This window comes from Saimiri boliviensis, chromosome 7 (genome assembly GCF_048565385.1).
Source record: "Saimiri boliviensis isolate mSaiBol1 chromosome 7, mSaiBol1.pri, whole genome shotgun sequence".
Lineage (NCBI taxonomy): Eukaryota > Metazoa > Chordata > Mammalia > Primates > Cebidae > Saimiri > Saimiri boliviensis.
In genome coordinates, this window is record NC_133455.1 from 1,383,065 (window position 1) to 1,669,791 (window position 286,727).

At 52.7% G+C, this 286,727-nt stretch overlaps 2 protein-coding genes and 1 pseudogene across 4 annotated transcripts; all 3 read right to left on the reverse strand.

Annotated features, from left to right (window-relative positions):
- Positions 1-5,711: 5,711 nt before the first annotated feature.
- LOC141585037 (large ribosomal subunit protein eL38 pseudogene) lies at positions 5,712-8,720 on the reverse strand (annotated as a pseudogene).
- Positions 8,721-18,196: 9,476 nt separating this feature from the next.
- On the reverse strand, positions 18,197-44,342 carry MMP17 (matrix metallopeptidase 17). Its single transcript, XM_039471878.2, has 10 exons — positions 44,160-44,342; positions 36,208-36,340; positions 35,771-35,900; positions 33,043-33,326; positions 32,162-32,338; positions 27,801-27,885; positions 26,722-26,804; positions 26,467-26,619; positions 21,682-21,939; positions 18,197-20,884 (listed from the first exon to the last, which is right to left on the reverse strand). The coding sequence occupies exons 1-10, from the start codon at positions 44,340-44,342 to the stop codon at positions 20,511-20,513; spliced, it is 1,860 nt and encodes a 619-aa protein (XP_039327812.2). The 3' UTR covers positions 18,197-20,510.
- A 21,603-nt stretch (positions 44,343-65,945) lies between these two features.
- On the reverse strand, positions 65,946-154,232 carry SFSWAP (splicing factor SWAP). 3 transcript variants are annotated; one of them, XM_003937090.3, is made up of 18 exons: positions 153,856-154,232; positions 151,064-151,233; positions 150,352-150,483; positions 145,179-145,264; positions 135,241-135,466; positions 133,839-133,951; positions 132,486-132,621; positions 108,158-108,401; positions 107,075-107,206; positions 106,067-106,160; positions 104,914-105,085; positions 96,917-97,147; positions 95,631-95,821; positions 86,154-86,419; positions 78,134-78,259; positions 68,006-68,179; positions 66,830-66,902; positions 65,946-66,261 (listed from the first exon to the last, which is right to left on the reverse strand). In XM_003937090.3, exons 1-18 carry the CDS (start codon positions 154,071-154,073, stop codon positions 66,196-66,198), a joined length of 2,850 nt encoding a protein of 949 aa, XP_003937139.1. In that variant the 5' UTR covers positions 154,074-154,232; the 3' UTR covers positions 65,946-66,195. The 3 variants fall into 3 exon arrangements, with proteins under 3 accessions (XP_003937139.1, XP_074258111.1, XP_010345921.1); XM_074402010.1 differs by lacking the exon at positions 96,917-97,147; XM_010347619.3 differs by lacking the exon at positions 153,856-154,232 and having other exon boundaries at positions 151,111-153,798.
- Positions 154,233-286,727: the final 132,495 nt, after the last annotated feature.

Consider the following 286,727-nt stretch of genomic DNA (forward strand, 5'->3'; position numbering starts at 1 on the left):
TGAGTCAATGAACGAGGTGCCAGTGCGGGCCTCGTCCAGCCACACCTCCCATCGCGCTCTTGAAACCTTTCTCCTCTCGGCTGTGGGGTCTCAGCCTGTGAGCTGTCGCCCCAAGTCCCCTTCCTGGTCTAGCGACCCCTGGGTCAGGCCCGGGCCTACAGACAGGGTTCTGGACCCGATATTGACAGAGTCTTCTTCTCACCTGGACCAGAATCAGAAGGCTGGGCCCCCATGCCACGGCCTTACTGCAGCCCAGGGGCTTGGGTGGGCTTTTCTGCCTCTGGGCCCACGTTTCCTGCTCTGCAAAACAGGTGAAGTCAAGGCCTCCTTCCCCAGGCTGTGCGGGTGAGCAGCCAGGGTCAGACCAAGGTCCGCGGGAAGGTGGCGGGTGCTCTTGGGTGTTCCCCAGGCCACATGGACATCAGCCTAGGGACGCAGCCTGGGAGCAGCTGCTGGGGGACATTTGTCCTGGCTTGACATTGCAGAGGGGCTGGTCTCAATTTTAGACTTTTGACATTTACTTCAAATGAAGTTTTTACCCACGGGAAGGCTGATCTGCTGATAGGAGGAGCCCTGAGTGCCACTGGGAGGGTCTAAATAGACCTCAAGTCTGCTTTTTTTTTTTTTTGAGGCAAGGTCTCACTTTGCCACCCGGGCTGGAGTGCAGTCGTGCATCACATCTCACTGGAGCCTCGACCTCCTGGGCTCAAGCAGTCCTCCCGCCTCAGCCCCCCAGGGAGCCGGGACCACCAGCACGTGCCACCATGCCCGGTTAATTTTCTGTATTTTTTTTGTAGAGTCAGGGTTTTGCCATGTTGCCCAGGCTGATCTCGTTTCTCTGCTTGTCTACATGCAGACAAGTCCGCTCCTAATACGGTGTGGCGGATAGCAATTTGGCTCGACCTCTATGAAGAGCAGTTTGGAGATGCAACCCAACACCCACGCACGCAGACCTCCACGCGTTCCGGGGCCTGTCCTGTGGTTATATATATACTTTTTTTCTCTTTTTTTCATCTTCTTCTTGAATTATATTTTTATTTATTTTTTTGAGACAGAGTCTTGCTCTGTTGCCCAGGCTGGAGTGCAGTGGTGTGATCTCGGCTCACTGCAACCTCCACCTCCCAGGTTCAAGCGATTCTCCTGCCTCAGCATCCCGAGTAGCTGGGATTGCAGGTGCCCACCACCACACCTGGCTAATTTTTTGTATTTTTAGTAGAGACGAGGTTTCACCATATTGGCCAGGCTGGTCTCTAACTCCTGACCTCGTGATCCATCTGCCTTGGCCTCCCAAAGTGCTGGGATTACAGGTACGAGCCACCGTACCTAGCCTATTTATTTATTTATTTATTTATTCATTCATTCATTTATTTATTTTTGAGACAGAGCCTTGCTCTGTCACCCAGGTTGGAGTGCAATGGTGCTATCTTGGCTCACTGCAACCTCTGCCTCTGGAGTTCGAGCGAGTCTTTTTTTTTGTTGTTGTTGTTGTTGTTTTTTTTGAGACGGAGTTTGGCTCTTGTTACCCAGGCTGGAGTGCAATGACGTGATCTCGGCTCACGGCAACCTCCGCCTCTTGGGTTCAGGCAATTCTCCTGCCTCAGCCTCCTGAGTAGCTGGGATTATAGGCACGCACCACCATGCCCAGCTAATTTTTTGTATTTTTAGCAGAGATGGGGTTTCACCATGTTGACCGGGATGGTCTCGATCTCTTGACCTCGTGATCCACCCGCCTCAGCCACCCAAAGTGCTGGGATTACAGGTGTGAGCCACTGCACCCGGCCTGGAAAACGTTTTTAATTAGCAATAATCGCCTGGCACGGTGGCTCACGCCTGTAATCCCAGCACTTTGGGAGGCCGAGGCGGGTGGATCACGAGGTCAAGAGATCGAGACCATCCCGGCCAACATGGTGAAACCCCATCTCTATTAAAAATACAAAAAATCAGCTGGGCGTGGTGGCGCATGCCTGTAGTCCCAGCTACTCAGGAGGCTGAGGCAGGAGAATCGCCTGAACCCAGGAGGCGGAGGTTGCGGTGAGCCAAGCTCGCGCCATTGCACTCCAGCCTGGGTAACAAGAGCGACATTCCGTCTCAAAATAAATAAATAAATAAAATTAGCAATAATTCCCGCCTCAGATAAACTTCATTGGCCACGATGCTGCTGCTGTGCAAAGCTTAACCAGTTATTCATTTATTTTTTATATTTTAATTTTAGTTATTTATTTTTTGCCCCCTAGGTTACACCCATTTCCTGACAGCGTAACCAGTTATTTTAGACACAGGGTCTCACCTGGTCCCTTAGGCTGGAGTGCAGGGTGAGATCACAGGTCACTGCAGCCTCTGGCTCCCGCACTCAAGAGATCCTGCCGCCTCAGCCTCCCGAGTAGCTGGAACTACACATGTGAACCAACATTAACCATGGCTAATGAAAAACCATTTTTTTTTGTAGAGATGGGGTCTTACTGTGTTGACCAGGCTGGTCTTGAACTCCTGGCTGCAAGTAATCTTTCCACCTTCGCTTCCGAAAGTGTGTGAATGTTTAGTTTTTTGATACAGGAGTTTTTGTAGTGAGAGAAGATTGGCAACAGCTTAATAAAAACCCATTTGGGGAAACTGACGAAATAAATTGTGATGTACCCATCCATGGAGTACTACACAGCTGTCAAAAAGGAGACAGCTTTTTATGTGTAGATCTGGAAAGAGCTTGAATAGACATTGCTAGACTTTAAAACTGTGTCCAGGCCTGGTGGCTCACATCTGTAACTCCAGCACTTTGGGAGGCCAGTACAGAAGGATCGCTTGAGCCCAGGAGTTCAAAATCATCTGGGCAGGACTCCATCTCTACAAATAATTAAACAAATTAGCCAGGTATGGTGGCCCCTGTGGACCCAGCTACTTGGGAGGTTGAGGCAGGAGGATCGCCTGAGCCTGGGAGGTTGAGGCTGCAATGAGCTGCGATCACACCACTGTATTCCAGTCTGGGTGACAGAGTAAGACCCTGTCTCAAAAAAAAGAAAAAAATGTCAACATGTTCATAGCAGCACTGTTCATAATAGTAAAAAGCTAGAAAGGAGGCTGGCATGGTGATGACCACCTTGACAGGCCGAGGTGGGAGGATTAGTTGAACGCAGCAGTTTGAGAACTGCTGCACTCCAGCCTGGGCAAGAGTGAGATCCTGTCTCAAAAAAAAAAAAAAAAGGGCAAAGATCCCAAACCTCAGTAATATTTTTCTGCAATGGAATATTATGCAGGAGCAAAAAAAAAAAAAAAATGCATGGGCCAGGTGTGGCAGCTCACGCCTGTAATCCCAGCCCTTTGGGAGGCTGAGGTGGGTGGATGACTTGAGGTTAGGAGTTTGAGACCAGCCTGGCCAACATGATGAAACCCCACCTCTACTAAAAATACAAAAAAAAATTAGCCGATGTGATGGTGCGTGCCTGTAGTCCCAGCTACTGGGGAGGCTGAGGCAGGAGAATCACTTGAACCTGGGAGGCAGAGGCTGCAGTGAGTCAAGATCACACCACAGCACTCCAGCCTGGTGACAGGGTGAGACTCCATTTAAAAAAAAAAAAAAAAAAAAAAAAAAAAGCATGGCTGACAGCTCCTGTAAGCACAGGTTGCTTCCTAGGTGACGCAGTGCCGAGCAGGGAAGTGAACCCAGGAGATGACATCAGGTGTGACATCCTCTTTACAAAGTTAAAAACAATTTAAAACTAAACACAGCACTATGATGCACCTGTGATGGATGCATGTGGCATGTGCCCAGGGCTGAAACTTCAGCACGGAAAGGCGAGGGTTGGCATCACAGAACTCGGGCCGTGGCTGCCTGGGGAGGGGCAGAGGGTGTGGACAGCACCGGGCAGCGCCTTGGTTAACGTGGACTGACTGCTGAACCCACGGATTTCTGCCATCCTACAAATCAAACAGGACCAGGCAGTGGGGCGGTGGCTCACGCCTGTACCCCCAGCACTTTGGGAGGCCGAGGCGGGCGGATCGCCTGAGGTCGGGAGTTTGAGACCAGCCTGACAAACATGGAGAAACTCTGTCTCTACTAAAACACAAAATTAACTGGGGTGGTGGCGCATGCTTGTAATCCCAGCTACTCGGGAGGCTGGGGCAGGAGCATCTCTTGAATCTGGGAGTCAGAGGTTGTGGTGAGCTGAGATTACACCCCTGCACTCCAGCCTGGGCCACAAGAGCGCACCTCTCTCAAACAAAACAAAACAAAAACACAAGGATTTGGAGGAGGGGCAGGGGATCTGACTGCGGGCTCTGAGCCGGGAGACCTCACTCACTCACTGCTGGGGGGCACACAGCATGCAGCAGAGCCCGCCTCACGCAGAAGCGGGGCTGCGGGGAGCTGGCAGTGGCCCTCACCTCTTTTGGCACAGCCCCTGCAGGGACCTGGGGTGTGGTGCAGCCTTGGGGAAGGGTGTGGTGACAGATTCCAGCCTTCTGAGGTGGGGAAGGGACGGCTCACTGGGGTCTGGGTGAGGCCAAGTCTGGGTGGCCACACCCCCAGCACACCTGCTCTTCACAGCTGTGGGCATCGCCAGCCCCTTCCCTGGGCTCCACTCACACCACAGTCCTCCTGATGGAGTGGGCCCATGGCACCAGGTGCATCCAGCCCTCCTGCCACTGGGCCCGCGGAATCTGCCTTTACCGCGGAAGCCAGCGTGCCCACAGCGCCTCGTGGTGGGCATGGGTGCCCCGGCCTGCAGCTGCTCAGCCCTGCTGTGGCCCTGCTGAGGGTCAGATGCCCGGACCTGGACCTGAGTGGGGAGCATTCTCGGCTGCTCCCCAGCCCATGCACACAGCCACCGGGCAGGGGACAGGCCTGTGGGGGCGGAGTGGCCTCAGCTCCTGCAGACACTGGAAGCCGTGCAGAGCCTGAGGTCAGTGCCCCACTGTCTGGTGGATGGAAGATCTGACACCACAAAGATTCAGAGCAGGGCCTGCAGCTGGACCAGCAGGTGACTAAGACGCAGCCCCAGCAGCTGCAGGCCCGGGCAGGCCCCTGTCCATGCCCTCGATCAGCACCCGTGATGGAGCTGCCTTTTTTTTTCAGAGACAGGTTCTTGCTATGTTGCCAGGCTGGAGTGCGGTGGCTATTCACAGGCGCGATCTCACTACTGCTCAGCACGGGAGTTTTGACCTGCTCCATTTCCAACCTGGGCCGGTTCATCCCTCCTTAGGCAACCTGGTGGTCCCCAGCTCCTGGGAGGTCACCATATTGATGCCGAACTTAGTGCGGACACCCGATCGGCATAGCGCACTGCAGCCCAGAACTCCTGGGCTCAAGCATCCTCCAGCCACAGCCTCCTGAGTAGCTGGGACTACAGGCACGCGCCACCGCACCCGGCTACACACCTGACACACCTGACGTGGCTTCTAACCACCCTTCCACGCCCGCCGCACCTCTCGCTAAGCTCAAGCCCGCGAGCTCCCGCCCCAGCCGTGCCAGGCTCACGCTCCGCTGGAACTGCACGAGGCTGGCACTCTGCGACCTTAGGATTCAGCTCGAGCTCCCCTCCCTGAGGGGCTGTCCCTGGTCACCTAAACCAAAGCCACGCCTCCCGGGCCCCTGTACGCCTCATCTACTCTGGCCCTCGTCACAGGACAGCGGCCCTGATGCTCACTCACAACGTGGGAGAAGATGGGAAGCCACAGCAGTGGAAGGGGGTCACACACTCACCCCCGGCCCCGGACGGGAACTCAGTCAAACAAAGCCATCGCAAAGACGTTCTGTGGGGACAGGCACAGGTCAATACGGACGGGTCTGCGTGACACTGTGAAATCATTGTGGTTTTGGTGTTTTTTAGAGAAGGGGTCTCACCGTGTTGCCCAAGCTGGTCTTGAACTCCTGGGCTCAAGTGACCCTGCAGCCTCAGCCTTGAAAAGTGCTGGGATTCCAGGCGTGACCCACCGCCAGCCCAGAATTATTGTTACTCTTTGTGACATGTGATTGTGATATTGTTATGTTGGAAAATACCCACCTTCTTACAGAGCTGGACAAAGAATTTAGGAGCGACGTGTTGTGATGCCTGCATCTCTACTTCAAAATTACTGCAGCAAACACAAAAATAAAGTGACATCCAAAGTCCTCACAGTGCTGGAATCCAGGGGTTGTGCTTACGGCCTGTTCCTTCAACTTCTTTTCTTTTCTTTTTTCCTTTCTTTCTTTTTTTTTTAGAGCAGGGTTTCACCATGTTGGTCAGGCTGGTCTCGAACTCCCGACCTCAGGTGATCCGCCTGCCTCAGCCTCCCAAAGTGCTGGGATTACAGGCATGAACCACCGCGCCCGGCTTTCTTTCTTTTTTTTTCTTTCTTTGTTCTTTTCTTTCTTGGATTTTTAGTATTTTAATACAGTTCAAATCAGTGTGTCTGGTTCATTTCAGCTCCCTCTCTGTGAATCCAGGGGTCAGGGCCTGCTTCGGGCTCCCTGCCTTCTCCTCGTCAGTGATGGTCTGGGTGTAAAGCTATCTGCTGCATCGAACTTTCCACTTCACATTGTCCTTATTTTTCCTGATCCTGACAAAGTTGGCATCCTTTAGTCGGGCTGTGGGCAGAAAGTCCTTGATTTCCTCAATTTTCTGAGGCACGGCAACAAGGCGCGCTGGGAGCAGGCGTGGTGTGGACGGGGCAGGGAGGAGCAACCGGGAAAGATGATGAAAAAGAACACTTCTTCCCAGCAGTTCAGCCTCCCAGTGGAGGAAACGCTCAGCTACTTTATTTCCTTCTTTTATTTTTTGGAGATGGAGTCTTCGCTCCGTCTCCCAGGCTTGCGTGCAGTGGCGTGATCTCGGCTTGCTGCAACCGCTGCCTCCTGGGTTCAGGTGATTCTCCTGCCTCAACCTCCTGAGTAGCTGAGATTACAGGCACCTGCCACCTGCCCTGCTAATTTCTGTATTTTAGTAGATAGGGGTTTCGCCGTGTTGGCCAAGCTAGTCTCAAACTCCTGACCTCAAGTGATCCACCGGCCTTGGGCTCCCAAAGTGCTGGGATTACAGGCGTGAGCCACCGCTTCCTGACCAGTCGACTATTTATTTTTTTTTGAGACTTGAGTCTTGCTCTGTTGCCCAGGCTGGAGTGCAATGGTGCGCTCTCAGCTCACCGCAATCTCTGCCTCCCAGGTTCAAGCAATTCTCTTGCCTCAGCCTTCTGAGTAGCTGAGATTACAAGCACGCACCACCATGCCCAGCTAATTTTTGTATTTTTAGTAGAGAGGGGTTTCACCATTTTGGTCAGGCTGGTCTCGAGCTACTGACCTTGTGATCTGTCCGCCTCAGCCTCCCAAAGTGCTGGAATTGCAGACGTGAGCCACTGTGCCTGGCCTAATTTTTGTGTTTTGAAGTAGAGACGGGGTTTCACCATGTTGGTCAGGCTGGTCTTGAACCCCTGACCTTGTAATCTGCCCACCTCAGCCTCCCAAAGTGCTGGGATTACAGGCATTACAGGCATGAGCTACCATGCCCTGCCAAGTCAACTACTTTCTTTTCTTTTTTTTTTTTTTCTTCAATTTTTCTTTTTAAAGACGGGGTTTCGCCGTGCTGGTCAGGCTCCTCTTGAACTCCAGACTTCAGGTGACCCGCCTGCCTTGACTTCCAAAGTGCTTGGATTACAGGCATAAGCCACCACGCCCGGCCCAAGTCAACTACTTTCTAAGCTTGAAACTTTGTGAAGAAGAAATACTACATATAAGAAATAAAAGAGCCAGGAGCGGTGGCTCAAGCCTGTAATCCCAGCACTTTGGGAGGCCGAGGCGGGTGGATCACGAGGTCAAGAGATCAAGACCATCCTGGTCAACATGGTGAAACCCCGTCTCTACTAAAAATACAAAAAAATCAGCTGGGCATGGTGGCGTGTGCCTGTAATCCCAGCTACTCAGGAGGCTGAGGCAGGAGAATTGCCTGAACCCAGGAGGCGGAGGTTGTGGTGAGCCGAGATCGCGCCATTGCACTCCAGCCTGGGTAACAAGAGCGAAACTCCGTCTCAAAAATAAATAAATAAATAAATAAATAAATAAATAAATAAATAAAAGAAAAAAAGAACATACTGGGAATTCCCATATGTTTACTTAAATAATCATCTGAGACCTTTTTCTTTACTGCTATGCGATACATACATAATATGCGTAGCACATATCAATGGCACAATTAAATAAGGAACACCCTGTAAATCACCACCTCACTCAGAACCAGGAACATCTCGGACAATTTCCTTTCTTTGCCCGTTTTGAGGCAGGGTCTCACTCCGTCTTGCAGGCTGGAGTGCAGTGGCACGATCTCGGCTCACTGCAGCCTTGACCTCCCTGGCTGAAGAATTCTTTCATCTCAGCTTCCTGAGAAGCTGGGACTACAGAGTGCACCACCACGCCCGGCTATTTTCCTTCTATTCTTACTTTTTGTAGAGATGGGTGGTCTCACCATGTTGCCCAGGCAGGTCTCGAACTCCTGCCTCCCGCCGTCTTGCTGCCTCAGCTTCTTCAAGTGCTGGGGTGACAGGTGGACCATCTCTCCCAGCCTGGTCATTTCCATTGCCATCTGTGTGCTCCCATCGCATCCTCCCAGCCTCCCCAGCCAGGCTCCTCACGGCTGAGCTGTGCGTTTCTCATCCCTTTGCTTTTGTTACTTCCTACTGCAGTGTAACTGCTTTGCTGTCATGTCCTCTCACACGAAAGGCACAGCCTGATTCATTTCGGCCCCCACGCGCACCTGTGTCATCGCAGCCCCTCGAGATGGAGCGCATCCCAGACCCTGGGAAGCTGGCAGGTGCCGGCCACCGCGCTGACCTCAGCCTCCGGACACTGGTGTGCCTGTCCCCGCGTGCTCCGTGAACGGAGTCGGACGGAACTCGCCCTGTGTCTGCCGCAACTCTCCCCGCTGCGACCGCATCATCCACTTGCCTGCCACGAAACAGTCCTAGCACGTGTGTGCGTGTGTATATCTACGTGTGATCTTTCTCAGCTTTGCTTGTTTTTAACCTTTTGAAAATGGCACCATCCACGCCCAGAGCTGTTACGAGAAAACTAAAAAAAAAAAAAAAAATAGCACCGCCGAACAGAAAACCTTGTGTCTCCGGGGAACTCTGCGTGTGGACTAGGCGCAGGCACTTCAGCGTTGTCAGAGTCTAGATGTCACTGTCTTCCGGCTGCTGCTCTGAGGCAGGGACAGGCGATTCTTTCCAATCCACACAGGTTCCATTGTCTTTCCTCCCACCCCTTAGGAAAAAAACCGTGTTTTCCTCCATGTCATATTCATTTCGAGATTCTGTTGGTTTTTTCCTTTCTTCCTTTTTGAGACAGGGTCTCGTTCTGTCACCGCGGATGGAGCCCAGTGGTGCGGTCACACCTCACTGCAGCCTTCAGCTCCCAAGACTCAGGCCACCTCCCGCTTCGACCTCCCAGAGTGCTGGGCTTACAGGCTCCTGGTGTGAATTGGCTGCTCCTGTTCCAGCAGGAAGCCGGGATGGAGGAGGAGCTGCCCCTGGGGTCAAGGTCGCTGCTGTGCCCTGCACCTGGAACAGAGTAGGCACGCCGCCAAAGCTGTGCGGCTCCGGCACATGCCCCGGGTGCCGTCGAAGGCTGGGACCCTGGGCGCTGAAGCCTCCCACGCAGGGTGGAGGACTGCTCATTCGCAGCGTCGCGGGGGTAGCTCCTCGCCGGGGCTGCCCGACAGCCGGGGGTGGATTTCTTCACCATTTCTTCTCAGACACGCTGGTGTTATTTCTGGTTCACGGATTCTGGAAAAGAGGTCTCCGGATTGTCCCTGCCCCCTATTTCATCTGTGGCAACGGATGGGGACATGGCATCTTTATGACCCTGTGAAATAAAACAGACATCTGTCCCGGCCAGCTGCCGTGGAAACGCTGTTTTCCAAATGCACAGAGCAGGCATGTCGGATGCTTGGACTGATGCCCTCTTGGTCCAGCTGACAGGTGCTGAGTCACCCACCTGAGACACCAGCCCTGGCAGGGTGGTCCCTCAGCCACAGAGCAGCGGGTGCTGAGTGCTCCTGTGTTCCCTTCTGTGCTCTTGGCCCACGTGTCTCCTCCTCAGACTCCAGCCACCCTGGGGACCTCCAGGGGCCAGGTCCAGCCTGACGTCAGTCCTGTGTCCCTCGCCCAGGCAACCTCTGGACCTACAGGACCACAGGGGTGCGGGTGGAACCCCTTCCACTCTCGGGCCTCCAGGCGGCCTCCAGGCCTGGCTTTCACACCCAAGTGCCTTCAGACACGAGGGGAGCTCGCAAACCCTCCAGCCCCAGGCAAAGGCAGTTCTGCGCATTTATGCTTTTGAGCCACACACCCGCCCCGTGGGTGGAAAGTCCCCTGCTGCAGCCCAGAGGCCTGGGGTCAGCTGGAGAGGCCCAGGCCCTTCACCCTCCCTCCCAGGCACAACTGCTGAGCCAGCAAAGCGGCTGGGTTTGTGGGCGCCCTGTTGGTCACCGCCCGAACACGGCAGCCTGCCCGCGGTGGGCGGGTGGGCCAGCGGGGAGCATCGGACGGCGAGACGCTATTCAACACCAAGAAGAAAAGAGCTTCCAAACTCCGAAGACGGAGGAAACGACCACGCGCACCGCTAAGGGAAAGAAGCCGCCTGCAAAGGACGCGGACCGCGATTCCAACTGCGGGGCGGGCTGGGACAGGCCAGACCCCGGGGGCAGGAAGAGCAGGGGCTACCGGCGGGTGGGTCAGGAGGGAGGGACCAGAGAAGGCGCGATGTGACACCATGGCGATCGTGTCCTCTGGCATTTCCCCAAACGCACAGCACGCGCAGCGCCAAGAGTGAGTCCGGACGTGAACTGCGGGCTCCGGGTGGTGATGACCGTGGAGCAGGGCTGATGGGGGGCGGGGCGCGTGTGCGCGGGACACAGGGGAACGCCCTCTGCCTTCTGCTCAACGTTGCCGTGAAACCAAACTGTTCTTTTAAAAAAATGTTTAAATTAAATATTTTTTTTTTTTTAAAGATGAGGTTTCACCGCATTAGTCAGGCTGGTCACGAACTCCTGACCTCAGGTGATCCGCCCACCTCAGCCTCCCAAAGTGCTGGGATTACAGGCGTGAGTCACCACACCCGGCTTAACTAATTATTTTTGAAACAGAGTCTCGCTGTGTCACCAGGCTGGAGTGCAGTGGCGTGATCTCAGCTCGCTGCAACCTCCGCCTCCCAGGTGCAAGTGATTCTCCCGCCTCAGCCTCCTGAGGAGCTGGGACTACAGGCGTGCGCCACCATACACGGCTCATTTTTGGACTTTTAGTAGAGTCGGGGTTTCACCATGTTGGCCAGGCCGGGCTCGAACATCTGACCTTATGATCTCCTTCCTCGGCCTCCCAAAGTGCTAGGATGACAGACGTGAGCCACCGCACCAGGCCTAATTTTGTTTTTATTTTATGTATTTTTTTTTTTTTTTGAGACGGAGTTTCGCTCTTGTTACCCAGGCTGGAGTGCAATGGCGCGATCTCGGCTCACCGCAACCTCCGCCTCCTGGGTTCAGGCAATTCTCCTGCCTCAGCCTCCTGAGTAGCTGGGATTACAGGCACGTGCCACCATGCCCAGCTAATTTTTTGTATTTTTAGTAGAGAGGGGGTTTCACCATGTTGACCAGGTTGGTCTCGATCTCTCGACCTTGTGATCCACCCGCCTCGGCCTCCCAGAGTGCTGGGATGACAGGTTTGAGCCACCGCGCCCGGCCATTTTATGTATTTTTTTGAGACTTCTCTCTGTCCCCCAGGCTGGAGCGCAGTGGTGTGACCTCGGCTCACTGCATTCTTTTCCTCCTGAGTTCAAGCAGTTCTCCTACCTCAGCCTCCTAAGTAGTTGATCCCCAGCTACAGATGGGCGCCACCACACCTGGCTAATTTTTTTGTACTTTTAGTAGAGGCAGGGTTTCACCATGTTGGCCAGGCTGGTCGCGAACTCCCAGCCTCAGGTGATTTGCCCACTTTGGCCTCCCAAAGTGGTGGGATGACAGGTGTGAGCCCCCACACCCAAAACCAAACTGTTCTAAAAAACACAGTCTTAGCTGGTCACAGAGGCACACGCCTGCCATCCCAGCACTCTGGGAGGTTGAGGCAGGAAGAACGCTGGAGCCCAGGGATTTAAGACCAGCCTGGCTCACACAGGGAGAGCCCATCTCCACCAAAATAAAAAGTAAAAAATGAGCCAGGTGCAGGGCACAGGCCTGTATAGTCTCAGCTACTTGGGAGACCAAGGCAGGAGGATTGCTTGAGCCCAGGGGGTCGAGGCTGCAGTGAGCTCTGATGCCGCCCTATGCTCCAGCCTGGGCAGCAGAGCCAGCCCAACCCCTGCCTCTAACGCCCTTGCTCACAGTCACGCTGGCCTCCCGCCCCACCATCCTCCTGCCAATAACTCGGTGAGGTGCAGGGGGTGTGCCCTGGCCCTGGGTACCGGTGGCCTGAGTTCGAATTGGAGCTTCAGACCCTGACCTTGGGCCCCATTTTCTTTTCTCAGCCTGAGGCCTTACACTAGCTGTTCCCTCTGCCCAAATGTTCACCGCATCATGCAAGTCCCAGCTCAAATGCCACCTCCTCCAGGAAGCCCTCACTGACCACCCATCTAAAGTGCCTTTGCATCCACCTTTACCCAATGATCTAAGTCTCCTGTCAGTTATACCAGCGTTGACTTCCTCACTTGCCCTCTTCTGCCTCCGACTGTCTGATGGCTTCTCAGAGTCCCTGAGACCGCAGGAAAGCCCGGTCCCCTGGCAGCCTCGGATGACGTATACAGAACCCCGGGCGCACCCCAGACCTGCTCTGGAGCACCCAACAGGATGGGAGACGGGTGTGCAGGGCCCACGAAAGCATCACTGCCTTCTGGCTCACAAAGCCCCTCCCAGCCCATGCCTGGAGGGTTCTGTGCCACTCTGCAGCTGAGCACCACAGCAGTGCCTCTGCTTTCCTTCCAACCTGGGGGTGCCGTCGACAACACCCCACCATCAACTTGTTTTTTCAGAGGCGTGTTGTCCAGGCTGGGTCACAGCTCACTGCAGCCTCAGTCTCCACGCTCGAGTGACCCTCCTGCCTCGGCCTCCTGAGTAGCTGGGACTACATACAGGTGCCCCCCACCACTCCTGGCTAATTTAAATTTTTTTAGGGACAGGGTCTCACCATATTGCCCAGGCTGGTCTTGAACTCCTGGGCTCTTAAACTACTTGGGGCGCTGAGGCAGGAGAGTTGTTTGAACCTGGGAGGCGGAAGATGCAGTGAGCTGTGATCGCGCCGCGGCGCTTCAGCCTGGGCAACAGAAGGAGACTCTGGCTCAAAAAAAAAAAGTTGCTGGTTGAACTTCTACTCTGTGTCAATTTTAAGACACATCCTGATTTCACATGAAGAGATACGCATCAGAGACATGGCGCAATAAGGGCAGAACAAGCAAACTCTCCTATTGCATCCACCGTGTGCCGGGCGTGGCTTCATCCTGCGCCCCTGCAGACGGGAACATGTCCCCCCTGCCCCCCTGTTTACAGACGGAGCAGTGCCACACAGAGAGAGGTTGCAGGGGTCAGATGCAGACAGGACGGCCTGGTGGGCGAGCACGCCTCCTGGTTTGCCAGACGGGGAGGAGGGCTCTCGGGGCCCCAGGGCCTGGGGCTCCACGTGCCTCTAAACAGACCCTGGGAGAAGAGGGAAGGCTGGAGGCTGTGGCGAGGGCCGCGCCCAGGCCGGGCAGAGTCCAGGCTGACCAGGGCAGGCCATGCTGCAAGACAGCGGCAGATTGCATCAGGGCCCGCTGCCGAGGTGGCCTGGAGGTCCCCGGGCGTCCTGGGTGATGCAACCCTGGCGAGGCTGGCCTCAGCCTGCCCGAGGGGTGCGGGAGCCCCATCCCAGCTCACGCGTCCCTGCTCCGGCCCCCTTCGCTCACATCCCGGGTTCTCCTGGCTCCAGACCACCCTTCCTCTGCATGCCCCTTGGTCTGTTTGTGCTTGGGAAAGGGGTGCTGTAATAAAAATGCTGCCGTGTCACCTCTCCCAGGGGCCGGCCACCGCTCCTGCCTGTTTGGTGTATTATTACCTAAACAAATGGGCTTGGCTGTGCTCCAGGGAAGGCTGACTGGTTCACGCCACAGGCTGCAGGGCCCCTCCGTGGCCCAGGACCCAGCTTGGCTGAGCCCGCTCGGACTTGGTCTGCGTGCTGCGCTCTCTCTCTCTCTCTCTCTCTTTCTTTCTTTCCTTCCTTCCTTTTTGTTTTTTGAGACAGAGTCTCGCTCTGCTCCCAGGCTGGAGTGCGGTGGCATGATCTCAGCTCACTGCAACCTCCGCCTCCCAGGTTCAAGCGACTCCCCTGCCTCAGCCCCTCCGGTAGCTGGGATTACAGGGCCGCACCACCACGCCCGGCTAGTTTTTACACTTTTAGTAGAGACGGCGTTTCACCATGTTGGTCAGGCTGGTCTCAAACTCCTGACCTCATGATCCGCCCACCTTGACCTCCCAAAGTGCTGGGATTGCAGGCATGAGCCACCACGCCCAGCCTCTTTTTTTTTTTAATGAGTGAATGTTTTGTTTATTTATTTTTTTTGAGACAGTCTCTTGCTGTCACTCAGGCTGGAGCGCAGTGGCGCTATCTCAGCTCACTGCGACCTCCACCAGCTGCGTTCAAGCGATTCTGGTGGCATAGCAAGTAGCCGGGACGACAGGCACCACCAGACCCAGCTAACTTGTTTTTGTTTTTTTGAGACGGAGTTTTGCTCTTGTTGCCCAGGCTGGAGTGCACTGGTACAGTCTCGGCTCACCGTAACCTCCGCCTCCCGGGTTCAAGTGATTCTCCTGCCTCAGCCTCCTGAATAGCTGGGATTACAGGTGTGTACCACCACGACTGGCTAATTTTTGTATTTTAGTAGATAGGGGGTTTCGCCATGTTGGCCAGGTTGGTCTCAAACCCCTGACCTCAAGTGATCACCTGCTTCAGCCTCCCAAAGTGCCAGGATTACAGGTGTGAGCCACTGTGACTGGCCTAAGTTTTGTATTTTCCTTTTTTGAGATGGAGTGTCCCTCTTGTTGCCCAGGCTAGAGCGCCATGGTGCAATCTTGGCTCACTGCAGCCTCTGCCTCCTAGGTTCAAGCAATTCTCCCAAGTAGCTGGGATTACAGGCCTGTGCCACCACACCCAGCTAATTTTGTGTTTTTGGTAGAGACGGGGTTTCTCCATGTTGGTCAGTCTGGTCTTGAACTCCTGACCTCAGGTAATCCGCCTGCCTCGGCCTCACAGAGTGCTGGGATTACAAGCGTGAGCCACTGTGCCTGGCTGAGAGTGTATATTTTTTTAAAAGATGTGGTTTGGCTCACACCTGTAATCCCAGCAGTTTGGGAGGCCGAGGTGGGTGGATCACGAGGTCAAGAGATCAAGACCATCCTGGTCAACATGGTGAAACCCTGTCTCTACTCAAAATATAAAAATTAGCTGGGCATGGTGGCGCGTGCCTGTAATCCCAGCTACTCAGGAGGCTGAGGCAGGAGAATTGCCTGAACCCAGGAGGCGGAGGTTGCAGTGAGCCGAGATCGCGCCATTGCACTCCAGCCTGGGTAACAAGAGCGAAACTCCGTATCAAAAAAAAAAAAAAAAAAAAAAAGATGTGGTTGATTTTTGCTGACAGATGATGATAGGTTAAAATAAAATAAAATAAAAGACGTGGCTGACGTCTTTTCCCACAGGCCCAAGCTTTGAGAATTTCTCTGGCCATCTAAAGGTTGTAAAAGTTTGTTCTTGGTGCTCACAACCAGCTGTTTAACAGAAGACTGCCTGCACGTGAAGTAGTGAATCACTGATTATGTGACTTGTCGTGCATTCTGTTAAATACTAAAGAACATGCCGGGCGCGGTGGCTCACACCTGCAATCCCAGCACTTTGGGAGGCCGAGACCGGCAGGTCACCTGAGGTCAGGAGTCTGAGACCCGCCTGGCCAACATGGTGAAACCCCGTCTCTACTAAAAACATACAGACTGGCCGGGTGTGGTGGCTCCCTCAGGCAGAGACTGCACACCCAGCTGCCCCGCGCTCGGTCGGGGGGGGGATCCACCGCCCTGCCACAAACCCCACAAATCTCCAAACACAACCAGGATGTGGCTCCCTCACGTCCCTCGTTGGTCACTGTCTCTCCCTGGAAAATCCCAACCCTGCACCATCACTGGCCCCCTGTTCACCCATTTCTCACGGCAGCAGCCAGATGAGGGGCCTGCGGAAAGCTCCGTCTCACCAGCCCCCCTCCACCCGAAACCCTCCCGTGGCTTCCCTGAGCCCGCACAGTAAACACAGAAACCCCTGCCACCCCAGTGCCTCCTCAGACTCCCCAGAGCACCCAGCATGTTCCTGAAGCACCCAGAACCTCCCCAGAGCACCCTCAATTTCCCAGAGCACCCAGCAGCACCCCAGAACACCCACCACTGCCCAGAGCACCCAGCACTCAGCAGCTCTCCAGAGCAGCCAACGGCACTGGCTGCAGGGCCTGTGTGCAGCCTCCTCCGGCTCCTGCAGGCTCGGCTTCCCTCCTTGACAAACACACACCGCCCTCTGCCTCATTTTTCCTACCAACCTGTGACTCAGTGCCTGGCCCACCCGTGGACCACAGATTCTCACAGGTGCAGCCCCATCTGCTTGGCTGCATTTTCCCTACCGGAATACAGGGAGGTTTATGGACGATTTCACAAGATTAAGGGTTTGGCCTGTTTGGTTCAAGGCTGTGGCCCCAGCATCTGGAACAGTGTCTGTGGCTCAACAGGTGTTTGCTGAGTGAATAAAGAGTGACAGAAGGCCGAGCACAGTGGCTCACGCCTGTAATCCCAGCACTTTGGGAGGCCCAGGTGGGAGGATTGCCTGAGCCCAGGAGTTCGAGACCAGCCTGGCCAACATGGCAAAACCATCTCTACTAAAAATACAAAAATTAGCAGGGCGTGGTGGCCCATGCCTGTAATCCTAGCTGAAGCAGGAAAATCGCTTGAACCCAGGAGGTGGAGGTTGCGGTGTGCTGAGCCCAGGCGATCCTCTCACCTTGGGATTACGGGCATAAGTCACCGTGCCCGGCCACCAAGGTCATATTCTGAAACCATGACCCTTGATGTGATGGTGTTAGGAGGGGCCTTTGGGAGGTGGTTTGGGTTAGATGAGGTCGTGAGGGTGGAGCCCCCACAATGAGATCAGTGCCCCAGCAGAGAGTGAAGAGACCAGCACTTTCTCCTGGGCTCGTGAGGACACAGCGAGAAGGCACTGGCTTTGAACCAGGAAGCGGCCCCCTAAGAACCTGACCCTGCCGCATCCTGACCTCACACTCCCAGCCCGCAGAGTGGTGAGAAAGCAAACGCCTATTCTGGAAGCCACCTGGTCTATGGCTGCCTGTTATGGCAAGCTGAGCTAAGACACCGTGCCTCAGTTTCCCTCCCTGTAACATGGGAGCTGGAGTGGGTGTGTCCTGGCCTTGGAGGTCACCTGTGCAGAGGTGTCGTAGGGCACTCACAGGGCTGTGTGTGTTTGGTCACAAGGCTGGGTCACACTGAGAGCAGCCAGTGCCTGGCCTGGTCGCATGGCTCAGAGGGACCCTGGGCCTCCAGGTTGACCTCCCGGGTGGAGGGAAGAGGTCATTGCCCCTCACTGGGGTGGTACGGGTCCTCTGACTTCTGTCTGGCTGCAGCCTGGGCATGGGGGCACACACAGCTTCTCCAATTTGTGCCAGCACAGCCTGGTTTACATGACGTGACTCTGAAAATCCAGAACGTCATGTGAAGACTCCAGGTGTTTGGATGGTGACTGACTCACACAAAGATGGGTGAGTGCCTAACAGGGCCCTGTGAGATCCCTGCCGAAGAACCCAGGTCCCTTCACGAGAAAGGTGGGCGCAGACGGCCGGGGGATGGACCACGGAGGGACGGGCCGGCAGTCCTCACAGGTGTGGAGGTCACGGGGGCTGGGTCGGCTGAAGGCTGCCCTGGGAGAGGTCTGTCCCTGCAGCATCCTCCGGGCCGAGATCCGCTGGTTGCGTCTTTCCCAACTCTGATCTGGGGAGAACACCCTGGGGTGCAGGAGACGCAGAAGCAGCCCCAGGGCGAGCAGCGTGTCCCGAAGGATGCAGAGGACTCTCACGCCACGTGCAGCCCTCATGAACGCGAGGTCCCCCCACACGACAGTACACACGGCCTGCGTGGTCCTCACCCAAGAGGCGCAGGGCCAGGAAAGCGTTTTGGAGCTCAGCTGGTTCTGGAGTTTGGAACACTATATTTGCATTATACTAACAGGTTGAGCAGTTTCTTCTGCTTTTCTTTTTTCAAATACTGCCTCTTGGCCAGGTGTACTGGCTCATGCCTGTGATCCCAGCACTTTGGGAGGCTGAGACGGATCACCGGAGGTCAGGAGTTCGAGACCAGCCTAGCCAACACGGTGAAACCCCCTCTCTACTAAAAATATAAAAAATTAGCCGGTTGTGGTGGCGGGTGCCTGTAATTGCAGTTAGTTGGGAGGCTGAGGCAGGAGAATCACTTGAACCTGGGTGGTGGAGGCTGCAGTGAGCTAGGATCAAGCCACTGCACTCCAGCCTGGGTGACAAAGTGAGACCCTGTCTCAGAAAAATTTTAAAAAAGTGAAATCCCAAGTGTGCACTCAGGCAGCCCATCTGTGCTCACAATCTTGGGTTTCAGAGCATTTCCGACTTTGATTGTGGGGTCAGGGCAGCTCCAGGTGCATGTGCATATGGAAAGGTGGGGCTCCCAGGCCCTGCCCCGGGGACCCAGCACAGCCACCCTGCCACCAGAGGGAGGTGGGCTGCAGCATGGGGGGCAAGTTCCGAGCAGCCCCCCTCTGCCTGTGATTCCCCCTTCACCAGAGACAGGACGGGCAGAGGAGGCTCTTGTCAGGGAGTGTTTGGGCTCTAAAACCACAGCCCCACAACCAGCCCCGCCGATGCCCGCAGACAAGACCCACAGCTGCTGTGCTCTGGGGCATGACTTGGGGGTGGGGCCCATGCGGTGGGCCATCTCCCCAGCTGCCCAGGGTGGGCTCTCCCCCGCAGCCTCCTGGGCAACAAAGCGTGATGAGGAAACACGGCTGGGTGCAGGACAGAGCCAGTGTCCCCACTGGACGGGAGGAAGGTCGTTTCTCCAGACTGGTCTGACAAGCAGGGACTCTTCCCGCCCCAGAGAACAGGCCATGAAGGGACAGGACAGAGGCCGCCGCCCAGTTCATGAGGCCTGGCCTGGAGCCTGCCTGCCCGGCCCTGGCAGCCTTGTCCTGGGACGGGCGCCATCCTGGGATCGGCCAAGGGGGCTGTGGCCTTGCGCCCCGAGCAGCCCTAGCAGCTCCCTGTGCTGGGCCTGCGGTGTGCCGAGCAGGAGTAATCCCCGGCCGCCCAGTGGCCTTCTCCTCATCCTCGCTCAGGAGGCACCCAGGCCCTCCCCAGCCCAGCGCGGATGCTGGTGAGCCAGAGCCCAGGCCCTCAGTCCGCGGCCTGGCGGCGGGGGGTCTGCGCCAGAGACCGGAGCACCCTGCACTGGCGGGATGGAGGACTGGGCCCCACAGAGCAGCATCGGCCGCAGCCTCTGAACAGCCAGAGAAAGTGGGGGCAGAGTGGGTGGACCATGAGGCTCGGAGCAAGTGACAGAGCCGGAGCTGGATAAGACCCTCGCAGGGAGCGCCTGTCCCACCTCTTGGGTGCACCCAGGTCCTGGTGCCGCTCGGGACAGGCTAGTGCTGCCAGGCAGACAGTGTCCTCAGTGGCTCCTCGGGCACCTCCCACACTGGGGATCTGCCCCACCCGATACACTGTGTCCACACCTCCTAAAATCAACCTGGCCCAGCACTGCTTGCAGCACGAAGGCTCACCCCATGCTGGGCCTCAACTCTCCCATCTGTGAGAGGGGCGTGGGGACCCATGGGGCGTGAGGACTGGGAGATACAGCACGCGAAGGGCTGAACCAGGCGACAGACTGCCCAGACCTCCTGGAAACATCCCACCTCAAGTGCAGGTGCATGGGCCTCTGATCTGGGCCAACCCCCTTGAGACCTGAGGGCACCCCCCCATGGCCCCGGAGCCCCCAGGTGAGCTGCTACAAAGCAGGGAGAGGTCGTGTTGGTCTGGAACGCGTCACAATGGGGACGTGCCACAGCACCACGCGGGGGGCTGTCTGTGGGGAGGGTTGCCCACCCGGGACCTAGGGATGGAGGCCCCGTGGGCGGGCAGGAGCATGGGGCAGCAGTGTAGGTGGGGTTGGCAGCGCCAGCGTGGAGACAGGTGGCCCCCCCAGCCAGGGATGCCCCCTCCAGGGCCGGGGGAGGCTGGCAGCAGCGAGGCCTGACGTCATGCAGTCATTCACTGGGGGACAGCTCAGTCCGACCACCTGAGTCTGCCCAGCCCCGGGAGGACAGTGCCCTCTGCTGGCCTTTCCGTGCTGGGTGGCCCGCTGTCTTCCCGCGTGGGGGTGGCCTGTCCTCCTCCCCCAGGGACTCCAGCGCGGTCCTTGTTCTCTGTGGCCAGGCTGTCCCCCCAAGTCTGTCCTCTCACAGGCCCGTGCTCCGTGTCACAGCGCCGGGGCCTGGGCCGCTGTCCACAGCAGGGCGCCTGGTGACAGTGGTGGCGGCAGCAGCAGCAGCAGCAGCAGCAGCAGCAGCGTGGCGGCGGCCACCAGCAGGCCCGGGGCCCCGGGGCGGGAGGAGGCCCGGGAGGTGCAGGAGCAGACTTCGTAGCCGTCCTCCGAGCGGCTCTGGTGGTGCTGTCCCGGAGGGGCACGGCCGCCGTCCGCCCCGTCCACGCCCGCGGCCTCAGAGCCGTCGGCCTGCGAGTCTCCACACACCAGCCAGTCCCGGGCCGTGGACTGCGGGTACCCGGGCGCCGCCTCCAGCTCGCCATCCAGCACTTTCCAGTACTCCTGGCCCCGGAAGAAGTAGGAGGCACCTGAGACGGAGAAAGGGCGGGGCTCAGGGGGCGGGGCGGGGCTCGCGCTGGACTCGGCCGGCTGGGGGCGGGGCTCGGGCTAGACTCGGCCGGCTGGGGGCGGGGCTCGCGCTGGACTCGGCCGGCTGGGGGCGGGGCTCTGGCTAGACTCGGCCGGCTGGGGGCGGGGCTCGCGCTGGACTCGGCCGGCTGGGGGCGGGGCTCGGGCTGGACTCGGCCGGCTGGGGGCGGGGCTCGCGCTGGACGGCGCGGCTCTCAGACTCTAGACGGTCAGCGTCTGCTCAGCTGCGCCGCAGTCTGGGCCACGGGCCGGGGAAGCTCGGGCGGCCCTGCAGGGGCGGGGATGGAGCGGGAGACGCTCAGTCTCCTTCCCTCCCTGGGTGCTGACGGAGGGCCGCTCCGTGCAGGGCTGTTCTGGGCGACAGGACACAGCGCTGAAGACAAAGCAGAGGCCGCAGCCCACCCCCCAGCCGACCCTGCGGGGATGTTTCTTCTACACTGCCGGACCCGTCAGGAAGCACGGGTGACGCCCAGGAGGGCGAGGGGGGCCGCGTGGGCATCTCGGGAGAGTGTGCCTAGCGGAGGGCGTGGCAAGCGCCAAGGCCCCGGGGCAGGGCGAGGCTGAGCAAGCCAGCTCCCGGGCCAGGCCTCGGGGAGTGACTCGGGGACCCTGCCGGGCCTGCGACCCCCGAGCCCACACCGAGCGGGGCCGTCCTCCTGGCAGGAGCCCTCCGGGGTCCTGCCGCGACCCCGGGGGGAGGCAGAGTCCGCGCGCCCCGCCCGCGGCCGGCGCTCACCGTCAGACCAGCGCATGGCGTCGTCCAGCGTGCTGGGGACGCCCCTCCACGGGGGGCTCTGGGCGGGGTAGCCGGGGTCCATGCGCCTCGTGTGGTCATCGTAGCGCCAGTACAGCTGGTCCTTAAAGAAATAAGTCCTGTCATTGTAGGCCCAGGAGAAGGCGGCGTCGATGCCGCCGGGCGGGAGGCTGAAGTCGGAGACGGGCCGCGGGTATCCTTCCTCTACGTTATTGTCCTTGAACACCCAGTACCTGTCTCCTGGGGGCGAGAGAAACAGCTGTGGGCCGGGGCTCGGCCCCACCCCGAAGGGCGGGGGGCTCCGGCCTTTCCTTCCGCCCTGCGTCGGCCGCCCTCGCCCGGGTCCCTCGCCTGGGCCTGAAGGGACGGTGGCCACAATGCAGTCACGTTGCCTCACAGCGGCCACACGGATACCTAGTGAGCACCTGCGTCCCATCCAGCCGGCAGCCCACGACACTCCATTCTATTTTTTTTTTTTTTTTTTTTTTTGAGAAGGGTTACCCAGGCTGGAGTGCCTTGGTTCGATCTCCACACACTGCAGCCTCCACTCTTGGGTTCAAGGGATTCTCATGCCTCAGCCTCCCGAGTAGCTGGGGTTACTGGCATGCGCCACCACGCCTGGCTAATTTTTGTATTTTTAGTAGAGGTGAGGTTTCATGTTGGCCACGCTGATGTAGAACTCCTGACCTCAGGTGATCATCCTGCCTCGGCTTCCCAAGTGCTGCGATTACAGGCGTGAGCCACCAGGCCCTTTGCCCAGCCTGGGCTCAAACAATTCTCCTGTCTCAGCCTCCCAAGCGCTGGGATCACAGGGGTGAGCCACCGCACCTGGCCGACCACTCTTTGTGCACAAAGGACTAGAATATCTTCCTGGCAAAGACAAGAAAGGGCCTCCCTCAAGGCCTAACTAACTGTGAGACTCTTTCTCTTGAGACAGTCTAATTCTGTAGCCCAGGCTGGAGTGCAATAGTGTGATCTTGGCTCACTGCAACCTCTGCCTCCTGGGTTCACGCGACTCTCCTGCCTCTGCCTCCTAAGCGGCTGGCGCCCACCACCACAGGTGCCCACCACCACAGCCAGCTAATTTTTGTATTTTCAGTAGAGACGGGGTTTAACCATATTGGCCAGGATGGTCCTGAATGCCTGACCTCAGGTGATCTGCCCGCCTCGGCCTCCCAAAGTGCTGCGATTACAGGCGTGAGCCACCATGCCTGGCATCTGTGAGACTCTTACACCTTTGAAAGAGTTCGCACAGCAGCAAAACATTTAAAGCTCCTTTGCTGGAGAAGTGGTTTGAATACACATTTCTCCCGAGAAATACAGATGGCAATAAGCACCTGAAGATGCCCAACATCACCAGAGAAATGATGAGAGGCCACCTCATCCCCACCAAGAACACGGAGAGTCACAAGTATTGGGGATGTGGGGGCCCTGCCGGGGGGTGTGAGACTGCAGCCATTGTGGGAAACAGAATGTAGCTTCCCAAACATCAAAAATAGAATGACTGGCCGGGCGCGGTGGCTCAAGCCTGTAATCCCAGCACTTTGGGAGGCCGAGGCGGGTGGATCACGAGGTCAAGAGATGGAGACCATCCTGGTCAATATGGTGAAACCCCGTCTCTACTAAAAATACAAAAAAGTAGCTGGGCATGGTGGCACATGCCTGTAATCCGAGCTACTCAGGAGGCTGAGGCAGGAGAATTGCCTGAACCCAGGAGGCGGAGGTTGCGGTGAGCCGAGATTGCGCCATTGCACTCCAGCCTGGGCAACAAGAGCGAAACTCCGTCTAAAAAAAAAAAAAAAATAGAATGACCACATGGTCCTGCATTCCCACTTCTGGGGATAAATCCAAAGGAAGGGAAAGCAAGGTCTTGGAGACAGCTTGACACACTCACGCGCGCTGCAGTGTCCTTCCCAGGAGCCCAGAGAAGAAACCCAAGTGGACAGGGAATGAAATGAGTTCGTCCGTGCCACGGAATGTGGCTCCGACTTGGCCAGGAAGGATACCTGCCACCTGCCACGGCATGTGTGAGCCCTGAGGCCCTTCCGCTGAGCGACACGAGCCAGGCACAGAGGGCAGGGCCCGTCTGTCCCACTGACATGGGATCCCTAGAGCACTCAGAGCCATGAGGACAGCAAGTGGAGTGGGTGTCTGGAGCTGCGGGGGGCAGGGGCATCCGTGTTTCATGGGGGCAGCATCTCCGTTGGGAAGATGGAAATCTGGAGGTGGATGCCAGTGACGGCGGCGCAGCTATGTGAACATGCTTCATACCACTGAGCCGTGCACTTAAAATGGTTAAAATGTATTTACCAAATCCATGATTTAAAATTATCAAAAAAACCAGGGCTGGGAGTGTTGGCTCACGCCTGTAATCCCAGCACTTTGGGAGGTCAAGACGAGTGGATCACCTGAGGTCGGGGGTTTGAGACCAGCCTGAATAACATGGTGAAACCCTGTCTCTACCAAAAATACAAAGAAATTAGCCGGGCATGCTGTGAGCACCTGTAGTCTCAGCTACTTGGGAGCCTAAGGCAGGGGAACCGGGGCTTGAACCTGGGAGATCAAGGCTGCACTGAGCCAAGATCAGGCCACTGCACTCATGCCTGGGTGACGGAGTGAGACTCCGTCTCAAAAAAGTAAAGTAAAATAAAATAATAAAAAAATATAAAATGAGCCGGGCGCGGTGGCTCAAGCTTGTAATCCCAGCACTTTGGGAGGCCGAGGCGGGTGGATCACGAGGTCGAGAGATCGAGACCATCCTGGTCAACATGGTGAAACCCCGTCTCTACTATAAATACAAAAAATTAGCTGGGCATGGTGGTACGTGCCTGTAATCCCAGCTACTCAGGAGGCTGAGGCAGGAGAATTGCCTGAACCCAGGAGGCGGAGGTTGCGGTGAGCCGAGATCGCGCCATTGCACTCCAGCCTGGGTAACAAGAGCGAAACTCTGTCTCAAAAAAAAAAAAAAAAAAAAAAAAAAAAATATATATATATATATATATATATATATATATAAAATGAGCAGATGTCCTTTGCTGGAGACTGGAAAGGGCTGTGATGTCTGTAAGGAGGGGACGGCTAAGGAGATGCTGCGATGAATGACAATCGGGCTGGCCTGCTGCGTGAAGCTGTGTGGGAACCTGTAAGGAGACCAGGCAGGGGCAGGGCGCCCAGGGGTGGGACGGCCATGCCAAGAGACCCACATGTTCTCAAGTCTCTCTTGGCAAGTGACCGACCCCTCACATCCAGAAATGGGGCTTTATGGTACAGAAACCTGCAGACACACCTCATGCAGGTGACCACGGTGAACATCACCAGATAGGGCGGCTTGGGGCTCAGAACACGGCCCCTTGGTGACTTTCCTGCTGGATATGCAGAACCAGAACCTGATCCGGAGGACATGCTAGGCAGACCCACCCAGGGAAGTGGCCGGAACACGCTGGGCAGACCCTCTGCGGGAAGTGGCCTGAACACACCGGGCAGACCCACTCGGAAGTGGCCCGAACAGTGTGTGCAAGGCAGGGAGGCCGCTGAAGGGGTGTATGCGTGTGCTGGGTCCCTGCTCCGGGAGGCGCTGTGGGTCACCCTGGGACCTTCGGCGAGGTCGCACAGGGGAGGCTAGGAGCAATGGGGCATGAGGCTTACGTCATTCTTTTTTTTCTTTTCTAGTGCAAGTACTGTCTTTGGGGATCTTTTTTTTTTTTTTTTTTTTTTGAGACAAGGTCTTGCTCTGTCGCCCAGGCTGGAGTGCAGTGCGTGGCTCTGGGCAGCCTCCACCTCCTGGTGTGGTCCTCATGCCTCGGCCTCCCAGGTAACTGCAACCTCTGTCCCTTTGGGAGGGATCAGACCTTCGGAAGCAGTCACCTGAGGGCTCCCAAGTGTCAGTGGTGACTGAGTCAAATGCCAAGGGCTGGGTGGGTGATGGAGTGACAGGAAGCGGTTCCCTGGCAGACACGAAGAACACCCTTTACCTCCGCGAGGAAACAGGGTCCTGCCCGTGCCTGTGGGACTGGCTGCTACGCTGGACTGAATGATGTCTGCAACTCATACCCACCCAGAATCTCAGGACGGGACCTTACTCAGAAAGGGGGCCTCGGTCCCGCTGTCCCACCCGCCCCTGCGCCCCTGCGGCCCCGCTCTCGTCTCCCCTTCCTGCCCTTCATGGAGCCTTGGAAGCACGAGGAATGCTTCCCACAGCACCGCCACGAGGTCGTTCTGGAAAGGTGGGTGCAGGGGCGCCCTGGGGAAGAGGATCCCGGCTGCAGCAGCCACGGCCCCTGACGCTTCTGCCCCAGCCTCCTCCAGGCCCCAGTGCTCCGGCTACAGGCCCGTCTGTGATGCGCTCAGCAGGACTGCTCCTGCCTCGGGCGGCAGCTCTCCAGGCCTGAACACTGTTCCTGGTTTCCGCTTGCTCGGCAGAACAAGATCCCCCTCAAGAGACCGCTCCCATCACCCTTCCTTTCTGACCACCCTGAGTGGCACCGGAAATCAAGCCCTCCGGACTTGGGGGAGGACTGTGTGCCGCCGAGGGCGCGGGCAGGGCCTCCCGCCCGTTCGCCCTCCACGTGCTGCCGCGGCTGCCACGGGAGGGGGCACACAGGAGGTGCTCAGCATGCATCTGCTGAGCGCACAAGCAAATGAGCACTCGGTGCTGGCCCAGCCTCTGGGCGGACGCGGGGCTTCCACACAGGGGATGCAGGCTGCACCCCCTCAGTGAGGCCGGTGGAGGCCTCGGAGGCCCGGAGCGCCAGGGGGAGGCCCGCCCACCTTTGAAGAAGACGATCTTGTGGTCGCTGGTGCGCTCGTACACGGCGTCCACGCTGTCCAGCTGCAGCGGCAGGCCCCGCCAGAAGCGGTGCATCTGTGCCGGCTGCAGGGACACCAGATGCCGGTCCCGCGTCAGCCGCCAGAAATACTTGCCTAGGGACAGAGAAGACAGAGGGGAGGGCCGAGCTGCAGAGGGGGTCTGCGCTGGAGGGGGCCGCATCCTCTGCCCGCCACCACAGGGAATCCTGGGGGTACCTTTGAAGAAGAATGCTTCACCCCGGATCTGGGCCACCGCGTCAAAGTGCGTGCTGCACCTGTGGGGCACGTCCTTCCTGGGCCTGCGGGCCGTGGGGGACGGGAGAGAGCCTGGTGGGCTCAGAGGAAGGGCATCCTTCAGGGGAGCCCCTAACCTGAGCAGCACGGGACAGGCATGCTTTGGGGGAGCCCCTATCCCTGCCTGGGGGTCTCCTCCTGAAGAGACAGGCAAATTAAAACAGGGGTGCCTGTCTGTTTCACAGCGGGGTGGGGAGCAAGATCTACGCTCTGAGTACACAATGCCAGGGGCTGCAGGGAAGGCAGGGCTCGGAGTGGACACTGGTGTAGTGACCAGGGGCTGGCTGGTGCCAAATACTCCCACCACGGGACCCCGAGCCCAGCGCAGAACTGTCCTTCACGCCACAGGACCCTGAACCCATCCCCAGAACTCTGCTACAGGAAGCGTGTTCACAGTGACAAGGCGCATGTCCGCCGAGAGATGACGTCAAAGAGAGCGGCTCCCTCACAGCTTTAACCGATACAGTTACTCGTACAGTCCCGTGACACCTGAGGCTGGGTGACGAGGTCACAGCTCCCACTGGCCTCTGGCAGTACCAGCTCTAGGGACAACTTCCCTGAGAATCCAGCCGCCATGGGCGGGTCATGCCTTGTGGAGTGGCCCCGACGGCCGTCCGGTTAGGTCAGCCCTGGCACCAGACGTGAGCCCAGACAGTGAACCAGGACACAGCCTGACACTCGCAGGCCTGGCCTGACTTCCTGACGCTGGGAATCACGGGCTTGATGAAACGCTCATCAGGCTGGGTGGCCCGTCACATGGCGGCAGCCGACAGGGACGAGGAGAGAGAAACCCGAGTCTGACGTCATCCCTGTGCGGGGTCCCTGGCAGGGGAGGCCAGTAGTAGAAGGGGTTTAACAAAAGACAAAACGTCACTGAGCTCAACCGACCACACAGCTGCGGGCTTCCCGGGATCTGAGCCACGGTTTGGGGCAGAAGTTGCCTGGGACGGGGCGCGGACAGGCCGACCACCACGGGGGGCGACCGCGGGCCCAGGGCTTACGGGGTGCTGGGCCGGTCGTCTGGGGGCTCCGGCAGCAGGGGAGGCTCCTCCGTCTGCGCCGTGGGAGACACAGACTCCCTCACACCTGTGGGAGACAAGGAGGGGGACGGCCTCAAACCCAGGTGCCCCCCCCACATCCCAGCGGCCCCTCTGAATCCCAGGCACGGTTTGAGGCCACTCAGACCACAGGGTCTCAACTGGCACTGTGGGGACACAGCTGCAACCGGCGGGCCTGTCGCACCCAGGGCTGCCGGGTCCCTCGCCGAGTTAAGTACTCAGTGTGTGAGCACTGGCCCCAGTCCCACCCCAGGTACACCCTAGAGAGCCAGAGACAGGCTGCAAATCCACCCCCGTCTACACCCCAGAGAGCCGGAGACAGGCTGCAAATCCACCCCGTCTACACCCTAGAGAGCGAGAGACAGGCTGCAAATCCACCCCCGTCTACACCCTAGAGAGCCGGAGACAGGCTGCAAATCCACCCCCGTCTACACCCCAGAGAGCCGGAGACAGGCTGCAAATCCACCCCCGTCTACACCCCAGAGAGCCGGAGACAGGCTGCAAATCCACCCCCGTCTACACCCCAGAGAGCCGGAGACAGGCTGCAAATCCACCCCCGTCTACACCCCAGAGAGCCGGAGACAGGCTGCAAATCCACCCCCGTCTACACCCCAGAGAGCCGGAGACAGGCTGCAATTCCACCCCCGTCTACACCCTAGAGAGCGAGAGACAGGCTGCAAATCCACCCCCGTCTACACCCCAGAGAGCCGGAGACAGGCTGCAAATCCACCCCATCTACACCCTAGAGAGCGAGAGACAGGCTGCAAATCCACCCCCGTCTACACCCCAGAGAGCCAGAGACAGGCTGCAATTCCACCCCCGTCTACACCCCAGAGAGCCGGAGACAGGCTGCAAATCCACCCCGTCTACACCCTAGAGAGCAAGAGACAGGCTGCAAATCCACCCCCGTCTACACCCCAGAGAGCCGGAGACAGGCTGCAATTCCACCCCCGTCTACACCCCAGAGAGCCGGAGACAGGCTGCAAATCCACCCCGTCTACACCCCAGAGAGCGAGAGACAGGCTGCAAATCCACCCCCGTCTACACCCCAGAGAGCCGGAGACAGGCTGCAAATCCACCCCGTCTACACCCTAGAGAGCGAGAGACAGGCTGCAAATCCACCCCCGTCTACACCCCAGAGAGCCGGAGACAGGCTGCAAATCCACCCCGTCTACACCCTAGAGAGTGAGAGACAGGCTGCAAATCCACCCCGTCTACACCCTAGAGAGCCGGAGACAGGCTGCAAATCCACCCCCGTCTACACCCCAGAGAGCCGGAGACAGGCTGCAATTCCACCCCCGTCTACACCCCAGAGAGCCGGAGACAGGCTGCAAATCCACCCCCGTCTACACCCTAGAGAGCGGGAGACAGGCTGCAAATCCACCCCCGTCTACACCCTAGAGAGCCGGAGACAGGCTGCAATTCCACCCCCGTCTACACCCCAGAGAGCCGGAGACAGGCTGCAAATCCACCCCCGTCTACACCCCAGAGAGCCGGAGACAGGCTGCAAATCCACCCCCGTCTACACCCTAGAGAGCCGGAGACAGGCTGCAAATCCACCCCCGTCTACACCCCAGAGAGCCGGAGACAGGCTGCAATTCCACCCCCGTCTACACCCTAGAGAGCGAGAGACAGGCTGCAAATCCACCCCCGTCTACACCCCAGAGAGCCGGAGACAGGCTGCAAATCCACCCCCGTCTACACCCCAGAGAGCCAGAGACAGGCTGCAAATCCACCCCCGTCTACACCCCAGAGAGCCGGAGACAGGCTGCAATTCCACCCCCGTCTACACCCTAGAGAGCGAGAGACAGGCTGCAAATCCACCCCCGTCTACACCCCAGAGAGCCGGAGACAGGCTGCAAATCCACCCCCGTCTACACCCTAGAGAGCCGGAGACAGGCTGCAAATCCACCCCTGTCTACACCCTAGAGAGCCGGAGACAGGCATTCCCACAGGAGCCGGTACCCCCGCCTTCACTGCACCGTTCGCCACAACCGACATGGCGGTAACCCAGTGCTTGCCGTAGGCTGCACGCGGACAGAACTCTTCAGCCATGAGAAGGAGTCTGGGCGGCATCCATGCCTCTGTGAGGTGAACCTGGAGCACGCCGTACCCAGCGGAAGCAGGTGGGCCGGGCACGGGGCTCACGCCCGTCATCCCAACACTTTCCTAGGCTGGGGCAGGAGGGCTGCTTGAGCCTAAGGAGTCTGAGACCAAACTGGGCAGCATGGTGAAACTCCATTTCTACAAAACTTTAAAAATTAGCCAGGTGTGCAGGTGTGGCAGTGCACACCTGGAGTCCCAGCTGCTCAGGAGCCTGAGTCGGGAGAATCACTTGAGCCCAGGAATTTGAGACAAGTGCCACATAGTGAGACTCCATATCTTTAAAAAAAAAAAAAAAAAAAAGGGCTGGCATGGTGGCTTACGCCTGTAATCCCATCACTTTGGGAGGCCGAGGCAGGCAGATCACCGGGTCAGGAGTTTGAGACCAGTCTGGCCAATGCAGTGAAATCCTGTCTTTATTAAAAATACAAAAAAATTAGTGGGTATAGTGGTGTGTGCCTGTAATCCTGGCTACTCGGGAGGCTGAGGCAGGAGAATCGCGTGAACCCGGGAGGCGGGGGCTGCAGTGAGCTGAGACGCACTCTAGCCTGGGCAACAGATCGAGACTCCATCTCAAAAAAAAAAAAAAAAAAAGAAATCCAGACACAAAAGGTTGTATGGCTGCATCAGAGACTGATCTATGGAGACAGAGTGGTCAGGAGTGGGTTGCCAGGGGCCAAGGCGGGTCCTGGGATGGCTGTCAGGTCCCCTTTGGTAGTAGTGGTGATTAGAAAGTTCTAGAACCAGGGCCGGGTGCAGTGGCTCACGCCTGTAATCCCAGCACTTTGGGAGGCTGAGGTGGGCAGCTCACCTGAGGTTCAGAGTTTGAGACCAGCCTGGCCAATATGGTGAAACCCTGTTTCTAAATTTAGAAAAAATAAATAAAAAAGTTCTAGAACCAGACAGAGGTGGCATCAGCACAACCTTGTGAGTGTCCTAAACGCATGGAAGTGTACACCTTGAAATGGTGAATTTCTTTTTTTTTTTTTGAGACAGAGTCTCGCTCTGTCACCCAGGCTGGAGTGCACTGGCGCGATCTGGGCTCACGCAACCTCCACCTCCCGGGTTCAAGCCATTCTCCTGCCTCAGCCTCCTGAGTAGCTGGGACTACAGGCACATGCCACTACACCTGGCTAATTTTCATATTTTTAGGAGACACGTCGTTTTGCCATACTGGCCAGGCTGGTCTCGGACTCCTGACCTCAAATGATATGCCTGTCTCGGCCTCTCAAAGTGCTGGGATTACAGGCGTGAGCCACTGTGCCCAGCCAAAACGGTGAACTGCATGGGATGTGAATTCTACAGTGGAAACTACGCGTGGATGTCAGAGTGTGTGAAATGCCAAGGATGACGCTGAGGCCAGGAGGGGTCTGGGCGGTGGGGGCGGCACTCCTGCGGGGTGTGATGGGGGGTGGGGGCGGCTCTCCTGCGGGGAGTGGTGGGGAGTGTGGGGGGCACTCCTGCGGGGTGTGGAGTGGGGGGGGGCACGCCTGTAGGGTATGGTGTGGAGTCGGGGGGCACTCCTGTAGGGTATGGTGTGGAGTCGGGGGGCACTCCTGTAGGGTGTGGTGGGCGGTGTGGGGGGCAGCTGGGGCTGGGTGTAGGTGAGGTGACCATGTCAGCCTCTGACGCGTGTGTGCCGTCTCCCTGCGGCACCAGCTCCTAGGACAGGGGCTCCGCCTCACTTCCTGATGTGAACCCAGCAGAAGGGGCGCTGGGGCCCGACCCTGCTACTCTTGGGTTTCCTGGCCAATCTGTGGACCTCTGGGTGCCTCCGTTTTCTCATCTGCAAAGAGGGGGATGCAGTCCCTACCTTACATGGCCACCAGGATCAGATTTTTTTTTTTCACTGCTTAAGGTGTTCTAAAGATGAGATGATTTAAGACCCAAAATGTGATTTGCACAGCCCTGGGACGCCATCAACGCCACCTGTCTTAACTGTCAGTGTCTGGGGCACAGAGGTGGAATTCTGACCCAGGGGCTCTGGGGACGTTAGGGATGGGCTCTGTGGACAGGCCAGAGGGTCCCAGCTGGCACAGCACCATATACAGAGGGACAGCAGGGGGAACAAACCCGCCCGGGGGGGCTGTACTCTGGAGTGCCTGGAATTTCTGACCCCTCTCCCGGGGAGCTGTCTGGGTTCGGGCAGACACTCAGCCGTCTCCCAGGGGAGCTACATCTGGTTTCGGGGGGACACTCACCGTACAGCTGCCAGACACGCACCCTGTCCTCGTAGGGGAGTCTGTAGCGCAGCGGGTCACCCACCGGGCCCTGGTAGTATGGCCGCATGATGGAGCGTGCGGTGGCCACGTGGCTCAACCCAATGGCGTGGCCGAACTCGTGGACAGCCACTGCAAACAGATCCATCCCGTGGGCATCTGGGGACACAGGGAGCCATGTGAAACAAGGGCAGGAGGGGCCCTGTCCCTGTGAGGAAGGACCAGCAGGCCTCTGCCATGCTGTGGGGTGGGGTGGACCCAGGCTGGGGTGTCCACAGGGCGTGCCTTGGTGTCCGCTATGCCAGACGGATTCTGCAGGGTGACTTGGAATTAATGTGATTGCCCCAGGGACTCTGTGGGGCCTGCTGGGTTTCTCAGGCCTGGCATCTTTGTATCACTCACAGAGGGCTGACAGCCTCTTCTGCACAAGGCCACACAGATGACACCCTGTGCCTGGGCCTGGGTTACGTGGGGCCCGATGTTCGACAGACGGCCTGAGACCTGACGCTGTGGGCACTGACCACCCACTCCTCGCCAAAGCCAGGCCCCCTGGGATGGGCCTGGCTCCCAGGACAGCCTGGTCCCCTGAAGCCACAGTCCGGGTCGGAACAGCCTCTGCAGACAATGGCACTTAGTGGGAGCGACTCTGAGCCACGGACACGGAGACCTCACAGGCCTCCTCCCGCGCCCTCCCGCGGGTGCTGAGGACGTGGCGAGGTCAGGCCTGTGGGAAACACCCAGCGGTGCTCAGGAGCAGTGGGCATTTCCAGCCGTGGGGTTGGACACGGGGGTGCCACGGCTGCTCCTCAGCATCACGGGCTGCCAGGGCCCCCGACCCCGCCCTGGGGCCGCCCCAGACGCACCCGAGGAGCGGAAGGTCCAGGCCTCATCGTCGTCGAAGTGGGTGTCCCCCGCGGTGTGGTGGTCGCTGGGGAGGAAGGCGTGGGCCACGGTGCCGCCGGGGCCGTCGAAGGGGTAGCCGTCATTGTGGTCGGCCTTGGAGAAGTCGATCTGGATGTCGGCGGTGCTGCCCGCCACCTCATGGAAGTTCAGGGGTGCGATGTCGCTCCAGACCTTGAGGGCGTAGTACATGAGCGCACGCACCGTGTCACGGCCCAGCGGCGAGTCCCGAGGGAACGTCCGGACCCTGCGGGCAGGGGTCAGCCGGAGTCCAGTCACGGGAGCAGGTCGCATGCCCCAGGCCGAGGCTCCCCGAATGCCCTCCTCAGCCCGGGGGGCGTCCATGCCCACGAGAGTGTCTCCCCATCTTCTGCCTTTGTCCCGTGCCAGGAGACATGTCCGACGCCCCATGAAGGTCCCAGGAGTTCTCCCGGGACGGATGAGGCAGGGAGGGAGGGCTAGGACCCCAGACCACAGCAAACGTGAGCTCCCACACGGAACCATCAGCCCAGGGCCCTCAGCGGGGGCGCCCCGCCTGCCCCACCCCTGCTCCCTGCAGAAGGGGTTCTCTCTGGTCATCAGCTCTCACGCTAGCAGTTCCCCTCCGAGCCAGTTTTGACCCCAGGGGACAGCAGAAGGGGACCAGTACCGGCGTGTGGGTCAAATACTGTCCCGCCAAATTCACGTCCACCCTGGCCTGATGTGGCCTGGTTTGGAAATAGGGTTGGCTGGGCGTGGTGGCCACATTTACCTCAGCACTTTGGGAGGCCAGGATGGGCGCACTGCTTGAGCTCAAGAGTTCAAGACCAGCCTGGCCAACATGGCAAAACCCTATATCTACTATTTTCCTTTTTTTTTTTTTTTTGAGACGGAGTTTCGCTCTTGTTACCCAGGCTGGAGTGCAGTGGCGCGATCTCGGCTCACCGCAACCTCCGCCTCCTGGGTTCAGGCAATTCTCCTGCCTCAGCCTCCTGAGTAGCTGGGATTACAGGCACGCGCCACCATGCCCAGCTAATTTTTTGTATTTTTAGTAGAGACGGGGTTTCACCATGTTGACCGGGATGGTCCCGATCTCTTGACCTCGTGATCCACCCGCCTCGGCCTCCCAAAGTGCTGGGATGACAGGCTTGAGCCACCGCGCCCGGCCATCTACTATTTTCTTATTTTTGAGACTGAGTCTTCCGCTGTCCCCCAGGCTGGAGTGCAGTGGTGCACTCTCGGCTCACTGCAGCCTCTGCCTCCCAGGTTCAAGTGATTCTCCTGCCTCAGCCTCCTGAATAGCTGGGATTACAGGCGCACGCCACCACACCCAGCTAATTTTTGTATTTTTAGTAGTGATGGGGTCTTGCCATGTTGGCCAGGCTGGTCTCAAATTCCTGACCACAAATGATCCAGCCACTTTGGCCTCCCAAAGTGCTGGGATTACAGGCATGAGCCACCATGCTCAGCCCTGTCTCTACTAAAAATATAAAAAATTAGTTGGGCACGGTGGCTCATGCCTGTAATCCCAGCTACTTGGGAGGCTGAGGTTGCAGTGAGCCAAGTCTGCCCTCCAGCCTGGGTGACACAGCGAGACGTGTCAAAAAAACAAAAAAATGGCCGGGCCCGGTGGCTCACGCCTGTAATCCCAGCACTTTGGGAGGCCGAGGCGGGTGGATCACGAGGTCAAGAGATCGAGCCCATCCTGGTCAACATGGTGAAACCCCATCTCTACTAAAAATACAAAAAATTAGCTGGGCATGGTGGCACGTGCCTATAATCCCAGCTACTCAGGAGGCTGAGGCAGGAGAATTGCCTGAACCCAGGAGGCGGAGGTTGCGGTGAGCCGAGATCACGCCATTGCACTCCAGCCTGGGTAACAAGAGCGAAACTCCGTCTCAAAAAAAAAAAAAAAAAATTAGTGAGGTGTGGTGATGTGCATGTCTAGTCCCAGCTGCTCGGGAGGCTGAGGCAGGAGGACTGCTTGAGCCCTGGAGGTCAGGGCTGCAGTGAGCTGTGATTGTGCCACTGCACTCCAGCCAGGGTGACAGACCCTGCCTCAAAAACAAAAAGGAAATAGGGACTTTGTGGATGTCATACTGGATTTGGGGGCCCTAAATCCAAGGAATGTCCTGATGAGACATGGGAGAGTCGCTGGCACACAGATGGGCCAGGGCGGAGGCAGAGGCGGGCGATTCGCCAATGGCTGCCAGCAAGTGCACAGCTGGACAGAGGCTGGGACTGATGTGCCCTCTGCCTCCTGAGGGCCACCCTGCCCACTTTTTCGCATGGACTCCTGGCCTCCAGAGCGGGGAGACAGCTCCTGCTGCGTCTCAAATACCCAAATACCCCGGCTTGTGGGCATCTACAGAGGCACAGACACGGAGATAGAGAGACCCCGCTCCTCACCCAGCCACTTGCCCACCTCCACGGGGGACCCACTCCCCACCCCAGCCACGCAAGCACTTCCACGGAGACCCCGCTCCCCACTCCAGCCACGCACCCACCTCCATGGGGGCCCCACTTCCCCCCCCGGCCACGCTTCCACCTCCACGGGGGCCCTGCTCCCCACCCTGACCACGCACCCACCTCCACGGAGACCCCGCTCCCCACCCCGGCCACGCACCCACCTCCACGGGGGCCCCGCTCCCCACCCCGGCCACGCACCCACCTCCACGGGGGCCCCGCTCCCCACCCCGGCCACGCACCCACCTCCATGACAGGTTCCTCTTGTTCCACGTAGGTGGGGCTGCAGCGTGGCGTCTCCCGCGAGCCTGGGTCGGGACAGGGAGGTCCGGAAGGGAGCAGCGTGGGGTTCTCATCAGGGCCAGGGTGGCCTCGTCTGCAGGGGTGCGTGGAGCTCAGCGCCTAGCCCCGCCCAACCGCCAGCCTAGGATCCCGAGCACCCCCAAGGCAGAAAGCCCTGACTCGGGCACCAACCTCCAAGCCACCCCCTCCTCCCACCTCCTTCGGGGGACCAGCCCCAGGCCCCGAGCTACGCCAGGCCGGGACCCAGGTCTATTCAAGCATAGGGCAGGGCTGTGGCGGGTCGGAAGGGGCATGGCTGACTGGCGCAGGCCTGACGGGGGCACAGCAAGGCAGGCCCCCCACGGCAAGGCAGTTCCCCGCTGCCCCCCTGGAGAACTGACCCAGGATGCCGGTGGCCTCCAGGCCGCCAAACTGCTGCATGGCTGCGATGGCCCTGGACAGCTCCTCTTGCGTCTGCAGCTGTCCTGCTGCGGGGTCGGCTGGGGGCAGGTAACCAAACCTGCTTAGCCACTCCTGAAGGCAGAGAGCAGGGTGAGGGGTGCAACAAGGGCCTGGTCCCACCCAGCAAGAAGCCTGCCACGGGCCACACCGCTCGGCCAGGCCCCTCCCAGCCTGATCACCACCCAGCCCCCAATCTGCCCACAAGGCACCTCTTGCCTCTTCCCCAGGCAGCTGCCGGAAAAGTGTCTTAATAACACTGATGTGCCTTAGATGATGCGAGCTTCTGCGGTGCCCGACCCGTACACCCACTCACGGCAACCCTGCCCCACCCCAAGCCTCTGAGGGCGCAAAATGCCAGGGAACATGAAAAAGGCTCTTAAATGTGGCCAGTGTCAAATGCAGGCTCTCAGCTGACGTGTGACAGGGCAGTCTGGGCCGCAAGGTCTGAAACCCCAGCTGAGAAAGGCTGTGGCGTAGACACCAGTTTGAGGAATTGGGCCGTGGCTCAGGCCTGAGATCCCAGCACTTTGGGAAGCCGAGGCGGGGGGATCACTTGAGCCCAGCAGCTGGAGGCGGTGACTGCAACAGTGAGACCCTGTCTCACAAACAAAAGCCAGGTTCTAGCCAGGCTGCAAAAGCAGGTGAGCCCCACTCAGCCGCCTCCCTGCCGTGTGCCCGAGGTGAGGCGGTCCGCCCCTGGGCTGCTTCCCGAGTCCTTGGCGGGCTGGTGATGAGGATGTGAGCCGGGATGTGGAAAATCCTCACACCAGCACCAGCTCTGCTCTGAAGGGGGCACTGGGGCGAGGGGAGGCTACCCACATCCGAGCTGAGTGGGAGCAGCAATGGGGGCAGCCCTTTAACCTGGGCACAAACCAAGCCCTGGCCGAGCCCGTCATCTCTGCTACTCTGGAGGGGCCCCAGGGACAGGGGGGCCCGGATGGCATCTGTGGGGACCTGGGGATGGGGGGCCTGGGTGCCATCTGTGGGGGCTGCCTCCCTCAGCTTCAGTTTCTTCAACTGCAGTGGCACCCGTGCCCACTTGCAGGCTGCAGTGAGGCTCCCGCTCTGCCTCGTGGACACTCGCCAGCCCGGGGAGCCACAGCAGGGGTGACATGCTGGGGTCCCTGCCCAGCCTGCAGATCTGTCTTTTTTCTTTTTCTCTGGTGGGCATTTAAACAATGCCTGCGACTCATTTATGCCGCCTGCTGCCCCTGGGTTCTGGTCTGCAGCTCCTGCCTGAGCTTCTCTGTGAGCTGGTGAGGCTGCGGTCCTGACCAACCCTCTGCCCATCGGTCAGCAGTGTTGAGAGGAATGTGGTGCCATCGTCCTGGAGGTCCCGGGTCATCGGCCACAGGCCGTGCTGGCCAGGAGGGGCCGCACCAGACACCGTGTGGGACCTGCACACCCCGAGATTCCCCGTTCAGGAGCCAGAGTCCTTCCTGGGCCCGCCCTCCCTCTGTGCCTTTACCCTCTCCCCAAACCCTGCTGACCCAGCCCCGGCCCCCTCAGCACTGAGGGGAAGCCAAGAGTGTGCGTGTGGAACCCCTTGGGTCTGGGGGCCCCTTCAAGGCTAGAGGCAGGACGGACGTCCAAGTGGACATTCGTGACTGGGGTGGCAGCTCCGCAGGCAGGGCGTTGGGGAGGCAGCCTCCACGCGCACGGGGTGGGATAACTGCTGTGTGCCTGGGTGCTGGCCCCGGCAGACTGGCCTCCCACTTTTGTCCTGATCTCCAGGCTGTGGGGATCCTTGGCCTCGGGTGTCCAGCCCCACACTGCCATGTACTCGAAGGGTTTACGGAGGGTGTCCCCAGGCCAGTCACCGCTCTAGGCACGGAGCAATGCCCATCAGCACATTCCGTATTAAATACATGCACTTTTTAGTTCTTTGTTAAGATCCCAGCTCAACAGGGCTACTGTGCCTCATGGTTACGAGCCTGTCACCTCCTCCAGGAAGCCCTCTGGAATTTTCTCACACCATCTATGATGCTGGATGATGACCCCCTGCCCCCTTACCAGGGAAGGGCCCATACAGGCAGGTGCCTTTCCTACCCAGGCTAGCTGCTGCCTGGGTTGGGCCAGCAGGCACTGAGACCCCTTGGGAGGACCCCGCACCCCCAGCCTTCCCATCTGTAAGCTGGGGTCATGGCCAGTGGCAGGCTGGGGCACCCCTCCCTCTGGTCCCTGGGGAGCTAGGCAGCCTGGCCACAGGGCCACAGGTATTTTGGGAAAGTGGAGCCGGGCCTGGCAGGCAGCTCTCCCAGTGGCTGTGGAATGCTCCCGATGTTTGGAAGCAGTGGTTTAGTGACAGGTGTGAGTGGCCAGACTGCTTCAACTCGAAGAACCAGGGTTCCAGCACCGGCCTGGGGCACGCAGCCCCGCCCATGGCCAACACGAAGTCCCCTGTGGTGTCCCATCTTGGGGCAGCAGGTCTGTGGGGCAGGGCTGTCGGGGGCTCCCACCCCACACGTATGTGCTCAGGGGCTGCGCCCCATCTCAGGCTCAGCATTCTGGGAGGGGCTGTCTGGGGGGATCGAGTGGCAGGGTGGGAGCCACTTCCTAGTTTGCAGGGACACTCGACAGACCAGCCTCGCGGGTTTGAGGGCCACCGGCCTTCGGGTGGACACAGGCAGAAGAGGCCACCTGCTCCAGGGGGGCCTCCCGAGCCCACAGGGTGCCCTTGCCCAGCGCCACACTGCCCTGTGCTCCCAGCTTCGGGGAAGAGGGCAGCACGCCGCTCATCAGGCAGCTCAGGTCCATCTGGGAGGGGCGGCCGATGCTTGGCCAGGGCCTGGAAATGTCAACTCAGGCTAAATAAGGGTGGCGGCAGCTAGGTGGGCGTGTTAGCTAAGGGGAGCGGCGTTAACCAGGCGCAGACCGGGGGCACGGTCCTGGGGCAAAAAAGCCCCCACAGCCAGCACCTTGGGGCAACTGCAGTGGCCTCTCACCACCCTGCCTCCCCTCCCCAGGCCTCCATCCTGACCTACTCCTGCCCACAGCAGGTGGGGGCCCAGACCCTCTCCCCCTCCCCACCCCTGCCCCCAGAGTACCTACACCCACCCGCTGCCTGATCCTCACTCTGCTGTCGCCACGGAGACTGCTGTCTCCAGGGCAACGGAGGCTGAATCGGGCGGTGCTGCAGCAGCGGCAGGGTGAACCTTCCAGAAGGCCACTGGGGAGGGGGAGGTATTGCGGGGAGGAGAGAGGAGGCGGGAGAGGGGCCGCTGGGAGCTCCAGGGAGCCCCAACCCAAGGCAGCCACCCCCTGGCTGATGAGTTTCTGGAGCCGCCTAGGAGAGGCGGCGTTCTTCCGCTCCTCCCATGGGCTGGGCCATTATTACCAAAGACGGGGACACAGCCCAGAGGCGGAGCGCTGCCCCCTTGCAGGGCACAAGCAGGAAGCAGGTGCCTGTAGCCCTGGCTCTGAGGCGGATGCGGGCAGCCGCCCGGCCCACCCCGGATTCGCCGTTCACAGTCCTGCCTGTCTGGCACAATGCGTGCCTGTTTCCAGCCTTGAGGGGTGCAGTGCACGCAGCACAGAATTCCCTCGGACGGTGTTTAGGGAGTTTACGGCATGCAGCCCTCGCCCCCTGGCTCTGGGTTGCACTGATTGGTTGTGTCGGCCTCTCCTGCCCAAGGCACCCTGGCTGGCGGGTGCATCTGCGGTCCTGCTGTGCCATGGGGGTGGCGCCTGGGCCTGGCCCCTGCAGATAAATGGGGGCCCGACCCGACCTGCACGGGGTGGGAGGGGGGCAGAGGAGAGGAGATGTCATCAGCCCCATTTTGCAGATGAGAAAACTAAGGCTCAGAGCCTGTGGATAACCTGCCCATGGTCACACAGCACACGGTCAGTGATGGATCCATGGTCTAACTGTGTCTGACCCACCGGCCATGCGGGGGTCCCCCTGCACTGGCTGCCTCTGGCCGCTGACCCTCGGTTGGAGTGATCCCCTGGCCCCAGCCAGGGACACTGCCAGATTCCCTCTAAGTCTGTCCATCTGTCTGAGCAAGCGGGAGAGGCTAAGACCACGGGACCCCATCGCACTGCCCACAGGGGAGGGCAGGGGTGTGGGGAGGGTAAATAGCAAACATGTGAACACACGCTTGTGACATGAGCCTCAGGCGGCCATGATGTCCTGAACAGGACTACTTGATAACTGTTTTCCATCCCAACAGCCAACAATTATCCAGCACTACCCATCCACGCCCACGCCGTCCACGCCCACGCCCATCTCATCCACACCCCTGCCATTCCTGCCACGTCCCTCAGGCACGGTGAGGCCAGGGCGGTCCCTGCTGGAGGGTATTTGGCACGAAGCAGGTGCTCACAAAACCGTGGGTTAACCTTGTGAAGTGGGTTCTCTTACTACTCCCAGTTTACAGATGAGAACACTGAGGCACCGGGAGTTATCCTTAGCTACAGAGCCACTGACTACTGTGCTACGCAGGGGTGAGGGACGGGATGGAGGGCTGATGAGATGGGTGCTCAGGGAACACCCTGGGGGACATGGGCTGTGACCAGCAAGGCGAGAAGGAGCTGTCCAGGTGACAGGCGAGGCGGGGCTCACGGCGGTGGGGACAGCAGTGCAGAGGCCCTTTGGCAGGGAAACGCGCTGCACGGAGGAGCCAGTGGGACAGAGTCGGTTGGGGCCGGGGAGGGGAAGGAGAAAGAGGCGGGCCAGGGCGCATGGGGCCCTCGGGCCAGCATGAGGAGGGGACGTGCCCAGTACCGCACCACAGGGGAAGCCGGGCTCCGCATCCTTCCCGGATCACCTCGTCCTGTCCCTGCCGTGAGCCAGACGGTGCCCGGCGGGGCCCTGAACCCCAGAGGCAGGTGTCCAGGAGGCCCCCAGTCCCTACATGACAGAAGTGCTGCCCTTCGGGGCCTGACACCCTCCCCACATCCAGAGCCAGGGCAGGCGTCCCACCGGAGCTCTTGCCACCAGAAGGCAAACACACACATGCACAAAGCGCCCCGAAACCCCAGGGCAGCATCAGAGAGCACCCCTCTCCAGCCTCCCCCTTCCCACCCCTGAACACAGAAGCACCCCCACCGATCGTGTGGTGGCCTGTCCTCCCTGGCCTCACTGTACAGACAGGGAGACTGAGGCCCGGTACGTGGGTCCCAGAGCCCATGTCGAGGGAAGCGACATCTCCTGCACCATGAAGGTGGGTGTCAGGAGGGGACCGAGTAGCAAGGACACGCAGACGCCTCTCACGGCAAAATCAGGCCATGGTCTCACACTCCTGCCTGTCTTGGTTTTGGCTAGGGGTGCTCGGCTGAAGCTCTGGGAGCATCTGCAGGGTGACAGGGGACACCCGGACCCCAGCCAGGGTGATGACGAGGTCCTGAGGGCCAGGGACCCAAGGCGGAGACCAGGATGTGGAGGGTGGCTGCCACCAGGCACCATCTGGCCCAGCCTCCCACAACCTCAGCAATACCACCCCTCACTCCCAGCCCCAACCCATACAGAAGATCAAAGGAGCTGCCACTCGGCCGTGGGCGCAGTGATGACGGCCACAGGCTGTGCTGCCGAGATGAAGCAGAAACTTCAGAAGTCCGTTCGTCAAACCTGCTACCACACAGCTGCCCCGGGGACCCGATCCCGAGATGCTCTGGGCGAGCCTGGGGAGTCCCGGCCAGAACCAGGCTGCAGGCCCAGAGCAGACGGCGGCCCCGGCACAGACACTCGACAGCTGCGGGGCAGAGACGGCGAAGCCCACGGGCACCACGGTGCCGCCGTGCACAACTAAGGCACCGAGAGCCGCGTCCCGTCGGCGCCCAGACCCGCTGGAGAAGGAGCCAGGGCGGGAGGGGTGCGGACGCCTGCGGAGACCCCGGGCTGCGCGCTGTGCCCTACTCAAAACACAGGACAAAAATCTCAGGCCCCCAAGGACGCGCAGCCCGCCGAGGACGGGGGCACAGGGCGCCCTTTTGTTCCCGCCCGCGGCCTGAATCCCGGCCTTGTTCACGTGCTCACGGGGGGCGCTCCGGGCCGGCCCTCCCCTGCGAGCAGCTCGGCCTGCGGGAGCCGGTCCCTCGGACAAAGGGGCCCTTCTCCTTCCTGGCGCCCAGACCCGAACATCAGTCAGCGCCGGGAGCGCCTCTGGAGAGGGGGCGGTGAGGGAGTCCCGCCTTCCGCCCTGTCCCTCCCCGGGAAGCCGCCCGCCCCGGCCCGAGCTCGCCCGCGCTTCCCCCGGGGGCCGGCAGAGGCCGCCCCGCACCGCCGGTGTGAGCGGGAGGCTCCGGCAGGACGGAGGCGCCGCCAGGCCGGCCGGACCCCGAGGGGGCTCCACGCAAGGGCTGCCCGCAGCGTCCTCCCTCTCCGGCCGGACGCCGGGCCCCACTCGCTGCCCCCGGCCGGGCTGAGGAGCCACGTCCTGCACTCGGTGCCGCCGCGGGGCACAAGGCGGGTGATCTCCGGATGCCAGGAGAGACCAAGGCGCAGGTACCAGCCGGGAGGAGGGTGCCTGACCCACTCTCTCTGGGCAGGCGGGCCGCACTGGGTCTGACCAGCAGACAGGGCTTGGCCGGGGGTCCCTCCTGCGCGGGTGGGCCCCGCCTGGAGTCCTCCCCTTCTGCAGCACCTGGAGCCTGGGTTCCATTCCCTCCAGAGCCGCAGACACCAGGTCCCCAGGGCGTGCTTCTCAGTGGGGGATCCCGGAAACCCCCAGCTACAAAGAGATCTTGAGGAGGTGGGGGCACCCCAATTTCACAGGCTGCCTGGCTGGCAGGAAGCCACTGTGGGGGCCGGCAGGCATCTAGCCCCCGGGTAGCAGGGACAGTGGCCAGCACCGTCCCAGATGGCTTTGGGGCCTGGGGCCAAGTCGGCTTTCCATTCAGACCCCCTGGCCAAGCCCTGCCAACCCACAGGGGCTGCAGGTGCCGCCCAAGTGCCCCTTTCAAATGCCTCGACTGCCTGAAATCCACCTGCGCTGACTTGCTCAGACCCGAAGGTTTTGGAGCACCTGAAAGTCCAAGGCGCTGGGTGAGAGGCCCTGCCGGGACCCCACTGGGAGACCAGGGCCCAGCACTTGCGCGGGCGGGGAGGACTCGGCGCAGAGTCCCTGGGTCCGAGGACAGTGAGGGCAGCAGTGGGGCAGGAGCCTCAGAAGGAGTCGCCGAACCCAGCCAGAGTCCACCCGACCACCCCAGCCGGGGGGCGCTGACGCCCCCCACGTCCGCTCTAAATCTTCCAGGTTCACAGGAGACGCCGGTCCCGGCTGCGGAACAGGGGAGGGGGGTGTGGGAAGAGACCGCAGCGCTGCCCCCTGGCAGGGCTCCCAAGCTGAGCTGGGGACAGAGGCTGCGAGTGGGGTGAGGAAGGCTCTCTCCGAGCCCCCGGCTCAGCACCGGACTAGGGCTAGAGGGCCAGCCTGGCCGACGTGGGGTGGAGGGAAAGGAGGCTGGGGCCAGGTCCATGCTCAGTGGGGAGCTGAGGCCGGCTTCCCTGGGCCCCCAGCACCCTCAAGCCAGCAAACTCAGGGCCCCAACACTTTCGGGGTGCCCCACTCCGCAGCCCCTGCTCCGCCACTCCCACCCGGAACGCTCGCAGCGCGCAGGGCTCCGGCGGCCGCGAAGCCTGCTCTCCGGGCGGGCGACCTCTCACAACTCCACGGGCTCCTGCGGCGGCGGCGGCGCGCTCCGGACGCACGGAGCCGGCACGGGAGCCGGCGCCTGCCAGATCCGCGTGCGCTCGCCCGGCCGCTCAGCCCGCGCCCCTGCCTCAGTCTCCCCATCCAGGAAACGGGTCCAGGGCCCCCGGGCTCCCGCGCGACGGCGACGCGCACTGCGGGGCTCTGCCGGGCCCCCGCCGCCCGGCCCGCGGGGACCCCCGGCTCCGGCCCCGGAGCTCCGCGCCCTCCCGGCCCCGCGCCCTCGGCCGCGCGCTCACCACTCCCAGGCTGAGGTCCTCGGCGCGCGGCGCGGGCGCGGCGCAGCCCCCGCGGGTCCCCAGCGCCAGCAGCAGCAGCAGCAGTAGCGGCGGCGGCGGCGGCGGCGGCGGCAGCGGCCGGAGCCCGGGCCCGGGGGGCGGCGGGGGCGGCGGGCCGGGTCCCCAGGCGGCGCGGCGCCGCATGGCGCTCACACGGGCCCGCGGGCGGCGTGCAGGTCCCGCGCCCTCCGCTCTCCGCGGCGCCCCCGCCGGACTGAGGCCCGCGCGGCAGCCTCCAGCGGCGGGGCGGGGCCATGCAAATGTATGCTAACGAGGCCCGCCCCTTAAAGGGCCCGCGCCCGCCCGGCCCCGCGCCGCCCGGACGCTGGGACCCCCGCCCGCCCCGCCGCCTCTGCGAGGGGACTGGGTCCGCGGCGTCACGGGAAGGCGCTTCCCGGAGTGTCTCGGGACGGCCTGGGGCGGCGGGGGACGCGCGGGCTTGGCGCAGGGGTGGGGCCCCGGCCGCCCGCGGGGAGTGGACCCTGACTCCGCTCCCCAGACGCACTTCCAGGCCCACCCCACCGCCACAGCGCCCAAGGCCCGGGTTCGGACCCGGGTTCGGACCCCGGAGCCGGAGCCGCCGTCGCAGCGCAGCGGGTGGGCGCTTGGTGGAGCCCGCGGACCGTGGGAGAGGGAGGGAGGGGGTTCGGGGGTGTGGAGGGGCTCGGGCTGCTGGAGGGGGAGGGTGTGTGTGGGGGATCGAGGCGGGCTGGAGGGGTAGGGCGGGTGTGAGGGTGTGGAGGGGAGGGGTAGGGTGTGGGGAGGCACGGGGAGGGGGCTGGAGGGGGAGGGCGAGTGTGAGGGTGTGGAGGGGAGGGAAGAGGGTGAGGGAGGGGGGAGGATGTGGGGAGGCACGGCGGGGGGAGCTGGAGGGGGAGGGCGGGTGCAGGGGGCTGCCATCCGAGGCGGAGTCTCTGCAGTCCCTGCAGGCCTGGGAGGGAGAGTGTTAACTTGAACGTTTGTTGGAGCCCAGCGTGTGCCTGGCACATGCTCACGGGTCACCTGAATAATTTCATTTACTCATAAAAGTTATGAGATGAAAATGATTTCCATTTCGCAGACAAAAAAACTGAGGCCCTGAGAAATGAAGTCACTTAAGGCAGGTCCTGGAGTGGGCAAGTGGCAGAGCAGGGTCAGAGCCCGAGCCGGTGATGCTGCGGACCGCTGCCCCTGAGTGGAGATCTTCGGAGAGGGCAGGGTGTGGGGTTCAAGGGTAACCCCAGCCTGTATTCAGCTTCTCCTCGTGCTGGACTGCTTGGCTTCCCTCCTTCCCAGGCCCTCCTGCGCCACCACCCCAAATCACAGCTGCTACTGTGGAGACTGAAGTCTCATTCTACGGACAGGGAAACTGAGGCTCAACCCTTTTTACTGGAACCAGTCTCAGGGGAGTGGTGCCTCCCCCACCTTCCCCAGGTGCTGCTATTGCCCTCACAGCCTCCCTGGCCCTGCCTGAGCAGGGAGACTCCACACCTGCTTCTGCCCACCTCGGTTCCCACTGATGGAGATCACCTGTAGGAGGAGCCCTGGACGCGGACGCTCACGGCACATCCAGGATTCTTTCTTTCTTTCTTTCTGTCGCTCAGGCTGGAGTGCAGTGGTACAATCTTGGCTCACTGCAACCTCTGTCTCCTAAGTTCAAATGATCCTCTGCCTCAGCCTCCTGAGTAGCTGGGATTCCAAGCGTGCACAACCGTGCCTGGCTAATTTTTGTACCTTTTGGTAGAGATGGGGTTTCACCATCTTGGCCAGCCTGGTCTTGAACTCCTGATCTCAAGTGATCCGCCTGCCTCGGCCTCCCAAAGTGCTGGGATTACAGGTGTGAGCCACCGTGCCCGGCCTCATCCTGGATTCTCACCAGGTGCATCAGGATAGCCTGGTTGCCAGAGCAGACACCCAGCCAAAGCAGCTCTTGTCCAGGACAGGAAGCGTCTGGGCTCAGGACCGGGGCGTCCCAGCATGTGCTGACACAAGGCAGGTCTGGACTGCGACACACAGCAACAGCATCAGAGCACGTTTCTGTTCCTCCATCTGTGCGGGGCAGAGACGGCCCAGGGCAGCTCCTGGGAATCCTTCCCCCTCGGCAGGCCCAGCCAGAGACACACTCTCAAGCCACTGTCCCAAAGCCACCTCTCTCTGGATTCGGGCGTCAGGAACTGATCATGGGCCCAGGGGCAGGGAAGTGAGCTGCAGGCCTGGGCTGGAAGATTCTCTACAGGAAACTGGAGGTGCTGAAGTCAGAGGGGAGGGTGGATGGCAGGCAGAGCTGGGTCAAGGGCTCAGAAGAGGCGCTGCAGCCATGTGCCCACCGCACCACAGGGCTCGTACTGCGTCTGAGACTTGCAGCAGGCCACTGAGGGGCTGTGGCTCAGTGCTGGTGGAGGCTCCACCGCGGGGCCTGTGGGCAGTGAAGGGAGACGGCTTGTTTAGGGAGCTTGGGCCGCAGTGGCTTGGGGTGTGCAGACGTGAGAAGGGGCCTTACAGGCAGGCCCCAGTTCTCCCCAGAAAGGTCCGGTGGCAGCCGGTGAACTGAAGACTCTTGCTTAGACATCGGGAATGTGGCCTTCCTCAAAGCAGCTGGGTGGCACCATGGCTGCTGTGTTCCCTTCAAACCTGGCGCCCCCACCCCCCGATTCGGGCATCCGAAAGTGGCTGGGATCTGAGCCCTGTGAGAAGCTGCTCTTCCCCCATCAGCTTTGCAACGTTGAAAAATCATGGCTGGGCACATGGGGCTCACATCTGTAATCCCAGCACTTGGGGATTGCTCGAGCTCAGGAGTTTGAGACCAGCCCGGGCAACATGGTGAAACCCATGCTTCTACTAAAAATACAAAAAATAGCCGGGCATGGTGGTGTGTGCCTGTGGTCCCAGCTAGTCCGGAGGCTGAGGTGAAAGGATCACTTAAGGACAGGAATTCCAGTGAGACAGAGTGAGACCCTGCCTCAAAAAAAAAAAAAAAAAAAAAAAAAAAAAGAAAGAAAAAGAAAAATCACCTATGACCATGTGCGGAGGAGGGTGTGGGGGGTGGGCACTCGGGCTGCTGGGCCTACTGGTGCACCCCTCAGGAGGGCCGCCAGGCAGCAGCTGTGACATTCCAGCAGTGCGTGTTCCGCGGTCGGCGTCCCCGGGGTCTGCCCGTGTTCCGTGGCTGGCATTCTTGGGGTCTGCCCGTGTTCTCGTGGTCTGCCCGTGTTCCGTGGCTGGCATCCCCGGGGTCTGCCCATGTTCTGTGGCTGGCATTCTCAGGGTCTGCCCGTGTTCCGTGGCTGGCATCCCCGGGGTCTGCCCATGTTCTGTGGCTGGCATTCTCAGGGTCTGCCCGTGTTCCGTGGCTGGCATCCCCGGGGTCTGCCCATGTTCTGTGGCTGGCATTCTCAGGGTCTGCCCGTGTTCCGTGGCTGGCATTCTCAGGGTCTGCCCGTGTTCTCATGGTCTGCCTGTGTTCCACGGCCGGCGTCCTCGGTGTCTGCTCATGTTCCGTGGCCAGCGTCCCCAGGGTCTCCTCATGTTCTGTGGCCGGCATTTTTGGGGTCTGCCCTTGTTCTGTGGCTGGCATCCCCATGGTCTGCCCGTGTTCTGTGGCTGGCATTCTTGGGGTCTGCCCCTAGAGCAACACTCCCGTCGTTGCACAGAAAGGCTAATATGTGTGGTGTTGCAGCGTGATTTGTAATACTGAAGAGTTCAGAACCTGTCCACGTGCCCACCCATGCCAGACTGGCTGACTCAGGGCTATGTGTCCTGCTGGCTGTGGGCAAGGGCGTGGGTGGGGGCTGGAGTCCTACCTGCACCTGCCTATGGGTCCACAGCCCCACAGTGGGGCCACTGCCCGTGAGGAATCAGGCACCTTTCCAAGACCCACCAAACTGCAGCATAAGCTGGTGGCTGCCCTGGGCTGATCACACCGGGACATGTCCCAAAGACAGAACTCTGCCGTGAAGCCAGGAAGAAGGGATGTGATCCAAGTGTCTCAGGAGGGCCACTCAGACATATTGTTGGTTTTTGAGACCGAATTTTGCTCTGTCACCCAGGCTGGAGTGCAGTGGTGTGATCTCGGCTCACTGCAGACTCCGCCTCCTGGGTTCAAGTGATTCTCCTGCCTCAGCCTCACGAGTAGCTGGGATTACGGGTGCCTGTCACCATGCCCAGCTAATTTTTGTATTTTTAGTAGAGACGGGGTTTCACCACTTTGGCCAGGCTGGTCTCAAATGCCATGCCTGCCCTCGGGTTATCCACCCACCTCTGTCTCCCAAAGTGCTGGGATTACAGGCATGAACCACCGTGCCCGGCCTCAGACATATTGTTGAGCAAATAAAACAATGTATGAGAAACAAGAAGAAAGCAGAAAAGACCCAAAATAACATATACTGTATTTATGTTTACCATGGGCACACACATATGTTGCATCACATCTTCTGAGCCCCTGGATCCAGCCTCACCTGCTATCCGTATCCCTTATCCCGAGATTTCCTTTAGAAAAGCCACCTTTGTCCCTCTCAGCCCAGGATTCAGTGACGCTGCCCCATCCTGCAGCTTTAAACCCAGGCTGCGCCCATCAGCTTGTTTCTAGCCCCTGGCTGGAGACTCAGGTGGCATCATCTGTGGACCATGAAGACAGGCAAATGGCGGTTGGGCACTATTGCTGGGGCTCTGTGGGACACAGATTTGGGGCTCCTAGCTGTGACATGAAGGTTCTATGAAAGCCAGAGGTGCCGAGCCCTGGGATGTAGCCATCTGGCTACAGAGACTCTGATAGGCAGCCCCCAGGTGGCCCTGCCACGGTTGCTCCTGTGGGGACCCAGGACCCTCAAGTCAAGCGTAAGGAGGGGGTGCTGTGCCCCGATGTATCGCTCGTGTGCCCTGATGTACGACTCAAGGCTCTTTGGGTGTAAGTGACAGAAAGCCCCACATGGAGAGCCTACGCGCAAAGCGCCGTGTTGGGCTTCTGTCACCTGTTTCAGAGGTGGGCCCTCCCTGGACCTCGTGCCACCCCGGCCTTCGTGGTCCCTCCTCAGCCCAGCACCTCTTGGTGCTGGCTCCGTTTCCTCACGCGCCGGTACCTGGCTTCCCTGCTGCCACGAACACCACCAGTGGAAGTCCTCAGCCCCTTGCTGTTGACTTTTAAATGTTAATTAATTAATTAATTTTTGAGATGAGTCTTGCTCTGTTGCCCACGTTGGAGTGGAGTGGTGTGAACTCAGCTCACTGCAGTCTCCGCCTCCCGGGTTCAAGTGATTCTCCTGCCTCAGCCTCCCGAGTACCTGGGATTATAGGTGCCCTCCACCATGTCTGGCTAACTTTTGCGTTTTTAGTAGAAACAGGGTTTCGCCATGTTGGCCAGGGTAGTCTCGAACTCCTGACCTCAAGTGATCTGGCTGCCTCAGCCTCCCAAAGTGCTGGGATTACAGGCGTGAGACACCGTGCCCAGCCCAATTCTCTGTGCATTCCCCTGCTGCAGGCACCTGGGCTGCTGTCATGCCTTCACCTTGGTGGTGAACGTGCTGCACCCCTTCCTGGCCGTGCCCCCTCCTTCCTGGCCGTGCCCCCTCCTTCCTGGCCGTGCCCCCCCCTTCCTGGCCGTGCCCCCCCTTCCTGGCCGTGCCCCCCCCTTCCTGGCCGTGCCCCCTCCTTCCTGGCTGTTCACCCTCCTTCCTGGTAAACGACGCTCTTCCCTTTCCCAGCCCCTCTTCGCAGCATTTCTGCCCTTATGAGTCTGTACTCCCACTGCTGCAAAGAACTACCTGAGACCAGGTAATTTATAACGAAAAGACTCACAGTTCCACAGGCTGTGCAGGAGCATGGCTGGGAGACCTCGGGAAAGTTTCAAGGGGAAAGGCGAAGGCGGGGCGGGAATCGCTCACGTGGCCAGAGCAGGCACGTGAGAGCGAAGAGGAAGGGCGACACTTTCACACAACCAGAGCTCGCGAGAACCCACCATCGCGAGGCCAGCAGTCCCCTCCCACCAGGCCCCTCCTCCAACACATGGCGCTTACATTTCAGCCTGAGATTTGGGCGGGGACGCAATCCCAACCACATCAAACCTATGCCCTGCGGCCCCGCCCGGGTGGGTTCTGGGCCCCTGCTCTCGGTGTCCCCCCAGCTGCTCTCCATCACGAGGGCTGTGGTCACTAGCTTCTCCTTGCTGGCTGAGAGCGGCCTGAGTTTGTCCCCTCCAGCGCAGGTGCCCAGGCAGCCCAGGCGCCCTGGACATACATTCTGGGGTGAGCCACAGGCCACACACACCGGAGTCCGCCCTGGGCCACCCCTCTGCACGCTCTCCACCCAGAAGCCTGGGCGTCATTACTTCCTTATTTATTTATTTCAGCACAGCTGAGAATGGCTTTATCCCAGAAGCGCTCATTCTGAACGATACTGAGAAAACAAAATTAATCTCTTCCTCTTGACTTTATTAAAGTTAACAAATATTGCCTTTGTCAGTTTTCAGATTCCCTAGTTTCAGCTATTTGTTGCAGAGGAAAAAAATCTACTGCCACTTCCTATGGCATTTGGGGAAATTAGCCTAGAAGCCCCGTCCTGGGAAACCCTGGGGCAGAGGGACCATGGGAGGTGGTGCCCACAGGGGCTCTGCAGGTGGCGCTGGCTGCCTGTCACCCACCTGTGTGCACCTGAGGTTGGGTCCTGAGGCCGCCCCGCAGCCGGCGTGCCTTCCCACTGGACCCATGGGCTGTGGTGTGCGGGCAGGCTGGGGGCAGGCGCCCCTGCACCAGAGGCAGGCAGGGCACGGGTGTTCCTCATTGACAGCTTGCTGCTTTTTTCTTTTATTTCGAGATAGAGTCTCACCATCGCCCAGGCTGGAGTGCAGTGGCGCCATCGCGGCTCACTGCAACCTTGGCCTCCCAGGTTCAAGTGATTCTCCTGCTTCAGCCTCCTGAGTAGCTGAGACTACAGGCACCCACCACCACGCCCAGTTCATTTTTGTATTTTTTAGTGGAGATGGGGTTTTGCCATGTTGTCCAGGCTGGTCTTGAACTCCCGACCTCAATCTGCCCACCTCAGCCTCCCAAAGTGCTGGGATTACAGGCATGAGCCATTTTGCCTGGCCTAGTTTTGCTTTCTTCTTTTCTTTTTGAGACACAGTCTCACTCTGTCGTCCAGGCTTGAGTGCAATGATGCCATCTTGGCTCACTGCAACCTCTGCCACCTGGGTTCAAGCGATTCCCCTGCCTCAGCCTCCCAAGTAGCTGGGACTACAAGAGCGTGCCACCACACCTGGATAATATTTGTATTTTTAGTAGAGATGGGGTTTCACTATGTTGGCCAGGCTGGTCTTGAACTCCTGACTGGGTGATCTGCCCGCCTCGGCCTCCCAAAGTGCTGGGGTTACAGGCATGAGCCACCGTGCCTGGCCCTGGGTTCCTTGTACTGGAGAATGGAATTAAAGCCTCCAAACCCAAATATCGAACAGAAAGAGGCTCTCTACAGGAAAGTGACATTTATCTGGGAGGGAATACGTGTGCCATAGTAAACTAGTGTATATTCAGGGAAGTAAAGGAAGAAAAAGGATGTTAAAGGGAATGAGGATGACACGGTTGTTTTGAAGTGAGCATCCTTGGCTACAGGGATGAATGACCAGGTGATGCCAGTCCCGGGCTGGGCAGATTTCCCAGCAGAAGGGTTTCTGTGCCAGGCTGTGGCTTTTGCAGCTTTCCTGATAGTTCCTATCGGGCACACAAGGCTGAGGACCCTCCTTCATCATCTTCTCGGCTCTGTCAAGTGTTTTTTTTACACTAAGAACTCTATTTTGATTCTGACAACTTTCCTATTTCCCCCCTTTAAAAATATTTTTAAATTTAATAAAATAAAGATGGAGTCTCCCCATGTTGCCCAGGCTGGTCTCACACTCCTGGGCTCAAGGGATCCTCCTGCTTGGCCTCCCAACATGTTGGGATTGCAGGTGTGAGTCACTGCGCCTGGCCGATTTCTTTCTTTCTTTCTTTCTTTCGTTTTTGAGACAGGGCACTCTGTTGTCCAGCCTGGACTGCAGTGGCGTTAATCATGCAGGCTCCGCCTCCCAGGCGCTAGCAACCCTCCCCACTCTGTCTCGCAGGAGCTAGGACTCCAGGTGTGCACCGCCACACCCGGCTAATTTTTAAGGTTTTCTTTTTGCAGCGGCAGGGGTCTCACTGTGCTGCCCAGGCTGGTTGTGAACTCCTAGCCTCAAAAGATCCTCCTGCCTCAGCCTCCCAAAGCGCTGAGAACACAGGTGTGAGACACTGCGCTTGGCCTTATTTCCCCTGTGATCAGGATCTTTCTCAGGCAACCAGCTGTGGTAGCTCACGCCTGTAATCCCAACAATTTGGGAAACTGAGGCAGGCAGATCATTTGAGGTCAGGAATTCAAGACCAGCCTGGCCAACATGGTGAAACCCCATCTCTACTAAAAACACAAAAATGAGCCAGGATTGGTGGCACATGCCTGTGGTCCCAGCTACTTGGGAGGCAGAAGCAGAATTGCTTGAACCTGGGAGGCAGAGGCTGCAGTGAGCTGAGATTGTGCCCATGACACTCCAGCCTGGGTGACGAAGTGAGACTGTCTCCAAAAAAACAAGAAAAGAAACTTCGGGGCTAGCAAACAAACCAACAAAAGGCCAGGCGCGGTGGCTCACGCCTGTAACCCCAGCCCTTAGGGAGGCTGAGGCGGGCGGATCACCTGAGGTCAGGAGTTCAAGACCAGCCTGGCCAAAATGGTGAAGCCCTGTCTTTACTAAAAATACAAAAATTAGCTGGGCCTGGTGGTGGCAGGCACTTGTAATCCCAGCTACTCAGGAAGCTGAGGCAGAAGAATCACTTGAACCTGGGAGGTGGAGGTTGCAGTGAGCCGAGATTGCACCACTGCACTCCAGCCTGGGCGACAGAGTGAGACTCCGCTCCACAAAAAGTCTTTCTGAGGCATCACTGATCAGTCTTCCTGTACTTAAGTTTTTCTTTTGTTTTTGAGACAGTCTTGCTCTGTCACCCAGGCTGGGGTGCAGTGGTGCAATACGGGTTCACTGCAACCACCACCTCCTGGGTTCAAGCGATTCTCCTGCCTCAGCCTCCTGAGTAGCTGGGACTATAGGCATGCGCCACCATACCCAGCTAACTTTTTGATTTATTTAATTTTTTTTTTTTTAAGATGGGGTTTCACCATGATGGCCAGGCCGGTCTTGAACACCTGACCTCAGGTGATCCACCCACCTCGGCCTCCCAAAGTGCTGGGATTACAGGCGTAAGCCACCCTGCCTGGCCAAAAAGATTTTTTTTCAAGACAGAGTCTCACTCTGATGCCAGGTTGGAATGCAGTGGCATGATCTTGGCTCACTGCAACCGCCGCCTCCTGGGTTCAAGCGATCCTCCTGCCTCAGCCTCCCTAGTAGCTGGGACTACTGGCACGCGCCACCGTGCCCAGCTAATTTTTGTATTTTTAGTAGAGATGGGGTTTCACCATGTTGGCCAGGATGGTCTTGATCTCTTGACCTCATGATCCACTCGCCTTGGCATCCCAAAGTGCTGGGATTACAGGCGTGAGCGACCGCCCAACTTTTTGTATTTTTAGTAGAGATGGGGTTTCACCATGTTGGCCAGGCTGGTCTCAAACTCCTGACCACAAGTGATCCACCTGCCTTGGCCTCTGAAAGTGCTGGGATTATAGGGGTGAGCCATCGCGCCCAGCAGGAAATCAGGTTTTAAGGGACTTGCCTGTGAGTCAGTGTGATGACTGGGCTGTGCCAACGCCGCAGATCGCTGTAAATGAAGGTGTGGGGTCCCGGGTCTCTGCGGCTCATGTGGGCCATCAGACCGATAAGCTGCACCTATCAGTACGATGTTAACATCAGTACATTTACATAAATAAAACTTTGAAAAGATTTACTACAGCAGCTAAAAGTCTGACTAATGACATTAGATTTTAAGTTTTATCCAACTTTGAAACATTTATTTTATTATTATTATTATTTTTGAGACTGAGTCTCGCTCTGCTGCCCAGGCTGGAGTGCAGTGGCGTGATCTCCACTCACTGCAACCTCCACCCGGATTCAAGCAGTTCTTATGCCTCAGCCTCCCAAGTAGGTGGGATTAAAGGTCTCAGCCTCAGCTTCCCAAAGTGCTGGGATTACAGGTGTGAGCCGCCACGCCCAGCCATGGAACAGTTATATTCATAACATAAGTGTAGCTGAAAGAACGTCTAATATCATTTATTATTTGATAATGTCTTTTACCGAATTTATTAAATAAGCGTCATCATTTAATGCCCCTACAAAACGAGAGGGAGAATTTTTTAAGGCTCTTCTGGGGCCCAGCTAGACAATCCCAAAGTTAAGCCAAGGTCAGGAAAACTTGATTTAGCATTTTGATCTTGGGGAGCCTGCGCAGACGCCAAAAGGCCTGAACAACTGAAGGAAACACGATGGTAGGTCACTGTGAAGTAACAGTCGTTGATTTCACTGCAGTGATAAGCAGAGACTTCAAAAGCAAGACAGAGCCAGAGTCACCAGCGCTGGCCACGGCGGCCCAGACACTAAAGCCGGAGTGACGCGGAGGAGCTAGCAGGGCCCTCGGGCAAAGGTGACACGCAGATTTGCGAAGCGTTCCATATTTTAAAAAATACAATTATAAATATTAAAAAATTGTTTTTTGGCCAAGTGTGGTGCCTCATGCCTGTAATCCCAGCACTTTGGGAGGCCGAGGCTGAGACCTTTAATCCCACCTACTTGGGAGGCTGAGGCATAAGAACTGCTTGAAGTCAGGAGCTTGAGACCAGCCTGGGCAACACGGCGAAACCCCATCTCTACCAAAAACACCAAAAAAAATTAGCTGGGTGTGGTGGCGGGTGCCTGTAATCCCAGCTATGTGGGAGGCTGAGGCAGGAGAATCACTTGAACCCGGGAGGTGGAGGGTGCGGTGAGCCAAGATCGCACCACTGCACTCCAGCCTGGGCTACCGAGCCAGACCTTGTCTCAAAAAAAATTTTTTTTTTTTAAAAAGGTGACATGGATGCAACCTTTTATTTATTTTTGTTCACTTTTTTTGAGACAGGGTCTCACTGTTGTTGCCCAGGCTAAATGCAGTGCCGCGATCTCAGCTCACTGCAGCCTCCGCCTCTTGGGCTCAGGTGAACCCCCACCTCAGCCTCCCCGGTGGCTGTGTACCACCATGCCTGGCAAATGTTCTGTAGAGATGGTGTTTCACTACGTTGCCATGGCTGGTCTCAAACTCCCGGGCTCAAGCAATCCTCCTGCCTCAGCCTCACAGAGTGCTGGGTTTATAGGTGTGAGCCATTACACCCACCCGTTTTTCTTTCTTTCTTTTTTTTTTTTTCTGAGACGGAGTTTCAATCTTTGTTGCCCAGGCTGGAGTGCAGTGGCGTGATCTCAGCTCACTGCAACCTCTGCCTCCTGGGTTCAAGTGATTCTCCTGTCTTAGCCTCTCCAGTAGCTGGGATTACAGGCATGTGCCACCATGCCTGGGTGATTTTTGTATTTTTAGTAGAAACGGGGTTTCACCATGTTGGCCAGGCTGGTCTCGAACCCCTGACCTTGTGGAGTTCAGCCTCCCAAAGTGCTGTGATTACAGGCGGGAGCCACCATGCCTGGTCCTGTCTTTCTTATAATAATTAAAAAAAAAATTGGCTGGAATGCCATAAGCAGTGAGTTTTATCTCAACTCCATTAGAAAAGTCAGCAGGTCCAAAATAGGCAGAAAAAAAAAAATGGAGAGCTTAGAAGCTGTACGCGTTAGCTCTATAGCTGAAGGTTCTTTTTTTTTAAAGACACTGTTTGAATAATGATAAATTGTCTTAATTTTTCTTAATGTAAAATTTGTTCATCAGTTAAAAGAAAGTGCATGAGAATGGGCTATGACACGTCACGGTGGAGTCCCAGGAAACTTGGCGTGTCTTAATACATAGGAATCCTGTTCAGTTTCTTATTAATGTCTTGAGAGCAAAGTAGATTCTGTAAATCCTGTCAGAGGATGTCGGAAGTCTGACCAGGGTTTTAGACGGTGTTGACTTCTAGACGGTGGTGACTGGCCCAGCAGCTTTGACGAAGTTTTCCTTTGCATCTTTTAGGACATGTTTTCCTAATTATGAATTCAACGTGGAACCCAGTGGTTTTTAATTAGCCTCCCTGTGCCCAGAGTTTAGAATGTTTATTTTTGTTCTCGGAATATTTTCAGAAACAAAGAGGGGAACGTGGCCAAAGCATGCATGTAACCAAACTGCAAGCCGCATTCGTGGAACATTTTGACCCAGCACGTAGATCAAATAAAATATTCAGCGAGGAGCAGAGACCAGCAGTGAGTTCACCTGACCTGGCTCTGGACGCGGCTCTTTCTTTTTTGACCCTAGGAGGGATGTAAGGACCTTTATGAAGGCAACCTTGTAATCAAACCAAATGCCGAATAAAGTTGAGAGCTTCTGCCAAAAAAGAGGGAGGCTTGGCCTGAGCGCCGATTCGGCGGGGTGGAAAAGCCCAGGGCAGAGTGAAGAGCTCAGGCGAGAACTGCACGTGGCTCTGAGAGCCGCTGCTCCCTTCCAACCCGATCGCGTCTCAGTCCCACTTCTGACACCATTTATTTCAACTGAAATATCAGGGACAGGCTCTGTTATTTTAGACGGAGTTTCACTCTTGTTGCCCAGGCTGGAGTGCGAAGGCCTGATCTCAGCTCACTGCCACCCCCGCCTCCCAGGTTTAAGCGAGTCTCCTGCCTCAGCCTCCGAGTTGCTGAGATTACAGGCACGTGCCACCATGCCTGGCTAATTTTGTATTTTTAGTAGAGATGGGTTTCTCCATGTTGGTCAGGCTGGATTTGAACTCCCAACCTAAGGTGGTCCACCCACCTCGACCTCCTAAAGTGCTGGGATTACAGGCGTGAGCCACCGTACCCAGCTAGGGAGAGGCTCTTTAAAAGGAACTGGTATTTATTTGGGAATAGGGAATTGCAGTGGGAATACATGTAACAGTGAACTATGTGTGTTACTGGGGGTGGGGGTGGGGGTCGAGGAAGACAAAGGTTTCACACAACGAATGATTGTTGAGATAATTACATCTGGCTGCAGGGATCAGTAACAGGCAGTGCCGTTCAGGTTAGACAGGCAGCTGCTGGGCAGGTGTTTCCACAGAAGTGGTTCTGTGTGGGGCTCCAGGGGCCTTTGGGCAGGTTGTGTTTTCTGCACTTCGATGTTTTCACTTGTTCTTTTCCTGTTTTCAAGAGTCCATCTCCGTCCATTTCTCAGTCTGTTCTGACAGTTTTCGTTTTCAGGCATTTGTGCACAGGAGCTGCTCTCTTCATGGCCTCCCCCAGCCCTGCTCGTCAGAGCGTTTGTTTTATTTTGATTTTTAAAACAGATGTGATTCTGCCAACTTTCACAAAATCAAGACCTGGGCACTAGGTGCGTTTGCTGCTCCTTGGCCTCACCCGTCAGCTGAAAGAAACGTGTGTGCACTCACCCGGTGCATACACACAACTGCAGATAGCTTTTCTGTCCATGAGGCGTTTTATCTGTGAATGTCTGTGTTACATCCCTAGAAAAGGAACCCCAGACTCTCCCTCCTGTTGTTTCCGTCTTGCTGCTTCCTGGCCCATGATGCCTGCTGAGGCTGTCGCTACAGTGACCCCGAACTGGCGGATGGAAGCAGATGATTCTGCCATTTTTCTGGATCTTTGTTGCACGTCGAATCTGGGGCTGATCACCCCACATGCATTGAGCCTGCCTGTGGGATTCACAACAACTTCCCTGGCTCTGTGATGACCCATGGTTTCAAATTCGCCAACGTAAGCACGCTTCATTGTCACGCTGAGAAACCGGACGATGACTTTGGAGCATGGCCTGAGAAGCACCCGGCATTTGCCTCTCTTTCCGGCACTGTCCGTGCTCCTGAGCGCGTCAGCCAGGACACTCGTGCGCACCAGTGTGGTGGCGTGGAAAGATGGCGGGAAGAGGACCTGTAAGAATTTTTCTATGCAACCACCTGTAGCTATGTTCAGCCACACGTGAGTTCACTCTGACGTCTCCAACCCTAGTCCGCCACCACAGGGACCACAAGAACCTGTCCTCTGGCTAATCCGTCACCCGGGAGTCGCTCTGTCCCTCTCTCCTGCTCTCTGGCTTCCTATCGAGCCCCAGGAAGCAGCCTCCTCAGTCCCTTGGGCCCCCCACTTCTCTGTGCATTCTTGCCCCATGCCCCGTCTGCTGTGGACTGGACTCGGGCCTCTGCTTTCAGCCTCCCCACCCTACTGTCCCCAAAGCACACTGAGAGCTCTCTGGGGCAAACGCAGGCCTCAGGCGGAGCCTCTTTTGTGCCTTCTTCCCAGGATATTGCTTGGGGAAGGGACATGCTCGGGACCCAGCTGATAGCTGAATGGAGCCGGGCGGTGCAGGGCTGGCACCCAGAGGGCATTTCATCTGCTTGCATGCCAAGCTCCCTCGGGGCACCAGGCTCTGCTTTCCCGGGAGCTGAGGCCGCACTCTGAAGAAAGCAGGGCACGCCAGGCGCGGTGGCTCAAGCCTGTAATCCCAGCACTTTGGGAGGCTGAGGCGGGTGGATCACGAGGTCAAGAGATCGAGACCATCCTTGTCAACATGGTGAAACCCCATCTCTACTAAAAATACAAAAAATTAGCTGGGCATGGTGGCGCATGCCTGTAATCCCAGCTACTCAGGAGGCTGAGGCAGGAGAATTGCCTGAACCCAGGAGGCGGAGGTTGCGGTGAGCCGAGATCGCGCCATTGCACTCCAGCCTGGGTAACAAGAGCGAAACTCCGTCACAAAAAAAAAAAAAAAAAAAAAAAAAAGAAAGCAGGGCCCACCTGGCAGCAGCTGGTGGATGTGGGCTCCTGCAAGCTCGTTTCTGCCTTTGCATAATATATTTGGTTGTTTTTTTTTTTTTGACACAGAGTCTTGCTCTGTCACCCAGGCTGGAGTGCAGTGGCACGGTCTCAGCTCACTACAACCTCTGCCCCTGGGTTCAAGTAATTCTCTTGCCTCAGCCTCCTGAGTAGCCGGGACTACAGGTGCGTGCCACCGCGCCCGGCTAATTTTTGTATTTTCAGTAGAGCTAGGATTTCACCATGTTGGCCAGGCTGGTCTTGAACTCCTGACCTCAGGGGATCCACCAAATTTTCAAGAGCTGGCAGGACCTGCTGTAGTAAAAAAGAAACGTGGGTTATTTCCAGGCTGGTAAGGGCACCAGATAGCCTTGTTTCCATGGCAGTCTGGCAACCCTCAGCACCGTGTGTGCAAGGAGAAGGCACAGACGTGGCTCGGGTGTGCAGAGTTTGAGATCTGAATGAACAATCGTCTCAAGGGCTTTCTCAAAGTCTCCGTTTCAACATTTGACTTTCGTGTTTCCCTGAGCTGCCGCAGCTGAATCGTTAATGAACTTGTAATTGAAGCAACTTTTCACAGGGTGGAAAGCCGCATTCCACCCCCTGCCTGGGTTCTCGGTCCGGGCTGCAGGTGCACAGGCCTGGCCCTGGTGTTGGTGGAGTGGGCGGACTGCTGGCCCCGTGCAGCTTCTTATGGGAACGGCTTGTTGGCCCCGCTAGGTACAGAGGGTGCTGGCTGCTTTCAGCCAGGGTCGGGAGGCCGCGTGGCGCTCTGTGAAGGCCCGATCCCCTGCAATTTGGATTCTGAACGGAGTTGAAAAAAGGTGGAGGCAGCCTGGGACTCGTGCTCCAGGGCGCTGGGCAGCACTCCTGCTCTGGGACCTTCCGGAGCGGCCGGGGTCGAGCCCTCCCTGGGCTCTGAGGAACCGCCCGCTGCCTGGTGATGATTTCGGGGTTAGGTCAGGAGAGTTGGCTTCTGCTGCTCACCGGAAAGGAGTCTAACACAGCGCTGAAATCTCCAGCCAAGATGGCGCAGTGGCGAGGGTCTGCCCGAATAACGCAGGAGCCAAAGCCACTGGGAGCGCCGTTCTCCAGACAGCTCCCCGCTGCTGAGGACACCCGGGGGAGGCGGCAGCTCAGGGCGGGTCATCCCCGCCTTCCTCACGCTCCACCCCTGGAGCCTCTTGTTTCCAGGCCCCAGGGAGGGTTCTATCCGGCTGAGTAAGGTTTCTACAGCTCCGACTGGAAACAGCTCAAAGATCTAATACAATGTTTTTTTTTAGATAGGATCTCACTCTGTCACCCAGGCTGGAGTGCGGTGGCGCAATGTCAGCTCACTGCGACCTCCACCTCCCGGGTTCAAGTGATTGTCCTGCCTCAGTCTCCTGAGTAGCTGGGATTACAGGTGCCTGCCACCATGCCCAGCTAATTTTTTGTATTTTTAGGAGAGACTGGGTTTCACCATGTTGGCCAGGCTGGTCTTGAACTCCTGATACCAAGTAGTCCACCTGCCTCGGTCTCTCAAAGTGCTGGGATTAGAGGTATGAGCCACTGTGACTAACCAGGTTTTACATTTTTAATTTTGAAACAAATTTGTTCAAAAAATTGTGGAAGAAGAATCTTTTGTGACACATAAAACTATGAAATTCAGATGTCAGGGTTCACACAAAGTTTTACCGGAACGCAGCCACACCCACTCATTCACATATGGTCTGGCCGCTTTTCTGCAGCAGCGGAGTTGAATAACGAACCCGACACTCTGCACATCCGGAGCTGAGGTTTGCTTACGCTGAAGACGCCTGTGCGGGTTTGAGAAATGACTTAGGCACTAAGGTTTTACAGTAGTGTTATTTGTAACAAACAGTAAGATCAGAAACAAGCCAGATATGCCCCAGAAGAGGACTGCCTCATCAGCAACGTGTCATTTATAACATGGAATATTACACAGCTGTGAAAAGAATGAACTTCCCCAGCACAGAGGAGCCCAGGGAGACAGGACTAGAGGCACCGTGGGACCCTGGGTGGGACCCTGGGACAACAGAGGACATTATGGAACCAAAGGGGACGGACGTCCAATAGTGATAATGTAGCAGTATGGGTTCACTGATTACGGTGAATGTATCATCCTAACTTAAGGTGTGGCTGGGTGCGGTGGCTCACACCTGCTATCCTAGCACTGTGGGAGGCTGAGGCAGGCGGATCACAAGGTCAGAAGTTTGAGACCAGCCTGGCCAACACAGTGAAACCCCATCTCTACTAAAACATAAAAATTAGCTAGTCCTAGCTACGAGGGAGGCTGAGGCAGGAGAATTGCTTGAACCCGGGAGGCGGAGGTTGCAGTGAGCTGAAGATTGTGCCACTGCACTCCAGCCTGGCACCTGGTGACAGAGCAAGACCCTGTCAGAAAAAAAAAAAGGTGCTGATATAGCGGAAACTGGCGCCAGCGTATGAGAGCTGTGTGCTATCTTCACAGTTTTTCTGTAAACCTAAAACTGTTCTTTAAAAAGTTTATTCTCTGGGAGGCCGAGGCAGGCAGATCACTTTGGGTCAGGAGTCGGAACCCCGTCTCTACAAAAACATAAAAATTGCCGGGTGCGGTGGTGCGAGCCTGTAGTCCCAGCTACTTGGGAGGCTACAGGGAATCGCTTGAACCCAGGAGGCAGAGGTTGCAGCGAGCCCAGGCTGAACCACTGCACTCCAGCCTGGGTGACAGAGCAAGACTGTCTCAAGAAAAAAAAAAGAAAAAAATGCAAAAGAAGACGAAGCCAGTACGGAGCAGAAGTGACGAACTTTCCGTGTATAAAGATGTGTACTGGGGCTGGAAGGGACAGCATATTTGCATATTTGCTTGTATTTATACAAAGGAACTTGGGAGGATTCACAAGAAATTCCTATGTAGCCATGTGAGCGAATCACTTAGTCAAGACAGATAAAACCCCAGATGTCGGTGAAAAGTGCTGAGGTTGGCCCCCAGGTGGAAGTTTCCAGCGGCCTCAGTGACTCGTCCCACTTGCTGGCACGCCTGGCCCTGCCAATGTCCCGTCTCCAGTCCCTTTCCTGCACAGTCGCCAGTACCCGTCTGGCTCCGGGAACCTGGCGGGGTGGCCCAGCCCTCTCAGCTTGTATTAGGGCTCAGACAGCTGAAGGGTCCAGACACGCGTCACACCCAGGGACACACGGGGCGGTGACCAAGCCATGCACCAGGAGACATCAGAGCAAATGGCTTCTGACGAAAGCCAGCCTCACTCAACATGGATGGAGGAGATTTTCTTTGGAGAGCAATTTTATTAGCACAGTGTTAAGAACCTGAGAAATGGTCCCGTAAAACTACTGAAAATCTGTCACCAGGAGGGAAAGAATATTTCTGTTGTTGAGTCAGAGTCTTGCTCTATCTCCCAGGCTGGAGTGCAGTGGCGCGATCTCAGCTCACTGCAACCTTTGCCTCTTGGGTTCAAACGATTCTCCTGCTTCAGCCTCCCAAGTAGCCAGGATTACAGGCATGTGCCACCAAGCCTGGCTAATGTTTTTGTATTTTTAGTAGAGATGGGGTTTCTCCATGTTGGTCAGGCTGGTCTCCAACTCCTGACCTCAGGTGATCAGCCCACCGTAGCCTCCCGAATAGCTGGGATTACAGGTGTGCACCACCATGCCCAGCTAATTTTTGTTTTTGGTAGAGATGGGGTTTCGCTATGTTGCCTAGGCTGGTCTCGAACTCCTGGCCTCAAGTGATCTGCCCACCTCAACCTTCCAAAGTGCTGGGATTATAGGCGTGAGCCACTGTGCCTGGCCTGTGGTAAGGAATTACTACTGGGTCATACACGCAGTAATGTGTCTTATATACACCATGCAAAGTAAATTTTACAGGTTTTTTTTTTTTTTTGAGACAGGGTCTCGCTTTGTTGTCCAGACTGGAGTGCACTGGCTTGTTCAGGGCTCACTGCAGCCTTGACCTCCCGGGCTGAAGCTATCCTCCCACCTCAGCCACCTGAGTAGCTGGGACTACAGGCGCCATCATGGGCCTGGCTAATTTTTGTAGAGATGGAGTCTTGCTCTGTTGCCCAGGCTGGTCTGGCCTCAAGTGATCCTCCTGCCTTGGCTTCCCAAGACGCTGGGTTTGAATCACTGTGCCTGACCCAGTATTTTGTTTTTAAAGATGGGGTCTCCCTCTGTCACCCAAGCTGCAGTACAGTGGCATGATCATAGCTCACTGCAGCCTCGACCTGCTGGGCTGAAGCGATCCTCCCACCTCCGCCTCTCTACTAGCTGGGACCTCAAGTGCGTGCGCCAAGCCTGGCTCCAGAATTTAGAGTGCACGCATGCCATTGAGTTTGCTGGGGGCAGTCTGTGCGGAATGCGACATTACTGCATTCATTTCTGGGGACACTGGCCATCAAGAATGGCAGCTCTGGGGACTGGAGCGGTTGGAAGCCGGGTGGGCTCCAGGCAGCGAGGCCTGCTCCCCTCTACCAGGGAAGCGCCCCACCCCTTCCAGCACCACTGCACCAAGCACTGCTGTATGAGGACGTGGCTGGACCCTCGGCATTCCCTGTGTTCCAGGCGCTGGCCACGTCCGTGTCGCCCTTGCTGCTGCCAGCAGAAACATCCGCTTGACGGTGCACGGGTAAAACCACGGTCCTGCTGACGCCTGGTCCCACGGAACCATCTCCCTGCATCAAGAAGCCGATTTCCGGCCCCTGATCCCCGGCCCTTTACAGTGGAAATGACCCAACAGAACGGGGAGGGTGTGTGTAAACGTGGAGCTGCAGGTGCGGGGCAAAGCGAGGCCGCCTGTGTACACGCAGGGCCCGCCTCAGAACGGCACCCAGAAGCCACCACAGACGCCAACAGCCACACCTGAATGTGCCCGGTGGCGTCTAACCGCGGAAGCTAAGCAGGGCTGGGCCTGGTTAATACCTGGATGGAGAAGGACCGGGTGCTGGAGGCTTTTGGCCAAAAAAAACCCCCTAAAAACAAGTCAAAACAGAAATGATGCATTGGGACACACATTTACAAAATACTACCAGAAGGCCAAGTCCTTTCATATGTAGAGAGTGGTTATGACTGAAATGGAGCTCCAAAGCAATGAACAGGCACAACGTGATGAGCTCACAAAGCACCGTCAAGGCACTGGGAACAGAAACTGCGCCATCCACGCATCACTCCAGAAACGCAATCGACAGCAAGACCTTCCATCCTTTAGCAGGGAAAAGCATGTTTGCAGACACTGCACCAGGAGGACGCGGGCAGTATCCGCCCGAGGACGCTCGTGTCTGCCTGAGGACGGTCACACCTGCCTGAGGACGGTCACACCTGTCCGAGGATGGTCGCACCTGCCCAAGGACAGTCGCACCTGCCCAAGGATGCTCACATCTGCCTGTCACACCTGCCCAAGGACGGTCTCATCTGCCCAAGGATGGTCACACCTGCCCGAAGATGGGCACATCTGCCCATCACACCCGCCCAAGGATGGCCACACCCACCCGTCACACCTGCCTGAGGACAGTCACACCTGCCTGGACGGTCATATCTGCCTGAGGATGCTCACATCTGCCCATCACACCCGCCTGAGGACAGTCGCATCTGCCCGAGGACGCTCACACCTGCCCGAAGATGATCACACCTGCCTGAGGACGGTCACACCTGCCTGAGGACGGTCACACCTGCCCGAGGACGGTCACACCTGCCTGAGGATGCTCACATCTGCCCATCACACCCGCCTGAGGACGGTCGCACCTGCCCGAGGACGGTCACACCTGCCTGAGGACGCTCACACCTGCCTGAGGATGCTCACATCTGCCCGTCACATCTGCCCGTCACACCCGCCCGAGGATGGTCACACCAACCCGAGGACGGCTGCATCTGCCTGAGGACGCTCACACCTGCCTGAGGATGGTCACCACAGCATGGCCTGGGCAGCAAAGGCCACCTGTGACCCGGAGCAGCCACTGGGGAGCCCCGAGCTGAACCGCAGTGTGCGGCAGTGGGAGGAACCATGCGTATCAGGTACAGGTGGTGGTGGGCTGGAGGCTGGCTGTGCAGGGTGCAGGCCACACGGCTTTGCCCTCTGCCTCGTCCAGGGCCTGCGGCATTTCTGAGTGGCTGCAGGGCCTGTACCTCTCTGCGTGCCTGGCCCCACCCACCCGTCCCACCCACACTGGCCTTGGTGGGCAGGCAGTGTCTGGACTCCAAGTGCCGTAAGGAGGAGGAAATGTAATTCCATTTCTGGGTTTTGGTAAATTGGCAAACTGAAAATGGAGGAACTTGGCCTGGGCACAGCAGGGGTTTAAGTGAAGGTCAAAGAGCTTCCCTCCTGTGGGGACAGAAGCGTCACTGTGTGTCGTCCCAGCTACTCAGGAGGCCGAGGCAGGAGAACTGCCTGAGCCCAGGAGGCGGAGGTTGTGGTGAGCCGAGATCGCGCCATTGCACTCCAGCCTGGGTAACAGGAGCGAAACTCCGTCTCAAAAAAAAAAAAAAAAAAAAAAAAAGGAAGTGTCACTGTGATCTGCTGATGGTGCACAGGCGGCCAGTCCTTGTTTCTGGCATAAGGCCCTTGAGCCCCACCTCAAGCTGGCTGGACCCTCCCCGCAGTGGGGTCCAGGGCACCTGCGCGTCAGGAAAGGTTTGAGGAGGGAGCGGCCGGTGCTCGAGGTAACACGTGGAGCTCGGCGCGGTGACACCGGCCAGGCGGGGCCAGGCTGCTCCATGCTCCGTGCCACTGCTGCAGCCTGGGCGCCGGTGGGAATGCACCCGTGGGGAGCTGGCGGCCTAGGACGGGCGTGGTGACCTCGGGGTTGCTGTGGGAGGAGCGTGGGGGCAGAGGACGGGGAGACCCTGCCAGCCCCCACGACCACACACACGTATCACAGACAACAAACCGTCAAATGGACCCCGAAGCCGACGGAGGAGGGAAGAAAGAAGCCAGGCCAGGGTCTAGCTAGAAAAGGTGTTTTCCTCCCATTTTATTTCATAATACATTTTCACAGAAACATGATATATTTACAAATATACAGGTAAGAGACTGCTGGTCAGAAATCTTAAAACTGAAAATATCGTCAAAAATTAATTTACAAAACCCACCAAGGGTCCACGGAGGCAGCCAGGTGGATGGTGTGGCCAGCGTCCGCGTGAGCCTGCCCGGAAGCCCACGGCGCGTCCCGACTCCGCCTCCCCGGCCCTGTCTCAGGAGGCGCTGGTTTGCAGGTTTTTGGAAGCTGCAAGCATCGCTCTGACTTTGGCCATGAGATCCTGTGCGGGGCGAGACACAGAGGAGAACCATGGACTCGGCCAGAACCCGTGTGGTGAAGAAATTCATGAACGAGTTGGTGGTAAAGACCAAGGTCACTGTGTTTTTTTGAGATGGAGTCTTGCTCTTGTTGCCCAGGCTGGAGTGCAGTGGTGTGACCCTGGCTCACCGCAACCTCCGCCTTCCGGGTTCGAGCGATTCTCCTGCCTCAGCCTCCCAAGTAGCTGGGCCTACAGGCACGCGCCACCACGCCTGGCTAGTTTTGTATTTTTAGTAAAGATGGGGTTTCACTATGTTGGTCAGGCTGGTCTCGAACTCCCGACCTCAGGTGATCTGCCTGCCTCGGCCCCCCAACATGCTTGGAGTACAGGCGTGGGCCACCGCACCCGGCCGACAGTGCTTCTTGCACCTTGGGGTGACGGAGGAGCCTGGCCCAGGGCCTGTGGCATTTTGCCCGAGATCCCTGTCCCGTGCCGGTGTCAATGACAGGAGGGACAGGCAATGAAAATTAGCGGAGAGAAACAAGGCCCCCTGACGAAGGCTGGGAGCGGGAGAGGCCCATGCACTGACCTGAGTGATTTTGCTCTGCACGGAAGAGACGATGGCTGAAGAGATCTGGGCTTCTTTTTCCTGAGAGACTCCCCTAACGGAGAAGAGAGCAGAGCTCACAACCACGGGAAGACGCTGAGCCAGGCCAGCCAACGGCACGCCCGCCTCCGAACCCCCGCTCTAGAAGCGCGCGACGGGAGCGAGGCGCCTGTGTGCTGCACCAGCACCCCGCCCCACCCGTGCTCAGGCCTCCTGCACCGATGTGCGTTTTGCTATCACTCTAGCCTCAGAGACAGGGCCGCTGTCATGCGGGCTGATGTGCAGCAGTGCCGCCATGGCTCACTACAGCCTCCAGCTCCGGCTCAAGCCGTCCGCTCGCCTTAGCCGCTCGAGCAGCTGGGATTACGGATGCGTGCCACCTATTCTGTAGAGACAGGGTCCTGCCATATTGCCCAGCCTGGTCTCAAACTCCTGCCTTGGCTTCCCAAAGTGTGGGATTACGGGCGTGAGCCACGGCGCGCAGCCCGACACTGAAGGTACCACCTCTTAGAGACCCGGACCCACCTCGAAGGAGCCGAGGCCTCTGCCACATCAGTGGGACAGTCGTGCCATCACTCCCCGATTCACATTCACGGAGGCCATCGGTTTAAAGGGAGCAGCTGTTCTCAGACGCCACCCTCTCTGCTCCCTCGAGTGTGGGTGCCTGGGCAGTGGAGGGTGTCTGACTTGAAAGTCATTATCACCTAGCCTGGGACTGGGACGCCTGTGTCTGTGCTGCTGCCCAGGTGAGAGCCCCGGCCCCGGCCACTGCAGCGACCTGCTGACAGAGCTCTGGGTCTAGTGGTCACTGCAGAGCCCAGTGTGGTAGGTCCGTTCACTCCCTCATGACCACATTGGGGGTCTGCAGCTGGGGCCCGTCCCACCTGTGCTGGTGAGCATCAGGCTGACAGCTGGGCTGCCTCGGGCGGGACCGCACCACTCCTGGGCTCTGCAGGCGGGTGTCCCTAACACGGGACCCTGTCCTCTGAGCGCGGCTGGATTCTGAGAAGCCGTATCCGAGGCAACTTCCTTGCTAGAGCGGGTGGGGTTTGGCTTCATGGCTGGTGCCCCAGGACACAGGCAAGAACTCAGGGAGGAAGAGTCTGGCCCGCCACCTCTTGCCCGTTCCCAGAGAGCTGCGTGGGGTCTGGGGGTTACCTGGAGCGCTCCTGGCTGGAGCCCCGACTCTCCACAGGGGAGACGCTGGCCGAGTGGGCCGAGGGGGCTGCGGGCCGGGGAACCGCCTGCTTGCCGGGTGACGCCGACTGGGACCTGGCCTTGGACTTGGTCTGTGATCTCGAGCGCCTCTTCTTCTTCTTCTCGTGGGGACTTCTGCAAGGAGAGATGGGCCTTGGGTTTAGAGGCACAGGGCACACAGGGAGCAGCTCGGGTCTGAGCCAGTCTTTGGGTAAGAGGTGGTCAAGGCACAGCTCAGGGACGGAGCCCCTCCACACAGTCATTCCTCTGAAGGCGACCTGTTTCACTTAACTGAGAAGTGACGGATGCAGAAAATCAATCCAGGGGTTTAACAAAAGCCACCCAGGACACCGAAGACGCCTGGTCTCCTGGAAGCAGTTTCTCGCCCCAGGTTAGGACCTTAAGTAAAACACCTGTGGTATTTAAAATGCAACCAGCACTTTATTTGCGTTTAAAATACCTAAGAAACGTAACCACGGGCAGTTCACAGTGCTTTGCCACTTGTTACATCAATGAACATTTCCAAAAAGATACGGGAAATTATGAGGGCAGTAATACATCCAAGTTTAGCATTCCTTTTTCTAGAAAAGCCAGGGCCTCACTCTGCTGCCCAGGCTGGAGGGCAGTGGCGCATCACAGCTCACTGCAGCCTTCACCTTCTGGCCTCAAGCAACTGCTGCCTCAGCCTCCCAGACGACTAGTGCCGCATCTTCCTTTAAGAGATGGGGTCTCACTCTGTTGTCCGGGCTTCTTTCTGACCTGCCAGCTGCCTGCAGTTGCTAATGCCGCTCAGCCTCCGGGCAGTGGAGCCTGCTCTGTGGGTGGCAGCTCCGCTCTGATGTCCGTCCACTTGCCCCCCCGAGAGCCGGCATCACCAAACTGACCATCCCACACCAAAAATGCTCCCCAGACCCTCCGGTCTGCGCCTGCCCTCAGACCATCCTCCTCTCCTGCCTGGACGGGCAACCCTTTGGCTTCTGCCCTGTCTAGCTCCATTCCACACCCTAGCCACGTGGGCCTCTTGGCCACTCCCCTAAAAACACAAGCAAGGAGAGGAAAGGCAGACAGGCCTGAGCCCTCCTTGGGAGGCCCTGCAGGCCCTGAGGTGCCTCACCTGGCATCTCCTTTCAGAACTCATCTGTAACACACTGCAGCACGCGCTTCCAGCCCTGAGTACAGCTTTCTTGAGAGTCTCGCACGGGTCATTTGCATCATGTTTCTCTGGTCCGCTGTCTCCTTCCTTTCCTCCTTTAGCCTCACTATCCAGGTGGGCCTCAACTGCCCAGTGTGCCGGCCTGAAGGGGGAACTGTGGTTCCTGGCCGGTGTCTGACTCTCTCTCCTGGGGTTCTATCTGCACAGCTTGCAAGCGTCTGCCTGGCTTATGATTCTGCGTGCCACGAAGCCCCTTACCGGCCTGGCCTCCTCTGTCTTCCAGGAGACCCCCAGGGCCTGTGTACACGCCCACTTACCCCAAGCCCTGCCCCCCATCAGGGCCTCCCGACTTCATGCATTTCTTTTGTGCTCTCCCTGAGATCTGAAACGTCCCTGCTTAATGGCTGGGCTGTGCTCACAGTGTGGGGTGCAGACCCCATGGAGGGGCTGGGCGCTCTGCCCATCTCTAGGACCCCACCAGTGCCTGGCTCTGCAGAGCTTAGACAAAGCTGTGGGTGCCAGGGGCCATGGTATGCTCTGTAGTGACAGCCCTGATATGCACCGTGGGGCTGGGCATTTCCGTCCAGGTTTCCTTGTGCTGTTCTGGGCATGAGCAGACTGTGTTGGTGCCAATGAACTGACCTAAAGCAGCAGTGCCAGGCCTGGGGTGCTCTTGCCCAGCTCCACTTAAACAAGGAGGGACCTGCCAGAGGCGGTGCTCACTGGCAGCCCAAATCCAGCTGCTGGAGAAGCTGTCCCTGGTGAGCTGGGCCCTGGCAGGTGACCTGGCATCTTCTGGAAGCCTGCCTGATGTGCCAGTGAGGACAGTGTTACAAACGGAGGCACCGTTCTCACTGTTCAATACACAGATGCGGAGCCTGCACATGAGACTGATTTTCTGAAACTGCAAAATGTCTTGTGAAATTTTTGTCTATATGCTAGTATTTCAAAGGAAGCAGCAAATAAATAAAATGCACACCAGCATGTGACGTGTGTCCAAAATGACTTACTCCCCAAATTCAGCTGAGCTTAGGGGCTGCATAATGAATAAAAGGCAGCTACTAATCCTTAACTGTAAATCGGTTCAGTTCTGCTACAATCGGATCTAAGCCCTGCTGAAGAAATGGAGTAACTCATTCATTTTTTAAGGAACCGAGGTGCCGCCGTCCATCTGGTGCAACGCGGCCTTCCGTGCCTTTGCCGAGCGTGGCAAGTGCGCACACCCCGACCCCTGGCCCTATCCACGCAGGAGTGTCTCTTTATTCCAGAAATTTCCTTGATGCCATTCAAGTTCGTCTGTGCCCCTCCTCCACCCTCAGTGGGCCCCACTGCTGATTTCCAGTGCACCGCCTAAGCCCCATGTGAGCAAGCCCCACACTGTGTCTGTATTTGTTGGTTTGGCTTCCTGGTTTTTTTGGGACAGTTTCCCTGTTGTCCACGCTGGAGTGCAGGGGACAATCCCTGCTCACGGTGGCCTTGACCTCCCAGGGTCCAACAATCCTCTCGCCTCAGCCTCCTGAGTAGCTGGAACGACAGGCAGACACCCCCACATTCGGCTAATCTAAAAAAATTTTTTTTAGTCGAGATGGGGGGCTCTGGAAAAAAAAAAAAAAAAAAAAAGGCCAGGGAGTCTCAGGCTCAAGCAGTCTTCCTGCCCTGGCCTCCCGAAGTGCTGGATTCCAGGTCGAACCACCACGCCTGGCCTGTGGCAGGCTGCTGCTGCTCAGCAAAGCCTGTCGAGGCTCTTCCACGAAGCTGGTGACCCTGCTTGTTTCTCTGACCGACGAACAGTATCACACGACAGGCTGCTACCACCACGTGCCGACTCATTTCTCCTGTTACGAGGCATTTGATTGTTTTCATTTTCGGCAATCATGAATCAAAGCGTTTCTGGTCAAATGCTGACTTTACAGAGGAGTTCACATCTAGGAACAGGACGCTGTGTCAGGGAGAAGGTATATACTTAGCTTCACAGTCAGCTGTGGGGGGCCCAACGCCGGGCCCGTGCCCACTATCCCTAGAGACTGTCCCATCTCCCTGGTTTCACGTGCTCCTCCCGGCTGATGACTCACGCTGGGCCACATCTTTTCACGTGCTGACTGGCTATTTCAGTACATCCTTTTGTGAAGTCGGCCGGCTGGCGTCATCTGCCCCCTTCTTAATTGGGTCCTTTGTCTTTTTGGTCCTGACTCAGGCTTTTGTCGGAGATATGTACTGCAAAGCCTGTGGCCGGCCTATTCATCTTCTTAACTATGCCTTTGAGATAAGTTTTTAAACTTCAATGAAGTCTAATTTATTTTTGCCTCGTATCAGAGAGTTTTTTACATCTTAAGGAATCTTTGCCACCCTCAAATTCATGAACATATTCTGTTTTCTTCAAAAAGCTTCCTAGTTCTAGTTTTTATTTTCAGATCTCTGATCCAGCCTGAATTAAATTTTGCGTATGGTTTGCGGTGCACTTTTTTCCCATTCCAACATCCAGCTGTTCATGCAAGTTTTGCTGAAGACTTTCCTGGTTGGGTGCTGTGGCTCACGCCTGCAGTCAGGGCACTTTGGGAGGCTGAGGGAAGAGGACTGCTGGAGCTCAGGAGTCCAACATCAGCCTGGACAACATAGTGAGACCCAGTGTCTATAAATAATAAAAAAAAAATTAGCTGGGCATGGTGGTGTGTGCCTGTGGTCCCAGCTATTTGGGAGGCTGAGGCGGGAGGATCCCTCGAGCCCAGGAGGTGGAGGCTGCAGTAAGCCACGCTGAGCTGACATCAGACCACCGCTGCAGTCCAGCTTGGGCAACAGAGAAAAACAAAAAAGTCTCTCCTTTCTCCTTTTCCTCACTAAATGGCTGTGGCTGTGGCCCCTGCCCTGCGGGTGTGTCTCCTTCCTGTACGTCCTGTTCCGTCCCACCGCTCCATCGGTCTTCATGCTGACACCACGCTCCTTGCTGACGGTAGTAGCTTTCTCTAGGCCCTGAAATCCTGCTCTTTATCAAGGAGGTTTTGGCTTTCCCAGGTCACGTGCATTTCCACACACACGTCGAGGTTTCAGTGTGCCAGTTCCACAAATGCCTGTGGGAGTTCTGAGTGGGACGGCGCCAGCTCTCCAGATCGACTTGCGGAGAACAGACATCTGAGTCACACCGAGTCACTAATATTTTGTGAAGTATTTTTGCATCTATGTTCTTGAGAGTCCTGGTCTGTGAACACACACGTGCGTGCGCACACAGTGCTGGTCTGTGAATACACACACATGCACACACACACAGTGGTCTGTGAACACACACACAAAGAGTATTGGTCTGTGAACACACGTGCATGCGCACACAGTACTGGTCTGTGAACACACACACATGTACGCACACACAGTGCTGGTCTGTGAACACACACACATGCACATGCACACAGTGCGTGAACACATACACATGCACACACAACAGTGCTGGTCTGTGAACACACACGGTACTGGTCTGTGAACACAGGTGCACGCACACACAGTACTGGTCTGTGAACACATATACACGCACACACACGGTACTGGTCTGTGAACACAGGTGCACGCACACACGGTACTGGTCTGTGAACACACGTGCGCACGCACACGGTACTGGTCTGTGAACACACGTACACGGCACACATGGACTGGTCTGTGAACACGTGCATGCGCACACACGGTACTGGTCTGAACACACGTGCATGCGCACACGGTACTGGTCTGTGAACACACGTACGCATGCAAACGGTACTGGTCTGTAAACACACACACGTGCTCACGCACACACCTTCCCCCAAACAGAGTCCTCATCTGGCTTAGGTGTGAGAGTTATGATGAACTAAAGAGATGAGCTGGGAAGGGTTCCCTCCTCTCTTTTCTTTTTTTTTTTTTTTTTTTTTTTTTTTTTTTTTTGAGGCGGAGTTTCGCTCTTGTTACCCAGGCTGGAGTGCAATGGCGCGATCTCGGCTCACCACAACCTCCGCCTCCTGGGCTCAGGCAATTCTCCTGCCTCAGCCTCCTGAGTAGCTGGGATTACAGGCACGTGCCACCATGCCCAGCTAATTTTTTGTATTTTTAGTAGAGACGGGGTTTCACCATGTTGAGGAGGATGGTCTCGATCTCTCGACCTCGTGATCCACCCGCCTCGGCCTCCCAAAGTGCTAGGATTACAGGCTTGAGCCACCGCGCCCGGCCCCTCCTCTCTTTTCTTTAAAGAGTACCTCTTCTTTCTTGATTGTTAGAATTCACTGGTGAAGCCATCTGGGCCTGGAGTTTGGTGGAAGTTTTCTTTTTTTTTGAGACAGAGTCTCACTGTCAACCAAGCTGGAGTACAGTGGCACGATCTTGGCTAACTGCAGCCTCCGCCTCCCAGGTTCAAGAAATTCTCCTGCCTCAGCCTCCCAAGTAGCTAGGATTACAGGCGTGTGTCACCACACCCAACTAATTATTGAATTTTTAGTAGAGACGGGGTTTCGCCACACTGGCCAGGCTGTTCTCAAACTCCTGACCTCAGGTGATCCGCCTGCCTTGGCCTCCCAAAGTGCTGGGATTACAGGCGTGAGCCACTGCACCCAGCCAGGTCTTGCTTTTTAATCCACTCTACAATCACTGCTTTTAAACTAGTTTTTAGTCTTCTTACATTTAATGTAATTATTTTACAGATGGTTTTAAGTCTACAATCTTCTTATTTTTTATTTGTCCTATTTGTTCTCCCCTCCGGCCCTTTTCTGCTCTTTCATGAATTTAAGAAAGCATCTAAAATCCTACTTTCTATCTTCTATTGGCTTTTTAGCTACATTTGTTTTGAGTGATTGCTCTAGGAAATTATGTTATGCATCCTTCAGTTAGCAGAGTTGACCTTGAATGAACATTTCACGTGTAATGAAAGATCTTTACTCCAACATTAAATTCCCATTCTCTGTCTCAGCAGAGTCGTCCATGTGCCAAGAGTAGTGCTGAGTCCTAGAAGCTCAACGGAGACAACCTGTAATACTCATTCATGGTATCTGCTGCAATGAGGTAACCGGGCATGTTGCTAAGTACGCGACCACAGACTTGGTCAGTACCCGTGTGAAGAACCCTGGCTGTGACTCCAAGGCTCCTGCGCTGCACTCAGCCATCCATGCAGCTGCGGCTGTCGGTGCCCGCCACTGCGCCTGGCTGAAAAACACTTTTATGACCTACTTGAAATGACTTTCATGAATGTTGTTTTATGTATTTCCACACTGTCAATTTTACTCCTAAAAATTCCTCAATATGTCCACATCTGGATTTCCAAATATTCACTAACAGGAACCAGAGGTCCTTGAAGAAATGGCAGATTCCAGGGCTGAGCAGGGAAAACTCCTGGTAAGCCTGGAGTATCTTGTACCAAAAGCAGGAGCGCAAAGAACAATGGAGGTGGACAGAACAGACTGGCTCGAAAGGGTCCCACTGGCCGGCTGGAGACAACGTCACCATCTAACAGAATAATAACAGCAACGGATTATCGCACAACAAATCAAAAACCACAACCAAAAATGCTCCTGAGTCCACGGTGAGATTTAAACAAAGGAGCAGGGCCTTCAGCTAATAAACAGAAACAAGACTAGAGGGAGAAAGTCACTGCTTTGCAATCAGCAGTGTGAAGAACTGATTCAGGAAGGGGTCGTCAAGGGATGCTGAGGCCGATGAGAAGAGAGCCGCTGGGAGCAGGAGAGCCACACTGCCCCAGCGTCACCTCCTGGGTTCCTCGCTGGTGGGGAGAGGAAGGGGAAGTGATCAAGCTCAGCATCACAAATGATGGCACGAACAGACGCTTCTGTCTCCTGATCTGTGACGCAATGGGAAGCTACGCACGGTGGCCCACATGGCATTCCACAAGGCCAAAACATTCACCTTGAACCCAGCCATGAGGACACAGCGAGACAAAGCCTGACTGTGGGGCCATCTACAGTAGAGCTGGCCTGGGAGTTTTGGGAATGCTAAGGTCATGAAACACCACATGAACGAAGGAGGGAGGGAGGGAGTGAAGGGGCGGGAAGGGGTAAGAAACTCAAAGCAAACGTGGCAAAATGTCAGCGGAACTGAGCTACAGATTTTACGCATATGGGTGTTTATCGTACAATTTGTTTTTAAAGAGAGGGTCTCCCTGTTGCCCGGGTGGAGGGTGCAGTGGGTATTCACAGGCACGATCACAGCCCACACTAGAGCCTCCAACTCCTGAGCACAGGTGGTCCTCCTATCTCGGCCTCTGAGTGCTGGGATTATTGATGTGAGCCACTGAGCCTGGCCCATTGTACTATTTAAAAAACTTTCCTGTAAGTTAAAAGAATTTAACTTCGTCAGTGATTAAGAATCAGGCAATAATCAGTTTGTAGAAATGACCCTTCAGGGCCAGGCACGGTGGGTGATGCCAGTGGGAGATTGCTTGAGCTCAGGGTTCTGAGACCATCCCAGGCAACATGGCAAAACCCTGTCTCTACTAAAAATACAAAAAATTAGTCGGGTGTGGTTCCACGTGCCTATAGTCCCAGCTACACAAGAGGCTGTGGTGGGAGGATCAGTTGAACTCAGGAGGTCAAGGCTGCAGTGAGCTGAGAGCTTGTCACTGCACTACAGCCTGGGCAATGGGAGTGAGACCCTATTTCAAGTAAAAAGAAAAAAGAAAAAAAGAATCCTCCAAATCTGGGTAGTGGGCATTTCTCCTGGTTTGGTCTGGTGCCGTCAGAGTATTAAAGTGACAACGACCTGGTAGTTGAGTTATGTGCACTGCACCACAGCAAGGCATGCACGCCCACTCCGAGGCAGGAACACAGCCTGACTGTAGGATTAATACCATGACTGCTAATAAAATGTATTCCGTGACGGTGCGGTGGCTCACGCCTACCATCCAAGCACTTTTGGAAGGGAAGCAGGTTAATCACCTGAGGCCAGGATCTTGACAGCAGCCTGGGCAACTTAGTGAGACCCAGTCTCTACAAAAAAAATTTAAAAATTGGCCAGGCATGGTGGTAAGTGCCTGTGGTCCCAGCAACTTGGGAGCCTGAGGTGAGAGGATGGTTTGAGCATAGGAGGTAGAAGCTGCCGTGAGCTGTGATTACGCCACTGCACTCCAGCCTGGGAAACAGTGAGAAAATCACCCCTAAAAGAAAACCAAACCAAATGAAAACCAACCCAACCGAACCCATATTCTGGATTTATAGACTGGGTCTGTAATGAAGACTACAAAACTGACCAGCAATTGTACACATATTCACCTGCTGAGTTCCTAGCACATCACCGTCCACCACTGGCAGAGTCAGGGTTGTGGGCTGAGCTCTGTCTAGGTAGCTCAGCACTCAGCACTGCCGCGAGGCTCACCCTTCACTTCTCTCGTGCGACCTGTGAGCGCCTGGTGAGCATGCCGGCAGGCCACGTGAGTCTGACGTCTGAGTGTGCTGGCTGGCTGGAGGTCACTGCTCCTTCCAGATACAGTCACTATCTGCTCCCAGGAGGTCTCTCTTAAAGCAAAGATTAATTTGAAGGCAAAGCAAGGGCTCTTCCATTGAGATCTAAAGAATTAATTTCTGACCGTGCCCTTCACATATACTAAAGGTGACAGTGAATTTCTGATGTGAAATTATGTATTTAAGGGAAGGATTCTAACATTTTAATTTTCATCAGATTGTATTAATGTAGACATGAATGCTCAGTGTGGGATCCTAAGGAAGAAAATGTAATTAATCAACAGCAAGTTATACACGAAACATTTGTTAGCATCTATCTGCTTTACAGCTCCTTTGCTGATTTTTCTGTTTTAAGAAAAGAGATCACATCTTGTCAACAGAGGGAACTGTGGTCCTTCTAGGCCAATCGCAGCAGGGTCTTCTGGCCCAGGGTGCTGTGGGGGACCTGCTTTGGCTCTGCCTAGCACGTGCCTTGTGGCTGGGCAGTGCGGGTGATAGCTGGGGCCATCTGTCCCAGGAGCAGGAAGGTCCCAGTGTGTGGCTGATCCTGGCAATGCAAGGCTCGTCCTCTGGAAGGCTCTGGGACCCCGAGTGTCCTGACCCCCGCACACTTAGCAGGACTGTGTTGGGAAACTCCAGGCTACGATGTGCAACGCCCCATCCTTCCATGTGGCTCCAGACACAGACACTGTCCACCCACACAGCCAGGAGGCCGCATGAACTCCATATGGAAACACAAAACGAGAGCTCCCCGCGCTTGGAGAGTGGAAACACACAGCTGCCCCACACCAGGCACTGGGGGGACATCAGTGGGTGAGAACCGGAGGTGGCGCTCATGAGATGGGCGGGGCCGAGAGGGCGGATGGTGGATGTATTTCCTGAAGTGAGAGGTGAGCCTGCGGTACCCTGCACCGTCACAGGCCCTGCCAGGTACCACGCTGGGGCTTCCACTGGATAAACGTGAATGCCGGCCTCCCTCCCTCCCCTCTCCAACAAAAACAGGTTCTCCTAGTGGTCGAGAGGTAAGGGATGGATGTTCCCTGCCCTGTAGGCCCCAACAGGACTCTGTGGCCTCTCCTGGGAGCTCTAGCCTGGGCCATGGTCACAGTCACACAGCACACAGGCAACCACAGTGACCGTCCTTGAGACCAGGAGGCGTCAGGACCAGAAGGTTGCGTTCTCCTTCTGTTTGTGCCTTCTCGTCCTCTCTGCCAGCAGGTAGAGGGGCAGCAGCTGTGTGTGGACCCAGCCGAGGTACTGGAGCAGTGGAATGAGGGACAGAAGCCAGGCCGTGCAGAGCCCCTGTGGGCATGCAGGTGTGACCCTGTCCACCAGGCACAGGAGCTCAGCGTGATCAAGTGTCAACAGTGACACAATGCCATGGGGAGTTGGGGGGACTCGGCACCTCCCTCTGGTCATCCACAGCTCTGCTCACACACACACACCGGACCTTCAGACGCCCCTTCCGCCCAGGGAACCCTGGCCTGCATCTGGCACCGGCACGCATGCCCAGTGGCCTACCTGGAGCGGGTCCGCTTCCTGCTGGCTCCGGGGCTGCTGCTCACGCGGTAGGCAGTGGGCACACTCCTCTCTTCCCTCCGCCTCTCAGGGGAGTGGGCTCTCCTCCGAGGGGACCGGGAGCGGGACCTGGACAGAAGAGGACGCAGCGTTCAGCTCTGCAGCCCGGCTGGCGGGATGGGAACCACTTCCTGCTGCCCCGGCAGAGACTGAGCCCCGTCTGCAGAGCCCGCAGGGTGCTCCGAAGGGTGGTGCTTGTGCAGACCCCGAGGCTTCAGAGAACCCCTGCCAAGCTTCGCTACTCTACCGACAACTGGAACCCCGACTCCCACTTTAGAGGCAGAGATGGTCCCTCCCGTTCCACACACTTATCACACCAAGGATCAACTTTTAACCAATACACAGCTGACTTGAGGCTGGAGCTACGTGCTGCTGCTTCAAATGGTCACTGGCAACCAATTCTCCACGAGCCATGGCCGGTTGCGCGATTTATGACCACCTCAGGCTCGTTTCTCTTCCTTCCTCCTGCCCTGGCCCATTTATCTCCCTATAAACTTCAGCTCATCGATGTCTCTACCTACATTAGGTAAGAAAAGGCAGTCAAATTCCAGTGAGTCCTGTCTACCTGGCTGAACAGCGGCAATGAGAGACTGAACGGTCATGAAGCTTGAGGCCTAGCTGGAAATTTCTCTAGTTCACACTGATCTTACGGCCTCTCAGCACGGGTCATCAGGAACAGGCTGTGGGGCCCTGGCACGAAGCCTGACACCTTCAATCCAACTCAGAAATGCCAGTCTCACGACAGTTTCAGCTAACTTAAGTTTATGAGATTTCACCGATGCAAAGCCACCCATTAACACTGATTTCTCCTCCTCACGTGCCCAGAAAGGACACATCCCTCTCCTGTGGTGACATAATGCACACATATGGCCACGAAGACCGAAGCCTGCGCCCCTTCAGGGGTGACGTTCCTTAGTGGAGGCCCCTGAGCCATGAGTTTGGCTCAGAAGAGCGCGCAGAGACAGATCTGGCGGCAGTGAGGCCGCTTGGTAACTTCCTGGCTTGGCTGCCACTGTCACGGGATGCGCTGCTCTGACAGGGCTCCGCACACGTCCCTGGGGAGGCTGTGGCTCTGTGACATGGAGGCACGTGCAGAATAAAAGGCAGTGGGCGGGGCGCTACCACAACTCTAAAACAAGCTCTGCTTAATCAAAGCTACAGAAGCGACAGCAGCTAGGGAATGCTTGCTCGGGCTTAGAATTCTACAGCAAACTCAGTCATCAGGAAAAACATCAGTTTTTAAGGCCTGAAAATTTGTGACTTTGAAATACAATAGATTTTGTAGCGGCTATTAGTTATGGGCTTCTTTAAAGGGAAGTGGCTATTGCCAGCAGATTTTCATGTTACCTGGGGAAAATGCCCATCTCAGAATTAGGGGCTACATGCCAATTAGACAATTCTTTAAGTTTTACTTGAGTTAAAGAAGCTTTAATGCTTTTTATTCTGTTAATTAAGCTTCTCATATTGATACCACAACACAGTGCGAGAAAACAAGAATTCCATTCTATAAGCAAATAATCCGTATCATGTGACCAGAGGCCTTCTTAAAGATGAGGTGGTCTGCGTTAGACACTTTCAAGCATAATGTGAATCATAGTTTTTTTTCCTAAAAAAGCATAATGGTTTGCTTTCAAATAAAGACATAATGAGACCTTCCTCAATGATGAAACTCTAGAAATCTTATCTGAATGACAGTGGTCACATCTATAAACAGCCTCTTTCTCCAGCATTTAACCATTTCATGGACTCCACTTCCTCCATTCACCTCCCCAGCCCGGCCTTTCAGTCACGGAGTCATCTGCGCAGAGGACTCAGCAGCAAAGGTCTGCCTCTGGCACAGCTGAGCCACCAGCAGGCTCCTGAGGCCGAGTTTTTCTCAAGTTTAAACTGTGGATCCGACTTCAGGTGCAATTCCTCCTGCGTCCGGAGCCCGGTGACAGCTGCTGCAGCTCCTCCTCCTTCCCGTACCGCTCAGTGCAGACACCCTCTGGTCTCATCTGTGTTTGGCTACGATTCACTTTGATTCACTTTGCAAGGGATGGAACGGTGGTCCTCACCTCAGCGACCAACACTACCGCTCAGGGAACTGCAAACATCTGTTTTCCCCTTTAAGGAGCAGGATTAGGAGACGAGTCATCGCCTCCACTGATGTCACGGGAAAAAAGGACAATGAGGAGTCTCAACTTTCAACTTAAAGCAGAATCCCAGCGTCCCTTCTGAATGCTAAACAAGACTCCTGAGAAACGTCTTCCACACCCCCAGTCTCCCCCACCAACCCCAAGTACGTAGAGACTAATTTCTACAAAGAAATAGATTTTTATCATCTAGAACTCCCACAAGTCCAAGGTAACTATGAAGATGCATTTAGATACCTAAATGAACACAAGAGAGCATCTTAGCAAAAGTTTAAAAAACAAACTTAGTTTCAAGCTGATACTTATTAAAATTTACTTTTCGGTAGTAAATGAACTGCATGAGCACTTCCTCCTTCCCTTAAGATAAAGAACCAGATGCGACATAAAAATACAAATAAAAATAGAAAACAAGCCAATACAAGTCTTTTGCTTTATTTATTTAATTAATTTATTTATTTTTGAGACAGAGTCTTGCTCTGTTGCCCAGGCGGGAGTGTAGTGGCGTGATCTCAGCTCACTGCAACCTCTGCTTCCTGGGTTCAAGCAATTCTTCTGACTCAGCCTCCCAAGTAGCTGGGATTACACATGCCACCATGCCTGGCTGATTTTTCTATTTTTAGGAGAGATGGGGTTTCACCATGTTGGCCAGACTAGTCTTAACTCCTGACCTCAGGTGATCCACTGGCCTCGGCCGCCCAAAGTGCTGGGATTATAGGCGTGAGCCACTGTGCCTGGCCTCAACGTTGAGTTAAAAGACTCTAACTACTACCTTGTCATAATCAGTATCCTTTCTGAGAAGTGACACAGTGATTTTCCAAAACTAAAGATTTTTCCCATGACTAATTTACCACTGGAGATCCAGAGTCACCTGTAACTTGGCCATATTGAATCAATGGGACTTCACAGGAACAGTATGACATGATATCCGTGTTCACTGCGCTGTAAGAAGGCATTCTAGTCTCAACTTTCCATATTTCACATAGAACTTTTGTAGTTTAGTATATAAAACAAGATGCATCCCAGGTAGCATCCTGCCACAATCAGAAATACTAACAACTGCGTATTCCACCATGGGCGGGCAGCAGTCATCAAAAATGACCGATCAGGTCTGTTCAGGTCCAGGTGACACGTCCAATCCATTCCGAGTGGAGGCTGCATTTTTTTTTTTTAAATATGTTTGGAGGCTGCATTTCTTAACAGTTTATTCTATCTGCTGACAAAAGCATTAGTACTTTCAATATTTGGGTGAAAATTTAGTTATCTTTTATACTCCAATAATTTATATTACTGAGGAGACCACCATACCCTCCCATTTATAACTTGTATTTTAGAGCCGCTTGGATTCCTGGAAATGATTACTGTTGGCAGAGCTTGGATGGAGGAAGTGTATTTGCAGCCGATTTAGAAAAATGCAATCCTACTCAATAAAACATGCATTCCCTGTTCCCAGAAGAGCTGAGGCAGAATTCCACAAAAAAGGTCATGGTAAGAAACCACCAGCCTATCATTATTTTTTTGTAGAGAATATGTTGATTAGGCTAGATTGCAGCTCCTGCACTCAAGGGACCCTCCTGCCTCTGCCTCCCAAGCAGCTGGGGCTTCACTAGCTTGTTGAGCTGACGTCCTTGGGCTCTGGAGCCCACGGCACCAGTGGCCTCTGCACCCAGCTATGCCCTTGGCCCTGTGGAGGGGAACTACTGCCAGGGGCCAGCACCCACGGCAGAACTTGCTAGACAATCCCACACCTGGAAGACTTTGTTTGATAATATTCTTTTTATTTTACAATAAAGTTGGACTTTGCCTTCACATTTTGAGTAAGTTGCAAAATCAAATGCTTTTTAATCAGTTATTTACAATTAACTATCTTCTCAGCCACTGAGATTAATGAAAAATTCGAGTGTTCTGAAAACATTTTACTGTGTTGTAAAATATTTTAAATGTAGGTCGAATTAAAATTGGTAGCCTACCATCACAGTAGAAACCATGCTCAGATAATTTTCACGTTAATTTTTTCTTTTAACTGAAAGTCACAAACTAATGAGTAGGATTTTGCTTCTTGGACTTGTCAGCACTGAATAAACCTATTCTAAAATCAATCATTCCAATAACATGTACAATGACTTTTTCTACTATAGACTAGGCAACAGAATCCAAGTGTTAGTGAAGACTTTCAGTTCTGAGTAATGATCTGGGAAAAGCTGACAGCCACAACATCACCTTTCCTTACAAACAAATGGACAGAACCTGAAGTATCAGGCTGTGTTCACAAAAACTCCCCACAGTAAAGCTGAGCTACTTTCTTATACTAAAGAAACACCGTGAACAGCCTTACAATGATCGGTCCCCAAGGCTTGGGATTTAGGAAGGAATTATACATTTTGTTTGAGCCTATAGAAAAGGAAAATTGGGAAGAATTTTACTGACTATAGTTCCTAGGAGGGCTTCTTTATGCCTATCATCAGCTATGTAATGTCATAAGAAACATTTTCAAAAAGGAAATTTAAAATTTTAATCTTCATTTGATTGCATTTAGAGGCAGGGCTTTGCTGTCACCCGGGATGGAGCACAGTGGTGTGATCAGGGCTCACTGCACTGATCAATCCTCCTGCCTCAGACTCTGTATGTGCTCAGGAGTTCGAAGTATGCACTGACACACCTGGCTAATTTAAAAAAATATTTTGTAAAAAAAAAAAAAAAATCTATATCTATATCTATATCTATATCTATATCTATTCTGTAGATATAGGGTTTCACTATGTTGCCAAAGCTAGTCTTGAACTCCTGGCCTCAAAATAATCCTCTCATCTCGGTGTCCCAAAGCACTGGGATTACAAGTGTGGGCCATTGTGCCTGGCTTCAAATGAGAAAGTTTTAAAAAGCTTTGATATAATAATACCAGTTCCTGGGAGCCTTTAAAAATTGAAGATATGTTAGCTAAATTGTTCACTGGATTAGAAAATGGCAAGGGCTTCTGTGTCTATGTGTGTTTAATGGTAAGAAGTAATGAAACGTTTAAAACACAGAAATGCACAGTGAAGGATCAAACTGATTTATCATGGATTCAAAACCGATTTTACTGTAGAGAAAAGTGAGTATAAACGCTTGCCAAATCTCAAGTGTTGGCCAGGGTAAAAATGAGGAAAGCAGACCGGGCGTGGTGGCTCATGCCTGTAATCCCATCACTTTGGGAGGCCAAGACGGGTGGATCACCTGAGGTCAGGAGTTGGAGACCAGCCTGGCCAACGTGGTGAAACCCCACAAAATTAGCTGACGCTGAGGCAGGAGAGTCGCTTGAACCCGGGAGGCAGAGGTTGCAGTGAGCCAGGATCACACCACTGCACTCCAGCCTGGGCAACAAGAGCAGAAACTCTGCCCCCCACGCCCCCACACGCAAAGCATATTGTTTTCAGGATATATTCAGAAAGGCAAATGTGTAAAATTATACTTAAAAAAGCCCATAAAGGGCCCAGGCATGTGTATTTTTCCTATGAAAACCTAAGAGCTAATATGGATTCTAGAAGAAAAACTAGATGAGCACAGTCAGAGCTGCACTAGAGGATCTGAGGAGAGGAGAGCCAGCCAACGCTCAGTGACAAACCTGACGGGGCCCTGAAAGTGCGGTGCGCGGTGCGACCTCCTGAGGCCGGACGCTGCTTTGTTTCCCAACACTTGTTCTCACCAGGAAGTATTCTAAGACTCTGAAATGTTTTCATGTTTTTAATTTCTGCTGCCAGAGATGTTAACCGCCTTTCTGAAAAACGGACTCATCAAGAAGGCCTTTGGTTTAATAGTGACCTCAGAGGGAGGCAGGGGAGGAGACACTGCACCGGGGCTGCGCTCTGCACACACTGCACACACACTCACGGGTGCCACACTCTGCACACACACTCACTCTGCACACACTGCCCACACACTCACGGGGCCACACTCACTCTGCACACACACTCTGCACACACTCTCACGGGTGCCACACTCACTCTGCACACTCACTCTGCACACACTGCACACACACGGGTGCCACACTCACTCTGCACACACACTCTGCACACACACTCACTCTGCACACACTGCACACACACTGGCACCACACTCCACACACTGCACACGCTCACTCTGCACACACTGCACACATGCTCACTCACTGGTTCCATGCTCCGCACACACTCTGCACACACACTCTGCACACTCACGGGTGCCACACTCACTCTGCACACACTGCACACACACGGGTGCCACACTCACTCTGCACACACACTCACTCTGCACACACTGCACACACACTGGCACCACACTCCACACACTGCACACGCTCACTCTGCACACACTGCACATATGCTCACTCACTGGTTCCATGCTCCGCACACTCTGCACACACACTCTGCACACACACTCACGGGTGCCACACTCACTCTGCACACACACTCACTGCACACACACTCACGGGTGCCACACTCACTCTGCACACACACTCTGCACACACACTCACTCTGCACACACACTGGCACCACACTCCACACACACTGCACACATGCTCACTCACTGGTGCCGTGCTCCGCACACACTCACTCTGCACACACACTGCACACACACGGGCGCCACACTCCACACGCTCACTCTGCACACATCACACACGCTCTGCACACACGCTCACTGCACACACGCTCACTGGTATCACACTTGCACACACTGCACACACGCTCGTTGGGGCCACACTCTACATACTGCACACATGCTCACTCATTGGCACCGCACTCCGCACAGACGCTCACTCACTGGTGCTGCACTCTGCACACTCACTTTGTACACACACTGCACACATGCTCACTCATTGGCGCCGCACTCCACACACACTGCACACGCTCACTCTGCACACGCTCACTCTGCACACACGCTCACTGGTGCCACACGCTGCACACACTCTGCACATACGATCACTGGGGCTGCACTCTGCAGATTGCACACATGCTCACTCACTGGCACCGCACTCCACACACACGCTCACTCACCAGTGCCGCACTCTGCACACTCACTCTGTACACACACTCTGCACACATGCTCACTCATTGGCGCCCCACTCCACACACACTGCACACATGCTCACCAGCGCCACACTCTGCACACTGCACACACACGCTCTGCAGAGAATCCAAACCCAGACATTTTAGAAGAAATTAGCATGGGAAACTTCACTTGTACAAATAAAACAAAAGACTCTCCAGCCCACCACCCTCGGTTTCACACAATCAGCAAATGTGCTCCGCTTGCTTCCAGCACCTGTTACAATGTAAATAAATCAATTTTTAAAAACCTGGCAGTAGGTGATGGGCTCTGAAAAGTTAAGTAGAGGCCAGGCATGGTGGTGGCTCACGCCTGTAATTTCAGCACTCTGGGAGGTTGAGAGGCCAAGGCAGGCGGATCCCCTGAGGTCAGGAGTTCGTGACCATCCTGGGCAACGTGGTGAAAGCCGCCTCTACTAAAAGTACAAATATTAGCTGGGTGTGGTGGTGGGCGCCTGTGATCCTAGCTGCTCAGAAGGCTGAGGCAGGAGAACTGCTTGAACCTGGGAGGCGGAGGTTTCACTGAGCCAAGATCCTACGACTGCACTCCAGCCTGGGCAACAAGAATAAAACTCTAGGAACAGGAACAAAACAAACACAACCTTAAAAAGATCTTACTTGGCCTGGCAGCGCACACAGACGCGTGCACGTGCACACGTGGGTCTGTGTAATACAAGCAGTGCTGATTTTCAACTTTCCACCTGGTGCTACTGAGCATCCGGTGAAGGACACGGGTCACAAGGGCACCAGAGGTGCTGCCTGGCCACCTACCTGGAGCGCCGCACCGTCCGATAGGCACTGGGAAGAGAATGCTTCGCTTTCGAGTGCGACCTAGACCTGGACTTGGATGACGAGTGGTACTTGGGAGAACGCGATCTCGTTCGAGATCTTTTTTTGTGCTTTTTCTTTTTCTTTTCTTTCTCTTCCTCTCTCGGTGGATCTCTGCTTTTGCTCGAAGGCCTATCGGGTGGTTTAACTTCTAAAGGAGGCAGAGGTCTGCCTCCAGTCAGTAGAGGGCAGGGTGTAGTGCTGGATTCCTGAGAATAGAAGGAAAATCTGGGTATTAACAGGGAAAACAGGGTATTTAAAAGGATGTCTATTTATAAAATTTCAACTTCGGGCCCCTCACACCAACAAACATAGCAGCCATCCCTCAGAAAGACTTGTCTCCTCCTGTGGCCATCCAGAGTGACCTCCTTGCCACCTTGCAGGATGCAAAAGGAGAGAGTGGACTCTCTGGTCCCCATGCCTTTCCACAGGCAGCACTCCCTTCCCAGCCCCCGGGTTCTGGTCTGCAGAGCCAAAAAGAAGAGCACAGTCTTAGAGATGCTATGTTGGACTATCAGAGGAGAGATTCTTCAACCTCCCATATTAGGTTGTTAAATGAATCTGTACTACTCTGACAACAATTTTTAAAGAAGGTCTAAACTAAAGGGTGTTTCCCTAGATGTTTGAAAAGCTCTCCATCTGAGTGTCACATACATACAGAAGAGCACATGAATCCTAAATGCACGGACACATTTTTACCACAGGCGTATGGGAGACAGCGCCCTTCAAAAGTGCAGGCTGCAGCCACCACCTGCTGCACCTCCTCTTTCCCTAGAAAGGTCACTCCTCAATTCACTTTGAGTGAATTTTAAGCTATAGCCACTAGACACTTCACATCTCGAAGACACCGTGAAAAATCTGTAATTAATCATTTAGTGTCTCGAAGAAATTCAGGCTAGCAACAAATGTGCTATGTTGGCCAGGCTGGTCTCAAACTCCCGGCCTCAAGTGATCTGCATGCCTCAGCTTCCCCAGCTGCTCCCCGGGGAGAGAGCTCCAGCCCAGCCCGGGGAACAGTGTGCGCAGGATGGCATCTGTGAAAGGGAAACTGCAGAGGGGATTCCCTTCCTTCCTTCCTCCCCTGAGGTCGGCTGTGGCAAGGCCCACTGGCTAAGGGAAACACCGTGGAAATAATTCTTCTACACCTGTGCTTCTTACATTGGCGGAGAGAAAAAGCAATTCAGGGGCGCCCTACCGGGGCAGGCTGCAATTTAAGATGAGAGTCCACTGGAGCTGGGTGCTTTAGGATGGCACCGTGATTCCTCAGCCCTCTGCTCAGCCTCCTGTTTCCCTTCACAGTGCCCTCTCATGCCCCCCTACTGTGGGCGTGCTGAGGCCGGGGGGTGGGGGGTGAATTCCTCCTCTGATGGGATCCGACGGCCAAGTTCATCTTTAAGCCTCTGCCTAAATTATCTCCAGGGACATTTTGGTTAAAAAAAAAATCTGTTTTACTGTGGGACAGTTCTTATCGAAAAGGCCTTTCTCATTTAAAATTCTGCAAGCCTAACAATATTTTTCAGGGTAAACGTTTAAAACATTTTTTGGGCTGGGTGCGGTGGCTCAAGCCTGTAATCCCAGCTACTCAGGAGGCTGAGGCAGGAGAATTGCCTGAACCCAGGAGGTGGAGGTTGCAGTGAGCCGAGATCGCGCCATTGCACTCCAGCCTGGGTGACAAGAGTGAAACTCCGTCTCAAAAAAAAAACAACAAAAAAACCCGCATTTTTTGTTTTGTTTTGATGTCTTGCTCTGTCACTTGGGGTGGGGTGCAGTGATGTGATCTCAGCTCACTGCAACCTCAGCCTCCTGGCCTCAAGTGATTTCTGTGCCTCAGCCTCCTGAGTAGCTGTGATTACAGGCATGTGCCACCATGCCCAGCTGATTTTTTTGTACTTTGAGCAGATAAAGGGTTTTGCTACGTTGGCCAGGCTGGTCTCAAACTCCTGGCCTCAAGTGATCTGCGTACCTCAGCCTCCCAAAACGTAGAGATTACAAGTGTGAACCACTGAGCCCAGCTAAAATATTTTATTGCTAACATAATTCTTTCTTTTCTTTTTTTTTTTTTTTTTAAGGTAGTTTCACCCTTGTTGCTCAGGCTGGAGTGCAATGGCCTGATCTCCGCCACAACCTCAGCCTCCTCGGTTCAAGTGATTCTCCCGCCTCTGACTCCCAGGTAGATGGGATGACAGGAATGAGCCACCATGCCCAGCCTGCCAACATAATTCTGACATATAAACATTGGATGAGAAACCAAGCTCTGTATCTAAGAACATGCATCCCACTCTGGCATTAGTCAAGATTTGCCCATAAGCAATGCTAAATGATCCTTTTAAGTTAAAAATACAATAAATAAAAGGTAGTAAGCTTTACAACTGCAGAGGTTCAGCATTCTAGCTATGGCCTCTCCCACACGCACCGAAAGGGAGAGGCTTCCATTCTGCAAAGAGCCAAGAAGATAGGTCTGTGAGCTGAGCACAGCCACGGGGGCGAGCTCTGGGCAGGCAGCAGAGAAACCAGCAGAGGCACTAAAAAAATCCCAATATCCACAGACTCTAAGTCAGAAGGACACGCTGTGCAGAAAGCAAGCTGGCCCCGGGGAGGAAAAACGCCACTGGGAACCTCAGCGCAGGCACCTGTGAGTGTTCGGGGATGTCGGAGCTGGTCCTTTCAGAAACAAGGCCCAGGAGTTCCCCAGGAAAACACAGAGAAAGATCATGAGAGGGAGGGCCGAGACACACACTCCACCCGGAGTAGGGCGTCTTTTCTGTGGCAAGAAGGAAGAGAGATGCGTCACTGCTGTCATTTTCTGGTGAAGGACTCCCCTTGTTTACTCTTTCCATGCTCACAAAATCACCGCACTAATTTGGTGTGTGACTGACAACATGCTGCATTAAAACAGAGGGAGATGGAAAAGCCGGTCCCTGGCAAGTGACCGTGAAAGATGACAGCACACGTGTGAGGCGCCATCTGAGGCACAGTCAGAGGCAGGAGCACGCGGGGCAGCTCAGCGGCTGAGTTTCTATTCGTATTTTCACTGCCAACTTAATGATTTGTGCCTCTGAACTTTATCATTTTTTTTTGCCTTTATCCTAACGAATGCCTGATTCTTCCCGGACGCCGGACAAGCACTCAGGTACCAACAGGGTAGGACGTAAAGACTGCCACCCTGACCCCCCACTGAGCTGACATTCAGCACTGATTGTGACATGCCTTCTGGGGCTTGTCACAGACACCCCTTCCGGGATGGCAGAGCTACAGAGCACTGTAACACGCTTGGATGCTGCTTTGAGGCCCGTGCAAGCCTGCTCCCACAAGGGAGGAGCGACCGCCGGCTCCAGCACTCCTTTGCTCGGGTTCCCACATCCGGCCGCTCGTGTGCTCCCCTCGACAAGGGATTGAGTGGTGTCCGAGTAATGGGCCACCCCCTGTGCGAGTCCTGAGAAGGGGTCAAGGAAACTCTCACGTCTGATATGCAGGTTTATATGCACTATTTTTGCATATGCGTTTATACATTTTATAAACCAGTGGAAAATCTCGAGTACTGCCAGTATCTTCCCATGCCAAGAGGCACAGTTTAGGACATCACTCGCCACAGTGCTGAATATGAAAAATCACCTCTCTTAACGATCGACGGGGCTGAACACAGACATGGATGCAGAAAGACCGAGTACAAACGGGAACTGAGCACGTTCAAGAAGGCTCTTGAGTCACCGGGGCAGACGTATGACTTACTGAATGTGTCGCATGTAGCGACGTGCTCCTCAAACTGAAATAAATTCCAGGTGTGGTGGTCAAAAGCGCACCAGGGGAAACAACGCTCGTGACACTGACGACAAGCAGCTAGCATGAGGCCAGGTAGAGAAAGGTAACCAGAAGAAACACGGGCCCCGTAAGGGAAAGCCAGCTCAAAGGCTGCAGACAACGCTGAGAAACGGAAGCCAAGTGACTCAGTATCACCTACCACTGAATACCAAAGTTAAAGCTGTTTTCCCACCGAAGCCGACAGGGGCATGCAGAAGCAGGAGCAAGTGAGACTGCTACGATCCCTTCAGAGGTCAATCTGCCAGTATCTCAAATAAAAAAAGCAATTCCACGGTGAGAATTTCCCCCATGGGTGCACTCGCTGGAGTCCACAAGACACAGGACACGGATCAGGTCAAAGTGGCACTGTTCACAAAAGACCCGAGTCGCAGCTCACACGCCCCACAGCAGAGGAGGGGCACACGTGGTGGGGGGATTTACAGGTAAAATACTTACAGCCGTTCAGCCAGTAAATATCTACCGAGTGCCTGTAACACACCAAACACCACCGTAAGCACTGACAACAGAAGGATCTCTACTATAACTGAAAAAGGCAAGATGTCAGAAGACGTAGGGTGTGATCCCGTAATTGGGAGGTTTTCCATCTCTACACACATGAATCACATTTGTTTCCCTCAGGGATACACAGGAAACAAAGGGGGTGGATGCACGTGACTGATCTCATTCAGCTGAAAATCAAACGGGGCCCGAGGCGCCTACTGAGTGGCCAGACCCAGAGGACACTGTGCTAGGTGAAGACATCCGGCACAGAAGCACAGACCCTGCAGAATCCGACTCACGCACCGCCCCGAGTCCAGGTCACAGAGACTGAAAGCAGGTGGTGCCAGGGCTGGCGGGCGGGGAGGGCGGGAGGTACTCTTTAAAGGCTGTAGAGTTTTGGTGCTGGAAGATAAACATTTCGGTAATGGTTGCACAGTGCAAATATATTTGATGCCAGCATAAGCTGTACAGTTAAAAAAGGTAAAATGGTAACCTTCATGTTAAAAACCCAAAATATACATAAGGGAGAGAATTCAGAGGAATTTTAAAAATTGCCATTTCCACAGGAATTAAAAAAAAAAAAAATAACAAGAAGGAGAGCACCTTTCCTTTCTGTTTTATATCTTTCTCTAGCATTTGAACTTTAAAAATCATGTTTATCATACAGATACATCGCTTTTTTTTTTTTTTTTTTTTTTGAGACAAGAGTTTTAGTTTGTCGCCAGGCGCCAGGCTGGAGTGCAGTGGCGCGATCTCCGCTCACGGCAACCTCCGCCTCCTGGGTTCAGGTAATTCTCCTGCCTCAGCCTCCCGAGTAGCTGGGATTACGGGCACGCGCCACCATGCCCGGCTAATTTTCTGTATTTTTAGTAAAGACAGGGTTTCACCATGTTGACCAGGATGGTCTCGATCTCTTGACCTCGTGATCCACCCGCCTTGGCCTCCCAGAGTGCTGGGATTACAGGCGTGAGCCACTGCGTCCGGCCCGGATTCATCACTTTTATAAAACGCAATGTAAAGACAGAAAAGCCAGAGTCCTTCAGGCCATCAGCTACACCATGGCTGTTTCCAGCCAACTTGAAGATGATGATAAAATTCCTGCCGTGTGACGCCAGGCCTTGTACGGGGGAGTGTCCTCATGCCACCCTGCTTGCGGTTTCTCCCCACAGAGCCAGACTGAACTGGTCGTGGCCCTGACAGACGTGGGGGACGCCATGAGCCTCCTGGGGCCAGTGCGCTGTCGGCCACACAGGCTTCCTCGCCCAGGGTGTGAGGTGGCCAAATGTGATCTTATTTCAAGTCCTCCTGGACTCTGAGAATTTTACAACTACAAAGTTGGGTCAAGTGTCTCAATATCAGTGAGTAAAGTATATGCTAGAATACTTCCTTAGTAAAGTCAAGGGTAACCTGTCCCCTGAAGCTGTTTTAGGCTAAAAATATTTTTAAGTTTGAACCTTATTTATGACAATTGCCAACTTAATTACAAGTATTTTTGTTTCAGAAGCAATTAAAGACATTTATCACCATCTGCTACGATCATTACATTTTTGCTGCATGTCTTGGCAGCTTAACCTGCACATATACACACACAGACTTGTATCCAGGGAGAGCATCCCAGTGATTACTCATTTCTATGTTTCATAGATCCAAAAACCATTGCTTGCAAACAGGAGAGGTGAGAGAAGGTACGTATAAAAGTAATAGGATAAAGGCCTAAGCTAAACCTATCCTGTGTTTATAAGGAAATAATTCTGGTTGCTGTGATGTGGAACTACAGCAGATCGGGAAAAACTGGGTCAGTGATAAATTACAGTTGTGACTGAGCTTCACTGGAAATTTTATTAGACTATACAGACACAGTCATGTAGTATCACTGGTTAAGGTATTCTTGCAAATGCCTTTCAATTAATCCCTTTATCTGCTGCACAAATAGTATCAAAACATGACAAAGGAAATGACGGCGACCCGTCCGCCCTGCGGTGGTCCCTTCCTCTCTTCAGCTCCCTCGCCTCCTTGCCGCGTGCATGTTTGCATGGCTGCAGCCACAGAAGTAGAGGTATTTTACACTGCGCTTCTCTTGTGTGCTGCATTAGAAGCATTTTTGTGTGGCCACAAAAGTCCTCATTATCATTTTTGTTGCTGTTTATTTCATTCCCTTATTGCTGCAGAATATCCTTTTTTTTGAGATGGAGTCTCACTCTGTTCCCCAGGCTGGAGTCCAGTGACGTGATCACGGCTCACTCCGGGTTCAAGAGATTCTGCTGCCTCAGTCTGCCAAGGAGCTGGGATTATAGGCATATGCCACCATGCCCTGCTAATTTTTTGCATTTTTAGTAGAGATGACATTTCACCATGTTGGCCAGGCTGGTCTTGAACTCCTGACCTCAGGCAATCCACCCACTTTGGCCTCCCAAAGTGCTGGGATTACAGGGATGAGCCACGGTGCCCAGCCAAGAAATCCTACTGAAGCTGAGGAATAGCCAGGCGCAGTGGCTCACACCTGTAACCCCGGCACTCTGGGAGGCCGAGGTGGGTGGATCAGGTCAGGAGATTGAGACCAGCCTGGCCAACGTGGTGAAACCCCATCTCTACTAAAACTACGAAAATCAGCTGGGCGTGGTGGCGTGCACCTGCGGTCCCAGCTACTCAGGAGGCTGAGGCAGGAGAATTGCTTGAATCTGGGAGGCGGAGGCTGCAGTGAGCCAAGATCGCACCACTGCACTACAGCCTGGGCAACAGAGCAAGACTCCATTACACATACACACATGCATGCGCGCACACATACACGCTGAGGAGTGACCACAGATTCTTTTTGCTTTTGCCATAACTGGCAGAAGTGAGGAGACAGGAGGTGGCCCCGACTCTGAGGAGCTATGAAAAGGCTATGAGATGGTGTCTGGAGGGCTGCTGGGCATTCCCACCTTCTTGAACTGGCACACTGAATGGCCCAGAGGACTGGGCGCCACTGACCTGTGGAGCTGAGGCTACAGACAGTGGCCTGAACACTCAGGAATCAAGAGGCAGGAGCCCACCGGTGGCACTTGGGGACTTGACAGGGTCTCATGCAAGCTCACCTTCTCTGCTTCTCTTATCTAACTCTCTCCTCCTTGTCCATCAGCTATTACTTCTGAGGCCTCCTGCCAGATGGGAGAGGATTTGACTCAATCCCAAGAGCAGAAAGCTGATTCAGCCTTCAGTATCATTTGAAAAGTCTGAGCTCAGAATGTTGTTTTCCACAGAAAAATAAGCCAAGTGACTTCAAGCAGAGAATCAGTTTTGAATAATGGCCCTGGACTCTTAGAAACATCAATATAATTAAAGTGAAAAGCTCATTCTGTATTATGAGAAAAAAACAGCTACAAAGGACATTTAGGGCCACCTGGAACAATGCGGCTTCGGCCTGCAGGGAAGGTGACGTGTGTCAGTGGGCAGAGCGGTCACCACGTCTGCAAACGCCTTTCAGGGAAGGTGCGCAGGCGGGGGTCCACGTGGAGCACACGGATGAGTGAGCACACGCACATGCTTGCCTGGGGCACTGGGGTCATCTTACCATTCTTTCAATTTTTTTAAGGTTTGAAACTTTTCAAAAAGCAAAACTCCTGGAGTTACTACTTTTTTTATTCTTTCCAACTTTTATTTATTTCATCACCAGGCAGTGAGCAGAGAAGCTGACAGGCAGATTTTTGATCTTCATCCTCCCCCTTCTCCTGCCCTCCACCCTCCATTAGGCCCTGGTGACTGTCGTTCCCTTCTCTGTGCATGTGCACTCAGTGTTCAGTTCTCACTTATAAGCGAGAACAAGTGGTGTTTGGTTTTTCATTCCTGTGTTCTTTTTTTTTAAAGAGAGAGATTAGGTTGAAATCTTATAAGATGATTTTTAAGCTGCTCTTAAAATAACATAAAACCACTGTTTTTTTTTTTGAGACGAAGTCTCACTCTGTTGTTCAGGCTGGAGTGCAATGGCGCAATCTAGGCTCGCTGCAACCTCCGCCTCCTGGGTTCAAGCAATTCTGCAGCAGCCTCCCAAGTGGTTGGCATTATAGGCATGCACCACTACGCCTGGCTAAAAACCGTAATTTTTAAAGCTATCGTCTAATTGCAGATCTAAATCGATTCTAATATTACAGTTCAAATATAAAGTCAGGTTTTAATTCAACTACAACGACAGGACCAGCCACTACAATGCTCAGTTTTGCCATAGTTAATCGACACAAAGACAATCCTCCTTTAATCCTAAAAGGATGTGTCCGACTCTATTAATTTTTCTTACTTTGAGTTATGTCTCCAAAATGCTCCTGAACTCCCCAAAGAATTCCTAGATATTCTTGAAGTATAGTTTAAATACAAAATAAAATTCAGAGACAAAACTGGTAAAGATTCTACAATAAAACTGAAAAGATTCGAAAATGATGTGACTAAAAAAAAGCAGAGTTTTCACTGAACGTGACTAATTGCTGCCCTGCTGCAGGAACCAGCGCTTCCTGAAGGCCTCTGGTCTTGGGCACCAACATGAGCAATCCCCTTGGCACCACAGCCAGTATCTCCTGAAGGTCTCTAGTCTGAGGCCTCTGGTGCAGGAGACTTGTAAGGCAGCCACGTGATAACCCCCATGTAGGACCATATCCCCGTTCACACCAGAGGAAGGAGCCACCAACTCCTGGAGAATCCCTTTTCCTTCTTCTCTTTATTAAAGTGCTGCTACTATTGATACAGACCTTGGCAAAAGAATTTCTGCCCTAAGTGTGAGCTCAATCCTGGTGCTCCTGCGGAGGTGGGGCTCCAGTGAAGCGTGTCTGCGTTTCCCCAGCAGGACACATGGGAGGCACTCCCCAAGCCTCCTGCCAGCCCCATAAAGGCAGCTGTGAAGCAGAGGCTCGTCTGAGGCTGCAGGCAGTATTTGGGGCTTACGCGAACAAGTGCGCTCACAGGGGAACTGTTGTCAAATTCTTAGACTCGCGGCCACAAAGCAAAAGCTGGCCACTCCCCGTGGGAGGGAAGAGCTGGAGGTTCATATCCCTCACTCGGGCCAGACACTAGGGCAGCTGGAGGGAGGCACATCCTCACCTGCTTCTACCTACCATGCAGCCCCGCAAATACCAGCTCAGAACTTCTTTAACATACCTCTATGCTCAAAGCACTCTCCTCAATTTTCCCAGCTTCTGTTTCCGGCAGAGGATTTTTTAGGGTCTGTAAAAATAAAGCCGCTTTCCTTTTACGTTCTGCTTGAAGCTGTTTCTCTTTTGACTCCTTAGACGCCTGGGCCAGCTTTTCCCGGGCAGCGGCTGCGAGGCGATCTTCCAGCTTTTGCTTTGCTTAAGGAATCAATAAAGAAAAAAGAGAAGTTTAGAGCAAGCTGTATTTTACCTCATCTTACTTTTCACAGGTTGCAAAAGTGTCATACAACGTAGTTAGTTAAAATTTCTGAACAGGTACATACATTGGACAAATCGAATTTTGAGAGAATCAGCTTATAATGAGCCCTTCTCTGGACATTATACTCTCAGAGTCCGAAGGTTGATGAGATGCTATGCTAATGAAAACTGGACTAATGAACACCTCTCAACGTATATCCAACATATTCACACCAGGCAACACACACTCTAGCCAGTGTTTTATTCCAGATGATCCGACAGCTGGTTAGTTTACACAGGCTCAGATGCACAGGCACGAGCACAGGTCTGCTTAGCGAGGACACAGCGAAGTTCTTCATGGTCAGGTGTACTGTGGTTGAAAAATGGCCTCTTTTAAATGTTGCTTGATCTGAACGTGTGTATACAGAAAAAGCAATTTCAGAAAACTAGTTAGAACAGATAACAACCACAAATGCAGCAACCATGATTTGAGTGCTTTAATGCAGAAAATAATTCATTCTGCAGTCGGACAGGAAGACTATATGCTGTCCCCATGCTGCTGGCAGAGCTGGGGCAGGGGTGGTGGCCACGCTGTGGTCCGTGAGGACGAGCTGCAGCCTGAAAACCAGCTGGGTACGCACCACCTTCCAGGGCCCGATGGTTCTGCGAGGAGGCAACCTCATAAAAGGGCATCTCGTAGTTTGCTTCCTGAGCCGGAAAGACAGGCTGAGCCTTTCACCCTGGGCTGCCAGCCAACCGCAAAGTGAGCCTCCATAAACGCATTCCGCGGTGGCATATTAGGGTTAAGATGGCCAGCTCAGTTTCTCCGAAAACCAGCTGCCAATGGCACTGCATTTGAGGCTCAATGAAGAGCAGAGCTCATTGCTCTAAGAGAGAATGTTTCAAAATCTCAGACACGTTACCCAACTCCCAAATGGTTCTGATTTCCAAAGCCTTCCGATTCTACCTGGCAGTCTCCGTATTTTTGGCTTAGCAGATAAATCTTATATTTATGTATTTCCTTGCTTTCAAGAAGTTTAAAAGCTATCAACAAACCTTGCTTTGCTTCTAGCTCCTCCTGGGTAAGTTGAGGCTTCTTCTCCTCAACAACTACACAGGGTGGGGCAACTGCTGGGTTAGTGTTTGCAGCACTACTAGAACTTTCTTGGCCTTCTTTGCTTTCTTCATCATCATCACTGTCATCATCTAGCTTAACACGATTTTTTTCCAGGGGAAGCAGATCATTTTCTTTGGCCTTGATTGCAAAGCTTATTGGAGCAAATGAAGCTATTGAGGAAAGGTGAAAATTACGATACATGTTTAGGTAACAAGAAGCACCGAGCGGAAATCTTCGCAGGTCCTGCTAACCCCCTGAGCGTTGGCTGGTGGGAAGGGGACAGCTAGCATGGAGCCAAATCTTATGCAGGGTCTGCGGCAAGCCCCTAAACCGTGTCCTGCGGCAGGGGCAGTGAGGGACGCCTGTGCCGTCAGAGCGGCCCTGTGCAGGTGTGCACTGCACGGTGTGGGGCTGGGGTGAGCCCCTAAACCGTGTCCCGTGGCAGGGAGCAGTGGGGGTGCCCATTCATCAGAGCAATCCTGTGCAGGTGTGCACTGCACGGTGTGGGGCTGGGGCGAGCCCCTAAACCGTGTCCCGTGGCAGGGCAGCCCACACTGTGGGAACCGCACTCACTGGGGACTATACACTTGCTGATGCCAGGGCAGTCACCTGCAATTTTTAATGGTCAATTATTGTCATTTTTCTTTAAAAAAATGTTCATGGCTCAGCGTGTATCTGAAATTGCTTCAGAAGGCATATGATGTGACTCCACTACAAACAGGGAAACTCCCCATTCTATAAAATAACCTTTTCTTACAAAGCAAAAATGACAGAATCCATGCCTTTATTCAGCAAGCATTTTTACCTACTTGTGACAGGCATTATGTTAGACCATTTTCCAGACCTGTAAGAAAATTTCAAACCCAGCGTAACAAAAATTTAGGAGCGATCCCTCCTCCTAGAATAGTCAGTTAAATTTAACAGAAACACAAAGGCCCCAAAGAAAAAAATCATCTTCCCTGCCCTCCCACCCGGACTCAATGAACATGGAGTCCCTTCCTCTTTTAGATGCTGTGATAAATGGCTCTTGGCAAGAGCTCACTGGTTGCAATAAGGTACGGTATTTTCAAAAACATTAGTTATTATTTACGAAGACTATTCAAGTGACCCACAAGGAAGGGGACGTTAAGTGCACTGCGAACCAGGTGACTGAGAGGGAGTGGGCTCTGGGTAAACAAGGCAGGCTCTAGAAGGGCTGCACATTGTGTGTGTGAGGCTGCGGCCGGAACACAGGGGAGCCACCTGGCTGGCCCCGGAGGAGGCCCTCCTGCTTTAGCCTTTTACAGCTCCAAACCCACGTGTGATGTGAAGCAGACGGTTAAGTATGTGAAGCCCAGACCCTCTGCAATGTCACCACTTTTCACCAACGACCGCCTGGAGTGACCGGGCATATACCAGATGCCAAGGCCGCAGCGCAGTATTTCATAAGGCAAAACCAAGCAGTGGCAAAATGAGCCTGGTATTATCTGTGCAGTGCTACCCCTGCTTGTGCAGCGTGTATTTACATTCATAACAACCCCCCTAAAAAAACACTCAAGGAACTGAAAATGTGCTTTGTAAGGATAGGCATTATTAACCATTTTATTGTGGTTATGTTTTAAAAAGTCTTTACTTTTAGAGATATACACTGAAGTATTCATGGAAAAAGTGTTACAACGATGGGGACTGACTTCAGAATATTCGGCAAGTGGCATTTAATAAAGTGTCGGAGACACCTGAGGTAGTCCTATCACCAGGGCCGGCAGCTGAAGCCACATGATGAGCACATGTGTCGGGTGTGAGCAGTCATTATGTGATACTGTTTTTGTACATGTTTGAAATTTTCCATAAGAAAAAAAAAAAAAAAACTGGTCAAGTGTGGTGACTCACGCCTATAATCCCAGCACTTTGGGAGGCTGAGGTGGATGGGATCACCTGAGGTCAGGAGTTCAAGACTGGCCTGGCCAACATGGTGAAACCGCATTGCTACTAAAAATACAAAAATTAGCGGGCTTGATGGTGTGTGTTTGTAGTCCCAGCTACTTGGGAGGCTGAGGCAGGAAAATCGCTTGAACCTGGGAGGCAGAGGTTGTAGTGAGCCAAAATCACGCCACTGCACTCCAACCTGGGTAACAGAGTGAGACTCCGTGTCAAAAAACAAAACTAAAAAACAAAATGAAACAAAAAACCAAAACTAACAATGGGCTAGACTAAAATATATCACAAAACAATTTTAAAACAGTATTCCCAAACCATCTCCCCAAATTAGAAAAATATGCGATCAACAAATAAGAGTAATATATAGATGAAAGCTTCTGGAACACTTCCTAGCAATGCTTATTTCATCCGACATTTTATTCTATCTATTCTTTTTGAGACAGGGTCCCACTGTGCTGCCCAGGCTGCAGTGCAGAGGTGCAATCATGGCTTACTGCAGCCTTGACCTCCTGGCCTCAAGTGATCCTCCTGCCGGAGCCTCCTGAAGTGCTGGGATTATAAGCATGAACTGCCGTGCCAGCTTCAAGGAGAATTTTTTTTTTTTGAGACAGAGTCTCGCTCGTCACCCAGGCTGGAGTACAGTGGCGCAATCTCAGCTCACTGCAACCTCTGCCTCCCGAGTTCAAGTGATTCTCCTATCTTAGCCTCCTGAGGAGCTGGGATTACTGGCACCTGCCACCATGCCCAGCAATTTTTTTGTATTTTTCGTAGAGATGGGGTTTTGTAATGTTGGCCAGGCTGGTCTCGAACTCCTGACCTCAGGTGATCCACCCGCCCTGACCTCTCAAGTAGACATTTTAAAGCTAGTATCTATTCACATCAAACTCAAAGCCAATAAGCACAGCTATCGACTACACAGAGTAGCCTATGACACATGGCCCGCAGACTATACACTACAGAGTGGCCTATGACACGTGGCCCGCAGGTGCACAGTACACAGAGTGGCCTATGACACGTGGCCCACAGACACCACACTACACAGAGTGGCCTATGACACAGAGCCTGCAGGTACACACTACACAAAGTGGCCTATGACATGTGGCCTGCAGGTGCACACTACACAGAGTGGCCTATGACACGTGGCCCGCAGACACCACACTACACAGAGTGGCCTATGACACACGGCCCGCAGCCAACACACTACACAGAGTGGACTATGACACACGGCCCGCAGGTACACACTACACAGATTGGCCTGTGACACGTGGCCCGCAGGTGCACACTACACAGAGTAGCCTATGACACACGGCCTGCAGGTACACACTACACAGAGTGGCCTATGACACACGGCCCGCAGCCAACACACTACACAGAGTGGACTATGACACACGGCCCGCAGACTACACACTACACAGATTGGCCTGTGACACGTGGCCCGCAGGTGCACACTACACAGAGTAGCCTATGACACACGGCCCGCAGGTACACACTACACAGAGTGGTCTATGACACACGGCCCGCAGGTACACACTACACAGAGTGGCCTATGACACATGGCCCCCAGGCCTCTCTTACTCAGCATTTACAACTCCACAGGACGGACACTGAGGGGCTCCCCATTCTGGAGACCAGAAAACCAAGTCTGGAAAGGTTTGAGTTTCTCAAGGTCCCATAGGTCAGTGCAGGGAATCAGGAACTACTTCCTTGTGTGGAATTTTTCAATCACAGAATTGTTGCTCTGCCTAGCATCTTCCTTGCAGATGACATCACAGCACATGGAAGCATGTCCTATAGCCTCAGGGAGTGGTTCCGCTGCATTCAGAATAAAACCCAGTTTCTTCCCAAGGCTGCAAGTCCCTGCATGATCGCGGCCACTGCTCCACTTTCGCACTGGCCTGCCCCCCACGTGAGAGCTGCCTGCTCTTCTCCTGTGCCTTTCATATTCTTCAAGGACTGGCCCCACGAGGCTTCCTCAGACAGGCCGGCCCAGCCTCTTTCCTGCACACCACTCACTATGGTTTGCATTCACCTGCCACTGGTCTGCTAGCTCCCGGCAGGTGCAGGACAGGGCCACACAGGGACAGACGTGTGGCTGACGTGGCCTCTGGCACCCTGAGCGAATCCTCCATCTTCCATAGCAAATAGGTTTCTGTTTTTTAGCTAACAACTTTTATTGCTAACTTCTAACTTAAAAGTGATATACATTTTCTCCATGGGAAAAATTGGAAAATCTATGAGCAAAAATAAAGACCAACTGCAGTTCCAATATGGAAAAAATCATCTGACTGTAGTTAATGGATGCCTGGGGGAGACATGTACAGTTTACACGTCTGTGTAAAACGGGGCACAAGCTCCCTGTTCAACTCCTTTACAGTGTAGACATGTTTCCGCATCAACACAGTCCACTTAAACTGCAGTAAATAGTATGGACATGTCAATGCCAATTCACAATTTCCCATAACTGCTTCCAGTTTTTTTAATTTTAAAAGACAAATATGCCGTACAAGGAACATCCCTGTACAGTCGTCTTAGTATAACACATGTTTCTAGGAGTAGAAGGTCATTTGCATTTAAAATGCAGTCCACATTGCTGGGTTGTATCAACTTACACTTCCAAAGACAGCTTTTCCACTGCCCACAGCCTCTCTACCACTGTTACTCTTTAAACTTTATCAATTAGAGGCAAAAAATAACAACTTATTAATGAGGATGCACTGAAGAAGTATATTTACTGGCCATCGATTTTTCTTCTTTTTGGAACCATCTTTTCATGTCCTTTGTCTACTTCTCTAGGGCAGTCACTGCTTTTTCTTACTGAGTTATAAAGGCTCTTTCTGTAGTAAGGATGCTAACCTTTATCTCTGTTAGCAATCACTGCCATTTCTCTGTCTTCTAATTCTACTCAGGCTATGCCCCCATTAAACCTACTAATCTTTCCCTGATTTACGGCTTCAGTTCTTGGACACTTCTTTCCAGCTCCAAGATTATTTTGGAAAATTACCTTTGTATTTTTCTACTTTTATATTTTGCATCTAAATACTGAATTTATATGGAATTATGGTTGTCAAATATGTGTTTTATTATTTTTCAAAATGGAAAGCCTGTTTTCCCATCATCAATTATTGTTACACTAAAGTCGTTTCATCATATAAAATCATACAAATCTGAGAATGCTGCTGCCTTCTTGGCACCTGAGAAAGCCACTCACCTGTTAATAATACTAGAAGATCTTCTCATTTTGTGACATACTGGGATTTCTGGAACAATCCTACTTGCTCATAAGCTGTTACTATTTTCATATTCAATGTACTATTTTCACATCTGTACTTGTGATTGTGGTCTACGGACTGCCAAGCTTTGAGAGCGTCATACTTTTTCATCTTTCTTAATGCTCTGGAGTGGCTTTAATGATGTAGGCTTCTATTTCTTGAGGGTGAATTAACCTGACCTTTAATTTGTCTTGGCTGACTGCCTGGGTGTAGAGGTATTTCATTAACCAATTATTTAAAAAATTCTTTCAGGTCTATAGATCTATGTCAGTTCCTTATTTCTTTATGAAACAATTTCAGCAACTTATGTTTTCTTAGAAAATGCTATTTTTCACTGATTTTCAAAGTCATTCAAATTTAAAACAATATATGTTGTTGTATACTTTATTTTCTAGTGCTAACTTCTAGTTGTATCTTGTATACTTTAAAAAAATCTATGTCTTTTTTCCTTTGTTGCACAGGCTGGAGCACAGTGGCATGGTCTTGACTCACTGCAACCTCTGCCTCCTGGGCTCACATGATTATCGCACCTTAACCTCCCAAGTAGCTGGGAGCCAGATGTGTGCCATCATGCCTGGCTAATTTTATTTTTTTTGTAGAGACATGGTCTCACAATGTTGTCCACGCTGGTCTCCACCTCCCAGGCTTAAGCGATCCTTACACTTTACAGCCCCCGTGAGGAGCTGGTACTATAGGCGTGTGCCACCAATCCAGGCTAAATTTTTTTTATTTTTAGCAGAGATGGAGTTTTGTCATGTTGCCCAGGCTGGTCTCGAACCCCTGGACTCAAGTGATCTGCCTGACTCAGCCTCCCGAAGTGCTGGGATTATAGGCGTGGGCCACCACACTCCACAGCAATTTATTTCTAAGCAATCTTTCCCACATGTCAGATTATCAGTAGCACTAGTTTTATAATATTTTCTATTTTGTGGAATACAAATGAGACCTAAAGATTTTTCTCCTGTTATGCAGGAGTCTGTCTCAGAGATGCCCAGATGCCTGGAGGCTCAGCAGTGTCTCCTGAACTTTGGAATCTCTGTGGGCGCAATGAGGTCTGTCTCCTTATCCTTTGAGAGAGGCTGGCCTGTGCGTTTTGAGAACTGAGAGTTGGCACGGGTTTAGTGGGATATTGGGTAGTAGATCTCTGTTCAAGTGTCTCAGGCTTGGGTGGATGTAGACAGGAAACTTCTGGGTGTGCTGTTTCATCTGCCAGGTTCTAGGGCAATCAGGGAAGTGTGGAGGAAGCCATCTGGCTGGCAGCAGCCTTGTGTGCAGGGCTGCTCCTCTGCAGGCCCGAAAGCTGGCTGGGGCCAGGTGCCTTCACTGGGCTCACAACCCCTGGAGCAGGAGGCAGGCTTGGGCTGTGGGTGCCTTCTGGGGTGTGAGAAGGGATGGGTGCTGCCTCTTCTGGGGTGCTCCCAGTCTGTTCCAGCCTCCTGGCTGCCCCTGTGACTGATGGCTGACTCTCCTGGGATCACTGCCCCGAGTTTCAAGGGTACTTCCCTGCGAACTCTAGCTGTGCCCCGTATCCTGACTTACAGACACTACCTGCCCCTGTTTCTGGAGTAATCACTGTTTTCATCCTCTACTTATTATGTTCTTTGGTTATTCCAATGAGAGTGTGAGGGTGGCCGGGACAGGTGAGATGAGTCATTTGTGCTCAGGAACCTCCTGGAATGAGAGGCCCAAAGACACAGTGAACCACCTCATTAGCGGTCCATCTGCATGGATTTGGTTCCACTGAATGATCACCATTCTCATACAAAAAGGCATCTTTATGCAAAGGATGGCCCTCTTGCCACCCCAGCCCACTTTCTCAGCCTCTCATCTCCACGCTGCCTTTCCTTCTGACCAAAGGGCTGTCACTTCGCCCCACTGCCACACCTGTCACACGCCACTCCAGGCCACCAATTCCACCAGAAACCTCTGAAGTTGCTCCTCTGGCTTAACTGCGTCACAAAGTCACCAGACTGGATCAAGTTATTCTTCTGACCTAAAACCTGTCAGGCGCACTGCCCTTCCTCCAGGGGGGGCGCCTGGGCAAGCTGGCCAAGGCTCCTTCACCAGCCACCCCCCAGTCACGGCTGACCGCGACCACATCTCAGCACCGGGCAGGCGGCTGGCACCACAGGGCTTCTGCCTAGGGCTGTGCTCCTGTCCCACACCTCCCGCTCCACCAGTGGAACACCTCTCCTCCGTGGAACCTCCCTCCCCCGGGGGAGCCCACTGCTGCTCATATGGCCTTCCGCAAGGTTTCTGGCTAACGAGCCTGCTCCGGTCTTCTCTTCTGTCTGCTTTTTATTGTTACATGCATATCTGTCCTGCAACATGAAAGTCTCCCTCCAAGAACACAACAAAGTAACTGAAATGGAGTGAGTGAAGTATTGCCTGGTAGAGATTCTCAAGAAACCTGCTTTGACAAATGAATGAATTTCATTGGTACAACAGTTTGCACATAAAGTTTCAGAAGTCCCAGGGGGCATGAAGCATTACTTCTAAAAATGTCCAGTACGCTGAACAGACTAAAACAGACACATACTTAAGAGCTGCTCACAGCCATGTTACCTCTAATGCCACGCTAGGCAAGCCTGATGCAGCACGGAAGGCGGGGGTTGTACCACTGCAACCTCGAGGGGGCCGCCAACCCCACGCCAGCCTGTAGGCGAGGGCGCTGAGTCTGCGGTCACTGAGGATCCCAGCTTGCCGACTCAGGTGGCGTGTGCAAGGCCAACATGCAGGTGGCAGCGTACCTTTCACCAGCTTCCCGTCTGGGACGGTTTTGCTGGATGACGCCTCCTTCTTCCCGCCTGAGCCTGCCCGTGCTCCCACCTCAGCTGCGTCTTCAGACGCGCAGTCTTCCCCAGCGTCACTCGGCTTCTCAGGAGCAGAGTCTGCGGGAGCCTCTTCTGGTGTGGACACAGCCTAGCGATTAAATGTCATTACAAACTGTCAGCAGGAAATTATACAGAATTTGTCAAACAAGAGAGAGGTATACATGTTTCACTGGACAACAGCGATCGCACATTACTGCCCAAGTAGCACCGGGAATAGATGCCCAAATCCAGATCTGCTATTTTTTCAAGTAACAGAATGTATCAAAGAGGAGTGGAAGATTTTCTGTTGTCTGAAAAAACATTATACTCTTTGAAACCCTAATACTGCCTTGGGAACCAATCTTCAGATGCTGATTACTGAGAATTCTTTAAAAATACCAAATTATCCCCATCACCTACAGATGAGTCAGTTTCTTTCAGTTTGGGCCACTGGGGATAAAGGTCTGAAGCAATCTCCTGAGAAGCAAGGCCTATGTCATCTCTTCACCAAGACTGGTTTTACAGAAATGTCAGGGTGTCTGTGTAACGGAGAGGAGCAGAGCCAAGGCAGAGAGGGGCCCCCAAGGCAGAGAGGGGCCCGTAGGACAAGAAGCACTTCCAAGGGTGCGAGTCCCATGCCAGGGACCGGGTGAGGGGAGGGCGTGCAGGAGCTGGCAGAGGCTGTGCTCAGAGCACTCCCGGCACCAGCGGGCCAGGCGGGAGGTGCCCACTTATGTTTTATGCATTTCATACGTGTTAGCACCAAAGCAGCAGGGTACACGGCTGTTGTGAAATGTAGCTAAAGACTGAGGACGGCCAAGACATCGCGTAGCTGAAGAAACAGGATTCTCTGTTTAGAACATGCTGGACAAATGATCATCAATGCTGTGAACGTGGGTAGATGCTTTCAACAGAAGTTCCAGAGCTAAGGGGGACGTGAAAGACGGAGTATGCCAGACATACATGAAAAAAGGTGAAGAATCACCCAGCCCTTTCACTCATAGGAGAATAAACAGAAAGTGACCTCTGACGTGGAAGGCAGAGCCAGCCACCTGTCCACTTCACAGCCTCCCTGCGTTCAGACACGTACCTGCGTGCTATCGCCTCCTTCTTTCTGGAGGAAGAACTGCTTCTTAAACTCATAATAGGCATTATACTGGTGCCAGGGCTGCAGGAACTCGAATCTGAGCAGAAACGGAAAGAAAAAGGGTCATTTATCAAGACAAGTGCACTGCAGTAACAAGAGACCCTGTTCTCAGCACTTCAAGATGACTAGCTCTTCAATGATCTCAACAACCCCACAAGGTGGTCACTATTATAGCCACTCATTTTACAGATGAGGAAGAGTCCAAACAGCGGGAGAAATCGTTTGCCCAGGATTACACAGGTCATACTGCAAATGCGACATCATACTTTTATGCTTTACTAGTACCGAGGCACGGGACATCACTTAGTTTTTAAAAAGAAGGGTTTGCATCTAGATTTTTAAGGCACATTCTTGAAAACCATGAATTCCAGGTTTTTATTTTAGGTAGCTTCAAAATTCTTACTTAAAACATGAAACAAACAAAAAACAGGTAACATAATTTAAAAACACCCCTCAAACTCTAAGCAATTTAACAAGCCAATTAAAAATGGTATTTATCTAAAGATATTGGCTGGGTGTGGTGGCTCATGCCTGTAATCCCAGCACTTTGGGAGGCGGAGGTATGTCGATCACTTGAGGTCAGGAGTTTGAGACCAGCTTGGCCAACATGGTGAAACCCCATCTCTAGGAAATTATAAAAATTAGCCAGGCGTGATGGTGCGCGCCTGTAATCCCAGCTACTTGGGAGGCTGAGGCAGGAGAATTACTTGTTTCCAGGAGGTGGAAGTTGTAGTGAGCTGAGACTGTGCCACTGCACTGCAGCCTGGGAGACAGAGTGAGACTCCTTCTCAAAAACAACAATAAAGGGCATTTGAGCCAAGAAAAGGATTAAAAACATTAAAAAATTAATTCTGTACCTACAGTTAAAATAATAGGCTAAACAAAATCCCCCAATACCATATACCTACCCTAATACCATATACCTATCATAGATAAAATTCTTCATCTGACCTTTGATCGTTCTTGGCACGAACACTGGTCTCGAACTTCAGGCCGTTCCGGGCGACATACTCGGCCAGCTTGTCAATCACAGGCTGGACGTCAGGGGGCGGGGGGATGATGGCGGCCACAGGGGCCAGTGCACTGCGGGAGAAGAGTCTGTGAGACCCTCAGGCCTCAGGGGCTCACCCAGCTCAGTCCCGGCTGCTAGGGGGTCCTCATCGCCTCAGATACCCAGAGAGACATGTGAGTTATAAACAGTACACAGAGGAGGCTCCTGCTGAAGGTAACACATATGACAGAAATCAAAAGTCAACGACACAGGATCGTTGTCAAGAGTGAAAATGGGGATTTTAGTGATAAAAGGTGCATTTTTCCTACTAGTTAACATTTCCCTCCAGTCACAAGCTAATTCTTAGAAACAACCAAGAATAAGTGGGTTTTTTGCTGTTACATTGAAAAAAAAGTCAACAAGCGTGGTTCAACCTCCTTCATTTCAGCTTTGACTTGCTCAGCATGAGCAGGAAGAGCCATTTTAACAGAAACTGTCCTGTACTGCACTTCCCAAGAGCCTCCTTTCAGGGCGGGGCATTCCAGCCCCTCTGTAAACCACCAGTCTCGGACCCATCCCACGAGCGCTGCTGGAGAAGCCGGGGCTCTGCTGATGGCTTTACAGGTCGACTAAAGTAGCTGCCAGCCCCTGCTCCCACCTGCCAACAGTCTGGGAGAGACTCGAGCACCCCAACAACACCTGCATCAACGTTATGAACTCTGCATGTTTTGCAAACTGCAGTTTCACTGCACACTGATTCTGCCTAGCACAGCTCGACTGAGACACTCACACAAAACGCAGGAACAGATGCTGGAGATCTGGGGCCAGCGAGCAATGCGATGAATTCAACTTTAGAAGCCGTCTGACTTCAAGGCTAAAAAGTCTGTGCTATGACAATTTCTGTTTTCCAGGGAATAATAACTACTCAGGTAATGGGGACCCCTGTCTGTGATCCAGATGACAAGCCTCCCATGGAGACAGACAGCCCCAGTGACCGCGGTGCTGAGGGACTCACAGCGGGCGGAGGTGGACGCTGCCCCTACCTTGTGGTGGTGGTGGTGGTGGTGGCGGCCCCACTGCTTGTCTCTGCCGTGGTTGGGGGTGGCGGCGGCGTGGTCCCGGGAGGTGGCGGGGCAGTGGTGGTCACTCCGGGGGAGTTAGACACGGTCACGCCAGCGGGCAGGGTGCTGTAGTAGGTGGCCACGTCAATCCCCGGAGGGGGCGGTGCCAGACAGTAAGTGCCGTCCGGCAGCATGTAGTAGCTGTAATACATGGCGGCCACGGTCGCTGTGGAGACACATTTCCCAGGCGTGAGCGTGGCCGGTGACAGGCTGGTCCGTGAGTCCGTAACGCAGCCACAGGAGCCCCCCCCCCCCGGCCGGGTGCAGTGTTGCCCCTGCCCATTTCCAACCACGCTGTTTTCTAGATTTTTCCGATACAAGAGGGCTGTCTGCGCAGTATGTAGTTTAGAAGAACCAGGCAAAGCCACAACACACATCCAAAGACAGATGGAAAGTGAATGACATGAGGACGTTCAAAGCCACCAAACGTGAATATTCTCTAGATAAATTAACGTTCTCCTTAACTTCAAAACGTGCAGGTTGGGGACAGCCCCCTCGATTCCTTTCTCCCACGGCCCACCACGGTCACCTATGCTCAGAATTGCACATGTGAGGAAATGCCTCTAGCATCTCCCACTCCCAAAACAACCTTCATTCTTGAGGCACCGTGCTCCCTCTGTTCTCACACATTCATCTGGAAACCACCCCTTCCGGAGGCAGCCGCCGCAACACATGCTGTGCAGAAATTTATTCAGTAAGTTCCCAGGGCACTGAGCCTGCTTCTGGGCATTTCTGTCATAGGCAAATGTGTGGCGTCTTCCCACGTATTCTGTGCCCACGTGCAAGTATCTGTAGGGTAGTGGCATGCTGTCTTAACTAAACATCCTGTGTGTTTATCCTTTTGGGGGCTAAATGTTCAGAACCACGAATCGCAGAGGATTCAGTGATTAATTATGAAATATAATTTCTAGTTCTGTTAAGCAACTAGTTCTGACTATACAGAGATTTGATTCCTTCATCTTTATTAGGAGATGGCAAAAATATTACTCTAATGAAAAACTTTTATCTTCATTTTCAATTAATTCACCTTAAAACAGTAACACTGAAAAACAGTGAAAGCTTAAGCATGGTTTCCAGTAATGTATGCCACGCGGAGAGAAGTTTCAGAAGTACAACAATGCACTTCTCCACCTTTCTGTCTCAGATTGGCAAAGCAGCCTCATTCCTATGTGCCACAGGCATATTCCCCAGCTGTTAAGGACTTTTTATTTAAATTAACTATATATACATGAACTCCCAAACTGTCATTCTCTAGCTCCATGTTACTTACACACCAACCACTGTTATGCAGAAACAGCAATATCCCAAATTTTCAAAATAAGCTACATGGGCTCAATGTACTCCACATTATCCTTAACATAGAAGTATCTGCATAACATCTCTGACAAAAGGCCAGGGGTAGGGATGAGCCCCTTGGATGCAAGCGGGAGGAGGAGGCTGACAGAGGGCGGGCCTGTCTTCACTGTCTCTGCAGCCTCTGTACTGAGCACAGAGTGTGTGCTGGGTGGACGAACTGACCCAATGGTCTGACATAGGCTCTCCTATCAAAATCAGGATCCAAACAGAAGCAGGTGCTTCTGTGAGAGACAACGCCATCCCTGGAAACGAGGAGCTGCTGCTCACACCCGTTCCTTGCTGGAGTCGTCAGGGATGGATGCTTCCTCCCAGCCCAGTGTGAAGCTAGCACTCCAGGGAGAGCGCGTAGCCCAGTGTGCCCTTGGCTCAGGGGAGGGCTGGGTTTTCTAACTCCACCATGGACTGGCTGCTGTCAGGTCTCAAGCCTCCCACCTCAGCAGGAAGAACAGATACCCTGTGTCCTGTGCTGGACAGCCAGTCTCATTCCTAAAAAGAAGCCCAAATATGTTTTATACTGGGGCCACAAAGAATTCGTAAAAACAAACAAAACAGTTTATGATTATTTCAACCAGTGGTACATATTATGCAGCTCCAACCCGATACCTACATTCTTTATGTATCTGTGTAAAGTGCAATCACACTGGAATACAACAGAGATGAACAGACCTGTTCAAAGCTGAGCACCATTCCTGTGAAAGCACATGCAGCCTGTTAGTCTATATGACCTTCCTGAGCCTTCCATCTTGTTAAATAAAAACAAAGTGTTAAAAAAACCAGTACTGGCAAAATGGCAGACCACTTATCCACTGCAAACATCAAAAATGTTGGCTAAAATACAATGAAGAATTTAGGCTGGGTACAGTGGGTCACACCTATCATCCCAGAACTTTGGGAGGCTGAGGCAGGAGGATGCTTGAGGCCTGGGCAATACTGCAAGACTCCATCTCCAAAAAATAAAATAAATGAGCTGGGCATGGTACACACCTGTAGTCCCAGCTACTCGGAAGGTTGTGGCAGGAGGATAGCTTGAGCCCAAGTTCGGGGCTGTAGTGAGCTGTGATTACACCACTGTACTCCAGGGTGATGGAGTGAGGCCCTGTCTATTAAAAAAAATTATACAGCTGAGCTCAGAAAAAGAAAAAAGGGCTGTTTCTAGGTGTAAAAATGAAACAAGTCCCCAAATCTGAAAACACCTCCAGGGACACCCTAGCCTAGGTCCACAACTTGCTTCAGAGGCTCCACGCTAAAAACCATCCAGGCTGACAACACTCCGGGTACACCCTTAACCCAGACCCAGGAGATTCTCACGCAGAAGGAGAGCAGTGAAGCCGACATGTGCAGCCTCGGTGAGGCGGTCTGCTGCCAGCCACTCCTGCTATGGTCTCCTCTCCACACACCTGTGATTCTCTCCAAGATTTTAATTAAATTTGAAAATCGTCCTCTATCTCAAAAGGACTCCAAGAAAAATAAAGTATGTGCTGCTTGGTGAGATGAAAGCGCTCATCTGCGGGCAGATGGCGGGCAGGCGGGGTGCGCTCTACGGCCCCACCGCGCTCCCAGGCAGGCCGGGACCCCACAGCGCAGTGGTTCCGGAATTTCGCTACACTGCTCTCGGGTGGCTTCTCCCAGATTCTCATTTCACAGGGTGTCAGGGATGTGAAGATACGAGGGAGGAGGTCAGATCCATCCTTCCCCAGATGCTGCGGCCTTGGTGGGAGGGAGGACGGGCACAGGGCACCTGGAGCAGCCAGGGCCAGCCTCTTGAAGGGTTTCTGCCAACTGCCCAGTCTGCACCTTGCCCTGGCGTCTGTTTCCTAGGTCTCTGTCCTTGGCATGGCCTCGCAGGGTCTCTGCCTGCTGTGAGGCCCCTGTTAAGCTTATCTCCAGTGCCGCCTGTTTCGGGAACCCTCTGTCCCCTTGGCAGACCTGGGCGGCCTTTCTTCTGGGCTCATGCAGGACCCTGTACCCAATGCCCTCGTGGTGACTCCTGCAGCACTAGCACTGCTGGGCAGCTAAGGCCAAGGACTCCACATCTTCAAATGGTGACCACAAGCCCTCCGCAGGTCGCACAGCTCTCGGCGCGAGCAGCCCTTGGTCAGTGTTTAGTGAGTGAGTCCATACTGGCTGGTGGCACGGCCTGGGCTGCTTCTAAAATGGCTCAGTGCTAACATACCCTGCAGTGACCATGAGGCTGCTTGACAGGCGTCCCACACGACGGCGGCGCCACACGGCTCACACAAGCCTTTCACTGAAGCCCTCTGCGCTGCCTACCAACCGCAGGACACAGGGATTCTGTATGAGCCCCTTGAATGCTGTCTACAGCAATTCTCGTGAATGCTAATTTTAAGAATTTCTGGGCCGGGTGCGGTGGCTCAAGCCTGTAATCCCAGCACTTTGGGAGGCCGAGGCGGATGGATCACGAGGTCAAGAGATCGAGACCATCCTGGTCAACATGGTGAAACCCCGTCTCTACTAAAAATACAAAAAATTAGCTGGGCATGGTGGCACGTGCCTGTAATCCCAGCTACTCAGGAGGCTGAGGCAGGAGAATTGCCTGAACCCAGGAGGCGGAGGTTGTGGTGAGCCGAGATTGCGCCATTGCACTCCAGCCTGGGCAACAAGAGCGAAACTCCGTCTCAAAAAAAAAAAAAAAAAAGATTTTCTGGACTAGAACAGGGTGAGAACAGAAATAAAATCCACAAACTGGGCTGTGGTCTGCAAACTGCAGTCTGGGCTGGCAAAAGCCACATGAGCTTTACCATAACTGTGCCATTGCTAGTCATGAATGGGGGAGGGCTCCTGCTGTCCCCAGGCTGCCGTGACACTCAGGGATCCTCCTGCACTTATAGTGAGGCTACTTCCCGACGGCCCCGCCACACACTGACAATACCATGCAGCAGAAAATACATTTAATGCACCCACCCTACTGAACGGCACAGCACAGCCTCGCCGGCCTCAGTGTGCTCAGGGCACCTGCAGCAGCCCGCGGTTGGATGAAATCATCTAACACGAAGCCTGTCTTATAACAAAATTCTGAGTATCTCAAGTAACTCACTCGTGTTCTACTGAAAGCAAATGGCATGTGCACTACTGTAAAGCTGAACCCTCAGTAAGACGGGACCACGTATATCTTGTTAGGTCTGTTGCTGTTCTCACGATTTTATATTGCATTTCCCCAAAAGGGACTAGGTTTTAAAGTAAGTTAAATGCTGATGTAATGTCACTCTAATAAACAAACACTATGAGTGCTACGAAAGCCTGCTCACTCCAACAGGTACCTACAGACCAACAGTCCCTAAAGGCCAGTGTAGTCGTATGAAGAGAACCAAGGTGCTTAAGAGCAGGAAGCACATCCGCTAGCCCTCCTTCCCCAATGCCGCCGCCTCCAAAACGTGCAGTGCTACTTAACACAGGTCGGAGCAATCGGCCCAATTATCTCCCGAAACCCCTCTATTCAACTGGCTTCTTGCAAAATCAGAGCCAGTTTCCCAGTATCACTGTGTGATCTTAATCTTGTGTAAATTTAACACTCAGAACAAAATCCCTGCACTGAGAAGCTTCTTAGAGAGGAAGAGACTGGTGAGCAATCACCTTTCCAGAAGAGCTAAGTCAGGGAGGATGAACAATGTGTATTTGTATTAAAAATGAAAATAGGTGGGACGTGGTGACTCATGCCTATACTCCCAGCACATTGGGAGGCTGAGGTGGGAGGATCGCCTGAGGTCAGGAGTTCGAGACCTGCCTGGCCAACATGGTACAACCCCATCTCTACTAAAAATACAAAAATTAGGCAGGGGTGGTGGTGTACGCCTATAATCCCAGCTATTCCGTACGGTGAGGCAGGAGAATCGCTTGAACCCGGGAGGCAGAGGTGGCCGAGCTGAGATCGTGACAAGATCTCAGCCAGGGCGATAAGAATGAGACTTCATCTCAAAACAACCCCACCCCCCCAAAAAAAAGAAAAGAAAAGAAAAGAAAAGAAAAGAGGCCAGGTGTGGCGGCTCATGCCTATAATCCCAGCACTCTGGGCGGCCAAGGTGGGTGGATCACTTGAGGCCAGGAGTTCCCGAGCAGCCTGGCCAACATGGTGAAACACATCTCTACTAAAAATACAAAAAAATTAGCTACTTGGGAGGCTGTGGCAGGAGAATCACTTGAACTCGGAAGGTGGAGGGTGCAGGGAGGTGAGATCAGAGCAAGACTGTCTCAAAAAAAAAAAAGAGGAAAAAAGTTTTATTAAGTTCTATGGAGATATAGACATTCTTAAAAAAACCACTTATTTTAGTAAAACATGTTAGAGATAGGCCCTGTGTGAACCACAAAAGTATTACTAGCTGAGCATTTCTGAGATGCAGCCACAAGCCTGGCTTTCTGTCTTCCGGCTCTCCAGGCATCCAGAGCCAGACGGTGGTCTCACTGCCCCACAGCCCCAGGCTCTTCCTCGGCAGCGGCCATGCCTCTCGGTTTCCTTGCCTGGATCTAAATCCTGTTGACAGGGACAATTCTACGTTGAGTGGCTTTAAATCCTACTTCTACTTGATGGCCGCAGAATTCACATCTCCAGCCCTGAGCTGGGCTTGAACTGATGCGTTAACGACCTACTTAGCGTTCCCACTGGGACGTCTCACACATATTTCAACCCGAATGTGTCCACATGGCATAGAGACTTCTCCCCATGCCTCTCTGCTGTCGTCCCCCAACGCAGGAAGTGGCCGCACCCCTCATCCAGGCACTCCACCCGCAGACCCCATGGCTGACGCCCACCATCGGCTCTGAGGCCTGGCCTCCCGCCTGCCCTCCATGTGCACAGCCTCTTGGCCACTGCCTGCCCTGGGATTTCTGTCATTGCCTCCACAGAATCTGCCTAAATCCCTTTCATGGTGACCCCTCTCAACCAGGGCCAAGCCTAGTCCCTTGTCTGGGAGGCCCTCCTGCAAACCCACCCGCTTGCCTCTCGCACCTCATGTCCCATCCCTGCCCCGTCCCCTCCCCGGCACACGGTGACTGCCGGGCTCACCTGCACTTCCTCTGGTTTCTGGTCACAGGAGGCCTCCCTGTCCCTATGCGCCAGCAATGCTAGCCTCCCCAGAACGATGGTCCCCTGTCACGGCCACTTTGTCCATCGCTCTTAGTCTCGTGCCCACCGTCACTGTCTGGCTCTGCCCTCTACAACATAAGCCCCATGGCAGAAGGAGCTTTGTCCACTGTGTTGCTGGCATGGCAGAGCATGATGCAAATTGCTCACCGCCTGGACAAGTTACACAGGAGAGCACAGGAATGAGCACAGCGCGAGCTTCTCCGAGGCCGGAAAGGCTCCTGGAGACGGCGGCACCAGCACCTACATTATAAGGGAAAGTGATATCCATCCTGCCATTCTAGGTCCTTCCAAGCTACCTCTCAAACGGGAGGGCAAAATTAAGGCATTTTCAGATATCTGAGAATTTAAAAATTCTGTGTTCTTATGTACCCTTCCTTGGCAAACTGTTGGAGGATGCGTCCCAGCCAAATACAGAAGCAAGCACACAAACCGCAGTAACAGGAACGAACACGGGACAGAAGGAAAGGGAGGTCACAGGAAAGCACCCGCTACAGGCTCAGAACACCCACGTTCCAGGCGGGGGCGGCGGACAGAGAAACGCAGCTGCCAATTTCACCAAACGCACACTGCAAACGAATGGCCCACATGCCAGGGAAGCTCGCTGCGGCTGGGTCTAGCAGCAGCAAGAGAGACTTGCCGAAAAGATGGCGCCATCACATGAGTCCACACTGCAACAGCGCTGTAGGTCCTCAGCTAAAAAGTGAGCACAGCTCCATCTGAGAAGCGCCTATCCAGGGCGATCCTGACCTGCCTGCTTTCCCTTCCATTCTTTGTCCACACGCATACTGACTTCTCAGAGATACACGGCGGGCAGCACTGCGAAGATGAAGATGACGTGCGTATTCACAACACTCACCTGAGAGCTCCTCTCCAACTCAGGCCAGCGGCTACGTGGCGCGTGCACACGTCCCTCTCCAACTCAGGCTAGCGGCTACGCGGTCATCTGCAATGCTATGCATGTCTAAGTACCAGTATGTCATACAGAACATGCATATATGGCAGCCCACCCAGACCGTAACTGATGCTCGTTTATTTCCATTTAATTTTCAAGCTGGATTCTAGGAGGAAGCCGCCCAGGGGAGATTTACCTTAGCAGTGCAGGTGAGCTGGGAAGTGGCTGCTCTGAAGCCCTGTGGCTGGACCCACTGCCAAGAGCTGCCATTCCCTGCAGGCTTATTCGGCTGCTGGATCAATGTCAGAATAAATTGTTTTCATGGCAATTCCACTACTTAATGTAAAATTCTATAACACTGCTCTTTTTTTTTTTTTTTTTTTTTTTTTTGCCAAAAAAGAAAAAAAACCCAAAAACCCTTATTAAAAGTTTGACTACTATCTCAAGATACAGATCCCTGAAAAAGGTATTTTTAGGTCCTTCGGACTGCAGCAGCCTGCTTGGTTTGAAAATCTTACTCTGCCTAAGATTAGAGCGCTGCCTTATTCACAGTGAAGACCTGCACCCTGGGAGAGGTCCAAATTCTATGCATGTAAATGTCAGGCATTGACAACACAATTCAGGAATAATTGTTTTTATACTGAATTCTGCATTCTCAAGGGTGAGGAAAATGCCTAATACACCCAGGGGATGTCAGAAACCTTCAAGGTCCTCTAGACGTGAATGCGAGAAAAGGGAGCTGAGAAACTCTTTCTCCTGTAAGTTTCTCTCTTCCACTCAATTATCTCCATTCTCAAGACTTCTGACTTCATCTCCTGAACTCGGGTAAGTTTCAGGAATTCCTAAAAGATCCCTTGTGGCAATTGTTTATTTTAGGCAGGGTGGTTGTCTGTTAGCTCTCTATAACATAAATCTCATATTACAAGAAGAAAAATAGTAAAACAAATCCAAAACTCCTTAAGATATAAGCCTACAGTTTTTGAGAAAATATCATTTTCCTTCTCATCTTCCCAAATACTTAAAAGCATATATTTGGTTCATCACACACTGAGTCCAAATGAGATAAAACAGTGATATGGTTTGGCTGTGCCCCCACCCAAGTCTCATCTTGATTTGTAACTACCTCAGTTCCCCTGCGTTGTAGGAAGGACCTGGTGGGAGGTGATAGCATTATGGGGGCGGGTCTTTCCTGCACTGTTCTCGTGATAGTGATCGAGTCTCAAGCCATCTGATAGTTTCAAAAACGGGAGTTTCCCTGCAAAGGCTCTCTTTGCCTATCACCATCCATGTAAGGCATGACTTGCTCCTCCTTGCCTTCTGCCATGATAGTGAGGCCCTTCCAGCTGTGTACAACTTTAAGTCCATTAAACCTCATTTTCTCTCCAGTCTTGGGTATGTCTTTATCAGCAGCATGAAAATGGACTAATGGCTGGGCACGGTGGCTCATGCTCGTAATCCCAGCACTTTGGGAGGTGGAGGTGGAGGCGGGCAGATCACAAGGTCAAGAGATGGAGACCATCCTGGCCAACCTGGTGAAACCCCATCTCTTCTAAAAATACAAAAATAAGCTGGGCATGGTGGTGCACACCTGCAGTTCTAGCTATGCAGGAGGCTGAGGCTGGGGAATCCCTTGAACGCAGGAGGTGGTGGTTGCAGTGAGCTTAAATTGTGCCACTGCACTCCAGCCTGATTACAGAGTGAGACTTTGTCTCCAAAACAAAACAAAACAAAACAAAACAAAACAAAACAAAACAATGGACTAATACAGTAAATTGGTACCAGACTGGGACTGCTGGAAACATATCTGAAAATGTGGAAGTGACTTTGGAACTGTGTAACAGGCAGAGGCTGGGACATTCTGGAGGGCTCAGAAGACAGGAAAATTTGGGAAAGTATGGAACTTCCTAGAGACTTTTGAATGGCTTTGCCCAAAATGCTGACAGTAACATGAATAATAAGGTCCAGGCTGAGGTGGGGTCTCAGAGATGAGCAACTTGTTGGGAAGAGGAGCAAAGGTAACTGTTGCTACGTTTTAGCAAAGAGACGGGAGGCATTTTCCCCCTGCCCTACAGACTTGTGGAACTTTAAACCTGAGAGAGATGATTTAGAGTACCCGGTGAAAGAAATTTCTAAGCAGCTAAGTGTTCCAGAGGTGACTTGGGTGCTGTTAAAGGCATTCAGTTTTATAAGGAAACAGAGTACAAAAGTTTGGGAAGTTTGTAGCCTGACAACACGACAGAAACAAAATCCCATTTTCTGAGGAGAAATTCAAGCTGGCTGCAGAAACTTGCATAAGTAACAAGGAGCCAAATGCTTATCCCCAAGACAATGGGGAAAATGTCTCCAGGGCATGTCAGAGGTCTTCACAGCAGCCCCCTCCCATCATAGGCCTCCCATTACAGGCATGGAGGCCTAGGAGGAAAAAATGGCTTTGTGGTCCGGGCCCAGGGTCCCCGTGCTGTGTGCAGCCTAGGGACTTGGTGCCCTTCGTCCCAGCTGCTCCAACCATGACTAAAGGGGGCCAAGGTACAGCTCGGGCCGTGGCTTCAGAGCGTGGAAGTCCTGAGTCTTTGAAGCTTCCATGCGGTGTTGAGCCTGTGGGTGCACAGAAGTCAAGAAGTGGGGTTTGAGAGCCTCTGCCCAGATTTCAGAGGAAGTATGGAAACACCTGTATGTTCAGGCAGAAGTTCGCTGCAGGGGCAGGGTGCTCAAGGAGAACCTCTGCCAGAGCAGCGCAGAGGGGAAATGTGGGGTTGGAACCCCCACACTGGGGCACCAACTAGCGGAGCTATGAGAAGAGGGCCACCGTCCTCCAGACCGCAGAATGGTAAATCCATCGACAGCTTGCCCCGTGTGCCTGGAAAAGCCAGACACTCAACACCAGCCTGTGAAAGCAGCCAGGAGGGAAGCTGTACCCTGCAGAGCCACAGGGGTGGAGCTGCCCAAGACCACGGGAACCCACCTCTTGCATCAGCATGACCTGGAGTCAAATGAGATCATTTTGGAGCTTTAAGATTTGACTGCCTTGCTGGATTTTGGACTTGCCTAGGGCCAGTGCAGCCCCTCTGTTTTGGCCAATTTCCCCCATATGGAATGGCTGTATTTGCCCAATGCCTGTACCCCCATTGTATCTAGGAAGCAACTAACTTACTTTTGATTTGACAGGCTGATAGGTGGAAAGGACTTGCCTTGTCTCAGATGAGATGTTGGACTGTGGACTTCTGAGTTAATGCTGAAATGAGTTAAGACTTTGGGGGACTATTGGGAAGGCATGATTGAGGATATAAAATTTGGGAGGGGTCGGGGGGGGAATGATATGGCTTGGCTGTGTCCCCAACCAAATCTCACTATTCCCACATGTAGTGAGAGGAACCTGGTGGGAGGTGATTGAACTATCAGGGCGGGTCTTTGCTGAACTGTTCTCGTGATAGTGAATGAGTCTCATGAGATCTGAGAGTTTTAAGAACAGGAGTTTCCCTGCACAAGCTCTTTTTGCCAGCCGACATCCATGTAAGCTGTGACTTGCTCCTCCTTGCCTTCCACCATGATAGTGAGGCCTCCCCAGCCATGTGGAACTCTAAGTCCATTAAACCTCTTTTTCTCCTCAGTCTCAGGTATGTCTTTATCGGCAGTGTGAAAACAGACTAAACCGTAAGGCTATCCACATAACAACACAAAATGGTTTCCAGTGATCTGTTAATGGGTTCTTCTATGCCAAGACCTACTTGAGCAAATCAACACTTAATATGCAGTCCATCACAACCGCACTGTACTTTCTTCTAACCTCCAGACAACCTAGTATTTTTAAAAAAAAACCCCTAACAAGAGAAGACTTGCTTTGACATCACTGAATTGGACTAGGGAAATCTGAATGACTTCTGTAGTGATATAAGATTATTCCATTTCTCAAGTTAGGAAACTACCAAAATGAATCTGATTTGGGCATCTAACCACGCTATCTGGAATGTTAGCCCACTGTGCTTAAATGTCACCTCTCTCTTTCTGGCAAATAAAACTTTCCTCTAGGCCGGGTGTGGTGGCTCACGCCTGTAATCCCAGTACTTTGGGAGGCCGAGGCGGGTGGATCACTTGAGGTCAGGGGTTTGAAATCCATCTGTCCAACATGGTGAAACCCTGTCTCTACTGAAAATACAGAATTAGCTGGGAATGGTGGTGCATGCCTGTAATCCCAGCTACTTGGGACGCTGAGGCAGGAAAATCGCTTGAACCTGGGAGGCGGAGGCTGTAGTGAGCCAAGATTGAGCCACTGCACTCCAGCCTGGGCAACAAGGGCAAAACTCCATCTCAAAAAACAAAAAAACCAAACAACAACAACAAAAAAAACTTTCCTGTAAAAAAAAAAAAAAAAAAAAGCCTGTCTCTAAACATAACTTACCATTTTCATGAGTGACCCTCAAAGTAAAAATTTTTCAATTTTTAATGCTATATTGAAGTTTTGAAGACTTCTCAGATAAAAACAGCTTCCAGAGAGTTGTGGGTAAGGGGAGCACGTGGCTCAAGTGAGACCCAGCCCCACCTGGAAAGAAGCGGGCAGAAATGCCCCTGGCCTGCAGTGAGGATCTTGATGGTGAGGAGAAGGGGGCCTGTGTACCTGGGCCTTGCCCGACAGATATGCTGGGATACTCAAGAACGTCTCTCCCTGTGGGTCCCTCATTGGGGAAAGGAAATCCACTCTAGGACATTGTTAGGATCTCACAAAAGAGAGCAGAGGATAGGTCTTCCCAAGAAGGCTGCTTGGAAGGGAAGATAAAGGAGCACAGAGAAGGTGAGAGGGCACCGAGGAGAATCCACCCACACGAAGAACACACAGACTTGCATGCCAAGGAAGGGTAAGCGCCAGACGGCATGAGACCCTGCATGCACCCCCAGGAAAAGAAGTGGAGGGAAGCAGCATGGCATGTGAACAGCAACTCAGGCTGGAAGAGCATGTGACCCAAGGAACTCTGAGCTCTCTGGGCCACAGGTGAATCCGGGAAGACAGGAATTCGACAAAGCACAAAAACCCACCAAACGCAATGGAGGGGGAAGCTGTGAGGCAGGGTCCAGTGGGCACTCTCCTGTTCCTGTATAGCCATCAGTGGAATGGTGTTCACTGGCTTTTTTTTATGAGACAGGGACTCGCTCTGTCACCCAGGCTGGAGCACAGTGGTGCAATCATTGCTCCCTTAGCCTATGGCCACCTAATTTTCTTAGTTTCTTTCTTTCTTTCTTTCTTTCTTTTTTTTTAAAATAGAGACAGTCTCACTACATTGCCCAGCCTGGTCTTGACCTCCTGAGCTCAAGAGATCCACCCACCTCAGCCCCCCAAAGTGCTGGGACAACAGATGTGAGCCACCATGGCTGGTCTGGTTTTTACATTTTTACATGGTTGAAAAAATACAAACAAACAAAAAATAGCTTATGCCATTAAAATTGTATGTAATTAAAACCGTAGGCCGGGTGCAGTGGCTCACACCTGTAATCCTAGCACTTTGGGAGGCTGAGGCAGGTGGATCATGAAGTCAGGAGTTCAAGACCAGCCTGGCCAACATGTTGAAACCCTGTCTCTACTAAAAATACAAAAATTAACCAGGTGTGGAGGCAGGTGCCTGTAATCCCAGCTACTTGGGAGGCTGAGGCAGATAACTGCTTGACCCTGGGAGGGAGAGGTTGTAGTGAGCCAACATCATGCCACTGTACTCCAGCCTGGGCAACAGAGTGAGATTCTGTTTCAAAAAAGAGTAATGAAAACCCTAGTATCCATCAACGAAGCTTTAGTGAGCCCTGCCACACTCATGGGTCTACAACCATCTGCAGCTGCCTCCACACCCCAGGGAGAGAGTGGGGCTGCACAGAGGCAGCGCAGCCACAGGACTGAGGACACGCACTTTTACAGAAGGTTGTGGAGCCCTCCTGTCAAACTTAGAAAACCAGCGGAGGGTTCCAGCAATACTGTGACAGAACCAATGGAATTTAAACCGCAAGGAAGAAACAGACATGGCTGAAAAGTCACTGACGGGGAAGACGGACACAGTCCTGCTGAGTGCCAGAAAGAAACAAGGAGCACAGACTCGAAGAAGAAAGGTGACCTAAACCAAGATACTGCGTCCTCCCAGCAGAGGCACCAACACGTGGGACAGGAGAGGTGCTACAGGCACAACAGCAAAGAACCTCCGGAAGTGAGAACTGAATTTCTGACTGAAATATACACAATACAGTCCATGAAAAATGGGAAATGAAGTTAATAAAAGTTCAGGGCAAAGCAAGACTTCCTCAGATGTTGGGTCAGAAAGAGCATCCACCTCCCAGGGCAGGGTAGGCAAGACAGGGCCGGCCTCACCCTTCCCACAGCAACGGTCAACTCCACTTCTGAATCCCAGGCAAGCGACTCGGTGTATCGTTCCCTGCAAGCTGTTCTTTATGTTAAAAGGCCCCTGAGAAAAATTTTCAAGCATGAAAAAACTCAGAGAGCAGCACAGGAGCAATGAATGCAAACCAACCAAAGAACAAACCCAAATAAGCAGTCATGACCCATCCAGCTGCCCTGCCCTGTGGTGGAAAGGACAGCATCAGCATCTAGTTCCCAGAGATCTGAGAGGCCCACAGCATTACCCAAGAGTTTTATACCCAGACAATCTGTCCTGTTCACATCAAAGTCGAAGGCAGGCATTTTTCAATATGCAGGAATTCATGAGCTACAGCCTTTGTAAAACTGTATTTGTTTACGAAATTCAAATGACCAAGAAAAGATTAATTGAATAAATAACTCAAAAGGAAAAGCTGTGGGGGAAAAACAAATCCAGTCAACCATAAAACTAATATTAAGCAACCTGGAATAATAGAACACAAATACAATTTATAAACTCTCATAATATAAAAATAGTATTTCTATTACTTTAAAGGAACCAAAGCCAAAGTCATATATATCGTATATTAACTGCCCAACTCACTTAAATACATTTCTTATCAGCATATTCAAATCCAAATTACATTTTAAATGGTTACAGAACTAAGAAGCACTCATATCCCACTGGTGGTAATGCATACTGGCACAATGTTTCAGAAGGCAACTGGTCAGTAACTGGCAATTCTTTAACACATATACTCTTTGACTTAGTCATTTATTGTCAAGATTTTTATCTTGCATATAGAGTTATATTGTATTAGTGCTTAAAAATGATTAATTGGCTAGGCACAGTGGCTCATGCCGTAATCCCAGCACTTTGGGAGGCCGAGGTAGGGGCATCACAAGGTCAAGAGATCGAGACCATCTGGTCAACATGGTGAAACCTCGTTTCTACTAAAAATACAAAAATTAGCTGGGCGTGGTGGCGCATGCCTGTAGTCCCAGCTACTCGGGAGGCTGAGGCAGGAGAATTGCTTGAACCCAGGAGGCGGAGTTTGCAGTGAGCCCAGAGCTCGCCATTGCACTCCAGCCTGGGTAACAAGAGTGAAACTCCATCACAAACCAACCAACCAACCAACCAACCCTCTAGAAAATGTATTAAAAAAATCAGCCAGGTGTGGTGGCACATGCTGGTGGTCCCAGCTACTCAGGAGGCTGAGGTGGGAGGATAGCTTGAACCTGGGAGGTCGAGGCTGCAGTGAGCCAAGATCACGTCACTGCACTCAAGCCTAAGTAATAGAGTGAGACCCTGTCTCACAAAAGAAAAAAAAAAGTTCATTACAGCATTGGAAAAGTAGAAATAATTGGAAATCATAGTCAAATCATCAATCAATGGAGGGCTGTTTCATGATCAATCTATAGGGCAGGACACCAGTCAATTACTGAAGACAGGAGACAGAGGGATCTGCACATGCCGTTATACCAAGAGGCGCAAGGAAAAGGCTGAATAATTCCAACAAAAGCCAGGAGAAATAAACAGCTTTATAAAACATCTGCAATGTTCTACAACCTCTCAGTGTTCTCCTCATCTCTTTCCAGAACTGAATTCTTTACGTATAAAAGAAACTTTCATCTGAAGTTTGAGTCACGTCACTATTAGATTGTAGGCTCTTCTGTTTAAGTAAAATTTATTTCCACTTTAGCGTATTTCTAGAGACACATCCAACATTTTAATTGATATTCATGCATAAAGATGATCTTTGTGTTCCACAGATAACAAGCTTCTTTCTTTCCTTTTTATTTAGCATGATTACTTCAGTCTTTTCCACTTTGCTAATGACACTCACTAATGGCTATTTCTGGATGGTAGAATCTGGGGTAATATTTTTGCTTTATTCCTTCTTCTCTTGATATACAATAAAACCATTTTTAAAAATGGGTTTGGAAAGTAAGTAAAGCACTTCAAGGTCATGATTTGCAGGAAAAATATACCATAAACAGCAAAAGCACATTTAAAAAACCAGGATAGAGGCAAGAAAATATCTAGAGCAGCCACATGAAATGGTTTAATTTCACTTGAGCTATTTATAGAATAAATATTAAGAAAAACTGAGTTGGCATTTTATTAAAAAAGCCATAGGCTATCACAGTGGGCAGTATTTCACTATTACTGCTTCCTGCATTATTAATTTTATTTATTTATACTCTTCTGCAAGGATTTGTAACAGCAAAAGACAGGTGAGTAATGAAAAATAAAGGGCATGAAAAGTAGTTCATTGTCAGGCTGATTAATACATAAATTGTTACTTTTACGTATCTGTATTTAAAGGGCTCCTAGAAGAAATATGTACATATATGTACATATAAATATGTACATATAAATAAAATTCTGTTGGACTTTAAGGAAAAATCTATTCTAAAATAAAAATAGATGCCTTTCTTCCCAGGCTGCCAAATGTAGGAAAATTTCTATCAGCAGGAAGTAAATAAGAAAGAATGACTAAGTATATCCTAAGGTGATTATTAAATACCAAGCAATATGAAAGGCAGAAAAGCTCAGTGGCCCAACAGCCTCCCACGAGACACAGCAGTACTAGGCATGCAAGTCATTAAGGGGGAAAAAGATGTCACAGGGACCACTTCCGCTTCAACAAAATACACTGGGCTGATGAAACCCCTCACATTATAAAAGCACGTATCACTAAAATCACAGAATTGTAAGGAATTCATTCAAGATACTAGTTTAGTCTCAAAGTAAGCACCAGGTCAATCCGCATGTTTTGAGAAGGTGACGAGTCACACTGCGAAAACGCAAGCAGCACCAACAGGCGGCTGAGTCAGCCGCTCCGAGCCGCGGCCTCGTCCGTCCAGCTGCCCTCTCGGTGCTGACCGCCAGTCCGTTTCTCACCTGTCCTTTCCGGTGCTGATTCAGAAGCACATGCACACCTCCCTTCCCTTCCGAAGTGAGCAGCCCACCTCGTGCTGCCCTCCCCTTGTCACCTCGTCTCCGTCCTTGGAAGAGGCATTTCCACAGGCGGCCGCGCAGCACTTGGGCCCGGCCCACTGCCAGAGCCCCGCAGCCCACCGTGAGAGCGCAGCAGAGGGGCTCCATTAGTCCTCTGCCGAGGACGTGCGTCGTCTTGGTCTTTTGCTACTACTAAAAGCGTATGAACGTCTCCGTGGCTATGCTCACCCATGTATTAGTCACTGACAGCAGCAATCATGCCGGGTTGGAGGCACATGTGTTTTACAGTCAAACCGCCCGCCGACCCTGCACACGTACCACACTCGGACACGCCGCCCGCCGACCCTGCACACGTACCACACTCGGACACGCCGCCCGCTGACCCTGCACACGTACCACACTCGGACACGCCGCCCGCTGACCCTGCACACGTACCACACTCGGACACACCACCCACTGACCCTGCACACGTACCACACTCGGACACGCCGCCCGCTGACCCTGCACACGTACCACACTCAGACACGCCGCCCGCTGACCCTGCACACGTACCACACTCGGACACGCCGCCCGCCGACCCTGCACACGTACCACACTCGGACACGCCGCCCGCCGACCCTGCACACGTACCACACTCGGACACGCCGCCCGCCGACCCTGCACACGTACCACACTCGGACACGCCGCCTGCCGGCCCTCCACACGTACCACACTCGGACACGCCGCCCGCCGACCCTCCACACGTACCACATTGCTGGCCCAAATCTATACTCCCACCAGCAGTAAATGTCTGCCACCTTTTCTTTCTCTGCTTAAGAAGTGACAGCTAAAAACGGCATGTCATTGTAGGTTTCCTCTGCATTTATTTAATCTATTATTAAGGTACCCAAACTCATATATACAAAATAACATTCCAACAGCCTAGAAATCTCCATCTGATCCTAAGCCTCGGGCCTGCACGGCGTTGTGTGTGCCTGTGAGCGTGCTCCCTCCTCTGTAATCCTAAGCCTTACGTCCTAACACACTGGCTGCAGCGAGCGGAATCCAAGCACTGGAACAGTGCTGACTGTGGATTTCAGGTTCTAGGTCAGCAGATACGATGCCTGTGAGCAGGCAGGGACGGTGAGCCTGGAGAAACTGGCCGTTTTTACCCCTGCAAATCACACTGCAGATCATTTTTCTACTGGACTATCAGGCTTTTTCCTGTGTGATTGTAAAAGCGGTTTAGACATACAGGTGTTTTTTTTCTCCTCAAAATTTTAAAAACATTAGTTCAGTATAACTGCCCGCCGAAAACAGACGATTCTTCCTTCTGCTGAAGTGTCTTTACCTTCCTAAGAATTTCGGCATCTGGCATTTCTATCTGGAAGTGATTCTGCCGTTGGGTAAAAGTGAGGCTTTAATGTGATGTTTGCCAAATAGCTCTTCCTGTCTCAGAACACCCCTTCCTGTCAGCTGGCTGCTTCCTTTTCTACGTATTTATTTAGATTTGAATCCATTTCTGGGGCACTCATCCACGCCCTCCCTCTGCAGGGCTGTGGCTTTCTGTGCTGGCACCGCCTTGTTTGAAACACGCTGCAGAAGCTCTCTGGGGGGACAGGCAGCTCCGTCTTGCTGGGCTGGCCGGTGCCATGACAAACACTAGGGAGAACAGGTGTCTCTTCAGAAGCCTGGGCCTTTTTGCTTTTAACAGTTGAGTTTTCCTCTTAAACTATTTTTCCAGTTAAACTTGCTATAATTGTATGTTTGATGAAAATTTACGCAAACACAAAATCTGAGTGAGAGACGAGAATGACTGTTTCTGTGGAAATGAAGCTGAATACTTTGAGAAGACTGGAGAAATGGTTACCTGTTTAAAAAGCCATAGTGCAACGCGAGGAGGGAGAAGTAACTGTCAAGTCCTTGAACCCAGACAACCCAGCAGCACTTTACAGAACTCCAGACTGGAAGTCAGGGCTCTGCTCACCGGGTGCGGCTCACGTGAGGACCACAGGACGCCAACAGCGAGGAAGCAGCCACCGAGGGGTGTAGCCACAGTGTATGTTCAGGTTCTGGGTCCACACGCAGCAGGTGCAGACCTGTTTTAACCGCCTCTTTTGCTTAAAGGGCCGACTGTGATGCCCAGGAGGCATTCGATGGCAGCATCATACTTGGTGACCATGTCTTCCCGTCACCATTTCTGCTTCTCAAACTCTCCCTGGTTCATAGGAGCAATAGGAAACCTTCAAAATGTTCCAGAATTCAGTGGTGTTCCATTCAGAGTATGACAGAGTGCTTCTGCTATTTAAATAACTACCCTAATGGTACAGATGGGGAAACTGAGGCCTAGAGAAGAAAAGCAGCAGCAGCTCAGAGTCCTCCAGCCGTGACAACGCCCACTGTAAAGGCGTCCCTCAGAGGGCGCACACAACTTCAGTCACGTGCGCAAGGATGACACAGCCATTGCTAGGACGGTTCTCTTCGTCTGGAGAGGTGATTTTTGGGCTTTTCTGTAGTTTCCAGTTTCTCTTGTCCCTAAACCCAAATACCTGTCACTGCTTTTTGCCAGGGAAGCCTCTCACCAGCTCTCTGGAGAGTCCGGGTTCCTGTGGCCACGCCACCGTGCGGCTGCCTCCCACTTCTGTGACCGTGTGGCAACAGCTTGCTCCTAAGGCTACGGTATGGGCATCACCCTCACGGACAGCCGCCGTCCACCTGACCGGTCTGCCTCTTGGGGCAGGCCTCGCCCAACACCCACGCGGCTGAGATGCCATCTGCGGCTGCAGGAGCAGCAACGCTGTGTGCCAGCGCCTGCTCCACAGCATCCACGTGCACACAGACGTGTGTATGAATGGAGAGCTGTTCACCTGCACATCAGCTGGATCCAACGCTCCTGCGCAGGTGACTTCCCCTCGGAAACACAAGGTGCTTTTGGAACTTCTGCTCGCTTTTCTGAAGTGACTGAGTGAATGCTCCTGGGAGCTCCATGGCCCCTTGGATGGAGGTACAGGGAACACACTGGTCAGTGACACAGTCCCAGCCTTTGCCTCATGGAGCTCCGGGTCCACAGGGTATTCTGATATGCACAAGCACACGCATGACTGTGTAACTCAAAACTGGAACAGGCTCTCCAAGAGCAGTGCAGTAACACAACAGCGAGGCCCGGCTTACACGCGGGGAGTGCGTGGGGCGGGCGGCTGCCTCTCTGAGCTCCTGGTCACTCTCCGAGCTCCGGGTCGCTCTCCGGGCTCCTGGTCACTCTCTTTTTGATCCTAAGTCCTCTTCTCATTTCTCCTTCACATTCATTTTAAAGTCCTCCTGGGTTAGATCACGGTTAGCCAAGACAATCATTCTAGTCTTCCTAAGAACCCAGAGTCTGTAACTTTGCTATTCTAAGTTGTGGAAAAAACACGAATCCAGTGTGTGGGCTCCGTCCTACATACAAGCCACACCCAGCCCAACATCAGCCTTCAAGTCCTCGAGGGCAGCCGAGGCCAGCGACAAACACGCTCTCTGTGCCAGGGGCCCTTCCACCCAGCATCCACCACAGCAGAGGCTCTGATGCTTCCCCGGCCTCTGTGCCAGGTGTCCGTGTCACCTGAGCTGTCGGGTCTGTGTCACGCAGTGGCATTCACCTAGGCCAGGAGCAAAGTTCCTGGATGATGGGGGCAGGTCACACACAGGGCGCCGAGTTCAGGGTTCCCGTGTATGTTTGGTGTCTTGTTTGTATCTAGGAGGTAGGTCACCTGGAGGCCATGCCTTGGCGGAGGAAGCTGCATGCGGAGTGGAGGGGCAGGTGGCAGCACAGGCTGGGGAGGCTGCACTGCGGCAGGAAGGTCAGCCCGGCCACACTCTCTGCGCACCTCGGGGCCGCCCGGCTTGCCGGCACCCCCGCCTCACCAATGCTGGGATCCCAGCGCAGGGTCCTCTGTGCCTATCCCAAGGGGACTGTATAGACCGCTTATTTCCTTCTGGGCTGTCACAGATGCTGTGAGAGGCCTCCTCCTTTTTTCAGGAACACAGCTGCAGTCTGTGAGCCTCCAGAACCACAGTAGGCCCTGCTCAGGCAGCCCTGCTGAGCGCTGGGGCAGTGCAGGCGTCGCTGCCTGGCTCTCAGGATGCCTGCTGTGCTTTATGATCGTGAGATGTCCCCGTAGAACAATAAACGGCCACTGCCTGCAACGCTGGACTGAGACTCCTGAGACTCTCAATGTGAAAGGCGCCTTACAGACCTGCCAGTCCACCCCTCACTCCACGTTGTCAGGAACGGGAGGAGGAGACGGCAGAGACGCACACACGAAAGTTCTCACAGGGTGAGGCGCTCCTGATAATATGCACCTCCCCAGTAAGTCCCAGGGAGACTGCATCACCCCCAGCCTGCTCTCACAGAGCTCACGTTTCAAGTCAGTGGCCAAAACGTCCTTGTCTCGTCTTCGGTGTCCGTGGCTGGCAGTGGTTCGGAATGCCGGTCACAGAGCTCTGCTTTCATCATGGGGCATGAGTGTCTGCATGCTTTAAACCCCGTCTCCTCCCTCACATACAGCTCCTGTCCTCAGACAGGTAACTGGGTGCTGTGGAAGGTGACATGCTCCCCAACACTATCCCCGCCCCTTTCCAGACCCCACAGGGCCCCAGGTTTACCCCAGCTGGGAGTCCCCCAACATGTTACCAGTAATGTTAGTAATTTTCCGGACAGCTTTCTCTCCAGCATCCCCCTAGAGTACTTCCCCAAGTGCAAAGTCCACCATTTAAGCCCTCTTCTGAAAATGACTTAAATGCCCCTGAGGGCTGTGCCTCTTCTGTAGAAAGCTGGCTGTTTAAGAGGCAAGGCCATGCATGCCCAGAGCATGGAAAATCACACAGTAGAGATACGGGAATAACAGGCTTGCTATGAAACCCCACGGGACAACACTTCTGTGAGCACACTGGGTACATCACAGGAAGAGGAGCAAGCCAGGGCAGCCACGGGCAGCAGAACCCGCAGACCTGACTCTGCTCAAGCTCTCCTGCGCAGGGCTGCGGGTGCCCAAGACAGAAAGGGGCCCCCAAACCTTCCTCTGAGCTGGCTGAAGCCATAATTTCGCCATTCACTACATTCACAAAGGCTCGTCGCACGCAGCCCATGAGTTAGGGTCTTTTCTCCAAGCAACTCAGCGATGTCCCTGCAGCACTCTGAGAGGAGGAGCTTTGGGAGAGCCGCACAGGCTTGGGCTTGCCACAAACAGGTCACGTCACAGGCTGCGCTTGTCCTCTGTGTCACAGTGTTTCAAACATCACAGTTTTTCTATGAACTTTGATTTTACTTTGCTACTTAAGTATAATAGCAACGCAGCTAGGTGCGGTGGCTCACGCCTGTAATCTCAGCACTTTGGGAGGCTTAGGTGGGCGGATCACCTGACGTCGAGTTACTTTTGTAACCTAACTACAAATAATGAACATAAAATTACTATCTTGAACTTTAACACATGGGAACTAAACCCAAAAACGATGACCGGTTCGCCCCCTACTTGAACTCTATCTGTAAATAAATGCTGCTATCAATGACTGATTACGAACCAATACCCACACAGTAGTCACGCACGCAACACGGGCAGTTCCCTGATCATGACCAACCTGCGTGGAGCGATCGCTGCCGTCTCCACCTGCAACTGCCAACGACCCGCCACACAGGACCCCAAATTCCACAGCGACTTCACAGAAAACCCAGGAAGGTGAAGACGTGGTCAGGAGGGACTTTCGCGCACGAAACTTCAACAGCACACAGAAGCAGAAGGCAGGCGGAACAAGACACTCAAAGGGCAGCAACAAGATGGTGAGCAGGGAGGCATGGGAGTTGGGAGCCCCAGAAGCTCTGCAGATGAGGAGGCGCTGACGGCGCTGGGCTGTGCTCCCTCTGCAGTGGCCGCACTGCCCGGGCTCGCGTGGTGCTGGAGGACCTGACTATTGCCATGCCACAGCCACTTGCCCCACAGGCTGAGTCCAGGTTTACGCTGATTTCTGCTAGGTTTTACAGGGATTTAGATCCCAGGTTCTAGCTCTTGGCTCTTCTTGGAAACTGGATGAGGACACCTGCCCCACCTTCTCACCCTCCTGATCCCAGATGGGTGATTGTGGTGGTGGTGGTCCTAAATGCTGCCTCAGTGAGGAGGCTGCAGGCGCTATGCTGAGGGCTCTGCCCCTATGGCTGATGCAGGAGTGTGTGTCTAAAACCCATAGACCCCAACGTCAGACACTCACACTCTCAGCAGGCTCCGGCACCCAGCTGCCTTACTCTCACGTGTGTGTCCACCACTCTTGCTGTGTCAAGAGGGGAGACAACGAGTTTCAAAACAACTGCACTGTACTGAGGGAGGAGGTGGCACCCTCACTAGAGCATGTCCGGTTAGGAGGATGGGGGTGGGGTGCTGTCAGTGCCTGGGGGGCAGTGGCAGCTGGGGCCTGAAGAGTAAGCTTGGAGTTCCCGCAGAGGATGTCGGTTGCCATGGCTCACCAGGGGGTATTGGGAGCCACCAGCAGGTGGGGAGAAATCAAAGTGTGTGGGCTCTGGCTGCCCTGTGGTGAACCCTTGGGAATCTGCCCAGCCTTCTGACCTACAATGCCACCTCTGCATGCCTTGGTTCAGACCGTGCTCCCACCAGACCTGGGGAGGCTGTGCGTCCCAGCATGGCTGCTCTCAGCTGGCTCCACTGTCCTGCCTCGCCCTGCAGGGTCTGCACATGGCCAACCGATGTTGTCCAGGCTGGTCTCAAACTCCTGTCCTTAAGCCATCCTCCCACCTCGGCCTTGGGATGATAGGCATTAGCCACTATGCCTGGCCGGCTGTGAGCCTTTTTAAAGAAAGCAACCGTGTTAGACAAAACTATGTGCCCCCTGTTCTCCCTGTTCTTAACAGCACTTGACTTTGTTTAGGGCAGCAATGTGTTTAATGGAGGCCTCACTGCCCAGCCTCCGCTGCAGGTGGGGACACCACGTGACACCACACTAGCCTCTGAGGTAGGGGGAGCCACTAGGTATGGATTGTGGGAGATCTTTAGAGAAGGGCAGAGCCAGGGCCGGGGGCAGTGGCTCACGCCTGTAATCCTGGCACTTTGGGAGGCTAAGGCAGGAGGACGGCTTAAGCCCAGGAGCTCAAGCCCAGCCTGGGCAGCACAGTGAGACCCCATCTTTACCAAAAAACGAAAAGTAGCCCAGTGTTACAGTGCCTGTAGTCCCACCTACTAGGGAGGTGGAGGTGGAAGGATTGTTTGAGTATGGGAGATAAGGCTGTGGTGAACCATGCTTCCACCCCTGCACTGCAGCCTGGGTGACAGAGTGAGACCCTGTCAAAAGAAATAAAAGAAAAAGAAAGAAAGGAAGGTGGGAAGAACCAGCTAGCTACCTTTGCTGGTCCTCCTCCTCCTCCTTCTCGGAACACAAAGCTCATGCTGGAGCAGGGCAGCCATCTTGCCAACACCGGGCCGCATGGCACTCTCCCCTGTGGCCACAGCTGGCTCTGGGCTGCCTGCTTCCATGCTTGTCACATTGGAGGACAGAACACTTGGGGTTTAGAGCCCTGCAGCTGGCTCTGTCACAGGCAGCTGAACCCAGGTCAGGAGACACACAGTGAGTACTCACAGTCTGCTGCGTAGTCCGCCTGGGAGGGCTGCACAGGCGCACCGTCTGCGCTGTGTGGGGTGGGAGTGGAGCTGTCAGCCTGTGCCTTACGGACAAGTGCTGCCAGGGGGTGATCTGGATCCACCACCTTCAAGGGCTGGAGACAGAGAAGACACAGGCTGAGCGTTTGGGATTCAGAACCGTGCAGAGCTCTTCTGCTGCACAAGACTCACCCCAGGACGCAGTGTACACGGCTTGAAATCACACACACGCTCGCACGCACCCAAGGAGGTCCTAACTAGCTGTGGACAGATGCACCAGGTGGCCGTAACTCTCAGAGGAACCGAGTGAACACAGGGTTTCAATTTCCGAAATACCGCCAAGAGGATGACAGATGAACAATCAAGACCAGTTTGAAAGTGGGAATGTCTAACCCCATGCAAAACTTGAAACTGTCTTTCCTTATAGGAGTTTCTGATTTTCATTACCAATGGTTCTTCCAGTCCAATCAATCAGCAATCATTCCCTCAAAAGGTCACCCACACTGCACGACTGCTGAAAACCAGATGCTTGAATCAAGTAGACTCCAGTTTTTCATGTTGCAAATGGCAGAGTGTGTGAATCAACCACAAGATAGTGCTGAGCAGTTTCTCCGCACAGGAGGGGAAGATCAGAAGCGCAAACATTTATTTAAAAACAATCTGTGACGGAGAGCACCTGAAGATGCATATATCCTGATCACTTATAAATCCAATTCTGTAATGAAACCACAACTGAACAATGTTCTTTCTTTCTTTGTGAAACAGTCACTCCATCTCGCAGGCTGGAGTGCAGTCACGTGGTGTCAGCTCACTGCAGCCTCCACCTCCCAGGTTCAAGCAATCCTTGTGCCTCAGCCTGCTGAGTAGCTGGAATTACAGGTGTGTCCGCCATGCCTGGCTAATTTTTGTATTTTTAGTAGTAATGGGGTTTCACCATGCTGGCCAGGCTGATCTTGAACTCTGGACCTCAGGTGATCCACCCGCCTCGGGCTCCCAAAATGCTAGGATTACATGTGAGCCACCACACTCGCCCAGACAATGAAACGATTTTCAAGTCTTAACCAACATTCTACTTATTCTAAGTATCTTAGAGAGTGAAACTGTCATAGAATGATCAAATGATCATAAGCAAATGCTCACGAAGTTTATAAGATAGGTAAGAAACCAAAGAAACAGATGCTCTGTCACCCAGCTAAAATAAAAAGTGCAGATACACCTCAATGATAAAATAAGATACAACACACAAGAATGACACGCTTCTTATTTTCCAAAATTACATGAGAAGAAGTTTTGTTGTGGCATTAAAAATATAGTTCAACAATAAGATAAAAACCTTCATCAGCTCTTCCAGGCGGTCACACTTCTTGGAGGCAAAGAGAGAAGGATGCAGGTAATTCCCATCTTCTTCATCATCATCATCTTCATTGTCAGAGCTGACCCCTGATTCTGAAATCAAAATCACGTTTGAAGACTTTGGTGTATGGTGAGAAAAAAGGTATAAATTAATTATGCAAAAACTTAGAAGCAACCAAAGGCCAACATAGATAAGTCATTTCTTAGTTATCTGTCCAGAAAGCACTTCTGGAAAAGTTTCCCCAGTCGCCCAACTTGTTCAGAAGCAGGCCAGACAGTAATGACTGCGACCTTTAGCCACTTTGAGACTCCTTGCCAGCACCCTGCACCAGCCGCTCTGAGGCATGGTATGCTCTTTTTTCTTTTTCTTTTTAAAAAGGCAAAAACTGTACTGATTTATGAAAAGTAAAATAATAGTGACAAATAAAAAAAAAACCTATAACAAACCTGAAGATGAGGTCTGTAATAAGATTTACACAACTGATTTAAAACCGATTTTGGCTGAAGAGAACAAAATTCTGTGGAAGGGCCTGGCGCAGTGGCTCATGCCTGTGATCCCAGCACTTTGGGAGGCTGAGGTGGGCAGATCACCTGAGGTGAGGAGTTTGAGGCCACCCTAGCCAATATGATGAAACCTTGTCTCTACTAAAATCATAAAAATTAGCTGGGCATGGTGGCATGTGCCTGTGATCCCAGCTACTTGGGCGGCTGAGGTGTGAGAATCACTTGAGCCCAGGAGGCAGAGGTTGCAGTGAGCTGAGATCATGCCATTGCACTCCAGCCTGGTTGACAAGAATGAGACTCTGTCTCCAATTAAAAAAAAATTCAATAGAAGATATATATACACATATAAACATATATGAATAGACTTGTCAAAATACCATCTTTATTCAAAATACAGCTGGCTTTTGCAGTAAGAACTCCAAAATAGAGACACCATTATAAAACATGGCTTAAAACAGATAATCCAAGTAAAAATGTTCATTTTTGTGGCCATGTATAATTGTGCCATATGGCCCTGAACACTATGGTACATGAAAAATCCAACAGGGGATGGAACAGTTTTCTCTATGAAATGTTAAGAAGGCAAAACGTGGGGAACAGTTTCCCACCCAGATGATTATGTTCTGACAGCATCAATATTCAATGATATTTCATTTACGTATAAAATACCAACCAATAATTGAATAAAGGTGCCCCAGCAGGATGATGATGACGTCTCAGCGGGGGGATGCCAGACACATGCTAGCAGCTCTAGTCTGGCTTTTGCCCACGCATCTGTGAGAACGTGCGTCTCTATGCTTTTCCCAGAACCAGCCACCGCCTGCTGTCCCCACCACACAGGCCCGCAGTCTGGACGGAACAGATGCTGTTGTACCTACTTTTTTTCTCGTCACTTTTGTTTTCTGCCAGGACGGTGTAGCGTCCTTCCTTCATGGCTTTCTGGATGAACTTATAGTAGGGGTTGAGGTAGTGGTCGAAGCGCAGAAAGTCAAACTGCGAGTTCCGGGCCTGCTTGGCCTTCAGCATGATCTCAAACTGCGCTCCCTGCCTGCACACGAAGCTGGCCGTGCGCTCGATGATGGCGTGCATTTTGGCAGTTGGCGGCTATGGGAAACACACACATTCATGTCACCCACGTGTCCTCTTGTCCACTGGCCACGTGATTTCACTAAGATGCAGCAATGACTCTGGTTTTACTGTCAGTCTTAAGAGATAAGAGACTTTAAGCTGGAAGAGCCCAGGCTGTTCGGACTTGCCTGTCTCCAGATCTTGAAAGCATTTTGCAGGGGAGAAAACGTGCCCACTGAGGCAGGCCACGCCACCTTGGTATACACCCAGGGAGGCCACCTCTTTTTGCACCCAGTCACCATCCTTCTATATATCGGGGTCTTTAAGCTATGATGGGGTTCAGGGGGTTTGTGAATCCTTTGTGTACACAAATTTTACATAGAAGCATTTTTCTAGGGACACGGTACACGTTCCATGGTTCTCAATCATCAGAATCACTGCTCTTTCCCTTTGCTTGCGAGGACTAGCTCTCCCAGCTTGGAGGCTCCCTCTTACAACACAACCCTCTGGACATCCAACAAAAGCCATAAAAGTAGGCCAAGTCTGTCTTCTGCACCTGAGCCCTGTTCCTCACCCCTGCACAGTTCCTGGCTCACTGCCATTTCCACTTAAAGGCAGTGTCCCAAGCTGAAAACCACCTAGGCATGGTCTGGCCAGAGCAGACGGGAGACTCCAGGTGAGTTCTCTCCATTGTCAAAGCCCTCCCTCATCCCTTCACCAGCTAAGGAGTCACCTTGACGACCTCATGCGCTCAGCATTTCCTGCCCACAAATGAACCTTGTTAGACCAAAAGCGGAAAGCCACACATCTAAGATACCTTTAGTATCAACAAAGAGATTAACACGAGGAAATTACTGGCAAATAAAACTGGCAATTATTCTCATTAAAAATGGATGGCTGGCCTTCCAGGGAGCCATGCGGCAGAGCTAGGTGCCAGGTGCAGAATCGGGTGCTGAGTGCAGCGGAACCACTGACATTTAGGGATGTGGCCATAGAATTCTCTTGGGAGGAGTGGCAATGCCTGGACACTGCACAGCAGAATTTACATAGGAATGTGATGTTAGAGAACTACAGAAACCTGACCTTCCTGGGCAGACAAGCGACCTCATCAAGCAGCTCCCCGACACCACAGCCAGGTAAATCCAGAGAGATGGGGAAAAACCAGCACAAAAAAGATGAAACCATCAAAGACCAGAACACCTCTTCTCCTTCTCGGCATCACAGCTCCTCAACAACACAGGATCACAACTTGACCGAGGAGTGCGACCAATTGGCGGAAACAGGCTTCAGAAGGTGGCTAATGACAAACATTTCTGAGCTAAAGGAACATGTTCTAACTCAATGCAAAGCAACCAAAAACCCTGAAAAAAAGTTAGACAAAATGCTAATTGGAATAACCAGCATAGAGAAGAACATAGACGACTTGACGGGGTTGAAAAACACAGCGCAAGAACTGCGTGAAGCAAACACAAGTTTTAATAGCCAGATTGATCAAGGAGAAGAAAGGCTATCAGAGATTGAAGATCAACTCAATGAAATAAAAAGAGAAGGCAAGGCTGGGCACGGTGGCTCAGGCCTGTAATCCCAGCATTTTGGGAGGCTGAGGCGGGTGGATCACGAGGTCAAGAGATCAAGACCAACCTGGTCAACATGGTGAAAACCCGCCTCTACTAAAAATACAAAAAATTAGCTGGGCATGGTGGTGCGTGCCTGTAATCCCAGCTACTCAGGAGGCTGAGGCAGGAGAATTGCCTGAACCCAGGAGGCGGAGGTTGCGGTGAGCTGAGATCGCGCCATTGCACTCCAGCCTGGGTAACAAGAGCAAAACTCCGTCTCAAAAAAAAAAAAAAAAAGAGAAGGCAAGACAAGAGAAAAAAGAGTGAAAAGAAATGAACAAAGCCTCCAAGCAATATGGGATCATGTGAAAAGACCTAATCTACGCTTGATCGGTGTACCTGAATATGATGGGGAGAATGAATCCAAGCTGGAAAACATGTTCCAGGATATTATCCAGGAGAACTTCCCAAGCCTAGCAAGGCAGTCCAACATTCAAATCCAAGAAATACAGAGAACTCCACAAAGATATTCCTCAAGAAGAGCAACCCCAAGGCACATAATCGTCAGATTCACCAGGGTTGAAATGAAGGAAAAAATGCAAAGGGCAGCTCCAGAGAGAAAGGCAAGGTCACCCACAGAGGGAAGCCAATCAGACTCACAGCAGATCTCTCTGCAGAAACCCTACAAGCCAGAAGAGAGTGGGGGCCAATATTCAACATCCTTAAAGAAAAGAACTTTCAACCCAGAATCTCATATCCAGCCAAACTTAGCTTCATAAGTGAAGGAGAAATAAAATCCTTTATGGACAAGGAATTATTGAGAGATTTTTGTCACCACCAGACCTGCCCTACAAGAGACCCTGAAAGAAAGCATGGAAAGGAACAAGTACCAGTCACTGCAAAAGCAAACCAGTTGGCAAAGGCCAAAAATGCAATGAAGAAAATGAGTCAACTAACGGGAAAGAAAACCAGCCAGTGACAAAATGGCAGAATCGAATCCACACATAACAATATTAACACTGAACGTAAGTGGCCTAAACACTCCAATCAAAAGACACAGACTGGCAAACTGGATAAAAAGTCAGAACCCATCGGTGTGCTGTATTCAGGAAACCCATCGCACATACAAAGACACACACAGACTCAAAATAAAGCGATAGAAGATTTACCAAGCAAATGAAGAAAAAAAAAAAAAAAGCAGGGGTTGTAATACTAGTCTCTGATAAAATGGACTTCCATAAAGATCAAAAGACACAAAGAAGGACACTACATAATGGTAAAAGGATCAATCCAACAGGAAGAGCTAAGTATCCTAAATACATACACCCCCAACACAGGAGCACCCAGATACATAAAGCAAGTTCTTAATGACCTAAAACGAGATTTAGACTCCCACTCAATAGTAGTGGGAGACTTCAACACTCCACTGTCAATATTAGATCAATAAGACAGAAAATTAACAAGGCCATCCAGGACTTGAATGCAGAGCTGGACCAAGTGGACCTAATACACATATACAGAACGCTCCACTCCAAATCCACAGAGTATACATTTTTCTCAGCACGAAATTGCACATACTCTAAAATTGACCACATCATTGGAAGCAAATCACTCCTCAGCAAATGCAAAAGAACAGAAATCATAACAAACAGTCTGTCAGACCACAGTGCAGTCAGACTAGGACTCAGGATCAAGAAACACACACAAACCCACACAACCACTTGGAAACTGAACAACCTGTTTCTGAGTGTTGACTGGAAACGCTGTCTCAAAAAGAAAGAAATACTAGACTTCCATAGAATCAACCCAAATGCCCATCAATGATAGACTGGACAAAGAAAACGTGGTACATATATACCATGGAATACAACGCAGCCATAAAAAAACGAGTTTGTGTCCTCTGTAGGGACTTGGATGAATCTGGAAACCATCATTCTCAGCAAACTAACACAAGAACAGAAAGCCAAACACCGTATGCTCTCATTCATAGGTGGGTGTTGAACAACGAGAACATGTGGACTCCGGGAGAGGAGCATCACACACTGGGGGCAGTTGAGGATAGGGAGAGACAGTGGGGGGTGGGGGGTGGGGTGGGGAGGAATAACACGGGGAGAAATGCCAGATACAGTATGCACCTGAAGTAAATAAATTAATTTAAAAAAAAAAAATGGATGGCTAAGAATTCAGGGCTTCATCCTTCACAAAATATAAACGGCTTAATCTCTAATTTAATTTTTGAACTAATAACATCCTTCACACTTAAAAAGGATAAATGTCTACAATTAAACTTATTCACTAATCCCCAAATAAATTAAATTCCATGTTAAAGGCCCACTGCATGTATGTGGATCACAACTTGGACTTTCTGTGGCTCTGGCTAGTCATTGTTAAAACGGAATATTCCACAAACACATCAATAATTATGACTGCTTCATAATAACGATCCTTAAAGGAAAATATGATACTCCCAGTTTAGGCTTTCTTTATGGACCAAACCAACTTGTTGGTCTAAAATTTCTTAAAAATAGGCCCATTTATTACATAATACTACCACTACCATGGTTAGAAAGCAATGAGGAGGTAACTTTACAAAAAAAACAAAGTATCTTATGAACATAGGTTGGCTACCAACCCTGAATAAGGTTTAAAAGTATGTGGTTTAGGGCCAGGCACGGTGACTCACGACTCACGCCTGTAATCTAGCACTGTGGGAGGCCAAGGTGGGTGCTTCATGAGGTCAAGAGATCAAGACCATCCTGACTAACATGGTGAAATTCCATCTCTACTAAAAATACACAAAATTAGCTGGGCATGGGGGCATGTGCCTGTAGTCCCAGCTACTGGGGAGGCTGAGGCAGGAGAATCGCTTGAACCTGGGAAATGGAGGCTGCAGTGAGCTGAGATCATACCACTGCACTCCAGCCTGGGCAACAGAGCGAGACTCTGTCTCAAAAACAAAACAAAACAAAACAAAACAAAAAAGTATCTAGTTTGGAAAAAACCATTCTTTATTATGCAGACTTTAGGTAAATTGTTTTCCATTTAAGAATATCATGATCATTCCTACTAAACAATGAGATTTAAAAAATACAGACAACATATAAACATGCATACGTTACAACACCTGAGGAAAGGAAACGTTTTTCTAACTGAAATCCAACGGGGAAGGCTTTTGTTTAGTAAAGCTGATGGAGCCCCGACAGGGGGCTAACACCGCTCCCCCTCCTTCAAAATTCCATTAATATGAACTCAAACTTCAGAGGAGGCACTGGGAGAGGGAATTAAGATATCTACAGGTCAGAAAACCCACAGGAATGTAAGGTTTCCTAAGAGCTTTGGAAAAGGCTTGAGCTCAGACCCATCGAGGGACCAGGAAGGAGGTGGTAGGACATGAAGAAGGGAAATTATTTAGCAAGGAACCCCAGGGGCAGCGGGGCCAGCCCTCTCCTCATGGGATTGGGGAGAAAAAACTCAAACACCAGCTTTGCCCAGAGCCCCAAGTAAGTATCAGACTGAGTCAAAATTCAAAGGCAAAAATACAAATACAGAAATATTAGCAGTAAACATAGGAAAATATCTTCAAACTCTTGGGGGTGGGAAAAGTCTTCCAAAATAAGCTTTAAAATCCTGAAGCGATAAGGAACAGAGGAACACATGCCACTCTGTATCTGCAGGGAGAGTTGTGTGATCAGTTACAAGACAAAGCACCGTGAGAAAGTATCTGCAGGAGACACTGAGGACCAAGAGCTCACGTTCATCAGACACGAGGAGTCCTGGCCAATCACTCCACAGCAGTGGGAGAATCAATCAACACTTCTTCCCTCCACACCCACTTTCCATGGTCACATACTACCTAAATTATGATGAAATAACGCTCTCATCTGCAAAGATCTGATAAAGCTTAACTTTAGTGCTTTAAAGCTCTAGAGTCGGTCCAATGGTTGGAACCCCAGGCCTGACCCTCACACGTCTAACTTAGGACAGTTACTTTTAACTTTCCAAATCTTAACATCTGGAAGCAACTATATCTACTTCATAGAGTTTATTTTTTATTTTTTGAGATAGGATCTAGCCCTGTTGTCTAGGCTGGAGTACAGTGGTATCATATCAGCTCACTACAACCTCCCCCTCCAGGGTTCAAACCATTCTCCCACCTCAGCCTCCTGAGCAGCTGGTACTACAGGCATGTTACCACCATGCCTGGCTATTTTTTTAAAAAATTTTTTGTAGAAGCGGAGTTTCACCATATTGCCCAGGCTGGTTTCGAACTCCTGGGCTCAAGTGACTCTCCCACCTTGGCCTCCCAAAGTGCTGGGATTACAGACGTGAGCCACTGCACCTGGCCTGTAGAGTTATTTTCAGTATTAACTGAAGAGATATGCCTAAAGAAGCACACAGTACAGTGTCTGGTCCATAGCAGGTGCTCAATAAAGGCTGGTTCTGTTATCATTCGTTAACAAAGTAAATGTTGCACCTAACAGCAACTATCAAATCCTTCCCCACTTTTCTCCTGCTCATAAAATGTGGGCACAGGAGGAAAGCGGGGGAGACTTGCAGCGAGCAGATTTCCCTTGCAACTGCGGCGTCCTGCTCACGGCGACCACTGCTGCTGAGGTCCTCACGCTCTCGGGAGGTGAGTCAAGTGTTAGAGAACGGGCAGGCCAGGTGAGACCCTCTGAGCCTGTGGCTCAGAGCCCCATGGGCACCATCTGCTCCGGAGACTCAGGAGAGGAGGCGGGTGAGAGGACAGGTTGAGCAGCAGCCTCTCCACCTCCCACCCACGGCCACTGCCTCAGTGCCCGACGGACCCAAACACAACAAAACACAATGGGGGACGGGCCCGGGGTGGGGACCCTGGGCAGGACCCTAGGAAAGGGACAGCAACAGTACGTGCCACGTTGGCACAAATGATGCCGGGCTACGATGTATGAAGAAACAGATCCTGACGTCCCGTGGAAGATAAAAATGTGCACATGGAATCACTCTGTAAAGCTGAAAACAAAGCTCTATGACCACCCTAGGGGCTGAACTCAGAGGCTCAGCTGGCCTCCGGGCCAGGAGAGCTGCGTGGGAGTCTACCACGGGTAGGGCGAGGATCAGCAGGACCCAGTGTCTCAAGCAGGAGGAAGAACACAACTCTGGGTGACATCGCTTCTTATTTTTAAAAAAGTATTTTCCTTTTTTAAGACAGGGTATCGATCTGTCACCCAGGCTGGAATGTAGTGCCACAATCATAGCTCACTGCAGCCTCTACCTCCTGGGCTCAAGTGATTTTCCTACCTCATCCTCCCAAGTAGCTGGGACCACAGGCTCGCACCACCACACTGGGTTATTACTTGTACTTGTCTGCAGAGATGGGAGCTCACTATGTTGCCCAGCCTAGTCCCTCCTGGCCTCAAGTGATCCTCCCACCTTAGTCTCCTAAAGGGCTGGGATTCCAGGTGTGAGCCACTGTACCCAGCCTGGGGTGCCATAATTTCTAACGACTTCTTACTCTTCATCCAAAAGCCTCAGGGAACCTGTTATCATTAGGTTCTAAACCAACATTTTAGTTTAAAAACCAAGAACCTCCTGAAGTACCTGCTGTCTTTACCAACCACTCCAACCTTCCCTTGTGGCTGACTTAAACCAAGCCCTGCCCCTGCGGCGGCAGTGGTCTACTTAAACACGAGTCAGCAATTCTGAGGCCTAGTCACCAAAACAACTGATGACGCAGACACTTCCGTCTTCTACATTTTCTCCACCGACATGGACACCACAGTGTATAACTTACACAATGAATTACTGCCAAAAAAAAAAATCACAGTAACTATGAGAATGAAATACTGACACTGGCATAAAGTGAATGAAAGACGCAAATGAGAGACTCAGTCAAGCACTGTTTCCACAGAGTCAAAACAACTCTCTACTCAGGAGGCCTTTTATAAAATGGATCATTAGAAGAAACTTGAGTAAGATAGCAAGTCACCACACACTAAGACTTATTTTGCTCTCCAGTGAGTGACAAGTACGTTTGATTCTGGAAGACTGTTAAGAGCTTAGCGATGCTTATTTTGGCTGAGAACACAAAGCCATGAAATATTTTAATAGAAATGAAGGCAAGAAAAATTCTCTTATACCTCTATACTCATATTTGAATAAAAAATTCAAAAATAATTAACACTAAAAACAAGTAAAATTCCAGTCAACCTGACATAAACTTTTTAGCATGAAATAGAGATGGAACATTTAGTATTTAATCAAAATGGGGCAACTGTGATCTTTAAAGCTTCATTTTCATTTGTCTCTCATGCATAATAAGCATATTTCAGAACAAGCTGGAATACAACGTATACCAATACACAGAAATTAATACAAGTCTTAGGATATCAAATCTTTGAGTAACTTCAGCTTTACTACAGCAAAATGATCAACACTAGAAACAGAGAAACACACCTGTGTAGTAATACAGTTTGGATCTGTGTCCCCACCCCAATCTCATGTCCAACTGTTGTCCCCAGTGTTGGAGGTGGGGCCTGGTGGGAGCTAACTGGGTCATGGGGGTGGGTCCTTCAGGAAGAGTTTAGCACCATCTCCTCGGTGCTGTTCCCGTGGGAGACAGAGAGTGAGCTGTGGTAAGATCTGGTCATTTAAAAGTGTGTGGCACCTCCCTGACTTCCTCCTGCTCTGGCCATGAGTCAAGACATGCCTGCTCCCTCTTCACCTTCCTCCGTGACCCCGAGCTTCCCGAAGCCTCCCAGAAGCAGAAGCTGCCAGGCTTCCTGTACAGCCTGCACAAGTGCAAGCCAATTCAACCTCTTCCTTACAAACTACCCAGCCTCAGGTATTTCTTCATAGCTGTGCAAGCACAGACCAACACAAGTAGTAACTACACTAGGCAAAATCCAAACGTTATTTTACCCATATTTGCAAGAATGAAAGAGAGGGAGAGGATATGTAAATGAATAAGGGAAGAGAAGGAATGCACTGGAGGCAGGAATTACAAGGGCTATTTTTATATCACACTTCATCATACAATGAAGGGTAAGAAAAAAAAATAAAAGGCAAGAACCATCAAATTCATGCTGAACGACGTGAGAGTGCCAACAGTGAGAGCAGAGGCAAGGCGAGACGCTCCTTCTGTGTGGCATTTCCCCAGCACCCACCATGCAGCGTGGATTCAGGATGCGGGACACAAACAAGCATCCGAACGCTTGCACCTGTGCCACCTGTAATCCAGTTAGGGAATGTCCAAGAAAAAACTCCCCGCTGCGCGTGAACACTGGAGTCCTTCCCAGGTACAGACGTGCAGCGACAAGACGCTGAAGCTCCCTGGTACACATACGAACATCCCATCGGGCATGGGGACTGACGATGGCATCTTAGTTAAGACCATGGTTCCCAACCACCATTTATTAGCCAAATTCTTGACTATCCTACATCTCAGTCTCTTCATCTGCTCGAGAGAAATAGTAACGGCAGTTCTCTTATCGGGCTGTTAGCATTAAGTAAGATAATATGTAAAAAGCAGATTAGCACAGTGACTGGAATATAGAAATCCCTCAATGAATATTCAGGAGAAAAAAGAAAAAAATCCTGGTTGGGGCCTTAACACGTGTTATAACTTAATTTAACGTGATGTAACTGAAATAGCAGGACAGGTCAATGCTGAACAGACAGTAACCGGCTGCAAAGCCCTCAGAGGAAAACCAGGGTGGAATTCCTCTTCATCAGTGGAAGGGCAGCCTGGAGATGCCTCAGGGACCTGATCACAACACAGAAAACCACCAAGAAAATGTGACATGAAGTCCCCACGAAAATCACAGTTTAAAAAGCCAGAACAAAGCAATGTTACTGAAATCAACTCTCTCTCGAGCAAGAGTGCTTTTACGTCTGTGTGGTTAACAGTCCACTTGCCATTGATTTTTAGTTTTTCCAAGCTAGTAAAATCTGGGAATTCAACTATATCACCTCTGAAGCACACCCAACTCCCGAGTCCCTGATGCTCCAGCAGAGTTCTTTCGCTACCATTCTTCTCTTTTTATTGGAGGAAAATAAGTAGGGTGTGATCTTTTTCTCCACCAACTTACAAGCCATTTTAAAGCAGAATATGCCTGAAAAGCAGCTGTAATCATTATTGGGCTTTCTCACAAACAAGACTGGATCAGGACAAATGACGATGACAGCTAGTGCTCATGAGGAAGGACACATACCAGTTCCACATCAGACGGGACGTTCAATCCTAAGGGGGCAACGAAGGGCTCTTCATTTTCCTCTAAAGTTTCAGCCTCATTTTTTTCTGCATAAAAAGAAAATGTAAAAATTCAGAACAATGCAGGGAGGAAGGCACCTGCCAACAGCAGGCAGCAAGCCGGAAGCATGTGACTGGCTGGCTGTCCCTGCTTCTTTACCTTCTGTCATTACTTCTAGAAATCATTTTCAGCTTTCTCTTCTACTCCACCACATAAAGTGGAACTCACTTTACAAAATTCCAAATGAGGCAGGAGAGATGGCGGTGGTGGGGCGGTGGTGCAGCAGGAGTGTGTATAGGGTCAGAGTGCATGGTATTCCCTCGGTATATGCAAGGGATTGTTCTAGGGCCCCTGCAGACACCAAAATCCACATGTGCTCAAATTCCAAAGTTGGCCCATTTGAACCCACACATATAAAAAGCTGGCCCTCCATCTATGCGAGTCTCGCATCCCTCAATCTGCTATCTGGCTGAAAAAAATTCCTCATATAAGGACCTCCACAACTCAGACCTGTGTTGTCCACAGGTAGCTGCAGTTTAAACCCCTGCCCTGCCGTGCCCTGCTGCTTCCAGGATTCTGCTAAATGTCTCTGCTCCTCTCTGCTTCCTCATAGGCCGTGAAGGAGTCGTAGCTTCTACTCCCAGGGCCGAGTGGGGCTTAGGTAAGATAACCTATGTGACCATCTCTACCACAATCCTCCACACTTAGCAGGTACTCAATCCGTGTTCCTTTTCCCCTTCTGCTTCTCTTTCGGGTATGTATGTATTTAACTGCTGTCACTAAGGTAGCTCTCCAACTACTTCTGTGGATTCCTGACAGCATAACACAACACAAGGTAATCAATTCCTAGACAACTGATTTTCAGCTTTGAATTGTAAACTACCTGGGCATAACTGCCAAGATTCCCCCACCCAAGCAAACTGCCTTTCAAAAATAATCAATAATTTTCCATTTCTATTTATTCATTAACCATTTACTTAACAAACATTTGTCTGCTACGTGGTAGACAAGGTACTACACATTGTAACTTTCTGTATTCTAAGGTACCTAAGTATACCTCAAAAACACAGATGATTACCAGTTTGAAAAGATACAGTGAAATGTACAAAAATATCACAGCAAACTTTAAAAAGCTAACACTTTTAAGGATTTCAATGGTCTACTGAGATTCTTATTTCAAAACAGATGACATTAAAGAAGTAAACCTTAAATCTTCATCAAAATAAATGTTCTATCATATACAGTAAAGGCTCCTGAAGCAATCAATAACTTGCAAAGATCTCCTGTCAAGCCTCATTCCGTGAAATCAAGGAGCAATTTTAAGGAAGTTTCCTGGCACATAAAACTTGGGTATTCTGGTCTGATCAGATACAAGTTGATTACAGTTCCTATTCAGTTACAGTTATTTAACACTGTCCCATCCACTTCTGTTTGAGTCCCTTGGAGCTTAAAAGCTCCCTGTAATTAGCAATCCTGCTCCTCAGCTTCAGTAACCAAATGACCCAGTGTAATTAGGAGATATCAGAAACACTGGTTTGCAGAGATTTTCTACTGGCAAAACGCCAAGCAGCAGATGTGCCTTCTCAACATCTTTTTGCGAATGAGGCAGGGGTGTGTGTTTTAAAATACAACTTTTTACAGTCCAAGGAAGACTGCCTTAAAAAAAAAAAATTAAGGCTGGGCATGGTGGCTCACACCCATAATCCCAGCACTTTGGGAGGCCAAGGCAGGCAGATCACTTGAGGTCAGGAATTTGAGACCAGCCTGGCCGACATGGCAAAACTCTGTCTCTGTTAAAAATACAAAAATTAGCCAGATGTGGTAGGGGGCACCTGTAATCCCAGCTATTTGGGAGACTGAGGCACAATAATCGCTTGAACCCGAGAGGTGGAGGTTGCAGTCAGCTGAGATTGTGCCACTGCTCTCCAGCCTGGGTGACAGAGTGAGACTCTGTCCCAAAAAATAAAATAAGCAGCCATAAAAACGATGTGTTCGTGTCCTTTGTAGGGACAGGGAGGAACCTGGAAACCATCATTCTCAGCAAACTGGCACAAGAACAGAAAATCAAACACTGCATGTTCTCACTCACAGGCAGGTGTTGAACAGTGAGAACACATGGACACAGGGAGGGGAGCATCACACACTGAGGTCTGTGGGCGGGGGGGACTAGGGGAGTGACAGTGGTGGGTAGGGAGTTGGGGAGGGATAATAAGGGGAGAAATGCTAGATATAGGTGATGGCAATACACACTGTCATGTATGTACTTATGCAACAATCCTGCATGTTCTTCACATGGAACCAGAACCAAAAATGCAATTTTTTATATATATATATATAAAATTAATTAAAAAAGACAACTTTTACTATGTTTTCCTAAAATGGAAAAAATGATTAAAACATTGTCTATGTAAATAGCCTTTCATTAACGTTAAATTGTTCACAAAAATAAAGGCATTCTAACATATCCTTTTGGGATGGATGGGTTAGATTTGTTCTATTCTTATATAAATAGCTTTATTTACAAAAACAGCTTTAGTAGCACAAAATAAAAACCAACCATTGCAATACAAACTCAGATTTAAATAAATTCAAATAATCTCTTGCTTAAAAAATGGATATATAGCGAGGGCCTGTCCCCACCCCGGTTAGTCCCCTAAAAGAGGAAAAAAATGAATATAGAATAATGATGAAAAAGTATGAAAACCCAAAGGATAGAAACTTGGCTGAAAATAGTAAAGATCACAGAGATGGTGGATGCTTTTGGCTAATGTCACAAGGCTTCAAAATACTAAAAAACAACAGAATGATTTTGAAAATCAAGACATTTGTAGACATACTGATGGCTCAGGAAAAAAATTTTTTTATTTTAACAGAATGTGACATTAAAAGTGGTTGTTAGTGGCACTGGATTCTAATACAATGTGCACGTGTGTGTGTGTGTGTGTGTGTGTGTGTGTGTGTGTTAGGTGTTTTATATTAATATTAATGCAGGTTAAACAAAATGTCAAGCTCTAAGTTTTATGTGGGCCAATATCCATTAAGAAAATTAATTATCACATAAGGCAATGTTCTGAAAACATGACTACAGAATGAAAAGAAGTAACATCGTAAAATACTAAAGAGAACTTTATGTTAAGGGGAAAGCAAATGAATCCTCAGAAAATAAACTAAGTCATGCGAAGTCCTCAAAATTCAATAATCATAACAAACTCAACATCATGTAGCCCAATAATTACACCGAGACAATGGTCCACCATCTAAGCATAGGGGCTGACAAACTATAAAATGCCAAAGAGCATTAATAAATATCTTTGGCCAAAGATATGGGTCATACAGTCTGTTTTGTTTCTTCAACTCTGCTGCTGAAGTGCAAAAGGGGCAACAGACAACAGGTAAACAAATGAGCCTTGCTGTGTTCCAATAAAACTTTGTTACTTTCTTTCAAATATTTTAGATCTGTGGTCCGTTGAATCCACAGATGTGGACCTGATAAGCTGACTGTATCTCAACTCTTCATTTGTGAAGTGGCAATAGTAACCACTCCTTCCTTCTGATAAAAAACACCACAGACACAAAGCCAAACTAATGTATGTGGTTTAGAGATAAGACAACAAAGTCAGAACAATCCAGAACCCTGGAAAGAACAGCTTATTCCAGATAAACGAATGGGTGTTTACTTTTTAGACCTGCTAGAACATTTCAAGTGCATCGTAACTTCTGAGGGATGGGTAGGTTTGAAAGTCAATGCAAAAAGTCTTAAATATCTGAACTAGCGTTAACACAGTACAATTAAAACTACACTTGAAAGTTTCTCTACAAGCTCAGAAAACAGAACTGTGCAACAGTAATTCCTGTGCCTACAAAGTGAGGAGGACTAAAGGGAGGCAAACAGAAAGCCCGTGCGGGTGTTTGCCCCACATCCCGTTATTCCATTAGGGTCACAGCCCTTGGGGAGTGCAGGTGGGTAGAACCCTAGTGCAGCCACAGGACCGAAGGGCAGACATTATTTTGCTTTAATACTAAACCGCTATAATTGCTTCACACTTGTTAAAAGATGTGTTACTGGGCTGCATGTGGCGGCTCAGGCCTGCAATCCCAGCACTCTGGGAGACCAAGGCAGTGGGATCACCTGAGCCCAGGAGTTTGAGACTAGCTTGGCCAACACAGTGGGACCCCATTTCTTTTTAAAAAAATTATTGTATATTTTATAATAAAAAAATTTAAAAAGATAAAAAAAGTGTTACTTAAGGAGAAACCAATGAAGTTCTGAATAACAGATTAGTTCTACAATTAAATCTCCATTTGATGTAATTCCAATTGACCATACTAAACACTTGAATCAGTTCCCAAAGTTAACGTTCTCCTTTGCTTTAAACAGAATATCCTGAATACAGGGACTCATCTTCAACGTGTCAGGTCCATGTTGCCACTATTGGTAACTAATGACTGACCATGACGCGGCGCTATGGCAGTGAAGCTCTCGGCGCCTACTGAGATGACTAAGGATGTGTGTCTACACTACATGAGCCCAGCTTTTTCAGCCACTCTACTTTTTATATTCAAAGTTTCCCATGTTAATCCAGCAAAGCATGTATTTAAAATCTTTAATTTAAAATACTGTGGTAAATGCATACCCTAGGTCGTACCAAGGCTACCAGGAAGCCCTGTGCTGTTTTCTGTGTAGCAGTAACTCATTCCCATGTAGGTGTCCTTCCACTGGACACGTGTCACTGTCTCAGTTGTGGAGGGACATGGAGAAGCAGGTTAGTCAGAGGGCGGTGATGTTAACTTATCCCAATGTCGCCTATTCTTTCACTGCCTCAAGAACGAATCCCTGAGGATACTAAGGAACACGTTACCAATTTAGAAACAAATAATCTGGAGCGAGTAATTCTGTTACCTGAGTCAAAGAGAAATCAACGATCCAATGCACCAACTTTCCACCTCCACTAATCACTCCTTTTCTAGGTTTCAACTTTGTTTTACCAAAAGAAGGAATGGCACTCCCGTCTTCTCCTGTGGTTGCAGCGTGTTATCCCGAGCGCCGGAGACGCGTCCTGCAGACCTGACCACGGTGCACACAGCCTGTGCGTACGTGTGCAGCCTGACACCAGCAGCCTGGGCAGCCCCTCACCTCTCTGCTTGGAAGGCTCCTCCTCCTCCGTCGGCTCTGATGGGTCGTAATAGTCGCTACCGTAAGTGAACCCCACGGCATTGTAGCTCCCATCCTCTGCTAGTGCTTCACTCAACCTCTTGTATTCTTCCTCTTGAATAAAAATGAGAATCTTATCAACAAAAATAGAAAATTACTGAGAAAAGCTTCACATATTTCTAAAGTTGTAGCTATCAGTCAAGCATACAACATATTTTTTTCAACCTCCTTTTGAGGTAAAATATTTTCAAAAATGCACGCTTGTATCTATCAATATGTACTTTTGTCAGTACATGTTTACCCACAGACAGCTGAATACACGTCTTTTGTGGAAAATTTCTTCCTGCTGAGAAAATTTTGGGATTAAGAACTATATTAAAGACTGTTATGGCAAAGACAAGAACATCGATTTTATTTATACGATACTGGTAAAGAAGAACAGTTAGAGAGTTTGGTTTTTGTTTTTTTCAAACCCCAGTCTGCCCTCAAAAGCTGGGAAAATTCTTTGTGGCTCTATATATAAACTATCCTGAGGTCCTCTCAGAACGCAAAGACTCCTGTTTTTCCAATCCACTGGGTACTGTCAAGATAATATCAGAAAGAGTGAGTATAAAAAATGAATGGGAGTAAATTTTTAAATACTTAAAAAATTTTTAAAAGTTTGTGGCTTAAGTAAGTTTGTCTTGAGCAGTACCTTGCCTTGCCTCCTCCTCAAGCAAGTCCGTATGCAAGGCTAAATACCTCTCTTCATCACACAGGGCCTCTATTCGCGCCTCCTCTTCAGACAGCTGATAATCTCTGTTCCATGTGGAATACTCAGCATCGTACTCAGAAAGGTCATGCAGGTGACCACGTCCATCATATCTGTAATGTGAACAAGCTGGTCAATAAAAGGAAATTAACGTCTAGACTGGTGTGTGTGTGTGATGTTTTACATATATGTATACACACATACTTACCAATTAAAATAAAATAGAAATATTAAAACAAGTATAAAAATTCTCCCCAGACTTATATTTAATTTGGATAGTCATATCTCACCTACTTTTAAACTCAAGTTATCTTAACAAAGTCTAAAAAATTCCTTTCCACAGTAAGATAAAATTTATAACTAAAGGCAAACAATCCATTATTAGCAAAAATGGTATCCACTTCACTGGCAGTTCTTACCATTATGGTTTGGTCAACCATTCAATGCCACTTGCAAAAAATTATTATTTTTTTCTGAAACGTTAAATATCATAGCTTACATTCACACAAACCAAATACATAAATACCTATCCGTAAGAACCAAACGGTCGAAATTTCCTCGCTTCTCTCTGCTAGTCCCGAACTCTCAGGAGAGATCTTCACCAAAGAAACTTGCGTCCATTGGAGGTAAAATCTTGGCTAGGCTCGCCCCCTAGCCACTTGGCTGAGGAAATAAGTGCTGGGTTACGTGATAGAGAGACACACATACATCGGAACAGTGACATATACATGCAGTTTAAGGAGGTTCACTGGGAACAGAGCAAAACTATTAGAAGATACGGTATTAATATTTCCTTCCGAACTTTATACCCGCAGGAAATAACATACATGAAGACACATCCACGTTTTCTTGCATAGACCAAACAGTAGTTTAGCCAAATAAATAATGGGAGCACTTTCTGCTATGCTTTTCACATAAAGGACCCAGTGAGGATGCTGTCAACATGTAACTGTCAGATAATGAGTTCGTGAATTTTACTTAAAGCACTCAGATTTAGGATTTCAAAAACAAATGCAGAGAAACAAACAAAAGTCTGCCTAATTTTTAAATGCTGACTTTTGTAATGGGAACCAAAAATATTAATGTAGACCCAAAAAAGACATTTACAGGAAAAAAGCCAAAAATTCCATGGGAGTCAAGTGACTGCATTTTATTAAATATCAAAATTATTTGACTTTGATGTAAACCTCCTTAACTTACAAATGTAGATTCTTATTCAAAATGTTACACTTGTACATGTGCAGCGTTTGCTCCCCACCCGTTTTGGAAGACCTAACTCAAATCATGTACAGAATGACAGGAAAACTGTACAGAGAGCTCAGACTTCATCGTTTACCAACCTTTAATGATAAATACCACAAGTGACACTTTGGAAAAGCAAGCCTGATAACTCAGGCGACACATTCAATATAAACCAAGGTGTGAAGGCACAGCACGCTTGAGCAGAGGGCAGAGCCATCAGATCCGGAGATGATCTGATTCCACAGCCCTCCCTCTACCAGTTCTTGTTTTCTAGCTCTAACTCCAAGTGGAAACCTCAAGGATGGGAAAAGGCCTATCTGGTCATTAATGTGTCCATTCTGGCCAGCTCAGAGGTCATCCCTACAGTCATGTTCCAGGGCTTTGCAGAATCCAGTTTTAATGGTCTCAAACGATGGGCTGTCTTCACGTGGAGAGACTATTCCACAGTTTAATGGTTGGTCATGGTTAGCTTTTCAGTCCGGGCCCCAGAAGTAGCCGAACAGGCGAAAAAGAAAAAAAAACCACCCCACAACAACCTCAAAACCCAGAGAGGCGGGGAAGGGGGACTGAAAAAATGGAAGGGAATAGGGGAGCAAACTACCTACATCATGTAATGTCATCCTTTTCAAATCAAACGCCTTTAGAAATCCGTAATCCCAGGCCCCTGCTGCCCATAAGCGCTAGACACCCTCCAGAGTGATGACCTGAAGCAGGTTTGATTTGAAAAGAAACAACACATCTGTATCCCAGCTCCACCCTTCAGTTTTAAGAGACAGTGAAACCAGCCCTAAGAACACTCTCTCTTCCAAGAGCAAGGCCAGGGTCCGCACGAAGTCAACTGGCCGCACACTGGGGGGCAACTGCGCTCACTACCTCAATCTCTCAGACTCGTCGGATTGTCACCTGGGAGGGGGCCGCTCCGGGCAGTCACACGTGAAGCCGGCAAAGTGCGGCGCTCCACCGAGGGCGCTGGGGACATGACCGGTTAAGGCTAACTCACAGGGTCCGGCTTCTAACTACCGGCTGAGTGTGCGGCGGTTCGGAAGAATAAAGGCATGCCTCCCAGGCTGCCCTCCTAGTACACCGAGCGGTGGGAACGCGGCGGGGGGAGAAAAGCAGCGCACGACCCCATGACACCGCCGGGCGGCAGGCCCCGGGGCGCTCAGAAGGAAACCCCGGACACCGGCAGCCTTCACCGCGCGGAGTCGCCAACTCCAGCCCAGCGACAGGGGTGAGGGGTCGAGAGGGGCTGCGGGAGCAGAGACGATCCCTCCGGCGACGGACGCGGCGCGCAAGTCCAGCCAGTGACTTAGGGCAGGTTTCACCGTCCCCTTCCCCCCACACCACAAGAAAGAGGTGGGGACAGAAGAGGTGTCCCCCAGATCCCCACGGGCTCCAGAAAACTCTCTGCAGTCCTTGCCATCAAGTCAACATCAGACGAAATCAAGCGGGTGAGGGAAGGGGAGGATCGACGGGTGGGGGGAGGAACCGACCTGTCGATGAGGATCTTGTGGTCCCCCATCCAGGGGATGAGGTGCTGTCCCTGTTCCTGAGCCAGGGCCCGCTCGTCGTCCCGGAACAGCTTGCAGGCATAGCCAAAAACCAAGAGCTCCACTCGGTTCCCCCCACCGCCGGCGCCGCCAGGCCCGGCCTCCTCCTTCGCTCCGCTTTTCCTCTCGGGTTTGGCGCGGCCCCCGCCCGCGCCGTACATGACAGCGTCCCCGGCGTCCAGGCTTGTCCTCTTCTGTGCCGCACGACGTCCCTGATACCTCCACTTGGCCTACCCCTTCAGTCAAAGCCGCCGCATCGCGGACCCAACCTGAACACTGCCGCCATAGCGGGCCACAAAATGGTGGAGGCGCAGCTTCCGGCAGGGGGGCCCGCACTTCCGGTCGAAGGACCGGCAGATTCGCGATGGCTCGGAGGTGTTTTAGCCGCTAGAAAATACTTTGGCTTTAATTTCTGCACTAAGATGCGTCGCCCCAACAGGAGCTGCTGCATTCGGTGGAAAGCGCAATTTTAATGTCCGTTTTCTAGGACAGCCGTCAGGAACGTGACGAAAGCGCGGCGTGGGATCGAGCGCCGGTTTCCCGGGCGGCCAGTCAGGCGGCCACGGAGCGGGAGGGACGGAGGGAGGGCCCGGCGCGCTCCGGGCTCGGGCGCGTCCTCGCGGGTGGCGGCAGCCCGCGCGCGTGCGGAAGCCTCGGGCCCCCCCGGGCCGCCGCGCCCCTCGCCGTGTCCGAGTCTCCGGGGCCGGCCGTGCTCTGCCCGGGGTGGCGCTGCCCTTTTCCGTTGCCCCGTTTCCTTCTCCGTCCCTGGGGGACCTGGCCGGCGACCCGCCCAGCGTTGAACGTTTCCGAGGCGGCAGAGGGCCCCGCGCCGTAAATCCCCCGCGGGCGGCGGGATTTCGGGGCTCTGGGACCTGGGTCCGGAGGAGGCGGTCTGGCGGTGCAGGGGGACCCCAGGCTGGAGACTGGCCTCCCGAATGCAGCGCGGTTTGCTGGGTGTCTTTCCTCCCGGGCCGCGGTGTCCCCCGAGGTGGTTGCATTAGGATCTTTCGGCCCCTTTCAGCTCAATCATTCGAAGTCAGACAGGGAAGGGGGCGGGAGGGCAAGACCGTAGGCGTTGGGATCGGATACCCCCGTGTCTGCCCTTGACCGGATCCGGGCCTCAGATCCCCTGTCCATGAACATGGCCTCTTTCTACCAGTGATGTTGACGTGAGATGTCGATGAACTGACTTTTGGAAATGAAGAAACGGGCAGGTCCCACCAAACATCTTTTGTTCCGGTTTCCCCTGACCGGGTCATGCTTCTGTCTTCATTTGTCAGGTCCGTTTCTCAGCCTGGCCTGGCGCGTCTGCGTGGTCCGGAGTTCCCCCTCACTGGTGGCCCACTTGTGCCTGCCGGTTTGTCTTTGTGCCACTCATGCCCACCTTAGGTTACATCCGATGTTCGGCATCCCACTAGAATTAGCTTTAGGAGATCACCTTCGCATCTTCAGTGCTTAGAACGGGGCTTAGCACACTGTGGGCCACATACTGGTTCACGGCTGTACAACGGGCTGGGACAGCAGCAAACATGCCTGGCCAGGCCGTCGTCTTCCTGTCTGACTCTGCTCTGCTGCTCTGCTGCTGCCGAGGAAGATGGACGCGTCTTGGTAAAAACACTGTGGGTTGCCCGCAGGCATATACACTAGTCTGTTGGGGTGCTGGGCTCCCTCTAGGCTTTCCCTTGGGTTCAGGTGTGGGGTGCTAAAGCAAATGAGAAACAGGCCATTAGCTTGAGATCAACTCTAACACCAGTGCCTATGCAAGCAAACCAGAAGCCAATCAAGTATTGTCTCTGCTTCCATGTTGGGTCTATGAAAGCTTGTTCCTCGTGTTGCAGAGTGGAACTCTCTGAACCTCTTCTGTTTCTGCATGCTGCCTGATTCATGAATTGTCATGCCTCAAATAAACTTGAATATGTTTTGTGTAAAGTTTTTTTTATTAACAGTTCTGGTGTGAGAAATGCGATCGGAAGGTCCCCCATCCCCTCAGTGGTGGCCCCTGGGAAGAGTGAGTAGGCAGGTGCAGGTGCTTCATTGTGCAAGGCAGTTCTCCGGATAGCCTTGGGCCTACCCACTTCTACCTTTTCCTTCGTAGTTTTCAAGAGTAACTGCATAACACGCTGGGATGCAACATGCTGAGACGTGGAGGGACTGGCTGAAATAGCCCAGGCTCTGTTCCAGTTCTCCCCTGGAAACAGAAGGGCCTTCAACATGCTAGCCTAGTGATTAGCCACGTCCCTGACATGTGGTGTATAATTTGGGTGGGCTGCTTTCTGGGATCTCTTACCTGTGGTGTAAGTGAGGAATGTGCAGTCGAGACTCCATCCACCTGGGCAGCTTTCTGAGTGTTGGGGATCCTAGCCTTCAGTTGTCCCCTACCACCTGTCTGTTGGTAATAAGTGCACTGCATGTAAATTCCTGCTTATGAGAATTCAGAACAGGTTGGAAACCAGCGCCCAGTGGTCCTGCTTCACACACTGAGCCATTTGTGCTCGTGGCTTCTCACTGCACATTTGGAGGCCACCACTCGTAGGCCCTGCTTGGCTACAAACCCTGCAACTTGTGTCGAATTCTTAAAGTTTATTTGAGCATTTTAAATCTGATGCAGATTTAAATCTGGTCCAGAAGTTATGACAGAAACTGGACTGGCTGCAGTACAAGGCCTGTGGGACAGGACTGAGTTCAGGAGGAGGATTATGGTGGGAAAGGTTACGAGAATCCCGGGAATGACGGCTTCATTTGGATCCAGGGAGTCTGGAACTCCACCTGGGACTCCAGGCAGTTTCATACATAAGACCCATCAACCCAGAATCTGCACTCTTCCAGAGAAACGGGTGAACCTATCAAAGGTAATCTAAGAGTTCCAGTAGTCAAAGTGAGGACGTTTTCACCTAGATAAAATGGTTCACTTGCAAGACACATCAGAAAAGAAAGGATCTTTGCAAGACTAGGTCTGAAAGGAATCAAATAAAATATTAAGAAAAGAAAGGATAAAAAACACCTCAGAAACAACAGGATGTCTTTTCGATTGACATGCAGAGGCTTCTAAAAGGTTGAATGAACCAAAAATTGCCTTTCTAAATGACTTCTTACAGATAGCAAATGAAAAACTTAAGCAACTAATTGACGAAAAAAATTGTATTTTGATGGATTGAACTCACTGTACACTCTATCCTTCTCCGCCTACTCAGCATCTTCTAACCTCTTACCTCAGTTACCTTCCCGCCCAAAGACAAAAAGCAACCTAAGCAAATGCCTTATATAGTCAGGCCCTCAGGTCAATAAGTCTGCTGCTTTAATTACTGTTACGTCTTGTTCAAAAATCTTGAGTTCAGAGAAATAGTGAAAGTTTTCACTGTCCCAAAGGAAAGCCCCCCAAATTTTCTCAGGTAAAAAATTCTCGTGGAGTATATGATCTAGGATTCCTGATGTTTCCCAATTTATTACGTGATACTGAGACTGGTGATACTTGTAAATGGATGGCTGAGGCCAGATGGGAGGTGCCTGAGAATGTTATCAAGGATCTAACCATTCGGTCTTTCAGGGATGGACTGAAAAGGGCTAGGGAAATCTCTGACGTCAAAGTAAAGATCAGAGGATCTTCAATTTGGGAAGGAGAACTTTATTTTTGAGGAGGGTGGCAAAGTACAGACTGGGAAGCAGACTCTGAGGCAGAAAGGCACTTGGCAGAAGGGTGGGACAGGAGTTTGATGCTAGACAGGTTGGCTAAACATACGTATTTCACAGGCTATAAAAGGAGCTATGAAGATTTGTGAAAGGGGCTTGCAAGGATGTGTAGTAAGTAAACATTGACGTTACATGGTCCCAAGTTCACTTCAGGGTAGAGACTTCACATTAAGATGCAATAAAATTAGTCTACAGGTCAAAAGGCGAAACGCAGGGTGGCTTGAGCCTAGAAGGTCGAGGCTGCAGTGAGCTGTGATTGTGCCACTGACTCCAGCCTGGGCGACAAAGCGAGACCCTACAAGACCTTGTCTCAAAAAAAAAAAAAAAAAAAAAAAAAAGTAAATAGGCCGGGTGCAGTGGCTTACACCGGTAATTCCAGCAATTTGGGAGGCTGAGGCTGGCGGATAATGAGGTCAGGAGATTGAGACCATCCTGGCCAACATGATGAAACCCTGTCTCTACTAAAAAAAAAAAAAAAAAAAAAAAAAAAAAAAAAAAAAAAAAGAAAAAGGAAAAGCAAAAGAAGAAGAAAAAAAATTAGCTGGGCATTGTGGTGTGTACCTGTAATCCCAGCTACTTCATAGGCTGAGGCAGCAGAATCGCTTGAACCAGGGAGTTGGAGGTTGCGGTGAGCTGAGATTGCACCACTGTACTCCAGCCTGGCAACAGAAAAAGACTGTCTAAAATAAATAAATAAATAAAGATTCAAGAACTGTAAAAATCTAAGAATATACATGCAAGTGTGTGTTTTCTAAAATTATTTTCATGCAAGTGTGTGTTTTGTAAAATTATTTTGAATTGACACATCATGTACATATTTATGGGTACAGTGTGATCTTTTCATTGCATGTATTCAATGTGTAATGATCAAATCAGGATAATTGACTCTCTAGTAGCAGCCCAAATGAAAACAAAATCAACAAATTGTTAGAAAAGGAATTCAAAATAATGATCTTAAGGAAACTCAACAATACACAAGGAAATACAGATGGACAATCCACCAAAATCTGGAAAACAATTCAGGATATGAACAAGAAATTCAAGAAAGCAATAGAAATCATAGGAAAAAAAACCCAACCAAACAAAAATCCAGCAGCTGATGAGTCCAATGAATAACATTAAAAACACTATAGAGCTTCAACAGTAGACCTGATCAAGCAGGAGAAAGCATTTCTGAAAATTGAAATAGGTCATTTGAAATTATCTAGTCAGAGAAAAAGAATGAAAAAAAAATTAAAAACCTATAAGACATGGGACACTATATCAAGTGCACACACACACAAAGTTTGCATTATGGGTATTCCAAAGGAGAAGGGAAGAGAAAAGACATAGAAAATCGATTTCATGAAATAATAGCTGAAAGGTTCCCAGATCTGGAAAGAGATATAAACATCCAGATCCAGAATGCTTGAAGTTTCCCAAATAGATTCAACCCAGAAAGGTCGTCCACGAGGCAAATTATAGTCAAAATGTCAAAAGTCAAAGGCAGAAAGAATTCTAAAAACATCAAGAGTTTGGGCAAGAGGCCAGGCTCATGCCTATAATCCTAACAGTTTGGGAGGCCGAGGCAGGCAGATCACTTGAGTCCAGGAGTTCAAAACTAGCCTGGGCAACATGATGAATCCTCATCTCTACCAAAAAACAAACAAACAAACAAAAAAAAAACCCACACAAAAAACAAAAAACAAAAAAAAACCCTACATATATATATATATATATATATATATATATATATACATACATACATACATATACACACACACACATATATATATGCACACACACACAAAATATATACACACACAAAAAATTAGCTGAGCATAGTGGCATGTGCCTGTAATCCCAGCCAATAGGGCTCAGTGGCAACTTGGGTCCCAGGGGATAAGGCACCAGGCAGTAGTGACTCTAGACTCTGGGATGGTGAGGTTTGGCAGTACCCCAGACTCTGTGAGGCCAGGTGCAGTGGCACCAAGGGCCCCAGAATGGTGGTATAAGGTTGTCATTTGGGCCCTTGATGGGTAGGGAATAACACAGAAGTGCCTGACTTCCCGGATAGAGGCTATCTCAGCCGCTGAGACTCTAGACTGCTAGTCCAGCTCCAGGGTGGCAGGTACTAAAGTTGTTTGGCCTGTAGGGTGGGTGTCTCAGCTCAGCCACTGATGTTTCCCTGGAATGTGGGGTACCATCTCAGCTCAGCCCTGGGATGTGAAGCTGTTTGGTTTGGCCAGGGCATTGATTTCCCAGGAAGCAATGTGTTGTTTTAGCTCAGGCCGGGGGAACGTGACTGTTCTGGGCAGCCTGGGCACTGCTGCAGCTCAGGTGCCGGGATGCAGGACTGCTCTGGGTCGCCCAAGGTGTTGTGTCTGGGGTTCAGGGCACTGCTTCAGCTCTGGCCCAAAGGGGTACAGGGAGGGGTAGGCAGAGGGGCTTGACACATGTCTGGCCCCACAGGGAAGGCTGTAACAGCTGCTCCAGTTCTGCTTGGGGATGTTGGGCCACTGGACTGGTGTGGCTCCACAGGAGCTTACCTTTATTGTTCCAGACCATGACACACTCCAGCCACGGTCCCAATTCCAAGATGGTGGAGCACAGCAGCCACATGGGCCGTGGGGTGGGCGCAGCGTGGCTTCCTTCTCTGTGGGAGCACAGCCACGTGGACTCCAGGCAGCTCCTTCTGCTGAGCTGAGTACCTGTGAGGACTGCAGGGGACCCCAGTGGTGAGGGCTGTGGGTGGCCGTGGTGGTGGGGGCGGCCGGGGTCTCTTGCTTTCCTGCTCACCACAGGGAGAGGCTCCTTGCGGGTCCCAGCTGGTCCCCGCTGGGGGATGGGGTGGCGGAGGGCCAGCATTTCCTTCCTGTGTGGCCATCCTGAGTCTCTGCGCTCACCAGCATTTCTATTGCTTCTCGGCTGCATTCCACTGCTCTCTCAGCCACGTTCATTCCACTGCCACTGTGTGCTCACTGTTCTGGTGCGCTCCCCGCCCCCACCTCTCTCTCTCTGCGAGGGGCAAGCATGAGAGGCTCCTAGTCAGCTATCTTGCTGACCCACGTATGCATGTGATTTGTATGGTTGAAAGACAGCCATGATCAAAGTGTGATTTCACAAATAACGTGGTTTAATTGCCATACAAAGAGACTCCTTTTTTCACAATGCTCAGAGATGGGGAGGATGATGAGAACGAATCTGTCAGGGATACACTCAACAGATGGGCTGCGTTTTGTTGAGGGTTCAGTTATTAAAGGCCAGTTGCTTCAGGGTGGAAGCAGGGTGCTTCCACCAGGAACTGCTGGGGACGTAGCGTGTCACTCAGGTTTGCGGTGTGTCTTTCTATGAGAAGTTCTTGGGAGAGACAGTTTCACCAACACAGCAGGGGTGTGGGGTGACGACGCCCCAGGTCCCTCGACACTAGAGAGTGGCGTTGCTTGTGGACGAGGCTTCAAAGAACAGGTCAGAGACTGCCAGAGGAGCCCTGCTGCAGCCTGAGCTGTCAACGTGGCTTCAGAATCACGGATTTAGACGTGCTTTGGGGTCCAGCAGTCACACAGAAGGCCTGACGAGGTGCGACGTAAGATCCTCACGGGGCTTCTTCTCCGTTTCCTCATCACAGCAAAGCACGTGCCGCTCTGTAGCACCGATGCGTTTGGAATTATGCCACAGCAAAGCGGCCTGCAGGGCCCGTTCCTCTGTGGATAGCGAGTCCCACAGCAAACCCCAAAACCTATGTATTTAAGTGTTTTGGGATTATTGCTGTCATGACAAAAGCAGCACACACTGTCCAGTTCTCCCATTTCCTGGGCCACTTCATAGCGAACGTGTGTCTTCACCAGCGTTTCTTCTAAGCTGCTTTGAAATCCGGTGTTCAGAGTGGAGCCTGGTAAACAGCTATGATGCAGCCTTTTCGAAAACACCTTTGTATTTCTTTCCCACTTGGGCTAAGGCTTGACTCAGATGCGTAACTGGCATTTTTTCCTCCTGATAACGGTACCCTGGGTAGAGCCATCGACCGGCCTTGATGTGTAAGTCGGCCAGGTCCCGCCGGAGGCTCTGTTCTCCCTCCTGCCCTCACCGGCTGCACAAGTTCGGTTTAAAAAAGCAGCTGCATCTCTCTCAGTCCCACCACGTTGTCCCCAGCCCTCTTTTCTCTCCCTAGCTGGCGTCATAGTCCAGTTGAACTCTGCAGCACCGCTCACGAGCTACTGAATCTCGGATGAGTCATCATGACACATTTGGGATCGGGTGCGTTTGAGCCTGAGGTGCCCTGCGGGGGCAACTGGTCGTGGACTGCCTTCCGCCTTCCGCTGTCTTGAACTCTCCTTTCGTTTTTCCCTGTTAGACCCGTTAGTGAGCCGGAATGTGTACATTCACTCTGAATGTGATCTCACCTGGCAAAACGGTCCTTGCAGATGTGGCTGAGGTCTTGGATGGGGAGATGATTCTGGATTGTCCGTGTGCATCCAACGTAACTGCTTGAGTGCCTGTGAGAGGGGGCCGGAGTGTCTGTCGGGAGACAGTCATGTGAATACAGAGGCAGAGGTTGGAGCGATATGGGGTGGCCTCTGGGAGCTGGAAGAGGCAAGAATGGACTGTCCCCTAGACCCGTGGTCCCAGGAACCGGTTTTGTGGAAGACTTTTCTTCCACAGACTGGGGTGGGGATGTTTTCGGGATGACTCATCGTGCACGTTGTTTCTATTACTATATTATAATATAGAATGAAATGATTCTACAGCTCACCATCATGTAGAATCGCGGGGAGCCCTGAGCTTGTTTTCCTGCAACTAGTGGTCTGTCTGGGAGTGATGGAGACAGTGACAGATCATCGGGCATCAGATTCTCATAAGGAGTGGCAGGCTGGATCCGTCGCGTGCGCAGTTTGCAACAGGGTTCACGCTCCTGTGAGAATCTTTTTTTTTTTTTTTTTTTTTGAGATGGAGTCTCACTCTGTCACCCAGGCTGGAGTGCAGTGGTGCCATCTCGGCTCACTGCAACTTCTGCCTTTGGGTTCCAGTAATTCTCCCGCCTCAGCCTCCTGAGTAGCTGGGATTATAGGCATGCGCCACCATCCCTGGCTAATTTTTGTATTTTTAGTGGAGATGGGGTTTCACCACATTAGGCAGGCTGCTCTTGAATTCCTGACCTCAGGTGACCACCTGCCCTGGCCTCTCAAAGTGCTGGGATTACAGGTGTGAGCCACTGTGCCCGGCCTCCTGTGATGATCTAATGCCGCTGCCCCGACAGGAGGCAGAGCTCAGGCGGTCATGTGATTGACATGCGGTGCCTGTAAATACAGAACAGATGCAGCGTCACTTGCCCACTGCTCACCTGCGGCTGTGCAGCCTGGTTCCTAACAGGCCTGGGACGGGTCTGCGGTCCGGGGGCTGGGGACCCTAGCCCTACAGCTACATGCTACCAGCCCTGCCTGCACCTGCGCTTCAACTCCTCGAAGACTCAGTTTGGACTTCTGAGCCTCAGAGAGGGAGGGAGGTGAAGCTGCGCCATTTTCAGCTTGCTGCTGCAGCGGTGGGAAATTAATGCACAGGGCGGCTCCATGCTGGGGTTTCCGAGGCACTGCCATGCTGCTTTCCAGGTGGCCGTGACATGCGACATGCCCACCACCACGCGGCAAGGGCTGCGATTCCGTCTGCAGCCGTTCTAGCGGCTGTGCGTCTCACTGCGGTTTTAGTTTGCATTTCTCTAGTGACTGATAATATTGGGCATCTTGTCCTATGGTCATTAGCCATCAGGATGTATTCTGTGGCGATGGTCTATTAAAATCTTTTACCTATTTAAAAGTTATGGAGTTTCGGCTGGGTGCAGTGGCTCACACCTCTAATCCCAGCATTTTGGGAGGCGGGAGGCGGGGCAGATCACCTGAGATTGGGAGTTCGAGACCAGCCTGGGCAACATGGTGAAACCCCATCTCCACCAAAAATACAGAACAGTAACAGGGTGTGGTTGTGCACGCCTGTAATCCCAGCTACTCGAGAGGCTGAGGCAGGAGAATTGCTTGAACCTGGGAGGCAGAGGTTGCAGTGAGCGGAGATTGCACCACTGCGCTCCAGCCTGGCAACAGAGCAAGATGCTATCTCAAAAGCAAACAACAAAAACAACAAAAAAGTATGGACTTTTCCTTTATCCCGATGTGCTGATTTGTTTTTCTTAACCCTGACTTTTATCAATCCTTAAGCTTGGCCCAAATAAACTCTCTACTTGTATTCATTTTGCCTCAGTTTCCTTTTGGGTTGACAGTTATTTCTAGTTGATTCATTCTCATTGCTGAATGACGGCCCATTGGGACAGTACCACAGTCTATTTAGCGGTGGGTATGCGAGTAACTTCACTTAGGGCAATTATAAACAGCACTGCTGTGAGCAGGTGTGCAGGTCTTGTTTTTTTGACATGGAGCTTTGCTCTTGTTGACCAGGCTGGAATGCAGTGGCACGATCTCGGCTCACTTCAGCCTCCGCCTCCGGGGTTCAAGCAATTCTCCTGCCTCAGCCTCCCGTGTAGCTGGAATTACAGGCTCCTGCCATCATGCCTGGCTAATTTTTTGTATGTTTCGTAGAGATGAGGTTTCATCATGTTGGCCAGGCTTGTCTTGAACTCTTGACCTCAGGTGATCCACCGGCCTTAGCCTCCCGAAGTGCTGGGATTACAGGCGTGAGCCACCTGCCCAGCCATGTGCATGTCTTTGGTGCACGATTCAAACAGTTTGCACTGGTACATCACCGGTGGGACTGATGGGTTGGAGGGTGGGCATATGTCCTGCTGGAGGATAGGCCAGACCTTTCCACAGAGGTGTTCCTATTCGGACCAGATTGTTTTGTCACTGGGCATTTTCACACGTGGAGGCCACACCCAGGGACCCTACTGCTAATCAGTGCGGCCAATGTTGTTGTCTTTGGGCTAGTGAAACAAGATAGGATAACAAGAGGTGGAAACCAGGACCAGAGAAGGGGTGAGGGCCGGGGAGGGACACCAGGGTCAGGCAGTGGGGACCGCGGGAAGAGGGAGCCGATGTGTGTAGCACCCGCTCTGTGGCCGATGCCACTGCACAAACATTCCCGCTCTACTGAGGGATTTAATGTAGGCACACGCATCATCACTGGTGTGAGTGCAGGCATGCTGGTGATTGTGGAGTTGGTGTGGGGCATTCAGTGTGCGTGCAGTCTGTGTGTGTGTGCAGTCTGTATGTGCAGTCTCTGTGTGTGTGTAGTCTCCGTGTGTGCAGTCTGTGTGTGTGTGTAGTCTCTGTGTGTGCAGTCTCTGTGTGTGTGCTGTCTCTGTGTGTGTGCAGTCTGTGTGTGTGTGCGTAGTCTGTGTGTGTGCAGTCTCTGTGTGTGTGCAGTCTGTGTGTGTGTGTAGTCTGTGTGTGCAGTCTCTGTGTGTGTGTAGTCTGTGTGTGTGCAGTCTGTGTGTGTGTGTGCTGTCTCTGTGTGTGTGCAGTCTGTGTGTGTGTGTAGTCTGTATGTGCAGTCTCTGTGTGTGTGTAGTCTCCGTGTGTGCAGTCTGTGTGTGTGTGTAGTCTCTGTGTGTGCAGTCTCTGTGTGTGTGCTGTCTCTGTGTGTGTGCGCAGTCTGTGTGTGTGTGTAGTCTGTGTGTGCAGTCTCTGTGTGTATGTGCAGTCTGTGTGTGTAGTCTGTGTGTGTGCAGTCTGTGTGTGTGCACAGTCCGTGTGTGTAGTCTCTGTGTGTGTGTAGTCTGTGTGTGTGCAGTCTGTGTGTGTAGTCTGTGTGTGTGTGTAGTCTGTGTGTGTGCAGTCTGTGTGTGCAGCCTGTGTGTGCAGTCTCTGTGTGTGTGTGTGTAGTCTCTGTGTGCAGCCTCTGTGGGTGTGTGCAGTCTCTGTGTATGTGGTCTGTGTGTGCAGCCTGTGTGTGTGTGCAGCGTCTGTGGGTGTGTGCAGTCTCTGTGTGTGTGTGCAGTCTCTGTGTGTGTGTGTAGTCTCTGTGTGTGTGTGCAGTCTGTGTGTGTAGTCTCTGTGTGTGTGTAGTCTGTGGGTGTGCAGTCTCTGTGGGTGTGCAGTCTCTGTGTGTGTGTGTGCAGTCTGTGTGTGCAGTCTCTCTGTGTGTAGTCTGTGTGTGCAGTTTCTGTGTGTGTAGTCTGTGTGTGTGTGCAGTCTCTCTGTGTGTACTCTGTGTGTGTGTACTCTGTGTGTGTGCAGTCTGTGTGTGCATAGTCTCTGTGTGTGTAGTCTCTGTGTGTGTAGTGTGTGTGTGCAGTCTCTCTGTATGTAGTCTCTGTGTGTGTGTGCAGTCTTTGTGTGTGTAGTCTCTGTGTGTGTGTGGAGCCTCTCTGTGCGTGTGCAGTCTCTATGTGTGCAGTCTGTGTGTGCAGTCTCTCTGTGTGTGTGTAGTCTGTGTGTGTGTGTGCAGTCTCTGTGTGTGTGTGCAGTCTGTGTGTGTGTGTAGTCTCTGTGTGTGTGCAGTCTGTGTGTGTGTGCTGTCTCTGTGTGTGTGTGCAGTCTCTGTGTGTGTGTGCAGTCTCTCTGTGTGTGTGTAGTCTCTGTGTGTGTGTGCAGTCTCTGTGTATGTGTGTGCTGTCTCTGTGTGTGCAGTCTGTGTGTGTGTGTGCTGTCTCTGTGTGTGTGCAGTCTGTGTGTGTGTGCGTAGTCTGTGTGTGTGCAGTCTCTGTGTGTGTGCAGTCTGTGTGTGTGTGTAGTCTGTGTGTGCAGTCTCTGTGTGTGTGTAGTCTGTGTGTGTGCAGTCTGTGTGTGTGTGTGTGTGCTGTCTCTGTGTGTGTGCAGTCTCTGTGTGTGTGTGCAGTCTCTGTGTGGGTGTGTGCTGTCTGTGTGTGTGCAGTCTCTGTGCGTGTGTGCGCAGTCTGTGTGTGTGTGCAGTGTGTGTGTAGTCTGTGTGTGTGCTGTCTCTGTGTGCAGTCTGTGTGTGTGTGTGCAGTCTGTGTGTGTATAGTCTGTGTGTGTGCAGTCTCTGTGTGTGTGCAGTCTGTGTGTGTGTGCTGTCTCTGTGTGTGTGCAGTCTGTGTGTGTAGTCTGTGTGTGTGCTGTCTCTGTGTGTGTGCAGTCTGTGTGTGTAGTCTGTGTGTGTGCTGTCTCTGTGTGTGTGCAGTCTGTGTGTGTAGTCTGTGTGTGTGCAGTCTGTGTGTGTGTGTGGTCTGTGTGTGCGCAGTCTGTGTGTGTGTGTAGTCTGTGTGTGCGCAGTCTGTGCGTGTGCGCAGTCTGTCTGTGTGTAGTCTGTGTGTGTACAGTCTGTGTGTGCGCAGTTGGTGTGTGTGTGTGCAGTCTCTGTGTGTTTGTGCACTGTCTGTGTGTGTGCAGTCTCTGTGCGTGTGTGTGCGCAGTCTGTGTGTGTGTGCGGTCTGTGTGTGTGTGTAGTCTGTGTGTGTGCTGTCTCTGTGTGTGTGCAGTCTGTGTGTGTGCAGTTTGTGTGTGTGTGTGCGTGTGTGTGTGCATATGCAGGTCTATGTTTATAAGTTGTGTGTGTGTGTGCGTGCGCACATATGCAGGTCTGTAAGTTTATAAGTTTGTGTGTGCGTGTCTGTGTGTGCATATGCAGGTCTGTATGTTTATAAGTTTGTGTGTGTGCATATGCAGGTCTGTATATTTGTAAGTTCTGTGTGTGTGCGTGTGTGCGTATATGCAAGTCTGTAGGTTTATAAGTTGTGTGTGTGTATGTGCGTGCGCGCATATGTAGGTCTGTAGGTTTATAAGTTTGTGTGTGTGTGTGTGTGCGTGTGTGTGTGTGCATATGCAGGTCTATGTTTATAAGTTGTGTGTGTGTGTGTGCGCGTGCGCACATATGCAGGTCTGTAGGTTTATAAGTTTGTGTGTGCGTGTCTGTGTGTGCATATGCAGGTCTGTATGTTTATAAGTGTGTGTGTGTGTGCGTGCGCGCATATGTAGGTCTGTAGGTTTATAAGTTTGTGTGTGTGTGCATATGCAGGTCTGTATATTTGTAAGTTCTGTGTGTGTGCGTGTGTGCATATATGCAAGTCTGTAGGTTTATAAGTTGTGTGTGTGTGTGTGTGCGTGTGTGTGCGTATATGCAGGTCTGTAGGTTTATAAGTTTGTGTGTGTGTGTGTGCACATGCAGGTCTGTAGGTTTATAAGTTTGTGTGTGTGTGTGTGTGTGCAGATGCAGGTCTGTAGGTTTATAAGTTGTGTGTGTGTGTGTGTGCGTGTGTGTGCGTATATGCAGGTCTGTAGGTTTATAAGTTTGTGTATGTGTGTGTGTGTGTGTGTGTGTGCAGATGCAGGTCTGTATGTCTGCATGTGTGTGCACTTGTTCTGTACAGACTATCTTTGAATCTGTTGTTATTGTTTTGAGATAGAGTCTAGCTCTGTCTCCCAGACTGGAGTGCAGTGGTGTGATCATGACTCACTGCAGCCTTCACCTCCTGGGCTCAAGTGATCCTCCTACCTTGGCCTTCCAAGACGCAGGGATTGCGGTGCGCCACCACACCCGGCGGAGACTATCTTTGGAAAGACATTTTGGAGCAGGTGGCCAAGGCTGCCTGCAGAGGGCTAATGCGGAGACACTGTGGCCAAAATAACAAAGAAGAAACTTCTTTTCCTCCCTGCTCTGTAGTTTATACTCCACACTTTTAAACCACAGGCGTGTCTTACTTTGGGGACATAAAAGCAAAGACTAAAAAAACAGAAAGACCATAGAGCCCAGGGCACACAGACGTTGTCCTGGGGTGAAAGCACTTTCGCTGTGTCGGGAAACGCAGCCCTACCAGCCCCCTGCGTCCTCTTCTGTAAAACATCCAATTTCAGCTGGGAAATAAAGTTGTGGGGGTTGCAGGTCTTCACCTCTGATTCTGCAACCTCAGCACCTACCATTTCCAATGGTTTTTTTTTTTTTTTTTTTTTTTTTTGAGACGGAGTCTTGCTCTGTTGCCCAGGCTGGAGTGCGGTGGTGCAATCTCGGCTCACTGCAACCTCCACCTCCTGGGGTCAATCACTTCTTCTGCCTCAGCCTCCTGAGTAGCTGGGACTACAGGTGAGCACCATCACACCTGGCGAATTTTTGTATTTTTAATAGAGATGGGGTTTCACCGAATTGGCCAGGCTGGTCTCGAACTCCTGACCTAGTGCTCTACCCACCTCGGCCTCCCAAAGGGCTGAGATTACAGGCATGAGGCACTGTGCCCGGTCCCAGTTTTAGGTTTTCCGAGGAGCTGTGAAGACTGTACAGTCCTCCCAGCCCCCAGCCCCGGCTCCCTGTCACCAACCTCTTCCGCTGCCACAGGACATTCGTCACCGTTACGGATGCGTCACTGTGAACCCACGTCCACGTTTCGGTCATGAGTTATTATCTTCCCCAATGTCCGTTTTCTGTCCCAGGCTCCCCTCCGGGATCCCCTGTGACCTTTAGTCGTCATGTATCCCTGGGCTGCTGGTGGCTGTGACCATTTCTCAGACTCGCCTGGCTTTGATGACCTTGACAGTTTTGAGGAGGACTGGCCAGGCGTCCTGTGCACAGTTGGGATTTGTCAGGGGCCTTGCTCCCGATGAGCCTGGGGCGTCCAGAGGTAAGGGAGTGTCTCTCACGCCGTATTGGGGGCCCCTGTTATGGACCAGACATCATGGCCAACGTGGACCTTGATTCCCAGCTAAGGCCTGGCTGCCGCGTTTCTCACCTTTAAAGTGACTGTTCCCCCTTTCCATCCTGTGCTCCTTGGAGTCGCCATGCAGAGCCTCGATCCCTGTTCTCAGTGAAGATGGCGAGAGTGGTCACTGTGGGCATGCTACCCAGAGGGAGCAGTGCTATCGCCTGTCCTGGCTCTGTCCTTCCCATGGCTGCACCACCAAGGCATGACCCCGCTTTTTGATGCCCTTGGCTACCCGGCCTGGTTCTTTATCTGTGACTTTCACCAAATGTCCCGGGGGTAGAGTTCCAGAAAGGGTGGCCCATCGCCTTCTGTGTGTCAAAGGAAAAGTCAGGCTGAACATCCTTATTTAGGCCTTTGGGGGAAATTTTTTGAGTCCTCTGTGTGCAAGAATCAAGGTGTATAATTCGGCAGCTGAAATCTCAGTACAACTTTCATGTCTGGAAATGAATTAAAACATACATGCAAATCAAGGAAGGTGACTTTTTTTTTTTTTTTTTTTTTTGAGACGGAGTTTCGCTCTTGTTACCCAGGCTGGAGTGCAATGGCACGATCTCGGCTTACCGCAACCTCCGCCTCCCGGGTTCAGGCAATTCTCCTGCCTCAGCCTCCTGAGTAGCTGGGATTACAGGCACGTGCCACTATGCCCAGCTAATTTTTTGTATTTTTAGTAGAGACAGGGTTTCACCATGTGGACCAGGATGGTCTCGATCTCTCGACCTCGTGATCCACCCGCCTCGGCCTCCCAAAGTGCTGGGATTACAGGCTTGAGCCACCGTGCCCGGCCCGGAAGGTGACTTTTTAATTCCCTTTTGTTCCATTTCTCTAAAGGGTGAATTCCGCCATGTGTAGCTGAGGTTGCAGGGTCGCATCACCTTTTTCCTTTTGCTGAAGTTCATATTTTATTTGAATTCTAGTGGGCGTTTATCACCCTCTCCATTTGGAATTACACGGTCAGAGCCTATGGTCTTTCCACATCTGCACCTAATTCCTTATTTATATGAGATTCTCCAAAGGCAGATGTTATGGAGCAGAAAATTGGTTTCGGAGCAGACTTCTTCCATGAATTTGCAGGATGACGGTTGTATCAAATGCCTATTGGTAGAAGTGGAGTGCCTCAGTCTGTTTGCTGCAGCTGTAATAGAATATCACAGACAAGAAATTTCTTCTGCTCCTGTTTCTGAAGGCTGGAAACTCCACGGGCACAGCACTGGCCTCCGGTGTGGTCATCCTGGTGGTGAGGGCAGAAAACGATAGGGCAAATTACTGCAGTGAGAAGAGAGAGCGCGGGGAGCTGGGCTCAACCCATAACAACCCACTCCTGCCATAACGAACCCACTCTCACCATAACTAACCCACTCCCACCGTGACCCACTCCTACTATAACTAACCCACTCTCACTGTTACTAACCCGCTCCCACCGTAATGAACCTGCTCCCACCGTAACGAACCCGCTCCCACCAGAACTAACCTGCTCCCACCAGAACTAACCTGCTCCCACCAGAACTAACCCGCTCCGGTCATAACGAACCCACTCGGGAAGCACGACAGGAGCCCCGGCTCCTGCCTCAGGGCTCTGAGCTGTTGCCACCCTTATCCTGAGGCAGCCGGTGGGGCGGGGGCTCCACCAGCCTGGGACACCCGTGTGGCCCATATGGCGTCCTGTGAAATTCTGTCTGTCGCCCATAGTTCAAAGTCGGGATGTTCCAGGGAAAAGCTGGATTTCCATCTCCTCACGGAGAACCAGAAGTCCTGGCAGCCCCAGGCCTCCCATCAGCTGTCAGAGTCGAGGCTGGGGCTGCTCCCTGTGACCCGGCTCCCACCAGCTGGGCTGGCAGCCACGTCTACCCAGCCCTGGGCATTGGTGCTGTGACCCCGATGTGACCTGGACCTCTGCCGCCAAGGCCCTGAGCCCCCCTCCCCCAGCGAGAGGCCTCGGGCCTCTGGAGTAAGCTCAGTGGGGAGCAGCCTGCTGTGGGGACGGCTCTCAGCACGGGCTCCCCCTGAGGTTTAAACAAAATGCACATGTGCACACACATACTAAAACGCATGTCTACACACACCTGCACACAGCCACACACCCACACAGACGCACAGCACACCATGCACACACATGTGCACTCACACCCACACATCCCACATACACATGTGAACACATATGCACACATGCTCAAGTACACGCCTGCAAAGAACAAATGTACACACATATACACTCATATCCACACAATCCACGTACATGTGTGCACACACATGCCTAAATACACACCTGCACATAACACATGTGTACACATATACACACATATCTATATAGCCTATGTACCCATGTGCACACACATGCTCAAATACTCTCACACACACATATACATACATGCACACTCACATCCATACATCCCATATACCTGTGCACACACATGCTTAAATACACACCTGTACATAACACGGGTACACACATGCACAGCTATACAATGTAACTGTGTGCACATGTGTGCTCAAATACATAACACATGTACACACATATACACACTTGCATACTCACATCCACACATCCCATATACCTGTGCACACACATGCTCAAATACACATGTGTACACATATACACACACTCAGATCCATGCAAAAAACATCCATGCACACATGTGTACACATATGCATGTGAAAACACATCTGCACATTCATGTTTACTAGATGCACATAACATCCACACACCCACATGGATACCTAGATACACACAAACATCACACAACTCCAGACACATGCAGGTACACACATGCACACATGCCACAGCACATATACATGAACACCTATACACACCACACACTAACATCACACAACTCCAGACACATGCAGGTACACATGTGCACACATGTCACATCACATATACACGAACACCTATACACACCACACACTAACGTCATACAACTCCAGACACATGCAGGTACACACATGCACACACATGCCACATCACATATACATGAACGCCTATACACACCACACACTAACATTACACAACTCCAGACACATGCAGGTACACACATGCACACACATGCCACATCACATATACATGAATGCCTATACACACCACACACTAATGTCACACAACTCCAGACACATGCAGGTACACACGTGCACACATGCCACATCACATATACATGAACACCTATGCACACCACACACTTGCACACCTGCACACACATGCCACATGCACACCTGCACAGCCAGCCCGTCTCCCAGCCTATGACAATGACATTGCCCCTTCAGGGTTCCCAAATCCATGAGTACACTCAACCCCTCTGCCGGGCCGTGGAGACCCCCAATCTGCTGCAGGAGAGTGGGGCCGTGGGGGATGGTGAGAAGCTCCCGTGACACCCAGGGGTCCACTGTGGATGATTGGTCACTGAGGCCGGTGGCATCACAGAGGAGAGGCATTGAAATCCCCCGAGGGACAGTTGCAGGAAAGGATGAGTGTGGGGTGAGGACGGGGTGCTCGAGCTGGAAGCCAGAGCTCCAGGGTCTCTCCTGGAAGGAGCAGATGGAGACCACAGCCTGGGAGTCTCCGAGTCAGGGGTCAGTAGGAATCAGTCTCGGGGCCCTGCTTCCTGCAGGGGGAAGGGGCGGGACGGCCACCGTGGACTCGGCCTTCGTGGACTCTGAGGGAAGAGCTCTCGCCCTGCAAAGCCAGCCTGCGCCTGCCTCACTGAGGGACTGATCAGCACCTTGCAGGACCCTCCATTCACCGCTAGAAACAGAATGTGCCTGGGCCACTGACTTGTTCCCCGAGGGAGAGTTAGGAGGGACCAGTTAAGTTAGAGCTTAGGGGATGCATTTCCCTCTGTCAGGAACACAGAGTGGAAACAGAGCCCAGGCCCTGTTATTCCCACTCCTACTCCCTCCGGAAGGGATCAGAGGCAGCTCAGGGTGGGAGCTGCTCCTGGACGTCTGAGCCCAGGGAGGCCCCGTCCCCTCTCCTCTGTGGGACGTGCTCAGGCCCGGGAACCAGGGACCAACAACGGGCTCTTCATACAGAATCAGACTCTGTTTCATTGACCCTGGGAGTGAGGGTCCCGGGCGCTGTGTGTCCCTGATGAATGACTCGCCTTCTTAACAAACTTCAGGGAAATGCCATCAAATCAAGCTGCTGGTTCTGTCCCCAGAACTTACCTGAAATTCAGGGGAGGGAGGAGCATCTCCAAGGACCCCCGGGGATGTGATCAGCACCAATCTGGACAGCGGACTCACAGGACAAATGGCACAGCCCTGTCCTTCCACAAAGAAATCACCTGGAGAAAAGAAGGGCTGGAGGGGGGCGGGGGCCGGACACAGCTGGAATGTGTGGCTGCCTTACCCCCACAGCCAGTGGTGTGCTCGCAGAGACCGAACAGCAGGGTCTCTTGGCGTGTGTGTCTGCTCACACACGTGTCACAGATTTCCGTTTTTACTGATGTGAAGGCTCTGCGGCACCCAGTTTGGAATAGTGAAATATACCATGCCCTTTACTGTGAATTCCGTACTGCACCCAGTTGTTGCAGGATGGCTTCACTGGTTTTCACTGAACTATTCTATGCACAGTTGACCTCTGGTTATTGATTTATTGCCACTGAGTTCCAAAGCTGCCCTGCTTTGTCTGCAAGGTGGGAATGGGTCTGGGCCCTGCACCATTTCGATGTCAGCTGGCGCAGTGTTGAGCACAGGCAGCAGAGGGCGGCGAGGAGGCCTGGCAGGAGGAAACGCGCGGCTCTCCGGTCCCTGAACCAGCTCTGGGGGGCTGGGCTGGAAGGGTCACGCTGGGCTAATGGCTTCTCCAGTGCCGTGTGAGCTTCTCTCATGTGCTTTGGAGTTCTCTGTGCTCCTTAATCCTCAACTCCTCATGACCACAGTCCTGTGTTCAATTGAACAAACCTTTAAATGAAACCTGCCCCGTTGAAATCACTGTGTGGTTTCCCTCTCCTGGTGGAACCCGAGCTGACACACTACGGCTGCCAATGGAGCAGGATTCGCCAGAAACACACAATGAGTAAATGCTGTCCCTGTCAGGTTCTGCAGGAGACTTGCAGGGCTGGCCCACGAGTGCCGTTCTGATGTGCGTGTGGGCTGTGTTTTCACTGCATTGACCTCCGTGAGACGCGATCACACGTGTCAGCACAGGTCAGATGGAAGCTGGAGCCCCGCTTGTTCATCAACGAAGGGAGCAGCTTCTCACTTAATCAGAAAATCATTTTCAGGCCAGGTGCGGTGGCTCACACCAGTAATCCCAGCACTTCAAGAGGCTGTGGTGGGAGAACTGCTCTATTCCAGGAGTTTAAGGCCCCCTGGAACATCCCATCTGCCTCTACACAAAATAGTTTAAAAATGAGCTGGACGTGGTGGCGTGTGCCTGTAGTCCCAGCTACTCGGGAGTCCCAGGTGGGAGACTGCTTGAGCCCAGGACGCTGAGGCTGCCGTGAGCCGGGATGGCACCACTGCACACGTGAGCCGGGATGGCACCACTGCACACGTGAGCCTGGGCAACAGAATGAGACCCTGTCTCCAAAAGACAGTAAAAAGTAAAAAAGGAGATGGTTTTCTCATGCTGGAAGAACACTAACTCATTTTTTTTTGTGCTACTCACGGTGTGTTGGCTACCGACCGAAAATATGTTCAACCTGAATCTGCACGATGAACGTGTCTTCTGCATTTCCTTAAGTCTAGAAACTACACAAAAGAATAAATTAGGGCCTCATTTGCATGGTTTGATGATTGCCACGGTTTAAGTACTCTCACCGTGGCTGGTTCAAGCTGTCACCGGAGGTCTCTGGACACAGCTGCGGAGAGGCGTGCAGCCCGGCACCACCATTTCGCCAGGCAGACACCGCGCAGCCCAGGAACCCTGAGGGCGGAGGCCACGGGAGAACGTAGCAAAGTCCTCACGAGGACACTGAGAAGACTTTCTTCCCTTTGTTCCCACATAATTTAGTCAATTACAAGTTTACAGGATTTAATTTACAACAACAGCTGTGTTTCATGACTGGCCAGCCCCAGCACCCACTGCCCCCGCTCTGGCCCCAGAGCCCCCGACAGGAGTGAACGTGAGACAGACCCCAGGCCGGCCCCGCTTCTTCCTCCTCCTCCCCCTCCCCTCCCCCTCCCCCTCCCCCTCCCCTCCCCCTCCCCCTCCTCCTCCTCCTCCATCCCAGCGTCCACACGCTGCACAGTGTCAGCCTCTCCCCACACCATCCTCATGATTAAAACCAGTCTTTCCCCACAAGTGACCCCTAAATCTAAAGTTAGGACGGCATCTATGACTCACTGAGGCCCGGGATCCAGGGCTGGCCTGTGGTGCAGGGACGCTGACGGCTCAGACCCAGCTGTGGCCTGAAGCCAGCCAGGAGGAGATGCGGAGGCGAAGAGCCAGGTGCCCGCCCTCCACCCTCCGTGGCCCCTCTGTAAAGTGACCTCCCGCTCAGAGCAGGGACGTGGATGTGACATTTGGGCAGACGCCCGATGAAGCGAGGGAGGTGTGCGAACACTCAGAGCAGGGCCTTCCTGGCAGTGGGGACGGGTGGAGGCCCTGAGGTCAGGGGAACTCGGCGTGTTCCAGGCACAGCAGGGGCAGCTGCTGGAGGGGGCGGGGGACATGAATTCAGGACATCAGAGCAGCCGAATGTGCGGGGCCTGCACAGAGCTCTGTCCCAGGCTCAGGCCCAGCTTGTGTTCTGAATATGCAGGGAAACCTTGAGGCCTTTGAGCAGGGAAGGCACCAGGCCTGTTCTACGTTTAGGACACTTGCCCTCCTGTCCCCACTTTCCGCGTCACACCTCGCACCCGTGGGTCCACACCCAGCACCCGTGGGTCCACACCCAGCACCCGTGGGTCCAGGCAGGGTCAAGGGCAGCATTTCCACTGCAATTCTCGCCATTTCTGATGGCAGCCCAGCTCTGGGGGCCGCACAGGGGCAGAGTTCCGTCCGTCCGTCCTCTCTCCCAGCGTGTTTATCTAATCACCGTGTGCCGGGTGGTCTTGGCCATTACTCCCTCTGATTAGTTGCTGATAATTCACTGAAATGGAATCTCAAGGTGTGTGGCTCATTAAGCCTCTGATGAGAAGGGCAGGGTGGGCTCCCGTGGCCCCCATCGGCTCCTTCTGACTTTGCACGTGGCCCTCGTCAGCTCCTTCTGTCTTTGCAGCGGTGATTGATGACCTGACCAGCCTCAGACGCAGCGGTGACTGATGACCTGAGCCTCAGACGCTGGCCTCTTGGTCCACACAGGAGGGGCCCTTGGGGTCCTGTGAGGCCAGGGCTGGGGGCAGCAGGGGAGCTGGGTTTACCGGTGGAAGGTCCGGGCTGGGCTCCCTCGTAGGGTCTGAGTGGCCGAGTGCATCCTGGAGACCTTGGTGACAGCGATGGAGCCCACCCCAGGGGCTCAGGTGGTCGTGGGGATTCGAGGGCCCACAGAGCTGAGATTCCAGGGTCGGGGCAGGGCCTCTCGGCCAGGACATCTTCCCAGGCCATGGGATGCGGCTCCCCCATTCCCGCCTGGCTTTCTTCTCTGAAGGTTGCTTTTTTTTTAAATTGTAGTAAAAGACACATAACATAAAGTTTTTCATCTTCCCCTTTTGTATATACGGCAGCATTAACCAAACGCACACCCTGGTGCACAAGATCTCTAGAACGTTTTCATCTTGCAAAACGGAATCTCCCTATCTGTGGAGCCGCTCCCCTTTCCCCGCCCCGTCCCTGGCAACAGCCATTCTTTCTGTTTGAGGAATCTCACGTGGGTGGAATCGTGCTGTGTTTGTCTTTTTGTGCCTGGTATCGGCTGAGCATAGTAACCTCAGGATTCACCGGTGTCGTAGCTCACGGCAGGATGTCCTTCCTCCTGGAGGCTGAAGAGGGTTCTGCCGTGTGTAACCCGCACCGTCTCTCTCCACTCACCCTTCGAAGGACATCAGGCTGCGCCGCCTCTTGGTCTCGGCGAGCGAGGCTGCGGGGCACAAGGGCGTGCAGATATCTCTCTGCGACGCTGCCATCAGTCCTTTTGCATAAATACCCAGAAGTGGGACTGCCGGATCCCAGGGAGTTTTTGAAGAACACCACGCTGTTCCTTTGACCACACCTTGAGGGCTTATTTCTGGGTTCTCTGTTCTGTCCCGTTGGTCCGTATTCTGTCTTTATGCCTATATCATACTGTTTTGATTACTGCAGCTTTGTAACATATATTTGGTTTTCTTTCACCAGATCATTTTTGCTATTCAGGATTCTTCAAGATTCCCTATGAATTTGAGAATGTTTTCTCACTTCTCTATTTCTGTGAGAAGTCCCATTGGGACATTGATAGGGATTGCATTAGATCTGTGGATCGCATAGGGTTTATGGAAATTCTAATGCTACTGGCTCTTCATGACATAAAGCATCCACGATGCAACCGCAAACAGATTTTCACTGTCTCTCTCCAGTTCTCCTCGGTCTATGGCAGGAATGCTGCTCACTCAGTAGCGGGTGGACACGGCCATGGGTCGGGTCATCCTGCTTCGTGGGAAACCTTGTTTGTTGTTCCCCCACGGATCCGGACCACAGAACCCTTCCATGCTTCGCGAGAGCATCAGCAGCAGCTTCCGCGGCCACAGGCATCTCATACCAAGCATGAAGTTTGCGTTCATCGTCCACCTCCATCAGCCTCCGGCAGCCAGGGGCCACGATGGAGTTCATCTTCATCTTGAGGCAGCTCTTCTGTTGGTGTTTTCTTTGTGGTTTCTACGGGGACTGCATAAAACATCTCATCACAATCTATCTTAAGCTGATAACAACTCCAACTGCATTCAAAAACTCCACTTCTTTATACAAGCCCCCGGTTTGTCATCAGCGTCACAGATTACATTTTACACTTGGTCTCAGTTTGCAGAGCTCTGTAGCTGCCTCAGAAAGGCTTCTGGGCCTGGGTGTTGTGAGTCAGCATTTCTGGGGGCTGCAGGTCTGGGCTTCCTGATCCGCCTCTGTGCTTCTCCTCTCTGGAGGTCTAAGCGCTCAGCCAGGATCACGTGACAGCCTTGGATGCTCTGTGCTTCCCTCCTCCCCAGAACAACCTGCTGAGAAAGTGCCCAGAAAGAGTCACTGGCAGCCCTGAGCTGGTCATCCTGGACAAGGCCTGCTGGCGAGGGTGCCCTTGGCTGGTGTCTGGGAATCTGGCTGTAGCAGTTCCCTGCATGGATACACAACCGTCCTCAGTAGTGAGGAGCTCCTGTGTCTAAACTCCTGTGGAAACCACGTGGTCTAACCTGAGCCCCTGCTTCCTTCCGGGTGTCTGGAATGTCTGTACACCAGGCAGACATGCCCCCATGACCAGCCCCACAGTCACTGGGCACTGAGTCTCCGTGGGCTTCCCTGGTGGGCGACGTCTCCCTGTGCCGTAACGCCGCGTTGCTGGAGGAAGTAAGCACATCTGATGTGGCTGCACAGGGAGAGGACAGGGACGTTGTGCCTGGTGTGGACTTGGCTGCCCAGCCCCTGGCTGTGCTAGCCCCTCCTGGCCCCTGCAGCCCTGGGTGGCAGCAGCTTCCTGCTGATGCCTAACTTGGGGTCATCCCCTCCCCATTTTTTCTGCAGCTCATCCAGCCCCTCTGTGATGAGTTCCCTGATTAAGTGCCCCCCATGGGACTCCCTGGGTGGCTCTGGCTTCCTGTCTGCTGCAGCTCACTCAGAGGACCCTTTTCTACCGACCACAGCTTCCTGGGAGCCTCACACTCCAGAACACAGAAGGGGCAGGGCCCAGCAGTGGGGGTTATTGACCCTGGAGCCAGTGTGTCCACTTTGTTTGTGGCCAGAAGTCATTTCATTATCTCTAAGAAGCAGACAGTCTGTTCCTCCTGTGTCTCTGTAATTTTATTTACCTTCACACACACACAGAGAGTGGCAATGTGACTTCCTACCTCTAACTCAGCAAGGACACCGATGCTCAGATGGGAAACGGCCCCTTCAAACCCAGCCTGAGTGTCAGGTAGGGGGCTGTGCAGACACGGACAGACAGACAGATAGACACACAGATAGACGGACAGGCAGACAGACATACAGAAAGGCAGACAGACAGGCAGACAGATATGCAGACAGGCAGACAGACACACAGACAGGCGGACAGGTAGATGAATGGACAGACAACAGGACGCATATGGAGAGACAGATGGAGAGACAGGAGACAGACAGACAGACGCACAGTCAGGCAGACCTGGGTAGGTTCCTGCCAGCCGCCGTGAGTCGTTCAGGTGACCGGTCAGGGCTTTCTTTGTTCAGCTGCGAAGAGGGGCGGGGCTCTGCCTCCTGTTCTTCGGAGCTCCCTCCATCCCCACTCACCCGTGGGGAAGCCCCCTCCCTTCCCTCACTGGACCTGGGGGTGTCCCACAGCACCCCTCCCTGAGGCCAGGCTCCTAGGGCAGCTGGGAGGCCCAGGCCTGGGGACTCCCTGGACTTCACCTCCTGGTCACAGGGCCGGGCCAGGATCAGTGGGGCACGTGGGACGGAATTCCAGGCTGGCGGGATGTTCCGGGCTGGCGGGACCCTGCAGAGGCAGATGCAGTGCCCCCTCCCCATTTCTTCTGAAAGAAAAATCCCAGTGCAGTGGGCAAAATGTGTCCCCCGAAATCCCCCTGGGGGTTCCCCAGTCACGGTGGACAGTGAAGCCATGACTCAGGCCCCCCAACCCCGAGTCCCACTGTCCCCCAGTCAGAGCCCACGGGGACTTGGCCTGGGTCACTGTGTGGGAAACGATGCTGGACTCATGGGGAGCCTGCGGGGTGCAGTGATCTGGTCTGACCCAGGAGGGCTGGAGCATCTGTCCCCTGGGCTTCCTGTGTGACATCGCAGGGAGACTGAGGCCCGTTAGAGCCGCCCCAGACAGTTACGTGAGGTGCTCTCTACTTACAACCTTTAAAGCGAGGAAGTCTCACCCTGTTCCCAGAAGCTCTCCAGATCCACCCCGGGCAGGCGCAAAGAGACGAAGTATGGGGATTGGAGCCCCAAGAGGAGATCCAGGGGAGCCCCTCCTCCATCTGACTGAGGAACGGACTCCCCGCCTCCACCACCCCAACATCTCATGGCTGCTCGGAAATCTCATATTCAACTCACAAAAGGAGTGGAGACTCCTCTCAGTGCCTGCATGTGAGGCGGAGGCTCCTCGGCTCCTGTGGCTGTTTGGGCACTCGCGGGCCGTCCCTGTTCTTCCCTCCAGGCGGCGGTGACCTCCTGCCGCTTCCCAAGAGCAGAGGGTCGACCCGGGAGCCTGTAGGTGACCTCACCCAGACCAAGCGGAAATCATTCATGCAGCCATTCATTCGCTGATCCAGGCCTGACCCCAGGACCAGTGCCAAGAGAGACCTCAGAAGGACCAGACCCAGCCCCACCCTGATGGGACCAGTGATCATCACTGGTCACTAGAGAAATGCAAATCAAAACCACACTGAGATACCATCTCAGGCCAGTTAGAATGGCGATCATTAAAAAATCTGGAGACAACAGATGCTGGAGAGGATGTGGAGAAATAGGAACACTTTTACACTGTTGGTGGGAGTGTAAACTAGTTCAACCATTGTGGAAGACAGTGTGGCGATTCCTCAAGGACCTAGAAATAGAAATACCATTTGACCCAGCAATCCCATCACTGGGTATATATCCAAATGATTATTAATCATTCTATTATAAAGACACACACACACATATGTTCACTGCGGCACTGTTTACCATAGCAAAGACCTGGAACCAACCCAAATTCCCATCAAAGATAGACTGGATAAAGAAAATGTGGCATATATACACCATGGAATACTATGCAGCCGTAAAAAAGGATGAGTTCATGTCCTTTGCAGGTATATGGATGAATCTGGAAACCGTAATTCTTAGCAAACTAACACAAGAACAGAAAACGAAACACCACATGTTCTTGCTCATAAGTGGTGTTGAACAATGAGAACACATGGACACAGGGAGGGGAACATCACACACTGGGGTCTGTCAGGAGTGGGGGGCTAGGGGAGGGATAGCAGGGGGTGGGGAGATTGGGGAGGGATAACATTAGGGGAAATACCTAATGTAGGTGACGGGGGGGTAGGGGTGGGGAATGGAGGCAGCAAATTACCATGGCATGTGTATACCTATGTAACGGTCCTGCAAGATCAGCACATGTGCCCCAGAACTTACAGTATAATAATAAAAAAAGAAAGAAAACACCATGTACTTCCCCAAAGTCGCGATGAAAAGAATTGCAGATGCCTGTTAGTGGGATTTGTTGGGTGAGATGGGAGAGTTCACGCCAGCCACAGTTACCCTCACGGGAACATTGAACCCACAGATGTGTCACGTCTCCATGTATCAATAACCACGTGTGTGGGGAGGGCTGTGCTCAGTTTCCCGAGTGGTTCCTGGGAGTCTCCCTCCCCTTCACATCTGGCTCTGGGATGGCCTGTGGCCCTGGACGACCTCACTCAGCATCCCCATTGCCTTCCCAGAGTGCTGTGTCTGGGACAGGCTTGTGACCCACTGGCCTCCAACAGTGGCCCTGTGTATCGTGCTGTCGTCGCCGCGTGTGAGGAAGAAAGCCCCGTGCGGCAGCTGTTTGGTCTCCCATCCACATTCTAACCTAGGCCGACCCCGCTTAGCTTCCGAGATCAGACGAGATCCCGGAGGCTCAGGGTGGTGTGACTGTGGACTTCAGCCGTTTGGTACCACGGGACGGGCTGCGGGGCTGCGGGTGCAAAGGTCATTTGAGGCGCACATTTGCAGGCAGCAGACTGTGGCTTCCAGAACTGACTGCCTGCAGGGCATGGCCTGAACTTCCACCCTGCACAACCCATTTCACAGTTGAGGAAACTGAGAGGCTGGCTCAGGGTGGACCCGGAGCTGAGGTGGGCCCTGCAGAAGGCGTGGGGGGCCCGGACTGTGCATGGGGAAGGGCCACACCAGGGGCTGCGGGACCGCTTCCTGACTCCCCCAGGACGGGCGCCTGTCATTTGTCTACACCCCATTCTCCCTCCGGCTTTCTCTGGGCTTTCTCCTCCGGCTTCCTCTGCATGAAGGAGTTTGCTGCAAAGCTCGGAATTCCAGCAAGCCTGGGAAATCCACGCAGGCCCAGCGGGCAGTGCCCAGTGCCCAGTGCTGAGAGTCCCACAGGAACCTTGATTCGGGGTGAAGGCCCTGGGTGTCCCCGGGGGCAGAGCTGGGCTTTCTCCTGCTTGGAGAGGGTGTGCTTTTGTTTCAGAGCCGTGGGAGTGAAGAACATTTCTGAAGTTTGCAATTTTTGTTCTTTAGTGAAAATTCCTTTCTAAAATTTATAAACCAGAGCAACACATTCAGTTCTGTGACACAGAGTGAAATAAGGCATGAATTTTTCATGTTTCTTTTCTCACTGATCAGGCGTTATGTGCATCACTCTTCGGCTTGTCAAAATGTTTTAATCTGTGGATTTGTTTTTAAAAGTGTATGACTGGCAGGGAAGCGGAGGAGGGCTCCCCTTCTGAGACCACCCACCACGTAGACAGGAGTCCCTAATGCCAGCTTGGCTTGTGAGGGTGGGAAGCGTTTAACTGGAGTGGGGCATCCCCTCCATGCCAGGTTACTGTTTCCTGGCTCACCTGGAGGCTCCTGGAGCTGGCCGAATGAGGCCCCGACGGAAACAAAGTTCTCAGGACACAGGCACACTCCAGGGTGAGTGCAGCCTTCACGGGGGTCGGGCCTCACTGGGGTCTGAAGGCCAGGGCCACGTCCTCCTCCCCTCCTTCCCAGGGACTCCCAAAGGCCCCTCCCCATCCCCATCCCACAGCCTCCATCCTCCATCCCTGGCTTTAAAGAGATGCATTCACCTGGTGAAGACGGTGGCCCAGGCAGGAGAGCAGGGCCCACTATCGCCTCGTTCCCCAGGAGCGCAGGCGAGGAGCCTTCGAGACCCACGTGTGTCCTGTGGCTGCTCCACCCAGACCAGGTTCTGACTGCAGCAAGTCAGCAGAAAGGGCAGCTCAGAGCAGGAGGCCACACCCAGAGCAGGAGGCCCCGCCCCAGCAGGAGGCCACACCCACAGCAGGAGGCCCCGCCCAGAGCAGTAGGCCCGGCCCAGAGCAGGAGGCCCCGCCCAGAGCAGGAGGCCCCGCCCAGGGCAGCTGGGGTCTGCAGGGCTCCGCTCCAGAGGCAGCACCTCTGAGTTCCGTGGATTCTCCAGGAGATCTTCCCGAGCTCTACCCCAAACCCTTTAATTCACACCGGGAAGAGCCTCTAAGAACCGGGCAGGGACGATCTCCCACCACCTCTGGGCAAAGATCAACTTGGCTAAAAAGGCCTCCAGCTGAAACCCATCTCGCGGGGAAATGTATTAAAATGGAAACTCTGCTACGAAGATTGTTTTGCTCAGCCTTTCTTCTCCTCCTGGGTTTCTGCTTTTACAAAGCCTTGACCTGAGCTAAATTGAATGGAGAAACCTTCACTGGTTGCTGGGAGAGCAGAGTGGAGGTTTAGGTGAGAAAACTAATTTCAAAGAACTGCAGGGGAAGGAAAACTTTTCGTCTGCTCTCTCACCCTCAGTGGCTGGGGCCTGTGACTTAAACGATGAAAGTCATGAACAGGAAAAAAGCATTTGGGCATTTTACACTCCACGTGCGCGAGGGCGTCCCAGAAATAAGCAAAGAGCAGAGGAGCACTGAGATTCCGGAGCTCACGTCGGTCTAACGGGGGTGGGGAGGGCAGAGGCGCACTTAGGGAAACCCAAAGGACTTTACGGAAAGATAAACGGGGCCTCGGGAGGGCAGATGGGAGGCACGGTCCTCTGTGACAATGTCTGCCGGGGTGTGCGTGTGGGCGGTTCCACCTCCACGAAGAGGAGATTCCCGTTGCTCCTCGGGAGAGACTCAGGACGGTTGAGTTGTTTGGGGAGGCTCTGGTTGCGGGAGATAAAGAATTTTAAGATCTCAAATGCCTTCAGCTCAAATTCCGATGCCAACATGGCATATCTCAGGTTGGCAAATCCTGACTCCCTCCAGAGCCTTGCGATGAGCTGTAGACCTCTCCCTGTAAACACCACCATGGTGCACAGGTGAGAAGACAGATCAGATTGAGGAGCCATGTGGCCTCATGTTTCATGGTCAGCAGTTTGGCATATGCAACATCTAAGTGGCTTCCATAAGTGAGTAACAAACAGAGAGAAAGAGTGATAGAAAAATGAGCGGATGTTATGATCAGACAATTCACAGAAGAGAATGTCCACAGCCAGTTAAAAGAAAAGATGTCCCACCTCACTAATAATCAGCCAGACATAGATGCAGCAGATCTGTGACATTTTTGCCTGCCCACTCCACGCTAATGTACCGTGAAGTGCAGACATCAGCCTGGGGAGACCAGCTGCAGCCCCCTTAAAGCAGTAGCTTGGGCCAGCTGTGATGACTCACACCTGTAATCTCAGCAGTTTAAGAGGCCAAGGCAGAAGGATCATTTGAGGCCAGGAGCTCTAGACCAGCCTGGGCAGTATAGAGGCCACAAGGAGGGCTGGGGAAGGTTGTCCGCACTCTGTGTAGCCATGGGTCCAGACCCCATCTGCGCTCTAATCCACAGGTAGGGTAGGTATAGAGGGAAGGCCTGAGAGTCTGCAGTTCTGAGAAGCTCCTGGTGATGCACCACGGAGTGTGTGTTGGGGGTGGGGTCCCCCCATGTCTATAAAAAATTAAAAAAAGAAAAAAAATACAGCAGTTCCAAAGCCTCCCATGGGAAATGTCCCATGATGTGGGCCAGGCAGAGGCTTCACTGATGATCCAGTGCCTGCCACCTGCTGTCCTTTCTCCAGTCCCTTAGCCAAGTGCAACTCAACTGCCATTGATCATGGCCCATTCAGGGACACAAGGTCCCTTACATTAATGACTCTTCCCAGGATGCCAGGCACAGTGGCCCCCTTGGTACAGGGTCAGGGGACTCACCTGTGTCTCCTCCTTACCTGGGAGAAGTTTACATGCTTTATGGCTGTGCTTCTGAGGGGAAGTCCAGAAGGGAAGCTTTCTATAGGTGAGCTAGCAACTGGGAATCCAGGATAGGGGAGATGGCCCCTGGGAGGGGAATGGCTCCACATACCTAATAATTTGAGATGATTATAACAAAATAGGTTTATTTTTATGGCACTTGTGGTGAGATTGTCTCTGCTTTGGGTCTTGTCATGATCTCACCACATCCTCTTTTCTCTCAGAGATACCAACATCACCATCACCATCATCATCGTCATCATCATCACCATCATAACATCATTATAACCATCATCATCATCACCATCATCATCATCATCATCACCACCATCATCATTGTCATCATAATCACAACAATCATCACCATCATCAGCAACAGCATTTCACCATCATCACCACCATCATCATCATCATCATCACCATCACCATCATCACCATCATCATCACCACCATCATTATCACCATCATCATTATCATCATTGTGGGTAACCCCCCATATAGGCACTGAGGAATGACAGCTAAGCAGAATTCTGGCACAGTTAGGGCTTGAAGAATATCTCATTTTATAGTGTTACTACTCAGCTATTTCCTTTTATATAATCCCTTACATAATCATATATTAGTTTATAGAATTAGGGCTTGAAGAATCCCTTTATATAATCCTCTCTATATAATCATATAATAGTTGATAGTATGAGTGCCTAAAGAATATTTCCCTACTTATATACCTCTAATTATATCTTAGTTTATAATCATAGGAATGCCTAGAGTGGACACAGTACAGAGCATGAATTAAGGAATAAGCAGCTTATAATCGGAGGAATGCCTAGAGCGAACACAGTGCAGAGCATGATTTAAGGGAAGACAGTTACACCAGGACAAGAATCCATGGCCCAGGCGGCCGCGTTCAGTATCGTAAAGATACCCGCTGTATGGCAGGCTTGGAGGGAGAGCCACTCCTCCTGATAAAGGAGTTGTCGGACCTTGCTCCAGTTCTCGTGGAAGGCTGCCCTCAGAACAGCAATCCACCTTGGTGACTGTGAACTTTATCAGCTCTTGCTACTGTGCTGCTCGAAAAGCATCTTCCCGTAGAACCTATTAGAAACTGCCAGAAGGTGGTGGTAACCCTGACAGCTCTGTCACTGCTGTGTGACTTAAAGCATCCTCCTATAAATCTTCTTAGAAGTAGTTTGCCCATAGATAGATGCATTGCACACGGCACCCTCTTCACTGCGCACGGCCCACCTCCATGCCTTGGTGACCTAATGGGGGTGGACCCCTTACTGCACACGGCCCTTGCCTTCATGGGAACGGGCACCTTGCTGTGCACTGTCCACCTCCTGGCCTCGGTGACCTCATGGGGGTGGACCCATGTTTTATTGCTCACGACCCTATCACTATCCTTAAAGATGACTTCACTCACTGCCCTGCCCCCTAACCTATACACATTAAATACTCATGCTTCTGGACATTCGGGGCCTCATCTGAATCTACTTATAGGTAGCGTGGCCTCCTGAGGCCAGCTGCGTTTTCCTTGTACCTCTGTGTCCTGTCTCTTTATTTCTCGGATCCTGCGCCTCAGCACAGCATAAGGGACACCCCGTGACCCTGTGGGGCCAACAGCCCTACAATCATAATCATAACAATCATCACCATAACAATCATCACCATTGTCACTAACAGCATTATAACCATCATCATCATCACCACCACTATCATAATACAACAATCATCACCATCATCATCACCAGCATTATCACCATCATCATCATCATCATCAGTATAAACACCACCATCATCACCATCATCATCACCATCATACCATCACCATCATCATCACCACCATCATCACCATCAGCACCATCATCATAACCATCATCATCACCATCATCACCATCACCATCATCATCACCATCATTATAACCATCATCACCACCACCACCATCATAATCATGATAATCATCACTTTCATCACCACCATCACCATCATCATCACCATCATCATAACCATCATCACCACCACCATCATCATTATCATCATAATCACCACGATCACCACCATCACCATCATCATCATCATAATCATTACCACCATCATCATCACCATCACCATCATCATCATCACCATAATCATCATTATAAACACCACCATCATTATCACCATCATCACCATCATCACCATCATCATCATCACCATCATAACCATCATCATCATCACCATCATAACTATCATCACCACCACCATCATCATTATCATCATAATCACAATGATCACCACCACCATCATCATCGCCATCATTATCATCAACACCACCACCATCACCATCATAATCATGATAATCATCACCATCATCACCACCATCACCACCATCATCATCATCATCACAACAATCATCTCCAGGCTGCTGCCTGTACCCAGGCCCTGCACTCCCCACATAACCACCTGGGGTCCCTCCCCAGCCTGTGTCAGAGGGTGTCACCCTCTGCTCCCACCCCGCATGGGCTCCAACTGCCCTACAGAACCTGTGCCATCCCAATGGCAGCAGAGGGGGTCTTGGTCCTCCCCAGGGTCCTCCCCAAGGTCCCCCACCCCCTCAGGGGGTTGTGCCTGTGCCCTGTGACCAGTTCTGGCTCATGAGCTGTGAACCACAGGGACAGGGGAGGGCCCAGAGAGCTCCCCATTCTCTCTTCCAGAGGCTGGGCTGGGCTCTGTCCTCCTGGCACCACAGCTTCCACACCCCTGCAGACTTAAAACAGCCCCAGTTATGGCCTCATGGTTCCTGTGGTGCAGCCCAGGCAGCCCTTTCCTCTCTCACACAAGAAACCCCAAGGAAGGAAGCAGAGAAGGGGCCTGGATCCTCCCACCCTGAGGGCTCCTCCCCCCACCCCGCAACAGTCAGGCAAGCAAAGGGCACCCTAACAATAGACTCAGCAGGGCAGTCCCAGCAGGGGCACACCAGGCTTGCTGGTAGTCCCCAGTACAAGGTCCTGTCTGTCTTTCTGAGCCCATCAGGGGATGGCCCAGCCCCAGGAGGCCCTTCCTTTCTTCAGGGCCACACTTACTGGGGACCCATCTGTGTTCGTGGTGCTGCCTCTGCCTGCCCTGGTGTCTGATGGGGCTGGGACAAGTCCCACTGTGAGCTGAGCTCCAGAGAAGGTGGCAGGGAGGGGGTGAGGAGAGGAGGAACACTAAAAAAATCCATGCAAATGATATGCAAATGAACAGCACATGCTTGGGTCTGGATTCTGTTTTCCTCCTGGCCTCGTTCCTGCTGGGCTGCGAACCTGCCCTACTTTCCATCACCGAGTTATAGACGTTTTGGGAGAAAGCAGTTTTAGGTACCAGCACTCTCCCAGGTCCGACAGAGCCAGAGTGAGGCTGTGAGACCCCCACTCACCACCTGGGGATGGAGCTCCCCTCCCCAACATCTGCAGGCTGTGCCCCCAATCCACTCCCAAGTTCTCTCCTCCATACTCTGCCCGAACCCTCTCCTCCAAGAAACCTTTTCTGGTTAATGCAGGCCACAGGGTCCTCATGGAGTTGTGGGGGCACGGCAGACAGGACGCTGGGCAGGTGACCAGGAGCCAGCGAGAGTGGGAAGGACTCAGATAATTTATGTGAGAGAATGTGAGCTCTGCAAATTTGTATCCATCCATCCATTCATTCATTCATTCACCCATTCATCTATCCATCCATCCTTTCATCCATTCATCCATCCATCCACCCACCCATCCATCCATCCACCCATTCATCCATCCACCCATCCATTCTTTCACCTATCCATTCTTCCAAATATATATATATATATATATATATATATATATATTTCCATCCATCCAACCATTCATTTGCCTATCCATTCATCCATTAATTCATTTTCCCATTTATCATCTATGCATCAGTCCATTTGTTCATTCATCAATCCAGTCCTCCATTCAACAAATAGAGAACAACTGAGGTGGAGACCAAGACCAAGTCCTGCCCCTCGGTGGGCTTGTTTGTGCTGCAGACAAAGAGTAACCAAAATAACCCACGTTAAAGCACTGGGTGGTGATAAGGGAAGAAAAATAAAATAGGTGAGGGTCAGCCTGGCAGGGCCCAGGTGTGGGTGGGGCTCCTTCAGATATGTGGTCAGCAGCGGTAGAAGGTGTTTGAGCTACAGGGCTGACCCCTGGGGAGGGGGCGCAGCTGGAGAGGAGAAGGCCTGGGATAAACCTGGTCCACTGTTCGGGAGAGGAAGAGGAACGCCCACCCAGGAGACCCAGGGGCAGGTGCCTCGAGGGGACTGTGGCCAGGTTGGGGTCGGGGGCAGTGCAGCAAGACCAGCACTGATGAGAATGATGTCCACATCGGAGACACGCACTTCCATCCGGACTTCGTGGGGCTGAATCAGTTCGTTCTACCTGCTCCATCTCAGGGAAATGGGGGGCACCCTGGCAGCAGGAGAGCTCGGTATACTAACAGCAGCCCCTATTTAAGAGTTCTTACCACCAGGCACCCACATCACCTCCTGTTTCTGAAACAGGCCTATCTTGTCCTCATTGGTGTTAGTGACACAAACCCCACCTGGAGAACCAAAGCCCCAAAAGGGGATGAATGGGTGAATCTAGGGGAGGGGCAGAGCGTCCTGATTCGAGGTCTGGGTGTATCCAGGGCTCAGGTCACTATCACCGAGGCCTGGCCCACCCCTGGCTCTGCTTCCTCCACGTGGACTCCAGTTTGAAGCAGGCTCTGTCCACTGGCCCCAGGGAGCAACCTGTGCCACGCCTCCTCAGGTCACGGCCAATGAGAAAGACCAGAGCCTAGCCCGTTTCCTCTCCTCTGATTGGCTCTGATGGAGTCACACCCCTATGCCTGAGCCAATCACGTGCCCTGGGACAGCCATGTGCTGATTGGCTGTGACTCGGTCATGTGATCTGTTCCTGGACTGGGGAAATCCCCAAACCACGTGGACTGAGGCTGGGTGAAAAACGGTCCTTAGGTGGCTGTCCCAGGTACTATGGGAATGGCTGCTGAGTGGTGTCCCTGGGACAGCCTCAATTTCCCTGTTTTACAGAGGAGGGAACCACGTTCAGAGGTGAGGATGGCTCCAGAATCACACAGTACAGCTGTCAGAGTGAGCCTGGGATTGGACCTGCCCAGCAGGCCTGGGCTCTGAACGCTGGCTGGACTGTCCCTGGCCTGCCTCTGGCCCTGAGGCACAAGTCAGCTCTGGAGATGCCTGGGTGGCAAGGAGGTGCCCCATAGACCCTCCCATTTTACCCAGAGCCTGACATCAAGCCCAGCGCAGGCAAAGACCCACAGACAGTGCTATAAATCCACCCCTCAACGGTAAACTGCAAAGCAGCCATAAAGTCTTCAGGAAACACATACTGTATGGCAATTAAAATGTTCTCCCCTTCCGTCTCAGGGATGAGACATGTGAGGACCAGTGAGAAGTATTAATCTCTTAGAACGAATATCAACCGACTCTTACAAATGAATTCACCCCAGACTACATTGTCAGCTCCTGGGGACACGTTTAAGTCACCTTCTGTTTCTGTAAGTATCAGCTTGTCCTGGAGTCAACCTCAGATCTGAAGCACAAATGCTAGCTTGGAAGCCTGAGGCTGCTTGAGGTCTCTGGGCTCCTGCATGGACAGAGAGATGGACAGACACAGACACAGCGCGTCCCTGGGCTCCTGTCCTCTGCCCCCCACAGTCCTCACTCAGTGTGGGTGTCCCATTGCACAGGCAGAAGTGGGGCTTGGTCTTGGCTCCTCCAGGCATCTCTGTCTCCTGATCCATGGCCTGGGGTGGTGGGATAAGAAGGGGACTCGGTGAGTGCAGCACCATGACAGACACTCAGCTGGACACAGCGCTCCCTCAGCCTGGGTCTTTAGACAAGTGTCCATTGTGATTGGCCCATGCTCCATTCTGATTGGAAAATGCTCTAGCCTGATTGGTGGGTTCTCCACTGTAATTGGCTCATGCTGCATTCTGATTGGAAAATTCTCCAGCCTGATTGGCCAGTGCTCCACTGTGGTTGGCCCATGCTCCATTCTGATTGGCTTATAATCCATTCTGTGTGGTTCATGATCCGTTCCCACTGATCTACGCTCCATCCTGATCGGAAAATGCCTCATCTTGACTGGCCCACGCTCCAGTCTGTGGTCTGTAGGCAATTTTGATTGGTCCATGCACCATTCTGGTAAGTCCATGTCCTATTTTAGTAGCTCAGTGCCCTGGGGAATAGGTTCCCAACTGGAACTTGCCACTGGTTTGGAAATAACTGGGCAATCCTCCCTACCCCCCCACCTGTCTGCAGTTCATCCCCAGAGGTGAGATTCCTGCCCAGCATTCTGCACCCTTCAGCACATTCTAGCCCATTCCATTGTCTCTAAGGGAGAAAAGGCTCAGGGAAGGGTTGGGAACAACTAGGAAAAGGGAACAAGTCTGAGTTTCTTTTAAATCCTGAAGTTTTCTGCATTTGCAGATCCTCCAGGGCCAGATGCTCAGCCATCTGCATGGAGCCCTTTCTCCTGGAAATGATTTCCTGCCTCCCAAATGGCGTGATTCTTGACTGTGCCGAGGGCCATATCACTGCTTCAGGAACAGACGCTCGCTGTTGGCACCAGAGAGGAAAGGCTGCCTGGTTCTGGAATCTCATTTTCCAACCCTATAATGATGTGCAACTGTGTTCACACTATGCTCTGCAGCTGAGAGACCCCTCCTTGGCCTGGGCTCAACCCCGCTTCAATCCTTCTCCTGCACAGAGCAACTCTCAGACTTGGGGTTCCCCTGCCTACCCCAAATGTCTCCTCTGCAACTTGGTACAGTGCCAGATCCCAGGGACACACCACCCCTCCTCTGGGTAAGCATTGCCCCTTGGAGGCTCTTGTACAGTTAAAACCTGCCAGCAAACTCAACCCAGCCCTTACGGTCACTGAGTGCTTACATCTGCTTTCTGTGAGGACCCAATAACCTTTCCCTCTTATTCTACCAACAGTGCACTGATTTCCCATAAAAACGACCTTCCCCTTAGGTCACGTGTCTGTCCCAGCTCTGGGATGGACGTTGATGAGGCCTGGCTGATCAGAGCATCTTGATCAGGGTGCCTGGTGCTGGATGGACACAAGCCCCAGCCAGTGAAAGCTGGAGAGGCCCACATCTGGGCTTCAGCAGAGGACTGGGAGGATGGGTCTCTTCACAAGTGTTCCTGAGAGGAGGGGAGTGGGCTGGACACTGCAGGTTGAGGGGTTGGCTCCACATGGCTGAGCTCAACTGGGAGGGGAGCCAGATGGGGAGCAGAGTCAGAGAGAAGGAGACAGACATAGACAGAGAGGTCCTGGTGGCGTTTCCCAGGCCCCTTCATCCAGCTGTACTTGAAGGTGCACAATGCTGGACTCCAGTTGGTTTGAGCTGTTTTTTTTTTTTTTTGTTTTTTTTTGGTCTCCTTCAATCACAGAGTCCTAAACATTGGAGAAAACATTGGGGGCTGGTAGTGGAGACGCTTTCATAAACCTCCAGTTTACAAGGAGCACCTCCAGACTGGAGGCCCCTCCCACTTTCCTCCCAGCACCACCCACAGAAGCAGCTGGTGCCCATGGCAGGGACAGCTGAGGGATGCGTCCAGAACGCCCTCCCTGGAGGCTCTGTGCCCGGGCTCTTCAGCTCATCCATCAGCACAGACATCCGAGGTCCTCCCCCAGAGGGACTGGGGTGGAGAAGGGACCCCTTCCCCCAAGGTCTGAATGAGAAGGCTTCCACAGGTGAGGTGAGGATGGCAGGGATGAAGGTGAAAGCCTGGACATGACCCAGGAGGGTGGACATGGGCCCTGACCAGCCGGCAGATCCCCAGGGATGGAGTCAGATTGATGCCCCCAGGCCTGGCTGGCACCCAGCAAAGGAAAACATTTGCATCAGAGCTTCCTTCTGCCCCCATCCATGCCCACCCCTCCCCTGTCTGTGGGGTCCCCAGAGCTGGAGAGGCCCCTCCCTTCCTGCCCAATCTCCCACAGGGTAACACCTGCCCAGGACTCATTTTCACTTCACTGAGAAGTGCTTGCCTGGTCTGTGTCCCCTTAGAACTGCAGAGGCTGATGCAGCAGTGGGGGGTCACCAGCCCCATCACCTGGGCAAGGCTTGCAGCTGGTGATTGGTGGACCATGTCCAGTTCCCAGGTGGGGCTTTAGCTCATGGAATCCTTCAACATGGGAGCATACAGAGCCCTCTTAAATCTTAATCTTTTTTTTTTTTTGCCAGCTTTCTGTGGTAGAGATGGGGTGTCATTCATCTAATCTGTCCCTTGTTGATGGAATCCAGGGCAGTTTAATGAGACCCTGAATCCCACAGAGCCAGACAGGACATCCTGGGGTTTGTTTCTTAGCTCCCACAGGTGTCTTTTCTGCAGGGTGGATTCCTAGAGGGAAGACAGAAGAGCTGAGCACCATCGATGTCCCCAAGTGAGCCCAGGGGCTGGAGAGTCTGTTGCTGGTCATGTACAGTGCTCCCCTCAGAGCCCCTCACCACCCTTATCTGTCTCCTCACCTTCCCATTCCCCACCTGGTACCCACTGGGACCTCTGGCTACTCCTTGCACAATTCTTTTTCCCTTCGTCCACCACCCCTATATTCTTACCCACCCCGTGCTCCAAAAGAGACTCAATACTTCGATGCATTCAACTCACAAGATTCTCCCTCTGAAGTGAGTGAATGAGTGAGCGAATGCGTGAGTGACTGAGTGAATGAGTGAGTGAATGACTGAGTGAATGACTGAGTGAGTGAATGAGTGAGTGACGGAGAGAATGAGTGACGGAGAGAATGAGTGAGTGAGTGAATGACTGAATGAGTGAATGAGTGAGTGATGAAGTGAGTGACTGAGTGACTGAATGAGTGAATGAGCAAGTGAGTGAATGAGTGACTGAATGAGTGAGTCAGTGAATGAGTGAGTCAATGAGTGAGTGAGTGAATGAGTGAATGAGTGAGTGAATGAGTGAATGAGTGAGTGAATGACTGACTGAGTGACTGAGTGAATGAGTGAGTGAGTGAATGAATGAATCAATGAGTGAGTGAGTGAATGAGTGAGTGAGTGAGTGAGTGGGTGAGTGAGTGAGTGGGTGAGTGAATGTGTGAGTGGGTGAATGACTGAGTGAGTGAGTGGGTGAGTGGGTGAGTGAGTGAGTGAATGAGTGAGTGGGTGAGTGAGTGAGTGAGTGAGTGAATGACTGAGTCAGTTAGTGACTGAGTGAGTGAATGAGTGAGTGAGTGAATTGATTGGATAAGTGATTGAGTGAGTGAATGAGTGACTCAGTGAGTAAATGGGTGAGTGAGTGAGTGAGTGGGTGAGTGAATGACTGAGTGAGTGGGTGAGTGAGGGAATGAGTGAGTGAGTGAATGACTGAGTGAGTGACTGAGTGAGTGAATAAGCGAGTGAGTGAATTGATTGAATAAGTGATTGACTGAGTGACTCAGTGAGTAAATGGGTGAGTGAATGAGTGAATGAGTGACTGAGTGACTGAGTAAATGAGTGAGTGAGTGAATGAGTGAGTGAATGAGTAAGTGAATGACTGAGTGAATGAGTGACTGAGAGAATGAGTGAGTGTGTGAGGAAATGAGTGAGTGAGTGGGTGAGTGAATGAGTGAATGAATGAGTGAATGAGTGAGTGAATGAGTAAGTGAATGACTGAGTGAATGAGTGAGTGAATGACTGAGTGAGTGAATGAGTGAGTGAGAGAGTGACTGAATGATTAAGTGACTGAGTGAGTGAGTGAGTGAAGGAATGAATGAGTGGGTGAGCGAATGAGCGAGGGAGTGACTGAATCAGTAAACGATGAATGAACGAATGAGTTAATGACTGAGTGGGTGCACAGGCCCCGCTCCCCAGGCACCACCCATGCGGCGCGCGGGCTCCCGCTCTCTGACTCCCCCCTCCTCCCTCCGGTTCCTCCCCGGCCGCCCCGCGGCCCACCCAGCTGCCTTCGGGAAAGTCAGGGCTTGTGGTTGAAATCCTGGTCCTCCCACGGGGTCCTGAGCCCGGGCCAGGCCTGGTCAGGGGTCTCCACGCCGCCTCCCCGCCCCGCGGCCCGGCACAGGGGAAGGCGCACGTGGCTGGGCTCTGATGCAGCTCAGGTCCCCGCTCCTCCTCGGGGGCTGGGAAGAGGCGGCCGCCTGCGTGCGGGACCCTCCCACGGGGAGCGCTTGCTGGGCCTCTGTGGCCTGAGACCTGCTGCAGAGCGGAGGTAAGTCACCTGCTCCCGGCCGCCGCCCTCCAGGGTGTCCACGAGGGCCGGCCTCCGGCTGCCTGGGGCTGTGCTGGACGACCCCGTGGGCCACGCTGGGGTGGAGCCCCCCACATGGGGGTTCTCGGGGGCCTGCTGTGCGGGCTACCCCGGCAGGCGGCCTCTCCTGAGTCCACAGATGGGAGCTGGCGCCGGCTCTGGACTCGCTGACCCCTGAGAGGGTGACTGCAGCCCTCCGCAGCCCTCCCCGCAATGGGGTCCTCACTGTTCAGCGGAGTCAGCACTCACGGGAACACGGCCTCCCCATCAGGGAAGCAATCCCGGCATTGTGCCCGCCCTCCCTGTCCTGCCCAGGCCCAGAGGGGTGATTGTTGCACGGTGACTGTCCATCCCCATCTCTTCTTAAGCTGTGTGTGTGTGTGTGTGTGTGTGTGTGTGTGTGTGTTTGTGTGTGTGTGTCTATGTGTGTGCATGTGTGTGTGTCCGTGTGTCTGTGTGCCTGTGTCTGTGTATCTGTATCTGTCCCTGTGTGTGTGTGTGTGTGTGTCTGTTTGTGTATGTGTTTGTGTCTCTGTGTGTGCCTGTCTGGGTGTGCCTGTGTGTCTGTGTGTGTGTGTGTCTGTGTGTGTATCTCTGTGTGTGTATCGTGCGTGCGTGTGTGTGTGTGTGTGTGTGTGTGTGTAGGGGGTCACAATTACAGGAAAAGTCCTCCCTGACCTCCTGTTGCCAAGAGAAATGTGCCTCTACCTTCAACTCGGCAGAACAGAACAGAGTGGGGGTCAGGAGGGTGGGAGCTGAGGCCACCGCCAGGCGCTCCTCGGTGAGTGGATTCCCCAGACAGAGCCTTCACCTCCCACCCCGCCAGCTCCTCCTCACGCACCTATTTCTATTACTTCAGTGAGTGGCACCGTCCTCCTCCCGTCGATCTGGGTGCAGAGCCCTAGAAACAGGGCCCGAGATGGCCTGGAAGGAAGGAGGAGAAGACTCTGGGGTCACGGGCGGCCCCTCCCTGCACTCGCTCCCCACCCACACCTCCAGCCCCAGGCTCTCCCGTGATCTCCTCCTGCGTCTCCCGTGGTCTCCTCCTGGGTCTCCTGTGGTCCCCTCTTGGGTCTCCCGTGGTCTCCTCCTGCATCTCCCGTGGTGTCCTCCTGCGTCTCCTGTGGTCTCCTCCTGCGTCTCCCGTGGTCCTCTCCTGGGTCCCCTGGGTCCCCCGTTGTCCCCCTCTACTGGGGAGTGGTGGCTCCTGTTCTCACACCCACCTCTCAGGTCCGCACACCCTCCCAGCCCTCCTGGTGTTTCTTTCTCACCCGAGCAAATCCCTTTGGGGCCTATTCTGAGACCAAGTTAATGTATTATCCATCAGCGAGGCCTGTGGGCAGCCCACAGGAAGGCATCCAGGACCGGGGAACTCAAAGCGCTTCCTGGTGTGGGGGCGAAGGCCGATGTTTCCAGAGAAGACGTGTTTCCACCACACTCCGTGTGGCTGCCTAGTTCTCCTCTGTCCACATCAGCCCGGCTGTCAGGAAAGGAACATCTGCGTGGAAGGGGCCTCGGGGTGTGGGAGAAAGGCAGAATGAGCCTCAGGGCGGACACGGACGGGAGCGGAACCACGTGCATGGTGTGAAAAGCGTCAGTGGACAGAAACCCTTAGTCAGACTTCACAGCACGAGCAGCCCCAGTGTAAAATCAACTGCCCTGCGTGTCTCCGCCCGTTTCTGCACGTCGTGTGTCGAGTGGTCACTCAGATGACTAATTGTCTCCCTTGGGGAGCAGAGGCCGGGTCCGGGCAGGAACAATGGTTCTGGTGTGATAATGTGACAATTAAACAAAGTGGCGTCTGATTAAGTGAGTGCATGGTAGAAGGACGGTAGCCTCTAGACCAGGTGGCATAAATATCACTCTCTTTCCAGGCTCCCTCCAGTGGAAACTTCAAGGTAAGAAATAGGCCAGCGGCAAACATGGACAGATACCTCCCAGCCCTAATGTGCTCATCAAGCTCCCTCCGATGCTGATCAGGTACCAGGCATTCATCGGTCCATCACATTGCAGTGTGGGATGAAGTCTCAGGGAAATAGCTGGTGCTGTCAGGTGATGGGCAGATGCAACCAGAGATGGATGAGGGGGTCGTTCAGAGACAGGAGCAAGTGGGCAGACAAATAAACGGAGAACTGGCGAAAATGGGGAGGGGCGTGCAATGGATGGCTGAAAAATTGCAGGGTAAATGAAATGATTGGTTAAAATCTAGACGATTGGTTAGGTTAAAATGGGGGATGGATGATGGATGGACAGATGGACGGATGGATAGAAGAAAGAAGGATGTATAGTAACCTGGGTATATGTTCAGACGAGCGGACGGATGGATGGATGGACGGATGGACGGATGGACAGTTGGATGGATGGAAGGAAGAAGAATGGATAGTAATCTGTATATGTTCAGGTAAGTGGATGTGCAGATGGGTGGATGGACGACGGACGGATGGATGGATGGATATATGGAAAAGAGAAGAATGGGTAGTAAGCTGGGTGTATGTTCAGAGAAGTGGATGGGCAGACAGAAGGACTGATGGATGGATGGTGGATGGATTAGGCAGAAGGTCACACAAACGACAACTTTGACAGCAAATGTTTGACTTAAATCTTAGGGTCGTCAGGTTCCCAGGAGACACACAGGTGGTGCGTTAAACCTCACCTGCTGTTCCCAGCAGCCCACACTTCCTGCTTCCACCTCTTCCCCTGATCGATTCAGACACTCAGGGAATGAGGGGGTCACAACCTGAGTCAGCGGGAGGTCAGCCAACCCGGCCAGCGGTGTGGACGCCCCAGGCAGCTCGCTCGTGGTCGGTGACTTGAACCTACGCAGGCCGCAGGGGAGGAATTCAGCAGTTATGTGGATAATTGGGAAAAAAATAACTGCACTGGAGCACCCAGAGGACTCGGGATCTGTGGACTCTGGCGGCCCCATTCTCTCTCGGGTCACTCCCCTCCCCGTCCCTGTGCGGGGCCTGATCCAGGGAGCCCCTCCCCTGCGGAGGGCAGTGCCGAGCTGGCCCTGGGTACAGACAGGTCCGAGCGTCCCCATTTCTCCCCCAGGGGAACCGCAGCCCATCCGCCCTCCAACAGAAACCCGCCGCATCCCTGGATGGAACTCAGAGAAGCCACTTTCTGTTGATTTCAATTTGCATTTTAAACAGACAAAGTGGCTCTGGAAAGAAAGCACGAGTTCATTAGTGCTGCGAAATGCCATTTCCATCGACTCCTTGCGTGGGAAGCGTAATTACAGCTCCCTGGGGAGCACTGGCGGGACCCAGGCCCACCGAGCCGGCAGTTTGCGCAGAAGCGAGCGGGGAACACCCTTGGCTTCCTGGGTGCTGGCGGGGACAACGGGGCTGCCTGGGAAAAGGAGCCCCTCCTCCACTCAGAGGCCGCCGGACCCTGACCTTGGCCGCCCAGCGGCCTGACCAGCAGCCGTGTCGGCAGCGCTGCCCCAGGAGCGGGGATTCTCAATCCTGGTGCCTTCTGGAACCCGAGGAGCCTGAGAAAATGCTCGTGCCTGGAGACCACCCCCAGAGATGCGGTGGGCGTGGAGTGAGCACCGGCCCCCCGGGGTAACTACGTGCAGCTGGTGGGTGACCACCTTCCTGGGCGCCTTCTGCCTCCCCACAGAGGCCCACCCTCCCCACGCGGCCAGAACGCACCCTGCCCTGTGCACCGGGCACCAGGGTGGCAAAGCCGCACCCACCCGGGGCGCGTTCCTTCACGGTGGAAGAAACGTGTGCTGACTGGAGAGCGCTCTTATTTTCTTACTGAAATTTCACACGGATCTATCCACAGAGAGCACACAGGAAAGGGTGGGTTTCAACAGACGATGCTGCAGCCATTGCACGTCCGCAAGCAAAGCGGTGAGTCCGCCCACCTCCCGCCCCACGCAAAAGCTACCTCGGGGGTATCGGGGACCTACGTGTAAAACGAAAAATTGGAAACATTTTAGAAGCAACATTGGAGAAAGCTTTGTGACTTGGGTTAGGCAACAGCAAAAGCACAATCCCTAAAAACAAATCCATAAACTCGACTTCATCAAAATTAAACTTTTGCTCTGCAAAGGACGGCGTTCAGAGAATGCCAAGCCCGGCCACAGGCGCGGGCCGGCAGGAAGTATTTGCCGTTCACGGATCTGACCGAGGACGTGAATCTGGAACATGTCAATAACCCTTAAATCTCAACAATGACAAAACAAAGGGCACGGTGTTTTCTAAGTGAGGAAAGGTACAGAGACATCTTCCCAGATGAAATGTACAAGTGTCAAGCACATGGCAGAAAAGACAACGTCACGGATAGGAAAATGCAAACTCAAGTCATGATGGGGTCACACACACACCTGTTAGAATGCTAAAATTAACAGAAAAAGGAGAGCAAAGAAATGAAGAAGACGGGAATGACAGCAGGTGCAGCCGCTCACGACAGAAACAGGCGGCCGCTCCTCCAGCCACACACTCCCGACGCTCACCACGGAGGCCGCAGCCGCACCCCGGGACCCGCTCCTGTGGAGGGAAAACCTACGTCCACACAGAAAACTGTAGGTAAATGTTCCTGGCGGCTTTATTTGTAATGGCAGAAACCGGGAACACTGCAAACGTCCCCCAGCCAGTGAACGGAGAACGAGCGGTGGGCATCCGTGCGGTGGACACCCTCAGCAGGGACACGGCCGGGCAGGCCGCGGGTGCGCACAGCCGCCGGAGACTCTCAGTGACCCGGGCTGAGGGCAGGGAACCCGCCCAGAAGGCTCCCGGGGCACGAGCTCATTTATAGGACGCGCTGGATGGCAGAGAAGCGGCCTGCGGTTTCCAGGTGTTGGCGTGGAGGGAGGGTGAGTGCAGAGGAAGCGGGAAGGAGGTGGGGGTGACGGGCCGTTCTGGAGATGCTGACATGAGCCAGTGCGGTTGTCCAAACCCGCAGAACTGCACACCAGCAGGGCGTGCACATTGGAAGACATTTTAAACTGCATCTCGTCTTCCACCATGCTCTTCCAGCATGCTTTTTGTTTGGGATAGAATCTGGCGATCAGTAACCACTGCAGGCATCGGGGGCTCCACGGAGAAATGGGACGCGGGCAGCTGTGAATCGGAGCAGAAAGGACAGTGTGGTTTCCCGCTGAACGTTTACCCGTCGATGGTGAGAAGGGGGTGTCTGTGGTCTCGGCATTACTGGAGACACTGAGAAGAGGAGGGGGCAGTTTCTAAAATGTCGATGTTTATAAAGTACGAGGAGTTACATTTCTGCAATCATGTCTTCACATTTTAAATGAAAATATTCGCTATGAACCAGTGAGGAGGTCAGAGTGAGGGATGGAGAGTTCATGAACATGGTTTAAAGCCCACTGGCGTGGAGCTGTGGGGGCACCTCCAGGCACAGGTGGCAAATCCCCCAAGACGGGAGGTTGCAGGTGAAGCTGGGGGGCGGCTGGTTGGTGGGGAGCTTGGGGCGGGGGTGGGGTGCCTGTTCTGACCCAGACCCAAGGGCTCGGGAGGACGAAGGACAGCAGATGTGGGTGGTGGGGCAGGTCCCGCAGGGCTGGATGGATCCAGGCCGCCAGGGCTGAGTCAAGGGTGTGGCCCGCTCCTCACCGTGTTACTGAAAACCATGACCCCAGGGAAGGTGCCGGAGCCCAGCGAAGTTCACTTTCCCGTGAGCACCGCACTCTAGAAAGCCTGGACACAAATTCTCTCCCTATTTTAAAATTCCTTCACTTCTGGTGCCCTCAACACTTCCTTACCTGCCTTTTGGGGACTTTTCCATGGCGTGTACAGGTTTGGGACTTTGGGACTTTCAGGACAGTGGGAAGACATCGCAAGCTGCATAACAGGGGAGTGGCGATTCACCCCTGGGGTCACTTCCTGGACATGTTCGAGGCTTGGGAGTGCCAGGCCTGGGGCCAAACGCCTGCTGCCCTCTCTCCTGCAGCCGACAGAGACCCTACACGGTAGCCGCTGCCCTCAGCCCCTTCTCCAGATGAGGAAACCCGGGCTTGGACCTCAGCAGGGCTCCCTGGTCCCAGGGTCCTGGGGCTCCAGGGTCTGGGCCAGGCGAGCCCAGGGCTCTGCTCGGAGCAGACACAGCCTGCTCCTCTCCCCTGTTTCTGGGGTTAGGAAACAATGGACGCTCGCTCGGAAAGCCGCTCAGCCCTGTCTTCGAAATGGCACCCACGTGGACGGTCCTGGGAGCTCCCGGGGGAGACAACGTAACTGAATCTTCCGGAGACTCGGTGAAACCTGCAATAGCTCTGGTTTCTCCACGAAGTTGAACAGCTTCCAACCAATTAATTACTAGAACAAAACAGCATCAGAAAACATCTTGGATGGCAAGACTGGTCTGCACTACAGTTTAACTCTTTTTCCACCTCCGGAATCCGAAATCCCATCAACAGCCTTTTGAGTTTGAAACAGCCCGATTCCAGCTGAGCCTCATTAATCAGCAGCACCCCCGGCTGTCCCTTCTCGGGGCTCCTAGGGAGAGACGCAGTCACTCAGAAAACGAGCCCAGGCTATGAGTGACACAGATGGGCCAGCATCCTGGGACTCAGGGGATACATCCACATCCCGTGGGATGGAGGCGCACCCAGCTGTCTTCACACGGGCGTCTGTGGGCCCTTCCTTGCGCTGGGCTTCCCGGCACTGTCCTCCCTGTGGAACCCGGCAGGCTGCCAGGAGAGAAGCTCAGTGGGCACCCTGGGTGCTGGGCGGGGCCTCCCGCCTGCCAGAGGCTTTTATGAGTCCTGGCTGACGGCAGCCTGGGGGTCCTGGAGAGGACAGCGGAGGGACTGTCTCTGCTGCAGGCCACAAACCTGGCTTACTTGGGAGTCTCCCACTCCCCACTCTGTCCATGTGGTCTGGTCTGGGTGGGGCTGACTCTGCCCCCAGAGCAGGTGTGGTCCTGTGATCCAGACCTATGAGACTAGAATATTCCATTCCCATGGCCTGGGCGATGGGTTCAGGGGTGGGCACTTGGCTGAACCTGCTTGGAGAAGACAGATGGCTTCAGTGGACTTAGCTCCAAGGGGACGCTGGCCTGGGAGGGTCCTGGACACAAGAAACCAGAGCCCTGAGGTCAAGCCTGAGCTGCAGGATCACGCTGTGCCTGAAGCTGTCCCAGCCTGAGGATTTCAGTGCATTTTCTCTGGGCCTGGACTGGTCTGGTCTTACCCCCAGGGTCCTGACCCCCGAGCACCCGCTACAGCTTGTGCAGAAGAGGGTGGATGTAGACACTCACACACCCAGTGCAGCCACCTGTGGCCACACCGAGGACACTGACGTGGTGCTGAACTCGCCTCCTGCGTGACGCTGGGACTCTGCTCCTCAACAGGGGCCTCACCCCAAACATGTCTCTGGAGTCTCTGGGGTGCTTCTGTTGACCCCGGAGTTCAGTCCTGCCGTCTGAGCTGGCCCTGCCGTTGGTCACCCAGCTCCTGGCCGCCGTGCTGGGTTCTGAGCCCCACAGACGTCCCAGGGCCCTCAGCCCCGGCCCAGGAGGGACGCAGGAAGTAGAGTGAGGCGCTGCCTCCATCACCCCCCGAGGCTCCAGAGCAAGGGCAGGGCCCGTCTGTCGTCACCCTCTGCCACACCCGGGCAGAAGTGTGCAGTTCAACGCCAAGGCCAGGGTGGTGCACCTGCGTCTCCCTGGCGTCCCTGGGCTTCCCGGCCCATTGCAGGCTTGAGGGGCATCACCTGCAGCCGTGACTGTTTTCTAGTCTGCACATGCGGATTTGGGTTTAGAGCCGGCACTCCGTCCCCGGGAGCACAGCTCGACTTCTCTGTTCCCTTCCTTTGTGACTCAGAGGCCCTCCGGCCGTGGTGGGAGGAAGGGGGATCGTCCTTGCTGCTGACGCCCCATGACGGTTCTGGCGGGATGGGGCGCGCATCGTGCCAGGAGCTGGTCCCTCATTCGTCCTCACAGCAGCCCTGCCAGGCTTGCCCACTGTGACTTTCACTCCCATTTCACAGGCGAGGCCCCTGAGGCCCAGGGAGGCTGAGTGGGCTGCCCTCCTAGCTGAAGCATGGAGGGGATTTGAACTCGGGCCGCGGGGCAGAGCCTGCTGCTGGCTGGGCTGGGCTGACTCCTTAGGGTCGCTGGCCATGCTGCCTCCTGACTGCTCGGGAACCGCGGCCAGCACTTTCCAGGCTCAGTGGCCTGGGTGCTCACAGCGTGCCCGAGGGTGGGTGTCATCACCCTCACCCTGTGCACTCACTGTGCCTGTCTTTGCATGGTGAGGGCTCTGCCAGGTCCTGCTCTGGACACTGAGGTACAGAGAGTGGCCCTCCCGCCCTGCCCCGGGGAGGCTGCTGGTCACCACCAGGACACAGAAGGAGGTGGGCAAGGCCGCAGCCCAGAGAGGGAGGGGGACGCGGGGGGTAGAGGGGCAGGACTGAGGGTGGCAGTGACAGTGGGGAACCCCGGGTGAGGAGGGGCGTGGACTCTCCTGCACATCAATGGGGAGCCACAGAAGGTTGTAGAGGAAGGTCATTCTGCCCCGGCTCCCCAGGGACCTGAGGCCTCAGCCACATTCACTCTCACAGCTGGGCCCTCCGGCCCCTCCCACCCTGGAAAATGTGGCCTCTGTTTTCGGTGAGGTCACAGCTGCAGGGAGGGCCAGGGGTGCCGGATGCCTCAGGCTGCAAACAGCTTCACCCAATACCCCCTGCTGCGGGGCAGAGGCTAGAAATAGACCCGCAGTGACCCCCCCGCAGCCACACAGCGCAGGCCGCCTGACCGCAGGTCCCAGGCCACCCCTCCTGCTCCCTGGGAGGAAACCCGAGCTCGGGGGAGGCTGGTCCCCAAACAAGGCCGCCTTGTGCGCCTCTCTGAGGGCCTTGTATCCCCTCCTGCCCTCCCCGGGAGGGCCCAGCTGCAGCCCCTCCTCACCCGCGACCCCTGGGCCCTTTGCCTGGGGGCCAAGCAAGTGGGGAGCAGACAGCAGTGCACCCGGTGAGGAGGGAGAAGAGCCGGACTCCAGGGACCCCCAGCCGCCTGCCAGCCCCCCTGCAGCTTCTCCTCCCGGATGCCCAGGCCCCTCAGCTGCCCGGAGCGCGGCCAGGAGAGGCCTGGGGAGGCCTGGGGCTGCGGCAGCAGGAGAGCCGGGAGGAGGGTGTGGCTGTTGCCCAGGCCTGGGCCACGTTTCGGGTGTGGTCTTAGGAGATGTGCGTGTACACAAGCGTGCCTGTGTGTGCACATGTGCGTGTGTGTGAATGTAGGAAACGCGTGTGAGTGCACGTGTGCGCATGCGTGTAGGTGTGCCTGTGCCTGTGTGTCTCACGTGCACTGCACAGAGCGGTGGTTCTCAGCCCTGGCTGCAGGCTGGATCCCTCTCGGGTGTGGTGGGTCTGGAGCTCTGACGGGGAGTGGCAGGCGGGGCGGATCCCTTGGGAAGCAGCCTGGCAGCGTTGCCCAGAGCTGAAGATCCACTTATCCTGACCCAGCAGTTCCACTCCGAGGTGTTTACACCACAGACAGGGGCACGTGGGCTCACCAGAAGGTCCTGTCTGCAGCACCTTTCATGAGAGCCAGACTGGAAATGGCTGCAATGCGCATTAATCGTGCAGTGGGTAAATGAGCGGGAACAGCCATGCTGGGCCTCCCGGTCCAGGGGGGCCCTGACGCCCTCTCCCCTGTCCTGAGGTGTATCAGGGAGCAGGGGGAGGTGAAGTCAAACGTCCCATCTGCTTCTGTCCACGTCCTCAGGTTCACCGCCAAGTTCTGACAACGCCCACTCCCCGCACTGAGGGCAAACGGCCTCCCCGGGTGCAAATCTCACTCCTTGTTTGCGGTCACTGAGAGTCTTTCTGGAAGATGTTTGTTTCTTATTTGCTCTGCAAAATCATCAGTGTGGAGAGGGTGCCTTAGGAGTTTCCAGAGTAAAGAAACGACGGAGCCGAGTCTCATGTGGGTCCTCTGGGATGGCTGAGTGGAATGCAGAGGGAGGAGCGTGGAAATAGTGCCTGCGTTCTGGGAAACGTTCCAGCAGTATTTCAGGAGCCTTGAGCCTTGGAGGAGGCAGAAAGGGAGATTATTTTCAGCTTAGTGTGCTCTCTGGGGATAGCGCTTGTCTATCAGACGCTGACTTTCTGAAGACTTTATCAGATTAGAAGGCTGAGGAGAGCCTGCTCAAAAATGCAGATTCCCAGGCCTCAGCCCAGACTCTGGGATCAGAAGACGATGCAAGGGACCCAGGCAGTTGCGCCTCAGCAGCCTGATGTGGTTGGCCATTGAACTGGGCCAGGCTGGCTCCTGGCAGGGCCGGTGGCCTGCACACCGTTGAAGCATGTTTGTCCACTCGCTCACCCGGCAGATGCCGGCCCTGCCCTGGTGCTGAGCCAGGACCCGCGCTCCCAGCATTCACCTTCCAGTGGAGGAGACAGATTGCATCCCTGTGAGTCCTGCCGCAGCCAGAAGGGACACAAAGGGTTAACTGAAGAGGGCTTAATAAAGGACACTGGTCAGGACCGTGGCTGTTTATGCCAATATGGCAAAACCCAAGAGGTCTGTGGGTGACAACGTCTGAGAATCTAGAGGCTTCCTGAAGCCTCTGAGGCTCCCCGGGCAAACCTGAAGAGCTTTCCAGGCCAAGGGTCCATGAACTGCGTGGTGTAGAAGCAACCACAGGAGGCCGCTCCCCTCCCCAGGGACTACGGTTGGAGTGGGAGGCCGCTCCCCTCTCGGGGCTGTGGTTGGAATGGGAGGTGGCCATGGCTCCAGGCGCTGCTGCGTCCTGCAAGTGACCCGCCTGCCATTAGTCACTGATGGTGTCTGGAATTTCTCCAGCACATTTGGGCCCATCATGTATTCGCAAGCAGCACAGATGGCCCAGCAAATCAGAGGCCCTGGGGGGCAGGACCCAGTGCTGAGAGGGTGCACAGGACAAGCCTGGCTGCCCACCTGCCTGGAGGGTGGCTCCCTCGCTCTGGCCATTGTGACTCTGGCTGTCCTCTGCCTGTCCTGGAGCACAGGTGCCCAGGGATGAGCCCTGCATGAACTTCAGAGACCAGGGGCACGGGGGATCCCTGGGATGACATCAGAAACAAGGGCATGAGTGCTGGTGAGAAAGTACGGGGAGGCCCTGGCCGCTGCAGAGGATCCCGAGAGCCCCCGGAAGCTGCTCCCAGGCATGGCACTTGACCCCTTCAGCCTCCGTCTTGGACCTGACTCCTCCATGCAGTCAACACTACAGGATGTCAGGGGTGTCTTTAAGGCCCTGAGGCTCCCAAATCAACTCTCCTCTTCCCGTCCCAGTCACTTCCATTCGCAGGACATACTCCGAGGTCTCACACAAGCGGGACCTGGGACTGGTCCTCAGCCGACCAGTCCTGGGGTCAGCCAGGGACCACACTGGGAGCTCGGCCCTCTCCTGCCTGCCACCTCCACTCTAATCCCACCCCATGTGACACTCTGTCTGGTAAAGCTGTGACTCCAGGAAGGAAGCAGCTTGCCTGCTGGGAGAAAGCCCACACCAGGCGGTGCATTCAGGAGCTTTCCATGGAAGGAGCCGGGTACACAGGTGCATGCACAGGACACCAGCCAGGGGCCAGAGGGTGCCCCAGGGTGTTGGCAGTGGCAGCCTCCAGAACCCTGAAGGTTTACTGGAGCTGCTGTGGAAGTGGAGCCTGTGCCTGGCTCTGTATGGAGACCTCCCCTTCCCCCAGGGCAGAGCGAGCTCCTTCTCGTGGGATTTCCAATAAAGTTACTCAGAACTTAGATGTGTTTCTAACCCAGGGGACTCATCATTTCACCAAAATGTATTTACTGAGCACCTACTGCGTGCCACATGCCATGCCTGGCTTGAGAAACAGAGGAACAAGAAGGGCAGGGCACATTGGAGGAGCCCGTGTGCTGGGAGGTGGACAGGGCGGGATACAGGAGTGGGTCGGCGCCACGTGCCTCGCGGCTGGAAGGTGGACAAGGTGCGATCCAGGAGCAGGAGGGGGCCACGTGCCTTCTGGCTGGAAGGTGGACAGGGCGGGATCCAGGAGCGGGTCGGGGCCACGTGCCTTCTGGCTGGAAGGTGGGATCCAGGAGCGGGAGGGGGCCACGTGCCTCCTGTTCGGGAGGCTTGAGCCACAGAGGAGGCTGACGCCACCTTCTCTGGAGGGAAGACAGGAGGAATCACGAGTTTGGTTTGGGCAGATGCAGGTTCAGCAGCCGTGAGGGCCCCGGATGGGTCCGCGTCTCCCCGCGAAGGAGTTAGGACTCCAGCCGCACGTCCGTGAGCAGCATGAGAGCTGTAACGAGGTCTGTTCCCAGCTACTGTGAACTTGGGGTGTTTCTGGTGGACGGAGCCCGGCCCGGATGCGGGGCTGACCGCGCGTTCCATCGTTCTGGGCGGAAGGGAGCGGCCCTGGCAGAGCACATTGCCGGGGAGAGGCCGCTGCTCCCTGCCGTGCCGGCCGGCGACTGGCGGTTGATGAACAGCCCCGCGGGAGCCGGCAGCGTGGACGGGCCGTTTATCTTGAGGTTTTCGTTGAGGGAAAAAAGATTAAAAAAAAAAAGCTGCCAGGAAATGGACAGTTGTTAATGAAGCTGTTTTTATCAGTGACTTCACTCATTTTCGAGGCAGGGAGATGGTGACATCCAAGAGTGAGGCCAGGCGGACTTCACAGGGGGCTGAGCAGGCCGCCCTCTCCGAGGACAGCGTTGGGAGTAAGGCCGCCCCGAGCTTCGTCGAATTCCCCTGGCACCGGGGGAAGCCTGGGGCTGGCCGGCAGAGCCACGCTCGTGACAGATGGGCGCTGTGGGCCGTGGGCTCTCAGTGCCCTAACGGTGCCCTGGAAGGTCACCGACAGGAGGCAGAATGACTGACAGGAGGAGAGGCACACATTTACTTACCGTGCCTGCTTGGGAGCCTTCAAATGAAGACCCAACCCAGTGGTAAGGTGTGGACGCGTCCACACCGGCCCGAGGCCCAACAAGGAAAGCAGATGACTCTCAGCGTCAGATACGGGTCGTTCTGCAAAGTCAGGCTCAGTGGCAAGACAGGTAAACGGCGGGACAAAGGAAGAGGCTTGGCTAGCACAGGCGGCCTGCTGTGTAGACAAGTCTCCCTCAGAGCGGATAGATGTCAAGTGTTTCTTTTCAGACCTAACGGTGTCAGGCTCTCAGTCTCTCCCGGATCTGGGAAAGGCATAGAAGGTCGAGGGGCATGGCTGCATCACTGGAGCCTCTCTGCAGGGGCCAGGGCAGCTGTTTCAAATGATGTCAAACAAATGTATGTCGGGGTGAATGTTTTAATTTCCTCCAGCCTTCTCTGGCGTTCTCTGCTGGTGCCGATGGGTCTGCCTGTGGGCCCAGGCGACAGCTCAGGAGGTCTGCATGGGGCGGCCTCTTCCAGGAGGCTCAGAGGTGTTGCTGAGAAACTCCAAACTCTGTAAACTATTTGAAGAGATATATTCCGGGCCCAATGTGAGGCCCATGCCCCGTGGCACTGCCTCAGGAGGTTCTGAGAACGGGAGCGCGAGGTGGCCGGGCGCAGCTTGGTTTTACACATTTTAGGTAGACGTAAGACATCGGTGAAGACATGTGAGGTGTTCGCTGGTTCAGTCTCAAAGGTGGGACAACTGGAAGCAGGGTTGGGGGGCTACGGGTCACAGACGGGTTCAAAGACTTTCTGATGGCACTTGGCTGAAAGTGAGGTCATCCTCGAAGGACTTGGAATCGGAAGAAGCCTGTGGGCTGAGAGGCGTGGCTGTGGAGACCGTTCTCATTACGTAGATGACGTCTCACAGGTGACCGCCCTTAGAGGCAGCAGGTGGCAAAGGTTTCCTCTTCTGACCTTTAAAATATGCTCGGCTCTCCGGAAGAGACCTGGGAAGGGACCGGGATTCTCTGCAGAATGCAAATTTCCTCCGCAAGGGACAGCTGTGCAGGGCCACCCCAAACTAAATCAAAGAAACATGCTTGTGGGTAAAATACTCAGATTCCTTTCGGGGCCTGCTGTCTGTCGTGTGGCGATTTACTAGAGTCGGTTGGAATTTAGTATCTTATTACTATGAAGAGTCTGACTGGTCAGTTGCAAAATTCTGTGTTGATGTTAATGCTGTCAGTTGTGCCAGAAATTCGGAGCGGGGGGGGGTCTCATGGAGCATGTCTGGACCCCTTCCCATCAGGGCCTCGGTTAGTGTTTCGGGTTTACTTTGGAATGCCCTCGGCTGAGATGGGGTGTGCATTAGTTGGCTGGGGGCGTAGAATTTTATTTTTGGTTGACAGAGGTCAGCAGTGAACACAGGGCTCCCCAGAGCGAGTCACCCATGGACGAGGCCTGCTGCTGCTGGGGAGGCGGAGCTCTCACATGGCCTGAAGGTAACACAGCAGCTGCTCCGTGCGGAGGTGTAAACAGTGTTAAGAAATATCTTAGACAAATCACATGGAACAGAGTTTAACTGAGCAAAGGACGAGTTTCGAATCGGGTCACCTCCAGAGCCGGAGTAGACTCAGAGGCTCCGGGGCAGCCACATAGTGGAAGAAGGTTTATGGACAGAGAAAGGAAAGTGACCCCAGAACAGAGAGTCAGGGACAGAAGCACCGGCCCGGCTACAGCTTGGCATTTGCCTTAGTCTGATTGGCCAGAGCTCAGTGGTTGCTGAAGTAGGTTGGTCTGTTTACACATCAGTTAGGTTTCAGTTCTCTCTGTACAGAGAAACCTTTGGGCTGAACTTAAAATGTGTAAGGAGGCAGCTTTAGGCTCAACTTACTCCAGGGACCCCAGTTTTAAAAATCACACACTCTTTTTCTTCCCTCCCTCCCCTCTCTCCCCCTCATTTCTTCCCTCTCTGGACACTCCCCTCTAGCAACGCCCGCTTATCTAATTAGATTCTTGCTTAAGAAATCCCAGAGACTGATCTGAAAATAAACCAGGCACCGAGGCTCCACTGTGGATTCTCCTGCTTGGGGGAAATCGTGACCCACGAGTCCACCACCACCGGCCCCACGTCAACATGGCACCATCCAGACCTCTGTCCACCCAAGACAGCCACTGGAGCAGGACACACCAGCCCTGCACCCCGCGTGGCTCCCGTATCACATCGCCCAGTTTCCAGTGGCACATGGGAACGTTTCAGACGGTGCTTTAGAACACTGGCCCATCTTCTCAGCTTGTCGCTCTCCCGTGGAGGCTGCTTTCTCTCCCAACAGCCTGTGCCCCTCACGTCTGGTTTTTGAGAGGTGAGCTGCTGAATCTGGGTTACAGAGGGTCCGGGGCCCAGCTTGTTCCTGAGGTTCAAACCCAGCAGGCCCCAGGCTGTCACCAGGGACCCTGCTCTAGTCTGAATGCTTGTGTCTTCCCAAATTCATCTGTAGAAATCCTAGCCCCTAAGGTGATGGTGTCAGGAGGTGGGGACTCCGGGAGGTGGTGAGGTCATGAGGACGAAGCCCTCATTATGGGATTAGTGCCCTTACAAAAGGGACCCGAGGAAGCCCCCAGTCCCTCCCACCATGCAAGGGCGCAGCCGGAAGGTGTCTTCCGCAAGCCAGGAGGTGGCCCTCCTCAGACACTGACTCTGCCAGCCTCCAGAACCGTAAAAAATACGTTTCTGTTGCTTCTAAGCCACCCATTCTGTGGTTTTGTTTCAGCAGCTTGAATAGACTGACCAACATGGATTCTAATGTGGCTTCTGGGGGTGGGGGGCTGGGTCCCATCCCTGCTCTGTCTAAACCCAGGGCTCTGCAGCCTCGGCTGCCGTGGTCCACATGGGTTCCCTCGGGGCCACAGTCCACCCAGGTCAGACTGGGGCAAAGGCCAGAGAAGGGGACTGAGGCTGGGGAGGGCTGGAAGAGACATGATGTGTTTCCATTGGTGACAATCAGAGACCTTGCTGATGATAGGGGTCCCTGGATTCTCTGAACTAGAGGACACGTGGCAGCCCTGGCCACTGCCCCCATGTGGCAGCAAGTGCTGGGCTGGGCAGCCACCCCCAGACAGCTGTTCCCTGCCGGTCCGCAGCCTGTGCAGGCACCCCACTGGTGCCACACCCCTGGTGCGGGTGCGGGGCTGTGCCCCTCCCTCTGCTCCCTGTCATCATCATAGCGTGGGTGAGTGCTGGCCCTGAAGTGCCAAAGGAAAAAATCCTCCCATACCCCATGCTGTAGCTCCACCCAGCCCTGCGGTAACCAGAGAGCCACTGCCCTGCAGCAGGACCGTAATGAGAACAGTGCCGTGGCAGGAAGGACACCTGTGGGCTGTGTGAGTGTAGACAGGACACGTGGATGTCGACGCTGGATTTCTGCTAACATCGCAGCTTCGGGCCCCAGGCAAGAGAGGGTCAGGTCAGGTCCCCAAATGAGCCATTAGAGAGATGACTTTTGAGTGGAGAACCAGTGGCAAAGTAGCTTAATTCTGGAAAGTGCCGTGACTCAAGACTTAGTGGGGTGGGGGCTCACAGTGGAGTGGGGAAGGGGCGGGACCCCCACGATGTCAGCTGCCAGGTTGGGTGGAGACTGAAAGTAGGACCCCACCGCAGGGGATTTTTCCAGGGTCTCGACAGCACCACAGGCGTACCCCACCACGATTTGGAACTCGTGGCCCTGGGTTTCCCCTGGGCTGGTGGGCCGATTATGGGGTGCAGGGCCGGGAACAGGGTCACCATGGATTATGTGGCATGGCTGCAGGGCAGACAGGGCCTGGGCACACAGCCAGGGCACAGGAGCCTACCCTTCTTCTGCAGGTGGGAGGGGCCGTGCTGGACAGAGGGAGCAGGTGCCCCCGCTGGGACAGTGGATTGGCACAAGGGCCCCTGAGTGGACTCAGCCCATGTCACGGCCTGTGTCCGGGCAGCTGGGCACAGGCTGGACTGAACCCCACACACTCTGCAGGCTGAGGGGTCCTCTGACTGGCTTCCCTCTGCCCCAGCCCGTGAGAGGCACAGTCAGCATGAGCTGAGCCAACTAGTGCCGGGCATTGGCTCTGCTGAGCCCCAGGCTCGATCTGCAGAAAGCAGAGGCTCGTTTAGACCCCAGACACCCGAGGCACCAAGGCAGCAAGGCTTTTGTTCACTGCGGAGTTATGTTTAATGAGTGAAATGGAGGAGATGGCTTCGTCACAGTCTTCCTGGCCCAGATGCCGCCTCCCTCCCATCTCCACTGCGCACCCCAAGCCCCGGCACCAGGCCCTCGTTCCGTGGTGGACCCCCACCTGCCCGTGAAGGCTGCTGCTGTAGCAGGTGCCTCGGAGCCTCCGCTCTGCCCACGTGACGCTCCTATTCCATAGAACAGCCCCCTGCAAAGTAGCCGGCCTGTGGTGCAGCCAGCGTCTCCAGGCATCTGCCATCCACCGGCACCTTCCGCCACACCGTCACTGCTTCCCAGAGCACCTTTGGGCTTCGCCTTCTCCAAAGTCTGCTGCAAATGAAGTGAGCTCCCTTGGGAAGAGATCTGGAGCCCTCACTTTGACCCTCCCCTGGGAAATCTCTGAGCCTCCACTGCAGCTGGAGCTGTGTGTGGGGACACTGCCCTCTTCCTGCCAGGTGTTCCCATCCCCTCCCCATCTCACAGCCCCAGGACTCTATCCAGCAGGCCAGGTGTGGGAAGCGATGCTGTTTAAACCAGAGGCAGAGGAGCTGGCAAGGGCCCGACGGGTGTCCGGAGATGTGGGAGGAAAACCGGGAGCGTTTAACAACAGAAAAGGCAAGAAAGGAGAGGTGCCAGGAAGGGGAGGCCAGCTGCCTCCGCTGCCCCCGGCAGGTGGCTTTGTCATCCTTCGTCTGCTGGCCTGACTTCTCTGCACCTCCGCCCGCGAGGCAGAAGGCGCTCCCCGCCCAGCACACAGCCCCTGAGGTTCCGCGTGTCCTTTGCTTACGAGGCAGGTTCAACCCGAAACAGGACTCTTGGCTCCCAAGCCAGGTGGTCGGGAGAGGTCTGCTTGTCAGGTCAGGAGTCATCGAAGGTCCAGTCCCTGCCCTCAAGTACTGACGGTTGAGATGAGACAACAGAGCACAGCATTAGGCCTCAGAGGTGTTATGTGGATGTGCTGGCCCTGCTCAGGAGGCTGCGGGAACAGGCAGTGCTCTGTTCATGTTCATGGCTGCATAGTACTCCATACGCGTGGATACCACGTCTTCTTTATCCACACAGTAGCTGATGGGCCGTTATCCTAAGTGAAGGAACACAGGAATGGAAAACCAAAACCACCCATTCTCACTTGTCAGCGGGAGCTGGGCTGAGTACACAGAGACGTACGGGGTGACATAATGGACTTTAGAGGTGCAGAAGGAGGAGGGCGGGCGGGCCTAGGGATAAAAAGTTTATACACTAGGTACAATGACACCCTCAGGTGACAGGGCGCTAGAATCTCAGAATTTACCACCACACAATTCTTGCATGTAACAAAAAACACCAAAAGGCTATTGAAATAAAAAAATAGGTATCTAAAATACAAAAATAAACCCGACAAATCTTTTTTTTTTTGTTTTTTTTTGGAAAATCAACACATTTGCTTTTCCTGTTCCGTCTCTGACCGTCATAACCTGCCTGGCCGGAGGAGTCCTTTGGAGGCTGAGCAGGAGTGGCGGCCCCCCTCCCCTGGAGGCCGGTCATGGAGCTGCGTGGTCCTGCGCTCACGGAAGCCACGTGCCAGTCTCAACAGGGGCTACTGGCTGGCCTCCTCTGAAGATTTTAAATGCAGAAACTCCCCAAGCGAAATATCTGCTTTGTGTATGGTGGAATTTACCTTAATGATGTTCCTGTATTAGCCAACACCTGCTCCATACCGAAGGCAAAATAGTGGTGAGGAGGTGTGGGGATACAGACACGATTTCCCAAACCGGGCTTAAAGCATACGTGATCACATATGGGGCTGCGCTTTATTGTAAGTTATGCCTGTCTCCATGGCAACAATGCGGAGCTCCGACCGAGGCAGTACGTGCCGAATATGAAGTGTTTAATTCTAAACAGTAATAGATTTTAAAACGTTTATTCCCAGAATTGCTCAAAATGGTCACGTGGCAAAAACAAATGCATTAATATGTTTTTATTGCTTTCTCATTTGTCCCTTGGACTGATTTCCCATGAAACGCAAATAAAACAATTAAAACAAAACTGATATTGAATGCAACTGAAGAGAAGTAAGAATCTGGAGTCCCAGTCAGTGGCATTTTTAATTAGAACTAACCCATCACAGATAGGAATTAAGGAAGAATTTATGCTAGGGCTGTCATGTTGCTAATGAGGACCTTCAGTTCTTTATTCACCTATTTAAATGATCTTTGCTGAACATTTCTAATAATGAAATTTGTCGTTTATAGTTTCTACCACTCAATTTTGCCATAAAACAAAAATGTCAGACCATCCAGACACATGGAAAGGCCGTAATGAAGTACCCCACAAAGACTTTTGAAAGGTAGAAAAACAAACAAAATTCACCAACAAACAAAGAAACACACAGCCCAGCCTGCGCATGCTGACAGAAATCACCAAAACCCAGTCCGAGGATGGGGGAGTGACAACCAGCCCTTCCTAACCCCCAAAGTGGTAACTATGATAAATGACCTCGGCGACAGCGACCCGCCCTCCACCCCTGCTGGTATCTGTGGCCCTATGCACAGAAAAGTCAGGGAAACAACTTGAAGAACCATGTGGGTGAGAAAGAAAAGGAATTCTGTGTGTAGGGGAAGATGCCTCTCTCACGTCTGGACAGCCTTCCTGAAGGCACCCCCCCGGCCCAGTGTGATCACGGGTGCTAGCACTGACGGGAGATCGTATGGCTGTCATACTGAGCATGCACTGAAACCGGTGACCCAACTCCGCAGGGTCCCATCCCCGAGGCGCCTGCACTCCATGTGAATACATAGGACACACGACGGGTGAATTAGTAATCTCGTTCGGTGTTGGTATGTTTACAGTTCATAAAATACCTCCCCATCCATCACGTTTGTTCTCAAGCCTGTTTAATATTAAATGAAATCGCAGATTCTCAGAACTGGAAGGAATGTCAGAGGACAGCTAATCTGACTTCAGCCGACTCAAGGCATACCTAAAAATAGAAGACGAAACAGAAATTCAGATCCACGGAGATGCAGGCAGCCCAGAAATAGCTGTCAGTGGGTTGTGCAAACACTTGCTTCTCTTCCTGTGAACTCCCACGGAACACCCCAGGTAATGCCGGATCCAAAAGGTACCTCCAGGTTTCCACTGAGATTAGGTTGAGATGCATTAATGCCAGAGTTAACTGGAATAGATACCAACTGGCAAGTTTCAGAGGATGGCTGGGAATGATTTGAGACGGGAAACGTATGCACCTGGCCCTCCATATCTGTGGGCTCCACACCCTTAGACCTCGGATCAAAAATGTTAAAAAATAACCCAGGGCTGGACATGGTGGCTCATGCCTGTAATTCCAGCACTTTGGGAGGCCGAGGCTGGCAGATCATCTGAGGTCAGGAGTTCAAGACCAGCCTGGCTAACATGGCAAAAAACCCTGTCTCTACTAAAAATACAAAAAGTAACCAGGTGTGGTGGTGCGGCCCTGTAATCCCAGCTACTTGGGAGGCTGAGGCAGGAGAATCGCTTGAAACTGGGAGGTGGAGGTTGCAGTGAGCCGAGACTGCACCACTGCACTCCAGCCTGGGCAACAGAGTGAGATTCTGTCTCAAAAAACAAAAAACAAACAAATGAAACCCAATAAAAATAACACAGCAATCAAAAGTAAACCAAAAAGCAGTGATAACAGCTATATTAAGTATTAAAAGGAATGCAGAGACAATTTAATGTGTACAGTAAGATGTGCCTAGGTTATGTGCTAAAATACGCCTTTTTATAAAAGGGACTTGGGCAGCCTCGGATTTTGGCGTCCACGGGAGCCTCAGAACCAACCTCCCGAGGGTACTGAGGGCTCACCATGGTTTGAAAATGTTGGTGAATTTCTGCAGCTGGTCAGTGGGGCACAAGAACAGTTTCACAACAGTATTCTACAGTTGCACAACAATGTCAAATGTTTCTTTGTCTGGACATGAAACTGCCTTTGTAAAAATTAGAACTGAGAAAATTGTGACGGTGAAACAGATCTGACCTAACCGACTCCATCTTGCTTCTGATCTTCAAGCTGTTCTTGTTTGTCCCTGGGTGTAGGCTGAGCTAACTTTGGGAGGAAGTTAGTTTAACTTTGAAACAAAGACGATAACAGCTCTTTCCTGAAACAAACCCCCTTCCTTCCTAGGGACTTGACTGCCTTTGCTGGACTTACAAATTAGCCACGAGATTAAAAATTATGGTTCAGGAGTCGTAAAACCTGAGATCAGTGCTTCAGATGTTTTGCAGACCCTGTGTTCTGATGCACCGGCTGGCTCCACCCAGAAAAGTGAACTGGCTCATTTGGTCTTGTGGCCCCTACTCAGGAAGTGACTCACTGTAAGACGACAGCTTTGACACCCTGTGATTTCACCTCTGACCCTACCAGTCAGCACTCCTCACTTTCTCACCTTCTACCCACCAAATTAGCCTTAGAAACCCCAATCCACGAATTTTTGGGGAGGTTGATTTGATAATAACTCCATCTCCCACCTGGCTGACCTCATGTCAATTACACTCTTCCTTGACCGCAGGGCCGTGGTCCTTATTTGTGCAGTGGGCAAGGAGAACCCGCGGGGTGGTTACAGGCACGGTTAGCAGACCCAGATTTTCAGTGATGCATCTGAATCAGACCTTGGCCCAGAGGGGAAAGAAATGTGAGCACAGCTCCAAAATGACACCCTCCAGCAGAAAACACCTCCCACACCTGTTGAGATGCGTCTGCCCTGAAACCTGGGGAATGTCCTTAAGGAAAAGGTTGGAAAATATTAGATAGGGGAAAGCTCTGGGCGAATAATGAAAAACAAAACCAAAGCAAAACCTTGGAAATTATGATGATTTCGTTTTTGTTGTTTTGTGCTTGTTTTTGAACCTTAAAAGATACTGCTGGGGAAATAAGGGGATGAGAAGAAGTTGTTTGGAGTTGAGGTTTTAAAAATATTATTGTACATGGTTCAGGGGCTTTTTTGTTTCTGAGGTTTGCTTTTCTAGAAATACCAAAGTAGGGCAGGGGAAGAAAAGAGGTAACTGAGCATAGTGTGGGCTCTGTGGGGCCAGGCGGAAATCACCCTCTCCAGGGTTAAAGGTGAGGAAGGTGTCACAGGCATTTGAACCAGAGTGACTCCTTCTTGAAGAAGGCTGGGGAAGATGAGGCTGGGAGCTACTGGGCTGCATTCCCAGGAGGTTGGGCCTTTTAAGTCACAGGGTGGGACAGGAGATGGGCACAAGACACAGGTCCCAAACCCAGCTGATAAAACAGGTTGCAGTTAAGAAGCTTGCCAAATCCCTCCAAACCCAAGACGGCGATGAGTGGCCTCTGGGCTCGTCCTCACCACTCACCAGCGCCATGACGGTTTGCAAAATGCCATGAATAGCCATGAGTTTTCTGGGAAAGGGGTGGGCAGTTTCCAGAACGGAGGGCTTCTTCCCGCTCTTAGACCACAGTCTGCCCCTTGTTTAGCATATACTCAAGAAAAAACTGTCATCAGTGGAGCAGCCCATGCCACTGCTCTGCCTACAAGTAGCCAGTCTGTTATTTCTTCACTTTATTAGTAACCTTGCCTTCACTTTATGGATTCACCTTGAATTCTTTCTTGTGCGAGGTTCAATAACCCTCCTGGGGTCTGGATCGGGCCCCCTTTCCAGTAACAGAAGGGCTGTGAGGTTCCAGCTCCCAGCGGGGTCAGCAAATGGCTTTTGGTGCTCACCCACAGCAATGCTTTCTCTCGAGCCTTCTAGAAGTTTTGATATGCGGAGAAGTCTCCTCTCACTTTTATTTTGGATGAACCAGGATTAAACACTACATTTAAAAAAATCACATAAAATTCTGGAGGCGGTGGTCATTCCTCCTTCTCTCAGACTTTTAAAAACTTTTGTTCTTTGTGTTAAGAATATCCCAAGTGCAGGGAGCAGAGTTCCTCAAAATTCTGATCCCAGAGGCAACTCTGGGTTTCTGCGCGGCTCTGTCAGAGCTGAGCTGACGTTGGATCTAAGCTGCCTCCTCCAGCAGAAGCGGTTTTTCCGCAGCTGGGGCTGACTGTGACGCACAGCCCGGCCGGTGGTTTTCGTTACTTGCCATCCATCGTCACCTATTCTGCAGCTCATGTTTAAAATTTAATTTTTCTTCCCTGGCAACAGGCTATTTGGCCGACCCAGAATGTCATTTTGAATGGTGTGGAGGGAATTCTGAAATGCAGCTGAGGCCCTCTGAATCTCTCTGGGATTTGTTTTTTTCCCTCTGTGTTGGGCCGGCTGCAGAGCTGGCCGTTCTGAATGGAGAGGCGTGGCGGGGCGGCGGGAGGGCACAGGGCTCAGCAGTGTGAGAGCTCCAGGCAGGCAGGAGTGTGGGTTGGAGACCTGGGCGTTCGTTAGTCCCGTCCACCACTTCCCTGGGTAGCAGGAGCATGGTCTCAGGGAACTGGAGCATGGGAGCAGACGTTTCCTGCAGCAGAAAGAGGCTCTACCCACCTGCTTGCCTGGTTGACTGACAGCGAGACCCTGCATTTAACGAGCCTGGGCTGCCAGCTCTTGCCTGGAGTGCCGTGTAGGAATGAGTCTGGGCTGGGAAGCATGACGCCAGGATTTCTGCTTCCTGGTATACATGCCCTGTGAAATCCCCTTTTGTTGAGTGTGGAGGAATAGGAGGAAATTGCACTCTTGTGATTAGGTTACGGCTTTTTAAAATTTCGGTCAAAGGAGGAATTTTTCAGATGTGATTAAAATTGCTAATCAGTTGATTTTGAGTTAATCAGAATAGAGATGACCCTGTGTGTTCTTGGTCTAATCGCTGAGCTCCTTGGAAGTGTCCAGCTCACTCCTAGAACTGAGCCTCCAGGCCTTGGGCAAAGGCAGGCCCTGAGGAGGATACAAGGAGGCGTCCCAGCTAACAGCCCCCGTGATGGCTGTCATACAAGGAAGATAAAGGTCTAGACCTTCCCCAAGTAAGAGATTAAAAGCCACGGTCTCTCCCCATTGCTGGCTAGGAAGAAGGAAGCTGCTGTGAGCTCTGCAGCTGTAAGGAAGTGAATTCTGCCACCATGCCAGCATCCCGGGAGGCTTGTCTAGGGGGCTGATAGCCGAGCCTTCAGATGAGAATACGGCCAGACAGCACCTCGATTTCAGCCTCGTAAGACATGGAACAGAAGACTGCGTTGGCTGGGACAGGACTCAGACCTGACTGAAAATGTGTTGTTTTATGCTGCTAAGTTTGTGATGGCTTATATACAACGCAGATCCCTAACATGGGCTGCGGGGTCATGGAGAGACGCTGGAGTACCTGACCTGGACCCTGAGGGCTCCACCTCCCCCTAGACTTCAGAGGATGTATGGAAACATCTGGATGTCTGGGCAGAAGGTGGCTGCAGGGGTGGGGCCTTCATGGGGAACCTCTGCTAGGACAGTGTGGAAGGGAAATGTGGGCTTGGAGCCCCCACATAGAGCCCCCACTGGGGCACTGCCGAGTGGAGCTGTGAGAAGAGGGCCACTGTCCTCCAGACCCCAGAGTGGTAGATCACTGACAGCTTGCACCGTGAACCTGACACTCAATGCTAGCCTCTGGAAGCAGCCAGGAGGGGGCCTGCTGGAAAGCCACAGGGGCAGAGCTGGCCAAGGCTGTGGGAACCCACCTCTTGCATCAGCATGAGTTGGATGTGAGTCGTGGAGTTAGAGGAGATCACTTCGGTGTGTTACGATTTGACTTACGTGGGGCCTTTAGCTCCTTTGCTTCGGCCAATTTCTCCCATTTATCCAATGCCTGTACCCCACTGTATCCAGGACGTAACTAACTTGCTTTTGATTTTACAGGCTCAGAGGTCTCCGATGAGACTTTGGACTGTGGACTTTTGAGTTAATGCTGAAATGAGTTAAGACTTCAGGGGACTGTTGGAAAGGCATGATTGGTTTTGATATGTGAGGACATGAGATTTGGGAGGGACTGGGCTGACTGATACGGTCTGGCTGTGTCCCCACCCAAATCTCACCTGGAATGGTAATAATCCCCATGTGTCAAGGGCGGGGCCAGGTGGAGAGAATTGAATCAGGGAGCGATTTCCCCCGTGCTGTTCTCGTGGTCGTGAATGAGCCTCGTGAGATCAGATGTTTTTACAAAGGGCAGTTCCCTGCACACACTCTCTTGCCTGCCGCCATGGAAGACATGGCTTTGCTCTTCCTTTGCCTTCTGCCATAGGTGAGGCCTCCCTAGCTGGGTGGAGCTGTGAGTCCGTTAAACCTCTTTCCTTTATGAATGACCTAGTCTTGTGTAGATCTGTGTTAGCAGCATGAGAAATGACTAATACACAGAACTAGGCCCCAGGGCCCCGTGGAAACGCTGGAGTACCCCACCCAGGCCACGCTGAAGTACTTTTATGACACACAGATGACCCTATCTCCCACGACCACCACAAGCCCTGGGGGTGCCCATGGGGTCCTCCCTTCACTGCAGCCCTGCCACGTCCCTGGTGACGTAAACAGTGTGTTTTCTGTGCGGCAGCTGTGGGAGTGGGGGATGGTGCCGTTAACAAGGTGCTGACTTCAGGGGGAGGAGGGGATGGGGGCCGCACTGTGGCAGCAGTGACCCCACAGGCAGGATGGCTGCAGTGGGCATCGGGGGGGCAGCACATCGTCCGATGGCACGTGGACCTCCCTGCACAGACACCTCACTGCTCTGCTGGCTGCCGCCTTCCCGGCTCGCAGCAGGAGCTCACAATGCATTCGCTGAATGAGTGAATAATTGGGACCCAAACGGGAGCAAACAGGCAGCGGCTTCACGTGTATGTACCGCCTAACGACCCGCTCACTTAAAATAAACGCAGTGGGATGAGTGCGACTCGTCTGAAGTGATATAATTTACTACATTTAGCCTCAGCTGCAGTCACAGACATTGCTCGGAGGCTTGGCGCCGGAAGCCTGCAGGTGGGGAAGCCGGGAGGCTCCTGCTTCTGTTAGCCAATTAGGAAAATGGGCATTTTATTTCCTGCTGACAATCCCTCGTGCATGGATCCGGGAAAGGCTGAATTTGGCACCAGGCCTCCCTTAGGATCTCAGGCCAAAGGAATAGTGAAGGTGAGGACAGGAGATGACCGGGGAGGATTCTCTCCGCTCTTTCTGCAGTGAACTCTGCGGCCGGGACCTCTCTGCTCCGGGCGGTGCTGCCGGGCTGGGCAGCTGCCCCTGCGGAGCTTAGAGTCTCTCTGGAGTGAAACACCCACTATATGGCCCCTGCAGTGCAGCGTGATGGGTGCCATGATGGACACGGGGTGGGGACGCCTGACCATCCTGGGGGTGGGGCCCAGTGCAGGCTCGAAGAGGTGACACCAGGGGAGACCTCACGGACACAGAGGAGACAGCCCTGGAGAGGGAAGGAGGGAAGGAGGGAAGGACACTCTGAGCAGGACAACAGCAGAGGCGCTTTCTGAGGGAGCAGAGCGTGTGCTGAGTACACACCAGGGACTCTGAGGCCCAGACGGCCGTGACCCAGTGCGCACACCGGAAGGGCCCTTGGGATGCCGCGTGTGGGTGTGTATGCATGCGTGCATATGTGTGTGCATATGTGGGCCCATGTGTGCGTGTGTGCACGCGCATGTGTGTACAGGTATGTGCTTGTGTACATGCATGTGCGTGTGTACATGTGCGTGCATGCCTGTGTGTGCACGTGCGTGTGCATGTGTGCACGTGTCTGTGAGTGCCTGTGTGCGTGCAGATGTGTGTGTGCCTGTGTCTGTGCACATGCTCACAGGGGTGGGCCATGCTCCAGGCAAGGAGGCAGGTCGGAACCTCACTGCTCCACAGGCATCTCTGGACCACTGCCACTGCCACACCAAGGGGTTAAGCTGCCCGTGGCTCACAGCACGTGGCTGTTGCAGAAGCACAGGGTGAGGCTGCGCAGCGACCTGGATCACACCCAGGGGGAGCTCCAGGAGGGAGAGAAGGCGACCCACAGGGTGAGAAATTCTGGCAGGGCATCGCAGGGCTCGGCGTCAGACGGAAGGAGACACTAGTTTCCTTTTAGTTGTGCACAGGAGTTGATGAATTTGATCCTCGAACCGTTGGATCGCCTACCTGCGGGGAATCCCTTCGGACAGGACCTACTCTGTAAGGGGATCAAGCGATCTGAGTGGGAGACTTTAAAGACTCATGAAAGCTGCAGGGAGGAGGCTGAGGCCCGGTAGGAGGGGCCCGCCCAGGACGGGGTGGAGGGCTGGGGCTCAGGTGCCTAAGGAGGACTGGTGGCCCTGGAGGCAGACGCGGTGATGGACAGGAGAGGAGGGCGGAGCTGGGGTGAGGAGGGCGGGGCTGAAGTGGAGGGGGGGCCGGGTGAGGAGGGCGGGGCTGAAGTGGAGGGGGGGCCGGGTGAGGAGGGCGGGGCTGAAGTGGAGGGCGGGGCTGGGTGAGGAGGGCGGGGCTGAAGTGGAGGGCGGGGCCGGGTGAGGAGGGCGGGGCTCTTCCTGCCGGGGTCTCTTCTCTCCATGGAGTTGGGGGCCAGGTCACCTGCAGGGCTGAGGTCAGAGGTTGGGGCAGGAGGCCTGAAGCTGTGGGGCAGCTGGGAGGTGACTGGGCATGCAGTGTGCCAGGAAGGCTCCGGGGGAGGCCCCATCACACCTGGAGCGAAGACAGGAGGCCTCTGGGGATCTGGGAGGCGCCTCCAGCAGAAGTGTCGGCCCTGAGGAGGCGGCACTGCCGAGAGCTTGTCCAACACACAAGTCGTTGACTGGGTCTTGTTTGTCCTGCTCTCTGCTCCTGAGGCCAGAGACAATCTGTCTCCCTGTCCCCAGAGCAGTGGCGCCTTGTCTGTGGCTTTTAGGTGCTACCTGGTATTAGAGACTCTGGGATGAAGCCAGACCTCATTTCCAGCACCTGTCAGGTTCCTAGAACATATTTTGGCGTGAACTCTGCGAAGCTCTTGCTGAATTTTTGACCCAGAAGTTGGGAGCGTGGCAAACAGTGCTACTTGGCAATGCTTTCTTACCACATACCGGAGGGATCCTTGCTGGTCCTGCTTCCAGAATCCGGGGCAATTCTACCTGGACCTACTTGGGACCCAAGTTATCTAGAAAGTTCCACATTCCTGAGTAAGACTCCCAGTATAATTGCTGGGTGAGTTAAGGTGACTGGCAGGCCGGTCCATGGGGTGTGCCTTCCAAAAAGGTTCCCTGTTCCTTCCAGCAGTGAGCCCATGATAAAGCCTGCACACAAAAGTTCACAAAACCCAGGGGGTCCTTCGTGATGGAAGCTGCCATGGAAGTCGGATGGACGTTCATTCCTGTGTTGTGAGCACAGTGCTCTGGGTGGACAGAGGAGTAACAACCAGGCTTGCTGACGGGGAATACCCCTCCACGTAAGGGTAATGGCACAGACACCACGCAGGGCAGGGCCGGCTCGCAGATGGGTTTCACTTTCCCGCACGACTTCAGCCTGGGCCCTGGCTTTTTGTTTTGTACATCTGAATTAGTGGTGAACACTACAAACTAGAAGATTCCATATAAGAATCAGAATGTTTCGGTTTCTCTTGGGAATAGAACACTTGGTGTGCAGGGCTTACTTTTCCCTGATGACGGCAGCTGGCTGAACTCTGGTGGCCGCCACATCCCTCACGTGCTCTTCAGCATCCCTGTCACCATGGAAACCCCATCCTGCCGTTCCCTTCTGCATCCTCCCTGCGTTCCAGGTTCTGGGCACTGGAGCACAGATGTGTCGACTCCAACCTGCCTGGTCCATTCCTGTGCCTGCCAGTTCTCAGATATGTAGACAGTCACCTTCACTTGTTGGTGTGTGATTTTGGGCCTCTGTGTTAAAATAGCCAGGACTGTTTGAACTGCTTTTGAGACTGAGGGAGGTCGGCAAAGGGCAGTTTCTCTCCTGTAACCAAAGGATGGAGAAAAGTCTGTCCTGTAACGTGACCTACATTAGGACTCACCAAGGTCAACCAGGACCCATCCTCTTCAGAAAGGGGAACGTGCTTAAATGCCAGAAACCCCAGTGTCTGTGGGCTCGTTCCCACAGCACTCAGAATGGTGATCTTCGTGATTCCCCAGGCACCTGCTGGGTATATGCACAGTTCATGTGGTCATCCAAGAGAGGTCTGAGAGTCTCTGCTAGTGGGACCCTGAGCACCTGTAACGTGAGAGGGAAAGTGCCTCCTGCTTATGGGGACCCTGACATCAATCTCGGGCTGGGATCTGGGCAGGACCGGACCTAGCATTATGAGAACGGAGCTTTGGATGAGTTCAACATCCGGGAGTGATGCTACCTCTGGATGAGATCACCATGTACTTCACGGCTACTGCTGGCCAGTGAGGGGTGAAGGGCTGGGGCAGGTCTGGTGGCTACATTCCTGGGGGGCACACTGATATCTGTCCCCCTTTCCCAGCATTTCCCGTCTCCCCACTCGCCTGTCACAGCCATCAGGACTGCAGGCAAGAGGTATGTTTAATACACTTCATTAAACAGGCCTTTTCCCGGAACACCTGTTCCCTGAGGGAGGAACTGACAACTTACCTGAGATGCACTGGGATGCATATCCTCCTGGGCTCAGGGTGCACGTGGCAGATGCTGACAGAAGGCTCTTGGTTGCAAACATTCTAGGTTTATGACCTCATTTGATCAACAAAGGTTTATCTTTAGCCTCTTGAATTCTAGACTCTCCGATGGGTCCTCGGGGAACCCCCAGGATGCCTCTTCCTGTTCAGACCAATGGCTGTTCCTAGCAGTGGCCTTGGGCAGTGGCCCTGGGTTCAAATCCTCCTCCTGCCAGGAAGAGTGGCAGGACTTGGGAAGTCACTTGTCAGTTCTCCAGGTTTCAGTTCCCCCATTGGTAAGGAGGCTGTCCCAACCCTGCATGGGGGCTACAAAAATACGGTGGAATGAGGCACATCAGGCCCCAGCAGAGCCTCAGGGCTCAGTGCATGTGTGGTTCTGTTAACTCAGTCGCTTTGCTCCGATAGTTCCATTTTAATTTTGCCAGCAATAAACACATTTTTTTTAAAAAAGAATCCTGATATGCTTATTAATTTCCACATGCACTAACCTGCTAAAGAGCCTGCTGTCTTGACATCCAGAACAACAGGGGACGTTCAGGCCAGGAGGTGAAGGAGGCTGGGTTCGCCTTTGCTTGTGGGTAACACCGAGGAAGGAGAGCTAAGCAGATTCCCAGCACAATTAGTGCCTGAAGAACGTCTTAGTTTATAGTGTTACTACTCAGTTCTTTCCTTTATATAATCCTCTCTATATAATCATATATTAGTTTATAGAATTAGTGCCTGAAGAATGTCTTAGTTTACAGTGTTACTACTCAGCTATTTCCTTTTATATGTCCTTTATATATAAGCATATATTAGTTCATAGTCAGAACAATCAGTGCCTGAAGAATATCTTACTACTCGGTTATTTCTAAATGTATTTAATTATATCTGAATTTATATTGGAGGAATGTCTAGAGCAGACACGGTGCAGAGCATGAATTAAGGGAAAAACAGTTATACCAGGACAAGAATTATGGCCTAGGCGGTAGTGCCCCTGCCTGAAAGGGCATGCCTGCATGGCAGGCTGGCCTAGGGGGCAGCGTTCAGTATTGTAAAGATACCCGCGTGTGGCAGGCTTGGAGCAAGGGCCGCTCCTCCTGCAAGGGAGCCGCAGTATCTTTCGTCCGGTTCTTGTGGAAAGCTGGCCTCTGGCTGGCAATCCCGCGGGTGTCCGAGGGCTTAAGACCCCCCTGGTGTAATTGCTTCTTGGTGGCTGTATAACCTGTCAGCTCTCTAGCTACCGTGCAGGCTCAAAGTGTCCTCCTATAGAATTCCCTAGAAGTAGCCTGCCCCTAGATACGAGGTGGTGCGCCCGGCACCCTCCTTACTGCGCACCACCCACCTCCTCGGTGACCTAATGGGGGTGGGCTCCTTGCTTATCGCTCACGTGAATGTCTCACTGTCCTTAAGATGACCTCACTCACTACCCTGTCCCCTAACCTATACCCAATAGATACAGACACTCCTGGACTCGCCTGTCTCTGCTTCAGTGGCGCTGACCCCCGGAGCCCAGCTGCGCTTTCTCTGTCCTTCCACATCCCGCCTCTATTTCTCAGATCCTGCACCTCAGCACAGTGACAGGGGACAGCCCACGACCCTGCAATGCTGGACCCTACATTGCTCGAGTCCTGACCAGGAGTCCCTCCCTTGACTGAGTCATAACTCTTGATTCCTAGTGACAGAAAGCCCATTTGAAAAACGACTTGGGTAAAAAAGGAGAGGTTGCTTCTAGCCTGGCTTCATCTGAGGGCTCAAATGACATCAGCAGAGAATTCTCCTCCCTTACTGTAAGCAGCACTGCGGGCAGGTGAGCTCTGTGAATCTGAGATGCCTGCTGGCTGCACCTGGCTTCCATCCTCACCTCTCGGCAGCCTCAGCAGGACGTAGAGAGTTTCTCCAATCACTGCTAAGAAGGGCTGGGCCTGGGCTTTACTGGCAAAAGTGGTCTGTTACCTGGTGTGACGCGGGTGTGATGTAGCCGAGTTTCTACCCTGCCTTAACTCTGCTTAGCTTTAAGAAACAGGTCAATAAAATCAATAAAAATTTCCCTTTGTAGCCAGACCAGCTGAGACTGATTAGCACCAAGACAGGCCGGCCAAGCAACTTCAAAAAGACCTCAGGCTTCAGCATCATCTCAGTTGACACTCAATGGTGCTCCTGCCAGTGCCATGACAGTTGACAATGGCCATGACAGTGACCAGAAGAAACCATAAAAGGACAAAAAGAAGGTGGCACTCTCATTCTGAGAAGTTCCCTGCCCATTTTTGGAAAAGACTCTTCTTCCTCTCTTTTTTTTTGAGACAAAGTCTCACTCTGTCACCCAGGCTGGAGTGCCATGGTGTGGTCTCAGCTCAGTGCAACCATCTCCCGGCTTCAAGTGATTCTCCCACCTCAGCCTCCTGAGTAGCCAGGACTACAGGTGTGCATCACCACACCTGGCTACTTTTTTTTTTTTTTTTGTATTTTTAGTAGAGACAGGGTTTCACTAAGTTGGCCAGGCTGGTCTCGAACTCCTGACCTTGTGATCCACCCACCTTGGCCTCCCAAAGTGCTGGGATTACAGGTGTGAAACACCATGTCAGGCCCGCCTCTTGCTTTTAATGTCCCACCCCTTCATTAGAGAAACCCTGTATTTTAAGTCCCTCGCCCACCACTTGTGAAGAAGTTGACTTGAGTGATGCTCCAGTTTGTTGATTCCAAGGCCGTTGAGTAACACCTGCCCTACCTGACACTCACTGTTGGTTTCATGTATTGGCTTGGTGACACCCAACGCCAACACGGAAAGACCCCATCTTTTGGGAATCCAGAATTGTTGGTAACTGTCCATGTGTTTTCCATTGGGCCAATCACTGTGACTGGGGAGGAAGGGGTAAGACAAGATGCAGATGTGGTTGGTGTGAGCCGGGGTCAGAATCCACCCCGGACATGGCTCTGCAGTCAGGCTCATCCCAAAGATGTGGCAGAAAGGGGACTCCCCAGAGAGGGACCAGAGATACTGGTCTCAGAAGAGGGGGCAGCTGCTGGCAGGCAAAAGCAGCACGTGTGCATTCTAGCCTTTGACATTCTCATCGTCCAGCTTCCACTGAGAAAAACAGGTTTCATGCTTTTCACAGAGTGACACATGACAAAATATGGTGTTCTTAAAAGAAAAGTGGATATTAATCTGCTGTATTTTATTGCCTAGGATTTGGAGAATTGCCACTTAGTGACCAAGATGTCACTTGTATTTGTGTTATGGAAAGCCTCAAACAAACCCCTCCCTGATAGTTCACTGTTTTCGCAACACTGGGAAGAGGCGCCATTGCTTCTGCTTCTGTGGTGGCCACAGCACACCCTTGTCATCAGGACTTCGCGGCTGAAGGGCACGGGGCCTCAATCCCCTCTCCGCAGTGCAGCATTTCAGGAAGCCTCTGCTACTGAATCGTGTGTGCCGTTCAGTCCCTGCACTTGGTGAAGGTGAAATTTAGTTGTTGGGGGGACTCAGGAGAGCGCTCTGTTAATATTTAATCTCCCGGGGAGCATATTCCTGCATCTTTCCTAAACCAGTCTAGATGCATTCACATCCCAAATGTCATCTGGCCATGATGATGGTCATATGGGTCCCTAAGTGTAAAAGGCATAGTTGAGTGTCTGCCATGTAAGTGAGCACGTTTTAAGGGCTTTCTCTTCTGTTTTCCTTGCTGAAGATGGATCCAAAGGAACACATGACAAACCATGTTTTCAACAGGCCCCAGGGTGGGGGGCCCCCATAACCCTACCTGCGTGAGGCAAGGAAGGTAGAGGCTCAGATTTTATTCACTTACTAAGACATAGAACATGCTAGGTTCTGGGGTTCAGGATCACCAAGCACTGTTTCATGCTTCCAAGAGGCTCAAGGGGTTGCCAGGGTTGAGGGCAAAGGCAGGCCACAGAGAAATGCTAAAAGAGCCGTGCATGGAGCTGCGGGAGTCCAGTGGTTCTGGAGTCTGAAAGGCTTGGATTAAATTCCCATCTCCATCACTACTTCACTCCATCATCACTCCATCGTCATTCTATCACTCCATCATCCCGCCATCATCCCTCCATCATCCCTCCATCATCACTCCATCACTCCATCATCCCTCCATCATCATCCATCACTCCATCATCACTCCATCATTCCATCATCACTCCATCATCACTCCATCATCACTCCATCACTGCATCATCACTCCATCATCATCCATCACTCTATCACTCCATCATCACTGTGTCACCACTTCATCACTTCATAATCAATTCACCACTCCCTCATAACTCCATCACTCCATCATCACTCCATCATCATCCATCATCACTCCATCATCATCCGTCACTTCATCACTCCATCATCACTCTATCACCACTTCATCACTTCATCATCAATTCATCACTCCCTCATAACTCCATCACTCCATCACTCCCAGTGCTGTATCCTTGGGCAAGTTATTTATCTTTTCAAACCTCTTTACCACCTGTGACAAGGGAATCATTAGATCATAAGGTCATATGGTATTAGAAGCTTTTGGCTGGAAGTAATAGGACAATACCCCTGAAATAGGATTAGACCTTGTAGTCATTTGCTCCCTCTGCTAACAAGAAGCCCAGAGGCAGGTGACTCCAGGGAGGCCTGGATCCCGTCCTTAGTGGAGCAGGCTCTCACTCGCTTACCAGGCTCTGCTGTGGCCGCAGTCCATCTGCAGGTCTGTGTGAAATTATAGTTTTCCACCTGGAAGTACTAAAATGTCTGTCCCAGGAAAAGCCACACCATTTCCACCGGCTGCAGGCCGCCAGCGCCCGCCTCAACCTCCAGCAGCGAGCAGAAGAGAAAGGGGTTGGCTCGCCTCCCTCCTTATCGGGGGAAATAGTCTCATGGTCCCCCTTGCAGGTAGCTCCTCACATCTCATTGGTCATAGCTGAGTCATATGACCATCCCTGGACCAATCGCTAACCTAGGGGTGTGGGACTGGCTGGATGGCTCAGCCAATTGTAAAGGAGCTCCTCTCCTGTCCGAACACTTCCGGGCTCCAACCGGAAGGGAGGCGCCGCGTCGGCGGGGCAGGAGTCCTCCGGAAGTCTGTGGCAGGTAGCGGTTACACCTGTGCAAGCCACAGGCCCCTGAGCTGGGCGTGGTGGCAGACGGGGTGGGATGGAAGAGCCCGGGAGTGAGGCAGGGACACAGCCCCTGGGAGTCGGAGGGGATAGCGCCGGGCGGGTGGGACTCGGGCCCGAGGCGGGACGGGCAAGTGCGACAGCCGCAGCCCAGGCCTGGGCCCCGTGTGGGTTTGCGGGTGTCTGGCCAGTGTGGGGTGTGTGCGCGAAACGGGTGAAGACAGAGTTCGTGCAAGGGATGTCCGCATGGAAGCGGAGGAGTCGGTGCAGAAAACGCTTCTCCCGCGCGCTGCGGGGGCCCTGAGACCTGGCTCCTCCGCGGCTCAGCGCAGTGGACCCCGAGTCCCAGCGGGGGCCCCTCCTGCAGCCACCCAGGGGCCCTGCTCCCAACCCTTGGCTTCCAAGGTTGGACTGGAGCTGGGACCAGGCCCGATTGAACCCCTCGGTTCTCAGTGCCCAACATAGACAGAAGCCGTGGTGACTGGGGCCAGGGCTCCCGCTGGGCCGCGTGACCCCTCTGTGGCCACCTCCTGGCCTGAGAAAGTGGTGGGAACATCTCCTGCTCATCTGGTCGTTGGGCACACAGAGCCTGACCCACGGTAAACACCACGCGCATAGCAAGCGCTGCTTGTTCCTTCTTTTTGTTCGCTTCAGCGGGATGTGGTCACAACCTTTAAATTTGTTTTCATGCATTGAATGCATCCAGCTGTTGTGATTCTGAAGCAAGTGTGATCTGCAGTCTTTTGTGGTTGCTGTAAGGCCGGTTGCCTCGCCGGGAGCTAAACGGACATGCCCGTCCCTCTCCGCACCTGGAAACTACCCCATCATTCGGAGCTCATTACTCAGCATCTGGCCTGGCCACATAGCTTCCCCGCACCCACCTCTGCATACCGCACCCAAGTCTACACTCAACACCAAACTATGCACTCAGCACCCAGCCCGCTGCTGGAAAACCTCGGCAAAACTTGCCCAATAGCAGTCTGCCCGGGTGCCCCTGGCTGGTCCACTTACCAGTAGTCCCGCCTGCCTACCAGTAGCAGCCTGCCCCGTTCACGTCCTGTTTCCCTGTAACCAATGAAATTGCCTTTGCTTTGTTTCCTTATAACCAATGAAATCGCCTCCACTCTCTATAAAACCCCACACCAAGAGAAGCTGGGCTCAACTTCTCTGGCCCCTTTCCTAGACCATAGAACCTTGCGCGGGAGCTGAATAAATTGGCTTTTCATTTTCTTATACTGGCCTCAGTTTCCTCATTCTAGCTCTGCAATAAACTTTACAGTTGCTATTCAGGACAGTCCTGTTGTGGTGGGCTTGACTGAAGTGGGCAACACGGTTGTGTGTGCGTCTCCAGGCAGCAACCTGCAGTGAGCCCAAGAGCATTGTCTGGGGCTTCTCCTCCCGGAGCAAGGAACTGTCCTCCGCCTCCTCTGAGCCCCAAGTATGCAGGGGACGGGGTCATGTAGAGAGAGGGGAGGAAGTTAACTGAGGAAAAATGGCTCTTGGTCAGATTTCCCTACCCCAACCCTGACACAAGCTCCTCACACACCGTTGGCTGAGATCAGTCTCTCCATTTTCATGATCGGGACTTCAAGCAAAGCAACATTTGGAGAAAATGCATGGTTAGAATCACTTTCAGTCATGGTGTGCACTCAAGATCCAGTAAGCACTGCCTGGTGACTTGGGAGCCAAGTTTATGTGGTGTGACTATCACGGTAGGAATTGAGAAGCAGCAGCGCCTTCCCAAGTGTCTCTGGAATCAGTGGGGCAGAACTGGGTTCCTGGTGTCATCTGGGAGCAGCTTGGTCTATATCTGCTTTTTTAGGGTATGGTGGGACAGTCTGGGACTTCACAGACCTTCTGTTTTAAGTGTTTACATAGCAAGTGTCAGTGCCCACATCTGCAGGAGCCCACTGGGGAACAGAAGCTGGCTTGCTCCACCTGAATCGGTTTTGGTGGCAGCTCCTCTCCCCAGGAGAGGCCAGTCCTCCCTCTCTCATCCCCTCCCCAAGGGTCCTCCCTGTGGCCCACCCACTGTGACACCTCAGCACTCACTTTCCAGCCCTCAGGAACCAGGTGACACATGCAGACGTGACTGCAGGTTGTCCTCCCTGTTCCTGCGGGAGCAACTTTGGGCTAGTGTTTCTCAAAGTATGTCCTCAGGATGCTGTCATCAGAGGCACCCCCTCCAGACCTGCAGAAGGGGAATGTGGGGGCCTGGGAATGTGCATTTTAAGCATGTGAAGCCGCCCTGGGAGTGGCAGGTAAGGACACCTTCCTGAATCCAGACGACTCATTAGCTTACTTTATACTGGCTTGGGTAACTCCAAAGGATGGTTGTACAATATTTGATCATTAGGAATGTTTGCTAAACAGCCTGGCCATGGGCTGGATGAGGAAGCTTTCTGTTCAGGGGCTCTGGATTCTACTACTGCCTTGGCGAAATCCAGTCCCCCAGTGAACCAGTGCCCAGGGGACTCCAGTGTTCTCTCTGTGGGGTGTCCCTGTGTGCTTCCTGGAAGCCTGCTCCTTTGCTCGGGTTCTGTGCCCCACTGCTTTGATGCCTTCTGTTCCCTGACAGCTGCCTATCCCTTTCTGCTGGGCCTCAACTAGAGTGTCTGTTATTTGTGGTCAAGGATTAGATTTCAGCTCTCTTGGTATCCCCTACAGGTGCCAGAATAGAGGCTTAAGTAGAGTAGGTGTTTAATAACAGTATGGAAAGTTTCACCCAAAAGAGATCACTCTCTCAATAATTTGAACTTTAATATTAAACTCCAAACCCAGTTTCTAGCTGTGTGCCCTCCTTTGCCATCTTGTAACGATTTCCCTTTTATTTCCACGGATTGCTGAGGCAGTGATTGGAGAGGCTGTGTAGTACCTGCAACTAGCTATGGTATTTCCCTGGAGGAATCACTACCAGAATTCATGAGGTGCTTCCCTTATCACCAGCCATCTCACGCACAAGTAGGTGAGTTTCTCTTTGAGCTGCTTTTCCAAGTGATCTTATAAAGAATCTTTGACGGTGGTGCTGCTGGCTTGACCTGGCATTTTTCTACCCCAGGAGGTCTTCCCTCTTTTTGATCTGTGGCACAGAAGCCCCGCTATTGGTGACAAGGGCTGATCTCAGGGTACTGGCATTCAGTAAAAAGCATCTGAAGCCAGACTGAAGCTTTCATGTGGTTTGTGCAGCAACTGGGAATGTTTCTCGGAATAGAGAGTGTGTGTTTAGAGGAGGGGAGGCTTTTTTGGGAAGCGGAGGTAAATAGTCGCATTCTCAGTTATATTGTGTAATCGCTGATGGTGAATGAAGCTATGCCTTTTCCCTGGAGAAATGCATGTGAGAGCTTAGGTTTGCTCTGCTGCATCATAACTAATTCTTTTCTACACTGAATTTTTATTTTTCAATGGATAAGAATGACTGAGTGACTGGTAATGTGGATAGGCACAACTTGCTCATTTTAGAAGAGTTTCCTTCTGTGCTGGATGGGCATGGCGGCTCACGCCTGTAATCCTAGCACTTTGGGAGGCTGAGGCAGGAGGATTGCTTGAGACTGGGAGTTCAAAACCAGCTTGGGCAGCAAAGTGAGACCCCATCTTTACTAAAGATAAGGTTAGCCAAGTCTGGTATTGCCTGCCTGTAGTCCAGGCTATTGGGACACTGAGGCAGGAGGGTCACTTGAGCCCGGGATTTTGAGGCTGCAGTGAGCTATGATCACACCACTGCACTCCAGCCTGGATGACTAAAAAAAAAAAAAATACAAATTAAAAAGTTTCTTCCTGCTTGAGTTAGTGAGTAATATACTCATAGAAATGGTTTCTGTGATTATTGTTGCAGTTATTGAAAAAGTGAGTCATGGAGCCACACGTGTCCACGAGATGCTTGTTTCTAAGGCTGCGATCTTGCCACGATAGTTGTTAGGGAGAATCCCAGTATATGCCATAGATAGAAGTGATAGTAAAGAAGTATGCTTGCGAGGGTCATTTCCACTCCATTCCATTCCGTTCCATCCGATTTCATTCCATCGTGTTTATTTTGTCAGTTTGGGCCAATGTAACAAAAATACCACAGACTGGATGACTTAAACACCAAACACTTATTTTTCACAGTTCTGGGGCTGGAAAGTCCAAGATGAAGGCTACGGTATCTGGTGGGGGCCCAGCCTTCCGGGGTCATAGATGGTGCCATCTCACTGTGTCCTCCCAAGGAGGAAGGGACAAGGAGCGCTCTGATGCTTCTTTCATGAGGTTGCTAGTCCCACCATGAGGGCTCTGTGCTCATGGTCTCATTGCTACAAGATCTCCGGGCTGCTGCTTTTCTGGCTGGAAACCTGTGGTTGGAAGCGCCTTTGTCAGAGCTGTTCTCACGCCCACTGGGCTTCATCCACCCGCTCAGCCTGGCAGACTGCACGCACTCAGACTGCCAGCCTGGATCCCACGCCTCCGACGGAGACTGCCGGTCAGACACGGAACAGCGAGGGGCCTGTGAGCGAGGGTGGGGTCTGGCCACTGTGCAGTCACACTGCAGGATTGGCTGCCGCTGTGGGGTGGGCAGCTCCAGGTGCCAGCATGGGGGCTGGCTCTCTGTGAAGCTGTAGCTGGACCAGGGACACCACAAGCAGCTTCCCTGGCTGGCACTGGGGAATATGGTGGTGCCTGGAAGCTTGGAGACGCCAAGAACCACAGGACCCCAAAGAGGGAGTCATAGCCCCGGCTTGGGGAGCTCCCAGGTCTAGGGTCCTTGAGGACAGACAGCAGCTTTTCTCTCCTCTTTGCTCACGGCGTGGTAAGCAAGGGGCATGCGTTAGGCCTGTGTGTGTCCCGGCTCTTTTAGACTCGCCTTTGAGCAGGTCTGGAGTTCTTGTTCTGTGACCAGGAAGTCAAGTGGAGGGTGAGCGAGGTGAAGAAGAGCTTTATTGAGCAGTAAAACAGCTTAGAAGAGACCCACAGGGGCAGTTTCTTTCCACAGCCAGGGTGTCCCACGAGTGTTCAGCTATCAGCAGAGAGGGTGGATCTTCTCTGTTAGGAAGGTCTTCCCGTGACTGTTCAGCTATCAGCAGAGACGGTGGCTCCTCTGCAGCTGGTCATCCCTTTGTCTGCTCTGCTCTGGCTGAACTGGGGCTTTCACGGGCCTCAGAGGGGAGGAAGTGTGTGCCGATTGGTCCATGGTCAGCCATGGGCAGTCCTGGAGAAGGCACGGCAAGTCCCACTCCAGTCTGCGGGATTGGCAGCCCCGCCTCAGCCTGCAGGCCCTCCCCAGGGACCTGTCCCTTCCTCTCAGGAATCTTCTGCCTCCTGTCACTGTCCATGGTGCCCAGGCTGCCCACAGCAAGGGGCACGTGCTGGCCAGCAGAGCCACCCTCAGCCCACAACTTGGTTTCCCTGTTGTGCTTGTTGGCACCCAAAGTCTGGAGGGGCCTCAGATGGCAGGGGCTGTGTCAACACTGCCCCAAGTGTATGCACATCCAGCGGGGCTGTGACAGTGCCTGGCTCAGCACTGACCTTGCTCTGAGATTGGAACAGGTTCCGGCCTGGGGAGAAACGAAGCAGCAGGAGCAGGCACCCTCCAGCCCACAGCAGGGCAGGGACCTACCTGCCCTGGGAGTGCAGAAATGCCTGGGTCCATGGGGGTGGCAAGACAGCTGCAGCTGCACCCGGGAGCTCGACTGGGCCCCGCTGGCCCTGTGGAGCCTGCAGCCCCGGTGCGCTGCCTGGAAGCCTGGGGTGGCGGCTCCAGGTTCTGTCTGGTTCCAGGCTGTGTCCAGGGCAGGAGGGATGAGCTCTTCCTATGGCCCCAGTGCTCAGGGGCAGCCGGAGGCTCCTCCTTGCCTGACTGGCAGCTCTGCCCAGGAAGAGGCACCTCCAGGAGCGCATCATGGATCCCCAGCTCGGCCATTGGGAACATCAGGCTCTGCGGCCACCCCATTGTGGGTTGGACCCCTGGGAAACAGCCCTGGGCCGCCCTTGCGGAGCCTCCTCCTAAGGTGCAGGAACCTGGTGCCTTTGCATGAGTGAGCGCTGTGGCCATGCCGCTGGCTGGGTCCCCGAAGTGGGTGCCACCCCCACTTCACACTCTGGGCCCCCAAAGTGCAGCCCCAGCCCCATGCCCTGGGCCAGCCCCAGCGAGCTCCGGCAAGCGCAGCACCGCTTCGAGCCCAGCTCTGCCTCGGGGACCCTTTCTGCTCGCCCCTTAGTACCTGACGGTGATGCTCTCCTGCAGGAGGGTGACTCGGCCTGGTCCCATCACGGTGGTCCCAAGGGTAGCAGCCTCCAGGGGGCTCCTAGGGGCGGACTCTGGGGACTGTAGGCCCCTTCCCCATAGTCGGGTGGGTGAGAATGGCCATGCGGGGCCAGGGTCTGGAGCAGTGGAGGCTCCAGACCTGGGGGTGGGTCTTGCCGGCTCCTGCAAGGGTGGGAGTGGTGCAGTTGGCTGCTTCAGGGCTGCAGGACACAGGGGGTGCGCGGCGCAGGGGTCCCGCCTCTGCCAATGCTGGTCCCACAGCCACTCCTGCTGCCGCTGCTCTCACCTCCCTGCTGTAGCTGGTGCAGTGGCAGCCGCCGCTCCGGACAGTCACTGCTGCCACCATAATCACCTCCAAAGGCCCCACCTCCTAAACCCATCACCCTGGGGTTAGGGTTTCAACATAGGAATCGTGAGAGGACACAGTTGGTAACAGCACTCCTTGGTCTTTTTCTGAATCTGCGGGTGTGATCATATCCTCATTCTTCAACCTACTAGTGTTGTGACCCAGAGGGCAGACCTGAGGAGAGGCCGACCCAGACCCGAAGAGAGGGCTCCTGGATCAGGAATTCCAGGCCGGTGGGAGGGGTGAAAGGAGCAGGCTTCTTAGAAACTCCTTCGTTATAGAGGAGGGAGGAGGGAGCCCGCAGGGAGCAAGCGCAGGAACCCACCGTCTTTCTCCCGGGCTGGAGCGTAGTGGCGCTATCTCGGCTCACTGCAACCTCCACTCCCGGGTCAGGCGATTCTCCTGCCTCTGCCTCCTGAATAGCTGGGATTACAGGTGACGCCCAGCTAAGTTTTTGTATTTTTAGTTTTTGTATTTTTGTATTTTCACCATGTTGGCCGAGATGGTCTTGAACTGACCTCGCGATCCGCCCGCCTCGGCCTCCCGAAGGGCTGGGATTACAGGCGTGAGCCACCGTGCCCGGCCTTAAGTTTTTCTTATATGAGGTCTGGTCTTTGTAAAGATGGAACTAGGCTGTGACCGTGCGACGGTGAGCACAGGGCGTGACCAGATTTATTATTCTATGGATTTAAAGAAAACTGCCCTTGACGTTGTATCGTGAGTGCACCGGGGCATAACAGTTGTTGTGTTGAAAGCGTGTGTTGTTAACGCGTGCCGGCGTCTGGACTCACTGTTGCAGAAGTGTGTCCTTGCAGGTATTTGTGGGGTTTCCTTAACCTCAAACATCTGCGGAGCATGGGGTGTGACGGTCTCAGGATGGAGCCGAGCCAAAAACGGTGCCGCTGCCCCAGGCCCCTGCCCCAGGCCCCTGCCTCTAACAGGGCGATGGATTACACTGGTTGATTTTCAGATGCGGAGCTGCTCTTACATCCCTGAAGTACCCGCGTCCCCCGTCATGGTGCCGTTTCCCCTCAGATGACGCGTCGCCTCCGGTGTGTGAACCGAGCAGCAGGCACAGACAGCCGGTGTGATGAGTTCTGTTTGCTGATACTTTGTCTCCGCATTCCTCAAGTTATTGGCCTTTGTTTGATTTTCTGCATTGTCTTTGGCTATTACTTGGTGTTGGGTAATACTACCTAGCCTCCTGAAATGATCTGGCAAGTGTTTCTTTACCTTCTCTTTTCTGGAAATACTGTTTTATTTATTCAATTACTTTATTTTATTTTTCGAGACAGAGTCTTGCTCTGTCACCGGGCACCAGGCTGGAGTACAGTGGCGCAGTCTCGGCTCACTGCAATCTCTGCCTCCTGGGTTCAAGCAGTTCTCCTGCCTCAGGCTCCCGAGTAGCTGGGACCTCAGGTTCATGCCACAACGCCCAGCTAATTTTTGTATTTTTAGCAAAGATGGGGTTTCACCATGTTGGCCAGGATGGTCTTGATCTTTTGACCTCGTGATCTGTCTGCCTTGGCCTCCCAAAGTGCTGGGATTACAGGTGTGAGCCACCACATCTGGCCTGGAAACATTGTTTTAAATTGATGTTAATTCCTATTTAAACATTTAATACAAGACCCCAGTGGAAGAATCTTCCCTGTAAATTTCATTTTCACTAATTTTTAATACAAATTCAATTTCTTTAATAGGTATAGACATAATCAAATTATCTAGTTCATATTGGGTTGAATTGTGGTAATTTGTGCTTTTCAAGAAGCTGGTCCATTTCATCTAAGTTGTGAAATTTATGTAGAGTTGTTTATAAGCATATGGGTGTGATTACCCTTTTGATGTGCATGCGTAGGTCTGTAGTGATAGTCCCTGTTGTATTCTGGATGGTGGCAAATTGTTTCTTCACTGCTTTTTTCAGTCCTTCTAGACAGATTCATTGATTTTTTCAAAGAATCAACTTTTTTTCTCACAAATTAAATACATTCATATCAAGTGATGTCAAAACATCATGTTATAAACCGTAAATATATGCAATTTTTATTTGTTAATTGGACTTCAATAACAAGGTTGGGGGAAAAGAACCAACCTTCTGTTTTATTGATTTTTCTCTTCTGTTTTTCTGTTTACAATTTCACTTTTTTTTTTGCTCTTTGTTTCTTCTTTCCTTTTGCCTTAGCCCTATTTTGATCTTTTTCTGCTTTGTTTGAGTAAAAGATAAGATAGCAGCTGAAGTACATGCTTTGCCTCGTGTGTGTGAACCAGGTAGCAGGCACAGAGAGCCTTCACTGATGGGCATCGGGAGAAGTGATGTGGGAAGACCAGTTAGGGAGTCATCACGCACTGTGACGGCACCAGCTCCGCGTCGCGATGTGTGGGCTAAACCCAGCAGCACGCTCTGTAGTCTGTGCTGTTAGTTACCTTCAGTGTACTGTGGTAATTTAAGTTTCAGCCACGTGGTTGGGGGACTAGTGTTAATTAACTCAGCCCTGGCAACTGACACTAGTGTGTACCACAATCATGCCAAATACACAGTGCCTGTTTCTAACATTTTACTGTAATGACTAGATTTACGTGCTGCATGGTACAGAGACTGACACGGTACAGAGACTGACACGGTACAGAGAAGACACGGTACAGAGACTGACACGGTACAGAGACGGACACGGTACAGAGACGGACACGGTACAGAGAAGACACGGTACAGAGACTGACACGGTACAGAGACGGACACGGTACAGAGAAGACACGGTACAGAGAAGACACGGTACAGAGACGGACACGGTACAGAGAAGACACGGTACAAAGACACGGTACAGAGACTGACACAGTACAAAGGCAGCGCACACACACGGTCCAGTTTCCCCTCGGATGACACTTTGCAGAACTTCAGGGCAACTCAAGCTGCTGACAACATTGCTTTCTGTTTCTGTGTACGTGTCTTTGCTTCTGGGACAGATGCCTTAGAGAGCAGTTGCTGGACCACACGATTATCTTGTTTAGTTTTGTAAGAAACTGCCAGCCTGTGTTCCAGGGTGGTGGCGGCACGTCACCTTCCCGTCCACAGCGTGAGTGGGCCAGCTCCTCCGTGTTCTCACCAGCGTTCGGTCTTGCTGCTGTTTGTTATTTTAGCCTTTGTGATGGGTGCAGGGCGGTGCCTCACGGGGGCTTTAATCCGCATGTTCCTGATGGCTGGCCATGCTGAGTACCTTTCGATGGCTTCTTTGACATCTGCTCGTTGTCTTCCGTGAGATGTCTGTTCATGTCTGTTTTCTAATTGGATTGTTTGTGCTTTTAATGATTGAGGTTCGAGAGACTGCAGTGTGTGTTTGGATAGCAGTCCTCTGCTACGTATGTGGTTTGAAAAAGTTTTATTCCAGCCTGTGGTTTCTCTTTTCCTTCTCTCCACATGCGTTTTTGCAGAGCAAAAGTGTTTCGTTTTGATGACGTCCCTCCTAACTGCTCACTAACCTGTGGTTTTTCCCTCCAGAATTTCCCGGGAATCTACCCACCTTCCCCATCTCCACAGACGCACCTTCCAGGGCACTGCTCACGTGCTAGCAGCTGGCACCCCTTCCCCTCCCCCGGGGGTGTTGGTGGGGCTCCCGAGAAGCTCTCTGCAGAGACGGCCTCCTCAGCAGCCCAGGCCCCCTGTGCTGGCTCCTCACCTTCTCTGCACTCCCCATGGGGGTGAGGTCTCCTGTGGATGTGGAAAGAGGCATGTAGGTCTGCTGTGGGTCAGCGTCACGTGGGCTGTAGAATGTGGAGGCTATCGAGTCTGGTGCCCATTTGGCATTTTCAGTTTATTATCCTCAGTTTTATTTTGAGGGACGGCAGAACAGTGCGTATCCCTTCTGAGGAGCTTGTTCTCTGCTTGCTTTGAGTGATGGACAAGTTCTTAGGTATTAGGAAGGAATAATTCTGTTCTGACTGTTTTTTAGCAGGAGCGGAGTAGCGCGTTTAGGGTCACAAGCCGTTGCCCGTTGGCTTTCTCTTCTGGCGCTTTCCTCCATTCCCACCCTCCAGGAGCAGGGAACTTCGTTAGAGAAGCGGTGAGACTTCGGTCAGTGCCGGACCCATCAGCATGCTTTGTTTGTAGGCACTGGAAACAGGCCCAGCTGATTGGAGTCAGTGATTAGAAGCTCATGGAATTGAAGAAAAAAAGGCTTGGAAAACCAAATAACCTGGAGTCCTCGTTTCAGCTGAAGGAGGGCCAGGGACGAGGCGGTGGTGCAGACGCCCCGGGGACCCGGAGGCCAGGCTCAAAGGATGGAGGCTTGCTAGTCTCTTTTCTAAAAACCATGGAGAGTGTATCTTTCTCGCTGTTTTCATCAAAGCAGAGGAATTCACGCCCCAGTGTGGCACACGTACCCACAGCCACAGCAGCCTCAGATGTGCGTGCAGGCCCAGAGGGAGGCCACGCCGTGCATGCCGGCGGCCGCGGCTGGAGAGGGAGGCCGGAGGAGCCAAAGTTGCATCTTTCTTTTCTTCATTTCAGACCCTCTGACTGAGGAGCGGGTCAGCGAGCGCAGATCCGCTTGCACCTGCCCGAGAGGCACAGCACGTTTACGCCTCAGCCCCGGACCGCTGGGCTGTGTTTCCATCCACCGTGTTCGCACGGTACACGAGGCTGAGTCCATGAACAGACGGGACTTGCTCTGCAGCGCTGAAGCCAGCGCTGTGCGCGACCTTGTGCCCTCACGGAGGAGAGCAACTGCTAACGCACGTGTCTGATAGCTCTGGGTTCACTTCTGATCTCTAATCATTTTGTTCTCCAGTTTTCAAGGAGGCCATTAGTGTCCAGAAGGAAACAGTCCCTGTGGCAGGAAACGGGTGCGCCCCGGTGGGCAGCTTGGAGTTGGAGGCTGCTGGGTTTTCTGCCAGGCAGGCTCCCTGAGGCCCAGAGGCAGAAGCGCTGGTGCCCGGGCCAGCTGGTGCAGGCCAGTGATGAGTCTGCTTACCGCTAGCGAGGGCTGTTTGACTTAAGAAGACATTTAATAATTATTTTCACGGATTCAGAAAAACAATCTTCAGTGCTCTCGGGGAAGACACTTGCAGGAGAGGGACGGGAATGTGGAGGGCCTGGGAGCCCCGCAGCTGACCGCACCTGATCCCGCGGCAGCTGAGTGAGAGCCCACAGTGACTACGCGTGCATCTCATGCCTGTGGCACCATCTCGTTCCGTCCACTGGGCTGTTCCTCGTGAGAACCCTTGTGGGTGTATCCCAGTGACCTGCGTTACTGGTGTCCTCACAGGAACTCATGATGCGAACGCCTTTCTAGCAGGCGTACTTTTCCAGGAATCAGACGAAAGTGCAGGAGTCTTCGTTGTTCTTGAAAACCCAGCGGGTTTGTCAGCACTGGGCTCGTGTGTGCACGGGAAGGCCGGGCTGCAGCGGGGGGCACTCTCCTGGCCCCGCAGGCCGCTGTGGCTCCCCTGTTGCTGGAGTCGGAATCTGCACCCCTGGCAGCAGTTCCCCTGCCTTTCCAGCACATTCTCCTGCCCCTGGCGGCTGTAGCAGACCTGTAAGAAGACATTCCCGTCTCTCACCTTCTCCCAGTGACTGTCCACTTCTTTCCTTGCGCAGCTGACCTGGCGGAGGCCATCTGTGTTTCTGTTTTCTCACCTCCTCCTCCCAGTCAAGTGCTCCATCCCAGGGCTCGCCGTCCTCAGCCCAGCCAGCCCTCAGCCCGCGAGCGGCCCCTCCCACGTGCTCGGCCCACAGGCTCCTCCTGCTCAGCCGCCAGTGACCCGCACGTCTCCAGGTCCTCCTCCAGCGCGTGCCACCGCCTCGCAGCAGCATCGGGTGCTGGCAGGGACCTCCTGTCCTCTGGCTTCCGGGGCAGCGCACTCCCTGACTGCCTCCTCTGTCTCGGCTGTTCCCTCTTGATTTTCTTTCCAGTTGATGCCTCCCCTGCCTCGGTGTTGGGTGTGCCCAAAAGGTTCGTCCTGGGCCCACTTTTCCGTGTCACCCTGTTTCCTAACTTACCTCCTCCATTCCCTGGGCCTTCAGTGCTGTCCATATGTTGGTGAACCCCAGATGGCGTCTCTAGAATATTCCCCTCTAATTTCGCTCTAGACTCTGAACACAGTGGGCTCTCGAAGCCTCCTCGGATGGCTCTTGGGTGGCATGAGTTCAGCAAGGCCACCAGTGAGCAGTGAGCCTCTGTCTACACCTTCCCGTGTCCTCCCTAATGAGGGGCCCACAGTCCCCCGACTTGCGTGGATCCAGAGGCTCCATCCTTCAGGCCGCTTTTCTTTACTGCCTTCAAATTCCAGGCATCCCCAGCCTGGCCCCATTGCCTCCGAAATGCCCCTGGCCCCACCTGCTCCCTGTCCACAGCCCCACCCTGCTGGACACGGACACTCATCGAACAGCTGCCTGAGTTCCTGTTCTGAGATTCTGGAGATGGATTCCCTGCAGAGGCCACGGACGGCCGCCGATCGTCACCGAGAGGCGGTTGTACGAGGTCAGTATCGTTCACAGGAGAAGCAAGGAGGAGCACTCAGCTTTCTAGGTGCTGGACCGTTCAGTTGTTACAAGCCTACGTACGTTTTATGAAACAGTAATCACGTTGTAGATGCGGTTTTCGTCCTCACAGTTACTTTTGTATAATTGTGGAACGCAGGGTGATTGCTGAGATTCAGCCATGCTGCCGTCGCTGCAGATACCACTAAGAAGCTCCCCACCTCCTTATTGGTTTTCCTTATTAGGAAAAACACGTTTGTGATTTAAAACCGTGTCATCTGACGTGTTGCGATGTGAGCCAGGCCCATCCTGGCCCCCTCACGTTGGCTCCTGGAGAGGTGCGGGGCAGCCGGGCTCGCCCCATGGCCTCACACAGGGCGCTGGGCCCTCACTCACCCAACCGGGTCTTACTCACTGCAGCAGGGCTCAGGGCACTGGGTTTTAGTCACTGTGCCGTGCCCCTTGCTGACCCGTCGCTACATGACCAAAGGCCCCAACTTAAACAGGAACAGCCTGGGTGTGCTCAGGGCCACGCACGACAAGGCCAGGCTGTGCTGGGGCTTCGGGCAGCGTCTGCCTCTATACTCCGCCCACCCCCGCGCCTTGTTGCGGTCAACTCCAGACCTGCAGACTTCACTTCATTTTTCTTTTACGTTATTCACTTTGGAGTATAATTTGGGCATTTATATTTAAATAGAGCTGCTGTTGAAAATCGTCCAGGTAAGCAAATTAAGCAGTGTTGGTAACAGCTGTGGGGTTCAGATCTCCTGGAGTTATCTTAACATTTCTCAGGCAATAGGTGAGTTTTGGAGGAGGAATGGGCCATCTCTTTTTAGGGACAATGGATTGAGGCTCAGATTTACAAGAACCCAAACTTGTTTTAAGACAGGATCTTTCTAAGCTCTTACATTCCTCTCTGTTTTCAGATGAAATGGTTTCTGCTGAGATCCCCTCCTCAGGCTTCAGAAATCACACCTTTCATGACCCTGCAGGGTGAGCTCAGATCCGAGGACTTCCAGCTCCTGCTGGGCTCTGCACAGGATGCTCCTTTATCAGACCAGGAAAGACGCGTGGCCCGGAGAGAAGGGGCTGGCAGCACAGAGCTGAGGGGGTGTTGCTGGTGCACCGCAAACTGGGAGGGGGCCCAGGACCCTGAGCTGCCCCCAAGGCAGGGGCTGACTTTCTGCCTCTAACAGCACCAGCCTTCTTTAGGGCTGCTGGTTCAGGGTCCCGGTGGGCTCTGCTGTCTGAGGGGTGGAGCAGGGCTGCCGCAGCAGGGAGGTGCTCTGAACCCGCTGCGCCGAGTCCCGCCCTGATCAGGGCCCTGTCCCGCCGGTGGTGTGGGTGGGCAGCTGCCCGTTTTTGCCGTGTCGCCCTGACCTTGTGCTGACATCGCCATTGCTTCTCTGTCTTCTCATCCCTTCCTGATTTTGTCCCCAAAGTGAGCTCTCCTTCTGCCTCTGGCATAGCTCCCAACTGGCAGAGCTTCCAGCTGGGGCAAGAGCTCTGTTCTCCCTGCAGGCTCTTGCTTCACATTTACTGAGGAATTGAAAGGCAGCTTGCAGGGCCCTCCCGGAGATCTGCCACCGGGCGCCTGCCTCTGCCAGGGCTGGCACGGGCTTCCCGTCCTCGGAATCCTGGTGAGGGGTTGGCGTCCAGCCCCCGTTTCCTCTCTGCTTTCTCCTCTTTTCCTGTGCATCGGTCAGGACAGTGTTGACCACGGGTGGCAGCAAACCTGACCCAAACTTCAGGATACACAAAGGCGATTCGTGGGCTCTTCAACCCGGCAGGCACGGGCTGGTCAGGGCAGACGGGGCGCGTTGGGGAGCACCTCTCGGCTCTGACCCACGGCCTGCGCCACTGTCAGAATCAGGTGGCCCCCGGCCCCCAGCCCACCTTCCTCATCCCCAGCAGGCGGTGTAGGATTCTGTGGCTCTTCCCCAGCCTGAGCCCTGCTGCCTCTCACCTCCCCGATGGTGCCACTGCCTGACCCTCACAGAGGCCGGAGAGGAGAAGCCCGGCTGGGTCAGACCCAGCGATGGGAACCTGCTCAGTGGGGAGCCCAGGGGAGCGGGAGAGGAATCTCCCGGTACAGAGATGCTGAGCGGCTGGACAGTGGCCGTCCCCACCAGCTCCTTCCCTGCTTTATGGGCGTGGCTGATGAGATGCTTGTGGTCTCTGGAGCTCTCGTGGGGTCACAGGCAGCTCTGAAGGGGGAGCCTCTGGGAGGGAGCAGGGAGAATCACCTTCCCCAGCAGACCTTTGCAACTGGCCACATTTCTTTCAGATATAATTTTAACGGCATTCTTGAGGTAGAGTTGATACACGCAAACCCGTATGTTTTTAATGTCTACAATTTGATGTGTTCAGACATTTGCAAACACTGATGAAGCCATCACCGTGGCCAGGGCGATCGTGTCAGAAATGTGTTCTGATGAGATGCAGCTTCCGGGGAGAGCTGAAGCCTTCTCTGCTTCTGCTGCAGTTTTCCCAACCACATGTAACTCCCACCTTGAATTTGGTGTCTGTCTCTCCTTTGGAAATGTTTACACTTCTGCTATATATGAGGGTGTTGATAAACCATGTCGAGAACTGCTTTTTTGGTTTTAACTCTCGATAACAACAGCTATGATGAATAAAGTACAGCTTCATACACTCACATAGGTAAGTCTCAAAAACGAATTTCCCCCAAAGGGGCAGTATTTCGTTATGTGTATTTTCTACATTAATTTAGTAGTTTTCTTCCTGGTGGGTCTTTAGTTAGTTTCAAATATTTCATTTTTATTGTTGGTACTATAAACAAAGCTGCTATAATCCCACTGGTATGTCTCTGTATACACACGTGAGTTTCCAGGGTGCCTGCCTGGGCACGTGGCCGGGGACAGGACCATGCAGCAGGATGGCCGGGGTCTGCCTGTCACTCTCCAGAGCGGCCACATCAACTCTCCCACCAGCAGCACCAGCAGTCAGAGCTGCTCTGCATCAGGCACTACCTCAGACTTTTCATTTCCGTGTGACATAGCGTCCCATGAAGGTTTACTTAGCATTTTCATGGCTGTAGGTGGCGTTGAGGGTCTTCTGTGTTCACAGCTCACCCCAGGCTGGAGATGCTCCTGCAGCCCATGGGGGCCGACTTCCAGAGGTGCCTGCAGGTCTCATGAACCTCAGAGACCAACTCCCAAAGGTGCCCACAGCCGGTGTGGACCAGAGTCCCGGCCAGGCGGCTTCACCCTGGCTCTCCATTCCGGGTTCTGGAAATGTTTGTCTGATCAGGGTTATTGGTTTGGGGGTTAAATTTAAAACGTCCCCCTTAAAAAGAAAGGGGAAATGGAGGGGAAGGTGTTTGTGTGCTCAGTGGGTGTAAGAAAAGCATCTTCCTGAGATCAGGGCCTGGGGAGGTTCGGGCCCCACTATCGCATGTATGCACTTCTCAAATGGAGTCTCGAAGGAGAAGATGTGGAACAAAGGAGGCCAGGAATGGGGCGCGCTGACCCTCCTCTCCCGGGGCAGCTCTGGGCATGAGTGGGCAGCTCCCAGAACCCTGCTGCCCACCCTGGTGGGACTGGCTCTCTTCCATGGGGATGAGCTCTGGGAAGGGTGAGACCCACACGTGTCCTACCCCGGACAGCTCTAGAGCAGGCTGTGACGTGGATCAGCCTTCTGATAGGAATGGAAACTGTGGAAGGAAGAGTGCGATGGACCCTGGGAGGGGCTGAGATCGTCCCCGCGGGGGCCGTGCCTCTAGTTGAGAGTGTGATTACCTGCACATCCTCCAAGATGTATTATGGAGGCCTGTTGTGGAGTTTGTCTTGTTAAAACAATATTTTCCCCATTTGAAAGCCATTTGGGAGAAAGACAGAAAAAGATTGGGAGAGAGATAAGGAGAGAGGCATATTCATCATTTACCAGTATTGATCACAAACTCTTTCGGTCATAGGTTAGAGTCTATCAAGCAGCTTAATGAACTAGAAGGAAGGATTTTTCTGGCTGCGGAAAGCTGCGTCTCCTGAGAAGTGGCCCTGGGAGTGAGCACCAATTAGGACGGTTGGTCCCGGGCCACTGCCCACCTCTTCACTGCTGGACGCACGTCCCCATCCAGGCTGGTGCCCAGAGCCAGCCCGCAAGAGTCCTGGTGCGGTGCGGGGGAGTCCGCACCGGAGGGTCTTTCTGCAGCCCGGCTCTCAGCTCCTTTCTTCTCACGTGGAGCGTGAATAGCATGTGAAGATGCAGTCTGTGCAGACCCTGGAGGAATTCAAACCGAGTGATTTGTAACCCACCTGTTGTGGGGGCAGGAGGCGCTGGGAGAGAAGAGTCCAGAGGAGGTCTGAATGGGTGGAGGCGGGGCTCCGACCCAGGGCTGTGCAGGCCCCTGTGACGCTGGCTGGAGTGACCGCCTCCCGGCTCCCACCCAGACTGCACCTGGGATACCTGTTTCTTAATAAAATCAAAGCTTGCACCTCAGGAAGCACGCGGGGCATGGATGCAACTGTAGTCCCAGGAGGAGAGGGGCCCAGGGGGCCTGAAGACCCCAGCCCGACTGTTCTGGGTGGAAACCAGTTGCAGCTCAGCTCTCCGTGGGTTCCTGGGCGTGGACAGTCACTGCACGGCAAGGCTTGCAGAGGATCGGGACACCAGGGAAGGAGAAGAACACTGATGGAGGTTGGATTGCTCATGCTGTCTGAGGCATGGGATGAAATGAGGGGAGATGGGCCTTGGGCAGCAAGGTGTGAGTGACTCTGAGTTGAGGAGGTGACCCTGGACTGGAGCTGGCCACGCTTGACCCAGGACAGCCTGAGTCTGCCGACCTGCCCCGCGCCTGTGTCTCAGCCACTAAACTGAGTCCAGATGGACACGGCACCGTGATCGAATATGAGAACAAGGGTGCATCCCTTTCTCCCACCGCCTCCACCGGCTCTGGGTTCAGACCCCGCCCCTGCCTGGAGAACGGCAGCTGTCTCTTTGCTGGGCCCTCTTCCACCTCACCCATCTGTCTCTCAGGACGTAGGCACACCAAGGAGGGGGAAGATGGGCTCTGCAGTCCTCACACCTGTCCGCCTGGGCACCTCCCAGGCAGCAGGGATGTGAACACGCCTCCCGGACAGCTGAGCACAGTGTCCTTGCCAGTGAGGTCCATGCTGGACACGCCGCTTGTCAGTCAGAGCTCTTGGCGGCCCGCAGTTCCCACCGGCACTAGGGCAGAAATCCTGGAGTTTGGTTCTCATTCCGCGGCAAGCCACATGACCCTGGCAAGGACCTGAGGTCCTGCCATCTGGGTCTGCTCCCTCTTCCTGCTAAGGGATTTTATAAAGAGCCACTGCTGCTTTCTTTGGCGGAAAACTTTGGGATGTGGGATGTAAAATCACTGACCATCTTGCTGCCGCTCCTGCTCTGGGTGCTCAGGGCCCATCTGCTGCTGGACCCTTGGCTGGACTCATGGGATGGGTCTTCTGGGCTGTTGGAGACTCCGTCCGTCCATCCATGTTACACGGATAGAGCGATGGAGTCTCCAACATTTCCATCCTCTAATGGGACATTTGCTGTTGGGACCTGGTCACCCTCGTGAGACTCAACCTCATGACAGAGCTCAGAGCTGTCCATGCTGTGATGTTCTCCCTCCCCCACCCCAACTGTGGCAGGTCTCAGACCAAATCCTGCATGTCGTAATTATAGAGACTCGAAATGTCAGGACCCGTTGTCAGGAGCCCCAGCCTCTCCGGGCGATGCCCACGGCCCCCACAGTCCCTGAGAGTGCTTCCTCCAGTGACCTGGGCTGGGATTATGTCCTGAGGAGGGGAAGGAGGCCCATGCCACATCCAGCCTGGCTCTTGAGAACTTCAGACATGGGTCCTCTTGGAACCAACAGCAATCTGTTACCTGCTGCCCCTTCACCTCCTCACCCGGTGGTCATCTCTCTGTGTCCACACACAGAATCCAGCTCCACAGAATAACAAAGTTCTGGGGTAGTGGCAGAGGTGGGACACAGCCAGCTGCGTGTCCTTGAGCTGTATCCTGAGCTTAGGTGGGAGAGTGCTGGCGGAGGAAGGACTCAGCCCCGGGCAGGCAAGGGCAGGATGCGGAGGGGGCATCACTCACTCCAGTCAGATGAGATGATTTCATGTTAACATAACCCTACAAAGTGGGTCATGTTGTTTCCACACCAGGAAATCAAGTTCAGAGACGAGCTTCGTGCCCAAGGTCTCAGAGCGAATGCACTGCTGAGCTGGAATCTGCCTCCTCCATCTGTCTGGCCTCAGTCCTTTTCACAAGGCCACAGGGCCTCCTTCCTGGGAGAAGAATTTCTGTAGCGGGGTGGATGTCTCTCTCTTGTTTCTGGTGCCTCACCAGGGTTTGGAATGCTGCTGGGACACAGCAGGGGCTTAGTAACCCATTTTAACATGGTAAAATAAACAAGAGCAAAAATGGTACACACAAAAAGTACCCATTTAATACAAAAGAAGGTAGTGACAGAGAAAGAGAGGAACACAAAAGAGAATTGCTTCTAAGTGAAATGTTTAAAAAAGCAGAGAATGCAGACACAAAGTGAATAAAACATATCATGGTGTCTATTTGTGTAAGATGGTAATGCATTTTTCAACAAGTATTTACTGACCATCTACATTTTGTTTATTCTTTATTTGCAAATCTTGCTCAGTATTGATGGAAGTCCTGCTCTCCATCAGACACCCTCCTAGCGGGTGGGGCTACAGGCCTCATTTTCAGGGGAGTCCCCACTGAGCGAGCCCGTGGGAGGGCAGGGTAAGCGCACATAGCAAGCAGCCATCCCACCCACGGCTCAGGGCTCCTTCGTCGGTAGCTCCTCTGATGCCGCTGGGGCAGGTGCTGCTGGCGCTTCCCGTTCATGACCCCCTCCCCCCATGCAAAGAGCAGCAACTTGTGATCACGTCCAGGAGCTTGACCCTTTAATTAGAGAGCCAGGAACAGCAGTCAGCTGGGGTCAGGCCAGCGGCACGGAAAACAGCCAGCAGGGATGCCTGGCACCCCCCTCCCCAAACCCCTCGCAGTTGCTCATGGACGCTTCCTGGGTGTCGTGACCTTCAAGTCCCCAGCACCCCTTTGCTGATCCCAGGGTTCCTCCTCTCTGAGCCCATTATGGCTGAGGAGCAAGCTCATTTTCCCAGCTGTTTGTATGATGCCTAAAGGTCAATAACCCCATTTGCCAAGTCTCCCACGGGGCAAAGATCTCCGGACCGTAGCCACGGCTCGGGCACCTCAGTACACCCAGTGCTGAGCTACTTCTGCAACCCCGACTGGTGAGGATGACCTGGGAGCCGGTGACAGCACAGGGACCTGGGGCGGCTCTCAGCCTCTCCTGGAGATGGAGCCCTGGACAGGTGCTGGGCCAAATGGGACTGTGACTGCCCACCTCAGCCTGCTCTGTTCTGGAAAACCGTGTTGCTGGCTTTGATGACGGCATGCTTGTGTCTCATGGGTGGGGCTTGAACTGTCAACTCCGGGCATATGTTCTTTTTTCTCTGCCTCTGGCCCAACATTAGACAGACCAGAATCTCAGATATTCTACTAGGAATGAAAGAATGTTCATCTTACCCACCAGACAGGGGGTGGGGAGGGAAGGCTTACAGTAGGACGGGCTCGGCCACTCTAGGGCGGGGCTTACAGTAGGATGGGCTTGGCCACTCTAGGGCGGGGCTTACAGTACGATGGGCTCGGCCACTCTAGGGTGGGGCTTACAGTAGGACGGGCTCGGCCACTCTAGGGCGGGGCTTACAGTACGATGGGCTCGGCCACTCTACCTGTTGGTGCTGTGACTTTTCCAGTGTGAAGATGGACCACATGGCTGAGGCTGTTGGGTAAATACTTAGGTCAAGATTTGTTATCTGACTGCTATTGATGGACATTTCTGTAGCACACGTGTCTCTGGAGGCTGCCTCTTGCTGACATTGCTTAGAGAAAGCCAGCCATTGGCCGCCTATACCCTTACTCCTTAAAACCAGCCTCCGGCTGGAAGTCACAGGGGACTCTGCTTCTCTTTCTGTGTAGAGACGTTCTTGCATTAGCCATGGCTGCTTTCCCATCTTGTTAATTTCTTTGTATATCTTGTAAATGTAAATTGAGTAGAGGTCAGTTTTGACTGACTGAATGAAATACATCCTGATGGATTGGGTCCTATGGACTTAACACTTGGCTAATTTAATGACAAAAGGAACAAAGGGGAAAAAGCCCTCAAGCTCCACATACCAGATGAAATTTCAGCCAGCAATGGCCCAGGGGCCAAGTTGAAAAGCTCCACCACGTTCGTAGGTGTTTTCAGATATTGATTTTGTGGCCTGACTTCAGATCTGAGATTAGGGGAGCTTGCTCTTCAGATGAAAGCTTGTTCATTCCGGGCACAGCACCTGTATGGATTTTCTGTTCTGCCTCTTTCTTTTTTTTTACTTCTGGAAAATGCCATTAGATGGAATTTGGATGCCCTGGGGCCGTGGCCTTTCATGTTCTGGGAGGCACATGGATTCCCGTGGGTCATTCCCTGACTCCAAGTAGTGGGTGTCGGGGTGGAGCCCACAGAGTGGGTGGGTTGTGGAGGAGGCAGCCAGCCATCCCCCATCTCTGACGTCATGGGCATCTGAGGGCAGAGTCATTAACTACAAGTCCATGATGTACCAGGCTAGGGAGCCAGCAGCCATTCTAGGAAAATTCCATCCCCACGGCATGAAAAGACAGCTAAAGGTCAGGTGTAACTCACCTGTGTTGAGTAACATGGTGGGTCAGGGTGGGGCTCTGGAACCAGGATGTCTTGACCTGAGTCCTGAATTGGCACCTTACCAGCTCTGTCACTTGGCATGAGTCCAACCACGTTGTGGCCTCATGGCTTCACCTGTCAAGTGGGGCAGTAGAGGGTGCAGCTGGCAAGGGCTGAGCAATGGAATGGCTCCACTCATGCGAAACAGAACAGGCTGGGCACAGGGCAGGTGCTTGGAAGAGGTTAACCGTTGCCGTCATTAGGAGCCGTCAAGGGGCTCACACACGTGATCTCAGCAGAGGCTTCTAGCAGCCTGTGAGGGGTGCTAGGATGTCTGGATGTCAGCAACGGATGCTGACTCTGGTTCTCCTGAGCAGAAAGGCAGTTTATTGGAAGGATAAGGGGAGCACAGTGTGTCAGTGAGGGCATGAAAACAAGAAAAAATCCAAGGTCTTAGAACATACCTTATATCTTATTAATATATTATTTTTGTACTTAGCACAAAAAGGGTAGGGCAAAAATAAGCCCTAATGAGACAACTCTATACAAATGTTTTGAGTAGGCTAATGAGTGAGAATCATTTAAAAGGCAAGTGTTCATTACTACTGCAGGGATGAAAGAATAAAGATTGCCTTGTTGCAGTAGAAATGCCCAAGTTCCTTGCTTTCCAGTAACATGGACTTAAAGACAATTCAGTGTCACTCATCCATGATGTCCGGTGTGGAGGTTTCTGCTCCCACAGAGACGAAGCCACAGGCACGGGCCTGTCCGCGTGCACGTCTGTCCTGAGCATGAGCATCCCGTCCCAGAGAGAAAATGGTCCGTCTGGGAGGAGCCTCCCTGGGAACACTCTGGGTCCCTGGAGCCCTCTGGGCCACATCTCTGCTTAGCGTCAGGGGACCTGTCACAGCCCAGTGCGGCGACCACAGGCTCTCGTCCTGTAGGAGGCGAGACTCCAGCATTCTAGGGGGTGACAGCAAAACCAGGCCCTCAGCAGAGACCGCCTCCTTCCAGGGCCTTCTGTGGCCGGGCGGGGGTCTCCAGGCAGCTCCGCGGCCCCCAAGAATACCCCTGGTGCCGAGTCCGCTTACATAGACAGCAGCAGTGAAGGGCAGCGACACCGTTTTTCTTTCCTGAAGTGGGAGGGTCGCGTGTCCACAGCTCAGGAGGAAGAGGGGGCGCAGGCTTTGCAGGTGCGTAGGAGTTTGGGTTACACTAGGAGGCTGGGACCCCTGGGGCGTCTATAGGGAGAGTCAGTCTGAGCCACGCTTTAGGAGTTGACCTGCTGCTCTGTGGGGACTCGGTGGGAGGGACAGGGGTGAAAGGTGCTGCCTCATCCAGGTGAGAGGAGAGCCAGGTGCGCAGGCACGAGGGCTGCTTGCCAGGGAGACAAGGACGGATCTGTCGGCAAGGCCCCGCCCACAGCAGCTCCCTGGGCAGAACCTTCCTGGCCCCGCCCACAGCCTTAGCTGATTGGATTGTGGAGCCCATGTGACCGCAGGCAGTGTCCTCATAGGTTGGCAGGCCTCTCGTGCTCCGCCCAAGTGGTCATGGAGTGTCTGCAGGGGACGTCCTGGAAGGTCGGCGGTGAGTCTGCCATCCAGGATGGTGGAGAAGAGTCCTGAGGTCAGAGTGGGCCTGAGGAGGGGCTGTGGGCTGTACCATCAGGGGCAGGACCATGTAAGAGGGTGTCGAGCCACTTGAGAGGGGCGGGGTCATGTGAATGGGGCCCTGTGAATAAAGAGGAGCCATGTGACTGGCGTGGGGCCATGTGAGTGGGGTGGGGCCATGTGACTGGGGTGGGACCATGTGACTGGCGTGGGGCCATGTGAGTGGCGTGGGGCCATGTGACTGGGGTGGGACCATGTGACTGGCGTGGGGCCATGTGAGTGGCGTGGGGCCATGTGACTGGGGTGGGACCATGTGACTGGCGTGGGGCCATGTGACTGGCGTGGGGCCATGTGAGTGGGGTGGGGCCATGTGACTGGGGTGGGGCCATGTGAGTGGCGTGGGGCCATGTGACTGGCGTGGGGGCCATGTGACTGGCGTGGGGCCATGTGACTGGCGTGGGGGCCATGTGAGTGGCGTGGGGCCATGTGACTGGGGTGGGACCATGTGACTGGCGTGGGACCATGTGACTGGCGTGGGGCCATGTGAGTGGGGTGGGGCCATGTGACTGGGGTGGGGCCATGTGAGTGGCGTGGGGCCATGTGACTGGCGTGGGGGCCATGTGACTGGCGTGGGGCCATGTGACTGGCGTGGGGGCCATGTGAGTGGCGTGGGGCCATGTGACTGGGGTGGGGCCATGTGAGTGGCGTGGGGCCATGTGACTGGCGTGGGGGCCATGTGAGTGGCGTGGGGCCATGTGACTGGGGTGGGACCATGTGACTGGCGTGGGACCATGTGACTGGCGTGGGGCCATGTGAGTGGGGTGGGGCCATGTGACTGGGGTGGGGCCATGTGAGTGGCGTGGGGCCATGTGACTGGCGTGGGGGCCATGTGACTGGCGTGGGGCCATGTGACTGGCGTGGGGGCCATGTGAGTGGCGTGGGGCCATGTGACTGGGGTGGGGCCATGTGAGTGGCGTGGGGCCATGTGACTGGCGTGGGGGCCATGTGAGTGGCGCGGGGGCCATGTGACTGGCGTGGGGCCATGTGAGTGGCGTGGGGCCATGTGACTGGGGTGGGGCCATGTGAGTGGCGTGGGGCCATGTGACTGGCGTGGGGCCATGTGAGTGGGGTGGGGCCATGTGACTGGGGTGGGGCCATGTGAGTGGCGTGGGGCCATGTGACTGGCGTGGGGGCCATGTGACTGGCGTGGGGCCATGTGACTGGCGTGGGGGCCATGTGAGTGGCGTGGGGCCATGTGACTGGGGTGGGGCCATGTGAGTGGCGTGGGGCCATGTGACTGGCGTGGGGGCCATGTGAGTGGCGCGGGGGCCATGTGACTGGCGTGGGGCCATGTGAGTGGCGTGGGGCCATGTGACTGGGGTGGGGCCATGTGAGTGGCGTGGGGCCATGTGACTGGCGTGGGGCCATGTGAGTGGCGTGGGGCCATGTGACTGCGGTGGAGTTATGATAATGGGGCGGGGCCTCTGTGGTTAGTTCTCCCGTTTGTCTCTGGAGAGTCCTCCTCGCGGCTCCCAGGATGCTCAGGGCTTCTTTCCTGTGGACAGAACGTCTCCACAAGTCCCGTGTCTTCAGCACCAGTGACCTGAGCGCTGCTGGTTCATAGGGGCAACTTGTGCGTGCCCTGGCGGTTCCTGCGTGTCCAGGAGGCCTGAGGAAGGAGAGGGTGGAGGCCTGGATGCCGGGTTCAAGGCTCACCGCGGATGCGGGCACCAGGGTGCTCCCTCCCCAGCCTCTGGCTGACAGCACTGAACTCAGTCGCCTGGCCCGGCTTCTGCTGGCTTCTGGTTCAGGCTCTGCCTTCGTCTGAGGGCTCCGTCTCTGCGGGGTTCTCGGAGACATTGCAGCTGCTAAATGCCAACTGCAGAGCCCGTGCTGTGGGAAAGCCTGGCTTCGTGTGCCACGCTTTCCACTGAGAGCCGTGTGACTGGGTGACTCGGCGCTACCCAGGGCCAGGGGTGACGTGAAAACACTTTCTGTTCAAGCTGCCCCAACTCCAGATCCCCACGCAGTTTCAGAGTTCTTTCTTTCGTGTTCCTCTCTGCGCCTCTGCGGCTTGCAGAGTGTGAGGATCAGGTGTCTGCAGGCCCCTTTCTTCTCAAGTGGGACTCCGGAGTTTCGCAGAGCAGACAGGACGTGGAGACCTCGGAGGGAGAGACACGGTTGAGAGCTCGGTTCACACTGAGGGCAGGTCTGAACCAGACCAGCGTCCCACATTGACGATGAACCGACAGAAGGAACCTGAGTTGCTGAGAGGCTCACGGCCACCCTGACCCTGGTGCGTCCAGGGTGACTGTGTTGTGCCTGCACAGGCCTCCAGGACAGTCGGGGCTAGAGTAGGCCAGGACAAGGTCCCCCTGGACCTGCCTGCGCTGTGTGTGGCTCTCATGGTCCTATCTGGGTAGAAAACTCAGCTTCCCTGGGACCAAGGACGGTGCTGTCAGTGAGTGCGAGAGACCCGGGAGTGGAGGGAGGGCCGGGGATCCAGGACTGCCAGCGGCTGCTCAGCTCCAGCCCTGCCCATACCCCCTTCCCCCAGGCCTGGTCCCTGGGGATACAGGCCCAGTGTTGTAGATCTTCTGAGTTTTCTGTGAAATTTCCTGACATATACAGCACCACACAGGCAAACGGAACACATCTGGGGCCTCCAGCTCACACTCGGCCTGACTGACATGTGTGGTCACTGCGTGTGTGTTCTCCCCAGCATCTGAGCATCTTCCTGCACCTGGACTGTCTCTCCCAGCTCTCCCAGCAGCTCCCCAGCCCCCCAGCTCCCCCTGTCCCTCAGTTCTGCCTCCTGCTGCTTCAGAGCAGCCTCCCCCTGCCCCTGGCTGTGCCTCCCTTGCTGGTGCTGCCCCCATCAGAGAAGGCCTTTCTCCTCCCCTGTCCCCAGAGGCCCAGGAGATTGCAAGATGCTGGCTGGGGGTGCTGTGGTGGGGGCCCCAGCCTGCTTCGTCTTTGTCCCATGAAGCCTGGGGACATGGAGCTGAGCCCTGCAGTGCCCAGCGCTTGCTCCATTCTGTCCACAGAACATTCCACCCGAAGGTGACCTTGAGGAAGGCATCCATCGGCACATCTGCAAAGTGGGCAAGTGACCCTGTGGCTTTGTGGGGATCGCCCTGATTAACTCAGTGGGCTACAGATCTGTTTTTATTCACTTATTTGTAAATTTGCAAGATTTGGGACCAAATTCTTTTTGAACTAGCCATGCAGCTTTGCACAACACAATTCATGGATGAAAAGCAGAGGTGGGTTTTGGGTAAAAGAAGCAGCTCATTGAGTTCTCTTTTTAAAGACATTGTAATACAGGCATCCCCAAACTACGGCCCGCGGGCCGCATGCGGCCCCCTGAGGCCATTTATCCGGCCCCCCGCCGCACTTCAGGAAGGGGCACCTCTTTCATTGGTGGTCAGTGAGAGGAGCACAGTATGTGGCGGCCCTCCAACGGTCTGAGGGACAGTGAACTGGCCCCCTGTGTAAAAAGTTTGGGGGCGCCTGTATAGCAGAGAAGCTGAAAGGGAAGTTACAGCACGAGCATACACCTATTGTTCTTAATTTATAATTATTAGTATTTATGTTCACATTAAAAATTGCAAGACGTAAAACATCGTAGAGGATGCCGGAAACCCACGGCCCCGCTGCTCTGAGGCGGTGGCTGTGGCCAGTGCTGTGTGGCTTCCTGTCCATGTATGTCCACTTCAAATTCATGCACAACGCTTAGCATGTTGGGGTCTCTTCATCCTTCCTCTGAGCTCTGTGGCTTGTTTTCCCTGACGTGATGTTGCTTGGACACAGCCATGTGCATGTGTCTATTCAGAACATGTCTTGAACCAGGACCCCCAGGTCTCCTGGAGCAAACCCCTCCTGGGGCACACGCAGGCGTCTCTACCTGTCCTGTCTCCAGCTGTGCTCAGGAACCACCCTGTGCCCCTCCCCCTGCACATGTCGGCTCCTGTCTCTGCGTAGACGCAGATCGCTGGATCTTGGGGCTGGTGTGTTGTCATGGTCACCCAGTGGCCTGGCATCCAGGGCAGATTTATCTGTGCAGGAGCTGAGGAGCCACCTGCTAGCTTCCCCTGGCTCACTTGAGGGGTTCTCACCCCCATGCTGAGGTGAGGCCACCCAGGGCTCTGCTCCCCTGACTGACTGGGGCATTGTAACCTGCGTGGCTCCCTGTGAGAAGATGTGACCTTCTCACTCTTAATTCCCGGTCCCCCTCTGCGTGAGCAGAAGGAGCCTCCAGTGCCCACCAGCCCGACTCCTGTGTATGGCTAATTCATTGCATGTTAACCCTTGACCTTACTGTCAGGCAGGGCAGGGCATGCTGCACCCACCAGATAGACAAAGTGATGTGGCCACTGTCACTGGCTTCACCGGCTCCCGAGAAAGTTCTGGAAAATTGGACCACATGGGGTCAGAAAGGACTTATGTCCTTTGAGGGACCTATTCATGGGGCTTGCTCCTGTCAACGCCAGGGCTCAAGGGTCCCTGGCTTTGCCCCTGCCCACCTGATGAAAGGCCGTGGTTAATTGTGAGACTGCCCTGTAGCTGCTGGCACTGACTTGAGGTCACGAGGTCCAGCAGTGTCTCCTAGATTGTCCCTGTGAGCTCTGCTGTGTGGGTGGTCAGCTGTGGATTGTCCCTTCGAGCTCTGCTCTGTGGGTGGTCAGCTGTGGATCGTCCCTGCCCTCTGCTCTATGGACGGGTCAGCTGTGGATTGTCCCTGCTCTGTGGACGGGTCAGCTGTGGATTGTCCCTGCTCTGTGGACGGGTCAGCTGTGGATTGTCCCTGCCCGCTGTGCTCTATGGGTGGTCAGCTGTGGTAGCACGTGGAGGACCAGGTGTCCGCAGGCAGGTTCTGTGTGTTGGTCCATTTGCAACCTGCCTGGTGCCATCAGGACCGCTGTGCAGGAGTCACCAGGCTGCAGGAACGAGCCTGGGACACTCCTGCTTGTGGGAAATCAGGGTCTTCAGGACCGCTTGGCCCCAAGATGGTTTGACAAAAACCAGGAAAGAGAAGCAGAGGCTGTGGCCATTCTCCTGAGGGGCCGGGGCCCCTTTCCTCAAAGTTCCCCACATCCTCAGGGACTCTGGTGGGCTCCCCTGTGACTGTCTGCTCTCCTCTCCCGGGGGTTCATGACCTGGAAGGGGGACTCCTCTGTCTCTGGGTCTTGGCTGGGTAGTGCCCACCTTTCCTGCGACAGCCACGATGCCCTTGGAGAGGGAAGTCCAGCCCCAGAGACATCAGAACTCGCTGCCTAGGCCCGAGTCAGCATTCACACGGGCAGCTGCCTGGCCTTGGCCTCTCTGCGTTGTCCCTGAGCCCAAGAGCACACAGGGCCCCTCCAGGGGAGCTGCCACCGGTATTGTGGCAACAGCTGTCCCACTCCCAATGGGAGCCAGGACCAGGCCCTGCCTTCTGCATATGCTGGGCCCTGGGGAGGATGCCAGGGCCTGGCGCGGGGGAAAGAGCTCCCAGTAAAGGTGGAGGCGCAGGCTGCCGAGTCTAGATGTCCCCTACCCCAGCCTCAGCCAGCCAGGGATTGTCTTTCCCACAGAGGGAGCGTGATTCCTGTAACCCTAGGAGTGACTCACTCACAGGCAGTTGTGAATCCCAGAGGCTGAGAAAACCTCTCCAAGCTCTTCAGTCCTGGGGTGCAGCCCTGCAGGGGTCCGGAAGGGCTCCCTTGGCTGGCCTCACTCAGCTCCTGCAAGAGTTGGCAGGCTGGGCCCCTGCTCTGCTTGCCTGCAGCCTGGCACGCTCCATCATCTGCCCACGCCTTGGTAAGCGAGGGCTGAGCTGCCATCCGCAGGTTGCCAGCCTGAGGCTGAGGGCGCAGGTGGTGCTGCCCACACAGCAGTGGCATCGGAAACATCGGCGGGCCTTCTGTGCCACCCATCAGCAGCTCCCAAACCGCCCTGATCACCTGGGGCCTTTCCCAGTCACTGCCATCTGCTTCCCACTCAGACACGGGCTTAATTGGTATCAGATGGGGCCTGTGCTGTGGGGATTTAAAACTCTTCCCAGGTGAGTCTAACCTGCAGCAGGGCTGGGAACGGCTGAGTCGGCAAGTGTGCGGCAGCAGGTTCCCGGGCGATGCTGGTACTGCTGATCCGTGCCACGCTCTGAAAACCACTGCTCCGGATCTGTGGCAGAGGCTGGTTTTTGGCACAGGATGAAGACATCGTTGCTTCTGCCCCGGATCTGTGGCAGAGGCTGGTTTTTGGCTCAGGATGAAGACATCGTTGCTTCAGACCTGAGGTTCAGCAGGTCTGGGTTTTTGCTGTAGGAACAGCTGCTAAAAATAAGTGAGAATACTACACGTTGACAGAATGTTGGCCTGTGTCTGAACAGGCTTCAGGAGCGGATGCCCTGGGGGCCTTGCTGGGGGAGCTCTGGGCTCCCGGAGCTCAGGGTCAGAGGTCTAGAGGTCTGAATTGAGGGAACAGCCCTGGGCTTTGTAGCCAACAACCACGATGCTGGGTGGAGCTGGTGGGGGTGTCAGCCTCCAGCCTGAGGGCACTGCTCTCCTGTCCCTGCTGTGGCTTCTGTCACCACCTGTAGCGGCTCCATCTCAGTTCAGCTCCCCGAGTTGGCATTCCTTTGAAATAGTGCTAAGAGGAACAGTTATTCATCCAGGTTGCAGATTCATGCACTGAAGAAAGACTCATGGAATGTCCACCCTGTGCTGGGCACCATGTTTGATGGGCAGGAAGTGTGGGCTGGTACAGCTGTCCCTGCTACCTGGGACGCCCCGGGGGGTGGTGACAGTCCCACAGCAGAGAACAGGGACTGCAGTGGTCACAGTCCTGGCTACCGCCTGTCCCAGCCTGTGTGGACACCAGGGCGCTCCTGCCCATCAGGGCTGTGGCCACCCTGCAGCCTCTCGGGCCTGTCCACCCTGGTCTTCCCTCCCTGACGGGCCCTGCGTCCCAGGGCTGCCACGGTCCCTGCTGAGATGCAGCAGGAGAAGCCTGCAGGGTGATACGGAAGCACGTCTGGGAGGGGGAAACATGAAGCTCCGAGCAAGACGTTTTCCCAGAGGCCTCCGGGAGGTTCCCTGGCGGGCTCCATGTTGCGGAGAGGAGGGTGGGTAGGGGAGAGAGTGCAAAAGCGACAGCGAAAGGCCAAGTTCACAAACAGGGGCAGCCCCAAGCTGACAAGCCCCCGACTGCAGAGAGGGCCTGGTCCCGGGGGAGGGGAGAGGAGGACAGGGAGGGCGGGCAGAGCGTGGAGCTGCGGTGCCTCGGGGTTGGCCGAGGACTGGCTGTGTAGCACCTTCCGCGTGGCCCTGCCTCCCTCCTGTGCCCCCGGACCTGCGCTGGGGATTTGGAGGGGCCACAGTGCAGCCCGAGGCCCGAGTCTCCCTCCCCACGGCCAGCCCTCTGATCCTTCCCGGGTTCAGCTGCAGGTGGACAGAGCAGAATTTTGACCTCCTTTGTCACTAGCTCTCCCTCCCAGCCCTGGCCGTGTTTGGGCTTAGGAGTTCCTAGAAAACCTGAGGAGCTGATAAACTGGGTCCTGCTCTGTTTAATTCAGGGTCCTCATCAAGGCTCATCAGGCGGGCTTCTGCTGGAGGATAGCTCTGTCATTTCTGGGATTCACTTCACTCTCTGCTCCACACACTCGCATCCCAAAGCCCTTTGCTCGGACAGGGTCAGGGTGGGCCCTGCCAGCCAGAGGGCCCTGGTGCAGTCTCACATGAGAAACCCATTGTCAGAGGCATTTGAACCGGAGCGAGTCCGTCTTGAGTAGGGGCGGTGTAAATAAGGCTGAGTCCTGCTGGGCCGCATTCCAGGAGGTTAGGCGTTCAAAATCACAGGATGGGATAGAAGGTCAGGCACGAGGCACAGGTCACAAAGACTTTGCTAACAAAACAGGTTGCAGTAAAGAAGCCGGCCAAAAGCTGCCAAATCCAAGATGGCGACAAAAGTGATCTGTGGTCATCCTGACTGCTTGTTATATGCTAATTATAACGCATCAGCTACTAAAAGACACTTCCCAGCGCCCCAATAGTTTAGAAATGCCGTGGTGATGTCAGGAAGTTACCCTATATGGTCTGAAAAGGCAGAGGAAACTTCCAGGAATTGCCCACCCCTTTCCTGGAAAACGCGTGAATAGTCCACCCCTTGTTTAGCATATAATCAAGAAATAACCCTAAAAATAGCCATCAGTGCTCGAGACTGCTCTGCCTACGGAGTAGCCATCCTTCCATTCCTTTACTTGCTTAATAAACGTGCTTTCACTCTATGGGTTCACCTGGAATTCTTCCTTGTGAGAGATCCAGAACCCTCTCTTGGGGTCTACATTGGGACCCCTTTCCAGTAACACAACGGATGACATGTGGTCGTTCCTCTTGGCTTCTCACAAAGTGCGACTGGGACTTTGGGATTCCAGTTCTGCCCCTTGGCCTTTTACTCCTTTTCTTGAAGACTGGCTCCACGGGGGAATATTCTGTTTGCCCCAACCTCACTCTGATTGCACTGAGGCAGCGAGTCTTATCCCTGGGGGGATAAGAATGAAATCGCTTTGCAAAGATGGTATCAGTGAGAAAATTCTGGCGGTGGGGGAGATCTGACCTAACCAAGCCCCTTCTTGCCTTTAGCCTTCAGTTATTCCTAAGCTTAAGCCAAGCAAATCTGGGGAGACACTTAGTTTATAGTTTAAATGATGATAAGTCCTTCCCCTCAACTCAGCTGGCTTTGTAAAGCTAATGAAACCAACGGCCGGGAGGATAGCTCAGGCTGAATTCTTCTAAGGTGTAGACATAAACCTTTGCCAGCCATTTTTCCAAAGGTCACAAGACATGCAACTCCCGAATTACTCCTGCAGATGCCATTACTTTGCAGAATCTAGGACTGGCCTTTTCAGATATCTTTGCATGTCCGATGACTGATGGCTCCAGCTGATCCTGCCACCTGTTCCTGTGGCCCCATCCAGAAGCAACTCAGCAGGCAGGAAGACCATTTCCCACTCCCCTGTGACTGTACACCCAACCAGTCAGCAGCAAGCACCCGTTGCCCCAAAGCCACCCCACCCCACCCCTTCCCCAAAACTAGAAGAACCCTTTGAGTGATTACGAGAAACTCTCCTCACGGGGACCTGAACCCTCTGGCTGAAAATGCATGGCTGAGTCACATTGTGACCTACGGGCTACATCTGACTCATGGGTCTTCATTATTTGGCCTACCTAGATTTACAGGTTCATCTGAAGGGGGGCAGTGAGCCACCCCTGGGCCACATCAGGATGATGGGCTGGAGCTGGGGGCAGTGCCGCACTCTGGGGGGGACATGTGCAATCCAGCTTACTGCAGTCTCCACCACTCCCTGTGGCCACTGTGTTCTGTCTGGTAACAATGCCCTTTTTTCTCTGTCCAACCCACATGATTCATTATGTGTAATCACTTTGACCCTGTAAGCCTGTGTTTTGCCCCATGAGGCAGTCTGTTCTACCCTGGTGTCAGAGGCATTCGAGCCTGAGCAACTCCATCTTGAATGAGGGCTGGGAAATGAGGCTGGGACTTGCTGGGCTGCATTCTCAGAAAATTAGGCATTCCTGGCCTCTAGATGTTTACAGTTAAGAGAACAAATTAATAATATTTACTCAACAGACCCAGACTTGAGAGTGTCCAGATATCTTGATATCTGGAGAACAAAGATATTCCTAATTTTGCTTGAAAGATAATAATACCGATTCTTGCAAAATATAGTAATTAAGAAAATTAATCCTTTATCACAAACCCTTGTAGCAGAGCACATCTACCCATATATACAAGCATTGCACTTAGGGTGGATGCATTCCTCTGGTATTTAGGAATGCCCTACTCTGTCTGTGGAGTAACTGTACTTTCAGTACTTTACTTTCTTAATAAAGTTGCTTTTGCTTTGCACTGAGGACTCACCCTGAATTCCTTCTTGTGTGAGATCAGAGAACTCTCTCTTGGGGTCTGGATCGGGACCCCTTTCCTGCAACACCAGCAGTCGAAATGTCAGCTGTTGACATTAGCCACATAAGTTGTTACTGATGCTGCCCACATAAACAGCCTTGTCCTATTTGCATGGAGATTAGACGGCAAAGAGAAGTGTTTCTAACCCTGAGAATTCTTTTGAGTCAAGCAAAATCTTTACCATTAGGCCATTACAACCTCTATACTCCCTACAATAAGAGATGAGGTTTAAAATTAGTTGGTACAAGTTGAGCTGAAGATTACCTAGATCTGATATTTGTTAAGGAAAAAAATGTTGATATTAGAAATAGATGTGGGCCAGGCACGGTGGCTTATGCCCATAATTCCAGCTCTTTGGGAGGCCGAGGTGGGTGGACCACTTGAGATCAGGAGTTCGAGACCAACCTGGCCAACATGGCAAAACGTTGTTTCTAATAAATACAAAAAATAGATTGGTGTGGTGGCATGCACTTGTAATCCCAGCTACCTAGGAGGCTGAGGCAGGAGAATTGCTTGAACCTGGGAGGTGGAGGCTGTAGTGAGCAGAGATCATGCCACTGCATTCCAGCCTGGGTGGCAGAGCAAGACTGTCTCCAAACAAATAAACACACATACAAACAAAACAGCAACAACAACAAAAAATCCATGAATTCAGCAAGGTTGCAGGATAAAGATTAATATACAAAATCAGTTGTATTTCTGTACACTTGCAATACAAAATAAAAAATGGATTTAAGAAAATAATTCCATGTATAATAGCATCAAAAAGAATAAAATACTTAGACATGAATTTAACAAAAAACAAGTATAAAACATATATTTTGAAAACTGCAGAACGTTGTTTAGAAAAACTTAAGAACTAGATAAGTGAAAAAGCATCTCATGTTATTGAATCAGATGACCTGATATTAGGATGGCAACACTCCCCAAGCTGATTCACACATTCTACACAATCCCTATCATTATCCCAGCTGACTTCTCTGTAGAAACTGACAAGCTGTTTCTAGAATTCATTCAGGATTGCAAGGGATGCTGCATAGTGATAGTTACCTTGAAAAAGGAGAACAAAGTAGAACAGCCCACAGCTTTCACTTTCAAAACTTACCACAAGGGGTGGTAATCAAGACAGGGTGGTACTGGCACAAGGATAGACAACAAGATTGATGGAATAAAATTGAGACTCCAGAAATAAAATCACATATCTGGGGTCAATAGATTTTCCATAAGGTTGTCAAGACTAAGGAAGGAGACCCTGAATCCCCTTCAGCCCTCTACACTGCATCTCAAAAGGAGAAGCTAGAAGTCAGCCAGAATGGGGACCAGTTGGCACCACCTGCCAGGTTAAAAATAAGATCCGTACTGCTTACCATGATCTCTCCTATAGGTCACAGGCATGGTATGGAGGAATCTTTCTGGAAGGCATTGTTTTTACCTAAACAAGATCAAACCCTCACCTAAGCCACATACCTGACACCTGCTCCATGAACCAAGACCCTTCCACATGTAATTTCTAAAGCTGTAAACCCAAGACCCTTTCACATGTAATTTCTCGAGTTGTGAGCCTTTATAAGGTCAGAAATTTTCTTTGTTAGACAAGCTTGGCTATTAGGCAGCTATGCCACCTTGCTCCCAGCTGAATAAATTACCCCTTCCTTCCTAGTTTGGTGTCCGAGAAGTCCGTTTCTCACAGCCATCCTGCTTTAAGTTGACTCAATGTGGTAAGAATTATTCTTTCAATATATAGTGCTAGGACCACTGGATTTCTACATGCCTTGGAATGTAGCTGGACTCTACCACCCGCCATACCCAAAAGTTAACTCAAAGTGAATCGAAGGCCTGCCTGTCAGAGCTAAAACTGTAAAACCTCTTACAAGAAAACACAGGAGTAAGTCTTCATGACCTTGGATTTGGCAAGAAATTCTTAGGTAAGGATTAAAACCACAAGCAACAACAATTACCAAAAATGAGCAATAAAAGAAAGATAAATTGGATTTCATAAAAATGAAAAACCTTTGTGCTTCGAAGAACACCATCAGGAAAGTGGAGGGCCAGTCATGGTGTCTCATACCTGTAATCCCAGCACTTTGAGAGGCCAAGGCAGGAGGATTGTTTGAGGCCAGGAGTTCAAGACCAGCCTAGGCAAGACCCTGTCTCCATATTTTAAAAAATAAAGCTTTTTTTTAAAAGATCAACAAAATAGATAGACTGCTAGCCAGACTAATAAAGAAGAAAAGAGAGAAGAATCAAATAGATTCAATAAAAAATGATAAATGGGATATCACCACTAATCCCACAGAAATACAAACTACCATCAGAGAATACTATAAATACCTCTACACAAATAAACTAGAAAATCTAGAAGAAATGGATAAATTCCTGGACACGTACACCCTCCCAAGTCTAAACCAGGAAGAAGTTGAATCCCAATAGACCAATAACAAGTTCTGAAATTGAGGCAGTAATTAATAGCCTATCAACCAAAAAATGCCCAGGACTGGATGGATTCACAGCCAAATTCTACCAGAGGTACAAAGAAGAGCTGGTACCATTCCCTCTGAAACTATTTCAGACAATAGAAAAAGAGAGACTCCTCCTAGATATTGATGGAATGTATCTCAAAATAATAAAAGCTATTTATGACAAACCCACATTTTATGAGGCTAGCATCCTGACACCAAAACTGGGCAGAGACACAACAAAAAAAGAAAATTTCAGGCCAATATCCCTGATGAACATCAATGCAAAAATCCTCAGTAAAATGCTAGCAAACCGAATCCAGAAGCACATCAAAAAGTTTGTCCACCACAGTCAAGTTGACTTCATCCCTGGCATGCAAGGCTGATTCAACACACACAAAACAATAAGCGTAATCCATCACATAATCAGAACCAAAGACAAAAATCACATGATTATCTCAATAGATAGAGAAAAGGCCTTTGATAAAATTCAACACTGCTTCATGCTAAAAACTCTCAAAAAACTAGATATTGATGGAATGTATCTCAAAATAGTAAGACCTATTTATGACAAACCCACAGCCAATGTCATATTGAATGGGCAAAAGCAGGAAGCATTCCCTTTGAAAACCAGCACAGACAAGGATGTCCTCTCTCATCACTCCCATTAAACATAGCATTGGAAGTTCTTTCCAGGGCAATCAGGCAAGAGAAAGAAATAAAGCGTATTCAAATAGGAAGAGAGGAAGTCAAATGGTCTGTGTTTTCAGATGACATGATTGTATATTTAGGAAACCCCATCATCTCAGCCCAAAATCTCCTTAAGCTGTTAAGCAACTTCAGCAAAGTCTCAGGATACAAAATCAATGTGCAGAAATCACAAGCATTCCTATACACCAATAATAGACAAAGAGAGCCAAATCATGAGTGAACTCTCATTCACAATTGCTGCAAAGAGAATAAAATACCTAGGAATACAACTTACAAGGGATGTGAAGGACCTCTTGAGGCATAACTACAAACCACTGCTCAATGAAATAAGAGATGACACAAACAAGTGGGAAAACATTCCATGCTCATGAATAGGAAGAAATCAATAATGTTAAAGGGGCCATACTGCCCAAAGTAATTTATAGATTCAATACTATCTCCACCAATTTATCATTGACTTTCTTCACAGAATTAGAAAAAACTACTTTAAATTTCATATGGAACAAAAAGGAGCCTGTATAGCCAAGACAATCCTAAGCAAAAAGAACAAAGCTGGAGGCATCATACTACCTGACTTCAAACTATATTACAAGATTGTAGTAACCAAAACAGCATGGTACTGGTACCAAAACAGATATATAGACCAATGGAACAGAAGAAAGGCCTCAGAAATAACACCACACATCTACAACCATTTGATCTTTGACATCCGGACAAAAACAAGCAATGGGGAAAGGATTCCCTATTCAATAAGAGGTGTTGGGAAAACTGGCTAGCCGTATGCAGAAAACTGAAACTGGACGCCTTTCTTACACCTTATACAAAAACTAACTCAAGATGGATTAAAGACTTAAATGTAAGAACTAAAATTATTAAAAACCCTAGAAGGAAACCTTCAGGACATAGGCATGGGCAAAGACTTCATGACTAAAACACCAAAAGCAATGGCAACAAAAGCCAAAATTAACAAATGGGACCTAATTAAACTAAATAGCTTCTGCACAGCAAAAAAACCAACCAACCAACCGGCCAACCAACCAACCAACCAAACAAACAATCATTAGAGTGAACAGGCAACTAATTTACAGAATGGGCAAAAAATTTTTTCAATCTATTTGTTTGACAAAGGGCTAATATCCAGAATCTGCAAAGAATTTACACAAATTTACAAGAAAAAAAACAACTCCATCAAAAAGTGGGCAAATGATATGAACAGACACAAAATAAGACATTTATGCAGCCAACAAATGTATGAAAAAAAGCTTATCATCATTAGATGATGGTCATTAGAGAAATGCAAATCAAGCCACAAAGCGATAACATCTCATGCCAGTTAGACTGGTGGTCATTAAAAAACCAGGAAACAACCGGGCGCGGTGGCTCAAGCCTGTAATCCCAGCACTTTGGGAGGCCGAGGGGGGTGGATCACGATGTTAAGAGATCGAGACCATCCTGGTCAACATGGTGAAACCCCGTCTCTACTAAAAATACAAAAAATTAGCTGGGCATGGTGGCGCGTGCCTGTAATCCCAGCTACTCGGGAGGCTGAGGCAGGAGAATTGCCTGAACCCAGGAGGCGGAGGTTGTGGTGAGCCGAGATCGCGCCATTGCACTCCAGCCTGGGTAACAAGAGCGAAACTCCGTCTCAAAAAAAAAAAAAAAAAAAAAAAAAAAAAAGTCAGGAAACAACAGATGCTGGAGAGGATGTGGAGAAATAGGACCGCTTTTACACTGTTGGTGGGAGTGTAAATTAGTCCAACCATTGTGGAAGACAGTGTGGTGATTCCTCAAGGATCTAGAACCAGGAACATCATTTGACCCAGCAATCTTGTTACTGGGTATATACCCAAAGGATTATAAATCATTCTACTATAAAGACTCATGCACACGTATGTTTATTGCAGCACTGTTCACAATAGCAAAGAATTGTAACCAACATGAATTGCCCATCAGTGAAAGAAAATGTGGCACATATATACCATGGAATACTATGCAGCCATAAAAGAGGATGAGTTCGTGTCCTTTGCAGGGACATGGATGAAACTGGAAACCATCATTCTCAGCAAACTGACACAAGAACAGAAAACCAAACACCACATGTTCTCACTCATAAGTGGGTGTTGAACAGTGAGAACACATGGACACAGGGAGGGGAGCATCACACATTGGAGCCTTTTGTGGGGTGGGGGGTTGGGGGGGATAGCATTAGGAGAAATACCTAATGTAGATCATGGGTTGATGGGTGCAGCAAACCACCATGGCATGTGTATACCTATGTAACAAACCTGCATGTTCTGCACATGTACCCCAGAACTTAAAGTATAACAAAAAATACCCACCCCCCAAAATGGGCAAAGGATATACATAGTCATTTCCCCAAGGAAAATATACACATTACCACATTAAATACACACTAAGCACATGAAGAATGATTGGCATCATTAGTCGTCAGGGAAGTGCAATTCAGAACCACAGTAAGATGCCACTTCACACACAGTAAAATGCCTGTGATGAGAAAGTCAGATAATAAAAAGTGTTTCCGAGGATGTGGGGAAATCCGAATCCTTATCACCAGTGGTGGGGGTGGAAGATGGTGCAGCCACATTGCAGAAGAGTTTGGCAGTTCCTCAAATGGTTAAACACAGAGTCACCACACCACACAGCAACGCCACTCCTGGCTACATACCCAAGAAGAAGCAAAACATACGCACACAAAAACTTGTACCCCAGCCTCATGGCAGCTTTGCTCAGAATAGTCAAAAGCTGGAGTCAACCCACATGTCCATCAAATAACGAGTATGGCACAGGAGCCCCTCCTTATCTGAGGTTTGCTTTCTGAGGTGGTTTTGTTTACTCATGGTCAATCACAGTCCAAAAATATTAAAAAGAAAATTTCAGAAATAAACAAGTCATACATTTTAAATTGCACGCTGTGATGTGTAGCAGGATGAACCCTCTTGCCATCCCACCTGGGTGTGAGTCATCCCTCTGTCCAGCGTACCCGTGCTGCATACTCTGCCTGCCCACTGGCCACTTACTAGCTGCTTTGGTCATCAGACCTACTGTCTGGGGTCGCTGTTCTTGTGTCCTCAGTGCTTGTGTGTAAGGAACCGTCTTTACTTAATAATGGCCAGAACAGAAGGCTACTGGTGTTTGCAGTTTGCACATGTCCAAGAAAGCCATAAAGTGCTTCCTTTAAGTAAAAAAGTGAAAGTTCTCCACTCAATGAGGAAAGAATAACAGTCATATAATGAGGTTGCCAGGATCTACAGTAAGAATGAATCTTCTTTCTGTGATTTTGTGAATAGTACATTGTTACAATTCTTCTAATAGCGGTTATTGTTGTTAATTTCTTACCTTGCTTAAATGATAAATTAAACTTTATCATAGTTATGTATATATAGGAAAAAACAGGTTCAGTACTATCTGTGGTTTCAGGCATCCACTGGAGGTCTTGGAACTTATCCCCTGCAGATAAAGGGGAAAGATAGTATATACATACAATGAAATACTTTCCAGCTAAAAAGAAAGAAGGACATGGTGGCTTATGCCTATGACTCCAACAGTTTGGGAGACTGAGACAGGAGGATTGCTTGAGGCCAGGAGTTTGCGGCCAGCCTGGGCAACACAGCAAGATACCATCTCTACAAAATAAAATAAGATAAGATAAAATAAAATAAAATAAAATAAAATAAAATAAAATAAAATAAAATGAAATAAAATAACATAAAATAAATCAGCCAGGCATGGTGGTGTTTGTCTATAGTCCAAGCTATTCTGGAGACTGAGGTGTGAGGATCACTTGAGTCTGGGAGGTTGAGGCTGCAGTGAGCTGTGATTATACCACTGCACTCCAGCCTGGGTAACACAGCGAGACCCTGTCTTTATTTAAAAAAAAAGATAATGAAATACTGGGGGTCAAACACTCCTGAACAGGGAGATCCCTGGAATTATTGACCTCCATGCTCCTCAGTTTGGGGTCCCTCTGCTCTGGCATCAGATTCCAGGGGGTGAGTGGCCAGCCCAAGTCACACAGCCACTGCTTGGCTGTGGGCAGGGGTGGCTGTGATGGACAGTTCCTGGGTGATTTCTCTCAAAGCAAAGTCAGGAGGAGTGGATGGGAGAGAGCAGAAGGAGTAGAGGGCCGGGTGGGAGCCACTTACAGAAATCCTTCCGTGAAAAAGGTCTGGGGAACTTCCAGAGAGGCCGACGGCTGGCTGATTCAGTCTGCCCTGCAGCAGACAAAATGTTGAGAAGCCAGCTGGGATACCTTCCAGAAAGGGGCTCAGGATTCATTCCAAAGACAAATAAATGAAGGGCACCTTCTCAAGCTGCACGCCCGCCCTCATGGCCTTGCAAATGGGATTATATGTGGGAATCCCAGTGTGTTGGCTGAATTCCTTCTTCAGAGCATCTCAGGGCACAGTTAGCAGAGGAGGGCCAGCCTTCCTCACAGGGCACCCCACCTCGGACTTGGGAACATCTGAGAAGTTCCTGGATGCACCGTGGAATGGACGGGGTGTGCACTGGCCTCATGCTCTCCTGCTGTACGCTTCTCAGGGTCTGGTGTGAACCATCACCGGGGATTCCTTACACTGCAGATTTTGGTTTGGGAGCTCTGGGTGGGTACCAGGATGCTGACGCTGCCTGTCCAAGTCCACACTAGCGGTGAGGACCCACTGCATGCTGGCAGCAGGAGGGGAGGCAGGTCTGCAGCAGCTCCAGGTGTTTATAATCTCAGCTGGTGGCCCCAGGAGCCTGGCACAGCATCTTTCCTCCAGAACCCTGTGTCTAAATCCCAGAGCAGGGCTCTGATTGGTCCCACTCTCCCAGAGACCTGTGTCTAAATCCCAGGGAAGGGCTCTGATTGGTCCTGTTCTCCCAGAACCCTGTGTCTAGATCCCAGGGAAGGCTCTGATTGGTCTCGTTCTTCCAGAGACCTGTGTCTAAATCCCAGGGAAGGGGGCTCTCATTGGTCCTGTTCTCCCAGACCTCTATGTCTAAATCCCAGAGAAGGGCTCTGATTGGTCCCGTTCTTCCAGAGCCCTGTGTCTAAATCCCAGGGAAGGCTCTGACTGGTGCTCTTTGAGTGCTGTGCCTTAGGGTAAATCTCTGCGGCAAAAAAGAAAGAATGATTGTGATGGTTAGTTCTCACCAGAGCCTCTGGGGTAGGGAGAGGCTGCTCCCCAAAGGAAAGGGGCAGCTGGTCCTAAAAGACACAGGACCAGGGGGTGCTGGGCCAACAGATGAACTGTGCACATTTGATATCTGCTTTTGATGAGCAAACAGAACACACTTTAGTGACTCCAAAGAATGTTTCAAGAAACTGAGCCCAGTATGCCTCGGGGATATTGTGGGTTCAGTTTCAGACCACCGCAGTAAAGTGAATACTGCAATAAAGCAAGTCACGTGAATCTTTTATTTTCCCAGTGAATATAAAAATTACATTTTCAAGATACTGTAGACTATTAAGTGTGCAATAGCATCATGTCTAAAAAGGCACAACTTAATTAAAAAGACTTTATTCCTAGAAAATGCTAAGTTTCATCTGAACCTTCTGTGAGTCCTGATCTTTTTGCTGGTGGAGGGTCTTGGCTCAGTGTGGACAGCTGCTGACTGTTGAGAGTGGTAGTTGCTCAGGGCGAGGCTGGCTGTGGCAGTGTCTTAAAATAAGACAACAGTGAAGTCTGCTGCATTGTTTGACTCTTCCTTTCTGTAGCATGTGATTCATAGCATTTTAGCCACAGTTCTCTGTTTGATAGCATTTTACCCCCAGCAGAACTTCTTTCAAAATTGGAGTTAATCCAGTCAAACCATGCCACTGCGTTATAAACTGAGTCTATGAAATATTCTATATCCTTTATTGTCATTTCAACAATGTTCACAGCATCTTCACCAGGAGTAGATTTCATCTCAGGAAACCAGCTTCTTTACTCATTCATAAGAAACAGCTCCTCATCTGTCCGGGTTTTCTCATGAGCGTGCAGCGATTCAGCCTCATCATCAGGCTCCATCCTAATCCTAGTTCTCTTGCTATTTCCACCACATCTGCAGTGACTTTCTCCACTGAAGTCCTGAGCTCCTCAAGGTCATCCATGGGGGTTGGAATCAGCTTCTTGCAAACTCCTGTTAATGTTGTTATTTTGACCTCCTCTCATGAATCGTGAATGTTCTTGATGGCCTCTGGAGTGGTGAATCCTTTCCAGAGGTTTTCAATGTACTTTGCCCAGGCTCTTCAGAATAATCACTATTGATGACCATGGCAGTTATAGCTTACAATGTGTATTTCCTTTTTTCTTTCTTTGAGACAGGGTCTCATTCTGTTGCCCAGGCTAGAGTGCAGTGTTGTGTAATCATGGTTACCATAGCCTTGAACTCCTGGCTTAAGCCATGCTCTCACCTCAGCCTCCCAAGTAGCTGGGACCACAGGAACATGCCATCATGCCTGGCTAAGTTCTAAAAAAGTTTTTTTTTTTTTTTTTTAATAGAGATGAGGGTCTTCCTGTGTTGCCCAGGCTGGTCTGCTTCATAAGTAAGGCTTGAAAGTAAAATTGACTCCTTGATCCGTGGACTGCAAAATGGATGTGTGAACAGGCATTAATCTTCTTGTACATCTCAATCAGCGCTCTTGGAAGACAAGCTGCACTATCAATGAGCAGTGCTACTTGGAAAAACTCTTTTCTTCTGAGCAGTAGATCTCAACAGTGGGCTTAAAATATTTAACAAACCATGCTGTAACAGATGTGCTGCCATCCAGGCTTTGTTGTTCCATTTACAGAGCACAGGAAGAGTAGACTTAGCATCATTCTTAAGGGCCCTAGGATTTGGGGACTGCTAAATGAGCATTGGCTTCAACTTAAAGTCACCAGCTGGATTAGCCCCTAACAGGAGTCAGCCTGTCCTTCAGTGCTTTGAAGCCAGGCATTGACTTCTCTTCCCCAGCTATGAAAGTCCTAGGTGGCATCTTCTTATAATAGAAGACTGTTTTGTCTACACCGAGAATCTGTTGCTTGGTGCCACCACCATCAATGGCCTTAACTAGATCTTCTGGATATTTTGCTGTAGCTTCCCCATCAGCAGTCATTGCTTCACCTTGCACTTTTGTCCTATGGGGATGGTGTCTTTCCTTAAACCTTATAAACCAACCTTTGCTGGCTTACAACTTTTCTTCTACAGCTTCCTCACATCTCTTAAAACCTTTACAGAATTGAAGAGAGTTAGGGCCTTGCTCTGGATTGGACTTTGGCTTAAAGGAATATTGTGGCTGGTTTGATCTTCTATCCAGACCACTAAACCCTTCTCTGTATCAGCAGTAAGGCTTTTTGCTTTCTTTCTTATTCGTGTTTTACTGGTGAGGCACTTTAAATTTCCTTCAAGAACCCTTCCTTTGCCCTCACTACTTGGCAAGCTCTTTGGAGTGAGGCCTGGCCCTTGGCCCACTGCTACTTTCCACATGCCTTCCCCACTGAGCAGAATCATGTCTAGTTTTGATTTAAGGTGAGAGATGTGCGACCCTTCCCTTCACGTGAACACTTAGAGGCCGCTGTAGGGCTACTGATTGGCCTTGTTTCAATACTGTTGTGTCATAGGGAATAGCAAGGCCTGAGGAGAAGGAGAGGGATGGGAGAATCATGTCATAGATTGAAGGCTCTGCCATGCCCCAGAGTCTGTTCCCATCAGCTGGCCAAAGCTGCTTCACTGCACCATGTGCTCAGAGGGTTGAGGAAGAGCAAGTGAGCAAGGAAGGAGCTCCCTTAGAAATCTGTGGGCTGGAATTTGCTCACATCATTTTGCAGCTGCTTCCTTAGCCCAAATCCAGCACTGGACCAGACCTAGCTTCAAGGAATGCTGGGAAATGTAGTCCCTGGTGAGAGCCAGGGGTGCAGATACAGCTTGGTATGTTTGTCAGCTACTAAAAGCAGGAGGGGGTGTGCATGCAGGTGGATGAACTGTCTCTGCATCATGCTGAATTACCTTGTTTTGAAAACTTTTGCATATTTTATTGAATATTTGAATCCTTCTTGTGGCAATACACGTGCTCCTGAGAAGTGGGGTTTGCAACACGGTTTGCAACAGTTTCATAACAGCCAGGAGGTTACAGCGCTCTCCAATTCCCGCAGGGGTTGCAAACCCACCTGTCCTCTGAGACCAGACAGGGAACATACAGCTGGGAAGTGGCTGGGTACAGGAGGAGACACAGGGGGAGTGGGAGCAATGCCTGACCTGCCTGAGGGCATGGACCTAAACAAGGATTGAGGCACTGCTGAGTGCAGGCAAAGTTGTTTGAGAGCTGGACCCAGCACCCAGCAGGTTGCTGACCAGCCCTGCTTCTGTCAGTGACGCTCTGGTTTCCAAACCCCACAACTTAAAGACCTGTGCATAAAGGAGACGTTTTGTGAATGATGGCATTCATGATGGTGACAGGGACAGCAGCCTCTTAGGGCATTGGTGAAATCCAGGTGACCATTTTCTTGGTGGAGAGCACTGTAAATGGGGTCCCCCTAAACAAGGCCTGGGAAAGCAATGGCTCTTCTAGGAAAGGGTCCCACCCCATGGGCTTCTTCCCAGTCCCCTGCCTGCTGCAACTCCAGCACATCCGCAGCCAGGCCCATTGATCTCAGTGATCGGGGTTGACTGTAGCACAGCCCTGGGCAGCTTAGGTGCTTTGAAAATGGGGTGAGGCTGTGTGGCTACTGAGCTCTGGAGGGGCGTGGGGGTGGTGTATGGCTTGAACTGGAGCTTCCTGGGGCAAGTAGATAAATGCAGTGAGGCTGAAGGGCTTCAGTTTGGGTTAGAATCCCCAGAAAAAACGCTGTGGGGATGCAGAGGAATCGGGCCTGATGTTCCTTCCTCCATGGCCAGCTCTGTACGAGGCCTTCTGTGTGGCATCCTCTGGCTCCCGCTTTGAGATATGGGTAGAGAACATGTGCATGTGTGTATGCACAGATGCACACAGAGATGCACACACACATACACAAATGCACACATGTGCACACACTGATGCACACACAGATGCACACCAGCACACATGGATGCACATGCAGATGTACACACGTGCACATAGGTGCACACACATGCACACATGGATGTACACACAAGTGCACATACAGATGGACACATGCACATACAGATGCACACACATGCACATACAGCACACATGGATGTACACATATGCACGCATGCACATGCAGATGCACACACACACACAGCTGTACACACATGCACACGCAGATTCACACATGCACACACATGCATGCACAGGTGCACACATGCACATACAGAAGCACACATACACACACAGGCACACATGGTTGCACACACAGATGTACACAGGCACACATGGATGCACACAGATGCACACAGATGCACATATGGGTGCACACATGCATAGGTGCACACATGCACATACAGATGCACACATGCACATACAGCACACATGGATGTACACATGCACATGCAGAAGCACACATGCACACATATGCACACAGGCACACATGGATGCACACAGGTGCACATGTGCACATACAGATGCACACATGAACACATGGATGTAAACACACATGCACACGTAGATTCACACACACATGCACATATGATGGGTGCACACATGCATACACAGGTGCACACATGCACATACAGAAGCACACATGCACACACAGGCACACATGGATGCACACACAGATGTACACAGGCACACATGGATGCACACAGATGCACATAGGTGCACAGATGCACACAGGTGCACACATGCACATACAGATGCACACACATGCATGCACATGCACACAGCTATACACACATGTACATGCAGATGCACACATGCACACATATGCACATATGGGAGCACACACATGCACAGGTGCACACATGCACATACAGATGCACAGATGCACATACAGCACACATGGATGTACATACATGCACATGCAGAAGCACACATGCACACACAGATGCACACAGGCACACACGGATAAACACAAATGCACACAGGCACACATGGATGTACATATGCACATGCAGAAGCACACATGCACACATATACACACAGGCACACATGGATGCACATAGTTGCACATATGGATGCACACAGTTGCATATGTGCACATATAGAATCACACACATGCACACACGGATGTAAACACACATGCACACATAGATTCACACACACATGCATACATGATGGGTGCACACATGCACATACAGCATACATGGATGTACACACATGCACATACAGAAGCACACATGCACACAGGTACACATGGATGCACACACAGATGCACACAGGCACACATGGATGCACACAGATGCACACTGGTACACACATGCACATACAGATGCACACATAGGCATGCACATGCACACATGGATGCACATACATAGATGCATGCACATGCACACATGGACATACAGGTACACCACAGGTGTGCACAATGCACAAACACAGATACACACAGATGCACGCACACATGCACACACATCACACAGCCCACAAGCAGCAGTGAATTCAGCTGATTGAGCTAGACGCTTCCATGGAGCTCACCTCGTCCTGATCTCTATGGTCAGGGGCACCGGTTCTTGTAGCTTGTCAGACAGGGCCACAAGGCAGTGACCTGTCGTCCCAGTCTAGCCTGGACCTGCTGGATTTGGCCTGCACAGTGTTTAAGGAGAACCTGGCTCAGATGTCAACATTTACCATGTGATTTCTCCAGGTAAGCAATAAGGCTCGCACCCTGGGCTCTATTCCTTCTTGACAGCCCTTGGCTAGTTCTGAGGACTTTGTGTTGCCAAAGCAGCCCTGGTAGGAGACTGAGCTTGTGGCCCCCAACACAAGCTCCCTACAAATGGATCACTGGCTGGTTCTGTGAGTCCTGCAACCTCCATCTATCTCCCTGTCAGCTTTCTCTTAATTAATTTCATCAGGAGCCCAGGAACTCCATCTTTCACTCCACCTGGGTTGGAGCTGGCTACAAACCAAAGTCAGATGGTCTGCAGGCAGCTGGGCTCCCTCAACTGTCAGTTTTTAATTAAAGAGTTGGAGGTTCACCCAGAGCACGACAAAGCCCCGCTGCAGAGAGGGCCCCTGGAGGAGAGCAGCTTCTTCCCGTAGATTTCACCCTGGCCTTAATCCAGCCTTTAAGCAATCTGAAGTTGGTGGGAGTGGTGCCAAATGGTCACCTTCCCTCGATTTTCTGTCAGATGCAGCCCTGTCAAGAAAGCGCAGTGAGCAGCAGTGAATGACAAATACCCTCCTTCCTCCAGAAGCCCATGAGGAAGCTAGGAGTGGAGCGAAGGATAAGCATTTGAGAATTTAAATACCAACGAGTCCCAGATCACAGAACCTGGAAATGGAAGAACGGGATTCACTTTGTTTTTCTTTTTGTGATGCTGGCTGATTTCTTGTGGGAGCTCACATTTAATTGGAAGGTGGAATTAATCACAGTCCATTTGGATCCCACCTTCGTCTGAGTCCACATCTTAGCTCCTGGGGCTTAACCGCACAGTGTCAACAAATGGGAGAGGCATTAGTCAGAATAGGCTGTGCGGTGCTGCAGTAACATGTAACCCCCGGCAGCTCACTGGCTTCAAAGCTTCCTTTTCCCTTGTGCACATTTCATGTCTTTCATGTGGATTCAGGAGCGATATGGTCTGGCTGTGCTTCACCCAAATCTCATCTTGAATTGTAGCTCCCATAATTCCCACATGTTGTGGGAGGGACCCAGTGGAGATAACTGAATCACAGGGATGGTTTTCCGCATACTGTTCTCGTGGTAGTGAGTGAGTCTCATGAGATCTGAGGGTTTTATAAGGGGAAAACCCCTTTTGCTTGGTTCTTATTTTTTCTTGTCTGCTGCCATGTAAGACGTGCCTTTCGCCTTCCGCCATGATTGTGAGGCTTCCCAGCCACATGGAACTGTGAGTACATTAAACCTCTTTTCTTTAGAAATTATCCAGTCTCATGTATGTCTTTATCAGCAGTGTGAAAATGGGCTAATACAAGGAGGCTCCACTCATTACACAGAAGGCCCCAGTGAAGAAAGCACAGTCTGACCCCTTGGAAAAGTTTCTATGTTTACTGGAGGGAGAAAGCTTAAACTCTAAGAAGTACCTTTTCAATAAAATGGGACAAGGATCCCCAAATTTTATACCCAACCTTGTTAGGCATCTCACAGTTCAGAAACTGGTAGTAGAGAAAAGTGGGTGTGGATCTGAATTGGGTAATAAGTAAATGTTATGATACAAACTAGCATCATACATCAAGTGTCTTAGTTTACATATGTGCGGCCACCCACACATCCTAATGAGGAAGGCACTCATCATTTTTCCACAGTGAGACTGTGGAAGCCCAGAGAGGTTCAGCCAGTGTTCTGAGACTGCACAGCTGGCCTGGGTGGCCCCAGGAATAGAACTGGGTGTCATCTGGCCCCAAAGCCCAGGCTCTTCCCACTCACTGTCTTCTTCATCCTGCTACCCCTCTCCTTATCCTCCTATCTGGGAACTTTATCATCTTAAACCCCCCCCCACCCACCCATTTACCCAGATTTTGTGGCTCCTGTAGCTTTTTTCCAGAGAAAGCAGATAGTGGGGCCCACCCTGTCCTTAGGCAGACCCTCTGGTCCCTGCCCATTGGCCTCACTGGATGCAGTGGGAGATGCAGGAGAAGAAATGTCAGAGGAGCTTCTGGTGTTGCCTTTGGGATCTGAGGGAATGTGGCAGCTGTGAATGCAGTAGAGCCTCCCAGGCTCTACCACTTTCCTACTGATGGGTATTTGGACAGTTCTGCTATTTTGCTGCTACCATCAAGGCCACAGAGACCACTCTTATGCCTGAGTTGTTGTGCACATGTGGATGACCCTCTGTTGAAAAAATTATTAGCACAGCACCTGGTCCTTAGTGAGTTCTTAATACATATGGACGAATTGATCTAAATCCAGCTGTGATTAGGAGGGTCACACAAGTAGTTACGTATTTTAGATGTATCTGTTGGATTCTCCTCATTCTTATCTCAACCTCCTTAATCACATCATCACCATCACCATCATCATTACCACCACCACCACCATCACCATCATTATTGTCACCACTACCATCACCATCATCATCACCACCACCATCATCATCCTCCTCACTATCATGGTCATCATCGCCAACATCACCACCACCATCATTAACCATCATCACCATCACTACCATCACCACCACCACCACCATCACTATCATCACCATCATCACCACCACCACCACCACCACCATCACTATCATCATCACCATCATCACCATCACCACCATGGTCATCATCACCATCATTACCACCATCGGTATCATCATTCTTACTATCATGATAATCATCACCACCACCACCATCATTACCATCATCACTGCCACCACTACCATCACTATCATCACCATCATCACCACCACCACCACCATCACCACATCATCACCACCATCACCACCACCACCATGATCATCATCATCATCGTCATCACCACCATCATTATCACCATAAGTATGGTCATCCTCACTATCACGATAATCATCACCACCACCACCATCTTTACCATCATCACCATCACTACTATCATTGTCACCACCACCATCACCATCATCAGCATCACCACCACATCATCATTATCACCATCATCACCATCACCATCATTACCACCACCATCACTATCACCATCCACACTATCATGATAATCATCATCAACATCATCATCCCATCATCACAAGCAGCATCATTACCATAATCACCACCATAATCATCATTCTATCATGATCATCATCACCAACATCACCCCTAGTACCATCACCATCTTCACCATCACCATCATCACCACCATCATTATTATAACCATCACCATATTCACAATGAACATCTATTGGGCACTTTAATTTAGAGGATGCTAAGTTAAGAACTTTGCATGCATCATCTTATTTCATCTTTCTAATGATCACTTGTTGAATGAATAAATTCATCAAACCACCAGACATCAATAGGGATCTTAAGAGATATTTGTCTTAAATATTATATCTGTGATAAAATTTTTTCTCCTTCTTCATCATCCTCTCACTAACATTAGTTGAATTCACATTGTGAACCAAGAATGATCAATAACTTACTTCATTTTCTCAGTACTGATTTGCAGTAGGAGCTGTTGTCCTTTCCATTTTACAAATGATCCCTCTGAAAAGTTTGATATTCCCATTTTACAATGAACCTCGGAGAGGTAAACTCACTCATCCCAACATTACCCAGCTGTGGAGTGGTAGAGTCTGGATTTGAACCACGGAGTCTTGCCTCACAGTCTGGCCTCCCAGACACACAGGCCATGAACATTCTGACCTGGCCATTCATCCTTACCAAGATGATCTTTCAGAGTGTCTGGAGACCCCAAATTAGGAAGATAGTGGGGAAAATTCATGGTCATGAAATGCTGGTGTGAAAGAATGTTCTTTTCCACCTTTACCTTTAATCTCTGCGGCTAGAGCGTGGGAAATGTGTATGGGCTATGCACATGTTCTTATCTGGCACTAAGCTGGCTTATTACGCAGACGGCTCAGGTTTTAGCTCCAGAGATTTTAGCATCTTGCTGGGAATCTCTGCATTTCATTTTCCCCTTTATTACAATTCCATATTTTAAATCGAGGTAGGACTTGAGAGGGTCTAAAATTTTCCTTGCTACACAGGATGGATGGCGTTTTAGACAGAGAGAACAGAATACATTCCTGGAAAAGGTGGAGACAAAAAAGAAAAAGGCACATGTGAGCGGCTCAGGGTGGTCTCTGTAATAATGCTCGTGTTCACAGTGGGGAGAGCTGAAGGCTGCGAGCATGTGGTCCTGTTCCATGCCTGTCTTCTGCGCCCTGATGCTCTGAAGGTCACGTACTCAATCTGCAGAGAGGGTCAAGCCCAGAGACTCTGCAGGACTCGAACTCATTACAGTCCCTCGTGAAGTGAAGGCTTAATGTCTGTATTTGTCAAGAATGGATGCTGGCTGATTCTCATGCCCTGCTTTGCTCTGCAGGGAGGCCTCTGTGCTCTCAGGGGTTATTTGCAGTATTTCCAGAGCCTGTCACTGGGGCCAGGCTGTGAAATCCTGGAGTGTGTTCACAATGGACTTCAGGGCTGGATTCTCCAAGAACAGGGCCTCAGGGGCCTGAGCGTCCTCGTGGTGAGGCAAGAACAGGGCCTCCGGAGCCTCAGCGGCCTCATGCTGAGGCAATCTTGCGGGCTCAGCTCTGTGCACCTGCCGGGTACCTCCCATGCACCTGAAGCCGGTTTCCTCACACTGCACCATGGCTGCGGCTGTTGGTCCATTCCAGCCCCGTGCTGGGACTCCTGAGCCTCCCACTGGCCTTCAAGCTGGGGAAGTTATTTATCAAGTTATTTACTAATGATTTCCTGAGATGGGGTGACACCAGTTCGTTGAGCTGCCAGGCACTCATTAGTCATGCTGTTGTTAAAACAATAAAATTGAAAATGCTTTCATGTCAAGCAGATAGAAAACTTGCCATGTTTTGGTAAGACAGGGTGGCAATCATAAGACACATGTACACTGGAAGGCGACACGCACGAAGACATTTTACCGTGTGATGCTGCGGTGTTGGGTACCATTTCCCCTCTGTTCCTGACTTTCTCTAATGTACTTGTTCCATTTAACATTTAAAGCAAGCACGTTTTTCAGGCCAGGGAAGCTCCAGGAAGCTTCTTTTCCAGGTAATTAAATCTGACACTCAAGAGGTCACCTGAAGCTGACTGCCACCAGAAGCCCCTAGAGGGTTCCAGCTTGGAGGGTCCAGGCCTGCAGCCAGGAGAAACCTTTCCTTCTCCTCACTTTCCTCCTGCCGCAGGGAGGAGCCAGGCTGAGGCTTCTACCCGGGCCAGTGCCCTCAAGTCAGCAGGACCCTTGGCCAGGGGTGGCACACAGAGCTGCGCGACCTGTCTGTCCCTGAGTCTGTCTCTGGTAAGGACTTTGATGATGCCATTAGCCAGGTGTGGATCACATGACCATCTTAGATCCAGGAAAGTGACCAGCCCCGCTAAACACATAGAATGATGAGATGGGTGGCTCACCAAGGAAGACGAGGCTCAGTCGTAGAACGGCGACTGCCTGCGGATCCAGCCTCACCGACAGGTGCTCACTGTTTTCCCAGCTCCAGACCATCTCGTCTTCTCCAGCCTCCTCCTCATGTCTTTAGACCAGCTGACCGCCCTCCTCCGTCACCGCAGGGCTATACCCGGCCAGGTCATTCACTGCTACGCACTTCATTATCCCTGTGTTTTGTGTGTGTGTTTCTTATCTATCTGATTAGATTCTAAGCGCTTTGGAGAGCCATATCTTATTTCACCTTTGCTCTGCGCGCACGAACGGTGTATCAGCACATAGCGTCTGTATCTGTCAAGTGTTACCTTCATTCTCAACACAGAATAAAAAAGGAGAATGATTGAAAGGCAACTTGAAACAAATCGACATAATTTTCTGTTCTTTTTTTTTTCTTTTTTAACAGATTCTCATCTTTCAGTCTGTATCATTTCAGTATCATCTGCTACAGTGAGGCAATTAAATAAGGAAACAGGAATTTTCCGATCCCCACTCCAGCGCCGATGGCCATGACCTCCACGGGTAAGATCACATCATATCAGGTCTGAATGTTCATGACGTTGGTCCAGCACATGGCTCCCGTGTGGGGGTGGGTGACCCATAAGGCTGGTTTTTCCCAGGCTCTGGGCAATAAGGACTGGAAGGATTGAGAACAACTCCAGTTCTGCTCTTCGCAGAAACAGATGTGGTCACATGTGGAGCCCAATATCATGACCCTGTAGCCCTTTTTTGGGCAGTTAGCCCATTGCCTGGTACACAAAAGCAGCCCTAAATCACAGTCGCGAGTGTATGAATGCACAGATGATATGGTCTATTGTGCGCCAGGCAGGTGGGAATCAGGATTCAGTTGCTTGTCAGGAGGGGCAGGGAACTTTGGGGGTCTGAGCTCTGTGCTGCCATTTTGAAACTGCAGCTGATGGGTCCACAGTTGAATCAGGAAGAGAATGAGCTGGGGGGGCGGGTAGGCCCAGCTCAGGTGTTCAAGTTCTAGAATGATTATTTCCCTTCCTTTCTGGAAAATTAACAAAATCTTTAGCTCAAATGTCTTTAGGAAGCTGGTGCCGTTTCAGCCAATCTGAGGACCCACTGAGCGGAAACATGAAAGGGAATCACTGAGAGTGTGTGAGACGAGAAGGGAAGTCAGGCATTTTCACAGCCTCGGGATGAGAAAACAGCACAGCCGAACAGTGACACCGGGAGAGGTCCAGCCTTTTCTGCTTTGGTGCGAGTTTCCTGAATGCGAAGCACTTACAGAAGGCAGGTCTGAGCGCACACTGGAACAGAGCGGCTTTGCAGAGCACGGTCCCGGCCTGCATGTTCATCCTGGGTGCTGTTACAAGCTGAGGGACTGATGAGAAGAAGAATGTTCTCCTCAAACAGCTCGATGGCATTTGTTCCCTTTTATCCCATCTGGAGCTTGGGGCTGCTGGGCTCACCCACAGTCCTGAGTCCCAGGGTCTGACTCGAATCTAAGCCTTTCCCCGTTCTCATGCCCGAAAGCCAGGCAGCACCAGCCAGGTATGGGAAGCTCGCTGGGTGTCTGAACAGGATAGGGTATCTCTCAGAGCCCCTCAGCAACTTCCCATTCTGCAGGAAATGCTGGAAAGCACAGGCTCTCTCTTTGCAGAAGCATCCCACTCTCCAGAGGGCCTGGTTTGAATCGCACCTTTGCGGAGGTACCATTCAGACTTGCTGTGCGTTTTTCTTTTAAACATTGAATCCCTGGATGAGAGGTTTCTCCTCCCTGCGCTGTGGGTGTCTAACAGGTGCTGTCGTCTGCTCAGAGGCACTTGGTGTCTCCTGGTCTGGGAGGTGCCAGGGGAAGAATGGGGATGAAACTTGCCCCACCTCTGCTCTTCGCAGTGAAACCTGTCTACCCATGAATTTTAACTTCAGAGAATGGTAACTTGAGATTTAAAGAGAGTTCTTCACAGGATGGAAAGTCTGGGAGCAAGATCACCCCAGAGACACTGCCCATGAGTGTTCCTGGAAGTCCCTTGAGCTTTCTGGGACTCAACTTCCTCATCTGTAGGATGGCAGGATGGGGTGACCACGGGGGCAGCATGGATGAAGTGAGACGATGCAGCACCTGGGGCTGAAGTGACGGGCAGACCCTCTGCCCAGGGAGTGGTCGCCGGGGGAGTAAACGGAGGCAGCCCCGTGGAGACCCACGTTGTGTGGTAGTGTGGACCGTACCATGCACCTGCCCAGAGCCCAGGCACCGTGAAGCTATTCCCAGATCCAGAGAGGCGAGGTGTCCTTAGGGAACCCGGGCCCTTGGCAGCTCTGATGCTCTGGAAATGAGATTGTAAGGACCTAGCATCATTGCCTGCAGTTCTGGGAGTCACATCCCATCAACTCATGTGGCTAATTTTGCTTGAGACTAAATCTGCCATCCGTCCTTCCTGAGTTCCAGAAACCTCTTTAGGAGTCTCTGAGAAGCTCCCTGCGCTGGAGCGGCAAAATCCCATCTGCACATGCCGTGTTCTCCTGGCTTGTTAGATGGGGGCTGAATCGCTGGCCACAGCCTTGCAGAACCTCCCGGAGTGGAGACAGTTGTTAAACGGCCTGAATAAATCTGTTCTTGGATGACTGTTAGATTATTTCTGGCGGAGACTAGTTACATCCAGAAAATTTGAAGTGGTGACAGTTACGTGTTCACATACAAACCTGTGATAAGGCAACTCTGGACCAATTCTGCCATGTATACAGACATTTATTCAACTCCTCATTAGGAGGCAAACACAGACTGGCCCATATGAAAGTCTTCTGTAAGCCTGGGAAGATCCTGCTCTCCTTCTTTAAACCTGACCCAGTTTCGCCCTGCCAGGAGGGTTTACTAGAGGAAGGAAAAAGGAATTCCATGGGCAGGATCTTGACTTCCTGGTCAGCACCGTGCTCAGGCATCCTCTGATCCACAGGCTGAACAGAGGGCTATGTGGGGACCGTGGGCACAGGCCACCAGGCCTGCTGGTTCCTCTACCTGTACATTCAGGGTTGGGGTGGACCCCAAAATATTTTAGAAAGTCCCCTCATCACTAACAGAAATGCTTTTCTAAGACTTATAATGGTTTGTAACAAGCTAGCAACGTCACCCATAGAAACCCACTTCTAATATTCATTACACAAATAACACATCTGGTGTTGATCACCCTCGGTATTTGTAATGGCTGCTCTATAAACTCACCCAGGGCACAAACTCTGGGGCAACTCACCCAGGATAGAGGAGAGACAATCCTCCTCTGTGGTGTCCTTTGTGCCTGGGGGAGGCAGATGGCAGCTCATGGGTAGAAGATGGAGGGAGGACGTCTGAGTGTGGCCTGGCGTGATGGAGGCAAGTCAGATGGGCCGGGACTAACTGTGGGTTTGGCCTCTGAGATCCAGTCGTGACCTGCCTCTTATTCTAGGTGGGGGATTTTGGAAAACCTGAGTCCAGAAGGTTCAATAAACACACACCCAGAGCCAGTGAAACCTGCTCTGCCCACGAATTTTAACTTCAGAGAATGGTAACAACTTGAGATTTAAGGAGAGTTCTTTGTGGGATGCAAAGGCTGGGAGCAACGTCAGCACTAAGGAAAGACAGGCGTTTCCAAGGAAGGGCGTGATGTCAGCGTGTGCTTTCTTGGGGGCCTGGGGTGCCAGATGCCCTAAAAGCCAGTGAGGAAAATTCATCTCAAATGCTGCTTGGATCACAGAGAGCCTGGATGAGGATGCAGAACCCCAGGGGCCAGAGACACAGAGGGGTCACCTGCTTGTGGGCTCTCTTCCCTGGACCCTTACCTGCTGCTCCCGAGAGAGATGGAGGCAGAGTGTGCGTGTGGGAGAGCCTCTTGGTGTGTATTTTGGTAAACCCAGCTCGTTGATGTATTGCGGCGAGGGAAAACACACACCTTGGGCAAGCGTGGACTTCCCAGTAAGAGGGCGTCAGAGGACTTAGCGCAGAACTTGGCCCTGTGTTAGGTGACTTGTGGGGAGGTTTAGGGAAGTGGAGTTTCTCACAGTTAGATGCTGTTAGGATGTGGAGGGTATTTCTGTGGTTAAGCATTGCTATGGTTTGAATGTTTGCCCCCTTCAAAACTTCATGTCGAAGTTTAATTGCTATTGTGATAACATCGGGA

Coding starts and splice junctions, on each gene's coding strand:
- SFSWAP (XM_003937090.3), bottom strand. CDS start 154,073: ATGTACGGCGCGGGCGGGGGCCGCGCCAAACCCGAGAGGAAAAGCGGA. Junction 150,484..151,063: donor TGAGGAGGAGGCAAGGCAAG/GTACTGCTCAAG, acceptor TTTTTATTCAAG/AGGAAGAATACAAGAGGTTG. Junction 97,148..104,913: donor AGACGGGAAGCTGGTGAAAG/GTACGCTGCCAC, acceptor TTTCCTCAATAG/CTTCATTTGCTCCAATAAGC.
- MMP17 (XM_039471878.2), bottom strand. CDS start 44,342: ATGCGGCGCCGCGCCGCCTGGGGACCCGGCCCGCCGCCCCCGCCGCCC. Junction 33,327..35,770: donor AAGAGGAACCTGTCATGGAG/GTGGGTGCGTGG, acceptor CCCTGCCCGCAG/GGTCCGGACGTTCCCTCGGG. Junction 20,885..21,681: donor CGCCATGCGCTGGTCTGACG/GTGAGCGCCGGC, acceptor TCTCCGTCTCAG/GTGCCTCCTACTTCTTCCGG.